Source organism: Magnolia sinica, chromosome 4, assembly GCF_029962835.1.
Source record: "Magnolia sinica isolate HGM2019 chromosome 4, MsV1, whole genome shotgun sequence".
NCBI lineage: Eukaryota > Viridiplantae > Streptophyta > Magnoliopsida > Magnoliales > Magnoliaceae > Magnolia > Magnolia sinica.
In genome coordinates this window covers 87248131-87512447 of record NC_080576.1, presented here as the reverse complement: position 1 = coordinate 87512447, position 264317 = coordinate 87248131, and the positions used below count along the sequence as shown (strand labels likewise).

Here is a 264317-nt window from a genome sequence, read left to right as displayed (position 1 = left end):
TATGATGCGTATGAGAGTGGACCATGAAGATGAATAAGAAATGTCAATGCGATGAAAATGTTCTCCCCTCCTCACTAGTAGGGTCTAGGTACTTAGACCGTTTCTCAAAAGGAATGTAACCTCAATTGGGGCCCAATAGCCTGGGGTAGCTCACGAGACTAGATGGATAATGACATAGGCCTAAATAATAAGAATGGGCCTAGCAATGGTCTATGGTGGACCTTTAACCACACATAGAAGCAAGAATGAGCCTAACAAGGGCCTAGAGGGGCATATCAAGGTGAGCATTCAACCCCCATTGTCCCCTGAAGGTGGCCTAATAATAATCTGCCAAGGATGAAGGCCCGTGGCCCGAGCATCACCATAAGAAAGAGATGGGCAACTATATACATATAGATACATCACATGTTGGGCCTCGATAAAGTGGCCCAAGGCTACATATAATTCATAGGCCCAATAAGGGCAATATATAGCCAAATCCATATGCAATAATATGGGCCCATAAGGAAGGTTAGGGCCGAAACATAAGGGCCACCAAGTCTATACATTGTGGTGGGCATAGTGGCAGCCCATTACTCCAACACATGGGCGAGAATCGTATTCAAGATAAGCAAGTTGGGCCTTACAACCTAGACCAAGAATTTAGTTATTTTGGAGTACAACTAAGGGCCCAACCACTCATACATTCCAGCCCACTAGCCCAATAGAATACCATGGAGAATACAGCCCAAGAATCCACTGGGCCTATCTAAAGGGTTCTAGCCCATTTGGGCTTACAAGGAGTCCAAAAATCTAGTTACATATAAATACCCGTATAACCCAAACAAGGTGAGCCTCAACGATACATTAATTAAACTCAAAATTTAGGGTGTAAAGGCATAAATTATCCTACAAAATCCTCACAATATGGTGGGATATACAACACATCTAGGTGGGCCCATAAGGTAGGCTAGAGGGCCAGCCAAGGCTGGATGCCCCAACCTGGGCATCCCTGCCTGATGAGCCACTCCAGGTCGTACCACCAGCAGTGCAAGGGCCCGATGGATCTAAACTTTTATAGGGTGACACTTTCATGGGTGAAACATTTCTCCACAAAATTTCAAGATTTTTAGACACTTAAAAATATTTTAATTAATTTAAATAAAACGGTCTGTCCAGAAAATCGGACTGACCTAGACGTCCCAATGTGGTGGGCTAATCCGGCCCTTGCCACGGTGTGCACAGGGGTCTACTGGCCCCAAAAATTAGTAAGTGGGTCTCACCATAGGTAGGACACCTCTCTGTAAATTTTCATAATTTTTAGACTCCCAAAAGTATTTTAATAAATTTAAAAATTCCAACCTGTCCAGGGTGGAATGCTGCTGGAAAAATAGTTGTCCACTGTCCTGAATTTGGGTCATCCAAATGGGTGGGTTCTGGGCCTCCAAAATTCCTGAAATTTGGGCCCAAGGGCCCTGATCAATCTTATAATAAGGTGGGACCCAGAAATATGGCCCACCTTTCGAGAAAATATTTTTAAAATTTTATTTTTATGGAACTATGCTGCTGGACTGCACAACAGGAATTTCTGGCAGCCCACTATGTTGGCCCACCTTTTGGATGCCCAAATGGGGTCCATTGGCCTTAAAAGTTTTTAGGTAGGTCCTAACATGGGTGAGTCACATCTCTGCAAAATTTTAAAATTTTTGAGATAATATAAGTATTTTATTTAAATTCGGAACTACAATTTGTCCAGTATTTCTGCTAAGTGCAGAATTCTGAATAGATCATGGTTGAGCACCCAATGGGGTGGGCCCTGGATGTCCAAAAATTGAGGAAATTAAATTTAAATATTCTTCATATATGTAGTACAAGGTGGGGTCCACCAAAGTGGCCCACCCGATCAGAAACTATTTTAAAATTTTACATTTCCAAATTACAACCTTGCTGGAATTACAGCAGAAAACCCAGCAAGTACCCATATTGGCCCACCCTTTTGGGGACCCAAATGAGGTCAAATGGGGCTGGAATTTGGCATGCTTATAGGTGGGATACCCGTATTCAAAAATCATATTTCACTTGGTACACAATTCCACACCAAAATCTCCAAATCCTAGCCTCAAGTCGGCCCAAAAATCTGTCCAGACAGATTTTGACAGCAACATGTAATAGAAAGAATTAAAATATAAACATTGTTTTCCATGGGATTTAACCCTAGGAATTTGTGTGGTGGACCACCCTAGTGGGCCCCTCAAATGTCCAGACCTTCCCCACCCCTTGCATGTGTCCCATTTAGGTGGATTTTGGTGTGACATGTCTAAGGATGGACCGCTATGGGCGTCCAAGCTCCATGGTTGGTCTGGATTTTTGTTGGCCTACAAGGTGGGCCGCACATGCAAGATCAAAATTCTATCATTAAAAAAAATAAAGAATCGGCTACAAGAATAGGGGCTCCGCCACATTGAGGCCCTCCCCTTCATCAATCACACCATACATTCATTCTATTCATATGTTACAACAAAGATCCACCACATGCATGTCTTAGATTCAAGATCAATGGTTGGGATGTCATCCCAACCATGATTCTAAGGTCTAGATGACCTATCATGCCATGGAATCCAAGTAATCCTCCATAATAGGGGCCCATAGAGGGAAAACCCCATGCATGGGCATGCATGCGTCAAATAGGCCATTTGGCCACAACTAAAGGATGATGTAGGATCTCCACCATTGATTGGTGGGTCCTACACTTCCCATAAAAAAAGAGATCTAAGAACATGAAAATCGAAATCCTAAATCCTAGGAGTACACCCACCTTAGATTGCACCAAACTTGGACCTCCCAGCTCCTAGTGCACCAAGGGATCCATATCAATGGGTGAGATTGGATTTAGATGGTTAGATTTAGAGGATTAGAGGGGAAATGGGGCTGGAATGGAGGGAAGATGGGCTGGAATAATGGAGGGAATTTGCTAGGGAAGAAGAGGAGAGAGAGAAATGAGAGGGAAAGAGCAAGAAACCTCTTTTAAGCTAAGTAATCATTACTTTCTTACCTTGGTTAGAGAGGGGAGATGATTGCAAGTAGGGAGTTACAACCAAAGTTATAGGTTTAATAGGTTAGTAGGCATGTGGGTGGTGTTTGGGTGGTGGGTAGTGTAAGTTATGGAATTTTGGGTGGTGTTGGGTAATGTGTGTTGAAACTTGTGCATTAGGAATGGGACCATCTAGGAAAATGTGCACACCACTCCTAGGTGGGCCATGTGATCATGATCAAGGACTATAACATGAGATACACATAACTTATGATCTATACATCGAATGGACACATAAAACACGTCGTTGGAACCGCAACGACGATGTGATCGCAATGGCATAGTTTTCAGGTCGATCTGAGTCGGGTCTACATGACCGAACTCAATGATGATAGCAAATGCTACCCGAAGGTCGCGGGTCACCAGAATTTGACCGGTAGGACCGCGGGACCCAAATAAACGAAATGCGTACTCACACACACATGCACACATGCGAACTCAGGTTGGGTCTCACAACAATGCCCATCTGTTGAGACCTTTTAGGGCCGCTGTGGAGTCCCTTTTCATCCGAACCAGTTCTAGTCAGTTTATTGGATCTCATTTAACCTGGTCAAGACGGTGGACGGAGTAGATCATCGACTTGGGGGCCATCTTGATAGTGTATCAATATATATATATATATATATATGGGAATCTTCTAGCACCCTGGGCAGGAGGACACCCAGCCAGGGGCGTGAAAGTGGGGCCACTATGGGACCCTACATGATGTATGTATCTTATCCACTCCGTTCATCCATTTTCCCAAATCATGTTTGGGCTTGAGCCCAAAACTTAGGCAAATCCATATCTTAGGTGGGCCGCACCACAAGGAAATGCGGGGGTAGAATCCTCTTAGACTTGGGATTTCTTGGTTTTGGGATCCCTTGGACTTGGGAATCCCTGGGGTCTTTGGTTATGTTTGGCATCTTGGATTCAAATAACTAAATTAGTAGTTGTGTGAATGTTGAAACTATAGTTATATTAAATCCATTCAAGCAAATACCTTGCCTGAAGTGATGAAATCCCAAGACTTAGATGGGCCATGAGCATAGGATCACATCCTAGTGACTAACCAATGATCTGTAACTGTCGATTTACATTAGCAATGATCAAACGATGCAGATCATCTTACTAAAGTAATTATAGTAATGTCATTGATAATTTGATTATTTTGGGACATCATTATTGGGCCATGAGCCCAAATGGATTGGTAGCCCAGTGACACACATGTTGTACATGTGGGCGTCCATTCAAGTCACTCGCAGTGGACCTCACCTTGGTGTATGTATTTTACCCATGCCTTATAGGATACATAAGAAGCCAATTCTAGTCTCAAGTGGGCCATGCCACATGGACCTTTACATTTCTATTGAGGCTTGTCATTCGATTCCAACTATTTGCATATGATGTGCCAATTAAGGTCGATTATCTCATGAATGTCTATAATATGTTCATGTATTTAGCCTGGTAAGACACATTGATAACATGCTTAGTGTAATGGATATCATGCCCAGTTATATGCCCAATCGCATTATTTGTATGCATGTTGTGGATAACGATTGTTCATAGTATATGCCGTTCGGGACTCTATATGAGATAGGGTCGCCCCGCATGATTCATGCGATTCATGCATGTTTGATGCATGCCTTGGATAGTGTGATTCATGCATTTTGCACTATGTGTGACACATACATCTACTCCCTAAAGTCACTAGGGAGGTGGTCCTGTAGCCTTGTTGTGGCTGGCAGATGATGGACACCGGAAACTACTGAGGTTACAGGGCGTCACAGGCATCCTTGGGTGAAAGTTCATAAACCCTGTGGTACTAGTAGGATGCTCTAATGTCTAGACCAAGTGGATTCATGAGCACACGATGCCTGGATACCGGTAGGCCGCGTCTCCCACTGTGTCGAGGTCGGTTGAAAGGGGGTTTGACCTTACTTGTCAAGGTGTAGAGGGCTATATGCTAGGTTGAGTTCGACTAGCTAGTGAAATGAATTCGTTATCGATGGATCGGGTGGTTTTGTGTACCACTAACGATGTAGATAATGAGGTCTTTTGCACTCGCTTGGTCTTACGCACGATAGGTGGCAACAAGTGTCAAAAGCGTACCAGACCCCAGTGATGATCTAATTAAGAATTATTCTGACATATGGACTAGTGGAAGATTGGCACATTGCATTACATATTTAACACATGACATTTGGCCATGTAGGCCTTCTCATTGTATAGCTTGAGTATGGATGATAGCATTTATAGACTTGCCAGTTTAGCCCTCCATCATTTTCGCTTACTTTGATTGTTGTATGCTTGGCACATGTATTGCGCGCACACGCACGCACTCTCTAAGCTTCATAATAAGCTTACGTATGTTGTTTATGTGCAGGTTATGCTAGACCGCAACAACAATGAAGCATGAGCATGTGCCTGATCTTTTGGAATTTTGTCATATCATATATTTCCCTTTTAGTATTGTAATCAAATATTATATTAGTGGATATGTGGTGATGATGTTTTATGACTTGGGTACACTTGTGGTTATGCTCCTTTTAAAAAAATCACGCTGAAAATCCTCCTTATAAGATCATAGGATCAGAACCTAGAGCATTGAAGCTGGGAGTCGCGAATGGTGTACTATAAAGGCTGTCAGTACAGGATTCCGTGAACGAGAATTTTGTGAGTCCAGTTCCCGAGTTTGGGGCTTGACAGTGGGCTTCCAAGAGCTCGGGCCAAAACTGAGGAAGAGCTACAAAAGGAGTGCTCAGGTAAATTAAAAACTACGAAAGAATGAATTGAAGACAAACTACAAGTACAGAAGCCACAACTCAAGACCTGACCTGGGATGGAAAATTCGGTGGGAACTCGAGCCTGCAACCTGCCCAACTCTATTATAGGGGCCTCCCACTCTCTTATAATGAATAACCACTTGCCCTTCCAACTCTGATTGGATGAGGGGTTATTGGTAATAATGTTCGGCCCTTGCCCGGCCAGGAGGAAAAATAGTTCTATTCACGAGAGCCGGGACAACCCTTAGTCTGATACAAGTATAAGAGCTCATCCACAGTGAACTTGGAGTGGTCGAGCTAGCACCACAAAATATAGCACCCAAAGACAGCTCGCCATGTGTTAGGGTTAAGCTCTCTTAGGGTAAGCCTCAAGCGGTGCAACACCTCTCTCACCACTGAGGGAAAAGGTAGTCGCAAGCTGTAGGAAAAGAAAATAGGATAAAGGGTTACCTCCCCCGCAGGATGACTACCCGGAAGTTCCCTAACTCAGGGTAGCCGCAGCCTCACTGAATTAGGGATCCCGAACTCTGACCGGAGGGCATGTAAATCCTCTGACCGTAGTCGGGAACTAAAGAAACTGGCCGATAAGGCTACTACATGAGAAGACAAAGAAGCCGCCTGCACCTGATAAGGCAGAAGGGCCTCCTCATCACGAGGTTCCATCACTAGTGATGACTCCCTTGAGGATGCCGCTAAGTTGTAATTTGTGCTATCATGTGCGGTTTTCCCATGAAAAGCTCCTGAGACAGAAGCTCCCCTCGAGAAATCTTTGAAAGACATGATGGTAGAAGGAAGATAGAAGTTGGAAAAGGAGAAAAAGGAAGAATGTAGAAGAAACGTACTGGAGAAGGTCAAGTATCCGGACGATCCGCATAATGAATGGAGAAGGATCGAGACAGAGGAAGAAAGGAACAGGTCGGCATAGCTTGGACTTCGTTAAGACCAATGAGTGAACAATGAGGGAGAAACCCCTATTTATATGCATCGCAAGGGCAAAGCCTCTAATGTTAGCATTACTCACGAGATTATGAAGAGATGCCTCGATGCACGATCTCTGCCACGTGGCGACATGGGGTTTGCCCATGAGAAGCATTTATGAAGCAGAGACATGTGTCCACCGACGAGTCATCTGAAAGGCGAAACGACACTCGCCACTCTGTGCACGACTCCTCATACAATGATACTATCATAATATCCTCCTTGATCCCCATGACGTGTGTCGTCCTTTCTAATTCCTGTATTCACCACTATGCGATAAAACTTGAGGAAGACGGATGGATTGAGCTAACCACTTGTAGTTGGAAGTTCAAATTCTCCTGCTCATACATCAATTCAAATCCTCTTACTTCCCAAGCTTATGAACATAGAACTCGGAGTAGTATGTGTGCAATTGTTATGGAAAAAATTGAACTGACCTGATGTATGAGACACGTGGTAGAGAACCATCAGAGTAGACTTCTTGAACTACCGATGTGTCTACTACCAGGGAAGCTGAGCAGAGTAAGAAAACCAGATGGTCAAGCCGAGCCAGTCAATCAAGCTCGGTACTAAGATTCATTGGCTAACCTTGAATACCAACCTGGACCTCAAATACCGACCTCGACCCCGGATACCGACCTCGGCCTCGACCTCGGAACAGATAGATTCTGAGAGAATCTTGCAATGTATAAAAATAGGATTGGTCCAACGAGGTCATAACAAAAAATCATGTCAATCGAGGTAAAATTGGAGATATTCTTAAGAGCAGATTCTGACTCTAATACGTGTCCCTCCAACATACCCAACGAATCCACTTAGATACACACGAGTCTTATAAATGTCATCCCGCTCTAGGGGGAGACATACGCACAAAAATCCCAACTCCAGCCATACCTACTTTAAGTTCATCTACTTGATTTAGGCATCGAAGGGTTCTCGGCCATAACCGGCGCCCTCATTATCCATTGTGTTTCCATTGAGTGCAAGTGTTCATGATCCACAAGTGGAATTGCGAGTTCAACCAGATTCAAGTGGTAACACTATATATCCATCATTTTGCCATATCATTTCAGGTCATAAGATTGAAAATGAGGCATATCCAAGGCTCAAATGGACCGTCGGGATTAAATGGTTACTGTTGAAAGCTTCTTATGGGCAATGAAAGTTTTGGATCAAGCTGGTATTTGTATTTTCCCGTCATCTAGGTCTATATAACCTTATGAACATGTTAGATGACAAATAACATTACGAATGGCCTTAAGATGATTTCAATAGTAGACATCATTAGCACCATTGATTCCTATTTAAGCTCATAATCCATAATCTATAATGATGCGGGTAAATGGATGGACAATGTGGATAAGTCCATACATCATGGTGGCCCCTCATAGCCTTAGCCAATCCTTAGCTTGGGACGGGGTAGCACCCAATCCACATCCCTTATAGTCATGCTAAAGAGTGCCACTTTTGGGGAAGTGGATTGCCCTTAGAGTTATGGAGGATATATATGGTGACTCGATTGGGCACAATTTAATTGGGCTACATGCTTCATAGCATGTTTAAAAGTTATTTAGTTGAGTACATGGTCAAATATAATCTTTGAAAGTTATTTAGTCGAGTAAATGGTCAAATATAATCTTTACCCGTGCAATTGAATTTTAAACTTATTTTATTTTTGAGCTCATGTCGTAAAATAATTTAGCAAAATTGATGGATGAGTAGCTTTTTGGGCTCATGTCGTAAAATGATTTGGCAGAATTGATGGATGGGTAGCTTTCTCACAAACATCATGGTAGCGCCACCTATTTTCCCATCATACAAAGTTCCACAAAAGGCTTTTATAAGTAATTTGCATCCATGTTAGGTAACGAGGGATATTCTCAGTGATTCTGTTGATGCATTTTTTCGGTAGACCTTCCCTAGTTGAACCTTCAAGACTTGCACAGATGGAAACAAGAGACAAAGGAGACCCTGTCTTGTACAAGGGACCCTCTGATGCCCAAGTTAGGACTTTGGGGTCTTTTGTAGGGTAGGATCTCTTTAGGAAAAGAGTCACCAGTCGAGTATAAGAATTTCGAATGCGTATGAGTATGCATACCTTACATTGGCTGGGGATACCTCTATTTATAAGAGAAGGAAGACGATGGTATAAGAAGTCCTTCCTGATACGCTGGAGACGAACCCACTCATAGATTCGTCCAGGATCCTCTCAAGATTATCATCGTCTGAGATTCTTGAGATCGAATTTTATCCTCTGAAGATTTTGGGAGAGATCTTTAGGTTATTGGAGAGATCCCCGGACTATTGATTCAGGAGGAGATCGTATAAGCTATATTAAGCTTTCCATTGAATTGGCGTTTGCCTTGTTTCAGAGGTTGTCCCGAGCTATAGCCAAGCAATGATCGAGCTATGGCCAACCTATGATCTAGCTATGGCTGACCTATAGCCAAGCTATGGTTGACTTATAGGTTAGGTCGGCAATTAGCCATCTGAGTGGACTTATAGTTGCATCCTCTTTGAGTGTCCTTACAGTTGCGTCGACCTCCTGGAAGGTCGACCTGTTTTTGGACGTAGACACCCCTTAGGGCCCGGAACTTAAAGGGTCCGTGCTGGTGAGTAGAGTTGGTCCATTCCATGAGTCGACCCAACAACTTAACTATTTTTTCACCCAATAGTAAGCCCCCCTTACTTTTCGAGCCAATCTAAAGTGGCTCATAAAGTAAGCTTAATACAGTTTAGGTCAGGTTGTGTAGTCATAAATGTCAGGTATGGTGGCCAGTACGGTGCTCGAGGCGTGTCTGTAACTAAACACGGTGTGTCATTTTGTGGTTCGAGGTTGCGTGGGGTGTCAGGCTGCCATTTTCGTGACAGACCCATGAGGGCATGACACATAGCTTATTACTCGATATTGGGGTCGAATAACATATGGGGTCGCGCCATGTGTCAGCAGGGGGTAGTTGAAAGGAAACCGTACGACCCAACATTGATGGGCATACTCAAGTGACGCCACGAGGCCTCCCTATATAAGGGAATCCCCAACCCTTTGTCGCCTTTTATTTGCATTTTTCCTTCCCTGTCTGGTCGTCTCCCCTGGCGTCGAACAAGCGATTTTTGACGACTATAATCACCAGTGTCCGGGTGTTTGTTTCTTCTTGGTGAGCTCCAAACTCTTGCCCCCTCCTCCTTTCTTTTCTCCTTTTAATCAGTGACCCTCAACAACTATAAAAAGTTATCATGTCAGACTCTCTGAGTTCACGGGAGGGGGCCTCCGGCGGCGATAATGGGGCTAGTAGCCTTCGGGTGATGTCGAACCCACCATCGCCATTGGTGATGATGGCATACATCAATTTCCCGACATCACGAGCGATGGAGTGGTACCCGACAGAGAGGCCGGTAAATGTAGAATGCAACCCTTCCAGTGAAGATGAGTCGGAAGAGTTTGATGGCGAGGTGGGTCCAAGGGGTCCAGTATCCTCAACCCTTACTAAGGAGGGACTGGCTCGAATCAGACTCAGATATCACATTCTCGAGTCAGTAGTCCTTCGGCTTCCTTCGTCAGACGATCTTTTGGACCGGCCCCTAGAGGGAGCTGTCGTGATCTTCCAAGTCGCCCTTCAATGCGGCTTGCAGCTTCCTCTATAAGGTCTGGTGAGGCGTTTGCTTGCCCACCTGAATCTGGCCCTGAGACAGATGATCCCTAATGGATGGAGGGATTTGATTGGCTGTATAGTTCTGTGGTCCGAGCTAGAGCAGCCCAAGCTAACCGTTGAGTAGTTCATCCATCTGTACCAACTGAAGCTGAACGATTTACAGCTCGGCTAGTACTATCTCTCCGCTTGGCAGGGGACTAGAGGGGGCCTTATTACCGACCCTCCGTCGACCAACAAGAAATGGAGGGATAAGTGGTTCTAGGCTTCTAAGTGTTGAGAGGTAGCTGACCTACCATTGGCCTCAGATCAGCACTGGGTCCCCACAGCATTTTCCGACGCAAGTAAGTATTCTTTGGATGTAGTTGTTTTTTAGCTTGTCCTTGGTTGGTCAGTTTTCGAAGTTTGCTTAACTTTGTTCATACATGTCTTTTGTTGCAATTATCCCTAAGCATCCTCTGTTGCTTGATAATGGATCGCTTGCTCGGATCAGAGGGTTGAAAGCGCTAGAGGAGGGAAAAAAGTTTTGGAGAGTACTTCTCCAACCTGAGCTACTCCTTAAGTCGGGCTTGGACCTCGCCCTCACCGGTAAGAACTTCGGTAAGACCTCTAGCCGAGCTTCAGAACTTAGAATTTTACGTAAATTTTCTTAACTGATTTTCTTCATGTTTCGATTGTAGAGATGCCTGAAGCTCGTCCTATGCTCAGGCCCACTTCCAAGCTCTAGGCGCCTTCCCGAGAGGAGTTAGCAGCGCCGAAGAGGAAGAGGCAGAAGACCTCCTCTAAGAGCAAGTGGAAGGTCAGCCCCTCCCGTCCAGTTATGTTGGAGGTGGAAGGAGAGGAAATAGAGGTGGATCCCTCCTCTAACTCTGCTGAAATGGTGGGGATGGTCGTTTTGGATGGAACTTCCTCTGTAGAGGCGCAGGGGGTTCCTGAGGAAGCTCGCCCTCTAAGGGCGGAAGAGGTAGCTCGCCCTTCTAGAGCGCAAGAGGGGTGAAGTAGGGGTCTCCATCGAACTGTTGAGGAGACAATTCCTTAGGTAGAGCGTCATGTGCCCGAGGCAGAGTTCAGTAATTTATTTGACTCCTCAACGGAATCGGCTCTTACATTTGTGACAACAAGTCTCCTTAGGGTAAGCACATTTTCAAAATTAAGTCATTTTTCATCTTTTGGTTGCTCGACTTCACCTAACTTTTCTATCTTGCAGCTCGCCCCGCGCATGCTAAAGGTGTGTGCTAAGGTTGCTCAGCTTCGGGAGCAGGTAGGCGAGGCTAGCCAAGAGCTCGAGCAATCGGAAGCTCGGGCTACAACTATGGAGGCCGAGCTAGAAGCCGCGAGGAAGCTTCTCAAAGAGGCTTTTGCAAAGTCAGCTCAGCGGGAGGTCGAGCTAGAGGCAAAGCTTGGGGAGACCAGGGTGAAGCTTAAGAAGCTGAAGGCAGGGACTCGAGCCGCTTTGAGTAAAGCTCGGGAAGATGCAGTCAAAGAGTTTGAGTCTTCCCAGGCGTATACGGAGGACAGAAATGTCTTCTATCATCAAGGCTATGCCAAGTGCGTCGAGACCATGAATGAGGCCTTCCCAGCGCTGGATCTCTCTGGCTTTGATGAGGCCGAATCTGGCTCCGACACCTCGGGCGATGAGGCTGCTCCTGAGCAGACCCCCGAGGCTTGAAGATCGACTTCTCTTACAGTGCTTTTTTCCTTGGCTCTGCAATACTTTTCTTTGGCTTAACAATACCTTTCCTCGGCTCTGTAATACCTTTCCCTTTTTATGTTAATGTAGACTGATGTAAATGTGTCCTCCGGGGTTTTAACTGATGTAAACGTGCCCTTTGGTGTTTTATCAATGAAAAATCTGTTCATTTTTTGAACGATCTTCCTTGTAGATTTTTTCTAAATTAAGTAGATCGCACTCAATTTTGAATAGATCCAATCAGGTTTAATTCAAATAGGTCGAACCCTGGTAGGATTTGGTAGGTTGGACCTTGGTCAGATCTGATAGGTCGGATGTAGATCGGACTTTGGTCAGATCTTGACTAGATTCGATAGGTGGGATGTAGATTGGACTTTGGTCGGACCTTCATCAGATCCGATAGGTCGGATCCAGCAAACATAGTGGGTTAAGTAGGAATTATGTTGTAACAACTTTATTAGTACTAGCTTAAAGTTGTTCGTCGTACAATAAGCTTCGCGCTTATCTGTTAAGGGTAATAAATCTTGAGATGTTTAGCATTCCAAGGATGCGGCAGGAGCTGACCATCCAGATCTTCTGGTCGGTATGAGCCAGGTCGGCTCATACTTGTTACCACGTACAGTCCCTACCCCAAGGTCCCTGATCCTGGTTCCTTGGTGTTTTGGAATGTCCTTTGAAGGATTAAGTCATCGGCTCAGAATCTTCTAACTTTTACCCTAGCATTGTAGAAACGCGTTACTTGTTGCTGACGGATGGTGATTCAGATCCGAGCTTGCTCTCTCCTTTCTTCGAGAAGGTCGAGACTCAACGCCATTAGCTCAGTATTTACTTGTTCATCGAATGAATCTAGTCGAGCTGTAGGTAGTTCGATCTCTACTGGAGTGACTACTTCTGCTCCATATGCTAAGGAAAAGGGGGTTTCCCCAGTAGCTGTCCGGGCAGTTGTTCGGTATGCCCAAAGGACTTTGGGGAGTTCTTCAACCCATGCTCCCTTGGCATTCTCGAGCTTAGTTCGGAGATGATGCTTAATGATTTTGTTGACTGCTTCGACTTTTCCATTTGCCCGCGGATGTCACGGCGAAGAATAAACATTACAAATTCCAAGGTTATCGCACATCCCCTAGAATTGCTTGTTGTCGAATTGCATTCCATTGTCGGAGACAATGGTCCGAGGAACTCCGAATCTACATATGATGTTATTCCAGACGAAGCCTGTGATCTTTTGCTCAGTTATCTTTACTAATGGTTCAGCTTCAGCCCATTTTATGAAGTAATCGACTGCTACTACGGTGAACTTGGTCTAACCCTTGCTAGTTGGGAAAGGACAAATGATGTCGATTCCTCACTGAGCAAATGACCATGGCCCGGTCATCAGGGCGAGCTCTTCAAGTGGCTGTCGAGGTATTCTTGCGAAGCGTTGGCACTTATCACACTTCCGAGTGAATTGCTGAGCATCGGATTGGATGGTCGGCCAATAATAACCTTGTCGAATGACCTCGTGGGCTAAAGCTTGACCTCCGAAGTGATTTCCATAGATCCCTTCATGGGTCTCCCTTAAGACGTACTTTACTTCCTCCGGTCGGAGGCATTTGAGGTAGGGAAGATAGAATCCTTTTTTGTAGAGGACGTCGTTGAGTGTGGTGTAGCGGGCCACTTTTGTTCGCAACTTACGTGCCTCCATCCAATCTATGGGTACTTTACCCTCTTTGAGATACTCGATGATTGGGTCCATCTAAGTTGGTTTCGTGCTTACTGGAAGTACTACGGTGAGGTCGGCCTCGTTGATAATAAGTCTCGTAAGGAACTCAATTGGGATGGATCTCGGAATTTCATCTTCATCTGTAGTAGCTAGTTTTGCTAGCATGTCGGTTTAGAATTCTCAGCTCGAGGGATCAGGGCCACACTATATTTTTGAAACATTTTGATCATTTGTTTAACCTTCTGTAGATACACTTTCATGCATTCCTTCTTAGCCTGGTACGCTTCAGCTATTTGATTGACGACCAATTGTGAAACACTGAAGACTTTTAGGTGTTGAGCCCCCATGTTGGCTGCCAATTTAAGTCTGATGAGCAAGGCTTCGTATTCTGCTGTATTGTTGGAGGCTTGAAATCCAAATCTTAAGGCATGTTAAATGCATGTATGGTCTGGTGTCTCAAGGACTATCCCGGCCCCACTTGCCTTAGAGTTGGATGATCTGTCAATGTAAAGCGTCAACCTGGGTGGGTCGGGAAGTGTCTGGGCGTTAGACAATTCGACAGATGTTTGGTTAGGGGTTACACTTGGGACGGGCTCCAGCCTTGGTAGGTCGGTAGTTTGCTCGGGTGTGAAGGTTAGCTCGACGATGAAGTCGGCTACTGCCTGACCTTTAATGGTCGCTCGGGGCTGATACTTGATGTTGAACTCACTTAGCTCGATTGCCCACTTAGTTGGTTGTCCTGAAGCTTCGAGTTTTTGGAGCACTTGACGTAGTGGTTGATAGGTCAAGATGGTAATGGTATGAGGAAGTACGGCCGCAAGCGTCGAGAGGAGATGACCAATGCCAAGGTTAATTTTTCTAAGGTCGGATATCTTGTCTCAGTTGAAACTAGGGCTTTACTGATGTAGTATACTGGAAATTACTTTACCTCGTGTTCCCTAATTAAGGCTGAGTTGACCGCTGCATCAAAAACAACCAAGTATAATAGCAAGGATTCTCCTTGCTTGGGTTTAGAGAGTAGTGGGGGCAACCCTAGATATTGCTTGAGCTGCTGAAAGGCTGCCTCGCATTCTTTTGTCCAATCTACCACTTGTTTCCCCTTCAACTGTTTGAAGAAGCGGAGACACTTGTTTGTAGCTCGAGACACGAAGCGATCTAGGGCAACGATCCTCCCTGTGAGTCATTGAACATCTTTGGTCGTCTTTGGCGATTACATATCAACGAGAGTCTTGATATTCTCGGGATTTGTTTTAATTCCTCGCTGGCTGACCAAAAAGTTGAGAAACTTTCCCGAGCTAACCCCGAAAGCACATTTACTCGGGTTTAGCTTCATTTGGTACCTACGAAGGATGAGGAACATTTCCTTGAGATCAGCGACATGGTCTATAGCTTTGATGCTCTTGATGAGCATATTGTCAATATACACTTCCATTGTCCGCCCTATCTGTTGGGCGAACATTTTGTTGACCAATTGATGATAGGTGGCACTTACATTTTTCAATCCAAAAGGCATGACTCGGTAGCAATAAAGACCTTTGTCAGTAACAAAGGTGGTTTTGGTTTTATCATGTGGATGCATTACAATCTGATTATAACCGGAGTAAGCATCTATAAAGCTCAGTATCTCGTGCCTAGTTGTTCAAGTCTGTATAATTCACACGCACACCCGCCATTTCCCATCTGCTTTATTTACCAACATAACATTGGCAATCCAATCCGAATAATAAACTTCCTCGATGAACCCGGCCTTAACGAGTTTGTCGACTTCTTCTCTGATCACCGCGTATCTTTCGAGACCGAGCATCTGGCGTTTTTGTCAAATCAGTCAATGAGCAGGGTCGATGTTCAGCCGATGCACAATGACTTTGGAGTCGATGCCGGGCATGTCTTCATGGGACTATGCAAAGATGTCAGCGTAACGTCGAAGGAGTGCTATCAGGTTGTCCCATAGTGGTGCTGTTAGGGACGACCCAATTTGAATGGTTCTGGAAGGGGCAGATTCGTCCAGTGGAACGGGAATGAGGTCTTTCACGGGTTGACCTCTTTCTTCAGATTCTTCACGCGGATTCAGTGAAGTAATGGTCATTGTTTGGTGCGAGGTCCTCAATGCTACTATATAGCACCATCGGGCGTCATGTTGGTCGCCCTTCACTGACCCTACCCCTTGCTTAGTTGGGAACTTAATGGCTAGATGGTAGGTCGAGACCACAACTCGTAGAGCATTCAGAGATGGTCGGCCTGGGATTGCGTTGCAGACGGACAGGCAATTTACTACCAAAAAGTCGACCATTGTAGTGACTTAGTTTTGTTCATCCCTCGTCATAAGCGGGAGCTGAATTACCCCTTCAGATATAACCTTCCCACCTGAGAGGCCAAGCAACGGGGTCCTGACAGGCCAAAGTAGAGATTGACCAATCCCCATTTTATCGAGCACCTGAGTGAAGAGGACATCGACCGATGATCCAATGTCAACGAGGATATGAAACATCTTCCGATTGGCTATGGTCAGGGTAACCACAAGCGCATCATCATGTGGGTGATGGATTCCTCGGGCGTATTCTTCAGTGAAGGTCAGGCCGTGGGTCTCCACTTTTTGTTCCTTTAGAGGTCTCCCAATTAGTAAGACTTCATCTCTGGGACGACCAATGCTTCTGACATGGACCTTTTGAGCATTGTTTAAGTCTCCTTCGCCTCCGTGGCTCCCGAAGATGGTACAAATCTCTGCAGTAGGTTCGTTGTTGACGGGCTGGTCATCTTTCGCTGCAACCCGATCTCCTCTATTATTAACGTACTCCCCGAGATGGCCGCTATGGATGAGTGCTTCGAGCTCTTGTTTAAGATTAAAGCAATCACTCGTGTTGTGTCCGTGATCCCGGTGAAAGTGGCAATACTTGTTCTTACTTCTATTTTTGGGATCGAACTTCATCTTATTCAGCCAATTAAGGAGACGTTTATCTTGGATCTCCATCATAACTTGTTCGAGAGTTTTGTTGAGGGGAGTGTAAGTCTTAAACTTACTATCGGGACATTTGTTCGGGCGACGATTGTCCCACTATTGGTCGTCCTTCCTTTTCTTATTTGAATTGGTCGAGCTTGGTTTAGCTCGGGCCTGTTGTTCTTTGGTCGGAGGAACTTTATTCTGGACGACCTCTCGTAGGATCCGGGATTCCTCAGCATTTGCGTACTTCTGCGACTTGTTCAGTTGCTCAACCATCATTATAGGAGGATTCTTATCCAACGAGAAGAGGAGTTGCTTATCTTGCAATCTGGTAATGTAGTGCCCTGAAAATCGAGGGTCGAGCAGGAGCCTAACTCCCGAGTTCCAATGCATCACTTATACAGCATAGATAATAATGATTAAATGTTGTCCGTATTAGCACATTAAATATGAATGGGATTACACTAAATCAGCATATCATACCAGGGACAATTAAATTACGTAAGCGGAAGACTGTGATAAGTATATAAAGCATATAAGTGATAAGTCCACAGGGTATCAATATGTCGACAGGTTAAATAAATTACATGTATAGTTCCCAAAATTACAAAATGATAAAGTGTAATGTCTGCTAATCCATAACCCTGTAGCCCCGGTGACGCAACTCCAGGTCTACATAGACCCACCAGAGAGTTGCAAATAGGAGAACTCCTCCTCGTTGTCGTAGAAGTCAAGCTCCAACTCATAAACCTCGACACCACCTAAAACTACAACAGAGTCTGGCTGGTGTTTTAAAACACCGTCCTAGAGTGGGAGTGAGTGATCAACTCAATGAAGCTATAAGGCAAAGGTTAACATGTTATCAATTCAGTCAAGCAGTAATGATAAAGCAATATAACAAGCATTCCTAAATACTCTGGTTAATGCAAGGATGATATGTATTAATGATCTATGCCCTCGCCTACCCTCCCTCTGCGACATCATTTCACGATCGCGGCATGCAACACTCCCGCTGTGCTCAACTCCAACACCAAAGGCACATGCAATGCGATGCATGTATGTGATTAGCCAAGTTCTTAATTAGTCTTATTCATACAGCAGGTTGGGAAGCTAAGGCACCTCCCTTTATATCATTTAACCAAATAATGATCCATCAAGGGTCGTCAATCGTAATTAATCTCATACGATAGCAGTTATAGGTCACTACGGAGAGGCTCATCACCTCGGCGCATACTTAGTTTATACTTGAAGTCACTACGGAAAGGCTCGTCACCTTAGCGTAGTCCTGGTGTATGGTCGAGGTCACTACGAGAGGCTCATCACCTGATCGTAGGCTGACAGCTCGAATACAGTGTCTCATACCACCGTATTCAACTCACGAGTTTGGTTTGCTCACTGGACACTACAGGGAGGTTCGTCGCCATAGTGTAGGTCGACAGCTCGACCACGGTGTCCCATACCACCATGCCCGGCTCATGAGTCTTAGCGGATCGAGGTACTAAGGTTAAACGGGCTTTACATTGGTAAGTTGGTACCTTAGATTCAAGCAGTAGCGTCCATACATGGTGAACATACATTAGGCCAATCGGGTTACTTGATAAGCTCGACTAGTACGAACACATATTGAATTAATCGACATAGAGCGCGTAAGCACTCCTCGTGGCCTAACCACTGTCGATAATCACCGTACGACTCGGATTCATCGAACGTATGCGTCCTGGCTAAAACAGTTCGGCCACCGATCGTAAACCATTATTGATTACCTGGAGTACATCGTAGCCCCAATCACACTCCAAACAATAGCATTCACATGTGATAGTCAAAGACAGCATGTGACAACCAATCTAGATATAAATCTCATTTGAGCATTTCAACAAACAAATAGTACACATGTTAGCATACATAGGCATTTCATCCATAAATCACATAGTAGTAAGATAGGTTACATAAAGGAAACTGTAACTATAGATAAGGGAATTGAGAATCCTATCTCAACGCCTTCATTAAATACATTACAACAAACATTTTCTCATTTAGGCATTTTATCAAACACTTAGACTGCATATATCAATATATACGTAATATAGTAGTTATAACAAGTATTATAACAAATCCTTCCACAAGGGAGTTGCCACACGTACAATAATCATGTATTCTCAAACATCAATCATAACAGGCACAACTCATAATTCCATATTCAATCAAACATTTCAACGAACACATAGAATGAATTAAAATCAACATAGTACACATATATATGTAATATACGGAAAACATTGTATCTAAACACATGTGTAGCAATCAAGTCAGTCTTGAATCATTAATTGACATTGAAGGCCTTAAAAACCATAACCTGAACATTTATAGTCTGCACCTTTCGCCAGTAAACTCCTATCGAACTCAGTTTGAACACTAAGTCTTAGTCTATGGCACAACGACAACCTATAGCATGAAATAGGTTAGCTATTTCACCATTTACCCTATTTGGATACCTAAAACAGGTTAGGCTTGGGATTTCTTACCCAACAACGGAGTCGGAATCGCCGGTGTAACGACACGGGAGAGGCGATTCAGCACGTAGAGCGGTGGGATGGAATCCCAGTAACCATCTCTCACTCTCTCTCACTTCTGCTCACATTTTCCTCCTCTTTTCTCTCTTCTCTCTCCTAGGGTTTAGGAAATTCATATGGAATGAGAGAAGGGTGGGTTTAGGTCCTTATATAGGCCCATAACTGATGAAAATGGCCCCAGGGCCGTGGTATACTTAGGTTATAGCCAAAGAGTGGCTGTTTCAGTCTAACGAAGTTCATTTGGAGGCCCATTTCCTGCATACGGTATGGGAAAAGTTCCCTGACGTTGGATCTAGGTCAGGTTGAGACTTCGGTCCGATCGGATCAATGGATTAACCTTGGAGGACCTATTTCAGTTCAACAGTCACCGGTACTTAACCAGGGCCACAAGTACACTGACATGTGTTGAAAATTTTTCCTGATCCAAGGGTGTAATTGGGTCAGAATCTGACGGTCTGAAACCTTAAATTTGGCTTGCAAGTGAATGGCCAAAATCACTTAAGTTTGAGTTTATTTTATAAAGATATTCGCGTTTCTCACACACTTTGCTCCGAGCTCAAGTTGTGCGTTTCTAGGTACTATTTGGATTTGATTTTTGAGATGGTTATCAAGCCCAGTAAAGCGGTCATAATCGTATAGTTTTGCGGTAATCGAACTTTCGACGCACGGTCTAGGTCCGATACGGAGTTTCATGATGCTCTCGAGAGCAACTGAGTTTTGAGATTGATCATATGTTTTTAGGTAATGTAGCGTTAATGATTCTACTGGTTTTGGGTCGTACAGATCGTATAGAAAGCGGTTCAAGCTAATCTACCGATTTATTCAGTTTAACACTTAATTAATTTTCGTCTAATTTCTAAAGGATTTGGTCCTTAGTGATTTCTGCCTGAGGTGGTATTAGGGTCTTTGTACGGATTTTTCCGAGACGTTACAGGTAATGAAGGCGTTGAGGGCGAGCTCTTCTAAGTGCTTGCGGACCTGCAAGGCTTCTAGATTGAAGCGTTTGATGTAGTCTTTCAGGAGCTCACCTTCTTTCCGAACAATCTGAAGTAGATGGGTAGGTGTTTTGAGCCTCTTCTTTCCTCCAATGAAGTTTGTGACGATAGCCTGGCTGAGTTGAGAGAATGAACTGATGGAGCTCGACTTTAATTGCTTGAATCATAGTCGGGTAACTCCAGCCAGAGTTAGGGAAAATGCTTGGCACATGATCGCATCAGAGGCGTCATGGAGTTCCATGTAGACTCTTAAGGACTCCATGTGCTTCAATGGGTCGGTATTCCCCGAGAAGGGAGTGATATGGGGCAACCGAAACCTGTCTAGCAGTCGCGCCTGCATAATGTCAGTAGTAAATGGGGGATCGAATTCCTCCATTATGGGGCCTGCGCCGGCGCATTGGTTCTTAGGCTTGTTGCATGTCTCCAATCTGATCCGCTTTTAACAATAGTTTTGACTGGGGCCTTACCACACTTCTTTCGATCTAGCTCATGGCATATGTTGAAAGCGGGCAAAGTCACAGTTTTCGAAATGTGAGATGGGATTGGTCTGACCGAGTTATTTTGCTGGCTCTTTTGAGAGAGTGATCGGCTTCTCGGAGAGGTTGCTCGCGTGCAGGAAGGTTGAAGAGGGTTGTTGCCCGCTTGTTCATCCTCCCTATTGGCTCTTTGCACATGCTGGGGCTGTAGTTGCTCCAGCATTGCCTCATGTAGCTCATATTCTCTCTAATCATTTCGGCTTCTTTTTCGAGGGAGTTCAACCGACCTCCCTTTACACGGGATCGCTAGCCTCGCCTCCCGGAACCGGAATTCCCCTGATGTTGTGAGGATGAGCCCTGGTGATTTTTCGATTGCTCGGGTTGTTCTAGGGGTGGCGGTGTGTGTTCAGGTGTAACTGGAGCGGCAATTAGGGAGACTTGAGTTCTCTTCTTCCCTCTCGCCATTGTAGTATATTTGAAGCTTATCTGGTAAAGTTTTGAAGCTTATCTGGTAAAGTAGGAACAACGTCCAAACTATTGATGCAGTTTTCCGGTAGATTTTCCTCGGTTGACCCTTCAAGACTTGCACAGATGGAAGCAAGAGACAAAGGAGACCTTGGCTTGTACAAGGGACCTTCTGATGCCTAAGTTAGGACTTTGGGATCTTTTGTAGGGTAGGATCTTTTTGGGAAAAGAGTCACCGGTCGAGTATAGGAATTTCGAATGTGTATGAGTATGCGTACTTTACATTGGTTGGGGATACCTCTATTTATAAGAGAAGGAAGATGATGGCATGAGAAGTCCTTCCTGATAAGCTGAATATGAATCCGCTTATAGATTCGTTCAGGATCCTCTCGAGATTATCGTCATCCGAGATTCTCGAGATCGGATTTGATCCTTTGAAGATCTTGGGAGAGATCTTCATGTTGTTGGAGAGTTCTCCGGACTATTGATCCGGGAGGAGATCACATAAGCTATATTAAGCTTTCCGTTGAATCGGCGTTTGCCTTGTTTCAGAGGTTGTCCCTGAGCCATAGCTGAGCTATGATCGAGCTATGGCTGACCTATAGGTTAGGTCGGCAATTGGCCATTTGAGTATATTTATAGTTGCCTTATCTTTAAGTGTCCTTATAATTGCATCGACCTCCTGAAATGTTAGCCTGTTTTAGACGTAGACGGCCCTTAGGGCCTGGAACTCAAAGGGTCCATGCTGGTGAGTAAAGTTGGTCCATTCCATAAGTCCACCTAACAACTTAACTATTTTTCCACCCAACAGGTTCGATCACCTTTAATGGGACTTGGCAAAATGCTGACTGCGGCCACACAAAACATTTTTAAAAGTTATTTAGTCCAATATATACTCCATTAGCCATTTTTTACAATGGCACGTGGCCCCTTCAAAATCCCTCATTGTGGATTACTACGAATATATCAAGTGATTCGGTTACCGGGCAATCTGTGTCCGTTGGAATCGTTGGAACCGGCCCGACCAATTTCGTTTTTTGGGCTCACGCCTGGGTCAGCTATGCCAGGCCCGTATTCTTGCGGGCGTCTCGCGTCCGACCAAACCCGGCCCGTTTAGACCTCATACTTCGGAGCATCAAATAATTCCTTTTCCCGCCCAAAAATCATCCCCGCCCTTTTCTTCCTCCATCCTTCTGGAGAGAGAGAGAGAGAGAGAGAGAGAGATATGGAATCTGCGAATTCGACGAAAGAGATGGAACCTGAGAATCAAAAGAAGAATGCCAACGTCTACCAGATCGGCGGACTCCCCGTCAAATTCCCATACAAACCCTACGGCTCGCAGCTTGCATTCATGGGCCGAGTCATTTCCACCCTCGACCGCGCCCAACGGCAGGGCCACTGTCACGCCCTCCTCGAATCCCCAACGGGAACTGGGAAATCCCTTTCCCTCCTCTGCTCCGCCCTCGCCTGGCAGCAGAATCACCGATCCAAGAATCAGCATTCCAATCTCTCTCACCCGACACCGACTCCAGGGCCCACTCCCGATCCTTACCTATCCGGCGGTGGATTTGTTCCTGAACCTGATCCCTCAGGTGAGCATTCATTTCAGATGCATATCTCGCAGCTAACGTTTTTTATATTCCAAATCGAGAGGCTACAGGTTGGCCCACTTTTTTCTGCCACCCAAGCGATGGATTTCTGGACCGTCGGATCAGTGGAAAACCCAAGCAACGATCTCACAGAAAAGAAGGGGAAGAAAGAGAAAGATGAGTCTAAGGAGTTTGGATTGAAATTAAATAAAATTGTGAGTTTATAGAGAGAGCTGAGAGAGCTCCTTATGTCTCGAATGGGATAAGTGTTTGGCATTGCAAATTTCAATCCAAACCACTTGAATTGTCCTGATTTTCCTTCTATTCCTCCCCTTTTCCTATGAGATTGCTTGTTGGCTTTCTCGATCTGATGATCTGGAGCACCGTAACCAGCTCATTCATTTGGTGTTACAAGTGGTGGAAGGGTTATGGTTCAAAAATCTCCTTATTGTAATAACTTACCCCTAAGGATTCATGGAATTTTCTTTGGTTTTGTTTGACATGGATCATTTATTAAACCATCTGGTTTAAGGCTATTAACAGGACAGTTAAGTTTCTGATAGAGGAGAAATTTGGGCTATGAATCCATGTATAACAGATCTCACAAGATGAATGGTCTAGATCCTTGAAATGTGAGCTCTACATGTAGAGTTGGGTCAAATGAAAAATGGTGTTTTGTTCAGTGGAGCACCAGTCTCATCCATGCTGTACATGCAGTGGGACCCACATAGTTGCAAATTGCACGTCTTGTGCTTGTGGGTCCTACCATCATTCTTTGCGAGGTGTCTAGTTAGTTTCTTCATATGACGGGTTTGATCGTACTAATCCTCAATTGGAAATTTTAAGAAGTGAAGGAAAATCAACAGGGAAAACTTATGTTTTAGATCTAAAGGAAGCAAACCCAATTGGAAATTTAGCACATGCTTTTTTGAAGTAACAGATGGCGGTGATGGTAATGATTTTTCTGGAAGTATCAGATGCTCCGCAGAATTTATGACGTTTCATGGTTGAAATTTTACGTTTGATGCTCACTGCATGAGTCTGACATGAATAAAAGCAATAGATATCTTAAATTGACTGGGTAAAAACGTTTAGTCCTAGTTGTTTAAGTAATCTGAGCCCTGATTTAGTAAATGTCCAATGGGCAATTTAAAAATAGCTAGAGGAACAGGGTACCATGATCCTTAAAAAACTGGAGTACTCGTGTTGGAAATTGGATAAGGGTGAGGATAAGGGCTCCACTGCTTCGCCTTTCCCATGATTTGAAATCCAGATTCTTTTGGGATTCTGAACTCGTGAGTTATCAGTGATATAGTAGTGAGCCATGCCAGTTGAAGTAGAAGTTTGGGCTCTTAGATGGACAGAAATTTGTTGTGAGTTGTATCTATGTGCCCATAAGGATGATGTGGAAATTTTATAATGGAATTTGAGGAGATTGTGAGGGCTAGAAAGGAGGGAAGTTGACAAGGAGATAAATATGATACACAAAAGGTAGATGTCTTAATCTTACCCAAGAAAAGCTAAAATACATAGATGGACTGGTCACCATGCAATAGGTGGAGGAAGAAAGAGTAAATGAGTTAACTTCACCGATGGTGAGAGAAGGGGGGAGGCAGTGCTAAATGGAAGCCTCTTCTTCTGGGGTTCTTGAAGCTCAACTTTGACGTTTGATCTGGTGGGAACCCAGGTGTAGGTTTGGGAGTTTTGGGAATGTAGGGCACAATCCTATAGGCTTTTTCCCGGCCTTGGAGTGAGGTGGGTCTAAATGAGACAATAATCCTGGATTTAAGGGAAGGGCCATATATGTGGAATGCTTCGTATTCTTGGAATCTGCTATTGAGTGTGATTCTCGAAATGACATCAAGTGGGCTTTCGACTTCCCTTAGTGTTGTTGCTGTGTGGAGATTTTTTTTTTTTTTTTTGTAAAGTTGACATTACACCTTTTTTTGTCAAATAGGTTGTTGCCTTTTCAACTTCGTCGAAGGGGCCCAACAATTTTGCTGATTCTCTTATTAATGAGGGAGTGACAAGATGGTCACTTACCTTCATCTCTTTGTTGCATCAAGGCTAAAGCTATATTGCCTTTATACTTTCATTAAAAATTCCTTTATCATATGTAGAACAATTTGTTTGTTATTGTAGCAGCTCACTGTAACGCGGTACTGTAACGACAATATCATCAACATATACCACTAACACAATAAGACTTGAGTTGCCTTTTTGTACAAAGACGGAATGATCAACATGACTTTGAACAAAACCATAGTTTAAACAACTTTGTTGAATTTGTCAAATCATGCACATGGCTATTGCTTCAGCCTATAAATCGCCTTCTTTAGTTTACACACTGTCTGATTCCTCCCGAGCAACAAATTCAGGCGGTTGCTCCATATAGACCTCTTTCGTGGGATCACCATGAAGAAAGACACTTTTGATATCTAATTGGAAGAGGGACCAGCTATGGTTAACTACCATATAAGAATAACATGAATGGAATTCATCTTGGCAACACGAGAGAATGTTTAAGTATAATAATCACCAAGGGTCCGAGTGTATCCTTTATCAACCAAGTGAGCCTTCAAACATTTAATTGCTCCATGAGGATGAAACTTAATGGTGTACACCCACCGACAACCAATAACATGTTTCCTGAAAGGTAGACTGGTGAGCTCCCAAATGTTATTGTGATAAAGAGCAACCGTTTCCTATTCCATTGCTTGCTTCCACCTCTTATGCAACAATGCTTTCTAATATGACTTGGGAATCTAATTAGAGGACAAGCATAGAGCAACTCTAAGGAAAGTGGTACACAAACATTGAAAGGAGACATATTTGTTAATAGGATGATCAATACAAGCACACTAACCTTTCCTTAAGGCAATAAGAACATTAGACGTACTTGGATTATTGCGCTTGGAAGAAGATATGGTGGATAACACATCGTGGTTAGCTGTACTATCTGTACGTTTTTGTCATGAGTAGACTAGCAGCAGAGGCACAATGAGATTGGTGGAATCAATAGCCGGAGGAGATATGATTATATCTTCTTTAACTATAATAGGTAAAGACACAAATTCCACATCAAGAGATTTATTGTCTTTCGAAAAGAACGAAGTTGACTTGAAAAATGTAACAACTGCACATACATTGTTTTTGAAGAGAAGGATTATAGCAATGATAACCTTTTTTCTGTATGAGAGTACACAAGAAAAAGACGTTTAATGGCTTTAGGATCTAATTTATTATGGCTCGATTTCAATTGATGAACAAAGCATACACATCCAAAAACTTTGGGGGGTAAAGAAAACAACAAAGTATTTGGAAGTAAAATATGATTTGGTGATTGACCCACTTGAATGGTTGAGGGCATTTGATTTATTAGAAAATATGCTGCGAGCACTGCATTACTTCAAAAATGTTTAGGAACACTCAACATTCATATGAAGTAATAGAACATGAGTTCCTTAGGTGACGATTTTTCTGTCCCGCAACACCGTTTTGTTGTGGATTGTTGGCACATGATGTTTGATGTAGGATTCCCGTTTCAGAAAAAATATTGGCTAAAGGCTTGTGACATATATTCCTTGGCATTATCGGAATAACACAAACACTTTTAAATTAAATTGAATTTGCACTTCCAAGGGAAAAGTTTTAAAAATAGAGAATAGTTCAGATTTGTCTTTCATTAAATACATGCAAGTCATTCGCAAGAAATCATCAACAAAGGTAGCAAAATACTAATACCACGGACTACTGAAGATTTTAACTAGTTCCCAAACTAAATGAACTAAATAAAGGGAACTAAGCTACACTTTTCACATGTGGTGGAAAAGTAGCACAATGATGTTTCCTCAATTCACACACTTCACACTCTAGATTTAACACAAACTTCGAAGGAAGGACTAACACTTTTAAGAATCCTCAAGGACGGATGACGGAGACGGCAGTGCCACTAGTATAGAGAGATTTCTTCTGTACTATTGCATCAATAATGTCACGATCAAGATAGTACAACTCATTATGTTTATGTCCTCCATCAATCTTCTTCTGGTGAAAGTGGTTTCAAAAGTAGTAGGAGCATGTTGATTTTGCAGATTTTTTAGCAACTTGGAATACTCCTCTTGAGTGAGTCTCATGATTGTTGAGTTGTAGACATAGAATTAACTTTAGAAGGCTCACTGTACTCTCCAACATAGGATGCCTGATTAGCTCATGCCGGCTTCTCATGAATATTTCAATAATTTTCAACTGAGTGATTTGTGAGCCCACAATGCATGCAATTTCTAGGTCCACGACTGCCTTGATTACCTTTGCTATCACGACCTCAATCAATAAAGGGTCCTAAAGCAAATTTGTCATTGGCTCCAAGGCGAGCATACACTTCATTCAGAGATGGCACATCCTTTTCACCCAAGATCTATGCACGAACTAGTTCACACTCATGTTTCAAATTGGATAAGAACATTGCTATAGGAAACCCCTCTTGTTGCTGATGTGGCTTCTACAAATTAGTGGTAAGGGGTTGATATTCATTCAACTCCTCTCACATTGCTTAAAGTTTGGAATAATACTCACCTAGCATTTTGTTGCCTTGTTGGAGCTCAAATATTTCTTCATAGAACTGATATGTATGAGTGATAATTTTGTTGGATGAATACATCTCTCGTAATGTATCCCACACTTCCTTTGCAGTATCCAAAAGCATCACGTTGGCACTAATGGATGATTCCATATTATTCTACAGCCGTGTCTAGTATGATAGTGTGAGCATTCTCTTCGATCCACTGTTTATATGTGCTATAACTTTCATTGGGTTTCTTCGCGGTCAAATATTTTCATTTTTCCTTTGTCGTTAGAAATTCTTAAATGGATTTAGACTACTGGAGATAGTTTGTTCCGTTTAATTTTATAGAGGTTATTTGGACTAAAAAAAGTAGATGGATTTATGAATCCTGTTCTTGAATCACTTCTCACTTCCATCTGGGATAAGGGACTAGAATATATACTGTAAGCTTATACGAACACAGACTGAACTTTTTTTTTTTTTTTTATAACCAAAATTCTATTCATATATCCAAAAACGCCAATTACATTTCGGGCCACCCCTAGGAATAAAAGACCCTAGGGGCAGCCTATCATGAGCCAATCAAAACTGTGCAAAACCTAAAAGAAAAGAAATTGAAGACCGACAAAGAGCCAAGGGAGCCATCAACTCCTAGCCCCCCTATCTCTATTCCTAATCGAACCCAGGCCCACCTTGTCAAGAAACAGAAGACCCCTGACTCGGTCCAGAAGGTCGGCCAGGCTGCTCATATCCGTGGACGATTGCTCCCTACTACCCAACCTAGCCAAGGCGTCCGCCACCTCATTACCTTCTCGGAAGATGTGTCGGAAAAGGAACCTTCCCCTACATCTGAGGTGGATAGTTCTAGCCAGCCAATACCCCCATTTCCAACCAGGGCTAAGGGACCCGTTGAGGAAGTTAATCACGAGTTGAGAATCTGACTCTACTACCACCCTCAACAAGCCATGCTGTAGACACTTCTCGATCCCGTCATGGATGGCCTTCAATTCCGCACTGACGTTCGATCCAATCCCATAAGCTGACACAAAAGCAAACAAAAACTCTCCTTTGTCGTCCCGACAAATCCCGCCTCCACCTGAGTTGCCCGGGTTATCCATTGCCGACCCATCAACATTAATCTTAATCCAACCAGCTGGGGGTTTAACCCATCCAACCACCATTGGGAAGTTGGGAGGAGGAATCCCACGACCGTCGTCCTGATCTCCATTAGACAGCCCCCTGCATCGGACCGGAATGGTGGACCCATTGAAATAGGAGGCACGGCTGACATCCACCCTTCTTATAGTCAGCCCATCCTGTAAGACCGACAACCACCACTTGCACCTAGCAATCAATGCTGCCCCCGACGCAGCCTTATTGTTAAAAATAGCTGCATTCCTGCATTTCCAAATGCTCCACATGATGACGCAGGGAGCCACCATCTTCAGCAACGAGTGAGGCGCGCTGGTCACTGCTGCCCCCCACCATTGGGCTAGCCTAGCGGCAACTGACGACGTGGGAAGAACATGGATACCAAAAATGTTGCCAAAAAACTCCAAGTAGCTCTAGCAATGTGGCTGTTAAGGAAAAGGTGAGAAATTGATTCGGAGGAATGGCTCTGCGCAACATCTCCCTTGCAGCAAACGCATTTTGACGCCAGAGAGATGCCCCGAGCTTGCACTACATCATCAACTGGCACCGCCTTCATCAACACTCTCCATGTAAACAGGGAGATCCGCGGGGGCAGCTTACCATGCCAAATTCCTCTAGCCCAGCTCCTACGAGGAAGGGGCGATCTGCACTTCTCCCAGGCAGACGCGATGGAGAAGTCACCCGAGATGGAAAAAGGCCAGAACGGTGTGTCTGACCCCTGCATTAGGCAGAAACCATGCTGGAAGAAGTGGTCTATCACCCATTGCTGGAAGAAGTGGTCTAACACAGACTGAACTTTTGTGGCCAATGAACATTTAACTTGTACGCTTTACACGGTATGCACACCACACTTGAAGAGAACAACCAACTCACACATCCATATGTTCCATCCAATCACAAGGGTTGATGATCACAAACACGACATCTGACAAAGGCAATCAGTCTACATGTTCACACATCTTAAGAGAGGTGATGATCATAACACTTCATCCCTTTCTCACGCAGGGCCATTATAAAGGCTCAACACAACAAAAGGAAAAGAAACCCTAGGTTTCTTAAAAGATTTTTAGCACAAGAAGGATGAGAGATCCCAACAATAAAAGAAGTAAATAAGGATATGATAGATGGGAGAAAGATGAATTAGCCCAGAAACAAGATTACTCTGATACCATGTAGAATAATCTGCTTGTTACCATGTAGCGTGTGAAAGATGAGAAGAAAAAGAGGAGGAGAAAAGAAGAGGAAAGTCTTAATTCAGTAAGACCTCTCCCTCTCCCGTTTTATAACCAAACAAATGCAATATGACAATTATATCCTCTAAGTAACAAAAGCAAACATACCCAACATATCCTACAAAAGATAATAAGAGAATAAGAGCTAGGTGGGCCATATCCACTTCCATTAACATCATTCAAAAGAGGGGAAAAAGATTGATGCTAAACCGTGTTACCCAAGTAATACTTCAAATTGAAGTTCCAATGTAGATATGGGACCCATTTTGGTGTGTCTAGATAACATAGCCACTAGATGCCACAGGTGACCCAAATGTGGTGCATGAGGAGAATGGCCGAGGAAAATATTGCTTTCAGTAGATGCTTGTGGTGCATGACCTTGATGATTTGATGAGCCAAGGGGCATGTTGGGGTGAGCTACGTCATACGTGTACTTTATGACAGGTGGAACATTCCCAGTATATAGGAGGACATTTCAACAATATTCCGTTCTTATATGAAAAGGAAATAGTAGTACTACATCGTGTGTGGAAAGTTTAAGACAACGGTTGAAGAACTCATTGATGTACTAGTTGATAAAACCCACTTCTCTTGATTGTCAACCAACCAAGGTTTGGTTAATAGTTATTGAGACAGATTCCTTACAATGAAAGTGATGGGGACCAATCTTAAAGGATTCTCCGAAAAGGTCTTTTTTGATTGTCCTCTGACTGTTGTCCCTTGTTCTGTGGGGTTTAAAGATGGATACATGGCTTTCATGTCCATTTATATTCAAGATCTTTTTGAATAGAAGTAGGCTTTGTGGAAAATTGACCTCTTTTGATGTGGTGAGTTTAGTCACATAGTGGCACTAGAGCCATCAAGGGGTTAACCTCCTTTTGCCAATGCCACCCATCCCTTGTGTCTTTTTGCAAATCAAAAGAAATTCGTTCATGCCTTTTGTTTTCGAATTCATTTAGGTGCAGAGGCTGACTTAGCCTTCTTCGGCCTTTATTCTCAATGTCTCTTATGTTCTTCTTGAATTTATTATTATTATTATTTTTTTCTACATTACTTTCTAGCTTGCCTTCGTCATCACTTTGTGGTTGTGCCTGCTTGTGTTTTGCTAATGCTTAACGTTAATTTTAAGATTTAGTGATGGTCGCTTATAGCCACCTCTTGCCATGCTTCATTTTCTTCATGCTTGGGGGCATTCATCTTATGAAAATTTGTTTTATATTTACTTGTTGATTCATATAGAAATATGCTTGGAACTGACTTGGAGGTAAAGATGAGCTTCTCACATCAAGAATATTCCTCAAAGTTTCCATATGATTTTAAGAGAAAAAAATGCTCTCAAGCAAGGTATTTTGTAATGGTAATAGTGGCTGTAATGGCCACCACCATTACCTTTACAGTAAGGGGTGTAACGATTGTTATCGTCTCTCCTTTTTCATTGAAAAAAATTGAAAAACTTGTATTGGCCCCATAATTGACTGTTATGGGGCCATTACGCCTTTTATGGGGGGCGTAACTGTTTCAAGGGCTATAACGGCTGTTATGGTTGGTGTGACCCTGTAATGTATAACAACTGCCACCGTTACCTTTACGTAACGGCCTTCACGGCCCCGTAACAGCCATTACGAGACACCATGCTCTCAAGCTACTTGCAGGATTGTTAGCATGCATCCTTTTTAATTGTTTACACCTTTTTTTTTTTTTACATGATTCAATCCTCTCTAAATTTTCTTGCAACAACACTTACAACTATTTGATAGATGGAAAATCATATGACCATAGTTGCAGTTAAAATCATTTTGGCATTGCGAAATTTGTATTATTGGTATGATATCTTGTAGGAAATATAGAGCAGTCTCTACCTACGACAAACAACAGAATCCAGAGGAAGCGCACAACACCCACCATTTATTATGCCTCGTAAGTATTAAGTCGCTTTGTGCAAATTAGTATTGTTGCTCGAATAATTTTTAAATTCTCTCTCTCTCTCTCTTTTTCTATCGGTTGAAGGCGGACACATTCTCAAATAAGTCAAGTTATTCGTGAATACCGTAAAACATCTTATCGAGTTCAGATGGCAGTTTTGGTAAGCATGCATTCTTTTGGAACTTAACATGTTACTTGAGTTTGTAATGATTTTAAATGCAAAAGATCATTTCTTGAACGTTACAAAAATATCATTACGGGTCCTGTACACTTGTTGTGAAAAATGCAGGAGATGATACCCATGCTTATATTGAACATAATAGTTAGCTTTTGCAATTTCTTTTGCCATTACATCGAGTAGTCCTCACATAGTTGTGGAGTAGTGTAGGATACTTCTATAATTTTTGAGGTAATTAATTTATAGGAATGATTTTTATAATTTCTAACATAATTGATTTATAGGAAAACAAGACTCTTAAAGATGATGGGAGTTAGTTTGTTAAGCCTTGATTGCAAATAGCTTTACTATTTTTCACTTGGTATTGTGTGAACCTCGATGTGAGGACTAGGTGAAACTAGTTTTTTTAAGCCTTGATTGCAAATATCTATAGTATTTTCACTTCATATTTTTGTGAACCTTGGTATTGAGGAGTTAGTTTGTTGAGGCTTGATTGCAAATAACTATAGTATTTTCACTTGATATTTTTATGAACCTTGATATTAAAGAGGAGGATGACGGTGATGAGTTAGTTTGTTAAGCCTTAATCGCAAATAGCTATAAAACTTTCACTTGATATTTTTTGAATCTCGATATTGCTATTAATCTTGTATTGTGCAATCTTTCCTTCCTTAGTTTACTCTTCCTTATGACATGCCTGTTTAATCATTCACGACTTGCATGTATACTTGTACTGGGATATTAAATAGTAGGCAATGTCACCCTTCTTGAAAAGTTAGATGAAAAAAGAGAGAAGAAGATCAGAAGGGTGTTGCACATATTACCCTTTCCCCCCTTAATCAATTTTTTATAACTTAATATCACCCTAATTACAATTAGGAGACTAAAAAAGATGGAAACTAAACATATTAGGAAACCTATTCTTATACGGTACATTGCAGGTGCACAGGGATCTATGTACACCATTAGTGCTTTGTACACCTTTGGTGTACATAAATATGTGTACACTATCACTCCCCCTTAAGCTGGTGGTTGGATATTGTTCATTTCGAGCTTGATACTGATGGTCTTGAGGTGTACTATTGATGAGGCTTTGGTGAAGACATCTGCTAATTGATCTTTTGAATGAACAAATGGCGTATGTAGAAGCTTGATAGCTATTATTATTATTTTTTTTTTTTCCGAATGAAGTGAGTAGTGACAGTCGACTTCAATATGCTTTGCGCATTCGTGGAAGACCAGGTTGGATGCAATACATATGGTTGCTTGATTATCGCAATCTATTGGAATTGGGGATGATGTCCTGAACCTCATATCTTGAAGAATAGCTTTCAACCATGATAGTTCACATGATGCATGGGCCATTGCACAATATTCAACCTTGACAGGGGAGCGGAAAACCATGGATTGCTTAGTCACCACCAAAATGAAAATCTGGCTGCTTGTGGTTGGTTGACCTCCATGTCCTCATCATCATCCAATTGCATCTGTGCCTATGGCTGTGCAACAGGTGCTGCTGCTACATATCCATAATAACTTGAGCATGATGGAAAGAGTAGGTCAACGAAACTTGAGGAAGACCGATTTTGACTAGGAATCGACCTTGATTTCGAGTAAGGATATCCACCACCGCCAGACGAATAGCCATACTGCCGAGACTGTGATACCGATAACAAATAACTAGGATTTAGATCCAGATATCCATATCCATACTGATGATCAGGAGGACTACTCCAACACGAAAGTGGCGCAACAGGCTCCGTGTATCCGTAAGGACTGTAACCATATCCATAATGCCTGTAAGCCTCCTGATGTCCCAGTGCTCTAGGAGTGTCACTGGCTGTATCGTGACTTAGTAGACTCATAAGTCCGACCTCGTGTACCACGTAGGTGCTCATCAGCCTCACGATTTGTAGACGACTATATGATGTGCTGAGCAACACAAGCAGCATGTGCATCAACTGTTATGACTATCAGCATGAGTTGCATTGCTACTACGGTCACCTTCGTTAGCTTCTTCAATAATCGGTTCTAGAGGATGGCTTTGAGCAATTTTTGCAACAAGTTTTGGGTATTCAAGTTCCTCACTTTCAATTGCCTCTTTGCTTTTCTCCCTTTGTTCAAGCCATGGAAGAAGAGGGTCGTCTTCAGCAAAGATATAGTCTAAATTTATTGGACAATATTGCGCTTGGTTGTCAGCTTGTCCGTTTGCTTTCTTCATGTTTTTCTAACGCAACCTCACATTGTAGTGGATAAACATATTTCTTTGCACCTTCATCTCCTTTAATCGATTTCGCTGCTTAGTGTGGATGCGGGTGAAACTGCTCTAATTTCCTTCACAACTAGCAGAAGATGTACATTGACTCCGGATTCTTATTATAATATTCCTCAATGTCTGTGCACTTTCTCCATAATTGACCCGCCATTGAGCTACATAAATAACAAAGAAATATATCATATATTAGTTATTTAGTTTATTAAATTTGTAAAACATACTTTATAGTTTATAACTTAATACCCCTACCTGGATTTGTTCTTTGTATTGTAGCTCGTGCAAGTAGATCTCCAAAGCTGCCCATTGCTAGTTCATATATCTCTACTTGTGAAATAGTAGCTAATAATAACTACCATAACTTTCAAACTCTACGTTATACAATCTATATATGTAAATGATTGTTAACTTCATTAATAGAATCAACCTATTGGTTAACGTTTGGCTCCAACCTTTTTAAAACATTCTTCAAACCGATAGTAATCTCATCAACATCTTTATATGTAGTCGCATATTGGAATTGTGGGTTTAAAAAGAAGCCTGCAAGTTGATTAAAAGAGAGAACAATAGAACATATCAAGTTATCAACACTACATAAAGAACCGAAGGAAAAAAGAATAACTAAATTTAATCACTATAACTTATGTTTACCTGCCGTGTGGAGATCACGGTGAATCTATCAATTCCAGCACCTATTGATGAGCTTCCAATATTCCTTGTAGTGTTTACAAGCATGTTTAATTGACAACTTTGCTGTGTCCATCACTTCAAAAAGAAAGCCCATTGTCAGCCTATCATCACTTTCCAGTTTCCACCAGTCGAAGAACCTTTACCAAAGGTTCCATTGCTTTCATAATTTCTTCGACTTTCTTCCAATACTTGTTGTCTCTTAAAATTGCACACATCTCCACATGCGTGCTACTCGTCTTTTGTCCGTACTTCGAGTTGAGCCATTGCCGAGATCCAACCATCTCGCTAAGTGCCCCTCTATGATTGTATAGATTCTCAATGGCTATGAACTTTGTGGCGAATCTAGTTGCTCCTGGCCTTAACAACTCTTGACCGCCCCTGAATTTCTTTATAAGAGCAGTTCTCTAATTGTGATTGTAAATATATGTCGTGATCGATCTTGCCTTTTCAACCAGTATCGACACATTAGGCTTCTTTTCAATACCCTCAAGGATGAGATCACTGCAGTGTGTTGCACAAGCTGACCGAAATAGATGATGCCTCTTCACCATAAGATGTATGCCTGCTAGTTTATATGTTGTCTCATTATCAGTGATAGTCTGTGTTAGTAGGATTGATAACATACTTACCATAAATAAATTGTACAGTTATTTAGGAAACAAATCTGTAAATATCTTTCCTGAATTAGGCGATATAGATGCTGTAATTAGGTGATATTATGCTGTAATTAGGGGATATAGATGCTGCTGTAATTAAGGTATATAGATGCTGTAATTAGGTGATATTATGCTGTAATTAAGGGATATAGATGCTGTAATTAGGTGATATTATGCTGTAATTAAGGGATATAGATCTGCTGTAATTAGGGGATATAGATGCTGTAATTAGGTGATATTATGCTGTAATTAGGGGATATAGATGCTGCTGTAATTAAGGGATATAGATGTTGTAATTAGGAGATATTATGCTGTAATTAGTAGATATAGATGCTGCTGTAATTAGGGGATACTGTAATTAAGGGTATATTGTAATTAGGGAAAATGATTTCTATATAAGAAAAGGACCACTCGATTGAGGGTCATTGAGCAAATCTGACATGGTATCAGAGACACTCTCTGCAACCTTGTCTTTGGTCCAATTTTCGTGGTTCTAGGCTCTGGTTTTCTGATTTCTTGGGTGCGGGTTTTGGTTTGCAGTTTTTTTTTTAGTGCATTTCGAGAGATTCTAGTTATGGCTAACAACTCCAACTTAGAAGTCTTTCAAACTCGGTTTACAGGGAAGAATTATGTTGCCTGGGAGTATCAATTTCAACTTTTTGTCATGGGAAAGGAGTTGTGGGGTCATGTTGATGGGAGTGATCCAGCACCTACCGATCCTACGACGTTGTTTCAATGGAAGGTGAAAGATGCGCGCGTGATGACTTGGATTCTTGGTTCTATTGATCCACTGCTTATACTCAATTTAAGGCCGTACAAGACGGCTAAATCAATGAGGGAGTACTTGAAAAAGGTCTATCATCACGATCATTCCGCCCGGGGATTTCAATTGGAAACTGATCTTGCTGCCTATTCCCAGGGTACACTCTCTGTTCAGGAATATTTCTGTGGTTTTCAGAATTTTTAGGCTGAGTTTTTCGACATTGTGTATGCCGACGTGTCGGCCGAGTCCCTCTCTGCTGTTTAAGCAGTCCATGAAGTTAGCAAAAGAGACCAGTTTTTAATAACACTAAGGCCAGAATTCGAGTCTATTCTCTCCAACCTGATGCACAGGGATCCTTCACCATCTCTTGACGTGTGTTTTGGAGCACTTCTTTGAGAGGAACAACGTCTTCTTACTCAATCTTCGCTTCCGCAAGAGAATGTTGTCGCATACGCTGCTCAAGGCAAAGGGAGGGTTCGAGACATGCGTACAGTTCAGTGCTACAGTTGCAAAGATTATGGGCATATTGTTGCCCATTGTGCTAAAAAGTTCTGCAATTACTGTAAACAGAAGGGGCACATCATTAAAGAATGCACAACACGTCCTCAAAACCGACCCGTGAATGCTTATCATTCTACTGCTACTGGCCACACTCCGGATGGGGTAACCAGTACTCAAAATCTCGCTCGAGTGTCATCTTCCACTGCTGCTACACCTGCCCTTACACCAGAAATGGTGCAGCAAATGATTGTATCGACATTTTTCGCTTTAGGGCTACAAGGTAAGGGTATTATACGTACTATACCCTCTCAATCTTGGCTTGTTGACTCCGCTGCATCCAATCACATGACCAGTTCTCCTCATATGCTTCGCAATGTTCATAAGTGCACTGGTTCTTCTAATATTCAAGTTGCTAATGGCCATCATTTACCGATTACTGGGGTTGGTGATATCGCACCATCACTGACCAATATTTTTGTATCACCTGGGCTTTCTACGAGTCTTATCTCGGTTGGACAATTAGTGGATGATAATTACAATGTTCAGTTTTCTCGTGATTGCTGTCATGTGCAGGATCCGGTGTCGCGGAGGACAATAGCGAAGGGGCCTAAACTTGGGAGACTCTTTCCATTATACTTTTCCATTCCTAGTATCATTTCTTTGGCTTGTACTACTGTCTCCAATAATTGTGAAATATGGCACAAACGTTTAGGCCATCCAAACAATGTTGTTTTATCTCATTTGCTAAATTCTGGTTCGTTGGGAAAAAAAGATTCTTCTTTGCCTCATGCTTTGTCTTTTGATTGTTCTACGTGTAAAATTGAAAAAAGTAAGATTCTTCCATTCCCTTCTTCCGGGAGTAGGGTAAAGAATTGCTTTGACCTTGTTCATAGTGATGTATGGGGCATTACTCCTGTCATTTCTCATGCTCATTATAAATATTTTGTGACATTCATAGATGACCATAGTCGGCATACTTGGATATATTTTCTGTGCTATAAGTCTGAAGTCTTTGCTGTTTTCAAATCATTTCTAGCATATGTTGAGAATCAATTTACCACTAGCATTAAGACTTTACGATTTGATTCTAGTGGAGCATATGTCTCATGAATTTCTTGAGTTTTTTCGTCACAAAGGAATTGTTTCTCACTGCTTGTGTCCTTATACGCCTCAACAGAATGGCGTGGCTGAGTGCAAAAATCGACATTTGTTAGATGTTGCTAGGACCTTGTTACTTGCATCTTCTGTTCCTCCTAAATTTTGGGTTAAAGCTTTAGCTACAGCATATACTTGATTAATAGGTTGCCTTCTAGAGTGCTAAATTTCAACTCTCCATTCTATTGTCTGCATAAACAACACCCTAGCTTTCTTGACTTACACAAACTCTCTGCGCAATCTATGAAATGTGTCTTTATGGGATATAACTTATCTCAAAAAGGATTTGTGTGCTATGATGCTTCTTCCAATAAATTTCATATATCTTGTAATGTCGTTTTCTTTGATTATCAATATTTCTTTCCTAGTTCTATTGCATCATCTCCTGCAGTTTCTGTTCTTCCTCACTTCGATGATTTGATGTGCCCTCCTGAACGCTTCAAACCTGGTTTTGTGTATGAATGCCGTCGACCAACTTCACCCCTTCCTGAGTCTGATCTGCCACCTGATCTTGTTTTGCACCCTCCTCGACAATCTGGCCGTACTTCTCATCAACCGGATAGGTATGGTTTCCCTCATACCTCCTTCATAGCTACCTTATCAACTGTGTCGATTCCTAATTCCTACGCACAAGCTGATAAACATGAGTGTTGGAGAAAGGCTATGCAGGAAGAACTTTAAGCTCTTCAAGAAAATCTGACTTGGGACATGGTCCCTTGTCGTTCTCATGTCAAGCTAATTGAGTGTAAGTGAGTTTTTTCTGTGAAACTTCGGTCCGATGGGTCTGTGGACCGTTATAAGGCTCGTTTGGTTGCCCTTGGTAACCGCCAGGAGTATGGGGTTGACTATGAGGAGACCTTTGCTCCTGTCGCTAAAATGACAATTGTGCGTACTATTATTGCCATTACAGCCTCTCAGGGATGGTCCCTTTGCTAGATGGATATGAAGAACGCATTTCTTCACGGTGATTTACAGGAAGATGTTTACATGACGCCTCCTCCTGGCCTCTGCTCGTTGCTGACGTCGAATGTGTGTAAGCTGAAGTGCTCTCTGTATGGTTTGAAACAGGCTCCCTGGGCTTGGTTTGATAAGTTCTGGGCTACCTTACTTCGATTTTCTTTCATCTAAGGCCAATATGATTCTTCGTTGTTTCTTCATACGACTTCTGTTGGTATTGTTCTTCTTCTGGTTTATATCGACGACATTGTCATCACTGGGACTGATTCTGCCCTCATTGATCAACTCAAGCAACATCTTCATGATTCATTCCATATGAAGGATCTTGGTCCTCTCCGGTATTTCCTCGGTTTGGAAGTTCAGTCCGACTCCTCTGGGGTTTTCCTGCATCAGCATAAATACACGGAGGACTTGATTTCCTTGTCTGGTTTGCAGGACTCCTCTTCCGTGGATACCCCTTTGGAAGTGAATGTCAAGTATCGACGTGAGGAGGGGGATCTCCTTCCTGATCCCATGGTGTTTCGACAGTTAGTTGGTAGTCTTAATTATCTTACTATTACATGGCCTGACATCTCCTTTGCTGTCCAGCAAGTCAGTGAATTTATGCAGTCTCCTCGCCACCTTCATCTTGCCGCGGTTTGCCGAATTATTCGATATCTCCGGGTTTCCTCTCACCGTGGCTTGTTCTTCTCTACTGGTACTCCTCTTCGCCTTGTGGCTTTTAGTGATGCTGACTGGGCAGGATGTCCTGATACTCGCCAGTCTGTCACCGGGTGGTGTTTGTTTCTTGGTGATTCACTTATCTCTTGGAAGAGTAAGAAACATGATCGTGTTTTTAAATCTTCCACTGAGTCCGAGTACCGTGTCATGTCAGCAACCTGCTCGGAGATTATGTGGCTCCGTGGCTTACTTGCTGAAATAGGTTTTCCTCAGTCTACGCCCACTCTTCATGCTGATAATATGAGTGCTATTCAGATCGCTACTAATCTCGTCCATCACGAGCGTACCAAACATATCGAGGTGGACTGCCATTCTATTCGGGAAGCTGTTGATACTCGGGTTATCTCTCTTCCACATGTCTCAAGCGACCTTCAGATAGCAGGCGTCTTCACCAAAACTATGACACGACTACGCCAATAGTTTCTTGTTGGCAAATTGATGCTTCTTGATCGACCAACATCAATTTGAGAGGGGATGTTAGTAGGATTGATAACATACTCACCATAAATAAATTGTACAGTTATTTAGGAAACAGATCTGTAAATATCTTTCCTGAATTAGGTGATATAGATGTTGTAATAAGGTGATATTATGCTGTAATTAGGGGATATAGATGCTGCTGTAATTAGGAGATATAGATGCTGTAATTAGGTGATATTATGCTATAATTAGGGGATATAGATGCTGCTGTAATTAGGGGATATAGATGCTGTAATTAGGAGATACTATGCTGTAATTAGGGGATATAGATGCTGCTGTAATTAGGGGATATAGATGCTGTAATTAGGAGATACTATGCTGTAATTAGGGGATATAGATGCTGCTGTAATTAGGGGATACTGTAATTAAGGGATATATTGTAATTAGGGAAAATGATTTCTATATAAGAAAAGGACCACTTGATTGAGGGTCATTGAGCAAATCTGACAGTCTGCACCACATTACTTTTCCCAATTTCTTCTACCATTCTATCCATCAGGCCAAATACATGCTCATCATTCTTCACTTCATCAGATGAGTTGATGGCTTTAATAAAGACTGTACCCAAGTAGGAGTAGACAATGAAATTTATCATACTCAATCTGGTTGGGCCAGTCCAACCATCACACATGATTGTGCATCCTCTACTTGCCCATATGTTACTAAATGATTGTACATAAGTCCACACTTCCTGGTACACTTCATTTGAATACCTTGAATCTATGTCATAAGAACTGGGCACTTTAATCCCAAGTCCAGCATCAACTGTTGCATCCACAAACACCTGAAAGTATGGGCAATCGGCAACATGTGGATGAATACTATTATTCACCCGCTTTTCCAAGATCATCCACTATTTGCTTTGACCACATATGTTTCAATTTCTTTTGCGTGCTAGTGGCCTTTTTCAATTTCTTTTGCGTGCTAGTGGCCTTTTTAAACACCATTTCATCCCCAGGAGGTGCTCATGGCTCCCTCTCGTCATCAAGATTGTGAATAGGCGGTAGGGGGGGGTTAGGCTGAGAAGGGTGTGGCTCTCGTGGTCGGGTGGTAAATGCACGACGTAACCCCACTCTAATGCCCTCAAATAATCCTCTACTATCATGCCCACTACCACTCCCCCTACCCACATCATGAACTGAACCAGTCCTCCCAAACATTCAACGTTGCTCCTCATCCTCACTGTGAGCTCGTAAATTTTCCCTCTTCGCAATTGACACCTCACTATATGAATCGTTCCTTGACTCAATGTCCTCATTAGGCAACGCCAAGGATCCCCAAACACCTCTGCTCTACATTGGTCAAGCGTAGCCTTCTTCTCCTTATCCCTCATTGCCTTTTTACCTTCTTCATCTCTCCCTTACTGCCTGAGGGACACTTGGGCACCCTGAAACTTGACCCTTTTGATGGGCCAAGTGTTGTTTTAATCGGATTATGCCTCTTTTCACACTCATAATGTAAAACTTGCACATTATTTGCTATATACTCTGGTACTTCCACCTATCCTTACTCTATACTTCCACCCTACACCTTCATTCTCATTTTTAGCCATCCAAAATGCACAAGTGCTCGAAATAATTTCTCCATGAAGATAATTACGTGGAATGTGAGGGGATTGGGCCAGCATGCCAGAAGGAGTTAGGTAAGGCAATTTTGAAACTACAAGAACCTCAAATTGTCACATTTCAGGATACCATGATGCATAAATGGGATAGGTGTCTTAGGGCTTCATTGCAGGCTTGTAGATAGTTTGATTGGGTGGCTTTGAAAATGGATGTTCTCTGCAATATATGGCCCTGATGATCATACTACTAGAAATCAGTTGGTGGGAAAAGCTTAATGAAGTTAGAACTTAGAAACAGGTGGGAGGTCCCGTGGTGTCTATGGGCTGACTCCAATGTTGTTCGATATCCTAACGAGAAAATGGGTCAGCATGTATAGGAGCATGTGGGAGTTTTCCAATTGGGTCGAATCCTCATTGATCTTCTGCTAATGGGAACCAGATTCACATGGCCCAATGATCAAGATAAACTTGTTATGTCCAGGTTAGACAAATTGTTGATCTCCAAGGAGTGGGATGAGTTGTTCCTTAACACAATCCATCAGGGACTCCCTAGAGTCATCTTCTATCACTCTCCCATTTCTCTAGAGGTGAGTGAAGAGTCCCGAGGTCAATTGTCACGGGCTATATGTTCAAAGGAAGGTGATGGGAACACAAGTTATTTCTGTGAGATATCAAATGTGAGGAGAAACAACCACATCCATTGCCTAAGAGCATAGGAAATGAGATAGAAAGAAAATATGAAATATGCATGGAGACATCAGTTTTTACAAAAATCCTCTCAAGGGGGACGGGTGAGTTTGGTTGACCCTAAATGGTATTGCATGTGATTGTATAGAGGACTGGACATGGCTTGGGTGGAGAGACAAATTGAAAAAGAGTAGGTGCTCAAAGCCATCAAATCCCTAGGGAGGGACAAAGGCCCAGGTTCAGACAACTTCCTTATGGCCTTCTTTCAACTTTTATAGTACATAGTCAAAGGGGCTTTGATTGATTTCTTCTCTGAGTTTTATGATAGGGTGTATCTATCCAAGGACCTTGGCGCAACTTTTGTCTTCTCGATCCCCATGGTGTAGAGAGCTTAGAAAATTATCGACCGATCAGTTTAATAGGCAACCCATATAAAATCCTTGCCAAAATCCTCGCTTTTAGATTAATAAAGGTGCTTGTACATGTTACATCGAAGGCTCAAGGGGCATTTTTGTTCAGTAGGCAAATCTTGAATGACACCTTGATAAGTCATAAGTGCATTGACTCTAGATATAGTACTAGAATGTTGGATGTGATTTGCAAATTCAATATGGAGAAGGCATATGGTTATGTGGGTTCGGAACTTTTAACATACATACATACATATATACACACATACATACATACATACATACATATATATATATATATATATATATATATATATATATATATATATATATATATATATATATATATATATATGACTTAGTCTCTTTATCCTTTTGCTGTTGCGGCTCTTGAACCATAGCCGGTTCATCATTTTCTTGAGACAGTGGCTCATCCTCTGGTATTTTTACCGGTTGCATTATCTTGTTATCGACCTCTTTTCCACTTCTCAAGGTAATGATGGCCTTAGCTTGTTCATTTGGCACGTTTGCTTTCAAACGGATGCCATTTGGATTGTTTAAGAGCCGCAACAGCAAAAGGATAAAGAGACTAAGTCATATATATATATATATATATATATATATATATATATATATATATATATATATATATATATATATATATATATATATATATATATATATTGGAAAGATTAGTTTTCATAACGAAATGGCGAAGATGGATGATGTAATGCATGGGATTGACGCACTATATGGATCCTCTAAAGAGCTCTCGGGGCCTTAGGGAAGGTGATCACCTCTCTCTCTTTCTCTCTCTCTCTCTCCTTTTCTCTTTACTGTTGTGGGAGAGGCTCTTAGCAAGATGCTTGAAAAGGATAGGAAGTCTTGGTTCATCCAAGGTTTTGTGGTAGAAAACACAAAATTTCAAATTACCGATCTTCAATATGTGAATGACATCCTTCTGTTTTGTGGGGTAGATGGGAGGTAGGTGGATAATTTGTGCAAGATTATTCATTGCTTTGAAGTGGTATTGGGTCAGAAGATAAATATCCACAGAGGCTTACTTCTGGGAGTGCGCTAAGTGAAGATGAGATCAAATACTATGCACAACTATTTGGGTGTAAGAAAGGGAAACTTCATCTGTTTATCTTGGCCTTCCGCCATGCATTGGGAAAGTGGCAACACATTTGTTGGGCTTGGTTAAAGAAAGAACTCAATGGAAGTTATTGGGGTGCAGAGTTAGCATCGTTCATTTGGGGGATACATTACGTTGGTAAAAGTTTTAATCCTTGTGTTTTTTTTTTTTTTTAAAAAATAAAAAATCAAAACACCCAAAATCCTCATTTTTTCAATGTTTTGCAATTGCTCTTCATTTCTCATCTTTCCTAAGGCATTATCGATCAACATTATGCACACATTAAGGATTAAAACTTTAGATTAGAGCATGTTGGACAGATTGAAGCTTTGTGGGCCGTTTTGGGGAAAAATCGGAAAAAGAGGTAAATGTTCATTTCTTTTTTAAATTTCTTGCTGGATATAGTTTCTATGAAGATTACAACACCATATCAACCACATCTTGCTAGATTAGTGGTCGATTTAGTTTTTTTTTTTTTTTTTTAATAATAATAATTATATATATATATAAATGTTGTTATTTTTAAATAGAAAATGGGAAAAATCAGTTTACTTATTAAATATTTTAGTGTGGATGATTCCAATTGATGTAGGATGGTTACATGTACAAAATCATGCCATAGATTATGGATTTTATCCTCATTTGATATTATATTATATATGTATGTGTGTGTGTGTGTGTGTGTGTAAATTTTAGCTAATTTTTGCATGAATAGTGGCTATGATGAAAAAATCCCCAAAAAATTATAATTTTTGCTTAGTATTGAATGTGGATGCTTAAAACAGATGTGGGATACTTACATGTATAAGTTACAATGTTATAGATTAAGGATTTTAATCCCATTTTATATATTTTTTGTAATTTTTTATTTCAACTAATTTTCACACGAACAATTATTATAGGAAAACCCCCCAAAAAATTACTATTTTTGTTTATAACTAAAGGTGGATTCTTCAGATAGCTGTAGGATGCTTACATGTATAACATCATGTCATAGAGTAGGGAATTTAACTGCATTATATATATATATATTTTTTGTAATTTTTTAATTTCAGCTGATTTTTAAATGAACAGTGACTATGAGGAAAAAATTAAAAAAATTTTATTTATTTTTGTTTAATATTGAATGTGGATGCTCCAAAATAGATGTATGATGCTTACATGTACAACACCATGCCATAGGTTTGAAATTTAACCCCATAATATTATATATATATATATATATATATATATTTATAATTTTAGCTGATTTTTGCATGAACAATGACTATGAGGAAAAAAACCACAATTTTTTTTTTTTATGAGGATGCTTACATGTATAACACCTTGCTATAGATTAGGGACTTTAACACTATTATATATATATTTTTTGTAATTTTTTAATTTCAACTCATTTTTGCATGAACAATGATTATGAGGGAAAAAACTCCAAAAGAATTATTATTATTTGTTTAATATTGAATATTGATACTTCTAACAGATGGAGGATGCTTGTAATACATATACAACACCATACTATAGATCATGGATGTTAACCCCATTTGATAACTTCTTCTTTTTTTTTTTTTTTTTTAAATTTAAATTAAAATTTTTGTTGTTGTTTTTGAATGAATAATGACTATGAATAAACATGTGAAAAAATTGTTACTTATTTTAACTTCATGTTGATACCATTTATATGTATAGTAACTATATTTATTTGTTTATATTATGGGCAGGTGAGGAGCTTGATTTGTTTTCGTTTAAAGGCTTTAGAGTTAGACAACTTAGACTTTAATACTTTGGAGTTTAGACTTTAGTCTACACTTTATGCATTAGTTTGCTTTACACTATTCATTTGGAAAACAACAAATAAGAAGAAATAAAAAAAATGATCAAATGAGGTTAACATCCCTAATCTGGGACTGATGTTGTACATGTAAGCACCCTATATCTGTTTGAAGCATCCACATTCAATATTAAATTAAAATAGGATTTTTTTTCCTCACAGTCATTGTTCATATAAAAATTAGCCGAAATTTAAAAAATTACAAAATATATAAAATGGAGTTAAAATCCCTAATCTATGGCATGATGTTATACATGTAAGCATCTTATGTTTTTTTGAAGCATCCACATCCACACTCAGTAACAAACAAGTTTTTTTTTTTGTTCTTGTCCTTGTAGGCACTATTCATGTGAAAATCAGTTGAAATTTAAAAAATTAAAAGAACATATAAAATGGGGTCAAAATCCATAATCTATGGGATGGTGTTGTACATGTAAGTATCCCCCATTTGTTTGAAGCAACCATTTTTGATAATAAACAAAAATAACTATTTTTTTTTTTCTCATAGTCATTGATCATGAGAAAATCATCTAAAATAAAAAAATTACAAAAAAATATAAAATGAGGCATGTTGTTATACATGCAAGAATCTTATATCTGTTTGAAGCATCCATATTCAATAATAAACAAAGAAAATAATTTTTTGGGTTTTTTTAATCCCTCATAGTAACTTTTTTTTTAAAAAAAAAGAAGAAGAAGAAGAAGAAAACTTAACTTTGCATTTCAACGAAAGTTGAACACTTTACAACATGGACATTTCGGGCAGGCCCACCGACAAAATGGCGAGGGCCCACCTATCGTAAGACATGAAAGAGAAGAGAAACACAAACAGACAAGGAGGAAGCTAGACTTCCCTCAAGTTGCCCAGGCCCATTCTATCCATGAAGAACAGTTCACGAATGGGCTTGGAGAGATCTCCCAGTGATCGGAACATCTTGTCCCGTTGACCATCGCTCCCCAATCTGGCGAGGGCATCTGCCACTACGTTAGCCTCTCGAGAGGTGTGAGAGATGCGTACATCCATGTTGCTCATGAGAGAGCAGATTCTTGACTTCCAGTACCACAAGGGCCACGTGCTGAGATCATGATGGAGGATGGAGGAGACCACCGACTTAGAGTCACTTGCAATCTCCACCTTTGAGAAGCCCAGCCTGGCGCACTCCTGAAGGCCGTCCAGGATAGCTCCAATCTCCGCCCTCGTGTTGGAGCCAAACCCGTAGGCAAAAGAGAAAGCGAACATGAAATCACCGGAGGAGTTCCTTCCAACGCCACCACCACCAGACGGGCCCAGATTGCCCAAAGCTGACCCGTCAGCATTGAGCTTTATCCAGCTTGGATGAGGCCTGGTCCACTTCACCACTTGGAACCTGGGGTTGAAGGGAGTGGGAGGAGCAATCCCCAAGGCAGCCAGCGAGGGAAATCGCAGAGGATAGGGATGGAGGGAAGAGAACCTGGAGGGAAGGGACGATCAGTCTAGTCCAGTGAAGGATGTTGCGGATAATTTTGTCGCAACTGGTGGCGGAGCTGTCGAACCAGGCTGCATTTCTTGCCTTCCACAATAACTGTTCATGTGAAAATCTGCTGAAATTAAAAAAAATTACAAAAAATAGAAAATGGGCTTAAAATCTCTAATCTATGATATGGTGTTGTACTTGTAAGTATCTAACATAAGTTCGAAGCATTCGCATTCAATATTAAAAAACATAATTTTTGGGGTATTTTCCTCAATAGTCACTGTTCATACAAATATCAACTGAAATTAAAAAAATTACAAAAAATTAAAATGTGGTTAAAATTCCTAATCCATGACATGGTTTTATACATGTAATCATCCTACATCAAACTCAAATATAAAATAAATAAACTGATTTTCTCCATTTTCTATGTAAAAAGCAACAACATTTAAAAACAAATAAAAAAATTATTCACCAAATTGACAACGAATCTTGCAAGACGTGGTTGGTTTGGTGTTGTAATCTTCATAAAAACTATTTCCAGCAAGCATTTAAAAAAGGAAATGAAAACTTACCTTTTTTTTTCTTCTCAAAATGGCCCATGGAGCTTTAATTTGTCCAACTCGCTCTAGTTTAGAGTTTTAATCCTTAACGTGTGCACATTGTTGGTCGGAAATGCATTAAGAAAGATGAGAAATGAAGAACAATTGTTAAAGATAGGAAAAAGTGAGGATTTGGGGCATTTTTATAGAACCATTTTTTTACTATTACGGTTGTAATGGCCATTACGCACCGTAATAGCCATTACACTTCCCGTAACGGCATTGATTTTTAACCCTGACCAATTTAGCCTCGAATCGCGTTATAGTGAATGCCGATACTGTTACGTAACGACTATTACGACCATCTAACTAATACGCCACTCATTGGTTTGCAGAGGAAAAATAAAAACTTGTGGAATAAGGTGTTGCCATGCAAATATGGTGAGGAAAATGGGCGTTGGTTTACGGCTTCATGTTGATACAGAGCCTTGGGTATCTGGAAGGCAGCCCTAAGAGTGGCAAATTCTTTTAGAGAGGGAATTTGCTTTGTTCCAAGAGATGGGTCTTGCATAAGGTTTTGTGAAGACAAATGGTGTTGCATGAGATCTTTTAGTACAACTTTTCCTTATTTATACCAAGTGGTGTTTGTGAGATATGTTTGGAGTGCTCAATGCATCAGAGGATGGGGGAGCAATCGTTATTGAATACACTGTTTATAAATCTTCTCGACTAGGAGATTAATGAGTATGTGATAATGATGGATTTACTTCATATTCTTGGAAAAATTAGGGATAGTTGATTTTAAAACAAAGATATTAAAAATGGTTACATAACGATAGCCACAACAACCATTGTGCATTATGGGGTTGTAACGACCGTTATTTTTTTCCTCACTGGCCTCATAATAGGGTTGAAACAATTTATTTATTTTTTTAATTTTTAACGGACGTAATAGTTGTTACAGCCACCGTTATCATTATGAAATACAATGATTTGAAAGTCGAGCAAATTTGGAGCTTCTACGGTTAGATCCTTTTGCTTAGTTCTTCAAGTATCTCATTTGTAGTAGGAAAAGGATCCAATCCGTCAAATTTGGAGGTACCTAGGTCCTAGTTACATGGTGGCTTTTGGATGGCTTGCTGAAAAAAAAAAACGAGACTCTTACGCTGAATAATCTAACCAAAAGACAGATGATCATTCCCAATGGTTGCATTTTGTGCCTTCAAGATGAGGAAAACATGGATAATCTTTTATTGCATTACCCTTTCTCCAGGCAAGTTCAGGAAAGGTTCTTCCTACTTTTGGAGGTTTAATGGGTCATGTGCCCTCGTTGGTATGGGGACTTGCTCTCCATGTGGCATGATAACATGAATTGGAAGAAGAAATGGATCATATGACAGCTGGTTCTCTTATCCATCATGTGGTTAGTTTGGTTTGAACGCAATTCCAAGACCCTTAATGACAAGGCTTTAGGTCCACATCAAGTGTTTCATAAGGCTAAATGGTTGGTTATTGAATGCAGTAGAGCTGGCAAAGCATTTGATGAATGCCCATTGGGGGCTTTTCAGTGTAGCTGGGGCAAGTCCCCCCATCGTGCTAGTTGGGTGATCTCTCATCGTCCTTTGTTTCCTTTTTCTCCTTTCTTTTAATAAGATTTTAAAAATCCTATAGAAAAATCTTTTAATTGACAAGATTCGCCTTTTTTTGCAGTGCCATTGGCCCCTAGCTTATTGTATTCATCTTCATGAAGTTGAATTGTAGCTTGAAATTCTTTTTATCTTTTTGTAAAAAGCATACCATGCCCATTCTCTTCAGGCAAATGAGCAACTAGTCAGTTAAAATTGATATGCATTTGAATTTCTAGTTGAGAGTATTTCTAGAAACCCTCATAATGCAGGGGCATTTTCACACCGAGCTCGAGTGGGGTCGCCTGTGGGATGCAGGGGCACAGTCGGGGTAGGTGGGGCCCATGGGGGAGGTCTCGTGTTCGAGACTCCTCATCGGGGGTGATTAATGCGCATTTCACACCGGGCTCGAGTGGGGTAGCTTGTGGATACGGGGACACACTCGGGGTGGGCGGCCTGTGTGAGGCGGTACTCATGTGATTTGGGGCCCACGAGGGGGGTTCGGTCAAGGTCCTAACCCATGAGATGTGGGGCCTAAGCTATGAGATAAAGGGATTAATTCGCCATACTCTAACAGTTTGACCTTTTAGAGCAAGTGGTTAATTATTCTGCATCACCTCATTATCTTATTTTTCTTTGATACAATATCATTACCATCTGTACCAATTAATCATTCATAAAAAAAAGAATATCCTTACTAGTTCTTGATGAAGACATCCGAGCACCATCCGGAGGAGGGCTGAGCCAGTCTCCTTATGGCTAGATGACCATTACATGGGGCTCACATGGCCCAATTCACATTCCTAGCCACGTTAAAGACCCCACGTGCATGTTCGTGCATCTTTGAAGACCCCACACTGGGAAGATGCTCGTGGGCCATCGGACCTTGATGGACACATCGGACCGTTGGATTGGGTGGACACGATGATCGGACCGTTATATCATCATCATCAGACATCTTGATCGTGGACCCCTATGGGCCACGAAATAATTTAGTTATTTACATGCTTCGTTATTTTTGGTATAACTTATATTTGTGTTAAGATTAGGGAGTTAGAAACAACTTTTAATGAGAATCTTATCTAGGAGCACCTTTTTGTAAAAGGTCTTTTCTCAGACTATAAAAGAGAAATTGGGGGGGGGGGGGGGGGGTCCTAATGCAATTATTTTGAAAAAAAAAGCATTGTCTTCTCTTCTTTATGTGATTTGAAGAATACTCCATGTGATTTGGAGCTTGGGTGTGGTGTGATTCCATTCCCCATTCAACAGAAGTGCGAGGCTTCTATTTATCATCTTCCTTCTTTTTTCCCTTTTATCCAAAAAGAGGTATTTTTCTCAAAAACTTCATCTCTTATTTCTTTCCCATCTAAAACCATCCAAATCATCTTTTTCTTCAAATTTTCATAATCTAAGTTCAACTCTAACTGAAATCAACCATTCAGGACCCCAAAACGCTAGCCAACGACTAACACCTGTGACCGTACAACCACATGTGCGAGCCCCTAGGCTGACCGTACGAACAACCCCACAATCCCTCGATTTCCCCTTGCTTCCTCCATTAAAACCCTTTGATTCCCCATCCTTAACTGTACCTATGAACCCTAACTCTAACCCTAGATTCTCTAATTCCATAATTTTCACAAATTCCTAAACCCTAAATCTCTCATTTCCATAATTGACCCAAAATCCCTAACTTCCCTTCATCCAAAACCTTAATTCTGCTCTACCAATACCTAAATCCATCAATCCCCTTAACCAATTCACCCAATTTAGCCCTAATTTCATCTTTTTCCCAAATTCTAAAAAAACCCTAATTCCAAAATCCCCAATTCTCATGAACCCTAATTTTTCAAATTTCAGATTTCTCCATTCCTAACCCTAATCATAGAACCCACAAGTCAGTCCCTTGAGTGTGGAACGTGCCTATGCTAAATTGGAAGTTCTACCCTTCCATCGGGCCTAGTTTTAATTTATTTATATGATTTCTTAGCATGTAGGCATGTGATTTACGTTAAATCATATTTTATTTCCTATTGTTTACTCTGAATTACACAGTGGGTTAACATCTTTTGTTAATTGAATTACTTTATAGACTTTTGGGTTAACTTTTTTGTTAATTGAATTACTTTATAGACTCTTTCATAATCTCCACGTAGCATGCTAGCATTAAATCATGTGTCATGCATCGATTCTATTTGAGAGTTGTATGTTTCTTCACTATAACGGTATAATGATTTCCCCTCATAGAAATCATCTATAATTTTAATTTACTGTTGTTTCCTTGCGTGATCCTTTGCAGGCATCGCGTAAACACTATTGCACCAACAAGCATGTTTGCATGAAAGAGAATGTCGATGAGGAGTGGTGCAGTTCCGCAACTTAGAAGAGCATTTCACTTCATTTGTTTCTTTATCTTCTGCTAAATTTGTTTGTTGTGATTTTTCCAGTAAGTTGCTCTTAAAGGACCCAAATGTGGGATGTCACGAATTCAAGTGAGTTCCCTTTTAATTTACTTTTAGATTCTTGGTATACCTTGATTTCCTAATGTCCATGTAATAAATATTGTCCAACCTCTTACACAAACAGAAATGTGCATAAACTCAAAGCTCATCCTTTGCTTCAGAAAGACGGCTGCCTCGAGGCTCATGATATTGAAGATCTTGTGAAACTTGGCCAGGCCGTAAAAGGTTTTATTTTCTTTAGATGTAAACTGATGAAATTTTTGTTTTTTTTTTCCCTCCTTAGCCTTACAATGGGCTCCTTTTTTGGTAGGTTGTTCATATTTTGCAGCACGGTCTATGGCAACAGAAGCTCAGCTAGTATTCTGCCCATACACTTACATCATTAATCCAATCATTCGGAGGGCAATGGAAGTAGATATAAAAGGAGCTATTGTGATTCTTGATGAAGCCCAGTATGCACTGAAAGCTCCTTATCAGCATGCAGTCGATAGTTTTAGAACATCAATTCTATGCACACTCCATTCCAATATTGATGATTTCCTCCATATTTTTACATAACTATTTTTGTTGGTGGTGTTATTTCAAGAATGATTATTACATAAAGTTATCTTCTGATGCATATTACGGCCCACCACAAGCACACATGCACACAAACATACACTTCAAAAACTTGGAACTGATTTTTTTTTTTTTGCCCCTTTAAGAGAATCATGGCTATTTTCTACTATGTTGATCCTTCTAGTTATAAATTTCTTAACAATACATTTCTGGTAAAAAAATGTTTCTAACAATTATTTTTTTTAAAAAATGGTAGCGATTCTCCAAAATGAAGAGGCACCTTGTCACCGATGCTTTGGCAAGGGAATCAGTATTGTTGTTTTCTACTCTTATGACCGACGGTTAAAAAATTGGTTTCTGATTGGCAGGTAGAGCCATCAGATCTGATCCGATCATGATACCTGTTGGGGTTGAAACAAAGATAGATGAAACCTCATAAAGATTAATATTTATTATCTTGTTGACTATTGTTGAGTATACTTGAGTGTATTAGCTTCAAAAGTTGTAAATTATGTGGCTAGTCATCGAAACTTTTAAAAATTCAATGATTCTAAAAATATTCCTTTAAGCTAGGGAAGGACAATTTGGAAGATACTTCCCTTTTTGATAGTGTGAGGAACACGGAAGGAGAGAACAAAAACAAATTAGCATTGGAGGCAAATACCAAGGTTGGCCAACTGAATGAGTTGACTGGACTCACCTTAGTGGACGTAGATTTTATGCCCCCACCGAGTAAAAAGTGATGCAGTGTAGACTAGGTGGTGGTGAAGTGACAAGAATCAGACAAGTTTTCCCTAGTTGTCCATTGACTCGATGACTCGTTTGATCACTAGAATCAGATGTGTCATGCTGTCTAAAAGGTGAGATATTCTGCACATAACTTCCCAAGTCCATCATGTCAACTAGGGTCTCAAGCAAATAAACATTAATAAATTCTATCAGGACATCTATATCTCATATGCTGGAGATGATTGAGTGTGACTGTCTTATCGCCTGTTGTTCTCCATCGAAAGGGCTCGGCTTCGGAGGGATAAGAAACCCCAATCCCTCACACTTTGGCATATGGAGATGCAACCTTCCTCTATGAGGTTAAGACTTTAAAATATGATGTTGGAAGCACCTTGAGACATCCAATTATCTGCTGTCCCCGACAACTTTTCAAGAAATTTGATTCAAACATATCTTAGATTCCTCCAAAAAAAAAAAAGGTTTCACACCTCTCTCCTTCTACAAATTCATTAGGATCCTTGACCCAAATTCCTTTTCATGTCACTATGGCCACACATAGGGTATGTAGCCTCTACGAACCACTCACTAAGGGTACTTAATAGAAATCCTTTCAACCGTCCCCCAGCCAACCATAAAACCCACCCATCACCCTTTCGGGAAATATGATCCACCCTATCTGAGCTCTTCTTAACCTTGCTTAACCTTCCAAATGCATGATTTAGGAGAGGGTAATAAAATAAGTAAAGAGGTTGGCATTGGAAAATCTGAGTAGAGATGGAAATCTTTGGATCTCTCACTTAACAATCCTTCACAAACTCATGCACTTGCAACGTTTGAAGCATTTTATGTGGTCTTTCGTCTAAATTGCTGGACCTATACTCGAACTACGTTCATGTTGAGTGACCTAAATTGCAGTTTGATTCACCATATTTTGGTAATCCTCGCAGAACTATATTAATACAATTCATTCCATAATTCCTTTCTGATATACTCCTAATCAATTTGTATAAAGCCGGGAACTTTGGTGATATCACATGTGTTATAAGGTAGCTAGTGTGCATGCCTCTACCTGTGCCAGCATGTTGCATAGATATGAGATCCCCTTCATCATGAGGGTCCCAGTGTGTTGATATCCTAGCCTAAGGATCAAGTTGGTCCTCTGGTTAGGTGGGCAACAATTGATGAAAAAGAAGAATGGCTTAAAATAACTTGGCTGAAGTTTCATGAACCAGCACCTGTTCCTAACATGGTGGCCATATGATGATTGGACTGGCTTAAGTTTTTGGGCAAGAATATGTATACAAGCAAAATTCCAGTGGATGGCTTGAATATTGCACCTCTGCCTGTCACATTGGCACATGTGGTGGCATGTAGATGGTATGCCTTGTACACTGTGTAGCTTTGCAAACTCTAGGTTGGTCCCCAATTAGTGTGGATATGAATCATGAGTTAGTTTTGCCAATGTTGTTACTCAGGATCAGTAGCATCTGTTTCCCTATTGGGCCCACATGCTGCGATGATCTGATGAAATTGGAACCATTCTTGCTCTGCAGGCTATGAAAAAGGGCCATTGCAAGAAACTCAGGATTAGATGATTCTGACCATTACTATGTTTAGATGTGTAGAAAAATGATAACAAATTTTCTTGGCACACATTCAACTCCCAAATTCAGAAGTTAGGATCATCATTGAAGTGTGAGTGTTGGGACATTATTCACTTATGCCAACACTCAGATAATGGACGGTTCTAATCATTGGACCACCTCTGCATGCCCATATGGTGCAACACATGCTTGTCATCTTGCCACATAGGCAAAACAAACTCCTAAACCATTATTAAAGTTAATATTCTATCATCCTTAATTGGAAATGAAATAAAAACTTATAATAAGTTGGATATAAGGAAGAAAATCTTTGATTACTTGGATATTTTAGTAATTTAGAAATATTTCAAGCTTTTTAAAGACTCTTTTGCCTTTCTCTTTTGTTCAAACTTCCAATCATCTTCCGTCTCCCATCCACTACTGTTGCACAACTCCCACTAGGTCCTTTTTCATAACTATAGCCAATTAGTTTATTGGATATGGGTAGCACTCAGCAGTAGACACACTAAAATGAAGGAGATGATACCGTCATAATGTAGATCCATGGAATACGGTGGCCATCCCTCCACAAAACACATGCTGGGGTAAATTATCAATTTAGGACACACCATCTTGTTGTCCTCTCTTTGCTAGGGTGAAAAATGTTCAAAATACACATGGATTGTAACTATAGCCAATTAGTAAGTGATCTTAAAACCAATGGTAATAAAAAATGGTTAATGGTCAAAATTTACTGTGAGAAAGTGCAAAAATTGATGGGTAAGTTCTTATGATGGCTGTAATTTTTAAAACAGGGGCCATCCATGATAGGACACACCACTTGGATGGTCCTGATTGATACATGATGTTGCGACATGTATTGTGGAGAGATGGCTCGACAATGTTTAGGTGCTAAAAATAGAATTGGATCAACCTATGCCGAGACAAAGCCTTGTACTAGTCTATTGAAATAAGCGAACCTGTACTGCTAACTGTGAATTGAAAAACAAATTAAATAAGCATACCCCAGCGAACTAAGGAATTTTAAAAAGTGTTGAACTACGAACTATGAATTTGAACCCAAATTTGTTGAAACTTTGATTTAGGTAACTTCCATCTTTACCCTATGATGGTAAAGAGGGAGCCACATTCCTTATGAACTCAGAAGGAAACTTGGTGACAGTCCCACGATCGACATTAGATGATTTTGATGTTGATATCCATTCCTTTACTAATCTCCTTCATCTAACTTTGAAGACCATCCTATCAAGCAACTTCTCGTTGGATTCCCAATCCGCTTGATCATATGGCACATGCCTTCCACACATAAACCTTTCTAAGAAACCGAATCTTCCTTTTCACCTTGAATCTATGGATTTGTTAGCTACAAAACATCATCCAAAGTTTGCTTTCTAGAAAGTCTCCTTGATAACCGTTGATCTCTGGAATCTAGATTTGACTGGATAGCGCCTTTCACCATGATCTGTTCACGTTACTGATGAAACTTCATTGTCTAAGGATTTGACGTCTACCTGACCACCTTTTTCAGTGATTCAACATTATAAACATCACAAGCTTTGAAGCAATCAAAGTGCACTTTTACATTTGCACTAAATGCAGTTTATTTAGAATTATTTCCACTTTTGAAGGCATTAGGAGGGCACTTCATCAAAATTGAAGGACCTGTGCATGTTCGTGTGGAGAATCTTAGTGTGGATAGTTGTGGCTATTATATCCAACCTATAGTTGCATGAAGTGTGTATCAAAGCGCCAAGAAGTTCAGGTGCGGGAGTGGGCTATTTCAAAATGTTAGCAAGTATAAATTTCTTGTAAGCAGGAGCGGGAACCTGACATTCAATCTGAAGTGAGAGTGACACTTGGTTGGATCAATGGAGATTCAACATGAGTTTTTTGGAAAGTAAACTCTCTCATTAATACCGTTGAAGTTTATACTAATCTTATTAATAAATAAAATTCGTATGCAAGGTCGTGTCCTACAATAGCTCAGCTTTTTGTTGGTTACTTGGATGGGAACTGGTTATTTGCCACATTATTGAATGGCTTGAGCTCATAAGAAATAGCATTCTTTTGAACTTACAATTAGATTGTAAATGTCTTTTTCAACTTTTTTTTTTTTTCTCTTAAAAAATTGCTAACTGTTTGTAAAAATATCAATGTTTGGCTCATTATGATTTATTTACGTTTGTGTTTAAATTACTTTATACCAGGTAAGGTCTGGATGTGCTTATGCACTTCTTCTAATTTTCCTTCACTACTTTACAGCAATATAGAGGACATGGCACGCGATGCTGGCAGTCTAGATGTCGAAGAAGAAGTCCTAGACAGTAAGTTAATTGTATGTAGCATTTATTTTAGCACTTTCCATATAGAGCTTGATATAATATTTATTATCTGGATCCTATTCAAAGTATTGCAGACAGAACTAGGGCAACTGTGCTTGGTTGATAGTGTTGCAATGATTTACCAACCTTTATATGACGTGATACAAGTAGGTATTTTACTTGGTAAACATCAAATTAATCCTTTAATTGCCAGTGCATTTTAGCCAATGCTACTGCTGTAACTGTGTAGGGAATCATAAGTTGGATTGGCCAGAGGAAAGATAACTTGGAGAAGCATGGATTTGAACGCTACTCGTCGTGGTGAGTAAACTCTGCTAATTACCTGTTACTGAAGATGTTTCATTTGGGATTAAAACAATGTTTCATGCTCTTTAAGTAGTGGCTCTAAATTTCTTGTCATGCCTGTTAGCATAGAGATAGAGAATGCTTGCGAAGGCTAAAATTTACTAGTTGAGTTTTTGGTCACATGCAAAGTTTATTACTCCATTAGTATTTTGCGATTATCACTCCATTATGACAGGGAATTTCAGCAAGGCTAGCTACACACATAACTGCATGTACATTGTAGAATGCCAAATAGGATGGCCCTCTGCGCTTGATGGGGCAAGTGATTGCGTGCAATGATGTTGACGTTTTATCCCGGATTCAAAGATGGTATGAAGTCCCCCAAAAAGTGTTTAAATTCGGAAATAATAGTGCCTTCTTTAGGTTATATTTATGAGTTGATTTGAGAATCCGGTGAAGTTAGATTATATGATTTATATCGAACCTAGGATTAGCTGTCAAATAATCCTATCTTGTAGGCTCTTGAATAGAAGGTAGGAGCCAAGTCCAATTTAGAAAATCCAGATATCAGTTGTTGATTGGAAATACAAGGCCATGGTGCCATGGTGCCATGCTAACCAGTATGCACTGAGGACTCAAACTGAAAAATTAAATAAGATTTTTACAGCTATTTGTTTGTTGTAAACATTTGTGCACATGTATATTGATTTATTGTGGTGCACTTGTAAGTTATCAATTTGTAAGTTTGATCCTGTAATTGGCCTTGTTATGATATGCATTTTATAGTGGCAGTGTACAGTATTATGTTTGTTTATACGGGTGTCCTTGTCTGGCCATCTCATGTATAAATACCACATGGAGGTTCCTTATATCATCAACTCTTGACATCTATTGTTTGTAGCATCCCAAATAATAGTTGTGAAATTTTTTCTTTTGTGTCTTTGGGTTTTAATAATAGAAAAATATGGCTAAGTTTGCATCCAAAATACTCACAAAAGGCTCTTGAATAGAAGGTAGGAGCCAAGTCCAATTTAGAAAATCCAGATATCAGTTGTTGAAGTAGAAAAAGATTTGATGAGGATAATGTGAAGAAGAGATGAGAATATTGAGAGAGGAGGAGAAGAGTTTTGGAGAGATGATGTGTGTTAGGCTTGCATGCCCTAACACATAATATTTTATTATGAAAAAGCATATAGTACACTGCAGGGGAATAGGGAAGTGTGCACATGCACTTACACTAAAAGGACACACTATAAATATAATACACTAGCATTCTCTATACTCCCCCTCAAGTTGGAGCATAGATGTTGATCATGCCCAACTTGTCACGAACACGATGAAGAGCATCTCGACTCAAGGATTTTGTAAGAACATCAGCAAGTTGATCCCCAGATCGAACAAAAAGAGTGACAGTCAACCTCAATATGCTTGGTTCGCTCGTGGAAAACTGGGTTACGAGCAATATGGATTGGTTCGCTCGTGGAAAACTGGGTTACGAGCAATATGGATAGCCGCTTGATTGTCACAGTGAAGAGGAATAGGACCCGAAGGAGGATAGCCAAGTTCTTCAAGAAGATTGCGAAGCCACACAAGTTCACATGTCGCATGAGCCATAGCACGATATTCAGCTTCAGCCGCAACAATTGGCTGCTTTTTGCTCTTCCAGGTTATAAGATTGCCACCTAGGAAGGTACAAGCCGGATGTAGAGCGGCGATCAAAAGTACTACCCGCACAATCAACATCGAATAGCCCGAAAGATGAAGATGACCATGCAATTGAAAGTAGAGGCCAAGACCCGGCTGATTTTAAATGCCGAAGTATGCGGTAGACAGCCATGAGTGTGAAGAACTAGGAGCTTGCATGAATTGGCTAACAACCCCACCGCAAATGAGAGATCCGGGTGAGTAATAGTCGGGTAAATAAGCCGGCCTACAAGTCGTCGATACATCTCGGGATCAGAAATGAGAGCACCATCATCTGGTCGAAGCTTCCGTGAAGTATCCATGGGAGTGGTAGCGGCTTGCATCCTAACATGCCGGTCTCCATGAGAAGATCGAGCGCATATTTTCGTTGTGACAAGACCAATTTGGATGATGAGCGAGCAACTTCAATTCCGAGGAAGTAACGAAGAGGACCAAGATCCTTGATTTCAAACTTGGTCTTCAAAAAATCTTTGACCTCCCTCATTCCAGCAGAATGACTACCGGACAAAACAATATCATCCACATAGACAATGAGAACCATGATGCCCGTCGATCGACGACATATAAAGAGAGAATGATCAGCATGACTACGAACAAAGCCAAACTCCAAGAGAGCCTGACTAAATTTTTCGAACCATGCACGTGGAGATTGTTTGAGTCCATAAAGAGCCTTCTTCAACCGACATACAAGTGCAGGGTTGTGAGAAGCAACAAAGCCAGGAGGTTGATGCATGTAAACTTCCTCTGTAAGATCCCCATGGAGAAATGCATTCTTAACATCAAGCTGAAACAAGGGCCATGATAAATTAACGGCCAAGGAGAGCACAACACGAATTGAATTAAGCTTAGCCACCGGAGAGAATGTCTCGAAGTAATCCACACCATGAGTCTGTGTGTAACCTTTAGCAACAAGACGGGCTTTATAGCGATCAATTGAGCCATCTGGAAGAAACTTGATTGTATAAACCCATCGACAGCCAACAGGCTTATGGCCTACAAGAAGTGGCACAAGATCCCAAGTATGATTCTTCTCAAGAGCAGACATTTCTTCCATCATCGCCTTTGTCCAATCAGGACTCTGAAGAGCATGTGAGAGAGATCTAGGAATAGTCTGTGATGAAAGGGAAGCTGCAAACGACTGAAAAGACGGTGAAAGATGATCATATGAAACGAAATTACTAATGGGGTGTTGAGTACAAGATCGTGACCCTTTGCGCAAGGCAATGGGAAGATCTAAACTCGAGTTAGAAGAGTCACCTGAACCAACATCCAAAGTAAGCGGAAGGGTAGATGACTGAGCTTGTGAAGATTTATCTCGACGCTGATACACCCGCAGAGGCTTAGGCTCAACCATATCACCAACAGGATGCTGAATAGAGGGGAGAGGAGTTTTCCCATGATCATTAGTGGAAAGAGGATAACAGTTATACTCCCCCTGACGCGCAAGAGGATCACAGATGGATCGGCCTGAAGAGGAGAAAAAAGAAATATCCTCAAAGAAGGTGACATCGGCAGAGACATATTTCTTGCGAGTCAATGGGTCAAAGCATTTATACCTTTTCTGACTCCGAGTATACCCTATAAAGACATTTAATCGCCCTGGGACTAAGTTTATCATTACTCCCATCCAAAATTTGAACAAAGCATGTACAACCAAAAACTTTAGGTGGTAGAGGAAATGGGTTATCATGAGGATACAAAATAGTAAATGAAGGTTTATAAGACAGAATACGTGAGGGTATACGATTAATAAGAAAAGTAGCAGTTAAAAGAGCATCACCCCAAAAATGTTTGGGTAGATGCATACCAAGTAGAAGGGTGCGAGCAACGTCAAGAAGACGACGATTCTTTCGTTCTGCAATACCATTTTGTTGAGGAGTCCGAGCACATGACGTCCTAGATAAAATACCACGTTCCTGCAAGAAGGACAGAAAGGCAGTAGACATATATTCTCCCCCATTATCAGAATGGAGGGATTTGATGGAACAATGAAATTGAGTGCACACTTCATGATAAAACACTTTAAATGCATCAAATACTTCACTTTTAGATTTCAAAAGATAAATCCAACTCATGCGGGAATAATCATCAATAAAGGTAACAAAATTTCTAAATCCAAAAGTTGAGGTAACCGGAGCTGGTCCCCAAACATTTGAGTGAACCAGAAGAAAATGTTGAGATTTCCTCCCAGAAGAGCTAGGAGGAAACGTAGCATGATGATGTTTAGACAATTCACAAATATCACAGCATAATGGTTTAGTGACAGGTAAGGAGGGAAATAAAAGTCTCAATCTAGCAATGGATGGGTGGCCTAAGTGGCAATGCCACCGAGTCATGGACTCTTGATCTAGAGAAAGGGTACTAGAAGCGGCAACAGGTGTATCATCAAGAAGATAAACGCCTCCTCGCTCATGCCCCCCACTAATCACTCTCTTCGTCTGTAGGTCCTGAAACAAACAATAAGAAGGAAAGAAGGTGATGAAACAATTGAGTGATTTAGTAAGAGAGCTAACAGACAATAAGTTTAATGGAAAACGAGGCACATGCAATACGGAGGACAAAGACAAGGAAGAAGAGAGAGGGATGGAACCAATCCCAGAGATGGGAGATTGGGTTCCATCTGCGACTGTGACATACTGAGTGGGAGAAGAAGAAGAAGAATAAGAAGAAAAGAATTGCAACTTACCAGTCATATGGGAGGAAGCTCCAGAGTCAATGACCCAGGAGGTAGGAGAGGATGACGCAAGAAGGGCGGTACCTGACTGGGCCGAAGCTGCGTGAGAAGGCTCAGGAATATCCCGAATGTGAAGCTGCATAAGGGCATCATATGCCGCCCGAGAAATAATAAGAGACTCCCCTGAAGTAGACTGCTCAGCTGTCGGGGTGGAAGACTGTCTCAAAAGCAAATGGAAGCAACAGAAGCAGCGGCATACGTAGGACGACCATGTAGCTGCCAGCAATAATCAATAGTGTGATTAATTCCACCGCAATGTGAACAAATGCGGGAACCATCGCGTCCTCGTCCACGTCCACCACGACCACGAAGACTACGGCCGCCGCGACTGCGATCTAGATCGCGGCCTCTACCACGACCACCAAAACCAGAAATGCGCCCTGAGCTCAAGGATGGTACCCTAAGACCAAGGGAGTACTGATCGCCAACAAGATGTGCCGAACGCTCGGGTGGCACAAATGAATGAGAAGGAAGAGTAGAGATCATAGCACGCTGACACATGGCATAGACTGTCGTCAATGGGGGAAGAGGATCCTGCATAACAACCTGATCGCGAACGTGAAGATAATCAGAACTCAACCCAGTGAGGAACTGCATGATACGAGTATCATCCCGTTGCTTATGAGCATGTTCATGATCCTCTTTACATTTGGAAGGAAGAGGCTGATACATATCCAACTCATCCCACATACCCCAAAGCATCGAATAGTAGTCTTTTAAGGATCTGGAGTTTTGTTGAAACCGACCAATTTCTTGAATAAGCTGGAATACCCGTGAAAAATTCTGAGATTTCGAGAACATATCATGAAGCGTATCCCAAATGCTTTTAGCCGAGGATAAAAACATCACCGAGTGGCTAATTGAGGAATCCATACTATTCAACAACCATGCAATAACTTGATAATTCTCCTTTGTCCAAGACTTGTAGGTAACATCTGTAGAGCTTGGGAAATCATCCAAAATATACGACAACTTGTCACGGGTTCCTAAAAATACTTTTACAGATTGTGCCCATTGAAGATAGTTGTCACCATTCAACTTAATGGAGGTAATCTGCAAGGGGTTAGATTCAAGAGACCCTATGCCAAGAGATGAGGGCCCTTTGTCAGCCATAATAGAGTCCAAGAGAAATAAACCTATGCCAAGAGACCCCCTATGCCAAGAAAGATTGATTCAAACAACTCTATCTCACTCAATCCTTCAACATAACAAGAGATAAACCTCAAACAAATGTCAATCATCAAAAATACCATGAAACGCAGTCAAATAGGGCCTGACCGAGTGAAAAACGGCCCAGCCGCACGCCCATTTGAGGTTAAAAACCTCTCAAACATTGATCTTAAGTAAAAAATCCACCATGGATAGCTTGGGAGGAAGATTTCGGTCCATCTTGAGCAAAGAAACCGAAGAAAAGCTTACCGATTTGAGGTAGATCGAAGAAAAACGGAATCTGGAACCGATTTTCGAATTTCTCTATTTCGCCCAAAATACCATGAAATGAGGTCCAATAAATTCTGAAAAAATCATGACAAATCTTCTAAAATCAAGATCTATCAAACCCCTAAACTTTTAGCTCAAACAGAGCCCATGCGTCCGTACAACGCTGACGTCAGCCGTACGGCTGCTGACGTCAACAAGGTGACGTGTCGCCTCTCAACCTGTTGGATGCGGAATGCCTTGAACTTGCTTTGATACCGAGTAGAAAAAGATTTGATGAGGATAATGTGAAGAAGAGATGAGAATATTGAGAGAGAAGGAGGAGAAGAGTTTTGGAGAGATGATGTGTGTTAGGCTTGCATGCCCTAACACATAATATTTTATTATGAAAAAGCATATAGTACACTGCAGGGGAATAGGGAAGTGTGCACATGCACTTACACTAAAAGGACACACTATAAATATAATACACTAGCATTCTCTATAGTTGATTGGAAATACAAGGCCATGGTGCCATGGTGCCATGCTAACCAGTATGCACCGAGGACTCAAACTGAAAAATTGAATAAGATTTTTACAGCTATTTGTTTGTTGTAAACATTTGTGCACATGTATATTGATTTATTGTGGTGCACTTGTAAGTTATCAATTTGTAAGTTTGATCCTGTAATTGGCCTTGTTATGATATGCATTTTATAGTGGCAGTGTACAGTATTATGTTTGTTTATACGGGTGTCCTTGTCTGGCCATCTCATGTATAAATACCACATGGAGGTTCCTTATATCATCAACTCTTGACATCTATTGTTTGTAGCATCCCAAATAATAGTTGTGAAATTTTTTCTTTTGTGTCTTTGGGTTTTAATAATAGAAAAATATGGCTAAGTTTGCATCCAAAATACTCACAAAGGTTTTCATTAATTCTGGGAACAAGACATTTCAGGTTGTGACATTCCACGAGCCTTAATTACATCCTTGAGGAAAACCCTTGTTTAAAAGGGAAAAACCAAGTAACTACATGAATGCATGTGCAAATGTAAATTTGGGCCATGTGTGTGCATGGGTGATTCTAATTTGGTCCTTCCTCTTAGAGTATTCCGGAACATCGATGCAGGATCTCCTTTATCCTTTGAAAAGGATCAGATATCTTAGCAGCTAACCTTGGATGTCCTGTACAGCAGCTGGGTGTTAAGGAATTGCTTAAAGGGAATTTGAATGAATACAATTAACCAAGTAGATTAGTACAATTGTTTAATTGAACAGTGTTAGAACCAAGGATGGTTTAGCGCGGGGAGCTAGTAACCATAGGTCAATATATCAGCATAAGGATTCTGGGGAGGCAAAGGAGCCAAAACAGATGTGGCACAGACAGGATGCCTCGTTGATCTGGTACCAAAGTAACCCTAGAGGTCAGGAGTTGGTACATCATGTGGGGTGGGGCCATCATGAGGTGTGGCTCTGGAGGGAAAGTACACTCCGTGCTACTCTCTTCTGGTGGAGCTTTAAGGCAAGAACCTGCCCATCCAGAGAGGGATCTCTGGGGAAAATCTCAGGTGAAAGGGGATAAACTCAAGCTGTGGCTCACCTAGTCTCAGTGTTTGGCATGATGAGAAGGGAGCAGTGTTCTCTAACTTCATGTATGCAAGTGTGTGCAGAGTCTTTGGCCTCTTCAATGACAAGCCCAAGCATATTTATACGCCCTTGGTGTTGATGTCCTGCCCAAAAGACTGTTATTTCCTGCTCAAAATGGTTATGGGATGATGTTTGGTTGATTGAAATGAACGTGGCCTGCTTCCATTGGTCGTCGGCATGGAGCATCCTAATTGGATGAGAGCGTACATCAAAGCGGAGTGCCTGTTGAAGAGAGTATTACCATTAAGTGGATTATACATCTGCACTGACTTGAAGTCCACACTGGCTTATGGAAAAGAGTGTAGGGCATTCTATCAATATGGAGCTGTGCCAGATGTTGAATTGGATCCGTGCTACCTGTATCGAAGGGACTCTGCACATGTGCAAACTGTTTTGTGGGATGCAGCGTTGGGTTAGCGGGAAGACTTTTTCCCATGCCAATGATAGCATGGTTTTAATATTGAAAACTAGGTCTCTTATGCTTTTCTAGTATGCTTTCTCAGTTTCTCCTTAACATGCCATTAAGATTTCCTGGTGTTAGGGCTGCCAATTTTTATTACTGCTTCTACTGTTCTTCAGTTGGATGGTATATCATAAAGATTTCATATTTTTGCTTACTTGGATAGGAGGAAATTTAAAAGTTTGATGAAGTTTTGGCTGTTTTGAGCCCAATTTACATGATTTATGTTCTGCTGGTTAAAATATTTAGTGAGGAACCTTAATAAGGTTTTTCAGGAGACGAATTATCTTAGGCTTGCAAGTTTTTAAGATTTGCATAGAATGTTTTTGTTGTAAATTTCTATTATCATTCTTCAGCATGATCATGGTTCATTTTAATCAACTGACAACGTCAACAATCATTCTTTATTTTTCTCATGTCTAGATTTTAGTTCATTCTCAATGCCATGTCATGATCTGTAAGAAGGTCCAATTTCAAGGCTAATTTTATTTATTTTATATTCATAACATTTGGATCAATCTAATTGATTCTTCCAGTTGGACTGGGGATAAAGCTTTGAAAGAACTTCAAAAGGCCGGTATTTCTCAGCAGTGCTTTCCCGTCTTGCAGGAATGTGCCACTAAGGTATTTCTTGAACAGTTTTTTTGGCTTACTTCTTATCAATGATCTGTATCTCAATTTAATTTGTTGTCCAAGGCGGTCAAAGCTGCTTCAGAGGCAGAGTTGGATGGAGTGCATTTAAGTGGCAAATCAGCGGCAACGGTGGAAGGTACCGAAGGCATTCTGCTCACTAATCATTCAATCCCCTTCAAACCCTTCTCTAATAACTTTCGACTCTGTCGTGCAGGCTTATTTTCTTCATTTAGTTACTTTTTCTCTTCAAATGGCCATCATGCACTTGATTATCAACTTGCTCTGCAGCGATATGCTAAAAGAGATTCCGGTGAGTATCTAAATGTTGTGTTTCCCCATTCTTTTTCCATTAATGGATGATAAGATAGCTAGCCCCAAATAATTGGGAGATGGCACTGATGATAGCAGTGATGATGATGGATGAGAAGAAACATTGACTTCAAAACCTAGCGTCTCCTTTATCTCATTTTGAGATTTATGTGAAAGGTAGTCTGGGATATGCGAACCTAGAAATTCTGTTTCTGAAGCTGGATAATCACTAAGGCTCTTCGTTGTACATGCAGTGAAAAAAATGCAGCTGGAAATAATACTTTTGAAATGGATGAGATCATAACATAGTTTTTCCTATGTTTTGCATCACTGAGTTACATATTTTTTAAATGAGAAAACCATCTTCAATATCCAGACAATTAGGAAAGAAAGCATTTTAACCAGTATTTTAAATGAGAACAACCATCTTCAATATCCAGGCAATTGGGAAAGAAAGCATTTTAACCAGTATTTTCTGTCTAGGAGCTGTAATTCATCTGAATATCTGCTTTAGCATCCATTGGAAGTTTAGGGATCTGTTTTGTATACTATTATTCGCCTTTGCTTGATTTCAATCTTAGCTGGATAATGCTACAATTTTCATCAAAAGTTCAAGCCACCAATGTGACTGTTGAGAGTTGATTTTAAAATCTGTATGCTAATGATTTGCATTCAAATTGCTTTTGGTGCATAGCATCACATCATATTGAAATTGTCTTCACAAATGTTTATCTTCAATGTGCCATCTACTCATTGCAAAGAGCTTTAACAAAATGCTGTTAAACTCTTGTTGTTCTGTAATTTGCTTTGTGAGATAGGTTGTTACTTCAGCATTCTTATTTTTAAATATTTAACCCTTATTGCATGTTTGATTATTCAATAATATTGCATGCAGGACGTGCTGCTAGTGGCTGGACACATTGCTTGAGTCTTTGGTGTCTAAATCCTGCCGTTGTCTTCAAAGAAATTGCAGATATTTCCCTATCAGTAATCCTAACATCTGGGTACGCATTTAACAAATAAGGCCTACTAAATTGATTCTAGTTACAGCACTCTTGATTTTTAGACCGGGGTGTTTCATTGACTACTATTTATGTAACCTTAGACTATTATATTTGCTTGAAGCAATGTTTCTTGTACTTTAAATGAGGGGTGGCAATGGATCAGGTTTTGGGCTGGATCATGGTCAACCCAAGCCCAAATCATTTATTAAATGGACCAAGAATACTAGCCTGAACTTGACTGATGACCCATTACCAAAAGGCCCGACTTGATCCACTTTAAATTCACTAAACCTAAGCCCAACTCAATATGGCCAATCGAGTTGTAACTAGGTCAGGCTCGACCCGATCTGACCCAGGCCTATCCTGCAATCCTAAGTAGGAGTTTTTATTTATTTATTTATTTATTGGAGTATGCTCCTAGATCATCCATGATGGATCCAACATATCAATGGCGTTAGAGTTTTGGAAACGCAACGGAAAATTATAATTTTTCAAAGGTCCAAATTAATTGATTAAGCCATAAGGATTACCATTTAGATATTATCAAGCTTCTTAAGAAAACCAAAATTAGAGGTTCTGGGTTCAGAGTTACTTTTTTATCATCGTTGTTGAAAATTGTTTGAATGATGATGCCATGCCTTCGAAGTAACAGGTTCTCTCCCATATCTATCCAGATGAGGAAAGGAGGAAAGTCAGCACGCAAATCCAAGAGCAGTGCTAGGGAAACGCACAATGGACCCCACATGTGTGGATGTGGGAGGGACGAGAGGAGAAACAATGTCTCTTCTCACTTTGTTCTTGTGAGAATATTGTGTATATGGGATCGTGTATGGGTTATTAGTTGTAATATATTATGTATAGAGAAGCTCTAAATAAGCTTTCTTGTATAGTCTTGTAGAGTGGTTATTTAAACCCACCTTTGGGTTGAAGAAATACAGAAAAACATTCTCCAGATTCTTGAGTTTACATGGTATCTGAGCAAGGTTTCTGAATCTGCCGCATGACCTACGCTCCTCCATTGATTCCGACGGCCCATCATCGATTTCGGAAGCCCCCATTGAGATTCCATCGGCCCTCATCGAGATTCCAGCGGCCCCCATCGAGATTCCAGCGGCCCCCATTGATTTCGGCGGCCCCCATCGAGATTCCAGCGGCCCCCATCGATTTCGGCGGCCCCTCCAGATCCATTGCAGCAGATTCAACAACAGCTCCCAATTTCTCAGATCCATTGAAACCCATCTCTGGCTCGCTACCTCTGTCTTCACATCTGGATCCATTGATTTAAGATCTGTTGAACCCATCAAGTCGATTATTCTCCATTGACGACAGCGGCTCTGCCTCTGCTCATCAGATCCGGTCTTGCTCACCCAGAAATCAGTGGTACATTTCTTTCTTATGGCATCTATGAATCTCTTCGATAAGATCGAAACTATCCATGTTCAGTTGGATGAGAAATTTTTTTCCCTGTGGTAATTTCAATTCAAGCATTTTTTAGCAGGAAAGAGCCTCTACGGCTATGTAAATATCAACAATCAAATCATGCTCGTTGCTATCAAGTTGAGTATGAGCTGTCAAAATTAGAACAAGGAGCTCTGAGTATACAAGATTTCTATTCTAAACTTACCTCCCTTTGGCATGAGATTCAACTTATGGATCCAGTTATCCTCGCTGCGGCGGTAGAAACAGTAAAGATACTTCGCGACACAAGTAAATTGATGCAATTTCAGTATAAAATCCATCCGGAGTTTGAACCAACCCGAGCCGCTCTGATGAACCGGCACTCAACTTCCATCTCTTGAGGCAGCTCTATCTGATTTGATGGCAGAAGAGACACGTTTGAAAACCCTTGCTTCCATGAGCGAGGTTGTTCCTTATGCTGCCTTCATTACTCGCAATTATTCAGGAAAGTCATGAGACATGTCGAAAGTTAAATGTTTTGAACGCAATAGATTTGGTCATGTGGTTATTCGTTGTCCCAACAAGAAAGCAAATCTGAAACCCTTTGGACCAAGTACTCTGTTTTGTCGCTACTGCAAACAAGAAGGACGTGATATAGCCAATTGCCTGACTCTCCCTCCCCTATCTCCTCACTACCAACAACGTGGACGTGCATTTCTGGCTCCCTCTGCTGAGAAGCCTGACTCTTCATCTATGGCCCCATTAGTGCAGCCTACTCTACTTTCCCCAGAACAAATTCATTAAATTCTTTAAGCGATGGGTTCTTCAGGTTCGATAGGTAATATTGATCCTCTAAATCTTTGGTATATTGACTTAGGGCCATCTAATCATATGACCGGTAACCCTTCTTGTCTAACTGATTGTGTCCCTTATAAAGGAATGGGTTCCATCTACACTGCGTATGGGAACCATTTACCTATCTCTCGTATTGGGTCCTTGAAAGTCTCACCTTCACCATCCGCAATTTCTTCCTTCGTAAAGTGTTTTATGTTCCTAAATTATCTGTTAACTTGATTTCAGTTGCTCAACTAGTAGAAAATAGCTGTTTGGTTTTGTTTTCTCGGTCTGATTGTTTCATACAGGATCTGGAAAAAAGAAGCTGATTGGGAAGGGCCATAAGAGAGGAAGGTTATTTATTTTAGAGTTCGATCCCGGAGTTGTCTCATCGCGTTGTTTCTTTCTTCCATCTTCTCATGATATTTTTTTTGCTAATAAATGCTAGAAACTTTGGCATAGTTGTTTAGGGCATCCAAATTCTAAAAATATGCTTTTCTTATTTAGATCTGGTCTTTTAAATGATGAAATCAATATTAATCCCATTTCCATTGATATGAACTGTGTTAGTTGCAAAGTGTGTAAATCTACTGTATCGCCACTTTCATTGAGTAACTTTCACCCTCAGAATCTATTTGATCTCGTTCATACTGATGTTTGGGGTCCATCTCTCATCATGGCTCTTAGTGGTTCGTTGTGTTACATCATCTTTGTGGATGACTTTTCAAGGCACACTTGGATTTATTTCATGAAGCACAAGTTTGAAGCATTCTCATGTTACAGACAATTTTCCTCATATGTGGAGACCCGATTTGCAATTAAAATTCTACGGTCTGATTCTGGGGGAGAATATATGTCTTTCGAGTTTGAGACTTTTCTAAGTTCAAATGGCACTATACATCAGCGAACGTGTCCTCACACACCGGAGCAGAATGGAGTAGCAAAACGAAAGAATCGACACATTACTGAGGTAGCAACTACATGATGGAATATGCACGTGTTCCAAAATTTCTTTAGGTTGAAGCAAAATCAACAACTGTGTATTTGATCAATCGATTACCTTCCAGTGTATTGGCCAACCGAAAAACTCCCATGTTCTTCCTTCATGATAAAGATCCAGATTATAGTCGGCTAAGAGTGTTTGGATGCATTGCTTTTGTTCATCTTCCAGAATGAGAACGCGATAAACTCAGTCCCAGGGCAGCTAAATGTGTATTTCTTGGATATGGGGAGCATCAGAAAGGGTATCGTTGTTATGATCCGTGTGCTCATCGTGTTCGTGTGTCTAGACATGTCACATTTTTTGAAAATTTACTATATTATAAAGTTGTCCATGCATCTCCTTTAGTTACCGTTGTTCCATCTTCCATTTATCATATGTCATCATTTAAAGAAAATCATTCTCTGCCTCCTCCCACTCCTCCTTTGCAGGTCTACCAACGCCGTGTGAAGCCTATCTCTCTTGGGTCCTCTCCCTCAGTTGCTCCTGCTTCCGATTAGGTGTCCTCTTCTCCTATAACGCACGTAACTGTCCCACTTTCCACTACGATCTAATTACGTCGTTCTAGTCGTCCGTCTGTTCTTCCCGTCGATTAAATCTTTTTGCCTCTTATTATGCTTTGTTTTCTGGATTAGATTCTTTGGTTGTACCTACTTCTTATTCTCAGGCATATACACAACCTATAGAGAATGCTAGTGTATGTGGTTAGTGGTGGTTAGTGGCCCCTTTTAGTGTAAGTGCATGTGCACACTTCCCTCTTCTCTTGCAGTTTACTATATGCTTTATTATAATAAAATATTATGTATTAGGGGAAGCAAGCCTAACATAACATCTCTCCCAAACTCTCCTTCTTCTCTCTCAATATTTTCCTCTTCTTCACATTATCATCATCAAATCTTTCTCTACTTGGTATCAGAGCATAGATCCAGGCATTCCGCATCCAACAGACTGAGAGGCGACACGTCACCTTGCTGACGTCAGCGTTGTATGGACACATGGACTCCGTTTGAGCTAAAAGTTTAGGGGTTTGATAGATCTTGATTTTAGAAGATTTGTCGTGATTTTTTCAGAATTTATTGGACCTCCTTTCATGGTATTTTGGGCGAAATAGAGAAATTCGAAAATCGGGCCCATCTTCCATTTATCTTCGATCTACCTCAAATTGGTAAGCTTTTCTTTGGTTTCTTTGCTCAAGATGGACCGAAATCTTCCTCCCAAGCTACCCATGGTGGATTTTTTTACTTAAGATCAATGTTTGAGAGGTTTTTAACCTCAAATGGACATGCGGCTGGTCCGTTTTTCACTCTATTAGGGCTTTTTTAACTGCGTTTCATGGTATTTTGGATGATTGATATTTGTTTGAGGTTTATTTCTTATTATCTTGAAGGATTGAGTGAGATAGAGTTGTTTAAATCAATCTTTCTTGGTGTAGGGGCTCTCTTGGCATAGATTTATCTCTCTTGGAATCTCCTATGGCTGACAAAGGGCCCTCATCTCTTGGCATAGGGTCTCTTGAATCCAACCCCTTGCAAATTACCTCCACTAAGTTGAATGGTAACAACTATCTTCAATGGGCATAATTTGTAAAAGTATTTTTAGGAGCCCGTGACAAGTTATCGTATATTTTGGATGATCCCCCAAGCTCTACAGATGTTACTTACAAGTCTTGGACAAAGGAGAATTATCAAGTTATTGCATGTTTGTTGAATAGTATGGATTCCTCGATTAGCCACTCAGTGATGTTTTTATCCTCGGCTAAAGGCATTTGGGATACGCTTCATGATATGTTCTCAGAATTTCGGAATTTTTCACGGGTATTCTAGCTTATTCAAGAAATTGGTCGGTTTCAACAAAACTCCAGATCCTTAAAAGATTACTATTCGACGCTTCGGGGTATATGGGATGAGTTGGATATGTATCAACCTCTTCCTTCCAAATGTAAAGAGGATCATGAATATGCTCAGTGGGATGATACTTGTATCATGCAGTTCCTGGCTGGGTTGTGTTCTGATTATCTTCATGTTCGAGATCAGGTTGTTATGCAGGATCCTCTTCCCCCATTGACGACAGTCTATGTCATGTGTCAGCATGCTACTGTCTCTACTCTTCCGTCTCATTCATTTGTGCCACCCGAGCGTTTGACACATCTTGCTGGCGATCAGTCCTCTCTTGGTCTTCGGGTCCATTCTTGAGTTCAGGGCGCATTTCTGGCTTTGGTGGTCGTGGTAAAGGCCGCGAGGGAGACCGCAGTTGTGGCGGCCGTAGTCTTCGTGGTCATGGTGGACGTGGCCGATGTAACGCCCTGAAAATCGGGTGTCGAGTAAAAGTCCAACTCTCGAGTTCCAACGCATCACTTATGCAGCATATTTAATGATGATTAAATGTTGTCAGTATTAGTGCATAAAACATGAATAAGATTAAGCCAAAGCAGCAAAACATAATCCAGGGACAGTTGTAATACGCAAGCGGAAGACTTACTCAAATACGTATAGCGTTATAACACAGCATAGGTCCCCAAAGTATGTATGCATTGCCAGGTCAATAATTACATGTATTGTTTCCAAATACAAAACGTCAAAAATGTGATAGTCCACTACAAGTATAACCCTGAAGCCCCGTCGATCTGGATGGCCTAAGCGAAACCACCGGAGAATTGTATATATGAGAACTCATCCTGATCGTCATAGTAATCGGGCTCCGCCTCCTGAGTCGCATCGTCATCTGCAACTAAGACAGTCTGGTGGGTGTTCAGAATACCGTCCCAGAACGTGGGAGTGAGTGATCAACTCAGTGGAACAATAGAGCAAAGGTTAACATGTTATCAATTCAATCAAGCAGTAATGATAAAGCAGACATATCAGACATTCCTAGATACTCTTATTAATGCAATGATGAAATGTAAGCATGATGCATGCCCTCACCTACACTCCCTCGTGCGACACCATCTTATGGTCGCGGCATGCTTTCTTCCCTCTGTGCTCTTCAACCCGGGGCACATGCAGTTGATGGAATGAGTGTGATTACCGAGTTATTATTAGTCCCTTTCATACAGCAGGATTGAGAATCTAAGGTACCTCCCTTGTATCAATTCCCAAACGATGATCCATTCTAGGGTCGCCAATCCTAGTAAATCTCATACGAAGATATGGTTCTAGGTCACTGCAAAGGGCTCGTCACCTCATCAGTGGAGGCCTAGTGTACTCTTGTTGCTACGTAAGGGCTCGTCGCCTCTACGCAGTCTTAGCGTACGCTCGAGGTCACTACAAAGGGCTCGTCACCTTATCAGTGTAGGTCGACAGCTCGAATACAGTGTTCCATACCACCGTATTCGGCTCACGAGTCTATATTGCTCAATGGACACTACGAGGAGGCTCGTCGCCCCAGTGTAGGCCGATAGCTCGACCACGGTATCCCATACCACCATGTCCGGCTCATGAGTCTTAGCGGATCGAGGTACCAAGGTTAACGGAGTTTCACTGGTAAGGTTGGTACCTTAGGTTCAAATAGTAGCGTCCATACATGGTGAACATACAATAGGGCCAATCGGGTTATTTGACGAGCTCGACTAGTACGAGCGCACATCGAATCAATCGACATGAAGTGCGCAAGCACTTCGTGTGGCCTAACCACTGCCGACGACCAAAGCACGACTCGGGTTCACCTAACACGTCCAATGTGGCGAAAACAACCTCAGCCACCAAATCAGGGCCTATTACCGATTGCCTGGACTATATCATAGTCCCAACCTCATTCAGTTTCCACAAGTAATTATACGAGACCGTCAAAGCAATAACGGACAATAATTCAATTTCTATTATCATATGAGCATGTAATGAAAAGCAACGTAAACATGAGTTTACACACATTCATTCCATAATGAAACAAACATCATAGTGTAACATACATGGAGGAAATCATACACATAATTAAGGTAGCCGAGATTCATATCTCAACCCTCAAACAAATTACTCCTTAGTAACAATTAGCTCATTTAGACATTTCTACAAACACTTAGTCAACATACATCTTCGTACATGATGTATGTTGATCACACATGTATTAGGCCAAATCCTTTCATTAGGGAGTTGCCCCGTATGCCACACGCATATACCCACGGCGGATAATCATGGCATGCATGAATCCGGGTTCCATATTCATTTAATCATTTCCACAAACACTTGGGCTACACACTTTAACATATATAACGTATATTGGCCGTGACGTGATTTAGGGTAAGTCCTTTCACTAAAGAGTTGTCGCATATATAACAAGCATATATCCACGACAGATAATCATGTTAGGCACAATTCCAAATTCCATACGTATTCAAATATCACAACATATACATAGAATACACTATATGTCACATAGTTCATATATACTTGTAAAACGAAACAGACGACGCATTTCGCATGTAAAATAGCACCCACGTCAGTTATAAATCATTAACCGACATTGAAAGCTTTGAAAACCATAACCTATACGTCTATAGTCCGCACCTTTTGCCGGTAGACTCGTAACGAACTCAGTTTTAAAGCTAAGTCTTTGTCTACGGCAAATTGGCAACCTATAGCATAAATTAGGTTAGCTATTTCATAACTTACACTATCTGAAACCCTAAAACAGATTAGGGTTAGGTTTTCTTACCCAAGTGTGGAGTCGGAATCGCCTGTATAGCGATATAGGAACGGCGATTGAGTACGTGGAGTAGCAGGATCGAATCCCATGAAGAATCTCCAACTCTCACTCTCACTTTCTCTCTTTTCCCTTCTCTTTTCTCTTCTCTCTCCCCTGGGGTTTCTCAAATTCGTATGGGGTGAGAGAGAGAGGGTTTAAGGTCCTTATATAGGCCCAGGTTTGATGGGAATGGCCCCAGGGCCAAGGTATACTTAGGTTATATCCAAATATGGACTGTTCCAGTCCAACGGAGCACTTTTGGTGGCCCCTTTTCCACGTGCGGTCGGACTTAAGCTCTCTGACCATGGATCTAGGTCAGGCTGAGTTTTCGTTCCAATCGGATTTACAGATCAGCCGTGGCGGACCAGTTTCAGTTCAACGGTCACAGTCACTCGACCAGGGCCACAAGTACATCGACATGTGTGGGACATTTTTCCTGATCCGAGGGTGTATTTGGGTCAGATTCTGACGGTCTGAATCCTTATATTTGGCCCGCAAGCGACACGACTCAGATTACTTAAATTCGGATTTTTATTTCTAAATATTTTCACATTTCTCACACACTTTGCTCCAAGCTCAAGTTATGCATTTCTAGACACAATCAAGACTTGATTTCCGAGGGGGTTGTCAAGTCCAGTACTGCGGTCATATCCGTATAGTTTCAGGGTAATCGGACTTTCGACGTGCGGTTTAGGTCCGATATGGAGTTTCGGTGTGCTCCCGAGAGCAACCGGGTTTAAGGATGGATTCTAGATTTCAGGGTAATGTAGCGTCAATGATTCTGCACGTTTTGGGTCTTGCAGATCATATTTAAAGTGATTAGTGCTAATTTCACAAGCACTCTAGTTTAGCACTTGCTAACATTAACCTAATTTTCTAAAGGTTTTGGTCTTGGGTAATTTCTGCCTGAGATGGTACTCGGGTCCTTGTACGGGTTTTTCCGAGACGTTACAGTTGAGGACGTGATGGTTCCCGCATTTGTTCACATTGCGGTGGAACTAATCACACTGTTGATTATTGCTCATAAATACATGATCGTCCTATGTATGCCGCTGCTTCTGTTGCATCCACTGTTGCTTCTGAGACACAGTCTTCCACCCCGACAGCTGAGCAGTCTATTTTAAGGGAGTCTCTTATCATTTCTCGGGCTGCATATGATGCCCTTATGCGGCTTCACATTCGTGATATTCCTGAGCCTTCTCACGCAGCTTCGGCCTAGTCAGGTACTGCCCTTCTTGCGTCATCCTCTCCTACCTCCTGGGTCATCGACTCTGGAACTTCCTCCCATATGACTGGTAAGTTTCAATTCTTTTCTTCTTATTCTCCTTCTCCTCACACTCAGTATGTCACAGTTGCAGAAGGAACCCAATCTCCCATCTCTGGAATTGGTTCCATCCCTCTCTTCTTCCTTGACTTTGTCCTTAGTCTTGCATGTGCCTCGTTTTCCATTAAACTTATTGTCTATTAGCTCTCTTACTAAATCATTCAATTGTTCCATTACCTTCTTCCCTTCTTATTGTTTGTTTCAGGACCTACAGACGAAGAGAGTGATTGGTGGGGGGCATGAGCAAGGAGGCGCTTATCTTCTCGATGATACACCCATCGCCGCTTCTAGTACCCTTTCTCTAGATCGAGAGTCCATGACTCGGTGGCATTGCCGCTTAGGCCACCCATCCATAGCTAGATTGAGACTTTTGTTTCCCTCCTTATCTGTCACTAAACCATTATGCTGTGATATTTGTGAATTGTCTAAACATCATCGTGCTACGTTTCCTCCTAGCTCTTTTGGGAGGAAATCTCAAACTTTTCTTCTGGTTCACTCGGATGTCTGGGGACCAGCTCCGGTTACCTCGACTTTTGGATTTAGATATTTGGTTACCTTTATTGATGATTATTCACGCATGACTTGGATTTATCTTTTGAAATCTAATAGTGAAATGTTTGATGCGTTTAAAGTGTTTTATCATGAAGTGTGCACTCAATTTCATTGTTCCATCAAATCCCTCCATTCTGATAATGGGGGTAATACATGTCTACTGCCTTTCTGTCCTTCTTGCAGGAACGTGGTATTTTGTATAGGACGTCATGTGCTCGTACACCTCAACAAAATGGTATTGCAGAACGAAAGAATCGTCATCTTCTTGACGTTGCTCGCACCCTTCTGCTTGGTATGCATCTACCTAAACATTTTTGGGGTGATGCTCTCCTAACTGCTACTTTTCTTATTAATCGTATACCCTCATGTATCCTATCTTACAAATCTTCATTTACTATATTGTATCCTCATGATACTCCATTTCCTCTACCACCTAAAGTTTTTGGTTGTACATGCTTTGTTCAAATTTTGGATGGGAGTAATGATAAACTTAGCCCTAGGGCAATTAAATGTGTCTTTTTAGGGTATACTCGGAGTTAGAAAGGGTATAAATGCTTTGACCCATTGACTCGCAAGAAATGTCTCTGCCGATGTAACCTTCTTTGAGGATATTTCTTTTTTCTCCGCTCCAGGCCGATCCCTCCGTGATCCTCTTGCGAGTCAGGGGGAGTATGACTCTTATCCTCTTTCTACTAGTGATCATGGGAAAACTCCTCTCCCCCCTATTCAGCATCCTGTTGGTGATATGGGTGAGCCCAAGCCTCTGCAGGTGTATCATCGTCGAGATAAATCTTCACACGCTGAGCCATCCACCCTTCCGCTCACTTTGGATGTTGGCTTAGGTGACTCTCCTAACTCGAGTTTAGATCTTCCCATTGCCTTGCGCAAAGGGGCACGATCTTGTACTCAACACCCTATTAGTAATTTCGTTTCATATGATCATCTTTCACCATCTTTTCAGTCGTTTGCAGCTTCCCTTTCATCACAGACTATTCCTAGATCTCTCTCGCATGCTCTTCCTGATTGGACGAAGGCGATGATAGAAGAAATGTCTGCTCTTGAGAAGAATCATACTTGGGACCTTGTGCCACTTCCTTTAGGCCATAAACCTGTTGGCTGTCGATGGGTTTATACGATCAAGTTTCTTCCAGACGGTTGATCGCTATAATGCCCGTCTTGTTACTAAGGGTTACACACAGACTCATGGTGTAGATTACTTCGAGACATTTTCTCTGGTGGTTAAGCTTAATTCGATTTGCGTTGTGCTCTTCTTGGCCGTTAATTTATCATGGCCCTTGTTTCAGCTTGATGTTAAAAATGCATTTCTCCATGAGGATCTTGCAGAGGAACTTTACATGCATCAACCTCCTGGATTTATTGCTTCTCACAACCATGCACTTGTATGCTGGTTGAAGAAGGCTCTTTATGGACTCAAACAATCTCCAAGTGCATGGTTCGAAAAATTTAGTCAGGCTCTCTTGGAGTTTGGCTTTGTTTGTAGTCATGCCGATCATTCTCTCTTTATATGTCAACGATCAACGGGCATCATGGTTCTCATTGTCTATGCGGATGATATTGTTTTGTCCGGTAGTGATTCTGCTGGAATGAGGGAGGTCAAAGATTTTTTGAAGACTAAGTTTGAGATCAAGGATCTTGGTCCTCTTCGCTACTTTCTCGGAATTGAAGTTGTTCGCTCATCATCCAGATTGGTCTTATCACAACGAAAATATGCGCTCGATCTTCTCATGGAGACCGGCATATTAGGGTGCAAGCTTGCTACCACTCCCATGGATACTTCACAGAAGCTTCGACCAGATGATGGTACTCTCCTTACTGATACCGAGATGTATCGACGACTTGTAGGCCGGCTTATTTACCTGACTATTACTCACCCAGATCTCTCATTTGCGGTGGGGGTTGTTAGCCAATTCATGCAAGTTTCCTGTACTTCCCATCTCACGGTTGTCTACCGTATACTTCGGTATTTAAAATTAGTCCTGGGTCTTGGCCTCCGCTTTCAGTTGCATGGTCATCTTCATCTTTCTGACTATTCCGATGCTGATTGTGCAGGTAGTACTTTTGATCGCCGCTCTACATCCGGCTTCTGTACCTTCCTAGGTGGCAATCTTATAACCTGGAAGAGCAAAAAACAGTCAGTTGTTGTCCGGTCCTCAGCTGAAGCAGAATATCGTGCTATGGCTCATGCGATGTGAACTCGTGTGGCTTCGCAACTTTCTTGAAGAACTTGGCTATTCTCCTTCGGATCCTGTTTCTCTTCACTGTGACAACCAAGCGGCCATCCATATTGCTCGTAACCCAGTTTTCCATGAGCGAACCAAGCATAGTGATGTCGACTGTCACTTTATTCGGGAGAAAGTCGCTTATAAGGAAATCGTCACTCCTTTGGTTCGATCTGGGGATCAACTCGCTGATGTTCTTACAAAGTCCTTGAGTCGAGATGCTCTTCATCGTGTTCGTGACAAGTTGGGCACGATCAACAGCTATGCTCCAACTTGAGGGGGAGTATAGAGAATGCTAGTGTTTGTGGTTAGTGCTAGTTAGTGGTCCCTTTTAGTGTAAGTGCATGTGCACACTTCCCTCTTCTCCTGTGGTGTATTATATGCTTTATTATAATAAAATATTATGTGTTAGGAGAAGCAAGCCTAACACAACATCTCTCCCAAACTCTCCTTCTTCTTCTTCTCTCTCAATATTTTCCTCTCTTCTTCCCATTATCATCATCAAATCTTTCTCTACTCAACTGTGTTGGGTAAAGGCCATGGATGATGAGATTCAGGCACTCGAGGAGAATGCTACTTGGATGCTGGTTCGATTACCTGAGGGGAAGCAAGTGATTGGCAGTAAATGGGTATATACTATAAAATTAAAATATGATGGAAGCTTAGATCGATACAAAGCTCGGCTAGTGGCCCAGGGCTATAAACAAGAGTATGGAGTTGATTATGATGAGACATTTGCTCCAGTGTAAAAAATGAAAATGGTCCGTTCCTTGATCGCTATAAGTTCTTCTAAAGGTTGACAACTCAGTCAACTCGATGTTAAAAATGCTTTCCTCCATGGGAATCTTAAAGAAGAAGTTTACTTGAAGCAACCTCCCGGTTATAAGTCCAAGGATTCATGCTTAGTTTGCAAGCTATCTAAAGCTTTATATGGACTCAAACAAGCACCAAGAGCATGGTTTGAAAAATTCCATGGGGTGTTAACCATAGTGGGCTATTGTCAAAGCCAATATGACTCATCACTGTTTATTCTCAAGTCTCATTCCGGTCTTGTTGCTTTATTGGTCTATGTTGATGATATTCTCATCGCAGGAAGTGATGCTCAAGGAATTGCCGATCTCAAATCCTTACTTCACTCCTCATTTCATATGAAGGATATGGGGCCGTTAACATATTTTTTGGGTCTTGAAATCTCTCGTAATACTCAAGGTTATCTCATGAGTCAACGGAAGTATACCTGTGATTTGATCAAGCTAGCAAACCTTACAGATAACAAGACCCATGAGACTCCTCTGGAATTAAATGTCAAGTATGAGAAAGATGATGGAGACCTTCTCTCAGATGTTACATCCTATAGGTAGCTGGTGGGGAGATTAGTCTATCTCACTATGTCTCGTCTTGGTATCTCATATGCAGTTCATGTTGTTAGCCGGTTTGTTGAGGTACCTTGCACATTGCATATGACGTCAGTTCATCGCATTATTCAATACCTTTGAGGTACCCTCAATCAGGCGCTTCTCTTTCCATCATCGCATGATCTACAATTATCTGCTTACTCTGATGCATACTGGGCAGGTTGTCCCATTTCACGACAGTCCACCACGGGCTATTGTGTTTATTTGAGACAATCATTGGTTAGCTGGAAGTGTAAGAAGCAAACCACGGTATCTAGATCCAGCATAGAAGCCGAATACCGTGCAATGGTAGAGGCATGTAGTGAAATTACTTGGTATTGGGGATTGTTTACAGATCTTGGGATTCATTTGTCTTTGCCGACTCCATTATATGCTGACAATCTCAGTGCGATTCAGTTGGCTTCCAATCCAGTATTTCACGAGCGCACTAAACACATTGAAGTTGACTGCCACTTCGTGAGAGAAAAATACGCAGCTGGAATTATTTCTCTTCCTCATGTGACATTAGAGCTACAATTTGCTGATTTATTTACCAAAACTATGACCTTATCTCGTCATAGGTTTCTTCGTGGCAAACTGATGTTGGTTCATTATTCCACATCAGTTTGAGGGGGGGTGTGAGAATATTGTATATATGGGATTGTGTATGGGTTATTAGTTGTAATATACTATGTCTAGAGATGCTCTAAATAAGCTTCCTTGTATAGTCTTGTAGAGTGGTTATTTAAACCCACCTTTGGGTTGAAGAAATACAGAAAAAAATTCTCCAGATTCTTGAGTTTACAGTTCTCTCTATCCCTCTCAGGGATTATAAGTGTCTAAGGTTCTCTCTTTCTGTACTTTCCCTCTAGGATAAGATCTTATTTATAAGGAGTTAGAGTTTCAAGGAGAGACTAATATGGTGCTCCACCATCCTACAGACTTTGTGATGCAGGACATGAAATTAAATATGATATGCAAGATTTCAAGCATTAGATCATACCAATTTCTAAACAATCACAAAAAAATCCACGTCCCACATACGATCAAACATTCAACAAGGGGAATCCACGGGGGTCCAAGCGTACACAAGTTAGGGTTGTATCAAATAAAATTATAAACCAAACAATGCCCAAAGGAGTGTAAGATTCATCCATCCTTACAAAGGATTGTTCCCTAATTCAAGAGATTCACCATGTTTCAATTCGGGGGAAAATCTAGGGTTTGCAAAAGTTGGAAATACTTGGAATCTGAGATTATCTAGGGTTAGGTTTAGGGATTTAAGGCGAGAGAGGAGAGAAATAGATGAGAGAGAAGAACCCGAGATAGTCCACACGCGTGGACAACAGTCCGGCCTAGACACACGTGCGTGGGTTCCTGTTCGCACGTGTGTGGGGCCCACGAAACTGGAAACGGCCACCTAGGGTGTGGTCGGTCAGGGGTGGTCCACTCACACACCAAATCTCACCTCGATCCGCTGTCCGGTTTGTGCGTGGTGTTTCGCCGAAGTTTCAGCCCCCCTGGAGGGCCAGAATCTGCAAATCTGCTGTAGAGGAAAGCTTGGGTACAAAAAAGGGGTGGATTTGAAGATGGGATGGCTGTGAGAGATGATGGATGTGGAGTGTAGGAGGTGGGGACGATTTGGGATGGTTGTGGCTTCGTACCACGGTAGTTAGTGCTTCGAAGAAGGGAGGGTTTCACACCCAATTAGATTCTTCAACTTAGAGAACTAGAGAAGAAGAAAAAAACACAGAATTTTATTCATAAACTTCAATGAATTAAAACCTACATGGGGTTGCCTATTTATAAGAAAACCCTAAACCCCAAAAGCCGCGCCATGTGCGCACACTAATACTTAGAGACGAAGTAACAAAAATAGCAACTAATCAGCACAATCAAAACCGTTCATGATGTTTCTAATAATGATAATAACCAAAACTCAAAATCCTAGATCATCTAGGGTAGTGGGCCACGATCATGAGATCCAATGGTGGATTCCACATGATGATTGGGTCCACTCCAATTCTCCACAGCATAGCCCCCTAACTAGGAGGTCCTCCATAGATGTCGTCGTCAATCCAGATCGATAGTGGGGCCTTCCTCCTCCTTGAGTACGTGTGTAGGGTGGGGGGCGTACGTGTGCGCATGATGTCCTCATCACTTTGGTGTACCTAAGTACATTAATGTCTATAATCTTGCCTAACCATGTACCCAAATTGATTCAATCCCTCCATTAAACATGACCATCTATTTTAATCCAATTCTCATGAAAATCAAGTGATGGGCTACAAGATCTCAATCGTTTGAATACCACCAAGTGTGATGAAAACATTTAACAATGAAAATAGAAGATCAACAGTTGAAAACATTCATAGAACCATTTAAAGCTTTTTGGGGTACCGATACTCAATGTTCAAAATATTGGTATCGCGCTATGTATCGCACTCTTGGGATATAGATACATATCGGTTATTGCACGGGATATATCTTGTTCGTATTGGGTAATTTATCGCACTTTTTGGGAAACATTGAGGAAATGGTTGAATTTTTCAATGAAACTTCAGGGGTTGTTAAAAAAGACCTTAATACACACTTTCAAAACATAACATCTCAAACAAGAAGTGCACATAATAGGTTTCCTTTGTACAGGATCCTAAGCTATACATTGGGTGACTAAACTAATGCAACATGGGTAAACATTTGGATTTGCCTCATTTTCGGGATCATGCCCTAAAATAATATGGAAAAATAGATTAATGCCATGGATGTAACACATACATCATGGTGAGGCCCACAAGCACTGACCAATAGCCACCTTGCTATTGGCATTGTCAGTAGGCAATCTGTGGGATGCAGATTTAGGAAGTTCTTGTGCTGTGATGCTGTGGGGCCCATCATGATGTTTGTGAGAAATCCACCTTGTTCATCCATTTTGAGAGCTCATTTTAGGACATGCAACAAAAAAATGAAGCAAATCCAAAACTCAAGTGGGTTGCATGAAAGGAAACAGTGGGAATTCAGTGACCGCCGTTGAAACATTCTTATGGCCACAAAGTTGTATTAGGCTAAATTTTCTGTGCTTTCACTTCATCCCAGTGGGAGTGACCTTATAAACGGTCTGGATGGCTTATAAACTTCAAGGTGGAGCCCAAGAAGGTTTCAACGGTAAGAAAATTTTCCTAGTTTTCCTTCTCGTGCGGCCCACTTGAGTTTTGGACATGCCTCATTTTTGGTCGCATGTCCTAAAATGAGCTCTCAAAACGGATGAGCGGGGTGGATTTCTCACAAACATCACGAGGGGCTCCACCTAGCATACCAACGCATGAACTTCCTGCAAAAGGCTTCCACAAGAAATCCGTGTCCCAATCTGCATTCATCCTGGTGGGGGTAGTACCAAATCCGCACGCGACGGAACAATGATGTGGGTGGGACCCTGACTGTGGGCCCCACCATGATGTATGTTTTGTATTCACACCATTCATCCAGGTCTTTGTGACCTTACCAACATGTTGGATGGCAAATAAACATTCCGGTGGACCTTATGAAATTTTATTGGTGGGTATTGAATCACTACTGCTTCTTGTGTTATGGTCCCCTTAAGATTTGGATCTGCTTCTTTTTTAGGATCATGCCCTAAAATGAGCTTCCAAAATGGATGATCGGTGTGGATGTAAGGCACACACATCACAGTGGGCCTCACAGGGAACCACCAAGGATCCACCCTAACTGCGCTCAGAACCCATGCATAGAACCAACGATGTGGGTGGGACCTTGACTGTGGGCCCCAACGTGATATATGTGTTGTATCCACATTGTCCATCCATTTAAAGAGATCATTTTAGGGCATGAGCCAAAGAATGAGGCCAATCCAAAGCTCAACTGGACCCCACCACAGAAAACAGTGGGGACAATGATTTTTATTTGAGATCCAACATGTTTATAGTTTCGGACAGATATGGACGAAGGGAAAACAGAAATATCAGCTTGATCGAAAACTTCTGTGGCCCCAAAGAAGTTTTTAATGGTAGGCATTCAATCCCTACTGTCTTATGTGGTGGGGTCCACTTGAGCTCTGGATTTGCCTCATTTTGTCTCATGACCTTAAACGATTTCTCCAAATGGATGGATGAAATGGATATACAATACATACATCAAGATGGGCCCCACTGTAAGGGCTGCACTGTCTTTCATGCAGCCCGGTCTCACCGAATCCACTCTCCCTTAAGGGTCGCATGTTAGGTGTTACCAGGGTAATAGCTTAGTGGGTGTTAATCTTACTGTCGGGCCCACCTTGATGATATTTTGTATATCCAATAAGTCCATTTGTTTTTCCACCCATTTTATGGCGTGGTTCCAAACATTAAGCATACCCAAATCTCAGGTGGTCTAGACCACATGAAACAGTGATGATTGAACGCTCCTCAATAAAAACTTCCCAAGGCCCACCTGAGATTTGGATCTACTTACGTTTTGGGATAACGTCCTTAAATGATCGGAAAAAACGGATGAGTGGCGTGGATATGAAACACAGTCATCAAGATGGGCCCCACATGGTAAGGTTAACACCCACTAAGCTGTTATTTGTGTAACAGCTAATCCACTTCTAACTTAAGAGAAGTGAGTTCGAGAGAAGACTCTCTTCTCCATTAAAAATGCCACAAGTTAGCAACCGAACCCAAATTCTTGCCCGAAATCACAACCCAAAATTCTCTCCTGAAATTCCTTTTTTTTTCACAAATCCCAACCCAAATCCCCATCCCTCTCGGTGGAAAATTGGTTTCTTTCCAAGATAATTTTCTTCGAAGAAAAAAAAGGGTTTTAGGGATTTTCTTATATGACTTGGTGATGTCGATCGCGGTCCGCCAAATTCAGTCGAAAGCGACTCCCTCAGGAAGATCACAAAGGTAAGAGATTTTTTTTTTTCCCCTATATTTATTGCCGATATCTCACAATATTTTGCAATATCTTGTGACATATTGCACGATACATAGAAGTTTGTCAAAATTTCAGTATTTTTTTCGAATTTCTTGGGGTTTCGCATCGCTCGTATACTGGGTTGGCTGATAGGCTTTAAAATCAGTCTATATGTTCCTTTCCTATTTCTTCTATGTCGCAGGGTGGAAACCAAGAAAGATTTGTTGTTTTCCCGATGTTTCCTAACGTTTTCAATGGGCTGCGATACCGATAATCTCAGCCGATTGTATCAATATTGCGAACATTGCCAGTACTAGTGAAAAACCACTAGATAGATGGTGTGATGATGTAGGACCGATGCATGAACTCAAATATTGTGTGAGATCAATCAACAAAATTAACTTAATTAATAAAAAAAACACAAAATTGCTATTATTATCACAAATACCAAAATCCCAAGAGAAGATCATGCATAATTCTAGCTTAGGTTACAAAGCATCATCCTACAAGACCATTAAATAAGGGGAACTAGGATCTAATGGATGTAGGGACATCCAAATAGCATATGGTAAAGCATATTTCAAAGGAGAAGATCTAATACTACCTAAGGTGAAATTAGGATTTAGGGAAATTGGGGAAAACTTAGATTTATGGTTAATGAGGGTAAATTGGGTAGAGGGGTTAAAGGGTTTAGGTACTAGGATAAGAGAATTATGGTTTTGGATGGAGGGAATGTAAGGATTTGAGCTTAATTGAAGAATGTGAAGAACTAGGGTCTGGTAATTTGCCAAAGGCATAAGAGTGTGGCCGTATGACCAACCCTATGGGTTCACACATGTGGTTGTATGGTCATATGTGTCGGCTAGGTTTGTGAGATTTTGGGTCCTTAGGGTTTGGCTTGTCGATAGATGTATAAGGGATAAGGATCGGAAGAATGGTGATGACTTGGGATGGAGAAGATCGAAGAACTTGAAGAATACCTCGATGGTTGATGAATGGATGAGAATGTGGGGGATAGATGGAAGCCTCACACCTTTGTTGATAAAGATTAGCCTTGCACCAATCTTCCTTCCAAATCACATGAAGATGGGAGAAGGAAGCTAGGAGCTCTCTCTCTCTCTCTCTCTCTCTCTCTCTATTCTCAAAAACCCAACTGAAGAGAGGCCACACGCCTCCCTCTTTTTATAGCTTCAAGAACTTTTCAAAATTACAATTTCAACTGTCTTATGAACTTTGACGAAAATGACCCTAATCTAATGAAAAATCAACTAAAATCACTCATAAGGTGTCCAATCATAAATTAATCATAAAATAAATCTAAAAGATAATAATCATATGATCCATGCGATCTAACGGCCTGATCATCACGTCCCTTGAATCCGACGGTCCAAATCACTCCCTAAAGCAGCCCGTGTGCATCTTCCCAGTATGGGGTCTTCCAGATGCTTGCACATGCACATGGGGTCTTTAGCATGATCATGGGTACTAGCCTAGCCACAAAGAAATCGGTGCGGCCTGTCTCCTTTGAAATGTATGCAAAGGTGTACGTGAAGTGATGTCCTCATCATTCATTCTACCAGATCTCAGCCATAAGAGTGTCGTAAGGAGACCGGTGGATCCCTTGTTGGATCATATGGACCTCAATAGTATGCTAATGCATGAACCCACCAACACCCACATGTGAGCCACTGTGATTGACTTTATAAAGAAAGCTAGGACGAACGACAATGGGTTTTATGGTATGGATGGCTTACAACAGTAGTAATGCAACAATGACGACCGTCAATCCAAGAATAAGCGCGAAGCTGTGATTGGAAGGTTGGTTTGCAACAATGTTGGAGGTTCTGGGTTTGTTGATGGAGGTGCTGGTTTGTGGCACCACTAAGATTGGAAGCTGGTTCATGGCATTGCAAACAGTTTTGAAGTTGTTGTAATTGGCCAAAACCCTAATGGGGGATTAAGGATTTGGGCGATGAGTTTGCGCCAGTGATGGGAGATGGGTTTGGTGGTGATGGCGGTAATGCCGTTGATGGCGGACGTGGGTGCAGATGAACACCAATGGCAGGATGGGTGATGGTGAAATGAGGCTGGAGACTGAGTGGTGTCATAACTAGGATTTGAAAGGGGAAGCAAGCAGAGGTTTGGGGCGAGGGCTTGCCAGTGACAACGATGACCGCTAGAGATGGGTTCGTTAATGGCAGTTCGGGGGTCTTGGGAGGTGATGAAGAAGACGATCGCAGATCCAACAACTAGCTTTGAGAGGTGATGTGATGAGGGCATCACTTCACGTACACCCTTGCGTACGTATCAGAGGAGGAGGTGGGCCGCACCGATTTCCCTATGGCTAGGCGAGTATCTGTGATCGTGGTGAAGACCCCACACTGGGAAGATGCACATGGGCTGCTTTATAGAGTGATCCAGATCGTTGGATCGGAGGGATGTGACAATTGAGCCGTTGATCAGATGATCGGGCCATTGATCGTGGATTGTCCACACTAGTTTTCTTAGATTTTATTAGTGTTATAGGATTTAATTTTGTTTATATTATGTTTGGACACCATTATGAGTGTTTTAGTTGATTTTATTTAAACTAGAGCTATTTTCGTCAAAATTCACGAAACAGGTAATTTTTCAATTTTCTTAAAGCTATAAAAGAGGGTGGGCGTGTGACCCTCTCCCTCATTAGGTTTCTGTGAAAAAAAGAAGAGAAAAGCTCTTGCTTTCTTCCTTCATCTTCAAGGGATTTGAAGATACTTTCATGTCATTTGGAAGGGAGATTAGTGTGAGGCTAATCTTTATCAACGGAGGTGCAAGGTCTCCATCTATCCCATACCGTCATCTCTTTTCCCCTCCATCCAGGTATTTTCTTCAAGTTCTTTATTCCCCCATACCAGATCTTCATCTTCTTCTAAATCTCACTTTCCCATCGCCATCAATAATCCAAACCCTAACCCTACTTCCTATATATCTCAATCTCTTTAACCCTAATTCACCCTAGGTTGTATTAGGCCCTCTAACATGAAATAGACTATACCCTATGCTAATTGGATGTCCCTAAATCCATTAGATCCTAGTTTCATTTTATTTAATGATCTTGTGTGACAATGTTGGTAACTTAGGCTAGGATTATGCATGATGTCCTTTTGGTTTTCATGATATTTGTGGTGGTTGAGGCAATGCTTGTGTTTTTTTTGTTAATTATCTTAATTCTGTTACTTGATCTCACAAGTTATTTGGTTCATGCATCGGTCCTGCATCATGATGATTGAGCGGTTGGGGGTTTGGATCGTCGGTGAGATGGGTGTTGCGACAATGGACTTGGTGGTGAAGCGTGAATTGAGGCGCAAGAGGTGAGGATTGTGATGGGGCCAATGGCTGATCGGTGGCTTAAAATGGATATGATTAGAATAGATCTTGGGCGTTGCTAACTGAGTCGGAGCAATGGACTCAATGATCAACGGTCCAGATGCACCTCTCCGTTACTATGATAACACGAGAAGATTGGAGAATTCTTTCGCATGATAACACGAGAAGATTGGAGAATTCTTTTGTGTTTTCTGTATCCATTGCTTTACCCTAATAGGGTTTAAATAGAGATATAAAATGATATACAAGGAAGGTAACTCAATTGCTATACATGGAAAGTAAATCAGTAAGAATAATTTAGAGGGAGAGATTGATTCTCTTCTCTGAAAAGGTTATAGCTATCTACAGCTATCACCTTCCCAGTACTAGAATTGGCCAAAATGCCCCTATGTGTGGCATGAATGTAAATCAGTCTTCATTTTGGGGGTTTACATTTGTTTTAAGAGTCCCCATTTTTTTGCTGTCCATTAGAGATCTGTTTAATAGCTATAATAAGCAGAATCCAGGTGTAGGATGATTCTCTTTGTGAGAGGTCTATATAAAGACCTCCATGCATGTACTAGCTCTTTATGTTTTTCTGAAATAAACAAGAAAACAGATATGGAACTTCCTGGCTTCCTACAGTCAATGATGAGATAGAGTAGAGCATGTGATCATTAGTGTGCTGATTAGCAGACTTTTTGCACACTCCCAGTCTTGAATCTTTTTCTACTACTGCTCACGTGGATGGCCTGGTGTTCCCTGCATCTTTGTGGCTCCAATATGAAATTTCAGATTTGAATATGTTGCTAATAAGTTCAGATCTAAGCATTCATAGTCCTTGTTGCATCAACATCACTCAACAATAGGGTTGTCCAAAATTTGATTTCTGCTTGGCCCAAAGCCTGGCACATTGAAAGCCCTACTCGACAATTAGTAAATGACATGAAGACTTTGCTCGTTTATCCGAAACCTTGTGAATGCCAGATCATGCTTCAAGGATTGTTCCATATATATATATATATGTATGTATGTATGTATATTGATAAACACTTTACTTGTTAGCTGTATCCATGTCCTTTCTCTGTGTGCATACATTGTGTATTACTCTCAGTTCCATTGAGGATGAAGGTCCAAAATATCGGCATTGAAGCAATATCCACCAGCACCAAAACCATAGAATCTTTTGCTAAAAAATCCAGAATAAATAAAACAGGAAAAGATTAAAAAAATGCCATATATGATATTTCTTGGTGTTCCCAAGATAAAATTAAGCATGCATCAGACCATTATGATTTGACTACCACTGTGTATTACTCTCAGTTCCATGAAGGATGAAGGTCCAAAATATCGGCATTGAAGCAATATCCACCAGCACCAAAACCATAGAATCTTTTGCTAAAAAATCCAGAATAAATAAAACAGGAAAAGATTAAAAAAATGCCATATATGATATTTCTTGGTGTTCCCAAGATAAAATTAAGCATGCATCAGACCATTATGATTTGACTACCACTGTTTGCCTCTCTAGTGTGAAGTTTTGACTTTTTGAGTAAACCTTTTGACATCAGTCCGATAGGCTTAAGGCTTTAGTTGCTCACCATATATGCTCTTTAGAAACATTGTGAAGGAAACACATACGTATGAGTCTATGAAACAATGGCTTCTCATTCCTCAGTAGCCAATCCAAAATTATACAGTAACTAATGGATCATGAGTGTATGAGTCTTCTTTCAATGGCACTAATGTTTCAAAGCTAAATGATGAGGACATCATGCGCACATGCGCACGCACACCACCACCCCTACGCACGTACGTATGCAGAAGGAGGGCCCCACCATCGATCTGGCTCGATGACAACGTCCAGGGAGGGCCTCCTAGCTAGAAGACGAAGTTTTGGTTCAAAAGGGTGGGCCCGATAGTCAAGAAAAGCCCATCTTGGGATCTCATGATCGTGGTCCACTCGTCGAATTGATTTCATATTTTAGGTTTTGCTTATTGTTATTATTTAGAACATCGTGAACGCTTTAGATTTCTTTGTTTGGTTTTTATTTTAGTTTACTTCATCGCCAAGTAATAGGTTTAGCACATGGTGCGAGTTTTTGGGGTATAGGGTTTTCCCTATAAATAGGCACCCCCTGTAGTTCTTTTCATTCATTGAAACTTAATAAAAATTTCTGCTTTATTTTTCTGCTCTCTTAGTGAGTTGTGGAAGAATTCAAAAGTGGGTGCGAAGCCCTCCCTTTTCGAAGGGCTAACTACCGTGGTGCTAAGCCACATCTATCCCCATCCGCCCCTACCCTCTTCCATCCATATCTCTCATCTTCTATCATCATTATTGCTTTGAATTTCTCAGCTTTTGCAGCTATTCATCTCCCTACAGCCAGTTTTCAGAATCTGGACCCGTAGGAGGGCTGAAACTTCGGCAGAGCACTATGCCTCGACCTTACGTTGGATCGTCGCCAAACTTGGAGGGATTGGAGGTCTCCCTGGCCGACCAATGCCCAAGTGTCACTTTGGGGAGGCGGGCTTCCATCACACGTGCGGCTAGCCCACCCGCGCACGTGCGTCAGCCCCGGGCCAATATTTGCACGCAGGAGCTTTCTCCGGGTCAGGTTTTCCTCTGATTTTCTTCTTTTCGTTCCTATTTCCTAAACCCTAGCCTTAGTTTGGATTAGCCCTAATTTATTTGCCCCTTTTTCACCCTCGAGTTCCTTGAATTGAGATTGGGGAATCCCTTGGATTAGGGACTGTTTGCTATGCATGTGTGGTTGATTTCTATTTCCCTTTAAGCATCGTTTGGTTTATAATTTTTATTAGTCCAGTCTTAGCCTATGTAGGCCTGGACCCGCATATATTCCACTTTACTTAAATGTTTGGACTTTTTATGTGGGATATGGAATTTGTGTAATTGTTTCTGAACTATGGTGATTTCAAGCCTGAAATCTCACAGATCATGTTTAATTTCATGTCCTGCATCAAATTTGGTATCAGAGCTTAGGGTTCTTATAGGGGAATACATTACATGTTTAGGGTTAGTTTGTTTGAGTACATCATGCATTCAGTAGCTTTTAGGAGTCCATAGTCCCTGATATTAGTTGCTGAAATTTCTGTTAGCAGGAAGTTAGCAATTTACATTGCTGTAACTTTCTGTTATTCCTTCATTTTGACAACTATATTGCTGGATTTTAGTAGCATTGCGTAGTTTCCCTCATATAGAGTCTCATAGGATCATTTAGTCCCATATAGTCGTCGTAGAAAGTCCTTAGGTAGAGTTGCAAGTTGTACGCCCACATGTACGGGTCATGGTTTTGGCTAGCACCCTACACTAAACATGGAACAACTGCTAGAGTCACTAAACAATCTATCCCAACAGATCGAGTCTTGGGGTAAGTGCTTGGAAAAAGACATAGATCAACGCCTTGACCAAATAGAGGCCTCCCTCAGGACAAACTCCACCATTATGGAAGATGGCCAATCTCAGGCAGGTGGCTAGGAGGATCGACCAATGAATGGAAGTGGCCAAGGAATCAGTCATGGGCGTGCACCTGTACCCCCACCCCATGAGGGACATCAAGACCATTATTTTGAGGGGTACAACATGTGCAGCCTCGTGGCTAGAGAGAGTGCACCAGAGGCTATTGTAGAGTTACCTACTGAGGCCATTCTGGTAGTAGATGAGTTTCATGATGTCTTTCCTGATGATCTATCGGATGAGTCTCCCCCTAGGAGCGATATAGAGCACACCAGAACATGGGACATTGTAATACCAACAACCGAGTTTGCGTTTAATACTTCTGTCGATAGGTCCACAGGTCTTAGTTCTTACGAAGTCGTTACTGGTTATAAACCTGAGAAACCTATTGATCTTGTCCCTATGTCACTGTCCCATAGGCCGTCAGAACTTGCAGAGTCTTTTGTGCATCACATTCATTCATGGCATCAAGAAATCAGGCAGAAGATCACTACTAGTAATGAACATTACAAATTTTCTGCAGACCAACATAAATGTTTCAAGGAATTCAATGTAAGAGATTCTGTGATGGTCCGCATCAGGCCCGAGCGGTATCCTCCGGGAGCTGTTCGTAAGTTACATGCGCGTAGTGCTGGACCCGTCAAAATTATAAAACGAAACGGTTTCAATGCGTATGTGGCCAATCTTCCACCCTCCATGGGAATTAGATCCACATTCAATGTGAAGGATCTAATTGCATTTCAAGGGGCCATTGATGCATTGTCCAGCCTTTCGCCTAACCATCCTGATTCATCAGACCTTTCCCTTATTCCATGGCCCCCTCCCGACCTATTTTCCCAGCCTCTACCTCCCATACCTACCCGTCCCGACCCATTTTCCCAGCCTGTACCTCCCATACCTACCTATCCTGACCCATCTTCCCAGCTACTACGTCCCATATCTACCCTTCCCGACCCATTTTCTCAGCCTTTACCTCACATACCTCACATACCTACCCTTCCCACACCTAGATAGGAAATAGAGGATATTCTGGACCATCAGATAATATCCACGTCGGATAGTGAGTTTCAGAAGTACTTGGTTAAATGGAAGTCACGCCCAGCTTTAGACAACACGTGGCTCACTGAGGAGGAGCTTCAGAGACTTGATCCTGACATCCTGGATTGGTTTAGGAGTTTTATTTCGCCAATGGCGAAATCTTCGCAGCCGGGGAGAATTGATGAGGACATCATGCGCACACGCACACGCGCACGCACACCACCCTCCTACGCACGTACGTATGCAGAAGAAGGGCCCCACCATCGATCTAGCTCGATGACGACGTCTAGGGAGGGCCTCCTAGTTAGAAGACGAAGTTTTGGTTTAAAAGGGTGGGCCCGATAGTCAAGAAAAACCCATCACGGGATCTCATGATCGTGGCCCACTCGTCGGATTGATTTCATATTTTAGTTTTTGCTTATTATTATTATTTAGAATATCGTGAACGCTTTAGATTTTTTTGTTTGGTTTTTATTTTAGTTTACTTCATCGCCAAGTAATAGGTTGCGCACATGGTGCGAGTTTTTAGGGTATAGGGTTTTCCCTATAAATAGGCACCCCCTGTAGTTCTTTTCATTCATTGAAGCTTAATAAAAATTCTTGCTTTATTTTTCTGCTCTCTTAGTGAGTTGTGGAAGAATTCAAAAGTGGGTGCGAAGCCCTCCCTTTTCGAAGGGCTAACTACCGTGGTGCGAAGCCACATCTATCCCCATCTGCCCCTACCCTCTTCCATTCATATCTCTCATCTTCTATCATCATTATTGCTTTGAATTTTCCAGCTTTTGCGGCTATTCATCCCTCTACAGCCAGTTTCTAGAATCTGGACCTATAGGAGGGCTGAAACTTAGGCGGAGCACTATGCCTCGACCTTACGTCGGATCGTCGTCAAACTTGGAGAGATTGGAGGTCTCCCTGGCCGACCAGGCCTAAGTATCACTTTGGGGAGGCGGGCTTTCATCACACGTGCGGCCAGCCCACCCGCACACGTGTGTCAGCCTCGGGCCACCATCTGTACGCAGGAGCTTTCTCCGGGTCAGGTTTTCTTCTCTTCATTCCTATTTCCTAAACCCTAGCCTTAGTTTGCATTAGCCCAAATTTATTTGCCCCTTTTTTCACCCTAGGGTTCCTTGAATTGAGATTGGGGAATCCCTTGGATTAGGGACTGTTTGCTATGCATGTGTGGTTGATTTCTATTTTCTTTTGAGCATCGTTTGGTTTATAATTTTTATTGGTCCAGTCTTAGCCTATGCAGGTCTGGACCCACATAGATTCCCCTTTACTTGAATGTTTGTACTTTTTATGTGGGATATGGAATTTGTGTAATTTTTTCTGAACTAGGGTGATTTTAAGCCTGAAATCTCACACATCATGTTTAATTTCATGTCCTGCATCACTAAAACTAAAAGGAACACAACACACTACATAGCTTCTATGATCTTTTTTCTTTTTTCTTCTTTTTTTTTTTTTTTGAAGTGAATGTAGCTTGTATGCAATTATGAATCTATGAGATACTGGTTGGGTATTTTTGAAAGTCTATATCAGTTTATGACTTTCAATGAGTCTTCAAGTAGTTTACTCTTGGTTCAATTGCTGCTAACGATGACTTTGATGATGACTTGTGTTTGTCAACTTCTACTCTGATTATATTTATTGCGAGAAATACTACTAAGCTATTAGTCTGAACTCTTTTCTTTTTGCTAGCAAGAACTGTTAATTGATTTAACCCTTTTAGGTCATAGTCTGTGTCTTTTATTAAAATTGTCACCATTGCCTACTTTTATGATGAGTTTACTTCAGTGTTATACAATGCAGAGTTGTAGTACTGTTCTATTATTAGTTAATATTATTTGTGATTCAGGACACTCTCGCCAATGAACTCATTTGCTTCTGAACTTGGCGTTCAGTTTGAAGCATGCATGGAAGCGCCACATGTTATAGATGTGGAATCACAGGTGTGAATTATGATTCTTAAAATGTTTTTGCTCATTGGATTCAGTTGCATGCCTTCTTTATTAATGTCATGATCTAATTTAATAGCTTCACTGATAATTTAATTGCCATCATTATTTGCAGCTTTGGGCTGCTGTTATCTCTACTGGTCCAGGGAATTGTCAGTTGAATGCCAGTTATAAAACAGCTGATGGGTATGCTTTTCAGGTAAGCTGTGGTACCTTGACGTGAGATTCTCTTCCTTGGGAGCAGTTATGGATAAGTAATAATTTACCATTGATTATAAAGGATGCGCTTGGGGTTTCTTTAGAGGAAATTTGCAAGATTGTGCCAGGTGGTGCTCTTGTTTTCTTTCCTAGCTACAAGTTGCTGGAAAAGCTACGCACTCGTTGGGTTCAAACAGGTCAATGGTCTAGATTAAATGCACAAAAATCCCTTTTTGTTGGTAAGTGTTCATTTGTACACGTGCGTGCTTGTGTTACTTTTGGCTAATATTTGCATGCTTTCATGTAGGGGTAATCTTTGTGAAGTATATACTGCTTTTAGAATTGTGAGGAAGTATGGCATTTCTTTAGAGATGTTAAAATCCATGGTAGAGAGGAGAGGAGAAGGGAAATGTGTAAGAAAAGAAAGGATTGAGGGAGATTAAGAAAGGCCTCTCTCCTCAAGTTCTATTAATAAAAACCCTAATGCATCAAGCAATATGGTGTCCTATAAGAGCACCCATTACAATGCACAGCCATGCACACTACTTTTACGCTCACCCACACTCTCATACAAACACTCACACATCTCCTACAAGTGATATTATGTTTTTAGATAGATTTGGCTAGCTTTCTAGTTCCAGCAGAAAAGATATTGGGAGCGAACTAACATTCGAATAGTGAATATTATGTGGCTTTGCATCTTTTGCATGCCATTGGAACGTTTTTTAAATTTTTTTTTTTTTTTTTTTTTTTTTTTTTTTTTTTTTTTTTTTTTTTTTAATCTCTTTGTATTTCTTGATGTACGTTTAAGTTTATTGTTTTTGTACCATAAGGAATTGACTCTGGGAGGTCTAATTGTTTATGTGTTGTCCAGAGCCAAGAGGAAACCAGGAGGATTTTGAGCCTGTTTTGAAGGGTTATTATGATTCAATTCGTGGAAAGGGTAAATCTCTGGGCCAAGGAGCTGCTCCTTGGAAACTCAAAAGGAATCATAAGCGAGACTCTAAAAACCTGAGTAACAACGAGCTCCCAGTAAATTTTGTAAATGGAGCTGCTTTTCTTGCAGTTTGCCGAGGAAAGGTGCCTGTTTTTTTTATTTTTTTTATTTTTTATTTTTATAAATATTATTATTGAACTTGTGAATGGCATTTCTTTGTAGTTCTATATACTTCTGTTTTTCGTGGGTACACCACCTCCATTGCTAAAACTATTTCTTCTTTTGTTTGTGATATCTTTGCAATGCTTCTATATATAATATCAGAGTCATTTACTTGCAACTCGTCACTTTAAAATTTTCGATTTCATTGTTCTTTAAGCATGCCATTGCTTTTAAGTATTTGGGATTCTATGTTTTATTCTTTCCAATCTTAAAAACTTGAGTTTATGAGAAACTGAGAGTCTGATATTTCTTCATTCATCGATTGATGTTTCTATACAATGATTGCCAAGTGATAGATCACGATATTACAGATGAAGGAAAAGAGAGTTCTTAGAGGAAGGGAAGAGAGAGTTGTTATTATCCTCTCTCAGTCAAAATAGTTTTATTTATAATGAAATTGGGTACAAAGATAGAAACCAAAGATACATAAGATAAAAAAAACATAAATAAGAATATCCTTAGTATGGTGCGTGATAGGACCATTCAACATTGTTACACATGACACTTATTCTTCAACGCTCCCCCTAAAGATGGAACATAGATATCATGCACATGCAACTTGCCCATAAGATAATGCAAATGAGATGAAGTAGGAGCTTTGGTGAGAATGCCATCCTTCTAGTCTTTGGAGCAAATAAATGGAGTGTGCGACAATTTTTCTCTCTCACAAAATGCCAATCAACTTCAATATGTTTTGTCCTCTTATGGAAAGTAGGATTAGAGGCAATGAATCACAACTTGATTGCCACAATGTAAGGGGATAGGTAGAGGCACATTGAATCCCATTTTGTGAAGAGGAGATCTGACTCAGATGATCTCACACGTTGCATGGGCCACATGGCAAGATATTCCGCTTTGGCCGACGAATGGGCAACTATTGATTGGTTCTTGCTTTTTAACGATACACGATTACTCCAAACAAATGTTCAATAACTAGTAGGGAATCATTTGTCTGTAGAATAACTTGCACTATCAACATCACAATACCCACTCTAATTCAAGTGGCCATGATTAGAATTACAAAAGATCCTTTTGGAGCTGATTTTAGGTACCTTGGAATCCGACACACTACCTCTAGACAATGAGAACATGGAGAATGCATGAATTGACTAGACACACCACCAACAACATAAATAATATCTAGGTGCCTGGGTGTTAGATGTATATGATGTCTCATAAGACTAAGATACATGCCAGAATCTTCGACCTCATTGGACTATCTCTCATATAGCCAATGGTTCACCTCAATTGTAGTTTTTACTGGATGAGCTCTAAGCAACCCAAATCCTATGAGCAGGACATAACAGTAGAGAATGGTTTGATGATTATAATGTGAAGAAAAGAGGAGAAGATTGAGAGAGAAGAAGGTGGAAGAGAGTTTGGGAAAGATGTGTTAGGCTAGTTTATCCTATCACACAATATTTTATTATAATAGAGCATATAGTACACCATAGGAGAAGAGGAAAGTGTGTAAATGCACTGACATTAAAAGGGCCTAACCATATACACTACACACTAACATTCTCTATACGCCCCCTCAAGTTGGAGCATAGATGTTGATCATGCCCAACTTGTCACGAACACGATGAAGAGCATCTCGACTCAAGGACTTTGTAAGAACATCAGCAAGTTGATCCCCATATTGAGCAAAAGGGGTGACGATTTCCTTAGAAGCTACTTTCTCTCGAATAAAGTGACAGTCGACCTCAATATGCTTGGTTCGCTCGTGGAAAATAGGGTTACGAGCAATATGGATGGCCGCTTGGTTGTCACAGTGAAGAGGATCATGATCCGAATGAGGATAGCCAAGTTCTTTAAGAAGGTTGCGAAGCCACATGAGCTCTTACGTCGCATGAGCCATAGCACGATATTCTGCTTCAGCTGAGGACCGAGCAACAATCGGTTGCTTTTTGCTCTTCTATGTTATAAGATTGCCACCTAGGAAGGTACAAAAGCTGGATGTAGAGCGACGATCATAAGCACTAGCACAATCAGTATTGGAATAGTCAGAAAGATGAAGATGACCATGCAACTGAAAGCGGAGGCCAAGACCCGGGGCTGATTTTAGATACCGAAGTATGCAGTAGACACCCATGAGATGGGAAGTATGGGGAGCTTGCATGAATTGGCTAACAACGCCCACCGCAAATTAGAGATCTGGGTGAGTAATAGTTAGGTAAATAAGCCGTCCTACAAGTCGTCGATACATCCTGGGATCAGTAAGGAGAGCACCATCATCTGGTCAAAGCTTCTGCGAAGTATCCATGGGAGTGGTAGCGGGCTTGCACCCTAACATGCCGGTCTTCATGAGAAGATCAAGCACATATTTTTGTTGTGACAAGACCAATTCGGATGATGAGCGACTAACTTCAATTCCGAGGAAGTAGCGAAGAGGACCAAGATCCTTGATCTCAAACTTGGTCTTAAAAAATACTCTGACCTCCCTCATTCCAACAGAATCACTACCGGACAGAACAATATCATCCACATAGACAATGAGAACCATGATGCTCGTCGATCGATGACATATAAAGAGAGAATGATCGGCATAACTACGAACAAAGCTGAACTCCAAGAGAGCCTGACTGAATTTTTCGAACCATGCACGTGGGGATTGTTTGAGTCCATAAAGAGCCTTCTTCAACCGACATACAAGCGCAGGGTTGTGAGAAGCAACAAAGTTAGGAGGTTGATGCATGTAGACTTCCTCTGCAAGGTCCCCATGGAGAAATGCACTCTTAACATCAAGTTGAAACAAGGGCCATGATAAATTAACTGCCAAGGAGATCACAACGCGAATCGAATTAAGCTTTGCCACTGGAGAGAATGTCTCGAAGTAATCCACACCATGAGTCTGTGTGTAACCTTAGCAACAAGACGAACTTTATAGCGATCAATGGAGTCATTTGGAAGAAACTTGATCTTATAAACCCATAGACATCCAGCAGGTTTATGTCCTAAAGGAAGTGACACAAGGTCCCAAGTATGATTCTTCTCAAGTGCAGACATTTCTTCCATCATCGCTTTCGTCCAGTCAGGACTTTGAAGAACATGTGAGAGAGACCGAGAATAGTCAGTGATGAAAGGGAAGCTGTAAACAATTGAAAATATGGTGAAAGATGATCATATGAAACGAAATTACTAATGAGGTGTTGAGTATAAAATCGTGACCCTTTGCGCAAGGCAATGGGGAGATCTAAACTCCAGGTAGGAGAGTCACCTGAGCTAACATTCAAAGTGAGCGGAAGGGTGGATGGTTGAGTGTGTGAAGATTTATCTCGACGATGATACACCCGTAGAGGCTTAGGGTCACCCAAATCACCAACAAGATGCTGAACAGAGGGGAGAGGAGTTTTCCCATGATCACTAATGGAAAGAGGAAGAGGATAAGAGTTATACTCCCCTTGACTCGCAAGAGGATCACCGAGGGATTGGCCTGGAGCGGAGAAAAAAGAAATATCCTCAAAGAAGGTTACTTCGACAGAGACATTTCTTGCAAGTCAACGGGTCAAAACATTTATACCCTTTCTGACTCGAGTATACCCTAGAAAGACACATTTAATTGCCTTGGGGCTAAGTTTATCATTACTTCCATCCAAAATTTGAATAAAGCATGTGCAACCAAAAACTTTAGGTGGTAGAGGAAATAGATTATCATGAGGATACACTATAGTAAATGAAGATTTGTAAGGCAGGATACGCGAAGGTATACAATTAATAAGAAAAGTAGCAGTTAGAAGAGCATCGCCCCAAAAATGTTTAGGTAGGTGCATACCAAGCAGAAGGGTACGAGCAACTTCAAGTAGATGAAGATTCTTTCATTCTGCAATACCATTTTGTTGAGGTGTTCGAGCACACGACGTCCTAGACAAAATACCATGTTCCTCCAAGAAGGACAGAAAGGCAATAGACATGTATTTGCCCCCCCCCCCCCCCCAATTATTAGAATGGAGTTAATGGAACATTGAAATTGAGTGCACACTTCGTGATAAAACATTTTAAACGCATTAAACACTTCACTTTTAGATTTCAAAAGATAAATCCAAGTCATGCGTGAATAATCATCAATAAAGGTAACAAAATATCTAAATCCAAAAGTGGAGGTAACCAGAGTTGTTCCCCAGACATTCGAGTGAACCAAAACAAAAGGTTGAGATTTCCTCTTAAAAGAGCTAGGATGAAACGTAGCACGATGATGTTTAGACAATTCACAAATATCACTACATAACTGATGCAGGATATGGAAAATTAAATATAATATGCAAGATTTCAGGCTTAGATCCTACCAATTCAGAAACAATCACACAAATTCCACGTCCCACATGAAAATCCAAACATTCAATTTAAAAAAAAAAAAAAGGAATCTATGCGGGTCCAAGCTGACATAGGCTAGGACTGGACCAATAAAAATTATAAACCAAACGATGTCAAAGGGAAATAAAATCAACTACTCATGCATAAAAATTAGTCCCTAATCCAAGGGATTCCCTAATTTCAATTCAAGGAACCCTACGGTGATAAAAAGGGGCAAATTAATTAGGGATCATGTAATCTAGGGCTAGGATTCATGAAAAACGGCTATGAGAGGATAAAAGAGGATAAAAACCTGAGCCAAAAGATGATCCTGCATGTGGACAGCAACAATGGCCCAGACGGACGTGCGTGTGATCCCGGCCGCACGTGTGTGGGGTCCACTATTCAGAAAAAGGCCACCTTGGCCCTAGTCGGCCAGGGATGAACTCCAAAATCCCCAAATCTCAGCTCGATCCGATGTACGGTTTATGCATGGTGCTCCGCCAAAGTTTCAGCTCGCCTGCGGGCCGAAATCTGGAAACCTGCTATAATGAAGAAATCTGATGCAACAAAAGGACAAATTCGAAGTACGGATGGTGAGGGAAGATGGAAAAAAAGATGATGGAAGATGGGGGTGAATTGGGATCGATGTGGCTTCGCACCACGGTAGTTAGCCCTTCGAAAAGGGAGGGCTTCGCACCCACTTTTGAATTCTTCCACAACTTACTAAGAGAGTAGAAAAATAAAGCAGAAATTTTTTTATTAACTTCAATGAATGAAAAGAACTACAAGGGGTGCCTATTTATAGGGAGAATCCTATACCCAAAAACTCGCACCATGTGCGACACCTATTACTTGGCGATGAAGTAAACTAAAATAAAAACCAAACAAGGAAATCTAAAGCGTTCACGATGTTCTAAATAATAACAATAAGCAAAACTTAAAATATAAAACCAATTCGACGAGTGGGCCACGATCATGAGATCCCATGGTGGGCTTTTCTTGACTATTGGGTCACTTTTCTGAACCAAAACTTTACTTCTAGCTAGGAGGCCCTCCCTGAACGTCGTCATCGAGCCAGATCAATAGTGGGGTCCTCCTTCTACGTACGTACGCGCGTAGGGGGGCGGCGTGAGTGCGCGTGATGTCCCCATCAATAACGGTTTAGTGACAAATAAGGAGGAAAACAAAATTCTCAATCTAACTATTGATGGGTGGCCTAAGCGGCATGCCACCGAGTCATGGACTCTCTATCCAGAGAAAAGGTACTAGAAGCGGCAACGGGTGTATCATCAAGATGATAAATGCCTCCTTACTCATGCCCCCCACCAATCACTCTTTTTGTTTGTAGGTCCTGAAATAAACAATAAGAAGGGAAGAAGGCAATTAAACAATTTAATGATTTAGTAAGAGAGCTAACAGACAATAAGTTTAATGGAAAATGAGGCACATGCAAGACTGAGGACAAAGACAAGGAAGAAGAAAGGGAGATGAAACCAATCCCAGAGATGGGAGTTTGGGTTCCATTTGCGACTGTGACATACTGAGTGTGGGGAGAAGGAGAATAAGAGGAAAAGAATTGAGACTTACCAGTCATATGGGAGGAAGCTCCAGAGTCTATGACCCAGGAGGTAGGAGAGGATGACACAAGAAGAGCAGTACCTGGCTGGGTCGAAGCTGCGTGAGATGGCTCAGGAATATCATGAACGTGAAGCCGCATAAGGGCATTATATGCAGCTCGAGAAATGATGAGAGACTCCCTTGAAGTAGACTGCTTAGCTGTCGGGGTGGAAGATTGTGTCTCAGGACCAACTGTGGATGCAACAGGAGTAGCGGCATACGTAGGACGACCATGGATCTGCCAGCAATAAGTAACGCTGTGATTAGTTCTACTGTAATGTGAATAAATACGGGAACCATCACGTTCTCGTCCACATCCGCCACAACCATGAAGACTATGACCGCCACAACTGCGATCTCCCTCGCGGCTCTACCAAGATCACCAAAACTAGAAATGTGCCCTGAACTCAAGGATGATTACCTGAAGGCCAAGAGAGGACTGATCGCTAGCAAGATGTGCCGAACGCTCTGGTGGCACAAATGAATGAGAAGGAAGAGTAGAGACAGTAGTGCGCTGACACTTGGCATAGACCGTCGTCAATGGAGGAAGAAGATCTTGTATAACAACCTGATCTCGAACATGAAGATAATCGGAATTCAACCTAGCTAGGAACTGCATGATACGAGTATCATCCCGCTGCTTATGGGCATGTTCATGATCCTCTTTACATTTGGAAGGAAGAGGCTGATACAGGTCCAACTCATCCCACATACCCGAAGCGTCGAATAGTAATCTTTTAATGATCTTGAATTTTGTTGGAACTGACCAATTTCTTGAATAAGCTGGAATACCCGGGAAATTTTTTGAGATTTTGAGAACATATCATGAAGCGTATCCCAAATGCCTTTAGCCAAGGATAAAAACATCACTGAGTGGCTAATCAAGGAATCCATACTATTCAACAACCATGCAATAACTTGATAATTCTCCTTTGTCCAAGACTTGCAAGTAACATTTGTAGAGCTTGAACGATCATCCAAAATATACAACTTCTCACGGGCTCCTAAGAACACTTTTAAGATTGTGCCCATTGAAGATAGTTGTCACCATTCAACTTAGTGGAGGTAATTTGCAAGGAGTTGGATTCAAGAGACCCTATGCCAAGAGATGAGGGCCCTTTGTCAGCCATAGGAGAGTCCAAGAGAGATAAACCTATGCCAAGAAGGAATGGTTCAAATAACTCTATCTCACTCAATCCTTCAAGGTAATAAGAGATAAACCTCAAGCAAATAGCAATCATCCAAAATAACACGAAACTCAATAAAAAAGGCCCAGCCGCACGTTCATTTGAGGTTAAAACCCTCTTAAACATGGATCTTAGGTAAAACATCCTCCATGGGTAGCTTGGGAGGAAGATTTTGGTCCATCTCGAGCAAAGAAACCAAAGAAAAGCTTACTGATTTGAGGTAAATCAAAGAAAAATGGAAGATGGGCCCGATTTTCGAACTTCTCTATTTCGCCCAAAATACCATGAAAGGAGGTCCAAAAAATTTTGAAAAAATTATGATAAATCTTCTAAAATCAAGATCTATCAAAACCCTAAACTTTAGCTCAAACGGAGTCCATGCGTTCGTATAATGCTGTTATTAACCGTATGGCTGCTGACGTCAGCAAGGTGACGTGTTGCCTCTCGATCTGTTGGATGTGGAATGCCTGGATCTATTCTTTGATATCAAGTAGAGAATGGTTTGATGATTATAATGTGAAGAAAAGAGGAGAAGATTGAGAGAGGAGGAGAGTTTGGGAAAGATGTTATGTTAGGCTAGTTTGCCCTATCACACAATATTTTATTACAATCGAGCATATAGTACACTGCAGGAGAAGAGGAAAGTGTGCAAATGCATTTACATTAAAAGGGCCTAGCCACATACACTATACACTAACATTCTCTATAATAACATGTACTTTCATTGAAATATAAGAATCCCCCTTACCTTTTGCTACCTGCCTACCTCATATCTAAGAAAGTATTTTAAAGGAACTAAATCCTTAATATTGAATGCATTTGCCAGAAATGGCTTCACTTTGGCAATCTCATGAGATTGTTCCCTACGAGAACAATATCATCCACATAAACCACAAGAATTGTAGTGCTGCCATTTTCCCTTTTAGTGAACTAGAGTTGTGTTGCTAAACTTTTCAATATAGGCAAGGGGGTTGTTTTAATACATAAATTGCCGTCGTAACTTACAAACCTTGCCTTTGTCCCCCTAAGGTCTAAAACGTGGAGGCATAGCCATGTATTTATCTTCATGAAGCTAGCCATGAAGAAATGCATTCCTCACATCTAATTTTACTAATGGCTTCAGTTAAGAACAAGGAATAAAAAATATGAACAGAATATAGTTTGGCCACTGAAGTAAAAGTCTCATAGTTTACTCCATGACTCCATATTGTTGTGTGAGTGCTTTTACGATAAGTCTAGCTTTATATCTCGTAATGGAACCATCCTACTTGTATTTCAAGGTATGAACCCATTTGTATATGACCACATGATTCCTAATGGTGGATCAACTAAATCCTATGTCCCTATCTTTCCGAGGCAGGCACTGTTTTTATTATTATTATTATTATTAAAGTTTTCCATTTAAGATCAGTTAAGGCATCTTCAACATGACAGGGTATAGGAACAAAAGAAATGGATCATAAGTATGCGTGATAAGATGGAGATGATGATTTTTAACATATAAAATCACCGATGGGATGGGGTGTGCATGAGCAGGATCCTTTGTGGAGAGCAATGGGTAACTGCAAGTGGCCTGGATTTGCAATCGAGGATGGATGATGATAAATAAGAATTTCTGGTTTTGTCTTCCTACAAATGTACACCATCAATTTTTTGTTGGGGTTGACTAGGGGATTTTGGGTAGATCCAGGATAACTGCAAGTGGCTTGGATCTGCAATCGAGGAAAAGAACTAGGATAATTGTGGGAGGTAAGACTTGCCTTGTATAGAGAAGAAATGTATATTTTCAAAGAATTTAACATATTTGGAAACATACTTTTAATTCACAGGACAATAGCTCTTACAACCTTTGTTGAGGGTTGGAATATCCTAAAAACACACAAATCATTGATTGAGGACTGTCATGCCCTAGACTCGGTAACCGGACTCACAAGGAACCCGATGGCCGGTTCTGGCCGCAAGATGACCCAAAAATCTGTCCAGACAGTTCTGGACAGCAACATATAACTGAATACAATAAATATAACACTATTTAAAAGGGGATTTAATCCAAGAAAATCATGATATGGACCACCCAAGTGGGCCCCACAAACATCCAGACCCTTCCCATTACAAAATACCCCTTGCATGTGCCCCATATAGGTGGATTAGGGGGCTCTAACGTCCAAGGGTGGACTGTCATGGACGTCCACCCTCCATGGATGGTCTGGATATTTGTGGTCCACAAGGTGGGCCACACACTCATGATAAGAAGTTTATCAACAAAGGAAAAATAAGGATTCGGCCACAAGGGAAGGGTCTTCGCCACATTGAGGCCCTTCCCCTCATCACTCATGCACACACATTCCACTATCACAAGATATACAAGATCTACATGATCATAGGATTTCTACTTGAGATCTATGGTGGAGATGCAATCTCCACCAAGGATCAAGGGTCTAAATGACCTAAAGATCCCTGATCAAAGAGAAAAAAAGCTATGTAGGGGTCCATGAAGAATGGCCCCTTGCATGGAACATGCATGCAAGTAAGATGGGCTATGAGCCCCATCCATGAAATCTTGGGGGCCACCACCATCATTTGATGAGCCCCACAAGCTTCAACATGAAAGAAAAAGGGAAGAACAAGTAAAAAAAATGGAAGAAATCTGAATTTGCAATTACATGCACACCCACCTACAAAGTCTTCAAGCAAACACCTCCAAGATGGTCTTCAAGCTCCAAGGAAAGAGGTTTAATGGTCAAGATGCTAGACTAAGGGCTGGATTATGGGGTAGAAGGGAGGATGAAGGGCTGGAAAATGGGTGAAAAATTGTTGGAGAAGAAGAGAAGAGAGAGAGAGAGAGAGAGAGAGAGAGAGAGAGAGAGAGAGAATGAGAGGTAAAGAGAGAGAAAGGGGATTTTAAGGCAAGCAATCATCTCTCTCTTGCCTTGGATAGAGAAGAGCAATCATAGCAATAGGGCGTTAGAAACAATGTTGTAGGGTTAGTAGGCTTTTTAGGTTAGTGGGTGGTGTTTTGAGGATGGGTGGTGTAAGGATAGGGCCTAGCAATGGTCTATGATGGACCTTTAACCACCCATAGAAGCAAGAATGGGCCTAACAAGGGCCTAGAGGGGCATATCAAGGTGGGCATTCAACCACCATTGTCCCCTGAAGGCGGCCTAGTAATAATCTGCCCAGGATTAAGGCCCGTGGCCCGAGCATCACCATAAGAAAGAGATGGGCAGCTATATACATATAGATACATCACATGTTGGGCCTCGATACTATCGGCCGATATTATCGGTATCGCACCAGTGCGAGACGAAACTCTGCTGATAACACCCGGAAGATACCAAAAATCCAAAACTTCAGATATCGTACGATATTATCGTCGATATCGTGCGATATATCGTCGACATCATGCGATACATCGTCGATATCGCCGATATCACCAATACAACCCACCCCGATGCCGTGGGTTGTGGAAAATCAAAAAATTTTGAATTAGAAAAGAGAGAGAGAAAGAGAGAAAGAGAGAGAGAGAGAGAGAAAGAGTACCTCGTTGCGTGAAGGAGAGAGAGAGAGAGAGAGAGAGAGAGAGAGAGTACCTCGCTGCGTGAAGGAGAGGGAGAGCGCTCGTGACAGAGAGGGAAAATGAAGAAGATGGGGCGGGAGGGGTGAAAATGGGGATCGGCGCGGGTGTGGTTTACTGAGCACGCTCCTATCGTACTCAGTAAACTCAGTTGGGGCCCACTTTTAATGTATGTGGTTTATCCAAACCGTCCATCTATTTTCCCATATAAATTAATGGGTTGATCCCAAAAATTAGAACGGGAAGTGGATCATACCACAGGAAACAGTGGTGACACTGATTTCCACCGTTGAAACCTTTTTGGCCCCTACAGTGATGTTTATCAGTCATCGAAACCATTAATAAGATCATATGGACGTGGATTAAAGTAAAATACGAATTTAATAAGATCATATGGGCCCTGCAGTGATGTTTATTAGTCATCTAAATTTAATACTTTTGTGGCCAAAAATGATATTTCAACGGTGCATGTTCAATTCAACTGTTTTGTAAGGTGTGGCCCATTTAAACATTGTATATGGTTTATTTTTGGGCTAAAGCCCTGAAATTATCTATTAAAATATATGGACGGAGCAGATAAAATACATAAATCGTGGTGGACCTCACATGAGTTTACACAGTACACTAAGCGTACTGAGTTACTCAATGTACAATCATATAAAGTGGTGTCCATGTTCTGTGGGTCCTACGGTAATGTGTGTGTCATATCTAAACCGATCATTAATTTGGAAATAATTTTTTAGGGCATGACACAAACAATGGTGTAGATATAAATCTTTAGTGGACCCCGCCACAGAAAAAAGCGGAGAGAGTGACGCCCACCATTGAAACTCATAGCATTCTTGAGGTCCCATCATAATGTTTATTTGTGATCTAATCTGTTCATAAGTCCAGAAAGATATGGAATAATGGAAAACACAAATATCATCTTAATCATCCATCTCTTGTGGCCCTCAAGAAATTTTTAATGGTGAACGTCACTCTCTCCACCGTTTTCTGTGGTGGGGTCCACTCGAGCTCTGAATCTGACTCATTTTTTGGCTCACCCCTAAAATGATCTGTTCAAATTGATGGACGGTGTGGATAGAAAAAATACATCATGGTGGGACCCATGTAACTTGGTGACGTGACTTCAGTAATCGGCGCTGGAAGCGGATTGCGTACTGAGTAACTCAGTACCCTTAGGGTACTGAGTAAACTGTGTGGGGTCCGCTGTTATTTATTTATTTTATCCACTCCGTTAATCTATGTTAAAAGATAATTTTAGGGCTTGACCTAAAAACGAAGCAAATTAAAATCTCAAGTGGACCACACCACAAGAAACAGTTTGATTGAACCTCTACCATTAAAAAAATTTTGGAGGCCAAAGAAGTTTTGGATCAAGCTGAAGTTTGTGGTTTCTCTTCATCCATGTCTTTGTGATCTTACGAACAGGTTGGATGACAAATAAAAATTACTTTAGACACTATGAAGGTTTCAACGGTGGAAATCATTATTCCACACTGTTTCCTATGTAATGGTCCACTTGAGCTTTGTATTTACTTCAATTTTGGGATCAACCCCTAAAATTATCTGTAAAAATGGATGGACGGTGTGGATAAACCACATAAATTCATAGTAGGCCCAACTGAGTTTACTCGGTACGATAAAAACATACTGAGTAACTCAGTACGCAATCCAATTACCGTACGGAGTAACTCACTACGCTTAGTGTGCTAAGTAAACTCTGTATGGTCCACCATGATTTATGTATTTTATCTGCTTCGTTCATCTATTTTAATAGATAATTCTAGGGCTTCAACCCAAAAATGAAACATATACAATGTTCAAGTGGACCACACCATAGGAAACAGTTGAATTGAACGTCTACCGTTGAAAATTTCTTGGGGGCCACATAAATTTTGGATCAAATTTATATTTATTTTTTCCCTTCATCCATGTATGTACGATCTTATGAATAAGTTGGATGACAAATAAACATCATTGTTGGGCCTAACAAGGTTTCAACAGTGGATATCATTATCCCTGCTGTTTCCTCTGGTATGGTCCACTTGATCTTTGGATATGATTGAATTTTTGGCTCAACCCCTTAAATTAGACGGAAAAACGAATGGATGGTGTGGATAGATCACATACATTCAAGGTGGGCCCATCCCACACAACTGCCCGTTCGGTTCAGGGCTAGAGACGGGCAAGGGTAGGACGCAATCCGCGTCAGTGACGTGCAAAGACGAGCACTGATGCTCCTCGAGCTCCAGTTGCACGAACGGTTCAAAGGAGATCAAAGTTACATGGGCCCAAAGTGATGTATTTATTATATCTACACCGTTTATCTATTTTTAGAGATCATATTAGATCATATTAGAGCAATATCTACACCGTTCAATTTAAAAATAGTTGCGTTAGTTCAGTTAAACATCGCATAACTTAGGAACTTATACAAAGGAAATTTATTATGTGCATTTTTTTTTGGAGATATTATGATTTAAAAGTGTGTATTAAGGGCCTTTTTAACAATCCTCAAAGTTTCATTAAAAAATTCAACCATTTTCCCAATGTTTCCCCATGTTTCCCAAAAAGTGCGATAAACTATGCGATACAAACGATATATCCGTGCGATAACCGATACGTATCTGTATCCCAAGGGTGCGATACATTGTGCGATACCGATATTTCGAACACCGCATATAGATACATCACATGTTGGGCCTCGATAAAGTGGCCCAAGGCTACACATAATTCATAGGCCCAATAGGGGCAATATACAGCCAAATCCACATGTAATAATATGGGCCCATAAGGAAGGTTGGGGCCCAAACATAAGGGCAACCAAGTCCATACATTGTGGTGGGCATAGTGGGTAGCCCATTACTCCAACACATGGGCGAGAATCGTATTCAAGATAAGCAAGTTGGGCCTTACAACCTAGCCCAAGAATTTAGTTATTTTGGTGGGCAACCAAAGGCCCAACCGCTTGTTCCTCCAGTTGAGCACGTAGCGCCCGTACCTTCAGTGTTGCCGACCTTTCTCACTTTTCCTTTTTATCTGATGTATGTCCTTTTGGGCCTGATGTAAACTTGTAAAAGTTCAAATTCTTAGTGGATTTTGTGATGTGTGCCCGTTGTTATTCTCAGATATACTTGCTGTGATCTTGGGTATGCTCGTATTGGAATGATTATGCTGTTATGAAAATCCTCCTTGTAGGATCCTAGGATCGGAACCTGCCTCAGGAGCCGAGAATGGGGTACTACGGAGGCTGTCGCGCCTAGAACTGGCTATCGGGTTCCTTGTGAGTCCAGTTACAGAGTCTGGGGCGTGACAAGGACCTAACTTATTTTAGGATGAACCAAGAATATGGATGAAGCAAACATACCCTAGATACCTTAGGGGCCTGTTTGATTTTCAATTTACATGGTAAACGAAGCGTAAATAAATCATCGTTACTTATTACACCTGCTTGGAAGAGAGGAATTTACCTTCGAATTTGGCCTAAAAAAACGTGATATAAAGGCGTTGAAATTGGACCCAATTTGTGGTTGTTATGTAAGCGTTTGATCCACACCAACCATCTATTCTCTGTGTTCGTTTTATAGCATGAACCTAAAAATGAGGCGAATACAAAACACAAGTGGGCCACATTACAGGAAAGAAGGAGAATTGAATGCCTACTGTTGAAAGTTAAAACAAGAACAAGATCCACAAGAATGTGTACCTGTCATCCAACCCATTCATAATGTCACACAAACATGGATGAAGGGAAAACACAAATATCAGCTTGATCCAAAACTTATGCGGCCTTAAAGAAGATTTAAACGTTAAGTGTTCGACTCCTCTTGTTTACTGTGTTGTGGTCCACTTGAGCTTTGGATTTGCCTCACTTTTGGGCTTATGCCCTAAAATGAGTGAGAAAAGTGGATGGATGGTGCAGATCGGATGCATACATGCCAGTGGGCCCCATAGATTTTAGTGAGAAAAAGTCTCTTTTTCTCGATTCCTGCATAGAAGCTTTCACAACTAGGGCTGTACATGAACCGAGTTAGGTCGGTTAGCTCGCTTGACTCGACTTGAAAAAGCTCGACTCGACTCGGTTCGAAACTGAGTTCGAGCCGAGTCAAGCTGTTTTTGAGCTCGAAAAAATTTCGAATCGAGTTCGAGCTTTCCTGAGCTCGACTCGACTCGGATCAAACCCAACTCGAATCGAACTTGGATCGAACCAGTTCGGTGACTCGTTTACTTTGATATTGATGTTGCTCACCAAGTGTTTGATGAAATGACTCAACGAAGTGTCGGCTGGTGGCAAGGAAGGTCGGTGTATGAAACAAATACATCTTTTTCTTGATTTTGATGTTGCCTACAAGGTTTTTGATGAAATACCTGTAAAACGGCTGTTGTTGTTTTACATACAGTGAGAATTTGAAGGTGCAGTCCATGTGTTTGTGAAAATACTGCAAAGGTGAACTCAGCTCGATCTTGGCTTGAACTCAGCTTGAACTGGCCTGAGCTGCTGATTGAACCGAGCCGAGCTGGCTAGTCAGGCTCGAGGACCGAGTCGAGCCAAGTTTGAGCTGGGGTCAGCTAGTGGCCGAGCCAAGTTGAGCTGTGCCAAGCTCGACTCGGTTCAACTCGTGTACACCTCTATTCGCAACAAGCTTCCTGTCAACGTCAAGCCACCATCAAGTGGCTGCAGTTCCATGTAAATACGGAGGTAAGTACTAATTATCCATTTACAGCCTATTTATAGTGTAAATTACAAATTATGCAGGCCCTAGGAGGTATGGTAGAGGTAAGTCTGGTTTCAAAATTTTCAAGGGATAACTACCTTCAAGAATTTGGTGGGAATTCTATTGATCACATAGGTTGCCATAAAATTAGCTTCATGCCAATAAGACTAAAAAACTGACATGCTGGCCAATAAAGGCCTCGTTACCTCTATAAGAGGCAATGATTCTTCTATTCTGCAACACCATTTTGTTGCGAGATATAAGGACACAATGACATGGAATTCTACTCCATGTTCTAGAAAATGATTTTGTAAATCATGATGTAGATATTTCCTGGCATTGTTGAAATGAAGCACTTTATCTTGGTGTCATATTGGGTTAAACCTACCTTATTAACAATCTCGTAATTGTCAGAAGTTCATCCCTGAAATAAAACATTTGAAACCAGAAGTAGATATAATTGGAGCAGGTCCCCAAACATAAGAATCAATAAGGTAAATGAGCGAGTGCTTTTATTATTGCTAGCAAGACAAGAACTTCAGCAATGTTTTTTTATTTGATAAGTTTCACATTGGAAGTTGTGAATACTATCCAGAAAATAAATGCCATGATCTTCACAATTACCACCAATCCTCTTCTTCATTTCTAGATCCTGGATAATACAGTGAGAGAGAGAGAAAAAAAAACACAACACAAAAAGTTTTGTTGCTTGGTCAAAGGCACTAATGGATAACATGTTTGAGGGGGAAAAGAAAGAATATGAACTACTAACGGTATGGATAAAGACTCTGAAAGACGATAAGTTCCTTTTCCAATAACCTTGAAAAACGACCCATCTACAAGCTTAATATTGCCTGAAATGGAAGAAATTAGATGCAACCATTTTTGGCACTAGTCATATGGTCAGATGCTCCTGAATCAATGATCCAGGATGTATACAAAGACTGAAAAATGTGACTTGCAGATACAAGTATTCTTGGTTGCTCCCTGGTGTAGCAAAAGGAAAGGAAGCTTTAAGAGCTTCAATTGTTGCTGAAGATCACTGTTGGCTTTATCACTTGGGTCATGAGCAAAACTGCTTATGCTAGGATTAGTGAAATCTTGCTCCCCCTCAACAGTAATAATATTGACCCTTGGCTTTGATTGGAATTCCTTCGGGAGAAGACTTGAGTTTAGGATCAACCAATGTTCTCTGATGTACCTCCTTTTTCCACAGTGGGTGCATCTTAACTGTCCTTATCTTTAGATAGATCGTATCATTTTCCAGGTCCTTGTCCTTTGAATGGTTTGGAAACAATTGGCAGAGCAGATCACTCGGGAATAATGGAATTGCTCCCAATAGTGGCGGCCCGGCGACTAGCATGACCTTGAATGTAATTATATATTAATTTTAAAGGGGGTTAAGGAATCCCTCCCAAGAACCTTCTCCCATGAGAAAGATTGACAGTGTAAGACATGTTTCCACCAGTTGAACTGAGATATACAAGCATATAGGGTTTTCCATAGACATCTACACAGGAGATGCAAATGGCCATAAGAAGATAAAGCACTATAGAAGTTATTGCTACAGCACTCGCCTGATTAATTGGCCTCTATAAACTTTAAATAACAATGTGACATGGTTATCTATTCTGCACTTATGTCAATGAATAATAGAAGCAATTGAATCTAACAGTAGCATGCCAGGATCTCAATATCATTGAAGTGGTAATGTTTTCTTTGTTATTTAATACTGCAGGTATCAGAAGGGATTGATTTTTCTGATGAAAATGCTCGTGTGGTTGTATCCTTCATACTCTCTTCGATGTCTGCAGATGCTCTTATATGCTCTAAAGACCAATAATGTGGAATCTGAAATGTTCTGTCAGATTTAAGACATTATAATTTCAGATCCTGGTAACTGTTTTCCAGCAACCAACTGGAGCCCAATGACCAGAATTCACATGCAGTGTTAGTATAAAATTAAATGTATTTGTATGGCGTCCTTTTGATTACACATGTATTTATATATCTTTGTTATCCTTGATCAACTTAGGTAATTGTTGGCATTCCATTTCCGAACAAGTAAGCAATCTTTTTGGAATTTTCTGAAAATGATTTACCCGCTGCCCTTGATTTGATCTTGCTGACTGATTTAAACATGTAAACAGAAGTGACATTCAAGTAGTGCTGAAGAAGAGATACAATGACACGTATAAATCATCCAAAAATCTTCTAAGTGGGAGTGAGTGGTACTGCCACCAAGCATTCCGTGCTCTGAACCAGGCTGCAGGTATATTGTCTTTGGTTCTCTTATTTTATTTTTTATTTTCACAGTTCATACTCTGTGGCGATTTGCTTCTTGCATAGAAACCCATTTACTATAGGAGAGACTTAATCCACATAAGGTCACATGTGGCATTTGCAATCGCTCGATATTTTGCTTTCTCAAAGGATAGCAACAATAGTTTTCTTCTTGCTCTTCCATATCACCAAATATCCTCCCACAAATGTACAATGCATCAGTACCCACTAGTTGATCTTCTTTCATTTGATGACCCAGCTTAATCAACATCACAATACCCACTCAAGTTCTGCTGACCATGGTTAGAATATAATATGCATTTTCTTGAAGCAGAGTTAAGACACCAAAGGATACAATAAAATGCTTTAAGATGGTGAGAGCACTGAACGTGCATGAACTGGCTAACCATGCTAAATGCATATGCAATATTGGGCTGAGTAATTGTTAAGTAGATTAGCCTACCTATCAAACAACAATATCTTGGATAGTCAGAAGGTTTAGAACTTTGACAATGGAGACGATGGCTAACTTCAATAGGAGTCTTTTGGTCTTCCACCTAACATGCCAATATCTATAAGAAGTTCCAAGGACATTTTTCCAGATTAAAACATTTAATGCTTTAACCTTGCCTTTTCAGGGCACTTAATATTAACACAAGGACCTTTGAAATACTTTTTTTTTTGGCCTTACCATGAACGCCATAATTAAATGTGTGGAAAACCTGAACTCCGTTTTGTTGTGGTGTGTATGCACATGATGTTTGATGAATGATGCCATGAGATAATGATGCAGGACATGAAATTTTAAACATGATATGCGAGATTCCAGGCTTTAGATCATACTAGTTGAAAACAATTACACAAAATTCCACATCCCACATAAAGTCAAGTACTCAATCAAGTGGAATCTATGCGGGTCCAGGCTTACACATGCTAGGGCTGGATCAATTAAAATTATAGACCAAACAATACTCAAAGGAGAGTAGATTCAGCCACATATGCATAGGAATAATTTTCCCATTCCAAGGGATTCACAAGTTTCAATTCGGGAAACCCTAGGGTCGAAAAAAGGGCAAAGAAATTGGGAGTTTAAGACAATCTAGGGTTAGGGTTAGGGAAATTAGGATGGTTAGGTGAGGGGTTGGACAATGTATCAGAGGTCCCCTGAAATGCAACTAGATCCTCCACATTGAATGTGGAACTAATTCTCATGGAAGGTGGAAGATCTACCACATACGCATTGAGACCGTTTCATTTTATAATTTTGAATGGTCTAGTGCTACGCGTGTTTAATTTATGAATGGCTCCCTAAGGGTACCGTTCTGGCCTGATGCGGACCATCACAGAGTTCCCTACATTGAATTCCTTGAATCATTTATGTTGGTCTGCAGAAATTTTGTAATGTTCATTACTAGTATTGATCTTTTGCCTGATTTCTTGATGCAATGAATGAATGTGATGTGTAAAGGACTCTGCAGACTCTGATGGCCTATGGGACAGGGACATAGGGACAATATCAATAGGCTTCTTAGGTTTATATGTCTCAAACTGAATAGGAACAACATCACACCAAAATGTGTCTTTATATAATCCAAACTGAATAGGAACAAGACAACGGTGCGAGACTGGAATAAAAGTTTCATCAACCGAAGACACTCATAGGGTTAATGATGGGCTTCAAGCTTCAAGCCCAGATGGCTCACAGTGCTAGTTGATGCCACGTTGGCACAACTATCGTTATCCACGATCATCTTGCAGCTCTTATCACCACATTTTGTGTAAGTATCGGAGATCGTGTTGTGGCGCGAATCGTTGGTATTCTTTACTTGTGAAAAGGCGCAACACACAACTGCAAGGGTCGCGGACTCTTGCGCTCTCTCTTCCTCATCACTAGGGGTTTCTGCTGGCTCATATTCTTCCTCTTCATCGTCACTTTTTGAGGGTACTACTTCCGCTTACCCCTCAATAAAGAATACCTTAGTGCCCTCTTTCATGTCACACTGGTGGGTAAAGTGACCAAACCCCTGACATCTAAAACACCTAGTCGCATCGCTTCTGCGTGAGATAGATCCAACAACTTCTTTACCCTTATCATCCTTGGGCCTAGATTGAGAACTACTGGAAGGCTTGTACTGATATCCAGTGTCAGGTTTATCCCCAAAAGGGTTGGCCTTAGCGCCAGAATCACGAGACTCAAACTGCCTTCCCACAGATGCTTTGAGGTATTGCTCGATCTCCAACACTTCTTGATACATCTGTTCAAGAGTGTCCATATCCTTAGCGAGCAATTCTCTCCTAATGTCAGAATGGAGTCCCGTCTTAAATTGAGCAAGAGTGAGTACAAGGTCCTCATCCACTTCACATCGGGTCAAGTACTCTTTGAACTTCTCAATGTATTCAGCAACACCCATGAAACCTTGTCGAAGAGATTGCCATTCCTCAACCAACCTCAAGTGATAAGAGAAAGGGAGGTACTTCTCCTTAAGAGTTTCTTTCATTTCTCCCTAATGGACTATTGGGGTCTCCCTCGACCTTTCTTTTTTTCGCTCTACAATAGCCCAAAACCTCTTTGCTTGGTCCTGAAGCTTCATCTTGGCGAATCAGACTCGACGAGCATCCGACATGTCATACCACTCAAAATAGTGGTCCATATCCGCCAACCAATCTAGAAAAGCCTTAGGGTCCAAGTGGTCATCAAATGTAGGGGCTTCTACTCTAACTCCCTTGAGGAGTTGCGCATCTGGGTCATAATAATCATGATGCCCCTCACAGTGTGGGTGCACGGGTACGCGCCCATGACTAATTCCTTGGCTACCTCCATTCCTTGGTCTGTCCTCTTGACCACCTGCCTGAGATTGGGCATCTTCCCCAATGGTGGGGTTTGCCCGGGCGGAGGTCTCTAATTGGGTAACGCTCACATTAAGCTGTTCAAAGCATTGGTCCATACGTTGCTCCAAGCGCCTACCCAAAGACTCAAACTGTCTGGTTATATTGTTCATTGATTCTTGCAATTGCTCCATATTTAGTGTAGGGTGCAAGCCAAAACCACGACTAGTACGTGTGGGCATACAATTGCTCACTCAACTCAAAGACCCTCTAACACAACTATATGTACCTAAATGGGACTAAATGATCTTATTGGACTCTATATGAGGGAAGCTACACAATGCTACTAAATTCCAGTAACCTAACTGCCCAAAGAGTCTATCAACAGAAAATTCAGCCAAGAAATTTGGGGATTTTCTGACAGCAGAAAATTCAGCATCCCCTAATGTGAATGATGGGTCCTAAATAGCCCTATATGATGAGAGTTAATGCAAATTAAACGTAAGTAGACTAAACCCTAAACATGCAATACAATCTCCTATGAAAATCCTAAGCTCTGATACCAAATTTGATGCAGGACATGAAATTTTAAACATGATATGCGAGATTCTAGGCTTTAGATTATACTAGTTCAAAAGAATCACACAAGATTTCACATCCCACATAAAGTTAAGCACTGAATCAAGGGGAATCTATGCGGGACCAGGCCTACACATGCTAGGGCTGGATCAATTAAAATTATAGACCAAACGATACTCAAAGGAGAGTAGATTCAGCCACACATGCATATGAATAATTTCCCCAATCCAAGGGATTCACAAGTTTCAATTTGGGAAACCTTAGGGTTGAAGAAAGGGCAAAGAAATTGGGAGTTTAAGACAATCTAGGGTTAGCGTTAGGGAAATGAGGTAAGAGAGGAGTGAAAGAGAGGAGAGAGTGAACCTGAAGACCGCCCGTGCGTGTGGATACTAGGCCACGCCTGACGCACGTGCGTTGAGGGCAATCCGCACGTGCGTGGGGCCCACGAACTCAAAAACCCCCTCCTTGGGGCTGGTCGGCTAGGGTTGGACTACAAACCCCCCAAGTTTCGGTCCGATCCGACGTACGGTTCGTGCATGGTGCTCGCCGAAGTTTCAGCCCTCCTGTAGGGCCAGATTCCAGAAATTTGCTGTAGAGAAGGAACGGCTGCAAAATAACGATAGATTTGCAGGTGGAATGACTGTAGGAGGAGGAATATGGATGGTAGAAGGTGGGGGCGAATCGGGATGGGTGTGGCTTCGCACCACGGTACTTAGCCCTTCGAAGAAGGGAGAGTTTCGCACCCAATTAAATTTTCACAACTTAGAGAGGAGTAGGAAAATGCAGAAATTTTATTCAATCATCAATGAGAAAAAAAGACTACAAGGGGTGCCTATTTATTATAAAATCCTATACCCCAAAACTCGCGCCATGTGCGCACCCTATTACTTGGAGACGAAGTAATAAAAAATAACAACTAATCAAAGCAATCTAAACCGTCCATAATATTCCTAATAGCAATAATAAGCAAAACCCAATGTACTAGATCATCTCGAATAGTGGGCCACGATAATGAGATCCCATGGTAGGATTCACATGACGATCGGGTCCACTCCAAGGAGCCAAAACACAGTCCCCTAGCTAGGGGGTCCCCCTTGGACGTCGTCATCGATCCAGATCGATGGTGGGGCCCTCCACCTTGCATACGTGCGTAGAGGGCGTGCGTGTGCGTGTGATGTCCCCATCAGATAAGAAATAGGAGTGAAAAAGATTTGATTTGTACTCGGCATTATCTGATCTTAGAACAAACTTTTGCACCAAATTGAGTTTGGATTTGGACATGAAATTCTTTGAAACACATAAACACCTTAGAACGATCTTTCATCAAATATAACCATGTCATTCTAGAGCAATCATCTACAAAAAATGACAAAATATTTAAAGTCAGATAAACTAGAAATATGAACGGGCTCCCAAACATCTAGATGTATCAAATAAAAAGATTTATCACTAACTTTATCTTCACGGGAAAGGAAAGACACTTTGTGATGCTTGCTTAACTCACAAGCTTCACATTCTAATTTAGACACATAGGACAAAGACGGGATAGGAGGCTTCAAATTAGCTAAGGATGGGTACCCAAGCCTGGAATGCCATTGATCTGGAGAAATGTTAGCTTGCAATGCAGCTCCAGCTTCAGTCGTTTCATTCTCGAGATAGTAGAGTCCATTAGATTCATGCCCTTCAACAATCATCTTCCTCGTCTTTAGATCTTGAAACTCACAACAAGAAGGAAAAGTTTTGATAGAACAATTTAGGGATTTGGTTAGTTTACTTATAGATAATAGGCTCAATGGGAACTTTAGAATATACAAAACTGATGACCATGAAACATCTGATGTAGGACATACAAAACCCTCACCAGATACGCTAGTTGAAGTGCCATCGGCCAGGGTAACAGATAAAATGGGTGAAGACTGGACTAACTTGGGCAGTAAATTACGCTTACTGGTCATATTATCAGAAGCACCATAATCAATAATCCATTGAGTGCACTCAGATAAATTTCTCCAGATGTGGCCCATTGTAGATAGTTTGTGCCATTCAATTTCACTGATGTTATTTGGAGGGGCAACAAATCTGATGAGGATAAAATACTGCTCTTGGGATCATTTTTGGAATCCATCTGAATAATAACAACAATTTTCCTTCAACGCAAATTCTATAACAAACTGATGTACTAAATCAATACTTGATTCCGACCTTCAACTTGTCTCAATCAGCACAATAAAGGAGGGTCTTCACGAACTTCTTAATCTTCAGCCCTCAAATCTGATTTCATGCTTTAAGTAACGTAACGTATATTGCACACTAGATGAACGATGGCACTCTTTGTCCCATAAAGTGGGTATAATGCAAAAACGGGCCTTACACATACTTGTTAAACACAATTTCACCACCCATCACATGTGGGTACAACACTCAGAAGAGATTAGGTTAGATCAACCCCAAACACTTTAGGGTTGCCCACTAGAGAATAAAAAAAGAATAAAAAGAGAGGAAATAAGGTAAAGAAGAGAGATCAAGAAGCTAAACCCGGATCAAAGTTGCTTTGATACCATGTTCTCGATCTAGAAGAAGGAATGTAAGGGGGGGGGGAGAGAGAGAGAGAGAGAGAGAGAGAGAGAGAGATTTAATACTCACGCCGCCCCCACCCCTCTTGTTTTATTTGTGGGGCTTCACTTAAAATGGGAAATTACAAAAATACCCTTACACCAAGAAACATTAATAAGCATGCTACCATAGACTCAAAAGCTCATGTATACTCAACCCATGCATAAAGACCGGACCCAAACATGTGTCCACACGTGTGATCATGTCACACATGTGACCATTCTAACATACACAAAAGATGGCACACTAGTATGATTGACTGGCCGATTGTAATAGTGATCTTTCTTGGTTTTCAGTATTCAATTAAGAAACTAACATGTGGATCCCTTTTGGATCATCCATGGGATATACTGTTTCTATTTTGGAAACCAAGGAGCACCTATTTATTCTCTCTCATTGGGACTCACTTTATATGCCTCAAAATTTTCCTGGGAGATGACCGAAGTCCCCATGAGGAACCCTTCGGTCAAGGGACTAACAAAATAACAACATAAGTGTATGCTCTCTAAATAAGACCGTAAGAGCGTTTCTTATGTGAATCTCCGTCCGGCCTGAGGAAACCTTTACATGTTTCTCTCTATAAGAATAGTTCGTTCCAAGGTATGAAGTAATCAAATGAAATGAAATTTATGGAATAGAAAAAGCCACGAGCCAATATCCGAGTACCAGGCGCTACGGCCCTGAAGTAACCCTTGCAATACTCCTAGGAAAAGCTTAAACAACCTTCAACAAAAGGGTGGTGGTATTGAGGAGAGGGGAAGTGGAGAAAGAAGGAAGAGAAAAAGAAATGAAGGAGAGGAAGTAAGGGCGTGGAATAGATTATTTGACATATTTGGTCAACTAAACACTTTTTATAAAATATTGATTAGAAAAAATGCCGAGCTGGCCTCATTTAACAAGATAACAACGAAGCCCATGATGCAGGACATGAAATTAAAATATGATATGCAAGATTTCAGGCTTAGATCATACTAATTCAGAAACAATAACATAAAAATTCTACATCCCACACAAAAGTCCAAACATTCAAGCAAAGGGGAATCTGTACGGGTCCAGGCCTACACAGGCTAGGACTGGATTAGTAAAAATTATGGACCAAACAATGCTCAAAGGAAAATAGAAATCAACCACACATGCATAAGAATCAGTCCATAATCCAAGGGATTCCCCAATTTCAATCCAAGGAACCCTAGGGTGAGAAAAGGGGCAAATCAAATATGGATAATGTAATCTAGGGTTAGGGTTTATGAAATTAGGTATAAAAAAGAGGAAAATAGGAAGAAACCTGAACCTGAGACAGCCCTTGCGTGTGGACAGTGGGCTAGGTGTGCATGCACGTGCGCTCGAGGCTGGCCGCACATGTGGTGGGTGAACGAATCCAGAAAAGGACTCCTTGGCCTTGGTCGGCCAGGCTTGGGCTGCAAAACCTCCAAATCTCACGTTGATCGGAGCTATGGTCTGGGCGTGGTGCTCCGTCGAAGTTTCAGCCCTCCTACAGGGTCAGATTCTAAAAACTGGCTGTAGAGGGATGGACAGCTGCAAAACAAATGGATTCGATGCGAAGATGGTTGTATGATGGATGAAATAAGATGGAGGGGCAGATTGGGATAAACGTGGCTTCGCACCACGGTAGTTAACCTTTCGAAAAGGGAGGGCTTTGCACCCACTTTAATTTTTCCACAACTCAAAAACTCAGAGAGCAGAAAAACCACGCAGGAATTTTTATTCAACTTCAATGAATTCAAAAGAACTACAAGGGGTGCCTATTTATAGGGAAAACCCTATACCCCTAAACTTGTGCCATGTGCACAACCTATTACTTGACGATGAAGTAAACTAAAATAAAAACCAAACAAAGAAATCTAAAGTGTTCATGATGTTCTAAATAATAACAATAAGCAAAACCTAAAATATGAAATTAATCCGACTAGTGGGCCACGATCATGAGATCCCGTGATGGGCTTTTCTTGACAATCGGGCCTGCTCTTTTGGGTCAAAACTTCGTCTTCTAACTAGGAGGCCCTCCCTGGACATCGACATCGAGCCAAATCGACGGTGGGGCCCTCCTTTGTACGTACGTGCGTAGGGGTGGCGGCGTGCGTGCATGTGTGCGCCTAATGTCCTCATCAGCCCACAGCCCACATGCATGTACATTGGCCTTTAACATTGGCTATGTTAAATAAGGCTAGGTTTGGGTCAACGAGTTATGGAGTTGGACTTGAACTTACCGGGCACATGACAAGGCGAAGAGACATGGCCTAGCAACATTTGTAATGGCATTTGGCGGCATAAGTTGGCCAGGGACCATTTGTCATTTGAATTTTGGGTGGGCCTTAAACTTATGAATTGCTTGAATTCAATCAACTGTAGAATATAGGCTAATATATATTTTTAAGAGAGATCGCGATAATTTTATTGAAAAATGTGCAGAGAATAAAAATATAAACCAATATATTATTATTATTATTATTATTAGTAGTAGTAGTAGTATTAGAGTGGCTCGGTCGGTCATCGATAGGCCACTCCTTATTCATGTGATAGGGTGGGGTTGCGGACCAACAATCCATAGTAGAGGGCTGGCACATCAATTGAACACGGTGGTTGAGGAGAGGAAAGGTTCCTTTTTGAGGGTACTCACGGGAATAGATCCAGTGGAGATGGGGTGGGGCCTGTAGCTCAGAGGATTAAAGCCCGTGGCTAGCAGTAGTAGTACTACTACTATTTTTATTTTTATTTTTTAAAGAAAGGTGGGGGCACACCACTAAACCATTATTTTACAATTGGATGCATATTACCATCTCCTCCTAGACATATAATTGAGAAACTGATGTAGAAGGGTCGATCCAGAAGCAAATAAATATGATTTATATGGCTAGACAATTTAACAAACACTTGGAGGTTGTAGTAATGATAAGAGAAATCAGGTTTACAAATCAGCATAAACCAATAATGCAACACAACAAATCCACAAGTCACTCTTATCTGTTAGGAAACAAGTCATCTAGGTTTGTTGAAATAAAATATTAATACTTACTGTACCGATGAATAAAAAGAGACAACGTAGAAATCCTTGCCCAACAATACCAAATAATATTGCTCCAATGCTGTTTTTCGTCCAATTGATCAATAGAAGGCCAAATAATGCTATTCCAACTCCCGACGGGAGGTGAACAGGCTCCAAAGCAATGTTGCAACTCCACGAACAACTATGGAATGGCGATCCTTGCATGCACCAATGGCTGCAACTGTCATAGATCGTAAACATTTGGTGCTAAGAGTGGTCGTAGGAATCCACCGTTCTTCCTCTATCACCAAGCCTTAGCTCTCCAACTCTTAAAGGCACATAGCACAATGCTAGGTGTCCCCTACTAATCTCCTTTTGTGAGATCTCTTAGGCCCATGGGCCAATTTTAGGGCATAATGGAGAAAAAGACACTTTAACACAATTTTTAGGGCATAATGGAGAAAAAGACACTTTAACCTACTTTACTTCTAACATCTCCAAAACTTGTGTTCGGGCATGAAGATGAACCTGGATTGAATTGCCATAGGAGGGAAAGTTGCTCGGGATTTTTCCCTAGAGGCTAGAGCTAACCATATTATTTTCACCATCATCTAAGACTTTTGCAAAATGACCAAAATACCCTTACCTCTTCTAAAAATTCCAGAAATACCCTTTGACTTCAGTGAAAGGTCAAGCTCAAAGGGTCTCAATTGACCAGCCCTTCAACACTACTGGACTCCTGAAAAGGGCCCTGACCATCATGTGCGCCAGGCCCTTCATGTTGACGTCACCTCTTCATGATGTTTTAAAATATTTATTTTTTAACAAATATATACATGTGGCACAAGATATCACCAAGTTGCATTAGAACCCTTTCCCTGTCCCACTAGAAGACTAATTCTTTTGACTCTAACTAGTTATAAAATGCTCTATCAGTACATACTTTCCATATTGACCAAATGACTGCTAGTAGAGAGAGCCTTCTACCTATCCGGATTTCCATGTCACATCAAGAAGAATTCATTGGTCCACCTCGGAATCACCTAGTATACACCAAATATTTTGAAGAAATTCCACCATACTGCTTTTGAGACTACAATGTAAAGAAAGTGGTCAATGCTCTCCCCACTTTTTGAGACAGCAATAGTGACTCATAAACATGTCCTTGTACCTCGAGTTGTCAACAGTCAGAAATTTGTCCCTCCCTGGTAACAACTATAGGCAGTGACATTAGGACCATGGTACTGCAAAATGTGCATCTCTAGAGTTGGCAATGGCATGTTTGGTGGCTCTCTCGAATAGCACAGAGAACAATCTGACCGAGAATATCCAATTTTCATAACTTAGCCGTAGAGTGTCACCTTGACATGGTGGAAGTCATCAGTTTGAGCCTGATTAGCCAACAGCATTTACCCCTTTCCCCAGTACATTCTTGGGAAGCTTTCAAAGCCATCAGATTCTTCATCATCGAGGGCTCGTCTAAATAGCAGTGATCAAACTAATTGGTCTCATAAAATATTGTAAGACTCAAAGGCTGCACCTCTTTCTCAGGACCACTTTGTACCAACTAGATCCCTGTAGATGTTAAAAAGGTCGTCATTATAGCCCACTTGTCCTCCTAGGATTGAAATCAGTTCCACTCACAATTTTCCCACAATAGTTGTGGAAAACCTTGGTTCCACCTTAAGAACATAATAGATGTTCCATGGAAGGCCATTTTATATGTAATATTAGTGTGGTGACTTATTATCAAATTAAAGGGATAATATCAAAATCTTATATGCACTGCGATCACTAGTTTATTAAGGGCCTGAAATGCTAGCTAACCTATGATTTTGTTAGACCTCATATGTTGTTTTATGCTCAACCATAATTTGCAAACATAGGCATTCCTTGTTTACAACATAAACACTCATTGTCCTCTACTTGAATCGTGAATACTAGCTCTTCATCCCAAGTTACTACAATTTAGTTAAATTTTGTTGCCTGATCTATTAACATGATGTGATTTCATTATATATACACTAACATCCTTTTCCTTTTTGTAGGTCGTTGCATACGACATCGATTTGACTATGGGGCCATCATTTTAATAGGTACTACTTGTCTATTTCATTTGCTAATGCATACTACGCTTTATAATGGCATCTAAAAATTGTTCACCATAGGAGCCGCCAATACCAAACTTTCTAATTGTAGTGATATGGGGTGCTAGCCTAATCAAAAGTTTTTGACATGTAGGGCTATGCATGACTAATAACTAGTATTTTCCCTGTGATTTGTCGAAGGGTTGTACCTTGTTCAATATAGAAAGCTTGTATATCTGCGTGTTTATGATTTGGTGTGACCACTAGCTAGTTCAAAGTATGGGTATTTGAAGTTATGACCTCATAATACAAGTGTGTCCTTGTATTATTTTTGTCCTAGGAATGTATAAATCAACTAATAATGATAAATAGGTGGAAAATGGAAACTGAATTGCATGCACCTATTCACACCCCAAGTATAGGGTTGTGATGTAGAAATAAACTCGGTGAGACCGAGGTCGAATCCCAAGGGACTGAAACCTGTACGTAATCTGAAATTAAGTAGAACTAGAACTAGACTAAGATGAAATCTAAATCGAATGAAATTAACGGAATAACGGTGAAATATTTATCTAAAACTTAGAGAAATTAGAGGTAAGAAACTAGGGATTCAGAGGATCCACTTGTAGAGATCAGGGAGATCTTATGCTCGAGTCATGAACTCAACTAGACTTATCCCCTCTCATCCAGTTGAAGGGTGTAACCATGAAAATCAAAACTGAACTTCCTTTGATCTAGTTTTCAAGAGATGAAAGGTATAAGAATTAGAATGGATTCCGTCACCAAACCATGCCCAGAAGACAAAGTAAAAACAGGATTAAACCAATTGGTAACCAATCAACAAGATATATGAAGGTTAGGAAGGGTTCCGTCATCCAACCATGCCCAGGAGACGATGGTGAACAACAGGGCTTCCTGACGTCATAATCAAAATAAGGAAAGGAACATGCTCAAAGCTATCGCAGACCCATTGTAATTTCAATCACAACAGACCATTAAAAACTGAAAACATTTCCCATAATTAAACCAAATTTACGATTAGTTCAGTCTGAACAAAATGCACAAACACAAAGTCTCCCCATCATGCTACAAGCTTCACCTCTTAGCCCTAGCTAAGAGGTTTAGCCTAGCATAGACGTGATTAGGCTAAACATCTTAAAAGAAAACTATTAAAATTGAGAAGAATAGGGAAGAAACAGAACCAGCCGGCCGAACTCTCTCTCTCTCTCTCCTTCTTGCTCTTCTTGGCTTCCAACGTCTCCAAGATGATCATCTACGGCCCTCTCTCTATCTCTTTTATAGGCAACCGAAGTCGGTTTTGTGTGCGAGAGGCGGTGTTTCCTTACGCAGCCAAGAAACTGTCTGCGTAAAGCTGTTTATGCAGCTAAGAAAACAGACGTGAACCTTCTGCTTTCCTTGCTTTATTTCCTAAAAATTAACGTCACCTGGGACGTTTTTGGACGGCCAATATAATGGATGGATTGGATCTTTTCATCGGCCAGCCATGGTGGCCCACCTAGATTGACAGATCCGGCCGCAAAACAAAGCTTACGCAGCTCTGTTCGCGTTGGTGAGATGGTGGGGCCCACAAGATCGGTGCCAATTAGGAAATCTAGTCCAACCATTGTGTTCGCCTCGAAAAACCGTTCGGGCATGGTGGTTTTTGGAGTGAAATCGGTGCGGCTTACAAGATCTTCTACTCCGCCGTCCATCCTGCGTTTAACGGTTGGGAACATGAAGACGCTTGCATGGTGGCAAAAGGACACCTAGGCGTTGGTCTTGGCCGTCCTACGGATCTAATAGATGGTCTAGATCTGCCGTTTGAACGATGTGTGGGCCCCACAACTCAAAACTGGATGGACGCTATCCGTCCGCTGGACATTTTACGTAGGAGAGACGGGTCAGCCCGTCTTTGACCGGGCTGACCGTCCGATGCACAGCCGGTGCGTGTACACCATGTATACGCATTGTACATGCAGGGTCCACTGTGATGCTTGTGAGAAATCAGCTCCGTCCATCCGTTTTGCCAGCTCATTTAAGACATTGAGTCCAAAATTGAAGCGTGTCCAGCAATCAGGTGGGCCCCAGATTGCTGATATCGGGGCTGATCTGTCCGTTGAGCCACTTCCAGAGGGATCCAATGGTTGAAATTTTACGTGTATGGTTAATTTAGGGTCTTCAGGCCATTTGTAAAGTTTCGAGCCGAACGGATAGTGAGAACCCTGTGATCTCGCATTCTGGACCCTTTTTAGGCCACTTGAGCTTCAGTTTCTTGATTTTCTCGGATCTCTGGCATGTAAATCCATCGATCTCGGTCCCCTGGGGTTCGTCCCTTGCCTTGGTGACATCAAAGCATTAAATCCATGCTTTTCGCACCCTGTTTCAATCCAAGCTCGTAAATACACCTTGCATCACAAACACGATTAAATTAGGCCGTTAAACAATACCATGTTCGTAAATCTAGGCCATAATTGGGGTCTAATATGCAATATTTGACCCTCAACACAACCCCCAACCAGCATCTTGCTAGTCCCGAGCAAAGTATGTGAAAAATACGTTGAGAATTACAGGAGAATTTCTCAAGTGATTTTTGAAAAACTATCTAGATCCCAAAATTCTAAGGTTCATGAATGTTGGGCATTACTTTCTCAGGGACTCAAGCGCACGGTAAACTTCATAATCAAGTTCAATGTATTAACCCATCAATTAGAAAAAATTCTAAACATTGAGTTCCATGGGTGTATAGTGTAAACCCGGCTTACCATCATTAAGAGATCCAATCGTCAATTTCCATGATAACATTGACAATCAAAAGAGCATTCAGGACAACCTAAACCAGAACTTGCGTTACAGTTCTTCTTTTCATTCTTCCAGCTTTTGATTTTTCCATCAAGGGGGAGGGGAATCAAATCCATACCTATAGGGAGCAAACCTATGGTGAAGATCGTACACCCAACCCTTTCCTGATGACAACTGTTTTTAGCTGGGTATTCTTTTTCTTTTTTTTTTTTTTTTTCAAAACTTCTTTTTCTTTTTCTATATTCTTCTTATTGAACATGATGGACAAATTCCCCAGGTTGGTTCCTTCCATGCTTAATGATCACCAAGTTACAATTCAATATCGAACTGAAATCTTAATGTGTAAGCAAGATGTGTCCTATGAAATCATGACTCAATCAATGTTTAAAACTTCTAATCATGGATTAACAATTCGAACTTAATTGTGAAATCTAATAGATAACTGAATCCAAGAGTCACAAATTACCAACATCACGTATCTTGTAATTCTAAATCAAGGATGACCGTCAAAATCACATCGAATTTACAAGAAATTTCAGAAAAATTTTGAAAAATTTTCACAAATTTCTGCCTCCTTAAGACCAAGAAAACACTGATTAGGCAACCTAATCTCCCACCCCCAACCTAAAATCGACATTGTCCTCAATGTAAAAGATATGAGCATGCAATGCACATGGGACAACGAAAGTAAAGGAAAAGTGATGGGAAGATAGTACCTGGATGACGAATCGAGAGACTTTTCCATTGAGATCTCAGCTTGAGAGCGGGTCAGTACGAGAGTGAAACACGAAAATCAACTATCCTAAAACAACGTATCAAGCAAACTAACCTAACGGCATAAAACTGTCTATCCTAGAACAGCATAAAGCAAACTATCCTAGTCCTATGAAAGCGATAAACCTACCTATACCTCCATCAGACTAGGAGATCAATCCTGGTAAACAGGATCGGTCAGAGGCATGGACATGTCCTCTGAATCAAATTTCTTGACAAATGGTTTTAATCGATGTCCATTTACTTTAAACTCCTTGCCATTGTCGAGATCTCTTATCTCGACGGCCCCATGAGGATAAGTAGTGACAATAATGTAAGGGCCGGTCCAACGAGATCGAAGCTTACCCGGAAAGAGATGTATTCGTGAGTTATACAAAAGGACTTTCTGACCTGGCGTGAATGATTTCCGCAGAATATGTTGATCATGAAATGCCTTCATCCTGTCCTTGTAAATTCTCGAGTTCTCGTACGCGTCATTTTGGATTTCTTCAAGTTCATTCAACTGAAGTTTGCGTAACGAGCCAGCGTTGTCCATATTGAAATTCAGATTTTTAATCACCCAATACGCTTTATGTTCCAACTCCACAGGTAAGTGATAAGCTTTCCTATAGGCAAGTCTAAAGGGAGACGTTCCAATAGGGGTTTTAAAAGCAGTACGGTATGCCCATAAGGCATCGGTCAATCGGGTTGACCCATCCTTATGATTAGGGTCAACCGTTTTCTCCAGGATATGTTCGATCTCCCTATTGGAAATCTCAGCTTGTCCACTTGTTTGTGGATGGTATGAGGTGCGTACCTTATGAGAGATACCGTATTTCTTCATTAAGCTTTCGAATGGTCTATTACAAAAGTGTGAGCCTCCATCACTAGTGATGGCTCGAGGTGTTCCGAACTGAGAAAGGATGTTCTCTTTTAAGAATTTAATGATTGTGCGATGGTCATTGTTTCGGCACGGAATCGCTTCGACCCATTTAGTGACATAGTCTACAGCGAGCAAAATATACAAATTTCCAAAGGATTGGGGGAATGGTCCCATGAAATCAATGCCCCAGCAATCAAATGCTTTTATGATAAGGATGGGATTCAAAGGCATCATATTTCGACAGGACAATGCTCCCAATTTCTGACAACGCTCACAAGCCTTGCAAAACTTATGAGTGTCCCTGAACATAGTGGGCCAATAAAAGCCACACTGCAGAATCTTGGCCGTGGTCTTTTTAGTAGAAAAGTGACCACCACAGGCCTGTGAGTGACAGAAGGAGATGACACTCTGATGCTCATCGTCTGACACACATCTCCTTAGGATTTGGTCTGGGCAATATTTAAACAAATATAGATCGTCCCAGAAAAAGTTGCGCACCTCGGTAAAGAATTTTTTCTTATCTTGTGCAGTCCAACGTGTCAGTATGGAACCTGTGGCAAGATAATTAGCAATATCAGTGAACCAAGGTGAATGGGAGACTCTGAACAGTTGTTCATCAGGGAACATGTCATTGATATGGGTCGCCTCAAGGGAATTAGAGGTATTAAGGGGAGAAAGGTGATCGGCCACTACGTTCTCTACTCCCTTTTTATCTTTAATTTCTAAATCAAATTCTTGGAGTAGAAGGATCCATCTTATCAAGCGGGGCTTAGAATCATTCTTAGAAAGAAGATACTTGAGTGCCGTATGATCTGTGTAGATAATGATCTTGGATCCGATCAGGTAGGACCTAAATTTGTCCAAGGCGAACACTACGGCTAAGAGTTCCTTTTCCGTAGTCGAGTAGTTCACTTGGGCAAGATTTAGAGTCCTACTGTAACGCCCTGAAAATCGGGGGTCGAGTAAAAGTCCAACTCCCGAGTTCCAACGCATCACTTATGTAACATATTTAATGATGATTAAATGTTGTCTGTATTAGTGCATAAAACATGAATAAGATTAAGCCAAATCAGCAAAACATAATCCAGGGACAGTTGTAATACGCAAGCGGAAGATTAACTCAAATATGTATAACTTTACAAATCAGTATAAGTCCCCAAAGTATGTATGCATTGCCAGGTCAATAATTACATGTATTGTTTCAAAATATAAAATGTCAAAAATGTAATAGTCCACTACAAGTATAACCCTGAAGCCCCGTCGATTCAGAACGGTCTACGAGAACTCGCCTGAATACTGCATATATGAGAATGCCTCCTCATCGTCCTCAAAGTCTGGCTCCGCCTCGCAGGCTACGCCATCATTTGAACCTACAACAGAGTCTGGTTGGTGTTTAAGACACCGTCCCGTAACGTGGGAGTGAGTGATCAACTCAGTGGAACAATAAAGCAAAGGTTAATATGTTATCAATTCAGTCAAGCAGTAATGATAAAGCAATACAATCGAACATCCCTAGATACTCTGATTAATGCGGGAATGGTATGTATAAATGATGCATGCCCTCGCCTGCACTCCCTCAGCGATCTTCATCTAACGGTCGTGCATGTCAGTCACTTCCTCGTGCTCTCTACACATCGCCAAACGGCACATGTGTATGAATATGATTACCAAGTTCTTATTAGTCCTTTTTATACAGTAGGATTGGGAAGCTAAGGTACCTCCCTTATATCAATTCCCAAACAATGATCCATTCTATGGTCGTCAGTCCTAGTAATTCTCGTACGATATTGTGGTTCTAGGTCGCTGCAAAGGGCTCGTCACCTTATCAGTGCAGGCCTAGTGTACTCTTGTTGCTACGTAAGGGCTCGTCGCCTCTACGCAGTCTTAGCGTACGCTCGAGGTCACTACAAAGGGCTCGTCACCTTATTAGTGTAGGCCGACAGCTCGAATACAATATCCCATACCACCGTATTCGGCTCACGAGACTGTGTTGCTCACTGGACACTACGGGGAGGCTCGTCACCCCAGCGAAGCCCGACAGCTCGACCACAGTGTCCCATACCACCATGCCCGGCTCATGAGTCTTAGTGGATCGAGGTACCAAGGTTAAAGGGGTTTTCATTAGTGAGTTTGGTATCTTAGATTCAAGCAGTAGTGTCCATACATGGTGAACATACATCGGGTCAATCGGGTTACTTGACGAACTCGACTAGTACGAGCGCACGTTGAGTTAATCGACATGAAGTGCGTAAGCACTCCGTGTGGCCTAACTACTGCCAACATCCCAAGTACGGCTCGGATTCATTGATCACGTCCTATGTGGCGAAATCAACCTCAGCCACCTATTCAATGCCTGTTACCGATTGCCTGGACTATTCCGTAGTCCCAAACACATTCAATTATAACAGATAATCATACAAGCTAATCAGAACAGTAATGGATCAACAATTCCAATCATACAAGCATGTGAGCATTTGATGGATTTCAACTTAAACTTGAATTCACACATATGCAGTCCCTAAGTAAAACAGACAAAGAATATAAGTTACATGGAGGAAATCATACACTTCGTTAAGGTAGTTGAGAATCTCTTCTCAATGCCCATATAAAGTACAATTTATTACACACTTGTTCATTCAGACATTTCTACAAACACTTAGACTACATATTCCAACATACATGACGTATGTTGGTGATAGCACGTATTAGGGCAAATCCTTACACTAAGGAATTGTCACGTATACCTCAACCATATGACTACAACAGTTAATAATGGCAAATCCATATCCAGAATCCATACTCATACAAACATTTCAACAAACACAAGAATACATTATATTCAACATAGTTCATATATATGTGTAAAGTGCGGGAACAACGTATCTAAGCATGTGATAGCAATTCAAGTCAGTCATAAATCATTAACTGGCATTGAAAGCCTTGAAAACCATAACTTAAACATTTGTAGTCCACACCTTTCGCCAGTAGACTCGTAGTGAACTCAGTTTTAAAAGCTAAGTCTTGTCTACGGCACCACAATAACCTATATCAGGGAATAGGTCAGCTATTTCATCTATTACAATAGTTAGAAACCCTAAGACAAGTTAGGGTTAGGTTTTCTTACCTAAGTACGGAGTCGGAATCGCCTGTATAGCGATACAGAAATGGCGGTTGAGTGCGTGGAGTAGCGGGATCGAATCCCAGGAAGAATCTCCAACTCTCACTCTCACTTTCTCTCTTTTCCCTTCTCTTTTCTCTTCTCTCTCTCCTAGGGTTTCTCAAATTCGTATGGAATATGGGAGAGAGTGTTTAAGGTCCTTATATAGGCCCAGGTTTGATGGGAATGGCCCCAGGGCCAAGGTATACTTAGGTTATATCTAAATACGGACTGTTCCGGTCCAACGGAGCACTTCCAGTGGCCCCTTTTCCACGTGCGGTCGGACTTAAGCTCCCTGACCATGGATCTAGGTCAGGCTGAGTTTTCGTTCCGATCGGGTTTGCAGATCGACCGTGGCGGACCCGTTTCAGTTCAACGGTCACGGTCACTCGATCAGGGTCACAAGTACACCGACATGTGTGGGACATTTCTCCTGATCCGAGGGTGTATTTGGGTCAGATTCTGACGGTCTGAATCCTTATATTTGGCCCGCAAGCGACACGACTCAGATTACTTAAATTCGGATTTTATTTCTAAATATTTTCACGTTTCTCATACACTTTGTTCCGGGCTCAAGTTGCGCATTTCTAGACACAATTAAGACTTGATTTTCGAGGGGGTTGTCAAGTCCAGTAATGCGGTCATAACTGTATAGTTTTGCGGTTATCGGACTTTCGACGTGCGGTCCAGGTCCGATACGAAGTTTCAAGATGCTCCCGAGAGCAACTGGGTTTTGAGATGGATTCTAGATTTCAGGGTAATGTAGCGTCAATGATTCTGCACGTTTTGGATCTTGCAGATCATATTTAAAGTGATTAGTGCTAATTTCACAAGTATTCTAGTTTAACACTTGCTAATATTAACCAAATTTCTAAAGGTTTTGGTCCTGGATGATTTCTGCCTGAGGTGGTACTCGGGTCCTTGTACGGATTTTTCCGAGACGTTACACCTACTCGCGTAATGAATGACGTAAGGCCTCTTATCTTTTCTCTGACCTAGAACCGCTCCAAGAGCATAATTAGAAGAGCCGCACATAAGCTCAAAAGGAAGGCTCCAGTCGGGTGGCTGCATGATAGGTGCAGTGGTTAACATGCCCTTAAGCTTGGTGAAAGCTTCCTGGCATTGCTCAGTTCACTCGTATGGTGCATCCTTTTGAAGAAGATTACATAAAGGACGAGAGATGAGACTAAAGTTCTTTATAAATCGTCTGTAAAACCCTGCGTGTCCTAAGAAGGATCACACGTCTCTGATGTTCTTGGGTGGAGGTAGGTTAGAGATAAGATCGATTTTTGCCTTATCTACCTCGATTCCCTTGGACGAGATGATATGCCCAAGGACAATTCCCTTCTGAACTATGAAATGACACTTCTCCCAATTAAGTACCAGATTCTTTTCTTCACATCTTTTCAGCACACATTTAAGACTCTCTAAGCACTCGCTGAAAGATGAACCGAAAACAGAGAAATCATCCATGAAGACCTCTAGATATTTCCCGACCATGTCAGAAAAGATACTTATCATACATCACTGAAAGGTGGCAGGGGCATTACATAACCCGAATGGCATCCTTCTGTAGGCAAAGGTGCCGTAGGGACATGTAAATGTGGTCTTTTCCTGGTCCTCAGGGGCGATTTCAATCTGATTGTATCCCGAATACCCGTCAAGGAAACAATAATAGGAATGACCAGCTAGCCTTTCCAAGATTTGATCAATGAAGGGCAAAGGAAAGTGGTCCTTCCTTGTGACGGTAGTCAGCTTCCTGTAGTCAATGCACATTCTCCAACCAGTCGTAACTGGACAAAAGAGAGTTGTGTATCACAGATCTCAATACCCCAAAGTCTTGGCCAGAGTAGCAGGATTGGGTAATCCATGAAAGGTTAACTAGTCATCTATATGAGGGAACTGACTACAAGCTGTGATGAAAGGTCACTACCATCAAGCGGCTTAATGAAAAGTTGGTTCCTATGCCTTGTTGGAGTACAATCTTCTGAGTGCTCCCATATTGAATTGTGTAGATCGTATATATTGTATAGATCTCAATTCATAGTTATCTTGTAGAGCTAAAAATAGGCAATTGCTTCTCTATTTATGTGCGCATCCTCCGTTGGAGAAATACAAGAAGAAGAAATCTCTTCCTTCATCTCAAAGTACCTCTCTTCTTTTACTCTCCTCTTTTAAGTGTCATCTAATCACACAACATGGTATTGCTGTATCGGAGCAAGTGGTTTCGGATTTCTTTGCTTTTGAAGATAGCTCGTTCCTATAGCCGTGATCACTATCATAGTGGGGCCCACTTCCATTGATTGGATGGACGGTTCAAGAGATTAGGTTTTTCATTTTTTTTTCTTATTTTCTGAAAATCAGGCCTATTTCCATCTCAACCCGTGATCTTTGTGATTCCTTGGAATTTGGACTTAAAACTTGAAACCGTTAGCCATTTTTTTGTCCTCAGCCTATCTACAGAGTTTGATCAGATAACATAATCGCTTTATGGGGTGTTCTTGTTCAACCGACCCTCTATTTCTCACTCTTGCATTAGCTTTTTTTATTGCCTCTAGTCTTGTTAGGTTGGGACTAGAAGATTTCTAATTATCTCTTTCTTCTATATTTAGAATTTTTTCTTCAAATATCGTGGTCCTTGATATTTTTCGTTGATCTTGTATCCTATCTATTTGAAGATTTAAATATGTGCGCAGGGGCTAACTGATGCATGATGAATGGCCTAAACTAGGATGATGCAAATAAATTAACGGATTACCAGAGTAAATCAAAGCATAAAATAAAGCCAATCTACCACAAATTTAGAGAAATCAAATATTCAATTAAACTCAAGTTCAAGACCACATCACAATCCCGCAAAATAGATCCTTAATGCTATTGATCAGACATGGCCCAGTGGAAGGTAGAACTTCCATCTAGTATAGGATTTGTTCTAGATTCGAGGATTCACTTGCGCTTTGCTAGGGTTTGAATGAATTAAGGTTTGGGTTTGGAAATCAAGAAATTTGGAATTTAGGATTTTATAAAATACATAAGAAGAAAAAAGATCAATGAGGGGGAAGGCCGTTCGGCTGTACGGACAGGTCTGTGTAGTGTACGGTCGCGTACGGATGGTGTGGTGGGATTGGGTTGGTTTGGTTGGTGATGAGTTCTCGACTCGGCTCGAGTCAAGTCGGATTGACTCGGCTTGAATGGCTGAGTCGGGCCGAGTCAAGCTAAAATACTGTAGCTCGAGTTGAGTTCAAGCCGAGTTCGACCATTGCCATTTTAACTCGGCTTGAACTCGAACTCGACTCGCCTTAAAACTCAAACTCAAGCTTGACTCGGCTCGTTAGAAATAGGTTTTTATATATTTTAAAATATTATATATATAATCATAAAAAATAAAAACCCTACCCCACCCCATGGTCCCCACTCCCCACCGCACGACTGTCTCCCTTTTCTTCTCCTTCTCTATCTCTACCCCACGATCCCCACCCAGTCCGCTGCCCCTGCTCGCCGCACGCCGGCCCGACCAACATCATCAAGGAGATTAGGTGAGTTCTTCTTCTTCTTCTTTTTTTCTCTTTCTTGATTCCGTTGGAGAATGGGGTCCACCTGATGAGTGACTTGGATCTTGAATCGGGTTCCGTGACTGATGGCCCGCTGATGCCCCACCTGATGAGTGGATGGATTAGCTCTCTCACGTATCTGCCTGTAGCGTGGGTCCAAGAACAGCTATAGTTGGAGGTAGAAAGGATGGAATGGATCTGGGTTGCTTTTTTTTTTCCGGAGAATAGGGATACGGATTGGCTACTCCCCCTGACACCAGCCCTCGATCTGGTGGTCGGTGCTCTGTGGGTCCCACCATGATGTATATGTTTCATCCAATCCGTTCATCAATTTTTAAATATCATTTTAGTTCTTTACCCCAAAAATTAGAGGGATGTAAATCTCAATTGGACCACACCACAGGAAAACAACAGTGATTGGATATCCATCATTTAAATCCTCCTAAGGCCCACTGTACTGTTTATTTGACATCCAATCTGTTGATTAGGTCATAAAGACCCAGATGAAGGGAAAAAACAAAGATCAACTTGATCCAATACTTTTATGGCCCCCAAAAAGTTTTTAATGGTTGAAGTTCGTTCAACACTTTCCTGTAATGTGGTCCACTTGAGGCAGGATATATCTCATTTTTTGTGTATTACACATAAATTGATCTAGAAAAATAGATGGACGGAATGGATGAAACACATACATGATGATGGGGCCCACAGAGCACCGACCACAAGTAGTCAATCCGTTTCCAGAGAATAGTAAAATGGGAGCTTGAAACGTCATTTCAGGCATGGCCTTCACAGCCCCTCCTTGGAATCTACGCTGGAGGGATTTTTGCAGTCCAACGTTGGATTTCATGTGCCTTAGTGGTTGGTGCTATGTGGGGCCCACTATAATGTATATGTTTTATCTATGCCATCCATCCGGTTTGAAATATAATTTTAGGGCTTGACCATAAAATTGAGGTAGATATAAATCTCAGGTGGACCACACCATGGGAAAACAGTAGTGATTGAATTACACCATTAAAAATATCCTAGGGCCAAATGTAATGGTTATTTGACATCTAACCCGTTGATTAGGTAATAAAGACTTGGATGAAGGGAAAAAATAGTTATGAGCTTGATCTAAAACTTTTGTGGCTCCCAAAAAGTTTTTAATGGTGGGCGTTCAATCAATACTATGTGGTCCATTGAGATTTGGATCGGGCTCATATCATAAAATGATTTGAAAGAATGGGTGGACGGCATGGATGAAACACATACATCATCGTGGGCCCACAGTGCTTAGGCTTCACAACCTACCATTATATATATGTGCCTGGATCCCTCCCCGAGAAACACCTTTAATACTGTAGCGAAGTATTATAGACAATACACATGCACTTGAGACTTACATACATGGTATAAAATTAGTTCAAATTAAACCGTCTGAAGTATGGGTATCAGTTTAGATTTAGGAAAAAATTATGCCCACTTAATCATCTAATATTAGATTTATGAAAAAATATTAGACGGTTAGAAATTAATCTTATCATATGGTCTAATTTCAACAAACAAGTATTTACAACTCAGATGTCATGATTTTCTAAGATACGGTGGATTACATTCAGAGATGGAAAATCAACATTATTACATTTTAAAGAAAGTTTTAATAGTAGATATCATTACCCCCACTGTTTCCAGTGGCATGGTCCACTTGAGCTTTGGAGATGCTGCAATTTTGAGCTCATGCCTTAAAAAATGAATGGAAGGCTTGGATAAAATACACACATCACTATGAAGTTACGTCGTATTGGGGATCACCACACAATTAGCTTGCGGTCCCACAGCAGGTGACATCCTAGCTCTATTGTCTTGCGCTATTTTACATGTATTGTTTCATCATACGGATTAGAAATCCAGCTATAAAACCAAAAATCTCCTATGGTGATTGCACGTAAAGCATGAGCGCTTTTAAACCACATATTATCATTCACAATAACAAAAAAAAAAAATTTAAATCAGTACTCCAGCAAAGCATGATGAATGATAAGCAGGTGCTTCGATAATACTTAAAAGTTGTCCTTCCAAGTCATGCATACACTCTAAATGCATCATAAACCAATCTAAATCATTGTACCCCTCTAAATCATTATTTTTTCCATACAATACAATATAAAATTGTGATGATCACAAATTTCTTTTAAAGTCCACTTGATTTACTATCATGTAGAGGAAATAAACAATGATAACATATTACTTTATTATCTCCTTATATAGTTGCATTATGCACTGTTGTATATTAATGATCATATGCATCATCTTCTTATTTATTTTTAAACATTATCTTCTTGTAGAGTTGTAGGTGTATGGATAAATTATTTCTAATATATTTTGATAATTGTTCTTTACATTTTGTCATATTGCTACTTATGATTATTTGTGATCTGATGTTGTTAATTAATATTTAGGTCACCTAGATAGAGACAAGTAAATTGTATGGTGATATTACATGGAATGTTACCGAATGGGATAGAGACAATTAGCACCTCTAGATAGAAACAAGTAGGAATAAGATATTTAGAAACAATTAGTAAACAAAATTTGAAACAATTATGGACAATTTATAGTTATGTATATTTATGTATCTCAGTGGATTTATTTATTAGGGGACTATTTGAAACACTTGTGTCTTGCAGTTTATGGAGGGGCCCGATATTGTTTGTATTATTCCTTCAACCTATAGAAGCCCTGATCTTACCTTACTCTTGTTATCTTTTGATTTTTAGATGACTACTGAACAAAACACAAGTACTTCTGGCCTTGGTGCGTCAATCAATTTTCTTTTTACCGTGGATGAAGAAAAATTAGAGAATAAAGTTGAAACAGCTTCAGGTTCTGTGAAATGGAAAAAAAGATCGGCGATATGAGAATCTTTTGATGAGATCACGCAACCAGATGGTTCTGTCAAGATTAGATGCAAGTTTTGTAAAACTCTTTACAACAAGCATTCTACTTATTCTACAACTCACTATCAGAGGCATATTGATAAATGTGTGAAGAGACCAAGAACATTGAAGGGTGGAGTCCAGTAACTGCTTTTATTTATTTTTTCTGAAGATGACGACTCCAAAGCTGCACTCTTAACATATAAGTATGATCTGGATAAACTGAATAAGTGGTGTACAAGGTTAGTGATAGTCAATGAGAAGCCATTCAGCATGGTAAAAAGCAAGGTTTTCATGGAATTTTGTAAATTTCTAAATTCCAAATTTGAGAGGGCCTCTCGGTCTACTGTGAAAAGAGAGTGTATGAAAATGTATGTTGTTGAGAGCGCTAACTTGAAAGCTCTCCTAGAATCCGTATTCAGAATAAGTTTGACATCTGATATGTGGACAACCTCAAATTAGAGAAAGGGATATATGTCACTGACCGCACACTTCGTTGATGGAGATTGAAAACTATAAAAGAGAATTTTAAACTTCCGCTATGTTCCTCCTCCTCATACCGGTGTGGTACTGTTTGATTGCATTTACAACTGTCTTGTTGAGTAGGGCATTGAAAAGAAAATTTCTTCAATTACTTTAGATAATGCCTCATCCAACGATACGTTAATTTCTTTCTTACGTACTCAGTTCAAGGCTGCTGAAAATTTATTCTTCGAAGGTAAAATATTCCAAGTTAGATGTTGTACTCACATACTCAACTTAATTGTGCAAGAAGGGCTGAAAGCAATTGATTCAATAATTGCCAATATACAAGATAATGTTAAATATATAAGGGGGTCACCTTCAAGACTGAGTATGTGGAATAATATAATCCAATATTTGGATTTGAAATCTAAACAGCAGTTGAAGTTGGATGTTTGCACTCGCTGGAATTCCACTTATGAAATGTTGGATACGGCTTTACAATTTAAAGTTGCATTCCCTGAACTTGCGGCGCACGATAAAATGTATGCATACGTGCCAAGTGGTAAAGACTGAAAGAAAACTGAAGACGTTCATCAATTTCTCAAAGTTTTTTTTACGACTGCACGAAAATTTTTTTAGGAAATAAATATCCCATGACAAATCAATTTCTTCTTGAATTTATTTTCATTATGAAGGTGCTAAAAAAGTGTGCCGCTAATGATCCGAAAGTTTTAAAAGCATTGGCTCTGGGAATGCAGCTGAAATTTGATAAGTATTGGGGTAAATGTCACTTGTTAATGGCCATTGCAGTTGTCCTAAATCCACGATACAAGATGGCAATGGTTAGATTTGTTTTCAGATCACTTTATTCCAGTTCCAAAAGAGTTTCAGCGGAGACCGCCATTATTAATGCGGCAATTGAAGAGCTGTTCGCATCATATGTTGATAATTCGGCCGATCCATCAAGTGCAATAGGTACTTCTCAAACTGCGGATAGTTCTTCTATTGCGGATGAGCAACTTCGTGACTTTATGTCTTTTTTAGACGAAGAAGAAACGGAGACGCAGAAAACTGAATCCGAAGTGGACAAGTATCTAAAGGAACCGGTCATAAGGATAAAAGATAATGATTGCGATGTTTTGCAATGGTGGAAGTCTCGAGCTCGTGAATACCCTAGATTCTCGTTGATGTCACGAGACATTTTATCAATTCCAATTTTGACCGTGGCATCAGAATCAGCTTTTAGCACTGGCAACAGGGTAGTTAGCAAGTATCGAAGTTCACTCGCCTCGAATACAGTTGAAGCACTGATATGTACGCAAGATTGGTTGCATCCAGTTTGGGGCGGTAGCACTTTCGATGTTAAAGAGTATGAAGATGACAATGAAATTGAAAACGTGGGCTAGAATGCTTAAAGGAAAAGCTTTAAAAATTTTCATGAATGGATTTATAATTTTTGATATATTTTAACTATTTCGAATTGATGTTGATGTTGATTGTTGAGGACAAATTATGTTTTTGTGGTATGATATTGATAGTATATAGATGTTTATCATTTATGTCTTAGTAATGTGGCATTTAATTTGAATTTTTTAACCAAAATTTTAATAACGTAACCTATGATGAATGATATGAACAAGCTCGAGCTCGACTCGAGGTAAACTCGACTCGACTCGAGCCACTAGCTCGACTCGACGGCTTTGGCAAACAAGCCAAGCTTCAATGTTGAGCTCGAGGCCGAGCTCGAGCTCGAGCTCGAACTCAAGTATAGCATGGACAAGCCGAGCCGAGCTTGGCCCACCTCAACTTTGTACGGTCGCGTACGGATGGTGTGGTGGGATTGGGTTGGTTTGGTTGGTGATGAGTTGGGTTGATGATGATGGAGTTAGAGTTTGAGAAAGAAGAGAAAATATTTAGTGGAAAAAGAGGGTTTGAGAGAGAGAAGAAAGAAATACCTTGGTAGGAATAACAAATATAATTTGGAATCACTCCAATGGCTTCGCACCAAATTTCATTCACAGGAGGTTTTATTGTTTAAAAGAAGCAATGTAGAGAAATTTCATTCTATGTCCATCATCTTCAGTCTCAAGTCTCAAACAAGTATATGTAAAAAAAAACACAAGCTAACCTAAGTCTAGAACTATTTTTGATCGTTCGAATCTATTAACGGTCAAAATCAAAACATAAATCTCTAATAACCTAAAATAAAACTGAAAAATAAAGCAGAAAGACAGATGTGCCATAGGTGATAGACAGTGCGGAAGTGTGAGCCCTCAAGATCTGACGGTCTACACGATATGGAACCTCCACAAAGCTGAAGATGGATGGTCCAGATCTAGCGGTCTGCCTAACCACTACTGGAGCAGATGGGTCTAATCACCCCTCTGATTCTACGGTATAGATGGCCCCAGATCACGATCTATGGTTTAGATCGTCCCAAGGACAAGCTAAATGAACAAATTTCTATGTACCACTATTCCTCCTTTTTACTCTCGTTATTTTTCATATATTTTCATGAGAGAGCCTTATCCTATTTATAGAAAAGGATGAGGAGTTTGGATGAGACCAAAAGTTATCTGGTCTTATCCCAATCTCCCCATCTAAAACCAAATTCAAATTTGAATTCGAAATGCAACTGAAAGGAAGAGGCCGGAAGAGGCCTAAAAACATGAGACACACCCACTAGTGATTGCCCACCAGTGGGCCCCACTGGCCTATGTCCAACATCTCTCACTCAATCACATTGTGGGATAGGCACAAAAAAATTGTCCATCTAACTCGCCTAATAATAATTAAAGTCAAAAATCGCGATCAAAAGAATCAGAGGCGTGGGACTAGCTGGATCACTGTAACAGGTGTTAAAGTACTAAGTGACCACCTAACTAGTACTCAATAACCCAAGCTTTGCAATGTCTGTCCTAGTTCTCATGACCACACCGGATGGAGTTAACTCTCGATCTGGAGTACTTGGCCTACATATGCACTTATCCAACTTATCGAGTTATTCTGAAAACTCTAATTTTCACAAACTTCAACTAAAATCAATTTAAAGCTATATTTATATATATACTTTTAAGAAAGAATATTTGTTTGCAAAAGTCTAATAAAAACAACTCGATACTACCGACGGATAAGTCTTCAAGTGTGTATTTATAGTTCTAGAAACTTGGTGTAGCTGTTACGGGATCTTCTCCACGCAGATGTGTAATTGGAATCAATCAAGTTACTTTCTTAGCGTAACCGAGTCTGGCCAATCAAGGACCTTTCGTCATAGTACACTAAAGTTGCCACACTCAATCTCATCCTCCTATATACAAGAGGAGGGTAGCTAAGGACACAGAGTCACCTACGGGACTGGCAACTCGCACATTGCAATGATTAGATCGAATCGAAGCAATCTGTAGGTAAAAGGTCCCAGCATGTGGCTACAATCCACGTCGTAAAGTAGACAATACTAGGTATGTGTCGGGTCTACAATACGCAAATTATTCTACATGGGGTACGACTCATCTCATAACCTCACAACCTGGCTATTAATTCAGGCCATAACATTGATCGCATGAAAATGAATGGTGTGATTATGTTATTCAACTTGATTAGTCTCATCTTCAATCTTTTAAGATTGTAGGCGGATACGACTCATTCATATCCTTATCCTTTATTATTCACAATAAAGAGAAGTCCATACCTCAGTGTATGAACATCGCCCCAAATATACCTCTCTTGTACATTGAAGGTTGGTCAACCCGTGCGAGTGGGTGATCGGCTTGTCGATAAAAAAATAGAAATCCTACATGATCTCATGGAAAATGTTGATGATCTACTTACCTAGTTTATATTAGTACTCAATACTAAATAAATGGAATGTGCTATTCATTAATGAAAGATCAAAGGTACTAAATACAAGCATATCACTCAAGCTTTCTTCAATCCCATCTGCCTGACGTGAACCTAAAATAGATCTCTAGCTATAGGTTTCATCACGGGATCAGCCATCATTTCCTTAGTAGAAATGTAGCTGAGGGCAACCTTCCTATCTCTCACTTGATCACGGACGTAATGATACTTGATCTCAATGTGCTTGGACTTCTGGTGGTGTTTAGGGTCCTTCGCCAAGTCAATGGCAGAAGTATTGTCTATCTTTAGCGATATAGGCTGATGAACGCTTGGTACAACGCCCAGACTTAGTAAAAATCTGCGAACCTATACACACTCCTGAACTGCAGCAAAACATGCAATGTACTCAGCCTCCATAGATGAAAGAGCTGTGGATGTCTGTTTCTTACTCGACCATGAGATAGCTCCTCCTCCAAGTAAGAATACATATCCTGAAGTAGACTTTCCCTCGTCGGCGTCATTTCCCCAAGCAGCATCAGAATATCCTTTGAGCTTGAGGCTCATGCCTTCATAATACAACATTGGGTCTTTTGTTCCTCTGAGATAGCGGAATATACGTTTGACAGCTTGCCAATGAGACTATCCCGGGTTACTCTGATAACGGCTAACTATGCCAACTGCATAGCTAATATCCGGTCTAGTGTAAAGTATAACATACATTAAGTTCCCTATTGCGCTTGCATAAGGTATTGAGGACACACCCAATTTCTCGGCTTCAGTCTGGGGACACGATTTTTTGTCTAACTTTATAGCTTTATCCATAGGGGTTTCAATAGCTTTTGAATTTTCTATCCTGAACCGCTCTAAGATCTTTTGTATATAGGTGGCTTGAGACAAGCCTAAAAATTTCTTAGGGCGATCCCTGATGATTTTTACTCCAAGAATAAAGTTGGCTTCATCGAGATCTTTCATCTCAAAGTTTGAGAATAGCCAATCTTTAGTCGATATTAACAATTGCATGTCATTACCAGCTAGCAGGATATCGTCTACATATAGAGATAGTATCAGAAAAGACCTTCCAGACCATTTCATGTATATACAATGATCTTCTTCATTCATTGTGAATCCAAAAGTAGTGATGGCTAAGTGGAACCTCATGTACCACTGTCTTGAAGATTGCTTCAGCTTATAGATAGATTTCAACAATTTGCAGACTTTCTTTGGATGCTTTTTGTCCACATAACCCATGGGTTGTTGCATGTATATCTCTCTTCATTCAAGTCACCATTTAAGAAGGCGGTCTTTACATCCATCTAATATAATTCTAAGTTTAAACTTGCAATAATGGACAAGATCATACGGATTGAGTAGAACTTTACAACGGGTGAAAAAGTCTCCTCGTAATCAGTGCCTTCTTTCTGTGTGAAACCTTTAGCAACTAATCGTGCTTTGTACTTGTCCACTGTACCATCTGCCTTTTCTTTTGATCTTTAGTACCCACTTATTACCTATCGCTTTGCGATTGGAAGGCAGATCAACAAGTTCCTAGACTTTATTTTTCTCCATGGAAGCGATCTCTTCGTCCACAGTAGTCACCCAATCGGCCGAGTTAGAAGATAATAATGCATCTTGATACGAATCAAGTTCGTCAGCATCAACCGCAATGCAAGAGAATGTCTACCCCTTAATATCGAAGTATCTTTGGGGAATCAATCTTCTTTCGTTCGACGTAACTCAGGAGCCTACTGAGATGTTCTCCCACTGTCCTGACGAACTATAGGAGCATCATCATTTTGAGAAGCAAAACTCCCACTCACCTAAGATACATTGGGTATTTCAAAAAGTTCTATTGGAACCTTTTGCTTCATTCGGCTGTGGTATCTATCTTCGACGAAGGTCACGTCCCGAGATTCTATCTCAATCCATTGTCCATGGTCCTCATAAACTAGAACATATACCTTTGAATGCATAGGGTACCTTATGAACATGCATTCAATGGTCTTACTATCAAGTTTACCTCTATGCGGAGTAGGCAGCAAAACATATCCTAAAGATCCTCAAGGGCATAGGTTGGCTAGAGAAGGAATCCTCCCTGACGACATCTCATATGGGGTCTTAGGAATGGATTTGGATGAGACTCTGTTAAGGACATAAACGGCTGTTTAATTGTGTTCTAACATCGTGGCCCACCTATTGAGTAGAATAGACCCACCTGATGGACGACGTGGGTATTGCCACCTATCTGCCTGCTGGTACATGTGGTGGCTTTATTAATTCAGATCTCAAACACGTGTTTCATTTTCATTTTGTGTGCATGCGTGGAATTAGCAAACTGTATTTTGTATTTTGACGGTCTACTGTATAAGACGAGTGTCATCCACAAAGCAAGTTCAATTTTGTACGTGGTTGAGCGGCAGTGAGTATGACTATTCGTTATCATGCACGCTCCATCTCACGTGACATGCATGTTCATCAATCCAAAAAAAAAAAAGGAAGAAGGGCGACTTACCTTTCGTGATGAAAATAAATCTAAGATCCTCCGTTGAACGCTCTGATCCCACTGATAGAAAGTGCGGAAGTGTGAGCCCTCAAGATCTAATGGTCTACACGATATGGAACCTCCACAAAGCTGAAGATGGATGGTCCAGATCTAGCAGTTCGCGTAACCACTACTATAGTAGATGGGTCTAATAACCCCTCTGATTCTATGGTATAGATGGCCCCGGATCACGACCTATGGTTTAGATCGTCCCAAGGACAAGCTAAATGAACAAATTTCTATGTACCACTATTCCTCCTTTTTACTCTTGTTATTTTTCGTATATTTTCATGAGAGAGCCTTATCCTATTTATAGAAAAGGATGAGGAGTTTGGATGAGACCAGAAGTTATCTGGTCTTATCCCTATCTCCTTATCTAAAACCAAATTCAAATTTGAATTTGAAATGCCACTGAAAGGAAGAGGCTTAAACACATGGGACCCACCCACTAGTGATTGCCCACCAGTGGGCCCCACTAGCATATGTCCAAAAACAAGTACATCCACATGTGATTAACAGCCTGGATGAACGTGGCCCGACGTGTCCATGGCTCGGATCTGCAGACTAGAGTGTCCATACACCTAAATCCAAGTCTCCTAACATATCCAACGGTTCAGATCACTAAATTGATGTGTCGCCTTGGATGTTTCCTGCCCTTGGAATGGAGAGAGAGAGAGAGAGAGAGAGAGAGAGAGAGAGAGAGAGAGAGAGAGAGAGAGATCATCTATCTCCTCTCCTCCTTCACCATCAGTCCGCACATGTGGGCCCACATTGGGGGCTCTCAGGTGCTCATGCCTAGCCCTACCCCGGGCATGTAGTGGCTCTCTTCCACTTCTCTTTTATGGATTAGATCAAGAAGAGACTTCCTAGTTTGTAAGAGCGGCATTAGATTTCACGAGTAGTAGGAAGGCATAAATTAAAGGAACATATACAATTTTTATTTTGCTTTTAGAACTTGATAATATCTAGATGGGGATCCCTTGTTAGGGATGTTTTAAAAATCTGGAAATTTTGAAAACTTTATGCTTCCATTATGTTTTGAAAATTAACCAACATGTGTACAATGCCTATTTTAGACAATTTATGTCCAAGAAAGACAAATGAAATGAAGGGAGAATCTGAGCAACCTCCATGTTTGCAAGCATTAAATGTGTGTGTGTGTGTGTGTGTGTGTGTGTGTGTGTGTGTAGATCTGTTTCGTGCTTAATTCTAGAATATAAAATTGGCATGATATCTTGAAGCTAACTTTGAAGCATTCTGCACCTTTCTTGAAGTTCTCAAATTCATTTTGGGTGTATTCATCATCAAAAACCTTTACATGTATCTCACCATGCAGATGAGCGGTATAAGGAGGAGCGAAACATAGCATTCATTTCAAAGTGGCTAAGGAAATCCATCAAACAGTATGAGAGCTTTGACAAGTCGATGGAGGGACTAAAAGCCTTTTTTCTTGATGCCAAGGTCTTATATTCATCCACCCTTTTCTATGCTGGCTTTCATTTCAATCTCTGCCTGGACCATCTGTTCCTCACGATGATGTCTCAATATTTTCTGTTCACAGGAACGGTTTGGCCAAAAAAGTATGAACTTCGGAGATGGTGGATTAGAAAACTCTGACATCAACAAGGACAATATGGCTTCTTTGAAGAAAGATATCTCAAGTAAGAGGACTCCAAGAAAGAGAAATCAGAAAATCAACAAGCATGACAATCAGAATGGAAGGAAAGCAGCTTCTGACATGAAGATGCCAACTGCAAAAACTGGCCAATTAACCGAAATTTTAACATTTGAAAGAAATGATGATGCCTCTCTTTCTCATCCGAGAACTCAAGAAAACAGTCGGGCTAAGGTATCTATTCACACAGATGAAAAGGATTTGAGTAGCTGTGGAAAATGTATCAACTCGCGGTACAGCCAAAAGAACTCCAGGTGAAATTACTTGCCCACATTAGGAATTTAGAGTATGTTTCGGTTATCCTGCTTAACACGGCAGTGGGATGTGCTCCGTCCAAGTCACACTTGAGATGAGCATGGGAGAAGGTGACCATACCATCCTTATCTCACTCATGGTTTGGGGCTAACAAAGCGGGAAATAGAACTCCGCATAATGTGCTTTTCATTCTGATAGTAAGCGTGTCCACACAAGTTGCCAAACCATCACAACTTGGGGCTACATCCAAATGGCCTATTAGCTATATTTTCTGGGTGACGCTGAAACTGATTTGATGATCCTTCGTGCAGGTGGTCAGAGACAGTATCCTTATCATCCTCTAATAGCAGTCCAGACCAATGTGCAATGACAGACAACCCCACTGTAGGCAACAATCTTGTTAGTCCTGGAGTTATTCCCAAGGATGAGAACTCATACTCATCCATGCTTCGAGTCTCTAGTCCATTTTCAGACCGGTTATCCTTCCATTCAGCTACCATAACAAATTCAAGTGCAGTTCTTTCCGAAGGTGCATGCACTTCGTTGGTTACACCTGAAAGGAAAGTAATCGGGGACTTCTTCAACCCGGAACAAGAATCATTTCTTAACTCAAGTGTGAATTCTCATAGCCAGAAAAGAAGAAAGCCAAGCCAAATCCGTCAATTAGGTTCTCCATTCACAGAATATTCCCATATAGATCGTATCAGAACCATGAACATATCTAGTTGCACAGATCAAAAGAGTGAATTGGGTTCTGAGGCAAATTGTCCAAAATGCAGAAATCAGCTGGATGTTCTGAGATTAACTAATGGAAACAGCAGTGCGTTATCTACATCATCTGATCTTGTTATCAACAATAAACTTCACATATGTTGCTCTGCCTGCAGAAAGCCATTGGGTTTACCTGAGAACAATTTCCTTCTTAGTTGTTCATCAACTTCATCTTCGAAAACTTATTTGGCGTCTCTCCGATCAGCAGAATCTCTGTCCAGGAGTGAACCATGTAGCATACAAGTTCTAATATCAGATGTTTCATCTGTCGATCAGAGTCTGTGTAACAGGTCTACAATCAATGGTACTCCACAGCATGGTATCTGGTGTGAAGAAGATGGGTGTGTATTCAGGACTGTTTGCTGCCCGTTCTGCACCATCCCTGAGACATGTCTTGGGCTTCAGGTCTTGGCAACTGATGCATCCAATGTCCATTTACTAAACAAGGTACATTTGCTGATATACGCAATCTTGGTGCATCTTGCTTGAAGAAACAGTTTTTACTTATCTTGTAGCTGCATATGCAGGTCATCTTTTATGCTGATTGCTTGGAAATCAAGAATCATGAAGAAGAATCGAAAGAAGAGGTAGGCTTCTTAGATATGGTTATTTGATCTATGTGAATGCCACTTTTTAAAGTAGGATTCCATTCCAGCTCTCTTGTGCACGTGATCTGGGCCGTTCATCATGTGAGCTTCTCTTTATAAATGCAGTGCTGGAAGATAATTGGTTGCCTAACTGATGCTTGTAGATTAACCTACAAGCTTCTCCTTTGAAAATATGCGACAATTTGAAGGTAAAACCAAAATTCTGAAGGCATAAACGGATAGATGGGTTGTAGCGTGCAATAGGTTGTAGGTGATCGGCACAGGCCTGAAAATCAGTTGGTCCAGTCATCAGGTGGACAGTGGCGTATGAAGGAAATGGGCGGTACAAAGAAATGGCAGACGGCTCAGTTTTAAATACGTGCACCCCACCTGTAGCCAGAACAACCTTATTTTGGGCCAGGGCACATGAACAGTGGAGACATCACGAACACGTGCTACATGAGCTTGCATGCAGAGAGTGGGAATCCTACTCTACAAGAGAGCTGTTGCAATGCTGTGTCTAGAGGTCAATTTTTAATGCCAATTATAAACATGGCAACTCAAACAATCTCTTGCCTTCATAGATCTTAGCTGCAATTTGGGACGGATGAGAGAATGAAGGCAGAGGGATGCTTGCAAACACCCATATGCAAATGCCGAAGTGTAGCACCCTGAAAATGTCAAAGTGGCATACTTATGAGAACATGAACCATTTCATCAGGTGGAACCCACAAGAATGTGCCCTAGCCCTTAAATCAGGCTCATCCCTTCATGAGGTGAGTAACATGTATGAAAAAGTGGATGCCTTGAAAGAACAACCAACAATGCACATTCAACATGCAAATCTCGCCAACCTTTTCTTCGGACCAATCTTTGGTCTGTCAATCTAGGGACCACACTCTCAAAGCGTGGATCCCATTCAATCAATTATACTTCTTCATTATCTCATTGAATCATGTACTAAGGTTGTCTATTTTAGGAATAGAATTATTCTCCTTCAATATCCCTTAAATCGGGGATTGTAATCACCCAAAATTATAGGTCAACATATACCATGTATAGCATTTTATAATCTATTTAAGAGGTTGGAATCTCACAATGAGGACACCCCGAATTGAGTCAAAATTTGATTTCAAGATCTCAACAATTCAGATTTCTATAGAAATATCATGGTATCAGAGCCACAGTGCTCTCTTTGATGTTTGTGCGATTTTCTTTGTGATCGGAGACTTCTTGTCTTCGATTTATTGACTTCATTATCTCATCATTCTCATCAATTTTTTTATTTGCTACAATACAAGAAAGTTACAGCATTTTCTCTCAATTCATACAGAACGAGTCAGCGATCTTCCATGCAATGTCAAAAATTACTCTCAGTTTATGACAGCCTGAATATTTTGAACATTCAGAAGATTTTTAAGATTTTCTGCTCATTAGAGATCTGATCCATTCTTGGCTGTCAATAATAAAAATGGAAAAGTTTGAGGTATTTTTGGTTCGATTTACTGGAAAAAATTATATCTCTTGGGCTTTCCAATTCCAAGTATACCTTGAAGGTAAGGAATTGTAGGGGCATGTCTCCGGATCTGACCTGCTGCCTACAGAGGATGAGAAAAAGATATCCTCCTGGCATACTCAGGATGCGAAAATCAAATTCTGGATTCTTGGATCAGTAGATCCTCAATTCATTTTGCATCTCAAACCCTACAAAACTGCAAAAGGCCATGTGGGATGATATTTCTACAGAAATCTGAATTGTTGAGATCTTGAAATCAAGTTTTGATTCAATTTGGGGTGTCCTCATTGTGAGATTCCATCCTCTTAAATAGATTACAGAATGCTATACATGGTATATGTTGACCTAAGTATAGTACATGATTGAATGGGATAATGAAGGAGAATAATTCCATTCCTAAAATAAACAACCTTAGTACATGATTGAATGAGATCCACGTTTTGAGTGTGGTCCCTCGATTGACACCCTGAATTGAATCAAAACTTGATTTCAATATCTCAACAATTCAAATTTCTGTAGAAATATCATGGTCTACTGTACATTCACCATGGTGAGCATTCGATGAACGACCTAGATTTCTAACACGTGTGCCACTTGGACATGTGGGGTACTTTCCTACATGCGTTTGAAGTAGGATCCTCGGAAGCAAATAGCAATTTAGAAACAGGCCCCCGCTGCATAATTCAATCAGAACCATTATTCTGGAATGAGCAATGATTAGATATATCACCTCTCAAACTTGTAAAAAAAGAAAGATTCTTGACTACTGATTTTTGTTGAAAGTATGATAGGGGAATGCAATTGAACTTTTCTCATTATTTTGCTTGTTTAGGTTCCTTTGCCCGTTAGTGGCTCAGGCTCCGGCCCCGTCTCAGGTTTGAGTTTGATTGAGAAATTCTCATATGTGCCACGGAGTAATTCTAGTGGCTGGGTCACAACAAAATCTAAGGTCAGGAAAAGTAACTCTCATGTTATATATTCTCTGTCTAGCTTGGTTGATAGTTTTGTCAACCTTTTTCTTCTATCTTGCAGCTAAGGCTACCCAAGAGAGGTCTCGTTTGTCATTCAAATGATCTAGATGAGGCCCATATGCAAGCTGAGGCAGATATGTGAGTTGGTCCCACATGCTCCCTGATTTTGGAAGCTGCAAACATGCCCGTTTTAAGTTTTGAACTGCCGAGAAGTGACTTCTTTCTGTACATAAGCAATCCTTGCCACTTGAGAAGAACGACAGCAGCATTGCACATCTATTATCAGGCCAAGAAGATAGAGAAATCCAACAATGACAAAATGGGGTATATTCGTGTTTATTTAGTCTAGTTAATTCAGACAAGGAAAATGCAGTTCTTTGGGATTGCGGCAGGAGTTTTATTATTGTCCTTGTTGGTGCGGCTGCTGATGAGGATTGAACTGCAGCATCACAATCCTTTGCTGAAGAAGTGAACTGCAAACTAGTGGAAATTGCTGTGGGCTTGTAACCGATTTCGAATTGGTTCTATACTTCTGTCAGATATTTGGCAGATGTGGTACTTTTATTCTGTATAATGATCTTATGTCATTTCATTTCATGGAATCTGTCGATTCTGGCTATTTGTTCATTTTGTTCTGTTTATTATCTTATGTTATGACAATTCATAATGTTGAATTGCTGATTCTCGATGGCTGTTAATCAGCATATTGCCTTCAAAGATGGTATTTCTGATGCATGCTAGGTGAACTTTAGTGGTTACCATGGTTTTAAGACTCGTATCAGTCTCATGCTACTTGTCTGAGTCAACTCAGACTCTGTCAGACTGATCTGGTTGTTCACCCTGAGTCACCCCTGACTTGGTTGAGTTGTGACTCAACTTGTGATCGAATGAGTCAATCCGGGTCGCCGAGTCATTTAGGACCCATATGGATACCTCCAAATAAGTTATTTTTTTCTACTTCCCCAGGTAGATAAGTAACTTATTTGAGATAAGTTTGGTTTATGATCTATTATAAATAGCTTTTCTATTTGAAGTTAATCACTTCAATTTAATAAGAAGAAATCAAGATAAGCTACTTACGACATAAGTAGCTTATCTTAAGTAACTTATGATCCAAATGCTCCCTTAGGGCCCATTTGGATACCACCCAATAAGTAACTTTTTAATATATGTAAGTTAATTTTTAGGGGGTGTTTGGATCTCAAGTTACTTAAGATAAGCTACTAATGCTATAAGAAGCTTATCTTGATTTCTAATTATTTATTTATCTTACCGTTGTAATGAGAAAAAGTAACTTATTTGGAGGTATCCAAACATGTCCTTTAACTTTGATAAGCACCATTGTAAAAGTAACTTGCATGGTGAAAGTTTTCTGCTTTTCAACTTTTAACTTTTATACAGATCTCTCTTCCGTGTGATGGATGGTCTATGTCATAGGAGGCCTCACATTATGGGCAGTCCACATCAAAAGTTGGCTCCACATTATAAATGACCCACATCAAGGTGAGCCCACATAATGGGTTGTCCACATCAAAGGTAGGCCCCCTAATGATGAATGACCAACATCCAAAGCAGGCCCTGTATGATAGACACCCTACATTGAAGGGGGATCCACATGATGGACGGCTCACATCAAAGGTGGGCTCCACATGATGGGCGGTGGATCTTAAAGGTGGGCTCCACAAGATGGACAATAACATTGATGGTAGGCCCCACATAAAGACAACTCACATTGAAGGCTGGCCTTTAATGATGAATGACACACACCCAAGGTGGGCCCCAGTTGATGGATGACCCACTTCGAGGTTGGGCCTTGCATGATGGACAATCCACATTAAAGGTGGGCTGCATGATAGATGACCCACATCCAAGGTGGGCTCTGCATGATGGATAGCCCACAATGAAGGTAGGCCCCACATGATGAATGGTTTGCGTTGAAGCCCAACATAATAAACGGTCTACATCAAAGGTTGGGCCCACATGATGCATGGCGAATATTAAGGGTGGACAAACAAACTTGAGGGATAAGTACTTATGTGACGTTGAGAACCAAACATTCTTTTCTACTTTTTGGCTGATATGTATCTTGTTTACTAAATGCAGTGACTAAATAGAAATTGAGATAAGTTACTTAAGGCATAAGTAGCTTATGTAAAGTAACTTATTATCCAAACGCCTCCTTAACATTATGGGTGCTCTTTTCACTAACCCATTCCTGAGGTCCAAGCAGCTCATCAGGTGGGCCTTGCTGTGTTGATGCCTTTTCTAAAAATTAAGATCAGTTTTATCATCAGGTGGGGCTCCACTGGTTAAAAAATTGATGAATACGGGATTAACCAATTGCCCTAATTCAATATACACATGTGAACTATACTATGATGAGTTGGCACTCCCAGGAATAATAGCATGAGAGTGCCATTGGGTACAGCTAAGTACAGCATGGGGATCCCTTTATTAGATTATGGGCCCAACCCATGTGGGGTCCGCAATTACCTCTAAATGAGGATACATGTGAACAAACATACCATGTGCAGAGAGGATTGCGTATTTTGTAGCTGTTTAGCACTTCAAAGTAGTGGTGCGCCCAACTCTCACACGGTCGACCACACCACCCAAAAATAACCATCGACCTAGTGAGATTTCAAGCCGAATGTTTGAGAAATCAGTTGTGGAAGTGATTCAGCTGTGACTTGGGAAGACTCGTTGAGTCAACTCAATAACTCAGTTGACTTGACACGACTGGTGGTGACTCGGGCCAAATCACTCACCCTGTTTAAGCCAGTTTTTTTTTTTTTTTTAATTATTATTATAAAATCTAAAAGGATGTAGGAATCGAACTCTGTTTATCTCTCTCATGCTGCATACCAACAAGCAACGGCAGATTTTTATTTTTCGTTTTAATACTTACACTATTACTTTAAATATAGAAATGCTCCCGGTAGCCTCAAAGCACTACATATGTTTTGGTGGTTCTAACTGCAGCAGGTAACTTGGACAGTTCAATAGATCGATCTAGACTGTCCATCAAGTCCATAACACATTTCAACTGCTACCATTCAAGAATAAGACTGATTGATCAATCCATCCTATATTGGCATTCTTTTTTATAGTCGTCCCTTTTTAAACCGTATTTTGGCATTTGTCCATGAAAATGTCTTACTTTTTTGTCGGGTTGGGTTGAGCATAGAGGACTTGGGCTTGGAATTCGGGTGGCCGGTACTCAACCCACCTGAGTTGCACTGCCAGTGTATGCATTTGCATTCATTTTTCCACGAATTTACATCTCAGCTAAAGAAAAATCTAATAAACCAATTTTCACTTCCATCTTCAAATACTAATACACTTGCATCCCCCCCTTTTTTTTTGGGATCATTACAGGCACCCAATGACAATAATACAATTATATGAGGAGTTTGTTTTTCTAATGTGTAGGCTCATGGTCATGTATAATGTATAGACCCACCTGGTGGTTGGATTAAAATGCCTTTTGGTATGTTTAGTTTTCATAGAGTGGCATGTTGAATGGGTTGGATAGCATGCAATTGGGTAAGTGCACTTGTCTACAACTAGTTGCATGTGAAATAGAGGTGAAATGGTCAATTGCTCAAAGAGAGGGGGGCTAATAGAAGGCGGTTCCTTGCACTGCCGATTTAGTAACAAATCTTTGAAACAGGGAAGCTATTTATAACAATGGAAATGGATGGGAGGCCTGAATAATTGTCATATAATAGAGGTAAGTTAGGTGCAATAATAAAGAATCCCTCCCAAACTGGTCCTTATTGATGTTACATGTCATACAAGATATGTGTTTTGCTATAGTCCCCACCTTCATGAGATATTAGCAACGTTATCAAACCTTTTAAATGGCTCCCAGGGTGACCTATTGTCAATCTAAACAGGGCCAATTTGTTACAATTGTCCATTGTTTATGAGCCATAAATCACATGGGGAGAATCATTGAATCAAAGTGTTGCTTTAAAATCATAAGAAATACAAAGTGGGATCTATCTTCTAGATGTTTCAAGGAGATGATTGGAGCTGTTTGTTTCTCTAGTCAATCTTGATTGTCCATTTTCATGCTATTGATGGTAAGCTTAAGATTACTCGACTGGCATGAATTTTGCACCATGGTTTGCTCCTAGTTGTATGAATGGGTGAACGGTTTGGATCAACAATAGGTTACCCTCTCTGCCATTTAAAAGGTTTGGGTTGAAGGTGGGGACATTACCACAACCGTATGTGAGTGTCGTCATCATCTAAAACTTCTACATAAATTCTTTTCCGCCATTCCACTCTATCAAGGGCCATAACTTCAGTTACACCATATGTCATCAGGTCTTTACTTGCCATTTCCACCCATGTCCTTTTCGGTCTTTCCCTTGCCCTTTTAAAGCCTTCAACTTGTACCAACTGAGTCCTAACCAGCACAATTCTTGGTTTCCCCTTGTCTTATTACCTACTGATGTCATTCCTAAATTCCCATGAATGCATTCATTTCTACTTCTATCTTTGCTTGTCTTGCTAATCATCCACCTCAACATCTTCATTTCTGTGACACTCATCCTATGGATATGTTGCTCCTTAACTGCCCAATATTCTAGCCCATAAAGCATGACTGGTTCTATTTCCCTTATCACCTTGAATGGTACACAATGATCACATAAAACTCTGGAGGCATGTCTCCATTTATTCTACCCCATTTGAATTCTATAGGCAACATCCTTATCAATCTCTCCACTCTCATGAATTATCGACCCAAGGTATCAATAGTGATTATTTTGAAAAACATAGTCAACCATCTTTACTAATTTCTTGTTACTACTACCATTGTTTCTAAAATTGGATTCCATATACTCTGTTTTAATCCAACTAATTTTAAATCCTTTAGATTCTAAAACGCTTCTCTACAAAGTTATATGCACTCTCTCATGTTGTCAATCAAAACTATGTTATCTGTAAAGAAAAATACACCATAAGAACTCTTCTTACAAATGCCTCTTTAATTCGTCCATAACCGATCAAAAAGGTAGGGGTTCAATGCCGACCCATGGTGCAATCCTACAATAATTGGGAACTCACTTGTCTATCCACTGGTGATCCTCACATTTATAATTGCTCTCCCATACAAGTCCTTAATTATGTCAATAAATCGTCTTGAAACTCCTCTCTCCCAACACCCACCAAATTAGCTCTTTAAGGACCCTATCTTAAGCTTTCTCCATGTCAATAAAGACCATGTGGAGATCCTTCCTTTCTCCCTATATTTCTCCATCAATTGCTTAGTAAGAAAAGAGCTTCGGTGGCAGACCTCCCTAACATGAACCCAAACCGATTTTCTAATACATTTGTCTATATATCTATGAAATTTATATGTATAGAAGGTCTAATGGGGTTGGATACCACAAACCAACACCTACTTAATAGCAAGCATGTTAAGTTGTTAATAAAATATAAATAAATAAATAATAAAAAAGATGGAAGATTGAAATTGGTGAAGGAAAGTATCCTTTCCCAAATACGACCTTAATGTTTAAGGTAGGGGTGCAAGTGAGTTGGGTTCATTGGACTTGACCTGGCAATTAATGGGGTTGGGTCCGAATTTTGAATTATTTGGAAGGTGGGTCCGAAAGTTCAACCCAAATTACTAAATTAGGTTTGGGTCCTTTCAAAATCACCCCATATAGGCCCAATTTTTAAATGGCTCCAATTGGAGCCATACTATAATGGACCAAACCTAGGCCCAGACCTGACTAAGGAAAACTAGTTAATTAATCTATACAATATATATTGTAAGGTTTAAAATGGGTGTGTCATGTAGCGTATTACGTATCACCCCATCAGGTTGATACTTGATACAGGACCGCTCCACCCATATCGGGCAATACTAGTAAGTATTGTCACATGTATGGTTTCAAATGATACTTTAAACCTTGAGAGTGAGCAACTTTCAAACATTTTTACCTTGTAATTAGTTTCTCTAGGTGGAGAACTTTGAATATTAAAGTATGCAACAAGTTAGTAGTTGGACGTGTTTTGGAGGATTGAAAAATGCTACTATCGGATGTAAAATTCAGATTTCAGCTGCAAAAAGCCTTGAAAGGGCTTAGATTTCAGCACAAAAAGCTTTTTGTCAAGGTTACACCTTTCCCTCTTTTTTGTTAGTATAGCTCCCAAAATGCCAACACCACCATCTCCTTCTCTCTCCGCACGAGTATTTCCCTCCAAAATGATCTTCTCCCTCTTATTTTTCTCTTCCCCTGTCCACATGCTTCCCATGCCTTTCCCCTTAGTACATACAAGGGGTCCACATAGTGCCATCCAACCTGTCTAGTAGATAGACCTCTCCATTAGTCCTGATCCCAAAATCCAGCCTAGTTCATCCATGACCATGATGGGCCATACCAACAAACAACAACAAAAATTGGGGAGGGAGTCACCCACCATAGAAACTTCTTGATGAAATGTGAGGTCGATCCAAACATTCCAAACCACTTGTATAATCAATCTAGTCCTCAACCCAGATCCGACCAATGAAATAAATGGGGGTCCACCTACATCAGACCCAACCCAAGCCCAAGGTGAATTTTAATGGCTTGGGCATGAGTCCAAAAGTTTGACCCGAATTACTAAACGGGCCAGGTCTAGTTCCCCTCAACCGAACCCATTTGAAGGCATGCGCCTGCATATTTGCGACCTTGATAGAGACCCTTCCTAATCACACCATCTCTCACAATATTGAAATTTGTTCAGACTGGTCCACCCGATTTTAACATGGCCATGTCTAACTTAGATGACCAGATGAACCGCTGGGATCACTGGAAGGTGGACTCAACTTGTACAAGACACTTGCATGAATGACAGAAACATCAACAAAGGGAGATCCATAGCACCAACATAGGGATATCAAATTGCTTGCATGCTAGTAGAGTATTCCCATACAATATGCATGGAGATCTGTACAAGTAAAATAAATAAATAAATCATGTAAGCCGAGGATTAACCTCGTTCTCACTTCTCACACAATCATGAACCTTGGTCATGTAGGGGAGTGATGACATCGTTTGAATATAACATATGTTCGATCTTTGTGGGGCCCACTAATGATGTGTATGTGGAATCCAAATGTTGAATTTATTGTGCATCCTCGCCATTCACCTCACCATGCAGAACAAGAATGGTCCCGATCTAAAAATGAGGTAGGACACACCACAGGAAGACTACAAATACGTCTGAAACCGAACTGATTTTTGAAATGGCCTGAGTTCTGGTGAGCCCCTTCATCCTTGCGAAGCTCTCTAATGAATGGATTCGATCGCATATACACAACATAGTGGACCCCACATTCCGTGGTGTCCCTCATTGTGGCCCACCTGAGTTAAGGGATCAGGCCGAATTAGGAGCTATAGCTTTTGAGCATAGTTCTAAAACCTGGAAGCAAGACTTGATTTGGTGTCCAGCCAGATCGGGTTGACTCAAACCATGGTTACTAATGGCAGTCTTTTGGTCGTCTCAACTCTCAACTCCACGACATGCACCTTTGGCACATAGCTTAAAAACCCAAAAAACTCAAATCGACTAGATGTCCAGTTGGTTCGGATAAACTGAAAGACTCCTAAAATGTGTCATAAGTTGACTGGACTCGATGTTATGATGCGTAAATTAAAACTATGGAGTTGGTATTGAATATTTAAACTGACTAAAAATGCAGAAGTATTAAATAAACAGTCAAAATGTAAGCATGTCTAAAGCAGGCAGGTTGCTGGTAAGGTGCTGCTGCTTCTAATCACCAGGTCATGGGTTCAATTCCCTTGACATCAGCCAGCCTAGAAATACCAGGTTTGGGATCAAATTCTTCCTTTGGAAAAACACTGTATTAAGCAAAACCCATGTTTGGTGGACCAAGAAATTGGAATCGACAGACCAGATTCACAACTGATGTTGGTCACATGTACACTAGACCATTGGTCTATTGGTTCCGTGCACATGCCTATATATCACAAGCATAGTCTCTTTCAGAGATGCAGGAGCACTCAACCACGACACAACAAATAGTTGCTTACTTTCTTATTTTATAATACTTACATGAAAAATAGGCAAATGAAATATTTCTTACTATCCCTTCTATTTTTAATTGAGTCACCAAGTCAACCCGAATCGAATGAACATCGAGCCGAGTTCTCGGGTTTTTTAAACTATGGTCACAAGCAGTGTGCAGAGATTCACTTGGGTACTTTCCTTCTCTCTTTGAAAACAACTATAGACCAAGTTCAAGCAACGAGAGAAATGCTGATAGCATCGATGAAAAAGAAACAACACAGAGACTTACAGGGAAGCACAGCAAGAATTCCATTCCTTTCAGCAAATCAGATCCGTATGCAACTAACTGCAACTGCAACATCTGTTGGGCTGAAACTCCACAATACCTGATTAGAGTTCCAAATTGCAGCAGAAGCATGGCTGGAAAGACATTGGACCTGCATATATGACTTTACACTACCAACAAAGAGAAATCAATCAATCAGTGACAATTGATCATGCACTAGCATGTTCCTGGTATAGAAATTACATCTTCAAAGGAACCCAATTCATAGGAAGCAGACACGAAGGATTCATGCAACTGTAAAATGATAAACTCTCACAAAGTCCTAAAAATCCAACTTCTGTACATGGTTGTAATAGTGTACCATGTTATGTGGTTCGTATATTTCGGCTCAACTGTTCTTTTACTTTGTTAATATCACACTTTATAATCTTCTGTGATAAATGAGACCCGGATGAGAAAACATCACCCAATCGTATCATAGCATTCTCCCATCCAGAGAGGGCTATAGCTCCCTGGGGCCTTCTATCCTTCCTACAGGATTGTGGTCGATTCCTGCATTCAGAGACTCAACGTAAGACAACCATTTTGCGTCGCTCAATGCGCCAAGTTGACCAATAACTGCAAGCATAAAAAAGATGTTGCCAGCAAGGTTTTAAGCCTCAGGCAAGCCCCATGTGACTCATCCGAGTCAACTCGGACTCAGTGAGATCCAATCCAGTTCAGCACTGCAACTAAGAATCGAAAATAGGTTATAGGAGGTTACTGGGACTGACTCGGTGGAGTCGCAACTCGACTCAGGATCAAATGAGTCGGTCTGAGTTAACCAAGTCTTAAAACCATGGTTGCCAAAGAGAGCATGGATAGTTATGAGGAATTATGTGGCTTTAGGCTGAGGATATGCATGATATTGCAAGCAGGCCATGTGTTCCAATGATACAATGTGCAGCACGCCAAGAATTTGGGATGCCCCAAAAACATCCGAAATTGGAAAATCCTAGCAATCTAGCCGTTGGCATTTTTTTATTTTTGTTGCACGTGGACCATTGCTGTGCTTCTTTCTTAACCATTCATTTGCAGATGGCTGATAGAAGAGTTAAGATTGTCCAATCTGGAAGATTCTTGGGGCATCCTCCATCAACAGCAGGGCCGATCGTGTCAACATTCTTGATCAATAGAGCATGGGCACAAGTTGTACAGACGTGGGGCCCAATAACACCCAGCATATCCCTAGCAAAAGGATCATATAATTCCTCATGTGCTGGTGCATACTTGGGTTCGACAGCACGCCCTCGTCGAAAGATAAGTGACCATACCACCGGAAGACCTTGAACTGTTGTTTGGTGGAAATGCGACCTGCGCTTCACTAGGCCATGGATCTAAGGAATAGACTTCAGAGCCTCTTCCCAGACTCCGAAAGAACTGATCATCTGCCCTTGGCGTTGGGTTTTCATGGGAGAGCATGGTCTCCACTTTTGCTTTCTTTTCTTTTGGGGACTCAGCCTCAGTCTCCACTTCAGAATCCACATTGTTCGTGAACTGCTGCTGCTGCTTTCTTTTTGATCTGGACCTTCTGTTTTGGAACCAGTTGTAAACATTTGTTTCAGAGATTGAGCCATGTTGCGTCAGCTCAGATGTTATCTCTTTTATCTTCTTCTTGCCTGGAGCCCCATTACCTTGACTGAAGATACTTTCAAGAACTTGGAGCTGCACAGGGGTTGGGGCCCACCGGTGTCTTGCACTGATGTTAAGGCCTCCAGATGCCATTAATGGATCACAATACATATTTCCTAGCTTCATTCCTGAAAATCAAGAAGATAGAGAAACCTGATCAGTAAACATTAAGGTCTCGGGTTCAATCCAGCTTACCGACCCACAAAGAAAAAGATGTTTACACATCACCTTCCTGCTGATATCATGATGAGAAACACAAATGCTGCTTGAATGAATCCCACTCGCACACATGTACTTGATCCAGGCCTTTTAATCAGGTGGGCCTGTATTATCACAAAAACAGCCTCCTTTTGGGCCATTGTAGGAATGGTTTGCAAGTTGGTTTTTGTGTATTGAATGTTCACCACCAATACAGGTCATATTGCCCCTGTATTGGCTGGTATTGGACCAATACAGCCATATGGTTCATGGATGATGCCGGTACATATCAGGCAATATGTACCAGTATCAGAAGATATGTCAAACCTTGGTTGTGGCAGGCTTACCTTTCAACAACATGCATGACGCTTCACATATTTGAATGCAATACTGAAAATATAATGATTAACCAATGTAAAAACTGTGGCATCTTTACAATGGGATGTCATCTTTCTAAATGATTTACCAGGGGAGGTTACTTTGAACCTATGTTTGTAGATTCTTACATACGGCATTAGTCTTGTGAACAACCCCTAGGTGAGGTTAATTTTAGTCTCTTGACTCTTTTCCCTTTATTTATGCATAAATACATTTACTCCTTAAACCACTAACTAATCATTAATCAATTGACGGCGGTCACCATAAGGTACTGATACGTGTTTTGTGCAGTCTAAACATCAGATTGGAGCTTGGCTCACATCAGTGTGTTCCCACCTATGGATGAGGAAATATTTTATTCTACACCAGTTTTGGTGTTATTAATATGGATGACATGTCAGCATCTACACCAGTTTTATTCTGCACCAGTTTTGGTCTCTTTTCCCTTTATTTATGCATAAATACATTTACTCCTTGAACCACTAACTAATCATTAATCAATTGACGACGGTCACCATAAGGTACTGATACATGTTTTGTGCAGTCTAAACATCAGATTGGAGCTTGGCTCACATCAATGTGTTACCACCTATGGATGAGGAAATATTTTATTCTACACCAGTTTTGGTGTTATTAATATGGATGACGTGTCAGCATCTACACCAGTTTTGGTGTCGTCAACATACAAAAAAGCTTTGTGAATCCATGTGCATGCACCCATGCGTCTCTTATATTACTGGGAAATAGAACTGCTTGATCAAATGGTGTCAAGCTATGTGGGCCAGTGGGAGGTGTATATGACGTCCAACTTGTCCATCAGGTGCCCCTTATCTTTAGTCCAGAGCCCGAAAATCAAATCGATCCAAAACTGATGTGGGCCAAACCACATTGAAAAGGGGAGATGGGAACACCCAATGTTGTCAAATGAAATAAGAGATCCTGTGCAACCCAAGGGGGCTATGTGCTCAAGTGATGGCATAATTGCGTGTGCAATGGCACAGCAACCAAACAAAAAAATGGAAAAAAAATAATTAGAAAGGTAATTTCAAGGAAAATAGAATATATATATATATATATATATATATATATATATATATATATATATATATATATATATATATATATATATATATATAGACACACACACACACACACACACACACACACTACAAGTGAAGAGAACTGTTTTTTATAGTTTTATTAGACTATTTGACTATATCAAGTCAACTAACTACTTAAATGAATGCATATACTAAAAAATGTGAAAAAAAACAACATATAAATTTTATTGATGTCATTTTAAGAGAGTGTGAGGGAGAGTAAGAGAGTTAAGAAACTAGAGAGGTTGAGGATGAGAGTATTAGAGTGAGAGAGTAGAGAGAGTAGAGAGTAGGGAGTAAGAAAGTAATAGGGGCATGAAAACAAGGAGTGAGAGTGCCTATTTATTGGCAAAAAGTGAGAGCAAATGAAGTAAAAAAGTCCCAACAGTCAGAAAGCTAATCATTGTGTACGTGATTATTCCTTCGCATACTGTGTACGTGATGGCATAACCATATAACTATGGCTTATGTGATTGCATACTTCTCTGAGCAACCACATAAGCCCCAACGGCACAATAACCGCATATGCCTACGGTACGCTAGTCCAAAAAACATATGCGATTGCACAAGTGCTTATGCAATCGCATATGACAACATTGGGAATGCCCATCATAAAGACCTTCTAGAATGTGTCCGAGGGCCACCATGGTGTGATATACAATCCACAAAGATGAATGGACAACATAAAAATCAGGCCAATCAAAGACTCAAGTGAGCTATACCATGTGAACTGCAGGCATGCCCCACCAAGATGAATGATCACCCAAAGATTAGGCCAATCCAAACCTCAGGTCAGCTATACGATATGAAGTAGTAGGTTTTAGGCGTGATGTTACATTATTTCCTATGGTGTGACAACCTAAATTTTGGATCAGATTGATTTTTGGGTCCCATGATTCATACAAGGGGGCGCATAACCATGATTCATACGAGGGGGCGCATATGATGGATGGAGTGGATGCCGTATATACATCACAATGGGCTTCCCACAACTCAATTAATACCAAGTTCACGTGGAGTCAACTCCATGTGAGTATTCCGCATGCTACATGGATCTAGACTGCATCCCAGTCTATCAAGGATTGTATCCTCTCAATTAAACCATGGGTCACCAAATCTTTTCTTACAACTCCACTCACATCCTTTTGGGCCTCTGCTTACCTTTATAGAGCCTTCAACTTGAACCAACTTACTTCTAATTGGAGCAATTCTTGGTCTCTGTTGCACACAACCAACTAATCTGAGTCTACTTTCCCTCATCTTATTACCTATTGGCGCTATTCCTAAGCTCCGTCAAATGCATTCATTTCTAATCCTACCCTTCCTCGTCTTGCCACTCATCAATCTCAACATCCTCATTTCAGCCATGCTCGTGTTATGAACATGTTGGTCCTGGACTACCCGACATTCTATCCTATAAAGCATTGTTGTTCTCATAGTAGATTCTAAAGCATTCCATAGTTCTAGCCTTATGCTACAACCACCATTGCCATAAAGAAGAAGGAGAGAGGCAAGTCCCGTTGTCGTGGTCTTGGATTAAGTTGGGATTACATGCATATAATACTTGGAAATTGGAATAATAGCATGGGGCATTACATTGCATTTGCGATGTTTCATATTGTTAATATAACCACAGATACTTATTTAATTCAAGATAACTTGAGGTGATTTCCGTGATGTTTGGTAAAAAACGTAAAATATGTATGAAAACAAATTTCTATTTCCCAAATGCTCTACCCCCACAGACTCGAAAACTTAATTTTCAATCATTGTGGATTGTCATGGTCTCAAGATCACCATGACCAAATGCCATCGTCATCATCTAAGCCTTATCTCAACCGGTGTTTTAAATGGTGCACAACTTTCAACCCTATATAGTATGTAGCATAGGCTACATGATACTTTTATTTTTAATTAAAATAATATTTAAAAAATGACAAATAGTAAGAATAAATATATTTTTTTTAAAAACAACAAAATTATATATAAAAAAAAGAGTAAAAATGCTTCATTTTTTCATATAAAAGCATGTTCAAAACAAGTTATTAATTATCACTTATCAAAAGGCAGTCTATTTATATTCTATTTATACTTAAACCAATTATTGCGTGGTGGCCCGCATGATGGTTCGATCAACCAGAGAAAACAATAGACATCCATAACATAGAAAACAAGACCACCCCCATCATCACGTACACTGCACACTACACTGCACAAAACAACCACCATGCGCTACACAAATGGTTGTAGAACAAGCTTATTCTACAATATTTGACCCCAAAAATGAAAAAAATGGAAAATAAAATCAAAAGACGCTCTAAATCAATATGAAATCAATAACAATAAAATATAAGTTATTAATTGAGATAAAGACTAAAAGAAATACATGTAGTTAGCTTTAAATCAAAATAAAAATAAAAATGCAAATCTTCAGCTCCACAGCTGATCGCACTTCAAATAGGGAATCTCGAAGTTCTCCTTTGGTTGGCCTCCAATGCCCATGAAACTTCAGCCGCAGGACCTCACAGGGCCGATTAATGCCCTAAAGTTTCGTCTCTAACAGTTCCTTGGATTGAGAGAATCGAAGATAGGAAGTTTGGTGGAAAGAGGGCTTGTCGTCAAGGGTATTAGGGCATTCTTTTAAAACCCTCTTTTGAAACATTTAAGTATGACTACGTGAGTTACACACCATTTAGAAAACTCCTAAATCTTCAACTGTACACGTGTAGGCCCATGTACAGATGGTTAACACTAATATGGGTATACGGACAGATATTCTTCATCAATAATAGAACCCACTATTTGGATGTTCCAGATACCTTCTAAATCGTTGCCACCTGTGAGAAAGATTGGTCACCACCATTTTATATCAGCAACTAAACTAACATTAAAAAAAAAAAAAAGAAAAAAAAAAGAGGCAAGCTTGTAGTGCATGCTACTGCACATGAGAAATGCAATATTTGCTCATATTGCATAGCATGTAGAAGCTACACTATGTAGCGACTCCCAACTAACTGTAATCGGCTATACAAATCATGTCTTTCCATTCCACATTATCGAGGATCTCCATTGCAAACAACCAAACTATCCAAGCGTACTTTTATTTTTTCTGATAAGTTACGATACTTTATTAAAAAGCGCCGAAGCCAGGGTATCCCAAATCGGTTACGTATCGGCCGTAACGGCCGATACGTAACGGTAACGGTGGGACCCGTTACGCGATACGGGGTCGAAACGGCCGTTACGGATTTCTGTGACCGTAACGGCCGTTACAGACCCGTAATGGCTGTTACGGGCCCTGAAAAAAAAAAAAACCTTACCTTTTTTTGCTTTCTTCTCTTCTTCTTCTTCTCTTTCTTCTTCTTCTTCTTCTTCTTCTTCTTCTTCTCGAGCAGCTGCGGCTTCTCGCGGCTTCTTCCTGTTCTTCTTCTTCTTCTTCCTCTCTCTCTCTCACTCTCTCTCCTTCCTGTTCTTCTTCTTCTTCCTCTCTCTCTCTCAATCTCTTCTTTCCCCCTTTCCCTCTTTTTTTCTTTTCTTTCTTTCCCTCTGTTTTTTCTTTTCGTTTCCCTCTCTCTCCTTTTTTTTTTTTATTTCCAGCAGCGGTAGGTACGTGTCACGCAAAGACGAGCGCTGACACTCCTCGAGCTCCGAGTTGTACGAACGGTTCAAAAGAGATCAAAGTTATATCGGCTCCACAGTGATGTATTTATCACATCTACATCGTTCATCTATTTTCAAAGATCATTTTAGAGCACCAGCCAAAAAATAAATTATATCCAGAGATCATGTGGACCACACCAAAAATAGCAGCAGAGATAATGATTTTCACAATTAATTCGTAGGGTGCACGGTAATGTTTATTGGGCCCCCCGTAATGTATATATTTTACCCATATCGTCCATCCATTTTGCCACGTCATTTTAAGCCAGGATTCAAAAAATTAATAATATCCAAATCTCAGGTGGACCACACCATAGAAAATAATGGTTATAGAATGCTCACCATTAAAAATTACTTAAAGTCCACTGTAATGTTTATTTTCAATCTAACCTGTTAATTGGGTCACATTGACGTGGATGAAGGGAAAACACACATGTCAGCTTGATCTAAAACTTTTCTAGCCCCCAATAAATTTTTAACGGTGAACGTTTAATTATTGTTGTTTCTTATGGTGCAATCTACCTGAGCTTTGGATGTGCCTCATTTTTGGGCTCATGCCCTAAAATTATTTGGCAAAATAGATGGATGGTGTAGATACAACACATTCATCACGGGTTAGGCCCAAAAAATTTTGACACGTGTGCTGCACTTTACATTCGAGTCCCTCATAATTCAAGCTTTAAAAAATTGTACACAAGACATATATTAACTTGAAATTTGACAATTAAATTATGGACTGCAATTGCTAACTCACAATGCCAAAATCAAATTATTGAATAGTTTTAATTATTAATTTGTGAACTTTTATTTTTTAAAATAGGGCCTTTTGATTTTTTATTTTTTTTTATGATTCACTATCCAATAAATGTCCACCAATTTATAAGTGGGATAATCACAATAAATGGCATGAATTTGAGGCTGATTTGGAGAATAGATTGGTCCTCCAAGTCAGCCCCAAATTGGCAACGCCATCTACCTAAATTTAATTTCATTTTTTTAAAGAACTATTGGGAGAAATGATATCAAGTTGTTAAGTATATAAATTAAATATTTAAAAAATTAAATATATGAATTTTGTAGTCAAATTCAAATTATCTGGTTAAAAAATTAATCAGACAGTCCGATACAACTTCTTACCAAAGAGTGGACCGTTACACCACTATAAACATGTTCCAATTTATAAAGGAATGCATATTTGGAATGCTTAGAATATTTCGGATTTAATCCATATTTTTTCAAATTTTTTTGTCAAAAAAAAAAAAAATTGCACCGTTACGGGCCGTTACACCCCTGTATCACCGTTACGCCCCCGTATCCGTATCGGTTTCGGAGGGCACCGTTACGCCAACCGATACCGATACAGGACACCTTGGCCGAAGCGGAAAGAATACAAGCCGAAAGACATAAGACACTCATAAAGGAATGGCAGCCAAAGCCACCTTAACAAACATCGCCCATTCGGCTACTAGCCTTTTAATACTAAGAATCACTTCGTGTTCCCCATCAGTGATATTGCAAAAACATCAGCCATTCTTGGAGCCCCAAATTACCCAAAGAATTGCCATAACAAGAAGTCGCCAAATAGCTTTCCTCGCCTTTCCCCCACCGCCGCCATGCCAGGCACACAGAAGTTCTTCCACTGGCTTAGGCATAACCCAATGCATACCCAAACACAAAAGGAAGAAGTCCCAAATTGCAGTGGCGAGGGGGCAATGGATAAAGAGATAGTCGATCGATTCCTTATTACCCATACACATATGGCAAATATTGGGCAAAACGAGCACTCTTCTATGAAGATTGTCAATAGTTAGGATTCTCTTCCGGCCTACCAACCAAATGAAGGCAGCAACTTTAGGGGGAGCTCTGTAGAACCAATGATGAAACGGGTGATCCGGAACCACATTAAAGGTTGACAAAGATACGAGGTTGTAGAATGCTTTAACCGAAAATTTGCCAGATTTTCTCCCCACCCACCCGATATTGTGTTCTTGGAAAGGATCCATTCCAGATCCACCAAATTAAGAAGCTCCAACAACGCTGTAAACTCATCAATCTTCGCATCTGACAAGTTCCTACGGCAATGAGGACACCAAACTATCTTCCTTTTGGCCCTTGAGTAGCAATCCATCACACAAACTAGCTTATCTGGAGTGAGACTAGCAAGTCTTAGAAACATGCCCTGAAGGGCTTGCATACCAAACCAACTATCCACACAGAATCTGATTCGAGACGCCATTCCAACTTTGTAAAAAATGCCCCAACTCACCAAATTTGGCGTACCCATAATTGCTTTCCAAGCGCCCGAAGCTCTGTAAGATGAAGAGGCTTTTAGAACCATCCGCCCTCCTAAACTCCATACTTGGCCGCTATCAACTTTCTCCATAAGCTCCCCTCCTCACCACTAAATCTCCAAATCCACTTTCCCTCATTTTATCACCTATTAATGCTACAGTTAAGTTCCCTCGAATGCATTCATTTCCAATTCTATCCTTCCTTGTTTTACCACTCATCCATCTCAACATCCTCATTTCAACTACACTCATCTCCACTCATCTCCACCCAGCTTGAATTCTATGATGGGAACCCTTCTCAATCTCTTTGCTCTCATGACTTATTGACCAAAGATATTGGAAATGGTTATTTTAGCGTACTCTCTTTTTCTTTTTTTCTTTTTTTTAAGATGATAAATTTATTCGAAAGAAACGCCGCGGGCAAAAAGGACAACAATGCTAAGAAAAATTACAAATGGTCATTTTAGGGAACTTTTTGGTCAACAATATTAACTAATTCCTCCTTTCCACAAATATTGTTATTATTATTGCATTTTATATAATATGTTTTATTCTGACTAATTTTAAAACTTTTCAATTCTAAAGCTTCCATCCATAGTTCTAGCTTTCTGTTTAACCCTCCCTCGTCTCATTTATCGAAACTAATTTGCAAATAACATATGCAACGGGACCTTGTCTTGTAAATGCCTCATTAACTCGTCCATAACCAATGCAAAAAGATATGGGATCAATGTGGACCCTTGGTATAAGCCTAGGGTAATTGGGAACTCACTTGTCTCTCCACTAGTGTTTCTCACATTTGTTACTACTCCCTCGTTCTTATCCTCAACCATGTGAATATGCCCTCATGGGACTCCTTTCTTTTCCAACATCCATCAGATTAACTCTCTAGGACAGTATCGGCTTTCTCTAAATCAATAAAGGGTAAAGTTATCCAGTTAAGGGTTAGCAAAATGAAGGAAAGACCATTTGTCACTCTTGCCATCCTTTTTCCATGCCCTTAATTGGATGGATGGCTTTGATCATCTGATCATGGTGATTTTACAGCCAGGCAAAATTGTTGGGATTGTTAGTGATCATAACACCTAGGCCTCGGACTTTTCGCCGGAATAGGGCAATAAGAATCTGTATTGGATCGCTGCTCTCCGAAGAAAATATCTACTTAGCTCATGTCAAGTCAAAGAAATTATCAGTAATCAATTACTCTGACAAACAGTGGACTAACTCAGAGAAGGTATTATACAAGATGTCAAAAGAGATGGTGGAAACATATGATTCTAGTGATGGTTTCACAAACATCCCAATCGGCATTAGTGAGGGCACAATCAAACTACAAAATTTGAATAATAACACTACATTTCTGCACCAATTAAGGACGAGGTAAAAACAGGCCCGGATGTGCGGACGTGCACATAATCGCATTTTGGGGCGGCCCCAAATGCATAAGAGAAACATATCAGTTTCAGCCAAAATATGTGTCCCACTTGTGATCTTCTGGATACCGCAATTGATATGTAGCTCAAAATCCTTATGCAGAAACAACGCACATCCGTCCCATGATGCATTTGGCGCAGCCCCAACACATGATCGCTTGTTTGTCCGAAAACTGAAATATATCTTCCAACCCCAAAAACAACCAATCAGAAAAGAAGCTATAGAAAAGAACAAAAACTAAATAAACCCAAAACCAATATTCATTTTTTTAAAAAGCCATTAAAATAGCCAACTGGAGAGAGAGAGAGAGAGAGAGAGAGAGAGAGAGAGAGAGAGAGAGAGAAAGTGCAGGAACTGATTTTTTTTTTTTTTTGGGGGGGGGGGTGTGGGTGGGGGGTCTGGAGTATCCAAAATGAGAAAAACAGAATAAATCCAAAAACACCCACTATCTATAATGCTAAAAAAAATCCAAGAAAAGTAAACAAAATGAAAGAAAAAGTGCAGAAACAGGTCGAGAAAGAGAGAGAGAGTCCAAAATGAAGAAAAGCAGAACACACCCAAAAACACCCATTATCTATAATATACTAAAAAATCCAAGAAAATGAAAGAGAAAGTGCAGAAACAAATGGAGAGAGAGAGAGAGAGAGAGAGAGAGAGAGAGAGAGAGAGAGATTGAAAAGAAAAGGTACCGGAGAGAGAGGGGTTGTGGGATGTGAAGGACTTGTGCATGTCGACTAAGAGCTCGCAAATGAAAGAGTAAACAGAGATTTGTCGACGGAGGATTTCCATCTGCTCCTCCGTCATCACCGTCTTCTCCTTCTCTTCTCTCTCTCGAACCTCCATCTTCTTCTTACACTTGCATCATCTCTCCCTCTCTACGGAAGATGGAAAGAGAGACCGAAAGGGAAGGGGCACGCGCCAACACCGGCTTTCACGCGGCGCGAGTATGATGGTGATGGACCGGAAGCGTCAACACCAACTGTTTTACGCGGCGGTGTTAAACACCCGTGGGGCCCACTATCTTTTATATGTAAATCCTTTCCGTCCATCAGGTGTAAACCCTTATTTAAACCGTACATTTAAAATATCCTCTCGACAAGAAACTTCCATGGGCCACACCAATTGGAACAATATAAAATTGCTCCAAAAACCTCTATATTCACTCGACGTGGCCCGTCTGTGGTTTGATCGAGCTGATTTTGTGCCTTCAATTCATCCTGGCGGGATTTACAGGTGGTCATTGGGTTTGATGAAAGAAATGCACCAAGGTGGCCACCACACAAAAACCTATTGCTAGTATCCATCTCCATTGTCCCCGGTGGTGTGGCCCACCGGAGAATTGTGAATCGTTTGGGGATGACATTAGTTGAGGCCATGTGCTTACTCAACATATTACAGCCCAAATAAGATAAGATTTGATTGTGCCAACATATTAAAGGCCAAACAAGATAAGATTTGATTGTGCTACGTGCTGCTGTACGAAGTTTGTTAGAATAAAGTATTATACTTGACTTATGAGAGAGCCTTTAGGCCTGGTTGGCCTCACCTAACCTGATGTGGACCCACGTTGATGTATGTTTTGTATGAATCTAAAATCCTTTGCTTGCCGTAGATAGATTTTTTCTCTTTTCATCATCATTGACATTGTCAGTACCGAATGCAGTGTGTGATGATGTGTCCCAATCACATTGCAACAAATAAATTTCTTCTATTTGTAGTAAGGAGAGGATCCCGATTCATTTTGTGTATATTATGAGATTATATTAGATGTCATTACTTGTACATTTGTCATATATAATATTAGCTTTATTCGTCATAGTTATAATTAGTCATGTATAGAAATACTTTAATTAGGATTAGTTCTAATTAGATTTCATTGTAAGATTTCCTTATATACACATGTAAGTTCTTAATTTAAACTCAGATTTGGGGTGAAGAATAATATAGAAAAAGCAATCGGAATTTCTTCGATTCTAGGCATTATCATGGTATCAGAGCCATTGATCTGAAATCTTCAGACGGTCCAGATTTCTCTTGGTGCATAACTTCACAACAGTCCATTCCTCTTCTGCACAACCAACAGAACCGGCAAATGATACTGGTCCTTTACCATTCCCATCTTATTGCAATCAAGGTTTTCATTTCTTCTTTTTCTCTTCTCAGATTGGGGCTACTTTGCCCGATTCACAAAGCGGTATATTTTTCACATTTCATCTATGCAGTTATTTTTCTATGGCACCAATGAATTCCTCAAATAAGATTGAGACAATCCATATTAAGTTGGATGGGAGGAATTTTTCCTTACGACAATTTCATTTCAAGTATTTTTTAATAGGAAAGAGCCTTTATAGCTATATGGATAGTTCTGTGGGAAAACCAACCGTTGAAAAAGAACTCATAACTTAGACCATCAATAATTCGAAGGTGGTCACATGGATCTTTAACAATATTGAGAGCAACATTGCAATTAATCTCACATCTTTCGAGACAGGATCAGAAATATAGGCTTACTTGAAAATGTGTTATCAACAATTAGATCATGATCGTAGATATCAAGTAAAATACGAGTTGTCAAAACTGGAACAAGGATCTCTAAGTGTCTGCAACTTTTATTCTAAGCTTACATCTCTTTCACATGAGATTCAACTTATGGATCCAGTGATCCCTGCCGCAGCAGTAGAGACAGTGAAGACACTTCGAGAAACAAGTAAATTGATGCAATTCCTATATAAACTCCATCCGGAGTTTGAACCAACCCAGGCCACACTAATGAACTGGCCTTAACTTTCATCTCTTAAGGCAACCCTATTAGATTTGATGGCAGCAGAGACACGTTTGAAAACTCTTACTTCCATGAGAGAAACTATTCTTAATACTACCATCATTACCTTTAATGTTATGGGAAGGTCACGTGACATGTTAAAAGTTAAGTGTTATAATTGTGATGAATTTGATCATGTAGCTACTCATTGTACTAACAAGAAAAAGCCTCTGAAATCATCTAATCCAAGTATTCTATTTTATCGATACTACAAACAAGAAGGACACGACATAGCAAACTGCCCGATTCGACCTCCTTTACCCCCTCAGTACCAGCGACGTGGACGTGCATTTGTAGCATCTCCTTCTGAGAAGACTGATTCTTCTTCTTTCGTCTCACCCTCATCAATCCAGCCAAATCTACTTTCTTTAGAACAAATTCAACAGATTCTCCAGGCTTGGGTTCCTCCAGTTTTATAGGTAATGTTAACTCTAACAAAACCTGGTATATTAATTCAGGAGCTTTCAATCACGTGACTGGTGACATTTCTTGTTTAACTAATTGTGTTCCATATAGAGGTGTGGGTTCCATCTCTACTGCAGATGGCAACCAGTTATCTATATCACATATCGGTTCCTTGAAAGTTTCACTTTCATTATCTCGTAATTTCTTCCTTCAAAAAGTATTTTATGTTCCCAAGTTGTCTGCTAACTTGGTTTCTGTTGCCCAACTCGTTGAGAATAACTGTTTGGTCTAATTTTCTCAATTTAGTTGTTTCATACAGGATTTGGAAACAGGGAGGCTAATTGGGAAGGGCCATAAGAGAGGGCGGTTGTTCATATTAGAGTTTGATCCCGTTGTTCTCCCATCCAAATGTTATTTATTTATTTATTTACCATCTTCTAGTGACATTTCTTTTGCTAATAAGTGTTGGAAATTATGGCATACTCAATTAGGCCATCCTAATTCCTAGAATTTATTACTCTTGTTTGTGTCTGATTTGTTGAATGATGATATATATATTAGTCTTAATTCTATTGATATGACTTGTGTTAGTTATAGATCGTGTAAATCTACTGCATTATCGTTTCTATTAAGCAATTCTCGAGCTACCGCCATATTTGATCTTATTCATACCGATGTCTAGGGTCCATCTCCTATTATGGCTCCTATTAGTTCTGTGTATTATATTATCTTTGTAGATGACTTTTCAAGGTATACGTGGATATATTTCATGAAACACAAGTCAAAAGACTTTTCTTGCTCTAGAAAATTTTCAACATATGTAGAGACCCAATTTTTAAAGAAAATTAAGATTCTACGAACAGATTCTAGTGGTGAGTATATCTCTTCAAAATTTCAAAACTTTCTTAGTTTGAATGATACTATGCATCAAAGGTCTTGTCCTCACACATTGGAGCAAAATCGTGTAGTAGAACGCAAAAATAGGCACATAACGAAGATTGCTACCACAATGTTGAACTATGTAAATGTTTCTAAATTTTTATAGGCTGAGGCAAAATCGATAGCGGTATATCTAATCAATTAGTTACCATAAAGTGTCTTCATAAATAGAAAGTCACTATCTTTCCTCCTTTATAGTAAAGATCCTGATTATAGACAGTTATGGGTATTTAGTTGCATTGCCTTTGTCCATATTCTAGAGTAAGAACGAGATAAACTCAGCCCTCGAGTAACCAAATGTGTATTTCTTGGCTATGGTGAAAATCAGAAAGGGTACCATTGTTATGATCCGTGTACTCGTTGTGTTCGGGTGTCTGGTCATGTTACTTTCTTTGAGCACTTACTGTATTATAAAGCTTTCCATGAATCTCATTCTATTCCTCTCGAGCCTTATTTAATTTCTCATATGACCTATTTTAATGAATCTCAATCTATTCCTCTTATGCACTCTTCTTCTCCCTCTTTTCAGGTTTATCAACACCAGATGCAGCCTACAACTCTTGTGCCCTCTCCAACAACGATACCTTCTTCAGATCCAGTGCCTTCTCCTCCTATTGAGCTAGTGAGTATTCCTCCTTCTACTAATGTTTCATTATGTCATTCTAGTCGTCCATCCGTTTCTCCTACTCGATTGAATCTCCTTGCCTCTCATCATTCATTATTTTCTGGATTAGATTCTTTGGTAGTTCCTACATCTTATTCTCGGGCGTCTACAAAACAATGTTGGGTAAAGGCTATGGATGACAAAATTCAGGCTTTCGAAGAAAATTGTACTTGGACTCTAGTTCCTTTACTTGAGGGGAAGCAAGTTATCGGCAGCAAATGTGTATATACTGTGAAATTAAAATCAGATGGAAGCCTGGATCGATATAAAGCTCGTCTCGTGGCCCAAGGGTATAAACAAGAGTATGGTGTGGATTATGATGAAAGTTTTGCTTTCGCTGGACAAATGAAAATAGTCTGATCGTTGATTATTATCTCTTCTTTCAAAGGTTGACAACTTAATCAGCTTGATGTTAAGAATGCCTTCCTTCAAGGGGATCTTAAAGAAGAGGTCTACATAAAACAACCACCTGGTTATAAATCAAAGGATCCTAAACTTATTTGTAAATGATCTAAAGCTTTGTATGGGCTCAAACAAGCACCACAAGCATGGTCAATATGACTCATCACCGTTAATTCTTAAGACTGGTTCATGTCTTGTTGTTTTATTGGTCTATGTTGATGATATTCTCATAACCGGCAGTAATATGTAAAGCATTGCCAATCTCAAATTATTACTCTATACCTCATTTCATATGAAGGATCTGGGGCCATTAGCATATTTTTTGGAACTTGAAATATCTCATTCAACTCGAGGATATCTCCTTAGTCAATAGAAATATACTAATGATTTGATCAAGAAAGAAACCTTACAAATTTTAAGTCCTATGAAACTTCTCTAGATTAAAATGTCAAGTATGAGAAAGATGATGGAAATCCTCTTTCAGATGTTACAACCTATAGGCAGTTGGTGGGAAGCTTAGTTTATCTCACTATGACTCGTCCTGATATCGCACATACAGTTCATGTTGTTAGCCAGTTTGTTGCAACATCTTATACATTGCATATGACAGCAGTTCATTACATTATTCGATATCTTCGTGTTACCCTCGATGAGGTGCTTCCCTTTCCATCCTCAAATGATCTACAGTTATCTGCTTATTTTGATGCTGACTTGGCAAGATGTCTCACTTCACGATGATCTACTACTGGCTATTGTGTTTTCTCGGGACAATCATTAGTTAGCAAGAAATGTAAGAAGCAAACCATGATATCTCGATCCAACACAGAAGTTGAATATCGTGCGATAACAGAAGCTTGTAGTGAAATTACTTGGTTCAGGGGATTGTTAACAGATTTTGGTATTCATTTATTTTTGCCAACTCCATTATATACCGACAACCTGAGTGCTATTCGGTTGGCTTCCAATCCAGTATTTCACAAGCGCATTAAGCACATTAAAGTTGATTGCCACTTTGTATGAGAAAAATATATGATTGGAATCATTTCTCTCCTTCATGTGACATCAGAACTACAACTTGCTGATTTATTTACAAAATTCATGACATCATCCTGACATAAGTTTCTTAGTAGCAAACTAATGTTGGTTTGTTCTCCCACATCAATTTCGGGGGGGGGGGGGGGGGTGAATTATATTATATGTCATAAGTTATATATTTGTCATGTATAGTATTAGCTTTATTCGTCATATCTATAATTAGCCATCTATAGAAATACTTTAATTAGGATTAGTTCTAATAAGATTTTATTGTAAGATTTCCTTGCATACACATGTAAGTTTTTTATTTAAACCCGAATTGGGGTGAAGAATAATATAGAAAAAGTACTTGGAATTTCTCCGATTCTAAACATTATCATATATACCCAAATCTCAGGTGAACTATATCATAAGAAATAGTGGTCATAATTAAGTTGTCTGGTTAAGATTTGGATGTGATTCTTTTTTGAGATCGTGCCCATAATTAAGTGGCAAAATAGATGGAAAACATGGATATGCAAAATATACATCAAGGTAAACCCTACGGTTAGGGCTGCACCTAATCCGCTCCCAATCAAATCTTATCTTGTCTAGGCCTTACCATGCAACAATAGATGGAGTGAATTTTACATATACAACATATGATGAGCCGGGAGAATTTGGATGAGGTGGATATACTCAAACAACACCACATAACCTATAGAGCTTGCAGGCAAGATGCTCCCAAGTGGGCCACACATATACTTTAAAATGCAGGCTGACCTATCTTTCTAGCCACACACATACCACATGGGTCCACCAACCCAACGCTCCCTAGTGGATGCCATGTCTGCACAGGTGGGAATAGTATGGTTCAAACACAATAGATATTTCTTATACTCATGTCATCAAGTATGAGGTTTTATGAGAGTGTATATGTAACATTCATCAGCAATTATCATGAAAACCATGTGAATGGTAATTATTAGTTGCGTTTGATAACCTGTAATCAAAATTCAATGGAATCCATATGAATGTGTTTGACAACTTATTTTTGGAATACATTGGTAGAGAGAAAGAGTCAGAGAGAGACGACTATGACTTGTAAATGGACGTTAGTCGAAATTCATTCCAATTCGCATCAAGTATACTCTCTCTAATAAATCAATTATTATAGATTCACTTTAATTACCGATAAAGACATGCTCCCAAACCATTTGTATATTTAGAGATTGATTGTAGTATGGATTTAAGATAAATTATAATTAAAATCATAATTATTATGGAATTTATGTGAATTGGACTCCTTGTTTGTGTTTGGCAGTATGAAGATGGAATTTATGTGAATAAAAAAATTACATTTGACATGTTTTTCGCATGTGGCCTTTAGTGAAATTCACCCCAATCACTAAGTGACTTACTACATTTTAGTCATAGGGCTCAAAAATCAGTTTGGTTAGTGATATGGGTGTATTATACGATTGGAAACAATATACTGTGTGTTCCTCTCCTAAGTACTTCCCTTCATATGGCTCACTTGAATCATAGACTGTGATGATTTTTAGGCCGCACAACTAAAATGGGGTGACACACCTAGTGATTAGAGTGGATTTTATTGAAACATCACGATGGGCCCAACTAATTCTTGATGTCAAATTCAATTACTTTTCATGCTGACATCATCAGTCGTAATAAGCCTTGAAATCATGCCTCCTATTAGTGATTCAAAATGAATGAATCAGTCCATTTACCACCTCCATACACCCTGCTAAATGCAACCATCTTTTACTATTATCATCTATTACTATCGAATTCATGTTGCCAAATGGCCCTTTATACTTTATAGGAATGAGTTTGCACTTTTTGTTAAATGTCCTATTAGTGTATTCATGTGATAAAGGCGGGGTCCTCGCCATATGTGAGAGCATTGACTGTAATCTTAGATACACATTGTAACAACCCAATATATATATATATATATATATATATATATATAAACAAATTCAAATTTTAAAACTAAAGGAGAGATAAGAGGGATTGTTTGTAACTTCTCTCCCAAATCTAGTAGAGAATTTCTCTTCCTAAGGAGAGAATTTTGGATTGCTCCAAATCTCTTCCAAAAATGGAGGAAAACCCTCAGAAACAAAGAATGAAAGAATGAAAGAGAGAGAGGAAAAGTTTGGGAAGATAACCTTAATCTAAGTTGGTACCTTTTTTTAGTTTATTGATGTTTATGCCTCATATCTTTATGATAGACGGGTTGAATTAGCCATAGGTCCATCACGTACATATATGTAGCATATGCAGGAAGACCCAATTTCCTACGCAATTGCTCTTTGGCTTTTGGTTTAGGGAATTGTGTTGGTGTAGACACTTTACCCCAGGTCGATTAGCTGATTGAGTTTGAACTGATGGATGGTTAATCAAACCCTAACCCTAAAAGCCTAAACCATAAGATCCTCAATACTAAACCCTAAACTCAATTCAGTTAGCCCATTCAAACTAGTTAACCCAATCAACCCAGTCGACTTAATCCTAAACCGTAAGAACTTAGAACCCTAGAGCCTTGAGTCAGCTCGACAAGTCAACTTGCTAAGTCAACTCATCCTATTAACCTATCCAGTCCAACAACCCAGTTAACTCACCTAGTTAAGCTCAAAACCAAGCCCGAACCAAAGCCCAAAATCAAGCCCAATTGGAGTACCATGCAAAATCTTAGCGTAACATCCTTTATAATAGAGCCTTCACACGAGTGAGGGAGGTTGGATGCCAAAGCAGGGAGTCCATGTGGGGACTGGCGTCAACCAGCTTTCTGCCATCCACATAGCACTCCCTCTCTTTGGGATGGCGTCCCTCAAGCATGTGGAGCCCCTCTTTTCCATACCCAAAGTGTGCGACTGAGGTGTATTTATTTCGACGTCCATCTCCTTACCCAAATTTACCCTTTTACCAGCTCATCCAACCCATGGGATGATGCCATCTGGTAATCTCCAATCCTAGCCCTTCAACCACCTTTTTCCCCTAAGATTAACTAAGAATTACCTGAAAATCGAGTTTGGAAGCTATAAATAGCTCCCTTCCCTTCTCATTTCAAGCATTCACTCTCACTTCAATCATCCGTTCTCATCCAGAAATCCCAGAGAAGCCTTAGCCATCTAGTAATCCCTCCACCAAGGGGGGGGGGGGAGAGAGAGAGAGAGAGAGAGAGAGAGAGAGTCTAGCCTGGTCTAGCCTAGCCTAGCCAGACTTTAAGTCTCTTGAGCCACCTAAGTCCTAATCCAAGTCACTTGATCTAGCTCTTGCGACACTACCGTCCATTCTATAATTCAAGCTTCAATCAATTTATTCTAGCCTAAGCATTAGTATCATGCAACACTCGTTCCCTTCTCAACCCCCTTGGTCCTCAAATACATCATCACTGCATTGTATTTCATCATTTTCTCGTATATAATTGGCGGGCGTATGCTCTGTGGCTTACCGATATAATCAAAGGTTGCCCACCAACAATCTAGCCAATAAACTATTGTTTTTCTATAAGAATCAGCATAACATCGACAATTTTGCACATCATATTTCTATACACTTTGCACCATGCACTCGGTCGATTCGAACTTATGCTCTGCAGCTTGTCGATATAATTGGATATTCCCCATCAAAAATTCAGATCGATTAACCATCATCATTATTGCATTACATTGCATCTTTTGTTTGTGAGAACTAATCTTATTCTTTATAAATTAGTCATATCTTATGAAGTAGAGACCATAGATTTGTACGGGCAGAGTGGGTACCTAACACTTTCCCTCTTTGTAACTGTGATCCATTACTCAGATTTTTTGAAATGCAAACTCAAGAGTCATCTTAGGGTTAAAGATCTTTGGGTTCTCAATCCTAAACGTTTCTATAGGGTCTAACCGATTGTGGGATTAAAGTAATTGGTTAGTGGTGATTTCGGTCAAACGTAACACCCTTTTAACCCCTAACAAAAAGGAAGCCCTCGAGCGAGGCAACTTGTGGAAAGCGATCTGATCCCCCCACCCGGGAGCCATCATCCACAATTGGGCCATTCTGACATGTAGGATTCAATCCTACTATCTATCTCTATTTTAAGGTCGAGATATACAGGAACCTCAAGGATCAGGTTGATCTGATTATCAGATGAGTCGCACTGATCAGATGACAAATTTAAATAAATTAGAAAATTCTAAACGATGTGGGCCATGGAAGTTTTAAATTAAGTAGATAAATGGACCTATATCTTAATCAATCATGCAAGGGCCAATGGTCGATGTGGATCTGACTGATGTGCATAATTGGACCCTAAACCTGAAATTAATTAAAATCCTCAATTTATAGTTTGATTCGTCAAAACCAAATTGAGTCCAGATATTGTTGGTTTAACTGATAGTGCGGTCAGTCTGACCAACAGGAAGAGAAACTGACTGTTTAATTCCAATTTTGAGAATCTAAATTAAGGAATCAATTATAACTCTAATATGGAATCATTTATACCTGTCGAGATAATTACAATATTGATGGATGGCAGGCGACCACTTTGATTGATCAAGTGGATCCCATTTGAGATCGTAATACCCTGTGTTTAGGGTTAGATCTGAAGCTTGTTTACGATCGTAATACCCTGTATTAAGGGTTGGATATGAAGGAACATGATTGGACAACGTTAAGGACCCAATTTAGAAACTGATCAATCAAGAGTGGGCCTTACCATGTGAATTCACCTAAATTGGAAAATGATTATGAATGTGTATTATTTTAAGGAATACTTAGGTTCTGTTAATTGGATTTAATTATTCGAACAGAATCAATCTCACCAGATATCCAAGGTAAATGATCCTAATGTGTTTCCTCTCCATTGGAATTAATATGGTGCTGTTATTAATTGTTGTGTTCAATTGATTGTTCGGTTTGATGTTTGCTTGATTTGGTTGATTTAGAAATTAAATAATTTGATGTCGTGACTTGATACATGATTCAAATTATTTAGATGTTGATTTATTTAATTCTTATTCATATTGGTTATGTGTATAACTTGTCTGTAACTTGTAGTGGTTGTAAGCTGAATGTTATTTATATATGTTGATCGATATACTTTAAAGTTTTAATTGCTGAAACTTAACATGCTGTGTACATATTACGTGTCTAGTTGTTCCTAGGGACCACCCAGATGAAAAGTTGTTCCTAGTAGCCATGCTTCCATATGTGAGCCTAGTCCATGCCTATCAACATGTAGATGCATTCCTAATAGTGGATACAAGCCATGCTCATGCCTACCAATAGGTGGATGCCTTCCCAAGAAGAGGATGCGGGTAGACGAATTTCCAACTCAAGCAAGTGAACGATATTCCCACTTGAAGCACTCTTACATTTCATATATTTACTGATTATTCATTGTGAATTATGTTTATTGTTATGTATTAGTTTTATTATGGATGAACTATACTAGGAATTCTCACCAGTCTTAGTTAGCTTATATTTTATTGATGAAAAAAATGAACAGATGTAACAGATATTGATCATGTGGTGCAAGAGTAGGAGGACGTGGCTGAGCCTGTGGATGACCCACGGGAAGTATGGTCGTATTTAATGGAAGAAGAATTGACTATCTTGAACTGATTGATTTTTTATTTATTCATTTGATTACTTCGGATACATTTATCTTCTTGGATCAATTTCTATTTTCAGTTATTTAATTTGGTGGGAATGCAGTATTGGTTTATAATTCGGGTTTGGTGGTGTTAACATGGATTTAAACTTGTGAATTTAATGTTGACAATTACTTTGGATCAAGGCCCCAAATAGGTGGGTTATTAGACTTTATAGTTGGAAATTTATAAATTAAAGTGGCTTGATTCAATGCGTGTGAATGTTGGAATATAGAACATAGAATCAATAGTGGGCATATAAGGTTATGACCTCTGAATTAAATGACATTTTATGGGTTAGATTACACTTAGTTACGAATTGCAATGTGGAACTTAGATATGGGATGCATGATTAATACTGAATTTCGTGTCAAGGCACACACTCATCTCGAATATATGTAGGCCCACCTTATGTAAGATAAAATTGATTAAATTGAATGGTCATAGTGGTTACGCAAGAGCTTGCTACGCGTTCAATGCTAATTCATGTATCCGTTGCCTCTCGGTTTCAAATTCAGTCATGTGGTTTGTGCGGGTGTGCCAGAATTAAATGTGCAGCTCAATTCAAACTAAAAAACTAAGGCCCTAAGGGCCAAGATAGGTAGATACGTCGGAATCGACCGTATATGATCAGATCGAATAATATCGGTCACCTATTCAGCCACTTGCACGTCATTGTTTAAGATGATCAAGCAATTATTAGAGGGTGGGGTTCGTCCTCTGAAATTGGGTTACACCTTTGCCTTCCTTATGAAATGACTTATTCAATATAGATAAAACAAAAAGGAAATTTTTACAGTCAGTTGGGAAGAACAACTACACAATGCCTTTCTGAATGGAGAACTTGCTTGATATTGTAATTGAGTCCAGCGTATGAGTGTAGACCCGAATCACAACTAAAGTTGACAACTACTTGATTACTGTTATCGATTACACTAAGGAATGTAAACGAATGATAACGTTAAGAAGCATAAAGTAATTGAAAGATAGATTTGATTTGATTTGGTTAGAATGAGATTCATTCTTCTATTGAATTCCCTTGCTATTTATAACATTAAATCGACCATCTGGATGCTTTCCAAGTTTTGACGGTTACTATAACTATTTCAGCACTATTAACCTTCTAGAACCCTCCTTTCAAGCTTGCCACTTATCTTGTAATCTCTCCAGGCTTTCTTATCAATTCAACCACATTCCGCTCGGCCACTCTTGCTTTATGGATGACGTAGCACCGCTTAATAGACGCCAGCTATATTACAACAAAATCCTCTTTAGATATCTCTGCAAATCTCGAATACACCACACAACTCTCGTAAAACTATACATGTCCCTTTTTGGTTGGCTCTCATGGGAATGGGCAGAAATATGGCAGAACATTGCCCCTCACGCCACTTTACCTTTGAGTAAAAGGTGAAAGCGACATGTAACCCCTCAAAAATGTGGTCGTCCTTTAGGCCACGTGATGATGTCTCACTTATCATATATAATCAAGAGAATTTTGAATGACGGTCATGTTTTCCTTTTTGTGAATAGAAAGTTACTCTTGTGATGACATGTGTATAAGCGTCGTACCATACGAGAATATGATTACATCCTAATTAATGTACCCGATTTTAATCGATATAAACCTTATTTCAATACGTTTCCCAATTTCTCACACTTCCTTCCTTGTTTCATCCTCTTCAAAACTCTAACCTTTTCATTCCTGCGATGGTTGCTTCCTCATTCTCTGCCTCCTTAACCTTTCACCAAGATGATCTAATAGATACATTAAACGGTCTTTCTGAAAAGTTCACCAATGAGATCATCTTTAAATAACCAATCGAAGATTATTACTACCTTGGACCAGCCTTCTTTACCGAAATCGACACTGATGAGATCCGTCCATTGGATCATTTCTTTCTAAACTGTCCTGGCAAGGACACGCTAATTTAATCTCAATTGATTCCAAATCCTTCCAATACTTTAAAAACCTCGCTGACTAAGATGGCGCGATTGGTTTGATCATATTGCTGCACAGTACGAAGCTTCTTGGAGAGAGATTGACATTTACGAATGTATTAAATTATCACTGTTTGATTACGCACTAGATAACCCTCTTCTCACTATAACATCAACATTTTGGAAATCATTAACCAATACTTTCTTCTTTGGATGCGGTCCCATGAGTCCACCAATTCTGGATATTTGTGCTCGTACCCAACTTCTATCTTTTCGTGAGACTGTTTTTCCAAGTTTCTCTCACAATGAAGAAAGACATTTCAGTAACAAGGCTGGCAAGACCTATTCCCATTTCATGCTCGTATATTATAAACATGAAGGCCGAGTTGAGTATGAAGAACACACAATGTCACGCCCCAAACTCGGAAACCGGGCTCACAAAATTTTCGATCATCGAATCCGGCACTGACAGCCTCCGTAGTACCCCATTCTCGGCTCCCAGTGCCCATTCGCCAGGTTCGGATCCTGGGATGCTACGAGGAGGATTTTCAATGTCAGTTTGATTCATAATAAGCATAACCAAAGGCATAACCCACAAACAACAACCAAAAACTCCATCACATTTTCACTTTGATCAAAAACTTTATAAGTACAATGAGCATAAAGGAAAATACAATGATAATGGACAAAAGCTCTAAGATGATCTGCTATGCGCTCCTGCCTCAGCGCTGCTGCGGTCCAATGTCACCTGCACCCAACGGTCGTGCATAAGCTTATAGAAAGCTTAGAGGGTGGTGAGAGTGTGTGCGCAAGGTAGTAATATAGTTATGCAGTACTAGAGTAATGCGAAATATGCTGATGAATCCATGAATACCATTAGATATACCAAGGTTATGCGATGCAAGGCATGAATGATGTTGGCCATACCAAGGCCATGCGATGCAAGATGCAACCCAAGCATACAAATCCTCATCTGAATCCATATATCAATACAGTTCAAATCTGAAATATCATCGGGGTCTAGTACACTCCAACCAGATTGTCGCCCCATCGCGCGCAACAAGGTGAGTGGAAAAGACCTCACTATCCGCCTGCCAATATAGGACTCGGCTTGTCGATAGCGGACCCATTCCTTGAGCTGGTCAAACTCAGCCTAGCTTTGCCCCCTCCTCTCGGGCGGGTAAGGCCACACCTCCTTCCAACCGACCACGACATAGTGAAAAGCGCGACCTTCTGGTAATTGGCACTCAGCGCTTATGCACCCACTTGGTCTAGACATTGGAGCAACCTACTGGTACCATAAGGGTTTAGGGACTTTCACCTAGGGATATCTATAGCACCCCATGTAGAATAAGATTTTCGGTATCCAATCCTTCCAACCACGATACTCCTGTGGAGGCTACGACCTTGATGTCACTAGGGCGTACAATAACCATGTCACACAATGCGAAATGCATGGATCACACTATCCAGTCATGCAGCAATCTTGCAGGTATCGTGCATTCATGTTGGGCATCACCGCCTATCCGGGAGCCCATAAACAAACTGCCTGAAGGCATATGCTATGATCAGTCACTCCTCATATCAAGCATACATATGATGCGTATGATCATGAATCATGGAACTATTTTAAACATGTTATATATGGTGATGGACTCTGTTCACAACGAAGATGGGCCTAGACGGCCTACACACTATAAGTATAGGCCTAACAATGGGCCCTCGGGAGAGTTACAATGTGGACATTTAACCATCATTGCTCTTATATGTGGACGTCAAACCATCATTGCTCCCAAGGCGTGACCGCCAAAAAATATCATCACACACATCATGGTAGAATCTCACGTCGCACTGGGCCTCATATACATCCCACTCGGCCCACACAAAGGCCTTACATACATCTCATTGGGCCTCATATACATCGAATGGACCGATCAAATGGGTCAAATCAATTGGGCCAAGTCAAATGGGCCGAGTCAAATGGGCCTCATGTATATCAAATCAAGCCCACACATATATTTTTGGGATCCGACCTATTCACAAGTTAACATAGAGATAGATGAAATGAAAACAAATATCAACTAAATTGGAAACTACTGTTGCCCTTAGAAGTTGAACGGTGGATGTCACGGTCCACTATTTAAATGGTGGGGTCGACTTTGAACTTTAGATCTAACCCAACCTTTTCCTCATGCCATGAAAATGATATCTCAATATGGTTGGACGGTTTGGATATAACGTATGCATCATGGTGGACCCCACCATTCAAACAATGAATGGTGTAAAATACACACATTAATGTGGGGCCTGCAGGCTTGCTGCCATTAAGAAGGGGCCGCTGCATAACTATTATATGTATAGTTACCGCACTAGAAAGGTAGAGGTGGATCCCACGTAGGACCCACCATCATGTATATATTGTATAATATAATATATAATATATATAATGTAATGTATACTATATATAATATAATATACTATATCCATGTTCAGGCCCTGGATGGCCTAGACAGCACCCATATCAGGTGTAGCCCACATGGGGCCCACCGTAATGTTTATTTACCATCCAATCTGCTGAGAGTGAGAACCTAAAAGGGGTTTTAATGGCAGCCACTCAATCCCATTGTTTCCTGCCGTGTGGGCCACCTGAGCTTCGGATTAGGCTGATTTTTCAGGTGGCCCTCTACCCTAAGGGAGCCTACCAAATGCACGGTGTGGATCTCAAAACCACATCATGGTGGGGCCCACGGCTGGGCCCATGGGCCGCTGCCTGTCCGTCCGCCCGTCGCACGCAGCAGGTGCTACCTGCGCTTCTGACAGCAGCAGCGTTGGCTGCTGTGTTTATATATATTGATTTGCTGAAGTTTTTTACATGTGCGGCCCACTTCTTGAGAATCTACTCCGCCCAATGGATTCTAGGGCTCAAAACACACCAAACAAGTCCAATATTCAGCATATTTGGCGTGTAGAAACAGTAAGGTGGGTCCTAATAGCCTTGAATGGTATAAAACACAGTTTTCTATGATATGACCCGCTTGATTATCTGATTGGCATCATTTCTCGGCTCAACGCCTAAAATGAGCCGAGGAATAGGATGGATGGCGTGGATGGGTCCCATGGACCCCACTTCTAGCCACACTTCACTGTTAGCCACCCTCCCTAGGCCATTAATGCCATGACCTCAGCGTTGCAACGAGGTATCTTTCACTCACTCAGCCTACCACTGTAGCTATGTCCAGCGTTGAAACAAGGTGTCTTTCACTCAAACTACCATTGGAGCTATGGGTCCCACCGTCCAGCGTGTCCAGTCCACCGTCCTATGGCACCCAACATCATGGTCGTCCCTTGTAGTGGGCCACCGGATTGGATCAAGCTGATGTGTATTTTTCCCTTCATTCGGGCATGTGTGACCGTCCAGTCATGCATGCCCCAAATTGGGATCAAGGTGGCCCATTCGTCGGGTGGCATGGATAAAATACACACATCATAGGTGGGCCATTCATCATAGAGAAAGAGAGAGAGAGAGAGAGAGAGAGAGAGAGAGAAAGAGATCAGAGATAACAGAGGGGCCCCGCCACTATGGGCTCTTCTTGGATACAAGCATACATCAAAGTGGGTCCCACATATATGGACCCTTAAATCAAAAGAAATGAACGAAGACAAAAATCCAAGATCACCCACCGTTCCTTCCTGCTCCCTAGGCTTCCTTTGCTCCTTAACTTCTATTTCAATGGAAGATGATGGAGTTTTGATGGTTGAGATGGGAGATGAGAGGGGAGGAAGTGGGCCACATACAAAATTTTCTCATGGAAGTTTTTAGGAGAGCTTTGGACATGTGATGCTTTCTCTTTCTTGGGAAAGTAGTTTGAAAATGAGAGAGAGAGAGGGTTGTCAAGAGAGAGATAGTTAGGTGATGGAGTGATGGGTGTAAGAACTTTTTGACTTTGGGGTTGCTTAGTGTAAGAAAAGTATGGGTGTATAAGAAACTTTTGACTTTAGGGGTTGCTTAGGGAAGGGTGAGAGGTGATGTGTACTTGACATGTACTTGACCCTTAATGGGATTGATTGATGGATTGAGGAGACATATTGTAGAGATTCTCTTTGGTTTTACAACGCGCGACGTTTTCCTCGAACTGAACGCGGGCCCACATCTCCTGGCCTGGGTATCGCCTTGGCGTGCGAGACGCGGCATCGGAACTGCGGCGATGGCACGGTCGCTAGGGTACAAGTCATGGGTTAAGTGGACTCGGGTTGATGGCATGCGTCTCAGGGTCACGCGCAAACGTCGTATAAAGGTCGAAGGTTGCCGGAATTCGACCGGGAAGATCGCGAAAGTCTGTGGAAGGGTACAGACAAAGACACGTGGCTTACACACAACCTTTCTATTACTATGAATTTATCGTCACTTTCTCTGTGTAAATGCTCTTGAGATTACCAATGAGTACATTTAATTAGCCGAAGCACTCACACAGGGTCGAAAAGTAGCCCTTATGCCCTTTGTACTTGGTCATATGTATAAAGGCATGTATGAGCTAGCCGCCAAAGGTTTATTTCATAGTGAAGGACCATTGTGGCTTCTCTAAATGTGGCTCTATGAAAACTTTCATTCTTTTCTTACAATTCTCTTCCTCCTTGTGATATCATTTATACCTCTTATAGTTATCGCAACATCCACTTTTCTCAAGATGTCTATACGTTTTCCACATATATGGACTCTCTTTTCGTTCCTTTCCACACCTGTAAGAGTTATTGTACTTTTACTCATTTTACTTAAAAGAGTTTAGACTAGCCTGATTCAAATGCGATTTTGAAGAAAATGATGAACAAATAGCCTCACGATGCTCAATGTTTGAGAGAGTTACCTCATCTGCAAGGATCTCCCTTACGACAGCACGATAAAAACTGGTAAAAATGCCAAGGCTGGAAACAAGCAATACCGCCCAAATTTGTTGTTAGATAATTAAGCCTTATCTAATATATCCCCCATCCATTTCCCTATAAAACTTGTAACCAACCCCCTTCCTCTCGGCCGATTGTCGATCAAGTTGATCTTTACCATTCTCTCTATTTCACTTTCTTGACAGCCAATATATCTTTTGAACTTCCTACATTTCCAAATCGTCTCCAATTGATGGACATTTTTTCTTAATGGTGGGGAGACCATTATAAGCAACTGGTCTTTAAACATGCTAAGTTCATCACTACTCAACTCAACTCGATAGATTTAGGAGGAGAGAAGAAAGCGGCATCCCAACCGGTTACGACTTTCGGCCAAAGGACAACTAGGTCGAAGAATATATTGGTCGACACTACAACTACAGTAACAACTCAAGTGGCCAAGACTTCTCTTAAATCAAAACACCAAAAAATCATAGTGAATGAGCTCGTTTTAAAAAAACTCTAGCCCAATCTTCTCCATCCTTTCCCACAAGGATCACTGACCTGGGACCTCCTCTAGGTCCAACTCCCAAACCTCTTACTCTTATTATTGTCCAAGCTACCCCAACCACACTGCCAACATCAGCGAGTTAGCCAACATCAATCATAACATGCGGGTAAGTAGCGTCATAGAAATCGGGTACTCCTTTAGCCGACGTTGTCTTCTTTTGAAAAATATTTCAAAACTAAGTATTGTCCAGGGCTCTCCATTGAAGATTATCCCACATAAATTAAGGAAGGCCTCAAACGTCATAGAGAGGCTCATTATAATCAGTGTTGGACCAGATAGTGGCAAGATAAGGAGAAATTGAATAACTGAAATATTTCTTTCAATAACAAATATCTTACCCCATATAAACCCAATCCGCTACCATTCCTAACTTCTGCTCAACCACTTGCAACAATCCTTAGAAATCCTTGGTTAGTAAATAGTCGATTCACCACTGTCGTTGTCCGTTCCGACTTAGGTGGATGTTAGTTTCATTCCCATTTGTTCATGTTCTTTTTCATTAATTTTCTTTTTAACCCTACTTTCTTTACCATAGTCACTTAGGAGTTTTCGGCCATGGAAAAGCAAGCTGTTTAAGAACCAATACTTCAACAGATCGAACAAGTTGCCAAATTCATCGAGGTAGCAGAGTTGCAGGCTACCGATTCTGAAGGAACTTTAAGTAGCTAACTTCTTCATCTTCCTCCAATCCTTGAAAGAACGGTCGACGAGATGGAACATGTGTATTAGAGCTGTACACGAGTCGAGTTAGCTCGGTTAGCTGGCTCGATTCGACTCAAAAAAGCTCAACTCACCTCAGCTCGAAGTTGGATTCAGACCAAGTCGAGCTGATTTTTAAAGATAAAAAAAATTCGAGCCGAGTTCGAGCTTGCTCGAGCTCGGCTCGACTCAGATCGAACCTCAACTTGAACCAACTCGGATTGAATTAGATTGGTGACTCAGTTATTTTGTTATAGACGTTGCTCGCTGAGTGCTTGATGAAATGACTCAGCGAAGTGTTGGTGAGAAAAGAATGGATATGTTGGGTGTTTAGTTTCGATGCTGCTTGTTAGGTGTTTGATTTTGATGCTACTTGTTGGGTGTTTGATTTTGATGCTACTTGTTGGATGTTTGATTTTGATGTTACACGCCGGGTGTTTGATTTTGATGCTACATGTCAAGTGTTTGATGAAATACCTATAAAGTGTCATTACTATTTTGCATTCTATAAGAAATTTAAGATGCATTTCAGGTGTTTGATAAAATGCCGCACAGGCTCGAACGTGGCTCAAACTGGTCCGAGTTGCTAATCGATCCAAGTCAAGTTGGCTAGACAGGCTCGAGGACCAAGCTGAGTCGAGTTCGAGTTGAGGTTCGGTACTTGCGGAGTCTAGTTGAGCTGTGCCAAGCTCGACTCGGATCAACTCGTGTACAACTCTAATGTGTATACAGTCAATCAACCTCAGACTCCCACCATTGTTCTTGACCAAAGAGACGAAGACGACGAAACTGAAGAGGATGCCCGCCCTCTAGTTGTCACTCCCTAGAGTTCTCGGAGAGAGTCATCCTCACGATCTACTCTAAGATCTACACAACATCCATCTCCAGCTTTAGGATCCCCCCATAACGAAGAAGAACCCTTCGGTCATTCACAACATGCCAAGTCATCGCTTTTAGCTAAGTCGTAGCAGTAAAAGTTGAAGTGTCCAATTTTTTTTGTCCCTCATTCGGAGCCAACACCTGATCTAGCGTTGATGTTAGTTCATGGTGCCTTGGTGTCTCTTATGACAACTGAAGACATGCTTTCAATTGAGGACATTCTCTCCTCCATTTAGTGAGCTCTTAGTTGCGATATCTCAGTGACCTAGTCTCCCATGCCTTCTACTAAGCTACAATAGCTTAAAGATGAAATCCAAGTGCTTATACACTTAGGGTTGCAAGAGGTTGCATTGACCGAGCTGATCGAGAAATTTACTGAACTCATTGATCGCTTCCAAGTCTTGCTCAGACAACAGGCTTTTGGTCAAATTCCTGATACTAAGAGAATTTTTAGATCTCATTAAAAAATATCACGAGCTCCATACCATGATCGAGCAACTTGAATTTGAGCAAGTGAATGCAATTTCGTAGGTGGCAATAGATAGCAATGTTGCAAAGAAGCTATCAGCCGAAGATGAAGAGTTAAAGAAATTCGATGCCGAGCTGGAGGATATGAGCGTGCAAATTATCACTCTGTAAGCACAATTGGAAGTACTGAAGAGGCGGTTCAAGGAGAAGAAAAAGGTGCATGATTAGAAGAAAAAGGCCATTAAAGACCTGTTTGTGTTTGCCCAAGCACAAATAAAGGCGATCAACTAGATTAGATGCACAACCCAGAAACAACAGACAATTTTGGCAAAAAAGAAGGATAGATAGGAGAAAGTGAAGGATGTGATTGCTCGATTCTCTTCTTTTGAGTTCTGACTTCTATCCTGTATATCTAACAATTAATAAAATTGACATCCGAGCCACCTTTCTGTCTTGCTTTCTCGACCATATTTTTACTAAGCATTTTCTTTGCTTTCACAATCCATAACTGAATTGGTGACGTGGCACACAAAAAATGAGGAGTTGTGCACTATTTTAGTCGAAATAAATGTCATGATGGCTGCACGTCTCAATTCCTCAGAACTTAATGTGTTATTGCATGCAATTACTATCATGATGCATCGAACATGGGGAGGCATAATTGCCTAAATAAACTGCATTTAATCTCCTATTGTGGCTTACTAAAACTCACACACTTGCTCACAAAATTTCTCTTATCGAAAATGGCTTTCAACCAATCCTTTTCTCCTTTCCTTAATCAGGCAAACCTTGCATGAAGGAAATTCTCGATCTTGACTTTACTAATTATGGCCAGTCTTCCCTCTTATTTGACACTACTTTCTTTATTAGCGTTGCCTCTAAGGCCGCCATTATTGATGAACTTCTAGGAGAAATCCTGGACATTTTAAGGGAACTCTATTATCTCAGAGAGAGATACTTCTAGCTTGAGTTTGAATTACAGAGGGTTGCTAAATATCTGAGACAACAAGCCTCTACCCGAGAAGAATATGATTCTCTAGGTGAGGCTTATGGAAAAGCCTAAAGCGACCACCTTCATTGGAACATGGTACATGACAGGACCTTGCTAAGAGTACTCCAAACTCAACGCATAGAACTTATGGACGATATTAGGGAGAAAGAGAGTGCTTATGCTACAAAGAATCCTTTCATCCTAGAGAATCTCCTTTCCTTCATGGACTTACAGATCGCTGACTACCAAGCTTGGTCGCGTGTGAACCTTGCTGGCAAGAGGGAAGCAGAAGACAAAGTTTTCTCAATCGACAGTCATGTCGATCGGCTCTTGCGCTTCCTGAAAGTCATCATGGCTAAGGGGTCTTGCTGGAAAGGCCAAAAGAATACCCCTGGAGGCTGATAAAATGCATGCCATCCGCAAGTTTGAGGAAATCAAGGCAGCATATGCCCAAGCAACTTCTCTCAACTAGTGATCATTTCTTTCTCCATTTTTTTTTTATAAATTAGGCAGTGGCCAACATTTTAATAAAATCACTTTCTTTTCATATTCTACGTATCACACATGTATTACTACTCACTCGGCCTTATTATTTCTAATATAAAACAATATTGTTGCCGTTACAAGATCAACATTTGGCATTTTATAACAAAAATACCAAATAGTGGTATTGTCATTGTGATCGATCATATCTAATCTAGTATACTTGTCCGATGAGAATCTTTTAGCCATGTGTTCACCATTAAACAAATGCAAAAATGATCAAGATTACTACTTTCACTAAAATTTACTCATCGGTCGACTCCATGTAGAGTAAAATGTTGTCATTGACTAGGTTGTTGATAATTTTTTGCTCAATAAAATTGACGGATATAGTGCCAAATTCCTAGCTTGTCCATCGTCAACATTTGGTATTTTCCTTTCTTTCTTTTCCTTAAATTCCTAGTTTGGGGCATGTGAAGATGGGGAGTCGTGCGCGTTGTATTTTAAGGAGTCGACATTTATTATGGTTACATGTTCTGACTTCTTAGGAATCAATCCGGCATCACATATTTTAATTCGGTTATCCCAACTACCACATTCATCGAACGTGGGCATTAACTGATTCCGATGACTCTTATAAAAGCATCATTCCTTCCTATTTCGCATCCTACATATTCCCTACCACTTCCTTTGCCTCTGAACTCTATCTATAAACTCTAGCCCTCATGTCTTCCTCCATCTTCTATTCACAACCCTTGGTCTTTCTAAGGAGATCCTTACCACGAGAATCAAGTACTTCTATTAATCTACACTCCTCCACAATGTTTATCTTTTTATTAGGGATGCTACAGAGGCATCTCTGACTGACCAACCTCTAAAAGAACTTCTAGAGGTTCTGATTAAATGACAACATCTTAGGGACGTTTACTTCAAAGATAGCTTGAAGATCCAAAAGTATGTTGACTTGATGAAGGAGTGATCTGCCATTCATGTGGAGTCTAAAGCCCTCTCCACCCGCTATGACACTGCATGGAACCATCGCATCCACTAAACCCATCAATACTATTTCAATAGGGCAGTGTTGTGAACGCTCCAAGTCCAGAGCAAGGAGCTGGCCGATGACCTTAATGAGACTGAACGTCTCTATCTCGAGAGGGATCACTTTGACTCTCGAGAGCTCATAACCTTTATTGAATCTCAAATCGACCATTACCAAGCTCAATCATAAGAGAGCACTACCCACAAGAAGGAGGCTTAAAGCAAGGTTGTTATAGTCGACTGTCGCATCGATGAAGTCTCAGGCTTCCTCAATTACATTGTAATTGGGCAGAAATCTTAGAAGAGTAAGAAGAAATAGGCCAAGGAGGCTAGAGCATTTACACTTAAGGAGTTCGAGGAGATCAAGGCAGCTTATGTCTGAGTTGTTTGATTGACCGAAGTTCTTGTCTTTCTACGTTACAATTTTTTTGAACGACCGATGGCCTAAGTTCCCTTCCTGTAGCAATGAAATCCTATTTCTTTTCATGGTTAGCGGTAAGATACTTACTGGTCACTTCTTTTTTGTTACTTGACCTGATCCTACACAACCTCCCATAAAGAAGGGTAGTAAGTTTTTAAGAATTACCTAGTAATTGGAGTTCTTACAACTTTTCCATCTTTATCTCGTAAGACATAGGCTCTACCCTTGAGAACTTGGATGACAACATAGGGTTCGTCCCAAGTAGGTGACTATTTTTTGCCCAATGCTTAGTCTTTGTGCCATATTGGTAATACTGCTTTTTAAACCTTATCTCCTTCCCCAAAGGGCTTTCATTTCACTCATTGGTTATATGCCCGGGCAACCTTGGCCTTATTGGTGACTATAGAGTTTAAGTCTCTCATGCGGATCTCATCTAACCTTTCGAGCTCAACCAGCATGGCTTACGTGAACTCATGAGGGGTTAACCCAGCTTGATGTGCGACCCTTAAAAATGACACAGTGACCTCTAGAAGTACCACTGCATCGTGTTCCTATGTTAATGCAAACTGACTCATTCCGGTACTAGTGCGGGGTGAATTCTTGTACGCCTAAAGTGCCTCAAGCAACTTCGTATGCCATTTACGGGAATTTTCTTCGATCATCTTCCTTAATATGTTCTTTATTACTTTGTTACTAGCCTTGGCCTAACCATTTGCCTGCAAATAATATGGTGTTGAGTGCAAAACTTTGATTTTATATCGATTGGCCATAGCCTTGACTTCTTTCATTGAAAATGCCGCACCTCGATACATAGTGACCCTACTCACTTCCGGATGTTCACTAAAACCGACCTAACCCCTTGAATGTAAATAGGTTATCACGTAATTGTTTACAACAATAGATTGTTTTCGAAATTCCAAATCTATGGATGATATGAATTTCAATGGACTTAATAATAACTCTATGGATGATTCCTTTCATAGGTCTTGCTTCCACCCACTTGGTGAAATAATCAATAGCCATAATGATGAAAGTATTCATGCTTAATCAATGAAGATGAATTTGGTTTATCAAATTGACCGCTCATCCTCGAAAAGGCCATGGCTTACTAAACGAATGAATTCTAGCCGTGGGCACATGTTATATCGGCCCATTTTTCTAACATGCCTCGCACTTTTTAGTATACCGAATACGATCAACCATCACTGGTGGCTAGAAATATCCATAATACCTAAGCATAAGCCTCATTTTCCTCCCAGCCTAATGAGCTCTACACAACCCTTCATGGACCTTGCCCATAGCTAGTATGGTTTCTTTTTTTATCTAAGCATCTTAATAATACACCATTAGCCCCTTTTCGGTACAATTCATTGTCGATCATGAAATAATTGACGGACGATCTCCTTAGATCTCTACAAGCCTTAATCCACGAACTCTGAAGATAGCCCATAAGAGAAGCTCTCCAGTCATCCTCCTCTATCTCGACTTGACATATTTCCATAATTATCTCTCTCTCAAAGACTGATGGTAAAGACCTCAATAGTACCATAACCGTCCTTTCGGTCGATCTTTTCAGGGTTCCATCCCTTTGGCCATCTGCGTCATTTAATTAGCGTTCACATTGTGATCTCGAGTTACATACATTAATTCTACCTCATTAAAACTGTCTAGCATCTAGGATGTCAAGATAGAGTATGGTAATAGTGTCGGGCTGGTACACTTAAATAATCTTACCATCTGATTTTTCACCAACTGCAAATCACCTACTATTATCACACTTCACATACCTAGTTTCACCAGCAATTATAGACCAATTAACATAGCCTCATACTCAGCTCGATTATTGGTACATTTAAATTGTAATTGGAACACAAATTCTTTCTTGTTTTCATTTGGTGTGATTAGGATAATCCTAGCTCCCGAAGCTTTATGGGTCTTTGAACCATCAAAGTTAAATCTACAAAATACAAGTCTAAAACCTTTAAGGAAAGTTGGTCTTCCAGGTTAGATGGATGGTCGACTAAGAAATTGGCTATAGCCTGACCCTTTACTGCTTTTTGGGGTAAATACATAAGATTAAACTATGACAAAGCCAAAAACCCATCTATCATTTTGATCGTTCAAAATTGGTCAACTCAACATATATTTTACCAAATCAGTCAATGTTATTACATCAACTTTTTTGGCCAACAAATAATGCCTTAGTTTGGTGGCTGCAAAGTACAAAAATAAACATAACTTCTCTATCACAAAGTATCATCTCTCGGTATCGAGGAGCGTTCGACTGAGATAATAGATTGCATTCTCTTTCCAATCATTATCATCTTGGGCTAATAAAGCTCCAACGGCTCTACCGATGCCGTGACATATAACTTGAGTGGTCAATGTTTTATTGGTGGCATTAACACCGACGACTTCATCAAATAATCCTTAATCCTTTTGAAAGTCAGCTGATGTTCTGCCTCCCACTTGAACTCAACTCCCTGCCTAAGTTTTATCAACAGAGAAAACACGTTAGTTTTTTTTACACAATTATAGATAAACCTTCACATAAAATTGATGTGACCAAGGAAACGTTACAGTTCCAATTTGTTCCTTGGTGGGTGAGCGTTTATGATTACTTGAGCTTTATTTTGGTTCACATCGATCCCTCGTTGATGTACAAGGAATCTTAAAAAAGTTACCGATCAATACCTTAAAGGTACATTTAAGGGGGCTATTTTTAACTAGTGAAGCCTCATTCGCTCAAATGACTTGCGTAACTGAGCGAAATGGTCTCCCACATCAGGCAACTTAACTACTATGTCATTGATGTAAACTTCCATGAATTAGTCAATCATATCATGGAATATGGCATTCATTGCCCTTTAGTTTGTAACCCCTATATTCTTAAGCCCAAACAGCATGACCACCCAACAATAGGTTCTTAAAGGCCTAGGGCACCTAAATGTTATTTTCAACACATCATCGAACGTAACATATATCCGGTTATATCTAGAATGGCTATCTATGAAGGAAACCATCTGGTGTCCGACTGCTCGGCCAATTAACTAATCAGCCATGGGCATCGGATATTCGTCCTTGGTTGTTGCTAGATTTAAATTCTTAAAATCAATGCATACCTACAATTTACCATTCTTTTTTATCACTAGGACCACGTTCGAGATCCATTCGTCATATTTAATAGGCCTAATGAAACCGGCCTTTAGTAACCATTCGATCTCTTTCTTTATTTTCTGAGTGACCTCTATTGTCATTCACGTGGGTGGTTGCTTGTATGGTTGACACCCTTCCTTTATTGGTAACCTGTGCTCAACTAGGCTTCGATCTAGTTACAACATCTCTTGATAGTCCTACGCAAAGTAATTAGCATACTCTCTAAGTAAACCAGTGAGTTCAACCTTATTTTATGGTTTCAATAATCACTGATAAAAGTTGGCTTAGGGTTCTACTCAGTTCCTAGGCTCATCTCGACCAAGGGATCTCGAACTCGAGGCTGGGAATCTTCCAACTTATCAGAGGCTTTCTTGAAGTCCATGTTTATTTCGCCTCCATCTACCTCATTAGTCAGAACAACTGTATCGGCCAAATTTATGAAGGAACCATTGTCAACATCTTTTAGTCTCTCTTTGAGCCTTCTTATTCTAGCCATGAAGTAAGACATTCTTTCATCATCTATTGGTGTACTAGTCATGGACTTTCTTTGATGGTGCAGCATGGGACCGACCAAGAAGGTACAATATCCCTCGGTATGTTATTCACAATGTGAATTACAACAGTAATATCTCGCACAACATTGTCTAGATTCTTCTTGACATATATCCCTATTGGACATCTGTACTTGTTCCTCCCGGTAAAACGAATCAGCCCTACTTCATCCTCATAGTAGTAGGTCAACATTTGCATTTGATGTAGCCAAGAATGACTTGTTATCAACCAATACCAACTCGAATTTATTCTCAATCCGAATTATTATAAACTAATGCAAGGATGATGGAATGTACGAAAAAGAGTGAATCCAATCTCTCCGAGTAGGGCATTGTAATTGGACGAAGTATCGACCATGAAGAAAGGAGCCAATACTCTTTTATCTCCTATGGTCAAGTCGACCGGTAACACACCATGTGTATTTATGATATGCCCTGCAAAGTTATTGATTGTAACATCTTCCTAACTTGATCGTGCATGATGGGTTTCAAGATCAATTTGAAGGTGTTTACAGTCAACTATTCCTGTAGTTGAAGAATTCTCTAACATAGACGTGGCTGCATGGCATTCGACCTAGATGCGTTCTTGATTTTTGCCAATTCTCTTCTTTTACCTGCTTGACATTGTTACCGATGACGTTTCTAGGTTCAAGTCATTACTTTAGGTGTGGCAGGGAATTTGGGATTCTTGACCCTTCTCTATACTTTTGCCTAAGTTGGTGGAGGCTTAGCCTTAGAGTTCTCTACTGAGGTTGACGGTCATGAGATGAAAAAGTCTTCCACGGTTGACAAGGATCCCTCCTCTTGCACCTTCTTTGTAACGTCCCGTACTTTCACTATTTTGGATTTCCAAAAATCCTTCACATTTTTTATATAACTAGCCTACATCGTCATTAACTAAACCTTAATGCTCGAGGTAGCCTATACGCGGGTGGTATCGGTAAGGAACTGAACAAATCCGATTAATCAATCATAGGAAGCCAACGAATTTGCCAATCACTTAAACATCAAGTCTAGCCTTGTGATTTATTCATGTAGGGCCTAAATCTAGCCGACCTGTTACTGACTAATCGAGACAATTGTAATTAAATAAAGACCTACCTAAAGCTGAGAAAACTAGGGGTTGGATTTTAATTAGCAAACCAAATCAACCCAGCTACACATTTAGCCTACGAATCAACAGTTTAGAGTAATTATGACCAAATCGCTATTTTTGCTAATTACGAATAGGCCACACTATGGACTTAACTAATTTAGACCTTAATCATTGCGTACAAGAAATCTCCTTACCCAAATCATTCTAGAAATGCCCTCATTATCTGAATAAGTTCTACACTGCTCATTAGTAGGCCACTAAACACAAGGCTATAGAAGAACGTTCATCTTAGTGAGCTTGACGTTAATCATAGGCGGTGAATTAAGAAAGTACCCAGAACAATTCAACTTAGGCCAGATGCCAATTGCTTGAAATCTGCGAATGCCTTAGACTGAAGCCTGAAACTTAAGTGAAATATACATTCCAATCTTTTGCAAAGTTATGTTTTTCTGACCATTAGATCACAACCAAACTTAAGGTGCAAGTTAAAGTTATTTTCTCGCTCATATTTGTATAGCTGCGACCCCAATTGATCACCGACGACCGTTAATCATAAGTACGCCCCCCACGGCTTATCAAAGTGTCCAATTGTAACCAAACATAGATCCTATAGCAGAGCACTTATTCCATGGCTTACATTGACATGTACACCTCCTAATGGGTCCCATTAGTTGGAAACAACCCCCTCTAAGGTTAGTATAATGAATAAAGGGTCATTAGGGCCATTTATGCAACATCTGGCACTATAAATATCATTTCATTTCACACCCCTTCTCCTCATACGAATTTACCCTAGAAAGAAAGAGAGAAGGAGAGAGAGAATAGGGAGATCTTGGAGTGTTCTTGATGAGTTCCCTTCAATCAAGCCTTAGCCTCGACTGTTCTCCTCTACCGAATCCATCCTACTCGCGATTGGGAGGTAAGAAATAAATCCTACTTCCCAACCTAAACTTTTCTAGGATGAATTTCATGAATCTCAAGTAGTTCTTGGTGTTTGTATAAGAATTTATCATTTTTCCCAAATCCCTAAATCATAAGAGCGCTTTGAGTCAGGCAAATCATTGTAAAAGTGGGGGCCATTATCTCTAGGTTATATTTTATCGACCCTTGAGAGTCGTAGTTAATGACCAACTGCTTGTAGATGAATTTGTGCATGTTAATATGTAAAAATTTTGATTTTGTTATAATATATGCTATTGGTTGGATATCGATGCTCATATGTTTGATGAAATGTCTGAGTGGTGGAATGTGTTACTTTATCGATTCTCACATGCTTGATTAAATGCTTAGGTGGTTCTGTTACCTTACACATGCTCGTATGTTTGATTTAATGTTTTAGTGGATGTAGTACCATGTGGATGCTTACATGTTCAATGAAATGCCTCGGGGGTTGCGTATTAGAATATATGTTATATTTGCATGGTGTAGTGTTTAGTTCATAGCGATACTTAGAATTTCTACGATGTTTGATCAATCGGTAAATCTCCCAAATCAAGGGGTGGCCTGAGTTAGGTCGGCCACCCTAGGCTTGTTCAATAAACCCTTGCCAAACATGGATGACCGACAATAGTCAGACTACACGGGATGCTTGTACCCAATGCCGGTTGTGTCGAGGTTCTTCTAGGTCAATTAAATTAGTCCACTCACTTCTACCTAGGACGGTGTTTTAAAACACCAACTAGGCAATATTATTGATGCAAGTACCTCCGAGACCTCAGAAGGGTAGGCTTATATCAACTTGTGCCACCTTCGTTATATTTTGAAGGATTAGAGAAAAATGAAAACTTTACACTTTCGTCGTCTTGGGTATGTAATTGTGGCTTGTATAATCCCTATTTGGGCGAACACCACTTTTTAATTGTACTTGACTATTTACCCTATTTTTATTGATTTTTGTTATCTCTACCTCACTTTGGTTTCACTAAGTTGAATTGCACGACTCTAATTATTCGTGTTTGAAATTAATGTGAACTAGAATGAGGACAAATGTGCATTTTATTAAGTTAACACCTAGGAACTCGGGACCAAAGTTTATATACTCAGGTACCGATTTGTGAGGCATTACACTCTTAGAGCTTGCCTCACTGGCTAAGGTGGAGCTTCTAAGTCCTAGAGCATTCTGGCACATCAACTGCATAGTTGTCAGTCTCGACCTCTACGTTGTATCTCTCTCGATTTCTCTATGGTTGTTGCATAGAATTGATATTGCCTTGACCTCAGTCGTCATGACGCACCATGGTAACTAACAAGACCAAGATCAACCCTCTGTTGTGGTCGATCCAATTTTCATAGATTCATCGTGGCCACGTTGACGTCTAAATTAGGCGGGAACAGATCAATATTGATCAGCATTACTTCTTCTCCCTTCTTAAGGAATTTCAATAATCCCCGATCGATGTTATCTTGTACAATTTTCCTGAACACAATGCACTTGTTAATGGTATGAGAATGCATCCAATGCCATTTGCAGTATTTAACCTTTTTTAAATTCATTAACTGTGAGTATTTTGTAATTACTAGGAACTTTAATAAACTTCCTGACTAATAATATTTTGAATATTTCATCAGCCCAGATAATATCAAAAGTGTATATCTTTTGAGCCTTTTGCGTGGCCGGTGCAGTTGTTTTTTACTTTGACCAACGCTGAGCACATAAGTGGCTTTTTTGCCACTACCTCGGTAATCGCAACCTCGTAGTTAGGATCATGATAATATGTCCCGATTGTCGAGTTCCTTTGCTTAGCTTCTTCCTGAAGCTCTTCATATCTAGAAACTTTCCTAGTTAGATCATACGAATCCACAAACTTCGTTCCGATGAATTTCTTTCAGAGTTTGTATTTCAGGCCATCTTGCACAAGTTGTAAAAACTCGGCCTCGATCATGACAACCTTACACCAACTTTTTGCTCTCTTGAATCGGGTGATGTAACTGTGAGACCTGTATCTTAGCCAGTACTATTCCGTATGCCTCCGCGATCCTCCCAGTCGAATTCCGGCGACTCGCGATCTGTTAACGGAGTTTGCGTGTGATCCTGAGTTGTCTCTTGTATAATAGAGTTGGCTCGACTTAAGACTTGTACCCTTACGACCGCGCTGTTGGCACGGTTCCGACGCCGTGTCTCGCGCACTGAGGCGATACCCGGGCCAAGAGATGTGGGCCCACGTTTAGTTCGAGAAAAACACCGCACGTTGTAAAACCCAAGAGAATCTATCACATCAATCACCTTACATGTCAAGTACAACATCTAATCCCCAAGTACCAACACCCATCCTTAAAGTCAACTCTCTCCCTTACATGTTAAGTACACATCACTCTATCACTCACATCTCCCATCTCCCTCTCTCTCTTACAACAATCTCTCTCTCATCTCTCTCTCCCTCATTTTCTCCAAGCAACCCACGTCCATGCTTCCATGGGGGAGAAGCTAGTATGGCCCACTTCCTATCTCCCATCCCCACTATCTAAAGTCCATCTCAACCGTTAAAATCCACCACTTGGAGCTCTAGATCGTGTTGGCGGAAGAAGGAAGAGGAGATCAAAGGTGGGTGCTTTAATTTATTAATTTTGTGATTTGAGGACCCACATATGTGGGACCCATCTTGTTGTATGTATATAGGGAGGGCCCATAGTGGTGGGGTCCCTCCCCTCCATCACACGTGTCCTTCTCTCTCTCTCTCTCATGATTTGGTGGCCCGCCATTGATGTGCATGTGAGATCCACGTAGTCCACGAGTGGGATAGCCTTGCTGCCCATTTTTTGGCAGGCTTGGATGGTGGGGAAAACACCAATAGAGACTGGTTTTCCAGCCGTGTGGACCCCCCATCCGTGGACCCCACCTTAAGGTGTGTTCTATATCCTAAACTGCCCATTTGCACGGCCTAGATTTAACGTCTGTAGGCTGTACCATAGCAGTAGCAGGGATGTGCAGGGCCTCTGCACCTCCAGACCCACTTGCTGGATGAATAGGCAACACAAATATCAGCTACCCAGGTCCCACATGTGTGGACCCATCCTATATATGTGTGATATATGCCATTCGTCCATAGGGGACGTGAACCCCACCAGCTAGATGTACGGGTCTTATACACACCGTCCATTCATTTCAGCCGTGTGGGGCCCGCTGCATGTGTGGGATGGGACCCACCTTGCTGTATTTATTCCATATCCACTTCGTCTAGTCCAAGATGGTGGACCCCACCTTGATGCATTATTCTACATCCACATCGTCCAATTGCCAGGATGGTGGGACCCCTGTGCTATATGTGTTTATACACCTTCATCCAGTAGCCGTGTGGGCCCACCCCCACACGTGTTGCACGTGTGGGGTGGGACCCACCTTTGATATATGTGTTTTATACTCCCAGTCGTCCGTCCGTTTGAAACAAGGACGATGGGTTCCTGCAGCCTTGCCTCAGGTTCACGTCAGTAAAGTTCCATGGGCTGCCATGATGTATGCGTTTCTCTTGCTTTCCATCTGTACGGACGTGGGGCCCACCTTAGTGGATGCTTTGCATCCACATGTGTGGGGTCCTACCTTGATGTAAGTGTTCTATATCTGTAACGTATCGAAAAAATTCGTACAAAGACCCGAGTACCACCTCAGGCAGAAATCACTAAGGACCAAATTCTTTAGGAATTAGACGAAAATTAATTAAATATTAAACTAAATTAATAAGCAGATTAGCTTGAACTACTTTCTATACGAACTGTAAGACCCAAAACTAGTAGAATCGTTAACGCTACATTACCCAAGAACGTAGGGTCAATTTCAAAACCCAGTTGCTCTCGGGAGCATCACGAAACTCTGTATTGGACCTGGACCGCGCGTCAAAAGTTCGATTATTGCGAAACTATATGCTTATGACCGCTTTACTGGGCTTGACAACCATCTCGGAAATCAAGTCCAAATAGTATTCCGAAACACACATCTTGAGCCCGGAGTGAAGTGTGTGAGAAACACGAATATCTTTAAAAAATATATTCAAACTTAAGTAATCTGGGCCGTTCGCTTGTAGGCCAAATCTAAGGTTTTAGACCATCAGATTCTGACCCAACTACGCCCTCGGATCAGGAAAAATTTCCAACACAGGTCAGTGTACTTATGGCCCTGATCGAGTGACGACGACCGTTGAACTGAATCAGGTCCACTGCGATCGATCCATGAATTCGATCAGATCGAAAGCGTAACCTAACGTAGATCCATTGTCAGGGGACTTTCTCCGAACCGTATGCAAAAAATAGGCCTCCATATGAGCTCCGTTGGACCAAAACAGCTACTCTTTTGCCATAACCATGGCCCTTGGGCCATTGAGACCAGTTCTGGGCCTATATAAGGACCTTAAACCCCCTCTCTCCCATGCCATACGAATTCTATAAACCCTAAGGGAGAAAAGAGAGAAAAGAGAAGGAGAAAGTGAGGAGAAGTGAGAGAGAGCTTGAGATTGTTGCTGGGATTCAATCCCACCACTCCACGTGTTGAATCACCCCATCAGTGTTGCTATACCGGTGATACTGATTCCATTTTGGGTAAAAAATCCTAACCCTAATCTGTTTTAGGGATTCAAATAGAGTAAGTGATGAAATAGCTAACCTATTTCATGCAATAGGTGGTCGTTGTGCCGTAGACAAAGGCGTTGTGTTCGAACTGAGTTCGATACGAGTTTACCAACGAAAGGTGCGGACTATAAATGTTTAGGTTATGGTTTTCAGGGCTTTCAATGTCAGTAATGATTTGTGACTAACTTGATTGCTATCATATGTGCTTAGATACGATGCTTTCTGTGTATTATACATACATATGAACTATGTTGAATATACTACATTTTATGTGTTTGTTGAAATGTCTGAATGAATATGGAATTATGATTTGTGCTTGCCATGCTTAGTAATTGAGAATACATGATCGTTGTATGTGTGGCAACTCCTTTGTGAAAGGATTCGACATAATATATGTTATAACTAATATACTACATGTACGTTGTAATGTTTAGTCTAAGTATTTGGTAAATTGTCTGAATGAGTAATTGTTTGATGAAATGTATTTATTAAAGGTGTTAAGATAAGATTCTTAATCACCTTAGCTATTCGAATAGATTTCTCCATATAATTTACATTAGGCTTAGTGATCCATGTATGAAATGCTTTATGTATGATGATGATATGTGCACTATATGTTTGTTAAAATGCTCAAATGTGATTTATATTTGAATTGATCGTGAAGTGTTGTGTTGACTACCATATATGAATGCTTATTGTGTTGGAGTATGATTGGGACTGATACGCAGTCCAGGCAATCGGTAACAGGTTCCGACCGAGTGGCTGACTTAGCTTCGCCACACGGACACGTTCGATGAATCCAAGTCATACGGTGACTATCGATAGTGGTTAGGCCACACAGAGTGCGTATGCGATCCATGTCGATTAGATTAGCGTGCGCTCGTACCAATCGAGCTTGTCAAGTAACCCGATTGGCCTAATGTGTGTTCAACATGTATGGACGTAACTGCTTGAATCTAAGGTATCACTTACCAATGAAAACCCGTTTAACCTGGATACCACGATCCGCTAAGACTCATGAGCCAGGCATGGTGGTATGAGATACTGTGGTCGAGCTGTCGGCCTACGCTGGGGTGACGAGCCTCCCCGTAATGTCTAGTGAGCAACCCAGACTCGTGAGCCAAATATGATGGTATGGGACACTATACTCATGCTTTCGGCCTGTGATCAGGTGACGAGCCTCTCGTAGTGATCACGAGCATACTCTAGGTCTGCGTTGAGGTGACGAGCCTTTCCGTAGTAAACTAGAGTATAAACCAGGCCTGCACTGAGGTGACGAGCCTCTCCGTGGTGACCTGGAACTGCCTATCGTATGAGACTAACTAGGATTGACGACCCTAGATGGATCATTGTTTGGGTAAGTGACGTCTAGGTAGGTACCTTAGCTTCCCGAATATGCTGTTTGAATAAACCAAATTAAGAAATGGGCTAACACGATCATACATGCATCGTATGTGCTTTGGCGAGGAAGTGCATGTGTCCGAAGTGGTGTATGCCGCGATCGTAAGATGATGTTACTGAGGGAGTGTAGGCGAGGGCATACATCATTATCACATATCATTCCTACATTAACAAGAGTACTTAGGATATGATTGTTGTACTGCTTTATCATTACTGCTTGATTGAATTGATAACATGTTAACCTTTGCCTTATAGCTCCACTGAGTTGATCACTCACTCTCATTTTGGGACGGTGTTTTAAAACACCAACTAGACCTTTTTGTAGTTGCAGATGACGATGAGACTTACGTGACGGAGCCTGACTTCGGTAATGACGAGGAAGAGTTCTCCTTTATGCAGTTATCAGGCGAGTCTATGTAGGTCATGTTCTGATCGACGGGGTTCTAGGGATGCTGATTAGATGCTATTACACTTTACCATTTTGTATTTTGGGGACACACATGTATATTCATTTTGGATATTTTGGAAATTGTACATGTATATATTTAACCTGGTAACATGTTCACACTCTGGAGACCTACAACAGTTTATATGTTTTATATATCTATCACAGTCTTCTGCTTATTTAAATTTAATCGTGGAGTATGATATGCTGATTTAGGTTAATCCCGTTCATGTTTAAATGCACTAACACAGACAACATTAAATCATCATTTTCTATGTTGCATAAGTGATGTATCGGAACTCAGGTGTTGAGCTTCTGCTCGACCCTTGGATTTTGGGGTGTTACAATATCCACACCGTCCATTTCTGGATGATGGAGAGAGGGACCAACCATAATATATGTATTTTATTTTAAGCCGTCCATCCATTTTTTTTGGACGTGGCCCACCATGATCTGAACAGTGGATCCTATCCTGATGCATGTGTTCATCCATGCTGTCCACTGTCCAGACATGGACAGTGGAACCCATGCGATGTATGCATAATATTTTAGCCATTCAGCCCTTTTGACGGTGGGGCCCGCCTTGAGGTATACGTCATATCCAAACTGCCCAGCCATTTGGGATAACCAGACCATCCAGATCATGGGGCCTATGTATATGTGGCACATTTGGAATGTACAAGGCCCACCTTAATATGATATATTGGTGGGGCCCAATGTGACGTGTGTATGGCCCATATGTGAGGTCCATTATAATGTTTACTAGGCCCGTATAATGAGGCCCGATGAGAGGTATATATAGCCATGAGTGAGGCCCGAAGGGGAGTATATGGAGCCCATGAGTGAAGCCCAATATGATGCACATTAGACCCTTGAGGGAGGCCCATTATCATGTGTATTATGCCCTTATGTGTAGCCCAATATGATGTATTGGTAGCTCTTTTGGTGAGGCCCATTATGATGTACATGAGGCCCATGAGTGAGGCCCGATGGGATGTGTATGAGGCCCTTGTGTGTGGCCCAATATGATGTATTTATGACCCATTGATGAGGCTCATCAAGATGCATATTAAGCCTTCGTGTGAGGCCATGGGCCCACTGTCACTCCCCAAATTCGAAAAATGGGCTCACAAAATTTTTGATCGCCGAATCCAGCGCCAACAGCCTCCGTAGTGCCCCATTCTCGGATCCCGGCACTCACATGCCAGATTCCGATCCTGGGATCCTACAAGGAGGATTTTTCAACGAACATTTTTTTTGTAAGAAGCATAACCACAAGTTTACCCAAATCACAAAGGCGACATCATCATCACATATCCACTAATATAATCATTTGGATACAGTGCAGATAGGGAAATACATATATATATATATATCGAAATCAAAGCTCCAGAGGACAGCTGCACGCTCCAAGCTCAATGTTACTGCAACCTAATGCCACTTGCATGCATCTATCGTGCATAAGCTTACAAAAGCTTAGAGGGTGGTGAAAGTGTGTGCACAAGATAAGTGCCAAATATACCATAAAGTCCATAAATCATACATCATCGGAATAAGCGGAAATACTGACAAGACATGAATTATACGATATCAGAGTAAGCAAAAATATACTAGTAAGTCCATGAGTGCTATCAGCCGTACCAAGGCTATGCGATACAAAACATAATAAGACAATAACAGATGCTGAGGATGCAATGCAATATGCAAATCCTGACGAGCCATGAATACCATCAACCTCATCTAGGCCATATAAGTGTAAAAACATAGTACCCAAAATGCTAAGTACTGCAGATGCAATGTAATTATGGTGCGAATGAAATGACCATGCTGGAATGTGAAGTCGGGATGATAGTACATAGTATCGCAAGCTACGGGGTCCACCACAAGGGACTTCTATCCAAATCAGTCCCATACCTAAATTTAGATCGACTCAATGTGGTAAACTCCTGATCTCAGGTTAGTTGCGCGCCCAACCGAAATCCTGGCCATGCGAAGGTACACGTGACAAATAGTTACGTACCACCAGCCCGAGTGGATAGTGAATGAATGAATGAATGGATATGCAATTTCTGCTCAATAAGTCCACATACCAGTACGGTTGCTCTCTGGGGAAATCACTAGGGTCTATTACACTCCACTCTGACTGCCTCCTCCCTAGCTGCACAGCCCAGTGAGTGGAAGAGACCTCACTATCCGCCTGCTAATATTGGGCCCGGCTCATCGATAGCGGACCCATTTACGAGCTGGTCATACTCAGCCTAGCTTATAGCCCCCTCACTCGAGCGAATAAGGCCACACCCCCTTTTAACCGACTACGACACAGTGGGAGACACGACCTCATGGTATAGGCACCGACGCTCATATTCCACTCGGTCTAGACATTGGAGCATCTCCTGGTACCAAGGAGGTTCTGAGATTTTCACCCAAGGACATCCTACGTGCCCACAGTGCTAGAACTAAGCATTTTCGGTGTCCCATCTGGCCATCCATGATGTGTCTGTGAAGGCCACGGTCCTGATGTACAATGATCAAGTCACATATATGTGAGATGCATGAGTCACACTATCCAGTCATGCAGCAATCCTACGCATACGGCGCGATAATGTGGGCACTCTGTCTCATAAGGAATCCCGTAAATAGTCTGCCCAATGGCGTATGCTATGATCAAACATTCCTCATATCAGGCATACATATGATGCGTATGGGCATGAGTCATGGAGTTATACTAAGCATTTTATATGATGATGAACTATCCTCACAACGAAGATGGGCCTTGATGGCCTACACACAACAAGTATGGGCCTATCAATGGGCCCTAGGGAGAGTTATAATGCGGACATTTAACCAACATTATTCTTACAATGTGGACGTCAAACCAACATTGCTCCCAAGGCATGGCCCGCCATAAATGTCATTACATAACCCATGGTGGAATCACACAATGCAATAGACCTTGTATACACCCCATTGGGCCTTGACCCATGGGCCTCAAATACATCAAATGGGCCTCAACCCGCGGGCCCTAATACATCATAGTGGGCTTCAACCCATGGGCTCCAATTACATCACAATGGGCTTTACCAAATGTGTCGGAAATACATCACAATGGGCCTCAACCCACGGGCCCTAATACATCACAATGGGCCTCAACCCATGGGCCCTAATACATCACAATGGGCCTCAACCCATGGGCCCTAATACATCACAATGGGCCTTAACCCATGGGCCCTAATACATCACAATGGGCCTTAATACATGGGCTCCAATTACATCACAATGGGCCTTAACCCATGGGCCCTAATAAATCAAAATGGGTCTTAACCCATGGGTTCCAAATGCAACACAATGGGCCTTAACCCACGGGCCCTTAAAATACATCAAAATGGGTCTCGACCCATAAGCCCTTAAAATACATCAAAATGGGCCTAATCACATGGGCATCGTATACATCAAAGTGGACCTCAACAATGGGCCACAAATACACCAAGATGGGCCTAATCACATGGGCCTTTTGTATATCAGATGGGCCACACCAATTGGCCCCATATATATCAAATGGGCCACACCCAAATACAAATGGTGATGATGACTTCCACCATTAAAATTCCCAAGGCCCACCATAGCATTTATTTCCTATCCAATCTATTCATAAGGTCACCAGGACCTGGATTTAGAGGAACAACAAATATCATATTTGCCCAACCTTGTAATCCAAAGGTTTTAATGGTGGACATTCAATCCAATACTGTTTCTATAGTGTGTCCACGTGATCCTAGATTTGTCTTATTTTTGAACTCAGGCCTTTAAAATGAGCTTGCCAAGAGGTTGGACGGTTTGGATGTAACACATGCATCATGGTGTAGTCCACAGCTTAGATGGACGATAGGGATAAAACACTTACATTATGGTAGAGGCCCACCAGGTGGGTGGCATGGATGCTAAGGTGGGGCCTACACAGCACTGTCCAGCAACTGGACGGTGCATATACAAACATACATCATGGTGGTTTCCACCGTCCACAACCGTGGACGGTGTGAGTAAAACACATACATCAATGGTGGGTCCCATAAGGATGGATGGTGTGGTATACATACATCATACGTGGGTCCCACAGACCTTGCTAATGTCAATAGCAGTGGGACCCACCGCCCCTACAGAATGGGTGGACGACGTGTATAAAACACCTACAGCTTGGTGGGTTCCACCATCCGCCTGGACGGTGTGAATAAAACACATACATCTTTGTGGGTCTCATGTGGGGCCCACCATAACGTTTATATACCATCCAATCCGTTAATAAGGTCCCACGTACCCAAATGAATAGGAAGAACAAATTTCATACGGGATCTAAAACTTTCGTGACCCAGAAAAGGGTTTCAATGGTAAACATTCAATCACGTTGTTTCTTATGATGTGGGCCACCTGAGTTGAATATACGGCTGGTTTTGGGGGGGGGGGGGGCGCTATCCCAAAGGAGACCCGGCAAATGGACGGTTTGGATACACAAAGCACATCAAGGTGGGGCCCACGTATGGAACACCTAAGTCCACCCATCCATCCACAATGCAGTAGGGGCTGCCTGCGCCTCTGACAGCAGCAGCGACCTGCTGCTGCATGGTTTCATTTTTTTTTGAAAACCTGTCTTTCTGAGATTTTTCATTGGTGGGGCCCATATTAACAAAATCCACCCCACCCATTGGTTTTTACTGTTCAATACAAACCAAACGAGCCCAATATTGGGTGTGTTTCGGGGTACAGAAACAGCATAGTGGTTTTCAATGGTAAAGAAATTGTTTTCTATGCTATGGCCCGCCAGAAAACCAGATTGACCTCATTTTTCGGCTCAACGCCTAAAATGATCTAAGGAATGGAATGGACGGCTAGGATTAAAAACATACACTAAGGTGGGGCCTGTATAAGTGGCCCGCCCAAAGGCTTGTGAATCAAGCCAATATTTTTATTTTTATTACACGTCTAGCGTCTCTGACGTTGGACAGTCTGGCATTATACATACTAAGGTGGGCCACCAATTGATGGATAGTGTGGCTACAACACATATGTAAAATGGGCCCCACCTACAGATGGCTTGGGAAAAATATATACTTCATGGTGGGGTCCATCCGGGTGGGCCACATGGCCACATTATCACATATAATAGGAAGAAATGAAAGAGAGGGAGAGAGAGAGAAAAAGTGGGACACACATGTGATGGAGGGACCCCGACACTATGGGCCCTCCTTTTAAGCATTTAATCATACATCAAGTGGGTCCCAATACATATGAGCCCACCAAATCAAAAATCAACGGTGGAGATTACTTCTCCACCAAAATGGAAGGTCTAGATGACCTCTTTAGATCTTAGGAAAGTAAACATCATGATGGGGTCCATGGAGAATGGCCCCATCATGGAATGATAATGAAAATCAAGGTGGGCCATCGGCCATATCAAGGGTCCAAAGTGAGATCCATACCATTGATCGGTAGGCCTTACTTGGCCCATTATAAAAACATGAAAACTAGCCTATAGTAGCACCCACCGTTCGATCTTCTCAGTCCATTGGAACGCCAGTCTCCTTGTGCTTTACTTTGATGGAGAGGATGAGAAATAGATGGCTAGGATGAAGGATTTTGGGATGGAAAAGTGGGCCACACAAAATCACTTTTCTCTCACACTTGGGATGCTTGGACGTCCATATTTTTCTCTCCTTTGTTGCTTGGAAAATGTGTGAAGAGAAAGAGAGAGAGAGAGGGTTGTTGTAAGAGAAGTGATGGATGTGAGGTGATGGTGGTGTGCTTGACTAACATGGGTGTGTAAGAGAGAGGGTGAGAAAGAGTTGACTTTGGGGTTGCTTGACTTGAGGAGAAAGAAAGCATTGATTGATTGATTGATTGATGGGATATTTTGTAGAGATTCTCTTGAGATTTGCAACGCACGGTGATTTTCCTCAAACTGAACGCAAGTCCACATCTCCCTGCCAGAGTATTGGATCGGTTCGCGAGTCGCGGCATTAGAACAGCGGCGACGGTGCGATCGCAATGGTACAAGTCTCGAGTCGAGCCGACTCTGATATACGGGACACGACTCAGGATCAGCGCAACTGCTGTCTACGCGGTGTAGGTCACAGGAATTTGACTGGGAGGACCGCGAAAGCCTACGGAACAGTATGGGCTAGGATATGGGTCTTACACCCACCTTGTGTTAGGCTCTACATAGGCCACTCTTAAGGAGCAATGTTGGTTAAATTCCACATTGATGAGCAGTGATGGTTAAATATCCACATTGTGACCTTCCTTTAGGTCTTGCTAGGCCATTCTCATCAATGTCGATTACCGATTCCGATCATTGTGGCTGATTATCGTGATCGATTATCGATTCCAATTCTCAAGGCCGATTATTGATCGATCCTGATTATTGTGGCCAATTTTGGTTATCGAGGTCGATTATCGATCGATTCCTTGGGGGCAATGTTGGTTAAATGTCCACATTGTCAAGGTCGATTGTTGATGCCGGTTATTAATACCGATTATGAGTATGTGATAGCACAATATCATGATACATGCCCATACACATCATCTGTATGTTTATTATGAGATGTGGTTGATCATTGCATATGTCATTGAGTAGATTGTTATGAGACTCCCTAATAGGTGGAGGTTTTCTTACATGAGCGCGTGGTACGCGCGAGATTGCTGCATGACTGGATAGTATGACTCATGCATCTTGCATTGTGTGACTGTGACTACTGTATGCCCTAGCCCCATCAGGGTTGTGACCTCCACATGCATAACGTGGATGGCCAGATGGGACACCAAAAATATTTGGTTCGAGCATATGGGTACTTTGGATGTCCGTGGATGAAAGTCCCTAAACCTCTGAGGCCAGGAGACGCCCCAACGTCGAGACCGAGTGGATATATATGAGCGCATGAGGGCCGTATACCAGTAGGCCGCGTCTCCCACTGTGTCGTGGTCGGTTGGGAGGGGGTGTGACCTTACCCGCCTAAGTGAGAGGGCAATATCTAGGTTGAGTTTGACCAGCTTGAGGAATGGATCCGCTATCGACGAGCTGGGCCCGATATTGGCAGGGGGATAGTGAGGTCTCTTCCACTTACCATTGTGCACTTGGATAGGGGTGGTAAGCTGGCATAGAGTGTAATAAACCCTGGTGATGATCCTAGAGAGGAACTGTACTAATATGTTGACTTATTGAGCAGGAGTTGCATACGCATTTATTCATTCATTATCCACTCGGGCTAGTGGTGTGCAACCATTTGTTATGTGTACCATCACAATGGCCAGGATTTTGGTTGGGGCGCGCGACTAACCTAAGATTAGGAGTTTAGCACATTGAGTCTGACTATCCAAATTTAGGTATGTGACTGGTTTGGATAGAATTCCCTTATGATGGACTCCATAGCCTGCGATACTACGTACTATCATCTCGACTTCACTCCAATTTGGTCATTTCATTTACACCGCATATTGCATTGCATCCTCGATATCTGATACATGATTCTTTATGGCATTGTATTGAATACTTGACTTATTATGTCTCCGCATTGTATAGCTGATTTACATTACTCCCTTAGTATTTGCTCCGTTATGATATGCATTGCTTACTCTGATATCGTATGATTCATGACCCTATCAACATGTTTCCGCTTACTTTGATTACTCTGATATTGCTCACTTGGCATTTACCTTATGCACACACTCACACCACCATCTAAGCTTTCTATAAGCTTATACACGATAGATGCGTGCAGGTGATGTTAGGTTGCAGCAGTGTGGAGTTTGGAGCATGTAGCTGACTTTAGAGCTTTAATTTTTGACATATGTTTTTCACTTTCAACATTGTATTCAAATGTTTATATTAGTGGATATGTGATGATGATGTTGCCTTTATGATTTGGGTATACTTGTAGTTATGCTTCTTATGAAACAAATATACGTTAGAAAATCCTTCTTATAGGATCCCAAGATTGGAACCTGGCGCATGGACGCTGGGAGCCGAGAATGGGGTATTACGGAGTCTATCGGTATCGCATTTGGCAATCAAGAATTTTGTGAGCCCAATTTCTGGGTTTGGGGCATGACAGAAGTTGGTATCAGAGCACAACTTGGGAATACCTGAAGATAACATCACATATCTGCTAATAGCTACCCCGCACTCTGTGATTGTTAAGAACTTAGAATGGTTAGATCCACGATTTCGAATAACTTAGAGATTTTCGGATATATCTCCCTACTGTTGAGATTAAAAGGCTACATAGTTTGATCATTTCTGATTCGGGATCCGAGGTTCAATGAGATCATCGTAATGTTGATGAGGTGTCCTGAGAGCGGGAGGCTGTGATTCGTGAGCTTTATTCTCATCTCTTCGATGTTTGATTATGCCTAGTATTGTATTTCGGATGCCATGTTTCCTCATTCTTTTGAGTTTTACATATACTACAAATTTCGAGGATGAAATTTTTATTAGGAGGAGAGAGTTGTGAGACCTGTATCTTAGCTTGTACTGTTCAATATGCCTTCGCGATCCTCCCGGTCGAATTTTGGTGACCCGTAATCTGTTAACTGCATTTGCGCGCGATTTTGAGTTGTGTTTCATATAACAGACTCGGCTCGACTCAAGACTTGTACCCTTGCGACTGCGCTGTCGCCACGGATTCGACGCCGTGTCTCGCGCGCTGAGACGATACCCGGGCCAAGAGATGTGGGCCGGCGTTCAGTTCAAGAAAAATGCCGCGCGTTGCAAAACCCAAGAGAATCCATCACATCAATCACCTTACATATCAAGTACAACATCTCATCCCCAAGTACCAACACCCATCCCTAAATTCAACTCTCCCTTACATGTCAAGTACACATCACTCCACTCACATCTCCCATCTCCCTCTCTCTCTTACAGCAATCTCTCTCTCATCTCTCTCTCCCTCATTTTCTCCAAGCAACCCACGTCCATGGCTTCCATGGGGGAGAAGCTAGTATGGCCCACTTCCTATCTCCCATCCCCACCATCCAAAGTCCACCTCAATCGTTAAAATCCACCACTTGGAGCTCTAGATCGTGTTGGCGGAAGAAGGAAGAGGAGATCAAAGGTGGGTGCTTTTATTTATTAATTTTGTGATTTGAGGGCCCACATATGTGGGACCCATCTTGTTGTATGTATATAGGGAGGGCCCATAGTGGCGAGGTCCCTCCCCTCCATCACACGTGTCCTTCTCTCTTGATGTGCATGTGAGATCCATGCAATCCATGAGTGAGACAGCCTTGCTGCCCGTTTTTGGGCAGGCTTGGATGGTGGCGAAAACACCAATAGAGACTGGTTTTCTAGCTGTGTGGACCCCCCATCCGTGGACCCCACCTTAAGGTGTGAGTTCTATATCCTAAACTGCCCATTTGTATGGCCCAGATCCAACGTTTGTAGGCTGTATCATAGCAGTAGTAGGGACGTGCAGGACCTCTGCACCTCCAGACCCACTTGCTGGATGAAGAGGAAACACAAATATCAGCTACCCAGGTCCCACATGTGTGGACCCATCCTGTATATATGTGATATATCCTATTCGTCCGTAGGGGACGTGAACCCCACCAGCTAGATGTACGGGTCTTATACACACCGTCCATTCATTTCAGCCGTGTGGGGCCCGCTGCACGTGTGGGATGGGACCCACCTTGCTGTATTTATTCCATATCCACTTCGTCCAGTCCAAGACGGTGGACCCCACCTTGATGCATTATTCTACATCCACACCGTCCAATTGCCAGGATGGTGGGACCTCTGTGCTATATGTGTTTATACACCGTTCATCCAGTAGCCGTGTGGGCCCACCCCCACACGTGCTGCCCGTGTGGGGTGGGACCCACCTTTGATATATGTGTTTTATACTCCCAGTCGTCCATCCGTTTGAAACAAGGACGATGGATCCCTGTAGCCTTGCCTCAGGTTCACGTCAGCAAAGTTCTGTGGGCTGCCATGATGTATGTGTTTCTCCTGCTGTCCATCTGTATGGACGTGGGGCCCACCTTGGTGGATGCTTTGCATCCACACATGTGGGGGCCTACCTTGATGTAAGTGTTCTATATCCACATTGTCCATTTCTGGACGGTGCAGAGAGGGACCAACCATAATATATGTATTTTATTTCAAGCCGTCCATCCATTTTTTTGGACGTGGCCCACCATGATCTGGACAGTGGATCCTATCTCGATGCATGTGTTCATCCATGCTGTCCACTGTCCAAATATGGACAGTGGAACCCATGCGATGTATGTGTAATATTCTAGCCATTCAGCCCTTTTGACGGTGGGGCCCGCCTTGAGGTATACATCATATCCAAATTGCCCAGCCATTTGGGATAACTAGACCATCCAGATCATGGGGCCTATCTTGATGTATATGTGGCACATTTGGAATGTACAAGGCCCACCTTAATATGATGTATTGGTGGGGCCCAATGTGACGTGTGTATGGCCCATATGTGAGGTCCATTGTAATGTTTACCAGGCCCGTATAACGAGGCCCGATGAGATGTATATGTAGCCATGAGTGAGGCCCGAAGGGGTGTACATGGAGCCGATGAGTGAAGCCCAATATGATGCACATTAGACCCTTGAGGGAGGCCCATTATCATGTGTATTATGCCCTTGTGTGTGGTCCAATATGATGTATTGGTAGCCCTTTTGGTGAGGCCCATGAGTGAGGCCCGATGGGATGTATATGAGGTCCTTGTGTGTGGCCCAATATGATGTATTTATAGCCCATTGATGAGGCCCATCAAGATGCATATTAAGCCTTTGTGTGAGGCCATGGGCCCACCTTATTTTAGGCTCAACGTGGGCCACTCTTAAGGAGCAATGTTGGTTAAATATCCACATTGATGTGCAGTGATGGTTAAATGTCCACATTATGACTTTCCTTTAGGTCTTGTTAGGCCATTCTCATCGATGCCGATTATCGTGACCGATTACCGATTCCGATTATCGAGGCCGATTATTGATCGATTCCGATCGTTGTGACCGATTTTGGTTATCGAGGCCAATTATCGATCGATTCCTTGGGGGCAATGTTGGTTAAATGTCCACATTATCGAGGTCGATTGTCAATGCTGGTTATTGATACCGATTATGAGTATGTGACAGCATAACATCATGATACATGCCCATACACATCATCTGCATGTTTGTTATGAGATGTGGTTGATCATTGCATATGTCATTGGGCAGATTGTTATAAGACTCTTTGATAGGCGGAGGTTATCTCACATGAGTGCGTACTACGCGCGAGATTGCTGCATGACTGGATAGTGTGACTCATGCATCTTGCATTGTGTGACTGTGACTACTGTACGCCCTAGCGCCATCAGGGCTGTGACCTCCACAGGCATGACGTGGATGGCCAGATGGGACACCGAAAATATTTGGTTCGTACATATGGGCACTTTGGATGTTCGTGGGTGAAAGTCCCTAAACCTCCGAGGCCAGGAGACGCCGTATACCAGTAGGACGTGTCTCCCACTATATTGTGGTCGGTTGGGAGGGGGTGTGACATTACTTGCCTAAGTGAGGGGGTAATATCTAGGTTGAGTTTGACCAGCTTGAGGAATGGGTCCGTTATCGATGAGCCAGGCCCGATATTGGTAGGTGAATAGTGAGGTCTCTTCCACTTACCCAGTTGTGCGCTCGAATGGGGGCGGCAAGCTGGCGTAGAGTGTAATAGACCCCGGTGATGATCCCAGAGAGGAACCGTACTGATATGTTAACTTATTGAGCAAGAGTTGCATACGCATTCATTCATTCACTATCCACTCGGGCTGGTGGTGCGCAACCCATTTGTTATATGTACCTTCGTAATGGCCAAGATTTCGGTTGGGGCGTGTGACTAACCTGAGATCAGGAGTTTACCACATTGAGTCTGACTATCTAAATTTAGGTATGGAATTGGTTTGGATAGAATTCCCTTATGATGGACCCCATAGCCTGTGATACTACGTACTATCATCCCGACTTCACTCTAATTTGGTCATTTCATTTGCACCGCATATTGCATTACATCCTCGACATTTAATACATGACTCTTTATGGCATTGTATTGAATATTTGGCTTACTATGTCTCCACATTGCATAGCTGATTTACATTACTCCCTCAGTATTTCTCCATTATGATCCACATTGCTTACTCTGATATAGTATAATTCATGACCCTATCAACATGTTTCCGCTTACTCTGATTACTCTGATACTGCTTACTTGGCACCTACCTTGTGCACACACTTACACCACTCTCTAAGCTTTCTATAAGCTTATGCACGATAGATGCGTGCAGGTGATGTTAGTTTGTAGCAGCATGGAGTTTGGAGCATGTAGCCGACTTCTGGAGCTTTAATTTTTGACATATGTTTTTTCCTTTTAGCATTATATTCAAATGTTTATATAAGTGGATATATGATGATGATGTTGCCTTTATGATTTGGGTATACTTGTGGTTATGCTTCTTATGAAACAAATGTACATTGGAAAATCCTCCTTGTAGGATCCCATGATTGGAACCTGGCGCATGGATGCTAGGAGCAGAGAATGGGGTATTACGGAGGCTGTCGGCACCGGATTCTGTAATCAGAAATTTTGTGAGCCTGATTTCCGGGTTTGGGGGGTGACAGTAACTCTTACAAGATTCCCCTGATAACTGCTGGAAGCGTGCGAGATTGGTCATGGTCATCTCTCTATCCTTACAAAAGAATTGAGCATGAAATTTTCCTCCATCTCCTACCATGTATGTATTAAATTCGATAGTAAGTTGGAGTACCACATGAAGGCCACTGTAGTCAATGAATTACCGAATAGTTGTAACTTGTGATAGTCATTATTAGCCAGTTCACCACACTGCATAGTGAATTGACTTATATGTTCGATGGTCGATTGACCAAGATAGCTCGAGAATAGTGCAAAATCCGATCGATAATTCCTCGACAATGGGTGTTGTTAATCAATCCATTCGAGATACGGCTCATGGTAGACCAGGATAGTTTTGTGGTTGAGGACTTGGCCTCCTACCTCTTGGACCATTTGCATAATCTAGTCACAATCCACACGTTAAGGCTCAACCATCGATGGTGGATTAGGAATTACCCGATTTTCCCCTCATGGAATAATGGATTTCTGGGAAAATAATGGAAATGTTGTTCGCTCGGTATACTTCGATTCTGAGCTTCAAGGATAAATTTCCTAACCCATTGCTTTGGTCACCTAAACTCGGTGGGCAGCGGAGATTTCCATCAATCCTGGCTCGGAACAAGAAGTGTGTTCCGCTGCAGGGGAAGTATCGATGGTAGTTAAGCCATGTTACTGACATAACTTCCTTTGGCATTATACTCATCATTATAAGTGTTGTTTCGGTAATGATGGTCATCAATCAATGCATGTCCTCGATCTGGTTAGCCATCTATCTATTAACATTCTAAGTTTGAACACGGAATTGCTCGGCTTGAGCTACTAACTCTGCCTGAGCTCTCCCACATTCTTGAACATGCTAGATACTTAGTTGCACATCCCAAAGTCTGACCGTTATCTCTTTAAGAGAAATGGTTTGAGAGGTTGATTCCCTTTCTGGTTGATGGGACCGAGTGTCGAATTAGCGTTTAAATTCAATAATTTAGAGGTCGTTTGAACCAGCACATCCTCGATCAAAGGTGGTGTGGTTGGTGTTGAGGGTTCAGCCCCGAGAATTCAATTGCTTCTTCTATTCATATTTCTGATTGATCAATTTGTAATGTCGCAGGAGTAAGTAAATTATATAGAGGGTCCCATTGGGTGTGCCAAATATGTTGCCTCTCAGTTTCAAATTCAGTCATGTGGTTTGTGCGGGCGTGCTAGAATTGAATGTGCGACTCAATTCAAATCGAACAACTAAGACCTCAAGTGCTAAGATAGGTAGATATATCAGAATCGATCGTATATGATTGATATTGAATAAGATCGGTTGCTTATTTAACCACTTGCATAATGTTGTTTGAGATGATTAGGCGATTATCAGATTGTGGGGTTTATCCTCTGAAAATTAGTTGCACATTTGCCTTCCATATGAAAGGACTTCTAAATACATATAAAAAAAATTCTTACAGTCGACTGCAAATAACAACTGTAGAGTGCCTTTCTGAATGGAGAACTTACTTGATAATCGAATTAAGTCTAACATATGAGCATAAAGTAATTAAAAGATATATTTGATTTGATTTGGTTAGTATGAAACTCCTAATGAATTCTCTTACCATTTATAACCTTAAATCGATCATCTGGATGCTTCCCATGTTTTAGAAATTACTATAACCATTTCAGTACCACTGACCTTTTGGAGAAGCTTGCCACCTGTCCTGTAACTAGGTTTGTACATGAGCTGAGTTAGCTTGGTTTAGCTCGCTCGACTCAACTCGAAAAAGCTCGATTTGATTTGGTTCGAAACTGAGTTTGAGCCGAGTAGAGCTAATTTTTTTAGCTTGAAAAAATTTCGAACTGAGTTCGAGCTTGCCCGAGCTCGACTCGACTCGGATCGAACCCCAGCTTGAATCGAACACGGATCGAACCAGTTCGTTGACTCGGTTACTTTGATATTGATGTTGCTTACCAAGTGTTCGATGAAATGACTCACCGAAGTGTCGGTCAATGGCAAGGAAGGTATGTATATGAAACAAATACCTTTTGTCTTGATTTGGATATTGCCTACAAGGTGTTTGAAGAAATACTTGTAAAACTGTTGCTACTGTTTTACATACAGTAAGCATTTGAAGGTGCAGTTCATGTGTTTGTCAAAATGCTGCACAAGTGAACTCGGCTCGGCACGAGCTGCTAACCAAATGAAGTCGAGCTAGCCAGTCAGGCTCGAGAATCGAGCCAAGCCAAGTTCGAGCTGGGTTAGCTAGTGGCCAAGCCGAGTCGAGCTATGCCAAGCTTGACCTAGTTCGACTCTATGTCCACCTCTACCTGTAACCACTCCAAGCTTCCTTATTAAGTAGACAGTCAATCACTTTTTTATCTATGGATGATATGTCACCGCTCGATAGAAAGTATACGCGTTACTTTTGGTTGGCTCTCGGAAGAACGGGCACACGTAGTAGAGCTGGGCATTTTTTGTCCGATCTGGTGGATCCAACCCAATCCTAGCCGATCCGACCCGATTTGACCCGATTCGAAGGCTTGGATCGATGTGGTTCGGCTTGAATTAGTCGGATTCGACCGTTCATCGGATCGAGGTCGGATCATGGCAAAATTGGACTGTTCCAATTCGAAATCCGGACCGAATGGATCCAATCCGGACCGTTCTGATTCGATCCAGAGTGATTCAATGGTGGAAATCAATACTTCTACTTCTTCTTGTGATATGGTCCACTTGAGCTTTGGATATTCATCAATTTTGGGTTCAACCACTAAAATAATTTGAGAAAACGAATGAACGGCGTGGATAAACCACATGCATTCATGGTAGCCCTATCATAGTTTACCAAGAGACGTGCTGTGCACATCAGTGACAGGCAGCTGAGTTGCAGGACTAGCTACTAAAGTTACGCCATCAAGTTCCGTGGGCCCCACCATGATGTATGTTTTGTATCCACACCTTCCATTCATTTGGAGAGATCATTTTAAGGCAATATCCAAATAACGAGTTAAATCTAAAGCTCCAGTGGACCCCAGCACAGAAAACAGTGGGACAGTGAAGCCTACCATTGAAAATTTCTAAGGGCCAAAAAAGTTTTAGATCAAGTTGATATTTGTGTTTTCCTTATTTCACGTTTTTTCTAAAACTTTTTAATAGGTTGGATTTCAAATAAACATTATGATGGACCTTAGGATAGTTTCAACGGTGGAAATCACTCTCTCTACTGTTTTCTTTAGTGTGGTCCACTACTGACTTTTATTTACCTCATTCTTTGGTTCATACCATAAAATGATATCTAAAAATGGATGAACGGTGTGGATATAACACATACATCACAGTGGGGCCCGCAGAACTTGGTGACGCTAACTCAAAACCTCTCGATATTTAATCTGCATACAGATGTAGCCCTGTAGGGCCTGTACCGATATTGTGCCCAGCACGTCACTAAGCTGTGACAGCCATACATGTCGTGCAAAGAGAAGCAGTGATAGACTTCGAGCTCCGACTTGTACGAACGACTCAAATGAGATAAAAGTTACATGGCCCCACAGTTATGTATTTATTATATCCACAACGTTCATCCATGTTTTGAGATCATTCCAGAGCATTATAAAAAAAAAAAATCATATCCAAAGATCAAATGGACCACACCACAAAGAGCAGCGAGAATAATGATTTTCACGGTTAAAAATTCGTATGGCCCACCGTAATGTTTATTTTCCATCTAACCTGATCCGAAATCTAACCAACCCGATCCGACTCGGTTTCCTTGACCGGGTCGGACCCGGTTCGGGTCAGGCAAATAGTGCGTCGGCTCTGTTCGGATTAGGTGTCCCGGACTCGATGCCGGATTGGATCCGGTTCGGATCTCGGATCGAGTTGGACCGAATCTGATCCGACTCGGTCGATGCCCAGATCTAACGCGTAGGGTAGAACAGTGTCATCGTCATTTTGATGAGAATTTTAAGGCCGGTCCGTCCATTGCGGAGATATCTGACCAGTATTTTAAAAAAATGGGTCCCACTTGTCGGAACTGAATGGAGGCGGATTGCGTGCTGAGTAAACTCCGCGGGGTCCACTATTATTTATGTATTTTATCCAATCCGTCCGTACATTTTACCATATAATTTAAGGGCCTTATCCCACAACTGAAACATATAAAACACTAAAGTGGACCACACCACAGGAAACAGTGTGAATTGAATGTCTACCGTTGAAAATTTCTGGAGGGCATAAAAGTTTTGGATCAAGCTTATATTTGCATTTTCTATTCATCCATGTTTGTGTGATCTTACGAGAAGGTTGGATGACAAATAAACATCACTGTGGGGCCTAGGAAGGTTTCAACGATGGAAACCATTATTTCAATTGTTTCCTGTGGTATGGTTCACTTGAGCTTTGGATAAGCTTCAATTTTGGGTTCAACCCGTAAAATGAGCTGAAAAAACGGATGGACGGTGTGGATAAACCGCATACATTCACTGTGGGCCCAACGTAGTTTACTCAGTGCGATAAGAGCGTACTGAGTTGCTCAGTACGCAATTCGATTTCGGAATTGAAAGGCCAAATACACGTGGAGAGCCTAGCGTCGAGCGCATCCTAAGCAATGAAAGGGACGCCGATTAGGTACGGCCTTCGCCTGTCCCGAGTTCAGCACATGCAAGCGCCGTAAGGGCCCACCAAGATTTTTGAATTTATCCACACCGTCCATTCATTTTTTTTCTTGTCATTTTAGGGTATAAACTAAATAATAATAACACCTACTGATGAAACCTTCCTAGGGCCCACCCTAATGTTTATTTTCCATTCGACCCTTCATAAGGTCACATAGATCTATCAAAAAATTCGGCGATTCCCAATAAGTTTTTAATGGAGGGAGTTTAATTCCCACTGTGTGGTCCACTTAAGATTTAGATCTACCTTATTTTTTGAATTTGTATGATAAAATGATATAGAAAAATGGATGGACGGTATGGATAAACCCGTAAATCACGGTGGCCTCTCGGAGCTGTAAGAAGTGGTATAAGCCAGCTCTCCACCGGACACAATAAGGGGATGTATAATCAGGTCCACCCATATACTGGCACCATGATGGATGGCTTAAATTTTGAAAGTAAAACATACTAGATAATCTTATCCTTTAAAGTTATCAATATTTTGATCACCGTCCTTTTAATGGCAATGGATCAACGATTGGCTGATAGCTTGTGGTTTATGAGAAGTTAAAACTCCATGCCAGGGACATGCATGTGGCCCACCGCAGATGTACGTGTTTTATCCAGGCCACTCCCCACCATGATGTACGTGTTTTATTCAGGCCGTCCATCTATTTTGCCAGCCCATTTTATGGCATGAGCCTAAAAATGAGGCAGATACAAATCTTGGATGGACCAAACCATAAGAAATAGTAGTGATGGAACGACAACCATTAAAAACTTCCTTCTTTAGGCTAGAAAAGGTTTAAATCAAGCTGATATTTGTGTTTTGCCTTCGTCCAGGTCCGTGTGACCTAATCAAGAGGTTAGATATCAAATAAACGTTGTAGCGGCACTAGGAAGGGTTCAAAGGTGTCATTCAATCACCATTGTTTCCTTTGATGCAGTCCACCTGAGATTTGGATCTGCCTCACTTTTGGGCTTTATCTCTTGAAATGATCTAAAATAATGGATGAACAGTGTGGATAAAACACATACATCATGGTGGGGTCCATGGCACCGGCCACTAGAGAAGGGAAATGAAGTCCTTTTATGTGAGGGGATGTTGACCTTTTTACTTTTTCTATAATACATCCCGGTGCACAACTATGGTATACTTAAGGACTTTAGTTTTTGGACTTGGATTGCTTTTCAATGATCTAAACTGTTTATGTGATAAGCCTTGGTATGGATTGTTAATGGCCCAAAAAAACATAAACTCTTAGATGTCGTGGTTTGATTTACAGTTTCTCATATGACAAGTGTGAGCATGTCAGTATTAAATGTGCGACTCAATTCAAATCGAATAATTATGACCTCAAGTGCCAAGATATGTAGATATGTAGTATGTGACTGAGATTGAATAATATCGATCACTTATTCAGTCACTCGCATAGTATGTTAAAAGATCAGGTGATAATCGGAGGGTAGGGTTCGTCCTCCGATAATGTATTACACATTTGTCTTCTGTACAGAAGAACTTTTCAAGACATATAAAATAAAAATAAAAAAGTAAATCTTACAATCGGTCACGGAGAACAACTGCAAAATACCTTCCTAGATGGAGAACCTTGATTGATACTCAAACTGAATCTAACATATAAGCGTATATACAAATTACAGCTAAAGTTAACAACTACTTGATTAACACTATGGATTACACTAAAAAATGTAAACAGCAGGCAAAAGTAAATGGTTATACTACAGAAAGTAATTGATTGACAGAAAAGGAAATAATTACACTAAGAAATGAAAACAACAGATAATTGAAATATAAGTTTGATTTAGTTTGATTGATTTGGTACGAGATGACTTTTTCTTTTTGAATTTTCTTTACTATTTATAGTCATAATCTGGCCATTTGGATACTTTGTACATTCTAACGGTTGTTATAACCGTTTTAGTATTATTGACCTTTTGAATGTTTCTCACGTTTTGATAGTTGCTGTAATGGTCTCAGCACTATATAGCCTTACGATGTCTTCTTTATAAACCTACTACGTGTCCTGTTAACTGCTGTGCACCTCTTTGTTAACTCGATTGCATTTCACTTAACCGCTCGATCGAACTCATGAATGACTATCGACAGCTTGATCTGCTTTTTAATTTCTTTCAATTATTCCTTGTCTTATATTTTATTAACTGTGATGCCTTGAAAAATACTCTAAGCATTCTTAAAATTTTTTAGCCTAGTATATCATTTACTTGCTATAACATATGTTCTTTCTAATTGAGTTTTGTAAGAATTATTAAAAATATGGTACAATATTAGATAAAAATATTTTAACAATCAATTGAGTCATTTCCTTTCAACAAAGATGGCTTCCTTGAAATTTGAATAATCTAAGAATAAAATATTTCAATCAAAGAAGCTATTTGGCATTCCCTCTTCACGTGAGGCCCATCGTATGATCGGTTTGGAACATTGAAAAGGACCCAAACACAATCCCGAATGTCCCGATCCAGCATGTGTATGACATTTGAACCATACATCGGTTAGGATACGCCATACGTGATGCTGTCCAAGAAGTCGAACTGGATAACTACGATTTTTATTTTTTTTTTCGTATCGTACCATGAGTGGCCGCTAAAACAAACCGTGCATATTTTTCCTACGTGTGCTGCATGCCTACGGGATAACTATACAGCTCTTCATTTGGACAAATCATCCACACGGTTTTGGTCCACCTGCATACCGGTCAGATGTCTGCGAGTAGGGGTGCATGTCGTGTGGGGCCCACCAAACCTCTTTCTTGGAAATTTTATAGCCACACTCTCCGTGAATCACATGCACAGCTCACATCACATGGCATTTTTTTTCCTTGAAAATTTTGAGACGTCTCTGTGTTAGTCAAAAAGTGTCACGTGAACATGAGATGACTACCACTTGCTTTACCCCTTTATTATTATTATTATTATTTCTTAAATGAGAATATTCTACTCTTGATTTATTAGTTATAATTTTTGTTTAAATAATCACTTGAAATTGATAAGTCATTTACTTTACAATTTATAGGAAATTATAAAACCAAACGAGCTTTTGGGTCCTTACCCTTGTTTGGGTGGTAGACTCTCGGTCAAGAGTTGGAGTACCCATAGGTGGTAAAATTCCACCAGCGTGAGTGTGTAATAATAATAAAAATAATAATTAAAAAAAAAAAAAAAACTCACAATGAATATTTTACCCATAAATTGTATTCATATGTTTTAATTCTTTAATTCAAGTAGCCCGTTCTGAAGTCTCCCATTTGCTTGTTGTCCGGATGGAGTATTATTTGGAGGCTGGCCAAAACAAAGGTTCAAGTTATCATGATGATTGTCAAATTCATACCGTATATCAGTTGTTTTGAGGTCAAAATCTGGATCACCCTCCACTCAATCCTGCGAGCCTCCCTGGTTCCTCACAGAAAGGTGAGCAAAGGAGACCTTGGCTTAAATAGGGGACCCTCCAATCCCTAAGTCAAGTTAAGGAATCTAGGTTTAAGTTGCGTAATGTAGAGAGAGGGTGTAAGATATTGCATACCTGTTGCAATAGGGTCCCTTGGTATTTATACCTGTGGGTCGGGCGGATCGTGTCTGTCAATCTCGGCATGATCTACTCAATCGTGCGGACATTGCTATCGTGGAGATACTCCACAATCTTTGGATCGTGTAGCGAATCATGTCTTAATGGAGCGTATCTCCAGGCATGATCTTCGACTACGTCCACATTGAGACTAGTTTCCTAGCTTGGTACTCGGAGTATCTTCATCCGGGCTCGGATCTCGTCCTATCCAAGTATACGGTTGAGTACCTATAGTTGGAATTCATAGTCGAGTCATCGAGGTCGGGAGTCTGTTAGGTATGCTTATTCAAGGCTTAGCTCTCGGCTTCTAGGTCGAGGATGAATCGGTCGATCCGGGACCGTAGCTTGTTAGATAAAGACAAGGACGAGGACGAGAGCTCGGCTCAGCCAACCTTCTTCAGATGAGGATGAGGATGAGAACGATGACGAGCCCCTGGCTCGACCAACCTTCTACGAATGAAGATGAAGATGATGACGAGGACGAGCCCCCTGGCTCGGCCAACCTTCTTCGGATGAAGATAAGGATGAGGATGAGGACGAGCCCCGGCTCTACCAACCTTCTTCGAATGAAGATGAGGATGAGAACGAGGACGAGCCCCCGGCTCGGCCAACCTTCATCGGATGAAGATGAGGATGAGGACAAGGATGAGGACGAGGACGAGGACGAGAGCTCGTCTTGCCCAGCCTAGGGTCGTCGTCCAAAAGTCCGTTCGTGCCCGACATGATGTTCTCCTTCCGAGGCCCAATTAATTGGGTTGGATGGCCTGGGACCGACCTCGTTTGATCCTATCCAGATTTTCCCATAACAGAACCCCCCTACTCTTTTAGTCTGAGCTCAAACTTAGAGAGTAAACGCCTAGGGAAACGAGGCGACGCCTCCACGTCTTTGCTCATGATGACGGTTGGGATGATTGGAACATAACCACTGCGATGATTGCACTTCGGGTTACGCATGCTGTACGACAGCTATGACTCTTCAGATACGGCCTATGATTGAATGACACGTGGCGACAATTACGATTCGTAATCCGCGGAGCAGAGGAAACAATGCCACGAGGTCATAGAGAGGTGAGAGGTTGCCTGCGCCATAAATAGCTTTTAATGCCAATGAGACTCAGATATGGGAACGCGTACTCAAGCTCATCAATTCCCTCCACGTGTCCCCTGGTGACAAGGCTGAGCTACCTTGACTTTGGGGACAACTGTCTGCAATGATGGCGCTGAGCGATGGGAGGGTTTTATAAACCCCTCTCGCTCTCATTCGCATTCTCCTTCTGTGTTCTAGTTCTCTCACTTCCTGCTCCCTTACTCTTTTTGAATCACCTCTGCTGGAAAGTGGTTTTTCCTCGTTGGATAAAGGGTTTCTGATAGCCGGAGAAGAAATTTTGCTTGGAGGAAAGGTTTTCGATAGCCGAAAAAGGGATTTCACTCGGAGGAAGCTGCCGGAGTAAAGAGATTTTCTGCAGGAGCGAATCGCCTTTAGCACAATGAGTCTTCCACCATTTAAACCTTTTCTTTTACAATGTTGAGCAACTCTAATGAAGTTGAGGAGGTCCGAGGAGCGGAAGCTGAATCCAAACCGGGGACCACCGATTCAGGGCCCGAGAACTCTAAAGGTCCCTTTGAGGCCATACCACTTAACCTCTCGACCGGGAGAGCTGCAGGTTCGAGGACTGAGAGCCGAGGCAAGAGCCGAAGATGGCACTTAGAGATCCTGCTGGACGGTTGAATGCAGGCCCGTCGGGAGGCAGACCAAAGCCCTTAGTCCCCGGGGGCTCGATTTCGATCGAGTCTGAGATGGCTCGGATTTGCGAAGACTACCAGATCCCGGACTCGTTGCACATTCGAGCTCCCTCTCCCACTGATCACCAATGATCAAGTTGGTCTTCCTGCTGAGGAGGAGATTGCTATATTCATTGGCGCCCTTCAGTGCAGGCTCCAACTTCCCATCCACCCTTTTGTGCGTGAGTTAACCGCACTACTGAAGGTGGCTTTGGGCCAACTGGCCTCAAATGCCTGACGAGTCTTAGTTTCCACATTCCTCATCTGACACCGGGTGAAGAATTAGAGGCTGACGCCAGACGAGTTCTTGTACTTGTACATGGCTAAGTTTGATAGGAACGAGTCGTCCTGATATTACTTCTCTGCCAGACCCCCACGTATCTTAGGTTTGGTAACCTGACTCCCCATTTCCAACAAAGATTGGAAGGGAAAGTGTTTTTGGGCCTTGGGAGAGTGGAAGGCCCCGGTCTCTGAGCTGGGTAGACTGTGGGCACAGGTTCCTACTAAGTTCGCCAACCCAGGTCAGGCACTTCTCATTTTGCCGCACTCTGTATGTCTGATTTGTCTTTTTTACGTTCTAACTTATATTCTGCCTCCGCTTGTAGTCCAACCGAAGGGGTCCCCTGATCTCAATCCTCTCTAGAAGGCCTAAGTAGCCAGAGGCAGAGTGCTTGCCAAGGACCAGCGTATTTGGTATGAACTCATCAACGGGGAGAACCTGGTGTCGTCTGGTTTCTGCAGACTCCAACCTAGTCCCTTTGCTCTGGGTAAGCAGGGTAAGGGTTCTCGGAGACTGTCCGCTGTTCTTTTGTAGATTTCGCTTAGGCTAATTTTGTTTCTTTTTGAGTAGGAATGGAAGCAGGCAGCTTAAAAAGGAAGAGGCCGATGGTACCACGCCCTCTGATGAACATGGTCCTCGCTAATGAGTCGAGGACCAAGGTGACGTCGAAGAAGAGGAAGACTTCTGAAGCCGAGCCTACCCTTGCTGAAGCTCAGCTCGCTCTAGCTGAAGCCGTGCATGTCCAAGCCTCGGCTCCTGCCCCAGAGGCACAAGCCCCGGAGCCTCTAGTCGAAGCCGAGCCCATCACTATCATGACTCCGACCTTAGAGGCGCAAGCCTCCGAGATTCCACCCCCATTCCCTACTAGCCCTCATGGGATAGGGGGAGAAGTTGTCGGGGAGATTCCTGACGCTAATGCCCCCACCCGTTCCACAGCCCGCCTCACTGCTACCGAGGTCAAATTCCTGGCCGGTAGAATCGACGCCCTGGTTGGATACACCAACACGCCCGAGGTTGCGGTTCAAGCCTCCAAGGCCAACGGAGTTGGATGAGCCACCGAGCCCACTCCTCAGATCTTTCATCCCGGTTACCACATGGCTTTGTTGAACGATTGGGCGACTAAGCACGTACCAAAGTTGAGCATAGCCATCACCCTCTCCCGTAACTACACCAAGTTCATGAACGACTATGCAGTGGTCTGCTACCAATCGCTGCTAATGATGGTGGAAGTTAAGGAGAGGTTGAAGGAGATGGACTTGCTTGAGATGGAGAAGGCCGAGCTCGGAAGGCTTCTGGAGGCTTCAGCAGCTGAATGGGAGGAGCTGAAGAGGGTTGTGGGTGAGGGTCGAATGAGGGAGCTAGTTTTCTAGGGTGAGGTCAATCAACTCCAAGTTTGCCTGGATGTGGCCGACCCTGAAGTTGTATGCCTGTGGGAGGTCGTCGAGCACCTGGGGGCCTCCGTTGAACGCATGGAGGGGGAGATTGCGCAACTCATGGATGACCTCAAGAGGGAGAAGCGTGAGGTTGCTAATGGGATGGTTCAGCAGAGGAAAGTCCTAGAGGCTTGGGCTGCTGTGGAGCTGGAGAAGCAGCGAGGGGCGCTCGAGACTCAAGTGGCCTCACGAGTTGCCGAGGCAATGGAAACTTACAAGGAATCATCGGAAAGGACCGGAGAATTGGACAAACTGTATCTCTTCGGCTACAACACTGGCTTTGACACCTGCCTTGCTGAGGTCCAAAAGCTCCACCCAAGCATTGACCTCGACGTACTTGCTGCGGACAAGGCTGAGGATGCTGATCCAGCCGTAGTTGAGAAGCCTAAGAATGCCCCTTTTGTCGTTGAACTCACCCCTGATGCTCAGCCCCCCAGCTCGGTGGCTGGTCCTCTGCTTAGAGGGAGTGAGACACTATCTTTTTTTTTTACATGGGATATTAATTTTTGGATGGATGATGATTTTTAATTTTTGATTATTTGACCCTTGGTCAAGGGTATTATTTCATGTGTTGAATGCTTCCTGATGATTTGTTGATGTTGATAACCGACCCCTTGAGGGGTCAACTCCTTACGAATGGCATGCGACACTTAGTCTTGTAGATTTTTAACATATGATGAGTTGACCCCTCATTTAAGGGATTAGTTCACCTGCAGGTTTCGTCTCTGCATATGAGAGGTGACCCTTCTGTAGTTTTTCGTGGATTAGCGAGCCGACCCCATTTTTAACGGATCGGTTCGTTGAGTTCACCTCTGTTTATGAGAGGTGACTCTTTTGTTGTAGATAAACTGAACAGGCAACAGCCTCCGTAGTACCCCATTCTCGGCTCCTACCGCTCATACACCAGATTCCGATCCTGGGATCCTACAAGGAGGATTTTCAGTATGAAATTTTTTTGTAATAGAGCATAGTTACAAGCATAACCAAGTCACAAAACAACAACACCACATATCCACTATATTAAAAACTTTAAGTACAAAGCGTATGAAAGGGAAATACAATATAATGAAAGTAACGAAACTGCAGCTGCCGCACGCTCCAAGCTCAACACTGCCGCAACCTAACGCCACCGCACGCATCTATCGTGCATAAGCTTATGTAAAGCTTAAAGGGTGGTGAAAGTGTGTGTAAGGCGAGTGCCAAGTGTATAATATCGAGTAATGCGGAAATATGCGGTAAGTCCATGAATGCTATCAACTATATCAAAGCTATGTGATGTAAAGCATGAATGCTATTAGCCATACCAAGGCCATATGATGCGAGGCCTATGTAGCCAAATGTCATATGTGAGATGCAAAGCAAGCGTGTCGGTACTCATCAAGTACACATATCAGCAGTTCCTCTCTGGATATCACCGGTCTAATATACCTCACACCGACTGCCTCCTCCCTGCGCAGCCCAATGAGTGGAAAAGACCACACTATCCGCCCGACCTAGTGTGCCAATACCTACCCGGCTCGTCCGATAGCGGAATCATTTGCGAGTTGGTCAAACTCACCTAGCTTATAGCCCCTCACTCAGAGGTGATAAGGCCACACCTCCTTCCAATCAACCACAACAGAGTGGGAGACGCAGCCTACTGGTATTCAGCACTCGGGCGCTCATGTATCCACTTGGTCGTTGGAGCATCTCCTAGTACCAAAAAGGTTCTGGGACTTTCACCCAAGGACATCCTAAGTGCCCACAGTGCTAGAACCAAGCATTTTCGGTATCCGATACGGCCATCCACGATGTGTCTGTGGAGCCACGGCCCTGATGTCGCTAGGGCGTGCAGTGATCAAGTCACACATATGCGAGATGCATGAGTCACACCGTACAATCATGCAGCAATCCTGCGCGTACCACGCGATCATGTGGGGCACTCCGTCTCATAAGGAGTCCCGTAAATGTCTCAGCCCAACGGCTTATGCTATGATCAAACATTCCTCATCTCAAGCATACATATGATGCGTATGGGCATGAATCATGGAAGTGCACTAAGCATGTTATAAAGTAATGAACTATCAACAAGTATGGGCCTATCAATGGGTCCTAAGGAGAGTCATAATGCGGACATTTAACCAACATTATTCTTACAATGTGGACGTCAAACCAACATTGTTCCCTAGTCATGGCCCGCCATAAAACATCATTTCATAAACCAAGGGGGAATCACACATTGCAATGGACCCTAAGGACATCCCGTTGGGCCTCGACCCATGGGCCTTAGATACATCAAATGGGTCGTATCACATGGGCCTTACATTCATCAAATGGGCCGCATTAATGGGCCTCACCAACAGGCCTTATGTACATTGCAATGGGCCATAACTCATGGGCCTTAAATACATCAAAATGGGCCTCGTGTACATCAAAGTGGGCCTAATCATATGGGCCTTACATTCATAACAAGGTGGGCCTCAACAACGGCCTCATACACATCAAGGTGGGCCTCGATAACGGGCCACAATTACATCAAGATGAGCCTAATAACATGGCCATTTATATTAAATGGGCTGCCCCAACTAGGCCCTATGCATATCAAATGGACCATACACAAGATAAGTGGTGATAATGACTTCCACCATTTAAAATTCCTAAGGCCCACCAAAAAATATGTTTCTCATCCAACCTAATTATAAATTAACATAGCGACAAATGAAGTGGGAAACAAATATCAGCCTAATGGGAAGCTACTATGGCCCTTAGAGGTTTTTGAATGGTGGGCGTCATTGACCACTACTTAAAATGGTAGGGTCCACTTGAACTACAGATCTGACTCATTCTTTAGCTCCTGTCATAAAATGAGCTTTCAAAATGGGCGGATAGATTGGATGCAACACTAGCGTCATGGTGGGTCCCATAGGGATGGACAACATGGATATCACGCACACACCCACCGTCCCCTGGACAGTGGGGATGGAATACATAAATCACAGTGGGCTCCACCACCCGCCTGGACGGTGGGAGTAAAACACATACACCACTGTGGGCTCCACGTGGGGCCCACCATAACGTTTGCTTTCCATCCAACCTATTGAGAAGGTAATGCAGACCTGGATTAAAGTGGAAAAACAAATTTCATATTGATCTTAAACTTTTGTGGACCCAAAAGTGGTTTCAATGGTAGAGTTCAATTCACACTGTTTCCTATAATGTGGGCCACTTGAGCTTTGGGTGAGGCTGGAATTTGGAGGGCGGCCCGCTGCCCTAAGGACCCACCATATGAACGGCTTGGATGGCAGATATACATCACGGTGGGGCCCACCCTTGGGGACCCACGGTCGGCTAGGACCGTCCCAGCGCCCAAGCGTCTCTGACAGCAGCAGCGTCTGCTGCATGTATATGTTTTTTTTTTTTTTTGAAAACACGAAATGTGGTGGTTTTTCGTGTATAGGGCCCGTATCAGTGGAATCTGACCCTGCCATTGGGTCTCATGGCTTAATACAAGGCAAATGAGCCCAATATTGAATATATTTTGATGGATAAAAATAATAGTTGATTTTTCAACGGTAACCATCACAATTTCTCATGCTATGGCCCACCAGATACTCGGATTAGCTTCATTTTTCGGTCCAACGCCTAAAATAAACTTGAGAATAGAATGGACGGCGTGGATTGAACACTTACATCAAGGTGGGGCCTACATAAATGACCCACCTAATAAGCTTTGGAAAAGCTAATATTTGTGTTTTTCCCAGACCACGTCCAGCGTCCCTGGACGCTGGACGGAACACATGCATTCGAGGTGGGCCCAGCTTAGGGGGGGCCACCACATGGAGGGTGGTATGGGTGCAACACATATAAGGTGGGCCCCACTTATAAACGGCTTGGGTAAAAGTTATGCCTCATGGTGGGGTCCATCCGAGTGGGCCACAAGGCCACATCATCACATACAATAGGAACAAAGAAAATGAAAAAGAGAGGGAGAGAGAGAAAGAGTGGGACACACGTGTGATGGAGGGACCCCGACACTATGGGCCCTCCTTGCATTCAAACATACATCAAGTGGGTCCCATTACATGTGGGCCCATTAAATTGAAATCCAACGGTGGAGATCCCTTCTCCACTAAAGTAGACGGTCTAGATGACCCTATGTATGCAAGGAAGATAAACATCATGATGGGGTCCATGGAGAATGGCCCCATCATGGAATGATCATGAGCATCAAGGTGGGCCATCGGCCACACCTAATGGTCCAAAGTGAGATCCATACCATTGATTCGGTAGGCCTCACTTGGCCCATCATAAAACATGAAAAATCTAGTCTAATAAGCACCCACCGTTGATCTTCTCGGTCCGTTGGAACGCCAATCTCCTTAAGCTTCACTTTGACGGTGGAAGATGAGAAGTGAATGGCTAGGATGGAGGATTTGGGATGAGAAAGTGGGCCACACACATGCACTCTCTCACATGGAAGAGAGCTTGGACGTGAGCTCTCTTGTTGCTTGGGATTGAGTTGAGAAATGAGAGAGAGAGAGAGAGAGAGATGGGATGTAAGGAGAGGAGTGATGGGTGAGGTGATGGTGTACTTGACTAGCATGGGTGTGTAAGAGAGGGTGAGAAAGGGTTGGCTTTGGAGAGAGAAAGCATGGGTTACTTTGTACTTGACATGAGGTGATTGATGGGATTGATTTGACATGTTGTAGAGATTCTCTAGGGATTGCAAACGCGCGGTGTTTCGTCGAAATAAACGCCGGCTCACATCTTCCTGTCAGGGTATCGGATCGGTGCACGAGTCGCGGCGTTGGAACCGCGGCGACGGTGCGGTCGCATTGGTATAAGTCTTGGATTAAGTCAACTCGGATTAGTTCACCTGCAGGTTTCGTCTCTGCATATGAGAGGTGACCCTTCTGTAGTTTTTCGTGGATTAGCGAGCCGACCCCATTTTTAACGGATCGGTTCGTTGAGTTCACCTCTGTTTATGAGAGGTGACTCTTTTGTTGTAGATAAACTGAATAGGCAGACCATGTAGAAGGAAATATGCTTTTATTCAAAGCCTTAGTAGGCTAGTAGCTCCGAGTTGTACATCTATTGATTGCCTTGAATGGCCAGTAGCTTTTCATAGATAGTAAATCTTCAAGTGCTTAACATTCTAGGGGTGAGGGAGCTGACACCCCTTGAGATCTTCCAGGTGGTAGGAGCCTAACTTCATTAATCTGACTACGCGATAAGGCCCTTTCCAGTTTGGTCCAAGCATCCCGGCCCCCAATTCTGCGGTATTCTTGAAGACGCGGCAGAGAACTAGGTCCCCTGGCCAAAATCGCCTCGTCTTGACCCTGGAATTGTAGAATCGTGTCACTTGCTGATGTCGAGCTACGACTCGGAGTCTGGCGACGTCTCTGGCCTCTTCGAGTAAGTCAAGGCCTGTTGCAATTTGCTCGGCATTCTAACCTTCCTGGTAGTTTCTGATCTGACCTGTGGGGAGTCCTACCTCGACAAGGACAACCGCCTCAGTGCCATAAGAGAGAGAAAACGGGGTTTCCCCATTTGTTAACCGGATCGTAGTTCAATACATCCATAACATGAACGGAGCTCCTCGGCCCAGGCGCCTTTTGCTTTTTTGAGCTGGATCTTGAGATGACTCTTTATGATCTTGTTCACCGCTTCCACTTGGCCATTAGATTAGGGATGTCGAGGCGACGAGTATACGTTTCTAATGCCGAGTCCTTGACACATGCCATTGAACCTATCGTTGTCGAACTGTTTTCCATTATCTAACATAATGGTGTGAGGAATGTCAAACCGGCAGACGATATTCTTCTAGACGAAGTCCGTCACTTTCTGATCGGTGATCATGTCAACAGGTTCGACTTTAGCCTACTTGGTGAAGTAATCAATGGCGACAATTGCATTCTTGGTCTACCCTTTACCCTGGGGCAGTGGTCCATTAATATCAATCCCCCACAGGGCAAACGTCCATGGCCCACTCATGGGAGTCAGCTCCTCTACTAGTTGCCTCGGGACGACTGCGAACCTCTGACATTTATCACACTTCTAGATATAGTTCTTGGAGTCTTCTCGAATGGTTGGCCAGAAGTACCCCTGACGGAGCATCTTCAGAGCTAAGGCATGGCCACCGGAATGATTTTCGCAGATTTCCTTATAAATCTCTCGGATCATGTAGTCTGCTTCATCGGGTCGAAAGCACCTGAGATAAGGCTGTGAATGCCCCTTCTTATACAGGACCCCATCCAAGACTACATATCATGCAGCTCTGATCTTCAGGCGTCGGGCTTCTAGCATGTCTTGGGAGACCTCATCAGACGTGAGGTAGTTGTAGATTGGGTTCATTTAACTCGGAGTGGTCTCCACTGGATTGATTATCTCCTGATCAGCCCAGTCGATGCTCGGACTATCCAGAAATTTCACAAGGACGATCCTGGGAATCTTCCCTTCCGTGAGGCTAACCTTGCGAGGGGATCGGCCCAAGAACTTTTCATTCTCGGAATCTGCTTAATGATGCAGCTTCAGAACTTCTCTATCAATTTCCTGGCCTCAGCCAGATAAGCCACCATCCTGATTTCCTTGGCCTCATACTCGGTGGAGATATGGTTCACAACAAGTTGAGAATCGCATCGCACCTCGAGAGACTGAACCCTAGACTAGCTGCTAGTCTGAGTCCAGCCAACGAAGCCTCGTACTCTGCTTCACTGTTGGAGGCTTTGAAGTCGAGCCTGATAGTGTACTGGATGGAGGTCGAATCGGGCGCAACCAGAACAATCCCTGCCCCTGCGCGCTTAGAGTTGGACGACCACATAAAGGATCCATTTGCACTCCCCATTTGACGCCGCATCCTGGATAAAAGGGGGAGCTAGCGAGGTCACGGAAACTGCCTCCGTGTTTGCATTTGCTATCTCTGTATCTGGGGTGATGAACTCTGCTATGAAATCGGCCATAGCCTGGCCCTTGATTGCAGTTCTCGACCGATATTGGATGTCGAACTCTCCAAGTTCTATCACCCACTTAGTAAATTGACCTGACACCTCGGGCTTTTGAAGGATTTGCATGAGGGGCGTTACACAAGACAACTAGTGTATGTGCTTGGAAATACAGATGCAACCTCCATGCTGAGAAGACTAAGATGAGTGTCAGCTTCTCCATACTCGGATACCTAGTTTCAGTAGGCACCATTGCTTTGCTCATATAGTAGACGGGGTGTTGCCTACCCCCCACCTCTCTGATGAGTGCAGAGCTGATGACCGAAGCTGAGACCGCCATATATAGGAATAGGGCTCACCCTCTTCCAGCTTAGAAAGCAAGGGTGGTGAGCCCAGATACTGCTTTAGCTGCTGGAACGCTTGCTCACACTCCGAGATCAACTCGACCTTCTTATATCCCTTCAACTGTTAGAAGAAGAGGAGGCACTTATCCATGGCTCGGGATATGAATCGACTGAGTGCCACTACCCGACCGGTGAGGCATTAGATTTCCTTTGTGATCCGAGGTGAGCTTATGTCAAGCAGCGCCTTGATCTTCTCAGGATTTGCCTCGATGCCCCTTTGGCTGACTTGAAACCCGAGGAATTTGCCAGCCGACTCCAAAGGCACACTTGGAGAGATTTAGCTTCATGCGATACTCCGGAGGATCAAGAAGGTCTCTCCAAGGTCCGCGATGTGGTTAGACGCGACGCTCTTGACGAGCATGTTGTCGACATAAACTTCCATGGTCTTACCAATCTGCTTGGCAAACATTTGGTTCACCAACCTTTGATATGTCGCTCCAGCTTCTTCAGGCCAAAGGGCATGACCCGATAGTAGAGACCTTTATCCGTGACAAAGGTCGTTTATGACAAGTTGAGAGTCGCACTGTACCTCGAGAGATTGAACCCCCAGACTGGCTGCCAGTCTGAGTCCGGCCATGCTATCCACCAGCTGATCAATCTGAGGCAGGGGGAAGTTATCTTTAGGGCATGCCTTGTTCAGGTCCGAGTAGTCTACACAGACTCGCCACTTCCCGTTGGCTTTCTTCACAAGGACCACATTAGCGATCCAGTCTGGATAATGTACCTCCTCGATGAATCCGACCCTGAGAAGTTTTGACACTACATCTACTATGGCCGAGTACCTCTCGGAGTCGAATGCTCTCCTCTTCTGTTTCACTAGCCTGTGATCCGGATCCACATTCAGCCTGTTGACCATAACATCGGGGGAAATCCCCAGCATATCTTCGTGCGACCATGCGAAGACGTCCTTATGTTGCTGTAAGTAAGTTAGCATCTGAGGCCTCTACTCAGAATTTAGTGATGATCCAAGCTGAATAATTCTGCTCGGGTCGGCTTCCTAAAGTGGGATGGTCACTAAGTCCTCTGTGGAGGAGTCTTCTGTAGGAGCTCTAGGGTTAAGGACGTTCACGGTGAGGGCTTGTTTCACCGAACCCTTCCTTACGACCATGGAATAACACCTCCGAGCCTCGCGCTGATCACCTCAGAGGTATCCGACTCCTCCCTCTGCAAGGAACTTAATCATAAGATGGTAGGTGGACATGACCGCCCTCATCGTGTTAAGGGAAGGTCAGCCCAATATAATATTGTGCACCGAAGACACGTTCACGATAAGAAAGTCGACCATAAGTGTGACCTGATGCTATCCTTCCCCTGCTGTCACGGGGAGGGAGATGGCCCCCTTGAAGATCACCTTATCTCCGACAAAGCCGTGCAGGGGGTCTTCACAGGTCGGAGTCGTGACCTGTCGATCCTCATTCTTTCAAATGCCTTGAAGTAGATGACATCAGCCGAGCTCCCAGTGTCGACCAAGATGTGATAAACCTTGCGGTTGGCTATTGTCATAGCCACTACCAAAGCATCGTCATGTGGTTGCTGAATCCCGCGTGCATTGTCTTCTGTGAAGGTCAAACTGCAAGGGCTCACCCGGAGTTCTTTCTTTAGTCTTTCGGTTAAGTGGATATAATGCTCGGGGTCCGGACTCCGAGAGTAGGCTTTGCGAGCCCTATTCGAGTCACCTCTGCCAGATGAACTGTCATACATGGTGTAGATCTCGACGGGCTCTTCTACAGTTTTGTTTGGTTGTTCTTCTCTCCGAGCTGACTTCTCTTCCTTGGTATAGCGTCGCGATGACCCTTACGGATGAGGGTCTCGATCTCGTCCTTGAGATCTACACAGTCGCTCGTATTGTGACCATGGTCACGATGAAAATGACAGTATTTACGCTTGTCTCGCTGCCTTACGTCGGCCTTCATGCAAACTGGCCATTGTAGGAGTTTCTGATCCCTGATATCTAACAAGACCTGTTTTAGAGATGTGTTGAGGGGAGTGTAGGAGCGAAACTTACCCTCAGGCCTCCTGCTTGGTCGGTGATCGCGGGAAGCTCGATCGTCTAGCTTCTTGCTGGATGACTGAGGCTCTTTGTTCGTCGGTCTCTTCTCTTTGGACAACTGCTCGGCCACTTGGACATTCTTGCTAGAGTTGGAGAACTCCTCGGCATTGGTGTACTTTTGAGCTCGGCTAAAGTAGTCGGCAGATTCTTCCCAATTGAGAAGACGAACTTCCCTTTCCTGAGTCCGCTGAATATTGCAGAAAGTGTCATTTTGTCATCGTAGTCATCAACCAACAGCGCCTCTTCATTGAAGCGGGCAATAAAGTCCTTCAATGACTCCTTGTTCCCCTGTTTGAGGGTGAACGTACAGATGAGTAGTCGGCTTCCGACTCTTCTTATCAAACATGAATTGTGTAAGGAATAGTCTGCTGAGCTCTGTAAAGGAGCCGACTGACTTTGGCTTAAGTTGTTGATACTAACTCCAAGCAGACCCGGAGAGGGTTATCAAGAAAGCCCTACACATCATTGCGTCCGAGGCCGACAAGATCTGCATCCACGAATGGTAGGATTCCACATGTTTTGACGGGTCTCCAGACCCAGAGTATTGGATGACGGGATGCATCCTGAACCTTTACGACATTACCTCATCCATGATCTCTGAGGTGAAGGGAGGTTCGGTCTCTTCCATCATCGCCTGGACTGCAGTCGGAATGGATGCAGGTTACTGGTTCTTTTGCAGTGTCTTGATCTGGTCGCAGATTTCCTTAAGCTGAGCCTCCCAAGGGTTCTGATTCTCACCCATCACATTGGGCCTCTGTTCACTCCCCAAGTGTAGGGTTGTGATGTAGTAATAAACTCGGTGAGACCGAGGTCGAATCCCAAGGAACTGATACCTGTACGTTATTTGAAACTAAGTAGAACTAGAACTTAGACTAAGATATAATCTAAATCAAATAGAATTTAAGGAATAATTGTGGAATAATTATCTAAAACTTAAGAGAAATCAGATATAAGAAACTAGGGATTCAGAGGATCCACTTGTAGAGATCAAGGAGATCTTTATGCCTGCTTCAAAAATCATGGAACTTAAACTGAACTTCCTCTGATATAATTTTCAAAGAGACGAAGGATATATGAATTAGAATGGATTCCATCACCAAACCATGCCCAGGAGACAAAGTCAACAATAAAATTAAACTAATTACCAACCAATCAGATGATTATGAAGGTTAGGAAGGATACCGCCATCCAACCATGCCTAGGAGATGATGGCGAACAACAGGGCTTCTTGACGTCATAATCAAAATAAGAAAAAAGAAATACTTAAAGCCATTGCAGACTCATTGTAATTTCAGTCACAACAGACCATTAAAAACCAAAAATATTCCCATAGTAAAATTAAATCAAAATCCCTTCAATCTACACAAAAGGCACACGCATAAATCCTCCCATCAGACTACAAGCTTCACCTCTTTGCCCTAGCTAAAAGGTCTAGCCTAACATGAACATGGTGAGGCTAAAAGTCTTTCAAAAGTATTAAGGAAAAAAATAAAAACAAAGAAGAAAGAGAAACAAACTCTCAGTCGGCTGCCTCTTGATCTCCTTGGAATTTTTTCTCCCTTTTCCTTTCTTCTCCTCTCTCCTTTATAGAAGACCCCCTGGCAATGGCTTCAGTCTTTGTACAACTTTGGTCCCAAATCTTCTTTCTGCACCATGAGGATTTTTGTAATCTGTTACGCAGCAGAAATCGCATGCGCAGCAAAAGCGCAAAACGTCTTGCGTTTGGCGGGTATTTGCGGCGTGATATCAACTTATCTGTCAATTTTGCAATCTTGGCTAGGTTATTGGCATCCCTGTGGACACATTGGACGGTCTGGATCAGCAATCCGGCAGTGATAAAGATCACGGAATTCCCGGATTCATCCGGACGCGGAAAACAGGGCCTGCGCAAGAGGGGTTTGCTGTCGAAGTTGGTGGGGCCCACTTCGATGTTATTTTGAGAAATCCATTCCGTCCATTAGTTGCCTCGTGGAATCTTAGCTCGAAAAACTCAGTTTTTTATCTGAAATTGGTGTAGCCCAAAGAATAACACTGCTGTATTGCTTTGAACGCGGCGGAATGACCTTCTTGCGGCTGCTGTAGCGGGCGTGTGCGTGTGCACGGTTGCATATGGTCGACTTGGGTTTGACCTGCTCGATCACATCTCCATGATGGACGGATTGGATTGTCCATGTGGACCATCATGGTGGCCCTCCGGCTTCCGCAGTTGGCATCCGCGCCACTGTTTGCACAAAACAGAAATGGCGGTTGCCGTGTTTGACTTGGCCACGGGAGGAGCTTTTTTTGGAAGGAGATGCACCGGTTGTGCACATCAGGAGCACTTGCGCACCGTGCACACCCTGCTCTTGTGGGGTCCACGGTGATGTTTCTGGGAGATCCACTCCATCCATACATCTTATCCTCTGATTTAAAGGGTTGAAACCAAAATTGAAGTATATCCAGATATCAGGTGGGCCCCAAATCGCTGTTCTATGGGCTGATCTAACTGTTGGGCCACTTCCATAGTGATCTGAGGGCTAAAATTTGATATGTACGGTTAATTTATGGCCCTCAGGCCATGTATGAAGTTTTGAGCCAATCAGATGGCGGGAACTATCCAAGCTCCTAAATTCACCAGTTTCGGGCCTCTTTAACGTGAATGGCTTGATTTCCTCGGATCCCTGGCATGTAAATTCTTCAGTCTTGGTTCTCTGGAGTACCTCCCTTGCTCTGGTGACTTCAGAGTGTTAAATCCACACTTTTAACACCTTTTTTCAGTCCATGCTCGTAAATACACTCTGCATCACAAACACGATTAAATCGGGCCATTAAACGGTATCATGCTTGTAAATCCATGCAATAACTGGATCCGATATGTAATATTTGACCCACAACACAACCCCCAACCAGCATCTTGCTAGTCCCGAGCAAGGTATGCGAAAAATAATTTCAGAAATAAAGGACAATTCCTATAAACCCAAGTGACTTGTGAACAAATAATCGAGATGCGAGAATTCTAAGATTCATGAATGGTGAGTGGAATTTTCTCTTGGAATCAAGCTCGTGGTAACCTTCATAATCAAGTTCAAATATTAATCCCATAATCAGAAAAATTCTAAACATTGAGTTCCATGGGTGTATAGTGTAATCACAGCTTACCATCATTGATAGATCCAATTGTCAATTTCTATGATACATTGATGATCGAATGAGCATTCAAGACAACCAACACCTAATCCAGAAGTTGCCTTTCAATTCTCCCTCTCTCTCTCTCTCTCTCTTTTTTCAGCTTTTGATTTTTCCATCGAGGGAAAAGGGAATCGCGTCTACACCTATAAGGAGCAAACCTATGTTGAAGATCGTACACCCAACCCTTTCAATTTTCTCAGTTTGGTTCCTTTCATGCTTAGTGAGTACTAAGTAAATCCTTCAATATCAAATCGAAACCTTAATGTGAAAGCGAGATGTGTCCCGAGAATTCATGACTCAATCAATGTTTACAACTTCTAATCATGGATTAACAATTCAAACTTAATGTGAAATCTAATAGATAATCGAATCCAAGAGTCATAAATTACTAACATCATATATTCTGCAATTCCAAGTGTCCTAGATGGCCATCAAAATCACTTTGAATTCATACGAAATTCTAAAAAATTTAAAATTTTCACAATTTTTGTTCAAGACCAAGAAAATGCTGAATTAGGTCACCTAATCTCCCACCCCCAACCTAAAATCTACATTATCCAATGTAAAAGATATGAGCATGCAATGCACTTGGGACAACGAAAAGTAAATATGAAGTGATGGGAAGATAGTACCTGGATGATAAATCGAGAGACACTTTCCAAGAGATCGCAACATGGGCGTCGGTCAGCACGAGAGAGAAGGCAACACAAAATTAAAAATAAAATCCTACCTATACCACTTTCGTAGGTGCTCTCGATTGCATTTAGTGTATGCAACAAGCCTTTAAACCCCTAAGTTACCCCTAGTGGACGAGTTGTAGTCTTGTGAGGGTTTGCAGTAATGTTACCCACAAACATTGAACTAACTAATGATAAAAACAAAATGAAATGAAGAGCTGGGTTGCCTCCCAGGAGCGCTAAGTTTACCGTCTTCAGCCAGACAAATAAAGCAACTACCCTAGTCCTATGAAAGCAATAAACCTACTTATACCTCCATCAGACTAGGAGATCAATCCTGGTAAACAAGAGCAGTCAGGGGCATGGACATGTCCTCTGAATCAAATTTCTCGACAAATGGTTTCAATCGATGTCCATTGACTTTAAACTCCTTACCATTGTCGGGATCTCTTATCTCTACGGCCCCATGAGGAAAACAGTAACAACAATGTAAGGGACGGTCCAACGAGATCGAAGCTTACTCGGAAAGAGATGTAATCGAGAATTGTACAAAAGGACCTTCTGACCAGGCATGAATGATTTTCGTAAAATGTGTTGGTCATGAAATGCTTTCATCTTGTCCTTGTAAATTCTCAAATTATCGTACGCATCATTCCGGATTTTCTCAAGTTCATTCAATTGAAGTTTACGTAGCGAGCCAGCGTTGTCCAGATTAAAATTAAGATTTTTAATTGCCCAGTACACTTTATGTTCCAGCTCCACAGGCAAGTGACAAGCTTTCCCATAGACAAGTCTAAAGGGAGACATTCTAATAGGGATTTTAAAGGCAGTACGGTATGCCCATAAGGCATCGGTCAATCAGATTTACCAATCCTTACAATCAGGGTTAACCGTTATCTCCAAAATGTGTTTAATTTTCCTATTAGAAATCTCAGCTTGCCCACTTGTCTGTGGGTGGTACGGGGTGCTCACCCTATGAGAGATACCGTATTTCTTCATTAAGCTCTCAAATGGTTTATTACAAAAGTGTGAGCCCCCATCACTAATGATGGCTTGAGGCGTTCCGAATCGAGAAAGGATGTTTTCTTTTAGGAATTTAATGACCGTGCGATGGTCATTAGTTCGACACGGAATCGCTTCGACCCATTTAGTGACATAATCCACGGCGAGCAAAATATACAGATTTCCAAACGATTGGGGGAATGGTCCCATGAAATCGATGCCCCAGCAATCAAATACTTCAATGATAAGGATGGGATTTAAAGGCATCATATTTCGACGGGACAATGCTCCCAATTTCTGACAACGCTCACAACCGTTGCAAAACTCATGAGTGTCCCTAAACATAGTGAGCTAGTAAAAGCCACACTGTAGAATCTTAGTCATGGTCTTTTTAGCAGAAAAGTGACCACCACAAGCCTGTGAGTGATAGAAAGAGATGACGCTCCTGATGTTCATCGTCTGGTACACATCTCCTTAGGATTTGGTCGGGCAATATTTAAATAAATAAGGATCATCCTAGAAAAAGTTGCTCACCTCGGTAAAGAATTTCTTCTTATCTTGTGCAGTCCAATGTGTCAGTATGGAACCTATGGCAAGATAATTAGCAATATCAGCCAACCAAGGTCAATGGGAGACTCTGAACAGTTGTTCATCAGGGAACATGTCATTGATATGGGTCGCCTCAAGGGAATCAGTGGTATTAAGGCGACAAAGGTGATCGGCCACTACGTTCTCTACTCCCTATTTTTCTTTAATTTTCAATTCAAATTCTTGGAGTAGAAAGATTCATCTTATCAGGCGAGGCTTAGAATCATTCTTAGAAAGAAGATACTTAAGTGTCGCATGATCTGTGTAGATAATGATCTTGGATCCGATCAGGTAGGACCTAAATTTGTCCAAGGCGAATACTACGGCTAAGAGTTCCTTTTCCGTAGTTAAGTAGTTCAGTTAGGCAGGATTTATAGTCCTAATCACGTAATGAATGACGTAAGGCCTCTTATCTTTTCTCTGAACTAGAACCGCTCCAAGAGCATAATCTGAAGCGTCGCACATAACCTCAAAAGGAAGGCTCCAGTCGGGTGGCTGCATGATAGGTGTAGTGGTTAACATGCCCTTAAGCTTTGTGAAAGCTTCCTGGCATTGCTCAGTCCACTCGTATGGTGCATCCTTTTGAAGAAGATTACATAAAGGATAAGAGAGGAGACTAAAATCCTTTATGAATCGCCTATAAAACCCTGCGTATCCAAAGAAGGATCCCATGTCTCTGATGTTCTTGGGTGGAGGTAGGTTAGAGATAAGATCGATTTTTGCCTTATCTACCTCGATTCCCTTGGACGAGATGATACGCCCAAAGAAAATTTCCTTCTGAACATGAAATGACACTTCTCCCAATTAAGTACCAGATTCTTTTCTTCACATCTTTTCAGCACACATTTAAGACTCTCTAAGCACTCGCTGAAAGATGAACCGAAAACGGAGAAATCGTCCATGAAGACCTCTAGATATTTTTCCACCATGTCAGAAAAGATACTCATCATATATCGCTGAAAGGTGGCGGGGCATTACATAGTTTGAATGGCATCCTTCGGTAGGCAAAGGTGTCGTAGGGACATTTAAATGTCGTCTTTTCCTGGTCTTCGGGGGCTATCTCTATCTGGTTGTAGCCGAATACCCGTCAAGGAAACTATAATAGGAATGACCAGCTAACCTTTCCAGGATCTGATCAATGAATGGTAAAGGAAAGTGGTCTTTCCTCGTGACGGTATTCAACTTCCTGTAGTCAATGCACATTCTCCAACCAGTAGTGACTCTAGTTGGCACGAGTTCATTATTAGCATTGGCTACGATGGTGATTCCGGACTTCTTAGGGACCACTTGAGTTGGACTCACCCATTGACTATCAGATATAGGGTATATGATACCTACGTCCAATAGTTTAAGAACCTCGGCCTTAACCACTTCCTTCATGTTTGGATTTAGTCTACGTTGTGGTTGCCGAGCGATTTTTGCATTATCCTCTAAATAAATGTGGTGAGTACAAATCGAAGGGTCAATTCCCTTGAGATCCACAATCGACCATCCAAGGGCTCCCTTGTGCTCAATGAGAGTAGATATGATCATACTCTCTTATTCTTGCTCAAGGTGGGGCGAAATCACCACCAGGTATGTCTCATCTTGAACTAAATAGACATATTTCAAATCAGAGGGCAAAGGTTCTGGGTCAAGCTTCGATGCCTTGAGGTTAGATGGTAGAGGCACTACATCGATTTGTAGCAATTCTTCAAATTGTGGCCTCCACTGGTTAACTTCAAGTACCGGTGCAGTATCCATAATGGTCCCCATCTCCCTAATCATGTCATCATCAAAATCATGGGAGTGGGCCAGACACGTCTCTAGAGGGTCAAAGGATAAGGTCAGAAGTGTCGTATCTTCCACGAAAGAGTCAATCATGGTAAGGTCGTGGAAATCGTCATCATCCTCTAAGTTTTTGCCGTTATTGAAAAAGATGTTTAACTCCAATGTCATATTTTCAAAAGACATAGTCATGACACCATTCCTACAATTGATAATTGCGTTTGAAGTGGCAAGGAATGGGCGACCAAGAATGACAGAAATCTGAGTGCTCATGTTATTGATGGGTTCGGTATCTAGGATGATAAAATCTACAGGGTAGTAGAATCTATCAACTTGGACCAACACATCCTCAATTATCCCTCTCGGTATACGAATAGAACAAGCAACAAGTTGTAATGTAGTTAAGTTGGGTTTTAATTCACCCAAACCTAACTGTTTGTATACCGAGTAGGGAATCAGATTTATGCTCGCTCCTAAGTCAAGAAGTGCGTGATCAATTCGATGGTTCCCGATTACACATGATATACTTGGGCTACTAGGATCCTTGAATTTCTGTGGCACGTCTTGCTTTAGGATGACACTCACTTTCTCAGTCAAGAAGATTTTCTTTTAAATGCTTTGCCGTCTTTTGGTCGTGCATAAATCTTTCAAAAATTTAGCATATGAAGGAATCTGTTTCACGACATCAAGTAGAGGAATGTTAACTTTCACTTGTTTCAACACCTCCAGAATATCCTGAGAGTTAGAGAGAGGTTTTGGTGCAACCAACCATTGGGGGAATGGAGCAACTGGCTTCTCTAGAAGTTCCGGTTCTAATTTTTGTGGGGCATCACTAGATCCATTATTGTTGTCCTCTTACGGTTCTTGAGGCTTTTCGGGCCTAACCGGAAAAGTTTTATTAATGATCTTTCCACTCCTAAGAGTGGTGATGGATTTAGCGTGCCCCATCCAATTTGAAGAGCTAGGATCATTAATCTCGTCTTGCGGTTTAGGATTGGGGAGTGGTTGTGCAGGGAAGCATCCCCTTTTCTATAACCGTCATACGAGAATCTATCTTTGCATAAAATCAGTAATTCCCCGCATTGCTGAGCCAGCTCTTGCATTGAATTTTGAACCGGTTCTTCTTGAGGTTTCCCCTTATTTGGATTTTAATTGAAGAAACCTTGAGGGGTAGCAATTTGTCCATTTCTCCAACTAAAGTTTGGATGATTTTTCCAACAAGGATTGTACGTATTAGAGGTTGGTCCATTGAAAGGTCTTTGATAATTATTTACGGCATTGGATTATTCATTCAACACTTCTTAAAAGGCGGGTATTGTAGGACAATTTTCAGTTGTATGAATGTTGCAATCACAGATGCCGCAAATACTTTCATTAACCTTATCCTTCTTTCCTTCCATGGCCTCAACTTTCCTTATGAGCGTAGTCACTTTACACTTGAGATCATCCTTTTCTTTCAAGAGATACAATCCACCTTTCTCCTTTAATTGATTCGGCCTAGACGTGGTGTTTGATTTTGGGTTATAGTCCCATGATTGTGTTTTTTCAGCAAGACTATCGAGGTAATCCCATACCTCGTCAACATTTTTATTAATGAATTCTCCATTACACATTGTCTCGACCATTTGGCGCATGGAAGATGTCAGTCCATCGTAGAAAAAATTTGTAATGCGCCACGTTTCAAAGCCGTGTTGTGGGCATGAACTGACCAAATCCTTGAACCTTTCCCAACATTGGTAAAGTGTTTCATTCTCCTTTTGGGTGAAGTTCATGATTGCTTTTCTAAGGGTAATCGTTTTATGATGTGGAAATTTTTTTTTTATAAATTCCCTCTGCATATCATTACATGTGCCAATGGATCTAGGACGCAGTGAATGTAACCACGTCTTAGCCTTCTCCTTTAAGGAAAAAGGAAAGAGTCTCAACCTAACTATGTCCTCAGACATATTTTGAAAATATAAAGTGGCTATGATCTCATCAAACTCTTTCAAATGTAGATATGGTTCTTCAGATTTAAGCCCTGGAACTTTAGAAGGAGTTGAATAACCCCGGCTTGATGTCCATATGTCCTGTATTTTCGGGAAAAATCATGTATGAGGGCGTACTCACTCCCGCCGGTTGTAGATAATCTCGTAAAGTACGAGGCGGGGTGCCTGATGCACCTCATTCTCATCTTGGGTATCCTCCACCCTGGGTGGAAGTAGAGAAGGTTGGTCTTCAGCCAACTTCAATTAACTCAGGGAATTTTGAGTGGTGTCTAGTCTGCGATGGATAGTTAACCCCTCAACCAATCCTCCTTGATCGAAAGACGTCGAGTGTTGTCATGGGCCCACTTGGGCATGAAACACTCGACCCTCAATCAAATTTGAAACCTAATCCTAAGAAAGAAAATCTAAAAAGAAAGAGAGAGTTGGAAAGAAATTACCAAATTGAAGTCCCTAAGTTAAAGACCGAATTAGAAATTTCTATCTTAAAGGCCTACAAAATAGGAAACATTAAAGGCCTACAAATAGGAAAGTTAGTTTCTAAACAAAAATTCTACAAGTTAAAAATAAATTAGGAAACAAAGTTAGATTCTAAAAAAAATTAAAATTAGAAAGTTAATTTCTAAAAAGGGAAATAACTAACCTAGTTTCTAAAAAGAGGAAAGTTTCTAAACATAAACTATTTTCTAGAAATAGAAAAATACTAGAATTCAAAATTTCTAAAATTCAAACCCTAATTCTAAAAACAGAAAAAGTAGAGAAATTAGGAAGGAATTACCAATTTAGAAACTCATGTCAGGGTCCTACAAAATCAGGAAAACAGGTTAGTTCCTAAAGAATAAAAAAACCTTTAACATAAAGTTAGTAAAATCCTAATCCCAACCTAATTCTAAAACTAATTAATTTCAAAAAAACATAACCGTCAGTCCCCGGCAACGGCGCCAAAAACTTGTTCACTCTCCAAGTATAGGGTTGTGATGTAGTAATAAACTCGGTGAGACCGAGGTCGAATCCCAAGGGACTGATACCTGTACGTTATCTGAAACTAAGTAGAACTAGAACTTAGACTAAGATGTAATCTAAATCAAATAGAATTTAAGGAATAATTGTGGAATAATTATCTAAAACTTTAAACAATTCAGGGAAGGGAAACTAGGGATTCAGAGGATCCACTTGTAGAGATCAGGGAGATCTTATGCCTGCTTCAAAAATCATGAAAATTAAACTGAACTTCCTCTGATATAATTTTAAAGAGATGAAAGGTATATGAATTAGAATGGATTCCATCACCAAACCATGCCCAGGAGACAAAGTCAACAAAAGAATTAAACTAATTACCAACCAATTAGATGATTATGAAGATTAGGAAGGGTACCGACATCCAACCATGCCCAGGAGACGATGGTGAACAACAGGGCTTCCTGACGTCATAATCAAAATAAGGAAAAAGAAATACTCAAAGCCATTGCAAACCCATTGTAATTTCAGTCACAACAGACCATTAAAAACTAAAAGTATTCCCATAGTAAAATTAAATCAAAATCCCTTCAATCTACACAAAAGGCACACGCATAAATCCTCCCATCAGACTACAAGCTTCACCTCTTAGCCCTAGCTAAGAGGTCTAGCCTAACATGAACATGGCGAGGCTAGAAGTCTTTCAAAAGTATTAAGGAAGAAAAATAAAAACAAAGAAGAAAGAGAAACAAACTCCCAGCCGGCTGCCTGTTAATCTCCCTTTCCATCCTCCTCTTCAACTTGAATCCCCTCTCCTTTATAGAAGACCCCCTGGCAATGGCTTCAGTCCCTGTACAACTTTAGTCCCAAGTCTTCTTTCCGCACCATGAGGATTTTCGTAATCTGTTACGCAGCAGAAGTCGCATGTGCAGTAAAAGCGCAAAACATCTTGCGTTTGGAGGGTATTTGCGGCGTGACATCGACTTATCTCTCGATTCTGCAATCTTGGCTAGGTTATTGGCGTCCCTGTGGACACATTGGACAGTCTGGATCACTCAGAATATAAACGGTCGTGACCCACTATTCCCCGCAACTCCCGGACTCGTCCGAACGCAGAAAACAGGGCCTGCGCGAGAGGAGATCGCTGCCGAAGTTGGTGGGGCCCACTTCGATGTTATTTTGAGAAATCCATTCCATCCATTAGTTGCCTGTGGAATCTTGGCTCGAAAAACCCAATTTTTTGATCCGAAATTGGTGTAGCCCAAAGAATAACATTGTTGTACTGCTTTGAATACGGCGGAATGACCCTCTTGCGACTGTTGTAGAGGGCGTGTGTGTCTGTACGGTTGCATATGGCCGACTTGGGTTTGACCTGCTCGATCACATCTCCATGATGGACGGATTGGATTGTCCATGTGGGCCATCATGGTGGCCCTCCGGCTTCCGCAGTTGGCATCCGCGCCACTGTTTGTGTAAAACAGAAACGGCAGTTGCCGTGTTTAACTTGGCCACGGGAGCAGCCCGTTTTGGAACGAGATGCACCGGCCGTGTACATCTGGAGCACTTGTGCACCGTGCACACCCTGCTCATATGGGGTCCACGGTGATGTTTCCGGGAAATCCACTCCATCCATACATCTTATCCTCTGATTTAAAGGGTTGAAACCAAAATTGAAGTATATCCAGATATCAGGTGGGCCCCAAATCACTGTTCTATGGGCGGATCTAACTGTTGGGCACTTCCATAGTGATCTGAGGACTGAATTTGATATGTACGGTTAATTTATGGCCCTCAGGCCATGTATGAAGTTTTGAGCCAATCAGATGGCGAGAACTATGTGATCTTGCATTCTTCACCAATTTCAGGCCTCCTTAATGTGAATGGCTTGATTTTCTCGGATCCCTGGCATGTAAATTCTTCAGTCTTGATTCTCTAGAGTGCCTCCCTTGCTCTGGTGACTTCGGAGTGTTAAATCCACACTTTTAGCACCCCTTTTCAACCCATGCTCGTAAATACACTCTGCATCACAAACACGATTAAATCGGGCCATTAAACAGTATCATGCTTGTAAATCCATGCAATAACTGGGTCTGATATGCAATATTTGACCCACAACATCATTCACCTCGGGTACTGCCTTGTCTTCTCCTCTCCAGCCAATGACAGAGGTCAGTGGGGGCCAAAGACGAAGTTGCAGACACATAGGATGACTGCATCCTGAGCAGGTTCCAAGACTTGGATGGGCCAATTTTGGGACACTGCATTCTGCATAGGGTTGAGAGCTCGTGCGGACTGTGCCTGGGACCCCCCGACTCGAGAACTGACTTGTTGTGGTCATTCCTTGGGTGCCGAGGTGGCTTCCACCATGTTAAGAGGTGGTTACTGGTTTTGTTGTGCTTTCATTCAATTTATTTCATCCCTCAGCATTTGGACTTCATTTTGTAATGCCTTGTACTTCCCTCCTCGGCTCCGGGTCTGCTGAGATGGTCCTATCGGAGCCGATTCAGTATGCAACAGGGAAGACGATTGATGTTGTCCATTAGGTTCAAGCTCCACTACTGTAACCTTCTTCTTTCCTCTCGCCATTTCTAATAAATCCTTCTAGTTTTTGTTTAATTTCCCACAGATGACACCAAAAAATCTTGAGGTTAAAATCTGGACCATCCTCCACTCAATGCTGCGAGCCTCGAACGGACCCTGGTAATGCATAAAAAGGTGAGCAAATAAACCTTGACTTAAATAGGGGACCCTCCGATGCATAAGTCAGGCTAGGAAATCTGGGTCTAAGTCGCGTAATGTAAAGAGAGGGTGGAAGATATCGCATACCTATTGCAATGGGGTCCCCTGGTATTTATATCAGTGGGTTGGGTGGATCATGTCCGTCAATCTCGGCATGATCTACTCAATCGAGCAGACATTGTAATCGTGTAGATACTCCACAATCTTTGGATCGTGTAGCGAATCATGTCTTAATGGAGCGTATCTCCAGGCATGATCTTCGACTACGTCCACATTGAGACTGGTTTCCCAACTCGGACCTCGTCTTATCTGAGTCTGAGGCTAAGTACTTGTGGTCAAAATTCATAGTCGAGTCGTCGGTGTCGGGGTTTGTTAGGCGTGCTTATTCAGGGCTTAGCCCTCGGCCTCTGGGTCAAGGATGAGGATGAGAACAATGACGAGCCCCTAGCTCGACCAACCTTCTACGGATGAAGATGAAGATGATGACGAGGACGAGCCCCCTGGCTCGGCCAACCTTCTTCGGATGAAGATGAGGATGAGGATGAGGACGAGCCCCGGCTCTACCAACCTTCTTCAAATGAAGATGAGGATGAGAACGAGGACGAGCCCCCGGCTCGGCCAACCTTCATCGAATGAAGATGAGGATGAGGACAAGGATGAGGACGAGGACGAGGACGAGAGCTCGTCTTGCCCAGCCTAGGAGTTGATCATCCAGAAGTCTGTTCGTGCCCGACATAATGTTCTCCTTCCGAGGCCCTACTAATTGGGTTGGATGGCCCGAGACCAACCCCGTTTGACCCTATCCAGATTTCCCCATAACAAGTTGCATTGGCTCACCTTAAGACATAAGGTAAAAACTGAAGTAAATATAAAGCTTGCGTGGACCACAGTATAAGAAAATGTGAAAATATGTCATCCACCATTGAAACCATGAGCACCCTTATCTCTATCTGTTAAGTGCATGCACCTTTGCTTTACAATTTCTTTTATTTTTTTCATTTCCCTCTCTACTCATTCGGCTTTTGTTTTTTTGTTTGTTTTATCCCTCCAATCTTATCTATATGTGCATTGCACATGCTACTTCTCTTATTTTGAAATATGTGACCCGCTTTTGAACTTCTTATTTATGCTATCCATAAAGGTGCTTTTGAGCGACTCATATGTAAGTGCTTGATTCGGAGCATGGAATTGAAATTCTAGATTTTGTGGTACGTGAAATTTAAAATTCATGTTCGGAAGTTTGTAATTTTACAATTGGAAAATTTTGAACTATTTTGTGGTACATTCCCGATACCAACTTTTAGGGTTTTACAAGCCCATCGTGATGTTTAATAAAAAATCCACTCCAACCATAATATGAGAGACCTTAAATTAGGTCAAGGGCCCAAAAATAGGCCTATCCATAATTCAGGTGTGTCACAACTAGAAACACAATTCGATTGGTGGGTTCCCCTTCTACATTGTTTCTAACCATGTGACCCACTTGAATCATTGATGAGATTTATTTTTCACCATTGCCCTAAACATCCGGAGATGCATTTGATGGTTGGTGTGGATGTCACACAAACCTCAGTGGGGAGCATAAATGACACTATTTCTTACGGTGGAACCATGTACCATTGGAGCAATAAATCACTTTTAAAATTCAGGATTTTGGAGAGGACCCGTGGAATTGAAAAGGAGAAAAATCCAAGATTTCTGAAATTAGATTGTCAGATGTGCCAAACAACCCTAAATTTCTAGATTTGACTTCTATCAAGCTTTAAAAATTTTGGATTTTCAGGGGTGCCAAACGACCCTTGAAAGCTACAAGAGACTTATGCTAGAGTCGAGTTGACTCAGTTGAGTTCCGAGTCAAGTTAGTGAGATTTATAATTATGCTCGGTACGTGTATGGATGTTGGCCTTTAAGGCCCACTAAGGTGGATGGAAGATCATTTGATAAAAGGTGATCCTACCACAGGTACGACGGCCCAGTCTAGCCGGGTCAAGATCATCGCAAGCCGAACCCAGTTATTAACAGGCCAGAAAGCAAGGCTCAGGTGCTTCTGTTTAGATATGGGGCCTACTATTTCAGGGCCAAGCCCATGCATCAACATCATAATGGTATGTTTTTGGGCTCGAAACGGGCCTTAATAGAAACCTGGGCTGGTTTGGGTTATTGAGTGGGCTTTCAAATGAGCCCGATCTGACCCACTGGCTTCTATTACAGGGCCGAGACTGACCGGAGCCTAGAATTGAGGTTCATACCAAGATAACTGATAGCTAGGGCTATCAATGAGCCGGGCTCAGGCCAGGCAAAATCAATATCTTGAGTGGGCCACAAGGTCAGGCCCGACCCATTTACAGCACTATTAAAGGCTTGTAGTTGATGGTTCAGAAATGGGGGACCGATTGGGTGTGTTGAGATGCTCCACTACCGTGTACACGTGGCATGTACTTCGAAGTCCTACCCACACAAGTAGTGGGACCCACTTTAGACGGAGCCAGGCAGCTGGGCATGGCCTAGCTCGGAAGCCCAACCATGTAGGGTCCAGTGCTGGCTTAAACCTGTCCCGAGGGCCAGACCCAGGCTTGAAATATAGGCCCAGTTGGTCAAGCTGGGCACGGCCCAAGTGAGCTGACCATGTAGCCAGAGCTGTACACAGTCCAACTGAGTCAAACTTGGCACAGCTCAGCTCAGCTCAGCTTGGCCAGTAGCTAACCCCAGCTCAAACTCGATTCGGCTAGGCCAATAGGTAATCCCAGCTCGAACTCGGCTTGGCTCGATCCTCAAGCCTTACTAGCCAGCTCGGCTCGGTTCAGTCAGCAGCTCGGGCCAATTCAAGCATATATGACATTTTCTCAAACGCATAGAGTGCATCTTCAATTTTTCACAGAATGTGAAATAGTAGCAACACTTATATTTCATTAAACAAGAAGTTTTTTTTTAGTGATTTATTTCATATTCATTCTTCATCGCCACCAACCAATCCTAAGGAGAATGTATGCACCTGAAACAACACATCGTTGAGTCATATCATCAAAAACTCGATGAGCAGCTTCAATATCAAAATAACCATGTCACCAAGCCGATTCGATCCAAGTCAATTCAAGTTGAGGTTCGATCCGAGCTCAAGCTTCGGCTCGAGCAAGCTCAAACTCGGCTCAAAATTTTTTCGAGCTCCAAAAAGTACCTCGACTTGGTCCAAATCCAATTTCGAACTGAGGTGAGTTGAGCTTTCCAAGTCCGAGTCGAGGTGACCATGCTAACTCAACTCATGTACAACTCTACATATAGCCCCTAATTTTGGCATGAGGTGAGAACCTAGCGTGATGTATGTATTTTATCCACATCGTCCATCCATTTTCAATAATGAACCCAAAAATGAAGCAGATAAAATACTCAAGTGGACCACACTACAATAAACTCAATATTAAACACCCACAGCTGAAAACCTCTTAAGAGCCACAAAAGTTTTGAATCAAGCTGATATTAATGTTTTCCATTCACCCATGTCTATGTGACATTATGAACAGGATAGAGGGCAAATAAACATCACGATGGGCGCTAGAAGGTTTCAACAATGGGGTCATTGTCACCACTGCTTCCTATGGTGTGCTACATTTGATATGTCGATCTACCTTATTTTTAGGCTCATAACCTAAAATGATCTTTTAAAATGAATGGACGGCTTGGATAAAATACATATATCACAGTGGGTCCCATAGAGCCCCTGACCAGACCATCCATCTCTGTCAAGCTCGTGGCGGAGGTAGTACCCAATCCGCACCCCAATCACAACATGGGCCACTCATGCAAAAAGAATAGATGGTTTAAAAGCACTTATTTAATGGATATTGTTGTATTTAGGCTATATTCCATTAGTCATACTTGCACATGCTTAGGCAAAATCTAGCTTGGGCCACAACATACAACGTTAGAAATAGTTGGACGGTTAAGAAAAACTTCACACAAGTATATTCAGCTGTAATTTTGTTTTATAAACTGTGGCCCATTTGACAATTGGACCGACTGAATTTATAATGGTATGCATCTTATGAATGGAATGTTAGAGTTGATGTGGAAAGATAGAAAATTAATCACTTAAAGATAGGCTTAAGACGCGTAATGATGTCACTATCTTTAAAATGATATTCGCACCCTACTGGTAATTAAACCAATTTGTAAGAGGGTTACAACAAATCTGCCTCCAGGATACAATAAGCCTCTTCTCCAAGATCGGAGAAATGTGGGTTTCGGCTTGCAAAATTGAAAAATCACACCCCAAATACACTTTTATAGCATACACCCTTAACTTCTGTGTTGTTATAATTTATCCATGAAAACTGTTTGCAATTTACTGCCTGAAAAACTATTTGCAGTTTAGCGCCTCAAACCATTTAAAACTGAAAATGGAGAAGAAGAAGAAGATGGAGAGAAGAATGTTGGAATCATGATTTTCTAATTGACCTAAAGATAGATTTATATAGAATCACAAGAGATGCTTTAAGATCATTTTCATGAAAAGACATATTCTTCCATGGTGTCTTTTCAACAATGGCATCCCTCCACTATTTCAAATTCAAATAATGCTTCTTTTACCAAGAGACACCACCATTCACAAATGAATGGTCATCAACAATCACCAAAAGTTACAACTCTTTTTCTAAATTATCTTTTATAAAACAAAATTATTTTTAAAAAACCCAACAATCCCTCAATATTTTTCAAAATATAGAGGTCAAGATATTTAAGGAAAATATGTGCACTGGAGAATGTGTCTTATGAACTTGAAGCTTCACTTAGTGTAAACATATTAAAGTTATATTAGAATCCTTAGTGACTATGGTCTTGAACTAAGTATTCTATATAGCACATCCAAATATGTCACACACACAAATATTTCAGTTTCCATGTGTTTTAAAATTATAGCACATTAACGGCCTTGTGCTATGTCCTGGATTTATGAGTTAATGAGAGAAGTTAAAACTCTCGAACATCAGGAAGCGGCCCCACTTCTAATACCCATATAAGTGAGTCCTTACGAATGCCCCTGTAACAATAACACTCTTGAAAGGACTCATTAAGAACAATGGCTCATCCTCCTTTTTATCATTACAAGTACCCATCACTATATATACAATCAGGAATGAGATGAATAGAAAACGTATAGTGCTGCTTCAGACATTTTATGTGAGGTACTTTACCCATTGAACCTATTAACTTAGGTTGGGTTTCCCTCATGTAGTGTCTGTGAAATTGGCTTAAGTCATATTCCTCTTGATGTTCTACTGACAACATCTCTTGTAAGTCTCTTGGTGAACAGGTCTGCTAGATTCTGAATAGATCGTACATACTGTATTGTTATAACACCGTCACCAAGTAGTTGCCGCACAAAACTATGCCTTAAACTGATATGTTTGAATTTTTCATTATAAGTCTTGTTATATGCCTTTAATAGTGTCACTTCACTATTATAGTAGATAGATACCGGTGGCAAATGCCTTACCAATAATGGTATTTCTAATAACAGGTTTCTTAATAATTCTGTATTTTTACTACTAGCCACCAAAGCTATGAATTCAGATTTCATGGTAGAGTGAGATACGTGAGTTTGCTTCTTGGATCCCTAAGAAATGGCAGATCCTCTAAGTGTAAAAATACATCCACTCGTAGACTTGCATTTATTAGAATCAATGACCCAACTTCCATCACTATACCCTTCAAGCACACTAAGGTAACCAGAAAAATGTAAACCATAGTTAAATATTGTTTTCCTCAAGTATCTGAGTAATCTAGAGATAACATTTCAATGATCTAAACTTGGATTACTTGTAAACCTACTAAATTTACCTATTGTAAAAGTAATATCAGGTCGAGTAGAAATCATATCATACATAAGATTGCCAATTACCTTAGAATACTCTAACTGAGATACACTATGACCTTCATTTTTAATTAACTTAATATTAAAATCAAAAGGAGTAGAAACTGAGTTCTTATCATAATGATCAAACTTTTTAAGTATCTTTTCAATATAATGTGATTGATATATAGTTATACCGTCATTGTTTCCTAATAGCTTGATACCTAAAATCACATTATCTTCACCTATATCCTTTAGGTCATAAATGGATGATAAGAATCTTTTAGTGATATTTATAACTTCTATACTTGTATCAAAAATTAATATATTATCTACATAAAGACATATAATTACTCTTTTATTATTAGAGAATTTCGAATATACATATTTATTAGATTCGTTAATCTTAAAGCCATATGAGGTGACTACTTTATCGAATTTTTCATGTCATTGCTCAGGTGCTTGTTTAAGTCCATATAGCGACTTAATCAATTTACACACTTTATTTTTCTATCCTGGCACTATAAAACTTTCTGGTTGCTCCATATAAATTTCTTCATCGAGGTCATCATTTAGAAAAATTGTCTTTACATCTATCTGATGGATTTCTAACTTATAAATAGATTCTAGAGCAACTAAAACTCTGATAGTTGATATCCTTGCTACTGTAGCATAGGTATCGAAAAAATCAATACATTCCTTTTTTTATAAATCCACTAGCCACTAATCTTGCCTTAAACCTTTTTATGATTCCATCCGGTCTTAGTTTTCTTTTGAAAATCCATTTAAAGCTTATTGATTTTAATCTTGGGGGTAGATCCACAAGTTTCTATGTTCTATTTTACAATATGGAATCCATCTAATCGTTTATTGCTTCCTTCCAAAAAGAAGTATTCTGAGATTTAAGGGCATCATCTATTGTTACTGGATCATTTTATATGTTACATACCAACATTATTTTCTCTATTATGTTATCTTTATCTCCTTAGATTAGCAAAAAGTAGAAATCAGGTTCGAAAGATGTACCTGTTCTGATTCTCATGGTCCTTTTAGGTTCTATATCTTCTTTATCTAGACTGCTGATATCTTGAGGTATTACTGCTTGTACTATGATCTTGAGATCTTGTCTCTTTTCTAGTTAAAGAAGAGAATGAGTTTTTATAAAACTCGGCAACTTTAGATTCTATTATGGTGTTTACCGGGATCACATGATTAGATTGTTCAACTAAAAATTTATAAGCTTTACTATTTTATGCATATCATTTGAAAATATACTCAAGAGTTATCAACACTATCTTAGGCTGATCAATAAGCCTAACTAAGCTCTACAACCTCATATCTTAAAGTATGAGATGTTAGGAATCTTATTCTTCCATAGTCATATGGAGTCTTACAAGTCTTAAAGTGAGGTATCCTATTAAAGATATGATATGCAGTCAATAGGGCTTCTCCCTAAAATCTTGAATTTAAACCTGCATTATTGAACATAGAGTTTATCATGTCTATGAGAGACCTATTTTTCCTTCTGTTATCTCATTTTGTTGGGATGAATAGGGAGCTGTAATTTGGTGAATCACACCATGAGTTTTGAAAAACTCTAAAAATTCTAAGGATAGATATTCTCTTCTCCTGTTCATCCTTAGGATTTTAAATTTTCGGCCTAACTGATTCTCTACTTCTGCCTTATATATCTTGAATTTTTGTAATGCCTCATTTTTATTCTTCAATAGGTATACTAGGGTACAATGGGAGAAATCATCTATAAAGGTTATGAAGTACATCTTTTCCACTCTTATTATTAAACTGCTCATTTCACATATGTCATTATGAACTAAGTCAAGGAGTTGTGATTCTCTTTCCGCCCTTGGAAACGGTTTTCTAGTTATTTTGGATTGTACACAAATACTACATTTGTCATTAGATTTTGTATACTTAGAAATTAGATTAAGATTAAACATATAATCCATACTACGATAACTAATATGTCCTAATCTAGCATGCCAAACATTATGTAAATCAAGCATATAAATGGAAGAAGATTTTTCATTTATAAGGTTCAATTGGAACATTCCATTGGATATATAGTCATTCTCTACATATACTCCATTTTTAGACACAATCAATTTATTGAATTCAAATAAGAGTCTGAATCCAAACTTAGTCAGTAGACTAATTGATATAAGATTCCTCCTAATGTCGAGTACATGCAACATATCGTTCAGAGTAAGGACTTTTTCGAGATTTAGATTAAGCTGTACCTTCCATTTTCCTATAACCTTGAATGTGGAGGCATTCCCTATATATAGTTCTTGATTATCCCTCACTATTTCATAGGAATTGAACATGTTGTAATTTCTACAAACATGTCTAGTAGCATCAGAATCTACCCATCATTTAGCATCCTCATAACCATATTAACTTCAGACGACATCTGTCAGATTCAGGTCTTCTGTTATATTAACTTGCCATTTCTTTTCTTGTATTTTCTTTTTATATTTTTGGCAATCTTTCTTAGAGTGACTAGGGGTTTTGCAAAAGAAGCATGAACTCTTCTTGGATGTGTTCTTTTTGAACCCTTGGTTATTAAGTTTGAGTATATCATCTTTTTTAAAAAGTGGCTTCTTCGATTCCCGATTCACACTATTCTCAACTATATTAGCGTTACTTAGGGTCTCCTGTTGTTCTTCCTTTTTGTCACGGAGCGTAGATTCTTCTTCTGTTGAGGGTTAAATATTGCATATTAGACCCCAGCTATTACCTGATTTTACGAACATGATAATATGTTTAACGTCCTATTTTGATCATGTTTGTGTTGCAAGGTGAATTTAAGAGCTTGAACTGAAAAAGGGTGCTAAAGCCATGGATTTGATGCTCAAGAATCACCAAGGCAAGGGATGGATCTTAGGGGATCGAGATTGAAGAATTCATGAGCCAAAGATCCGAAAAAATCAAGTGATTAACAGTAAAGAGGCCTGAAAATCGTCATAAATGCAAGATCACAGGGTTCCCACCATCCGTTTCGCTCAAAACTTTATATCTGGTCAGAGGATCATAAAGTAACTGTACATGTAAAATTTCAGCCATTGGATATTTACGAAAGTGGCCCAATGGAAAGATCAGCTACAAAACCACCGATTTGGAGCCCACCTAATCTTTGGATATGCTTCAAATTTGGGATCAACCCTTATATGAGACGGAAGAAATGAATGGACAGTGTAGATGTTTCAAAAGCACCACGATGGACCCCACCTTGGGTTGGGTGCGCACATAGTGCACGTCATCCCGCTTTACACCAAGACAAGGCAATCAGTCAGCGCAAGCTGACCCGATTCCCAGCCAAAAATGGCAACTGTTGTTTTCTCCCGAACCCACACGACTATCGAACAACGTCCGATTAGATGAGTGGTGGCTCACTGGGATGGCCCAACTGTCTAATCCAGACCATCCATCTTGTAGACAGGTCAAAACGATTTAAACCCCAACTTCTTTCAATCCCAAATCAAATCAAGAAGAGGAGTGATTTCTGTCCACTTCCTCTGCCATCCAAACAGAAAAAAAGGACACAGTTTAACTCCCGCACGCAATGTGAATAATGCCCGAAAAATCCCTTTAATCCAGGCCATCCACATTAGAAAGAAGGAGATTCGGTCATCGCCACGTTGTCTGAAACGGTAAACACACCTCACCGATTTTTTGCTCCTCGAAAAGATCCCACGACTTCCGTTTTTCTAAACGGGTAAATCCTGCTGCGTAAAGGATCGCTGTGGGCCTCTGTTTTGAAGGCAATGGAATATCTGCACCGTCCATCCTGTAGGGATGGAAAAATTGATCAAGATGTGGAGGATTGCTCGCCGATCAGCAAGGAAAGTGGAGAATTTTCTGCCTGTCTTCTTGGCTGCGTAAATAGATTTACGCAAGGAATTTCTTGGCTGTGTAAAGAGTTTTCGCAGGAAACTTCCACCGCCCTACCTTATTTCTATAAAAGGAAAGAGAATCATCCTTTAACGTGGAGAAGCAAGGGGAGAGAGAGAG

General features: G+C 41.3%; 1 protein-coding gene, 1 non-coding gene and 1 pseudogene across 4 annotated transcripts; 2 read left to right on the top strand and 1 right to left on the bottom strand.

Moving 5' to 3' along the window:
- Positions 1–22429: 22429 nt before the first annotated feature.
- Positions 22430–152863, top strand: LOC131243331 (uncharacterized). Of its 3 annotated transcripts, XR_009170024.1 has the most exons (29): positions 22430–22885; positions 31669–31747; positions 31838–31913; positions 51670–51734; positions 51818–51862; positions 51957–52057; positions 52143–52284; positions 56986–57047; positions 57132–57211; positions 57295–57365; positions 65854–65941; positions 66014–66086; positions 66165–66260; positions 67155–67263; positions 95313–95406; positions 95528–95611; positions 95693–95849; positions 96485–96690; positions 113903–113947; positions 114200–114228; positions 114315–114436; positions 125518–125565; positions 147798–147922; positions 148023–148390; positions 148703–149609; positions 149690–149749; positions 150334–150525; positions 152098–152214; positions 152298–152315. XR_009170024.1 is itself a non-coding variant. In XM_058242605.1 (28 exons), the coding sequence occupies exons 1-28, from the start codon at positions 22519–22521 to the stop codon at positions 152376–152378; spliced, it is 3897 nt and encodes a 1298-aa protein (XP_058098588.1). In that variant the 5' UTR covers positions 22434–22518; the 3' UTR covers positions 152379–152863. The 3 variants fall into 3 exon arrangements, 2 of the variants coding, with proteins under 2 accessions (XP_058098589.1, XP_058098588.1); XM_058242605.1 differs by lacking the exon at positions 150334–150525 and having other exon boundaries at positions 22434–22885; positions 152298–152863; XM_058242606.1 differs by lacking the exons at positions 150334–150525; positions 152098–152214 and having other exon boundaries at positions 22431–22885; positions 152298–152863.
- Positions 152864–160742: 7879 nt separating this feature from the next.
- On the bottom strand, positions 160743–172249 carry LOC131243330 (WUSCHEL-related homeobox 8-like; annotated as a pseudogene).
- A 78190-nt stretch (positions 172250–250439) lies between these two features.
- LOC131244869 (small nucleolar RNA R71) lies at positions 250440–250546 on the top strand. The gene has a single exon (XR_009170641.1). It is a non-coding gene; the product is annotated as a small nucleolar RNA R71 (small nucleolar RNA).
- The last annotated feature ends 13771 nt before the right edge of the window (positions 250547–264317 follow it).

Coding starts and splice junctions, on each gene's coding strand:
- LOC131243331 (XM_058242605.1), top strand. CDS start 22,519: ATGGAATCTGCGAATTCGACGAAAGAGATGGAACCTGAGAATCAAAAG. Junction 31,748..31,837: donor CCCACCATTTATTATGCCTC/GTAAGTATTAAG, acceptor TATCGGTTGAAG/GCGGACACATTCTCAAATAA. Junction 66,087..66,164: donor ATCAGCGGCAACGGTGGAAG/GTACCGAAGGCA, acceptor TCTGTCGTGCAG/GCTTATTTTCTTCATTTAGT.